This window comes from Lathyrus oleraceus, chromosome 7 (genome assembly GCF_024323335.1).
Source record: "Lathyrus oleraceus cultivar Zhongwan6 chromosome 7, CAAS_Psat_ZW6_1.0, whole genome shotgun sequence".
Lineage (NCBI taxonomy): Eukaryota > Viridiplantae > Streptophyta > Magnoliopsida > Fabales > Fabaceae > Lathyrus > Lathyrus oleraceus.
In genome coordinates this window covers 170950153-171238510 of record NC_066585.1, presented here as the reverse complement: position 1 = coordinate 171238510, position 288358 = coordinate 170950153, and the positions used below count along the sequence as shown (strand labels likewise).

Genomic DNA, 288358 nt, shown 5'->3' with positions numbered 1-288358 from the left:
GGGGGAATGAGATAGTTAATTACACCATAGAAATACAATCAACAAATATACAAATATAACAAATTTCAGTTGACATTGTAAAATAAATTGATAAAATGAATGCTTAAACTTAAATAAAAGGAAAAGGAAAATTACTTATCATTATATTTCATCTTTGTGTTTTTAACATATTTGAAGAATTATAATTATATTTATGTGTATATTATATATATATATATATATATATATATATATATATATATATATATATATATATATATATATATATATATATATATATATATATATATATATATATATATATATATATATATATATATATATATATATATCAACTATTGGATTTATCAAAAATTATAATCAACTATTGGAATTTACAGAAAGGGGAAATTAAACAGTAATTGGAGATATCCAAAATTGAATATTGCAAGAACAACTTCACGCATACTAAATGGAGCAATCTTAATTCCAAATCGATTTATCGGAAATTGTAGGAAGGGGAAACTCGAACAATAATTAAGGAAATCCAAAATCAAATTCTCCAAGAACAATAATCCAAAATCTGTTTGTCAAAAATGGTAGGAAGGAAAAAATTGAACCAGTAAGGGTAAGAAGTAGAAAATTAAACGGTAATTGGAGAATTCCAAAATTTATGTGTCGTTAACGATAGGAAGAAGAAAATCGAACGATAGAAAGAAGAAAATCTAATGGGAGAACAACCATACTTCCTGAGATATTTGTATGAGTAGGAAAAAGAATTTGTCATTTGTAACGTGGTATTGGAGAATCAGAAAAGGTGAAAGGAGGTTTTGGAAGAGAAAGAGTCAAAAATTGGGTGTTGGCAAATAGTAGTGTTTTGATTGGTGGTTTAGTAGAAGATGTACACATAAGCTAATAAGATGATGCGGATTATTTTTGAAAAAGTTAGGGTTAGGTGTCACAAAATAATTGGAAGCATTGGATTTAATATATTATAATAGATTATAATTATATACATGTCATTTTAAATTTGAGTTGGTCATGTGAGTGAGGTCTTAAAGAACTTCCTTGTACACAATGTTTAAGACAATATTTTCACTTGGTTGGTCGTCATCTGTCGAGACAATGTCTAATCCATTTTTGGTAGTTAACCTTGAGAATCACTCTGAATACACTAAAAAATAAAAGGAAAATAAAAACTACTGATCATTATATTTCATCTTTGGGTTTTTAACATATTTGAAGAATTATAATTATATTTATGTGTATATTATATATATGGATTTATCGAAAATTATAATCAACTATTGGAGTTTACAGAAAGGGAAAATTAAACCGTAATTGGAGATATCCAAAATTGAATCTTGCAAGAACAACTTCACTCATACCAAATGCAGTAATCTTAATTCCAAATCAATTTGTCGGAAACGGTAGGAAGGAGAAACTCGAACAATAATTAAGGAAATCCAAAACCAAATTCTACAAGAACAATAATCCAAAATTTATTTGTCAAAAATGGTAGGAAGGAAAAAAATTGAACTAGTAATGGTAGGAAGTAGAAAATTAAACTCTAATTGAAGAATTCCAAAATCTATGTGTCGGTAACGATAGGAAGAAGAAAATCAAACGATAGAAAGAAGAAAATCTAATGGGAGAACAACCACACTTCCTGAGATATTTGTATGAGTAGGAAAAATAATTTGTCATTTGTAACGTGGTATTGGAGAATCAGGAAGGGTGAAAGGAGGTTTTGGAAGTGAGGTGAAAGGAGGTTTTGGAAGAGAAAGAATAAAAAATTGGGTGTTGGCAAATAGTAGTGTTTTGATTGGTGATTTAGTATAAGGTGTACACAAAAGCTAATAAGATGTTGTGGATTATTTTTGAAAAAGTTAGGGTTAGGTGTCGCAAAATAATTTAAAGCATTGGATTTAATATATATATAAATAGAATTGATTATCAAAGGGTAAAATTGTTCAAACGTTATTTTGAAAAACATATTGATTTGTTCTCTCATCATTGTGATATGTTAATTTCATTTCTTTACGGTTTAATATGCATATCTTATTCTTCCGATAACGATTTGGGATAGACGAGTGTTGATTCGAAACCGCTTTCATTTTCCATAAAAATATTTTTAAAAGCATTTATTTTATTACAATTTTATTTGCGATCTATTCACCCCCCAAGATTGTTGCTCTCGTCTAACAAGTGGTATCACGAGCACCAGTTTATATTGTGCTTCAAAATCTCTTATTAGATTATGGCTCCCGAACCTAAAGGGGTGTATAATAGAGCACTCGTTTTCAATAGAGAAAACTATGGTTCTGGTAAGGACTGTATGCGTGTCCATATCAATTCTATTGATAGGAATTATTGAACATCATCCAAACTGGTCCTTTTGAAATTACTATGAGCAATGTGGATGGTGTTATTGTACCTACACCAGAAGCACAATGGAATGCGGATTATGAGAAAAAATGGTTATGTGATTGGAAGGCAAGGAGTAATCTCATATTCGCTTTAGGAGTTGATGAATATTATTATGTTTCCCATTATACATCCTTTAAAGTTATTTGGGACTCATTGCAAGTTGCCCATGAGGGAACAAATGAGGTAAAACAAGCTAGAATTAATACATTGAACCAAGAGTTTGAATTTTTTCGTATGAAGCATGGTGAAACCATTACCGATATGCAAAAAATGTTCACTTATCTTCTAAGACGTAAATCTTCTAACAAAATTTACGTCTTAATAGGGAATGGAAACTAAAGGTCACCGCAATCAAGGAAGCTAACAACCTTTTGACATTAGATATTACTAGTTTGATTGGAAATCTTGAAGAACATGAGTAAGAGCTCATTTTCTTGGAGAAACATGAGAATAAGATTAAGAAGGAAAAGAACAAGGAAAAAGAGGTAGATAAGAAGTCAGTTACTCTAGTGGCTTCTAGTTCTAAGTCCTCTACTATAGAGCAAAATGATAGTGGAACTAGTGATGGTGAGTGTCTGGATGATGAAGGAATGAGATTGTTTGTTAAAAGGTATCATAAGTATATTAAGAGAAATAGAGTGAAGCATTCTGATAAGAATCTCATCAATTATAGAAGGAAATAAAATACCTCAAAACAAGATGAAAACAAGAAGGAAAAATCTACAGGTTCATGTTATAGTTATGGAAGAGTCGGTTATTACAAGTTTGATTGTCCATTTCCTAAAAAGGATAAAGGAAAGGGCCAACAAAAAAGTCTAACAAGTCTAGAAGAGCATACATCGCAGGGGAAAGTGACCGTAAATCCTAAAATGAGGGTAGCTCAAGTGAAAGTGATGAAATGGCAAAAATACTTCCTCATGGCCAATCACAAGAAGAAGAATGTAAGTCATTTTAAATTTGAATCTATAGATAAAATGTATTATTCTGATTTACAAATTTCTTTTGAAAATCTACTTGGTAAAGCCATATAAACTTTTAAAAGGTTGGCTTCAAATAAAAGAATATTTTCATACTTAGAAGCCAAGGTTTTAGAAATGAAAAATCAAATGGAATCTTTTAAGAAAATCATGTTAGAGGATCAAAATTTTAAAATTGAGGATGATAAGACTTCTTATTTTGGCTGTGAAACTTGTCACATTTTGCAAACATAAGTTATTACTCTAAAAGCCAAACTGACCAAAGCTTTAGAACCAAAAGTTATCTTCGCCATTGATTCAACAAAATTTAAAAGATATTTAAACATATCATAGAAAAATTACAAATTTATTGAAAGGGGATCAAATATAGAAGTCACTTTCATCATCACTTGACGTGTCACTATTGTTGCAAGAAAGGTCATACCATTGTGAAATGCAAATTTAAGAGATACTTGGTTCCTAAAGGTGTATATCAATGGTTGCCCAAGTGCAACAATGTTTCCACTCACTCTCCAGGACCCAGTGAAAATTGGGTACCTATCATTTTTGTTTGATCTTGTAGGTTGAATGTCTTGGCTCCATGGAGAGAATGTGGTTTCTCGATAGTGGATGTTCAAGGTATATGACGGGTGACATTTCCCTATTCACTGACTTCACGTCAAAGAAGAAGAGTTTTGTTACCTATGAAGACAATAATAAGGGTGTTATACTTGGTAAAGGTAGTGTAGGTAATTCCTCTTCTACGACTATCTCTGATGTTATACTTGTTGAAGATCTTAAACATAATCTACTTAGCATTAGCAAACTATGCAACAAAGGTCATAAAATAACTTTCAGAAATAGTTGTTACATGGTTGAACATAATGAAAAGAAAGATTACATATATATATATATATATATATATTATATATATATATATATATATATATATATATATATATATATATATATATATATATATATATATATATATATATATGCTTAACTTGAATGATGTATCATTGACAAAATACTATGTGTTTAGTAACCATGAGTGAAGACTCTTGGTTATGGAATAGACGCTTAGCCCATGTCGAATTTTTATTTACTAAACAAAGTGGTCTCAAAGGATCTAGTTATTGGTATGCCTAAAATTAATTTTTCAAAGGATCACCTATGCAACACATGTCAAATGAGAAAGCAAATAAGAGTCTCTTTTAAATATAAAAAAATATTATTTCAACTTCTAGACCTATTGAGCTTCTCCATATAGATCTTTTTGGTCCTTCAAGGAAAAAAAATCTTAGGTCGTAATTACTATGGTTTTGTTATTGTAGACGATTATTCTAGATTTTGTTGGACCATCTTTTTGCATAGTAAAGATGAGACTTTTTCAGCTTTCATACGTTTTGCAAAGTTGTCCCAAAATAAAATGCGTTTAAACATAGTTGCAATACAAAGATATCATGGAGGTGAATTTTAAAACCACCTCTTTGAATATTATTGTGATAAATATGGCATTGAACATAATTTTTCTGCTCCAAGGACCCCACAACAAAATGGTGTCGTGGAGCGCAAAAATCGAATTTTAGAGGAGTTAGAAAGAACTATGATAAATGAGAGTAGTCTACCTAAATATTTTTGGGCCGATGTGATAAGCACGACGTGTTATGTTTTAAATATGATACTTATACATCATATTTTAAACAAAACACCTTATGAACTTCTCAAAGGTAGAAAACTGAATTTATCACATCTTCATGTCTTCGGATGCAAGTGTTTTGTATTGAATAATGGTAAGAAAAATCTTGGAAAATTTGATTCGAAAGCTGAAGAAGGTATTTTTCTTGGATAGTCTCAGTCAAGTAGAGCCTATAGAGTGTATAATAAGAGATTACTTACATTTGAATAGTTCATGTGTAGGACCTTCAGATGAATCTTATCCGAGAAATTTCGGGAAAGGTATTTCTTTTCATGATACATGTATATCTTCAGAAGACATACTCAAAGACACCAAAGAAGGAATTGATCATCCTGAGGTGGTGAAACCTTAGAAGGAGGGAAATTACAAACTTGGAAAAGAGAAGGAGGGGAGTCCAACTAAAGTGGATGATCTTCCCTTTGCTTAGAGGACTGTCAAAGACCATCCAATCAATAACATTATTGGAAACATCACCAAAGGCGTAACTACATGCTCTAAGATAAGTGATTTCTGTTATCACTTTGCATGTCTCAAATTGAACCTAACAACGTAAAAAATGCCTTAATTGATGAGCATTGGATTATGGCCATGCAAGATGAGTTGAATCAATTTAGAAGAAATGATATGTGGGACCTTATCGCACCTCCGTGAGATCTCATGTTATAGGAAACAAGTGATTTTTTAGAAATAAATTGGACGAAAATGGAGTGATATCAAGGAACAAGGCCCGACTAGTGGCTCAAGGATATAACCAGGAGTAGGACATATATTATGAGGAAACTTATGCTCCAGTTGCCCGCCTTAAGGCTATACATCTTTTACTAGCTTTTGTATGCTCTAAAGATTTCAAATTATTTCAAATGGACGTGAAAAATGCTTTCCTTAATGGTTATATAAGTGAAGAAGCGTATGTTTCACAACCTCCCGAATTTGAAAATCATGAGTATCCTAACCATGTTTTCAAACTAAAACGGGCTTTGTATGGTCTCAAACAAGCCCCTGTGGTTTCGTATGAGTGACTAAGTAAGTTTTTAATTGATCAAAAATACTCTATAGGGAAGGTTGATACAACATTTTTTACCAAACGTTAAGAAAAACATATTATCCTCGTTCAAATTTATGTTGATGATATTGTATCTGGTTCTACTAACATGCAATTGATTAAAGAGTTCTCAAAGCTAATGCATGGTGAATTTGAAATGAGTCTAATGACAGAGTTGACTTACTTTCTCAAACTTCAAATCAAGTAACTCAAAGAAGGGACGTTTATGTTTCAAACAATATACTTCCAAGAGTTACTCAAATGCTTCGAAATGGCATATGCAAAGTCAATCGACACTCCAATGCCCATTAACGGTAACTTAGACATAGATAAAAGTGGTAAGGATATTGACGTCAAAAGGTATGGAGTTATGATCATATCTCTTTTATATCTTACCGCGTCTAGGCCTGATATTATATTTGGTGTGTGCATGTGCACTCAGTATCAATCTGCTCCTAAGGAATCACATTTAAAAGATGTAAAGCGCGCCCTTAGATACCTTCATGGTACATCTAAGTATGGGCTTTGGTTTTCCAAGGGTAGCAATTGTAGTTTGGTTGGCTACTCCGATTCTGATTTTGCTGGTTGCAAATTGGATTAAAAAAGTACAAGTTGAACTTGACACTTGTTTTCAAACTCCTTAGTTAGTTGGCATAACAAGAAGCAAGTCTTCGTTGGTTTGTCAACTGCAGAGGTAGAATACGTTACAGTCGGTAGTTGTTGTGCACAAATTTTATGGCTCAAACAACAACTACTTGACTTCACCATCAAACATCAACATATTCCAATAATATGCGATAATACTAGTGAAACTAACCTAACCAAAATTCCGATGTTACACACTCGTACTAAACACATTGAGATACATCACCATTTCCTACGCGACCATGTTGAAAAAGGCGATGTCATTTTTGAACATGTTGATCGCAAAAATCAACTTGCGGTCATTTTCACAAAACCTCTTATGACTGAGCCATTTTTCAATATTCGAAGGGAATTAGGCATTCTCGATATCTCAAATCTTGCCTAAATATTCTGCTGCATGCATTATTTACGTTTGTTTCAAATTTCTTTATAAAGTTCTATTTCATGTGAGTGCATCCCCCGTCTCTCATCCTATGAGGTAGTATCGTTTCACTTATCTCTTTATTCGTAAGTTTTTTTCTCTCATTTGCGATTGCGTGTTTATGTTCAAAAAAATATGTGATATATTTGATGAATGATACATTTCATGTATGCTCACTTCCAAAATTTTCATTATTAAACCATGTGTTTTCAATCTATATGTTTATAGTGACTTCATGTTATTATGCCATTATCATGTGTTTCATTCTATTCTATCTTTATATTAGAAGTATTTTTTAAGCTACTGGTGTTTGAGCATGCTAATTATCGACTCTTGCATGAAAATCGTGTTTTTGCATGAATTTTTCCAAATCCACAATGTATGCCTCAACTCATTACTTTAGAGGTCGACCTAAATCCTTCAAATTTCCAAAAAAAATCAATTTGTATAATATGTGTCGATCAATAGGTACTTGAGGTTGACACATAGCCTCAATATTTCAATTTTGTAATTATGTTCAGTATGTGTCAATGCCTACCTCGTATAGGTCGACACATAACTCAAATTGTTTTCAAATTTTTTATATATGACTTTTCAAGTCGACTCCTTAGGCTGGTAGGTCGATGCATACAACCTTTTGTCTACTTTTTCTTCTTTCCACGTATTTTGTCCGCTCGGCTTCTCATTTATATCACTTTCTGAAAGTCTCTTCATTTACTAGAAAACCTAGAACACTTTTTCCCTTTCCTACAAAAACCTTTTCATTTCTTCCACTCCATTGCACCACACTTACTTCATTCTTCATAAAACCCCATCACCTCCAATTTCAAAATCTCACTTGTTTTCTTCTAGTCTTTTCTTCTTTGTGTGTTTAGAAACAAATTGTCATAGTTTGGGTTAGTGGGTATCTCATATATATATATATATATATATATATATATATATATATATATATATATATATATATATATATATATATTATATATATATATATATATATATATATATATATATATATATATATATATATATGTCAAATTCCTAACCTTCTCTTTCACACATTTCATCAAGCACCTACTATGCATACCTTTGACTATGGATTTCACATGGATCCTAAGGTAAACAAGGGCAAAAATGTTTTGGGTACATCCTCTTCTAGACCGGTAAGTGCCCTTTCACTCATACACCCTACATGTGTTGAAGAATTTGAGAATAATTTCAGAAATAGAATTTTCACGAAATGACATGTGTATGATCCTAAAGTTGTTGCTCGGTTAAACATTCTAGAAATTGTAAGTCTTCTGGAGAATAAATGAATTAACTCATTTTTGAAACTCTTCACCGACTACAATGAAGATTTAATAAGGGTATTCTATTTTGGGTTAGAATCAAGGGATGAATCTACATTCAAATTCAAGATGGGAAAAAGTACATATCACTTTACGGAAGACTTATGGAAGAAATTGTTTGATATTATTGTGCTTTCTCATCAAGCAACCTTGATTGGTCATACCCTTCATAGGGATTTCGATTAGAAGATTAATTTGAATTCATGTCCCAAGGAAGCAAGGTCGGATGACAACTTGGACAAGTTGACAACGAGCTACTTCAAAAGGGATCCTTGCATTCTCCATTAGATTGTCCTTCATGTCTTACGTCTGAAGAAAGGTGGTCATTCACGGATAAACCATGGCTAGGTACATCTTATTTATATTCTTCAAAAATAGATTTAAGATAAATTAGCTAAACTATTTTGTGTAAAGGATGTTTGTTGTTAAGGATCGTAACAGAGGGTCCTCTTTGTGTTACCTTTCAATGATTGCAAAAATCCTAAAGCATTTTCGTATTGGTGTGTCTAATCTCCAATATATCTGACCCGATGTGGATCAAGAATTTAACAAAAGCGTCATGCTAAATATGGGATATCATTGGGATGATCTCAACAAGGTTTACTTATATCGAATAAAGGGGGCCGATAAGATGACTTACAATTATGATGATCCCAATGAATTTTCTCTCGCTATTGTTGAAGAACAACCAGTTGACAACCAAGATCACTATGTGGATTCGAAGATGGAGGATATTATCCACGAGGAAGATGAGGTATGGCTTCATGGGGCAACATATCAACAAAATGAAGACTCGCAAGGGTGGGGTCAATGGCAATAAAATTCTTGGACTTAACACAACACAACATATGAGAAAAACTCTGGTTTTGGATCAAGTGGTGATGAATCTAGGGTTATCACCCTGCTAGAGAACATGTGTGTTGAGAAACAATAATGCCATCAAGAGGAGTCACGTAGGCGTTACGCATTTGAAATGGCTCAAGAGGAACACTTCAGATTAGTTCAAGAACACATGAATGCCTAAGACACCAACTTCAACAACTTTGCATCATATTCCATTGATCAGTTTACTCGTATTCATCAAGACATTGTGTTTCACTAGGGTTCCTCTACAACCGGAATAAACAACATGATTTCTTTTGAAAAATAAAATCACCATCATCATCAACAAATTTACTAGGAGTTGTGTGACTTTTTAGATGCCGAGTATGGTAATGAAGGTGCAGCTTGGTGTCGGGTAGGAGGCCAAAACCTAGGGGCAGAAATGAGTCAAATAGGGGTCGTAGGCATTAGTCATATTGATTGTGGATCAAGTCTTTGGAAACTACTTTGCATACATTTTATTTTTCGTCTTTCATGATTTTATGTTGCGGCCTTATGCTTTTCTATTATTGACAATGTCAAGCGGTGGTTGTAATGAACTCCTTATAATTGTATATGAATTTCATGTTTATTTACATTTAGGCATTCTTAACTTTAACATCATTCTAATGAAATATGAGTGCACGTTATTATTGTACAATATATCTTTGCAATGCCTCTGAGTGTTATATATGCTTTTTGTAAGAGTCGCATGATGCTTATCACATTTTGTAGCTTTGTCTCTTTTTGATATTGTCAAAGGGGGAGAAGTTTCTAAAAGACCGAAGTCTCTAAGATGCATAAAAAATGGGAAATATGTGAGTGCACTTTCCTTTTAGATATATTTTGAATGATGTCAAAAATATGACACTTGGTATTTGTGTATATTGGACCTTATCCTCTATGTCTATATGTGCATTTTCATTTTAGGATACTTAAAATGTTTTTACAAGTGAAAATTAAGTTTTTTATGTGAAAAACTGGTCTATAGATCGACACATTATGGCTTGAGGTCGACACATACTGAAGTTTTTGTAAGAACCAAAGTTTTATCCAGTATGTGTCGAGGTATAAGCTCTTCAGGTCGACGTATAGGACCTTCAGGTTGAATCATGCATGCTATAGTTCACCCTATATTAAAAGCTCACCCAATACTACCATTTGTTGGAGAAATTTTTTCACGGAAGCATTGAACATTGTGAGACTTCTTCTTTTTGGAGAACACCTTTGTGAGAGATACGTCACATATTCACATAAAACTTTAAAGTGATAGGTGAATGTGTTCTCTCACTTATAAATACTTCACATTTCCAACTAATGTGAGATTATTATCTACACTACTCACATTTGATACATTCTCAACAGTTGTTGTATCAGTTCCACAACTCTTCATCAAAAAAAAAACTTTTGCTCAATAGTTTATTTTAATTTTTAAGACTTTCTTTGTATCGTTATTATACTAACTTTGTTGAATGAAAGAGAATGATACGGAAACAACAAAATAATTGGAACAAATTTCCTTCAATATGAAAAGGCTTCAATCTGAGCGTACTGAGATATGTTTGGACCATGAACTAAGAAATAAAGAATGGGCTGAATTAACTGATTGTATTAAAGAACCTGAGGTTCAAAGGGATAAACTACAAAAACAGAGAGAACTGTTGCATGCTGATAGAAGACTCGAAAGTTGTCTCTGATGACCTTGCTATTGTTGAAATGCTGAAACAGAAAATGCTTCAATAAAAATTTGAAGCATCAGACTCCTACACAAGGTCGTTGAGCAAGGACTTGGATGTTGATAACATCAGCAATGAGTTTGGTACTCCATTTGTGCAGAATTCATCAGGTGTTTCTCCTCCTAGTGCGACTCGATTCTCATGGATAAAACGATGCACAAAACTAATATTCCGAAATTATCCTGATACGCCACTCATGAAAAAAGAAAATCTGCCTCTGCTTTCTGATAAAAATAATGTTAGTAATGAAGACTCCAAAGTTGTCTCCGATGATACTAATTTGAAGCATGTTACTTTCTAAATTATGCAACATTTATCTTTTGAATGAGAAGTTTCCAACAAATATAGACTCGAATTCCCATTTATTACTATAGTGCTTGGGAAATTCATGCTTTGAGTCATTATAAATTTAATATAGAACTCTTTCTTACTTGATATTTTAAGATACATTTGACTTGTCAGTTTTTTCATAATATGGTGGATCAATACTTAAAAATCACTTTGAAACTCTAATGATTATAGACAACGTCCACTGGCTTTGAAAAGTATGTTGTAGTATGTGTTTTTTCTATTCTAAGTCTAATTTAAGAATGTACTATTATACTTACACATTCACTTGTTTTTGTCACTTCAATCTGAACTTGACTTTTCATTTTGGACGCTTTATAAGAATTTACAAGGATACCGTTTGCTTCTTCAGTAATAACTCCTTTATCAAAGCCCTCTTCATTTTGGACGCTTTATAAGAATTTACAAGGATACCGTTTGCTTCTTCAGTAATAACTCCTTTATCAAAGCCCTCTTCATTTTGGACGCTTTATAAGAATTTACAAGGATTTTTGATTATGTATATATATAACAGTAAAATATCATTATTTAGACTGAGGGTTTGAATAAATACCTGTTCAAAATCTTTGTTTATGATCCTTAAGTAGTGATCAGAAGGATTGTAGAGAGTTGGGCAAGGGAAGCCATTTGAAGAAAAAAACTGCACTGAATCAAGTGTTACTATATATGTATTTTGTCAAATCAATATGTGGTACAAGGATTTTAGTTCCTAACCTGATTTGCTTCAGAAGCTGGACCAAAATATACCGTCTCCCCAGAGGAAAGAAGACAGAGGTCATCAAATAGTTCAAAAACTTGGCTACTAGGCTGATGGATGGATGCAACAATCGTCCTTTGAATACCATCCCTTACACGTAAACTTGCAATTCTACTCATAACATAGTAGGAAGCTGCACTATCAAGTCCACTTGTTGGTTCATCAAGGAAAAGAAGTCTTGGGCGTGTTAGCATCTCAATGCAAATGCTAAGTCTCCTCTTTTGCCCTCCACTTAGGCCCTTAGAACCATACCCTCCGACCCTTGTGTTAATAGCATCTTGCAGGCCCATTTCTGTAAGTGTGATATCTGCTTGTCTCTTCTTCTCTGCTATGGACATTGACTTCGGAAATTGAAGTTGAGCTGAGTAGTATAAAGTTTCACCAGCTGTTAAAGCCGACAGCATAGCATCATCTTGTGTTACATAGCCCTGAATTTACATGGTGTCAAAAAGGTTAGTAACTAATCTATCTGTTTTCTAAAACAGTTAGTATTCAGGTATTCTGTCTTACTGATGTTCCATAAGCCAGTGTTTGTTTTTTGCCATTGATTAGAATCGTCCCTGATTGCTGTATGTTTGAGCTCAATCTTCCTGCAACATTGCTCAAATCATATTATAATTGAAAGGCAGTGACTTAGTGGTTACTGATCACACATGCATGTAAATTGCAGTAGAGTAGTATAGTACTGATCTAGTTACCTGCTAATGCATCAAGGAGTGTTGATTTGCCGCTGCCGGAAGGACCCATTACAGCCAAAAGCTTCCCTGGCTGGGCATAACCTATAAGTCCCTGCAGAATTAGTTTTTTATTCTTTCCTTTTCTAACAATGGCCTCCAAATTCTCCCATGTCACAGTAATGTAACATTTATCAACTTCATGTGATATTGAAATGTGAGCAAAGATTCATCTCCGAAAAGTTTAATAAATACTGTTTGAAATTATAAGCAGAGAGAGCTGAATGAAAGAGAAAGAAGAAGAATTAAATTTTCTTTTTGACTTTTTCTCCTTACCACGTGTCAGACAGGGAGAGGAGAACTTTAAAAAATAATCTTCTTTCCTCTCCCTTTTTGCGCTGATTTCTCTTTTATTTTTCATTTTTTTTCTTTTTGTTTACTATAATATTCTTGTTATTATTAATAGATATTTTTTCAATTATTATTATAACTAATACATCTATTATTATTATTATTATTATTATTATTATTATTATTATTATTATTATTATTATTATTATTATTATTATTATTATTTAATAACATTTATTATTCACTAAATTTTATTTATTTATTTGCTAACCGCTTATTACCCTTATTAATAATAATTTTATTACTATTATCATTATTATTATTATTATTATTATTATTATTATTATTATTATTTAATTGTTATTATTGTTGATTATTATCATTAATTATCATTATTTATTTATTATTATTGTTAATTATTTGATTATTATTGTTATTAACATTTATAATAATAATTATTATTGATTATGATGGTTGATTACTATTATTTTTAATTATCATTACTATTATTATTATTATTATTGTTTTAATTATTATTCTTATTAAATATTTATTGATTAAATTTATTAGTTTAAATTATTAAGAATTTAATTTATTTGTCTCATCGGTTTTTCACATATACATTGTAATTTCAAAATTAAAAAATCTGTTTAATTTTAGAAGATATTCAAACGCATAAAGTTTTATTGACCGGTCTCGAATAGGGTGATTCATTCATGAATCGCTTTACGGTTGTTTAACATAGTGCTAAATTTAATAGTCTAACTTTCATTTTTCTCTATCTTTCAAAATGTAGCTTAAATCATCAGTTTTTCACAGAAGCATTGCAATTTCGGAGTTAAAAATTCTATTTAACTTCAGAAACTACTTAAACACATAAAGTTTTGTTGACCGGCCTCAGATAGGGTGATTCCTACATGAATCACTTTACGATTGCTTAACATAATGCTAAATTTAGTAGTTTAACTGTCATTTCTTTCTATCTTTCAAAATGTCGCTTAAATCATTAGTTTTCACACATGCATTGCAATTTCTGAGTAAAAAAATCAATGTAACTTCAGAAATTGCTTAAACGCATAGAGTTTTGTTGACCGGCCTCAAATAGGGTGATTCCTGCATGAATCGCTTTACGATTGCTTAACATAGCACTAAATTCAATAGTTCAAATTTCTAATTTATTTATGTCCTTTGGCTTTCTCTTGGGCCTTCTTACAATGAGATTTTTGTTTATTGAGTTTGTGTTGTTAATTGTTATACTATATCTCCATTCGACAAAATTGTACCCCTTATTCTTGTAATGTGTAATAAGTTTACCGTTTTCCTTTATTTCCATTGTATTAGTTAATTGTTAACTCAAGATTGAAATCAATACTTTCAAAAAGAACAAAAAAAAATATTCGATCCAACGTCAAGCAATTTTCCCAAATCATAACCATTTTAACTATCCACTTCTGTATCATTTTCTAAAAAACCTTCAAATCATTTCATCACGTTTTAATTCAACGCGAATAATAAAAACATCGATCAAACATCGAGTTCCTTTTCCCCAATCAAATCCAAATTAATTAATCATACTTAAACATTGTTTCAAAAGGGTGAAAAGGGAGATGGTCTAAAGCTTTCAATTCTTCTCCTCAATTGTTTGGATACGAGTTACCTTACTCGATCATTTAAGCAATTGACATCCATTAAAAACTTCCAATCTGATTCACCTCAAATCGCTTTCACAATCAAAACTTAAGCCAAACTCATTTTTGTAATAACTTGGACGAAAAAGGAGGAGGTCAAGAGCCTTCTATTCCCTTCCCCGAGTATTTGGATACGAGTAGCCTTACTCGGCCATTCGAGTATTTTTCGTTTGTCTAAAATACATTAAGCTTATCTAAATCTTTTTACAATTAAGGATGTAAATGGAGATGGTATAAAGCTTTCTATTCCTCTTCTCGAGTACTTGGATACGAGTAGCCTAACTCGGCCATTCGAGTAATCGTCATCCAACAAAACACTCAACAAATCAAACTTGTTTTCCACCCTTGCACGACATCGAAAACCGTTTCAGAAACGGGTATACTTTATCCATATCGACATGAAACAAACAAAGACTTCCGCCTCTAAGAGCGAGCAACAAGTAAAGGTTTAGTCACTCGATATGTCTAAAGGATCACTCTTCAAAATCAATCAACCCAGTAGTTCTTTCTAAGTAGAACTATGTAGCCTTAAGTTCTCCATAGTGTCCGGAGATACGTAGGAGCAGGATTGAGAAATCTTGATTGACACCCCTTTAATAAAAAATGTTTTCCTTTCTTTCTTTTTCTCGCTCAGTAATTAGAAGATCACAATTAACTTAATCTAACCTTCAATCGCAACGGACGTGAGAGGTGTTAATACCTTCCCCTTGCGTAACTGAATCCTGAACCCGAATTTGGTTGCGACGACCATTTTCTTTTTGTTTTTAAGGGTTTTATTGATATTTTCCCTTTCCTGCTTTGGAATAAATAAAGTTTGATGGAGAATCTGTTCGAATATCTTTTCCGCGAGCGTACGAGCGCTTCATGAAGGATCACATTTTTTAGATGTGACAAATACCACATATACAAAGTTTCTCACCTCCATACGTGAGCTAGCTCTAAACCCTACAAAAAAAACCTAAAACCTCTGACAACCCATAATTACTAGGGGTTGTCACATATTGTACTGTATTGGTCAAAAAGTACAAGTATGCATGTTACCCCTGCAACGACATCAATACTCAAAGGTCTTATTAGGTATATCACGTTGTGATGCTTAGGGCTTGACCACTATGGCGAGAAGCCTTGTACAATGGTATTTTATGGTGGTTTAGAGGATCTAATCACTTGAGGTGAAATACTTTGTGTATGAGTGGGGTGTATTGAAGTATCAGAGAGTTTGAATAAATCGCGTGTTTAAAAGGCAATGCAGAGACTGTCTTATATAGAGAGAAATTACAGTTAATTACACGATATAGTCGATGTGGGACTTGAACTTTGATTTTAGAGCCATCTTCCACAGTGAGAGAAGACAAATAATCAGAATAAGATAAGTGAGATAATTTTTTTTATTACTTGTCATATGATCAGAAGCACTAGAGTCAAAGATCCAAGGACCAATGAAAGAGGATGTAGAGACAAAGGTTACACGATTACTAGACTGAGCAACGATTGCAGGAGATGATGGTTGATGAGCTACTTTGAACTGAAGGAGCTCATTATTATCAACATCTGGAATAGTAACTTCTTTGGTGATTGTTAGTTGAGTGGCAACAACAACCTTAGGTTATCGTTATTGTTCTCTTGTCTTTGCATGACATTCAACTTCAATATGGTTGTAACAATTGCAGTAGTTATAACGAATACCATGGTATTGGCCACTGCGTCCTCCGTTTCATCCACCATGACCATGGTAGTGGAAGGCAAGCACAACTGATTTAATGGATGTCCTGATTAGTCTCTCACACAGGATAAGAGAAACCTTAGTAAATATGGCGGAGCCGGTGTATCCCATGAGAGTTGATGTCTTGAAACAAAAAACTAAGCACATATCTGGAAAGAGGGCATCACTGTGACACCGACGGTGGAAACCTCGACGAGAATGGTTGTCGAACGTGTTATCATGAGGTCCACGCACGGAAGGCTGGAGGTGGTGAGATTTTGCGGACTTGCCGATCTGGAAGAGGCGATTCGGAGGTACAGGTATCTTGCTGGAAGGACATTAGGAGCGGCAGAAGTCCCATTTCTGGCCGGAAAAGAGAAAATATGGTGGTGAATGGAATGAGTCACACAAAAAATTTCCTCATTGGAAAATAATGGGCCAACCGGGTAAAACACGACGAACAATTGAATCTCAACAAGCTCTAGATACCATATTGAAGTATAAGAGATCTTAGAGACGTTTGAATCAACCTTGTGTCATCAGAAGATAGTGGGTCAACCAGATAAAACACGACGAACAATTGAATCTTAACAAGCTCTGATACCATATTGAAGCATAAGAGAGTTATATACAGTTGAACATATTTGGTGTTTAAAAGGAACTACGGAGGCTATATTTTATATATATATATATATATATATATATATAGAGAGAGAGAGAGAGAGAGATTACAATTAATTACAACCCCATATTTCTTCTCAATGATTGATGCAGTACTAACAGGACGAAACAGATTAATGTGAAGTAGTTCTAAGGGTCTAGAGGTAGACACAAATTTCTTTGTTTTAAAAGAGGTTATGTTAATTTTTCCCAATTTGGCATGCTCCACAAAGAGCATCTGAATGATAGTTAAGATCTGGAATCCCCTTAACAAGTTTTGACTTGCTAAGCTTGAAGATTAATCTCTAGTTAACATGACCTAACCTTTTATCCCAGGCCCACTTTTCATCATCCCCTGATAGAAGGCAAACTACATTTTGATCAGCCAATTCTAAAAAATTAATTTTCTAAACATTGTCTTTCCTCTTTCCCTTGAACACTAGAGACTTATCAAATTCATTCTTTATTGTTAAACACTACATCATAACCACTATCACAAAGTTGACTTATGCTAAGTAGGTTATGTTTTAGTCCATCTACTAACCAGATATCATTAATAGATAACTAGAAGTTACCAATAGTACTTGTTCAAGTGATCTCCCCTTTTTGGTTTCCTCCAAATCCCACAGTTCCTCCCTCTTTCAGAGTGAGGTTTCGGAACATATGCCTTTCTCCTATCATATGCCGTGATCAACCACTGTCCAGGTACCATGATTGTTGCTTCGTTTCTTCCTTGAAACATATCTATAGAAAAAATGATTTCAAATTTAGGTACCCATAGTCTTATGGGTCCTTTAGGATTGGTTCTGATGGGTTTTCTCTTATTTTGTACCTTTTCTCTAATATGGAAATGCTTAGAATCATTCAAGACTTTTAATTTAAAAGTTTGTTGTCTTGAATGAATCCTGAACCCTAGGTTCTAAACTGTTCAGAACCTTATGACCTGATGCCTTGGGTTCTGGTTTCTTCAAAACCTTTGATTTCAGAGTCTTAAGTTCTGGTGACTTCAGAACGTTTGACTTTAGAGTCTCAAGTTCTAGTTTCTTCAGAATCTTTGACCCAACAAGTTTTGATTCTGATTGGTTTAGAACCTTTTGATTGTTATAATCAGGTACAAAATAAAATTTTAACCCTTTTTAGTAGATTTAGAAGAGGAGGGATCTGATGGTTTAATCAAGGTTTCAATCCTTGGATTAAAAGGTTTTTTATGGTAACAAAGACCTTCTCCTCTGCTTCTACTTGCACCATAGATCATGAATGCAAGTTTGGTTCTTTCAAGCCAGTTAAGATAAATTTTTGAAGAGCTATTTCATGCTTATCAAGAATTTCATCAGATACATCTTTAATAGGAGAAATATGATATCTCTCAAGAGCTTCATTCTTGTTTTGAACAGATTTTAATTCCTCTTTCAAAAGATCATATTGCTTTGTTAATATTTTCATGTGTCTGGCCTTTTATTGACACCTACTCATAAGATCTTGAATAAAGGTAATCAAATTAGAACGAGATAATTTAGAAAATACCTCATCTTCCTCCTATTCTGAACTAGAATCTGATTCAGATGTTGCTTCAGAAGATGTAAGAGCTATCAAAGCTATATTGGATTGCTCTTCATCTTTTTCAGAGTCTTCTTCTTTGTCAAGTTCATCCCATGTTTCCATGAGAATCTTCTTGAATTTTTTTATGAAGATGTCCTTTTGGAAGCTTCCCTTATTTGCCTTGTCCTTTTGCAGCTCTGAATATTCAACAATGAAGTGACCAGACTTCTTGCAGTTGAAGAAACCCTTCTGATCATCCTCATTATCTCTTGAACTTGATCCTCTCAAGCCATTGCTTCTACCAGAGAATTTTTTCTTCTTCTTGGCCAAGTATTGAAACCTTTTAATGATAAAGGGCATATCCTCATTACATGAGTCTATTTCAGACCTTCAAATTGAGAAGCTTCTTTAGATTTCCAGATTTTGGGAACCTTTATAGAACTTGCAGAAGATTTTAAAGAAAAGGACTTTGACTTCTTGACAGCTTCATCTCGATTGAGCTCAATCTCATGAGTCTAGAGATTGATGATAAGAATTTCAAGACTTAATGTGTTTAAGTCTTTAGCCTCCTAGATAGTAGTTACCTTGGGATAGAATTTGATAGGAAGACTCTTAAGAATCTTCTTGACATGGTCATAGATAGTATAACTCTTATTCAAAACCTGAAGTCCAGACACAAGAATTTGAAACCTAGAAAACATGGTTTCAATATCTTCATCTTCCTTCATTCGAAACAACTCATACTACTGATTTATCAACCATAAAATAAGTTTGGACTAAATTGGTGTATGACAGTTATAACACTCTGAATTCAATTAACTTATTTAATTGAATTTTGTTGCTTTATTTAATTATTTAAAGGATCTAATGTGTTATATGGTGTTTGGGGATTATTAGAATTTTAATTAGTTTATTTAATTAAAATAGTAGAATATTAATTAAATAAATAGAAAAGAAAAAAAAAGAAATAGTGATATTGGGGTAAAAGTAGAATTATATAAAAGTAAGGGAAAAAGGAGAAAGTGGAGGCGTAAAAGTGTGAAGAAGAAAATTAATTATAATTTAGGTCAAAATAAATAGTAAAGGGAGGGGGGGGAACAAATTTCACTGATACGTAAAAAATGCAAAAGTGGGAGAAAGGGACAAAGTGAGAAGAGAAGAAAAGGGGCTTGAGGGATGAGAAAATAACCATAGTTAGAGGTTGAGGATTGCTGGAAATTCAGATAAGGGAGAACTACTATAATATAAGTGTATTGTATGAAGGGTAGAGAGAGATCCTCACCCTCCTATAGGTTTTATCCACCATTGTTGTGCTTTTAAGAGTTTGATGTTGATTATGTGAATTTTGTGATAATTGTCATGTTAAATGTGTAAATTCATGTTATGTTACATGTTGAATATTATGCATAATTGTTGGTATGAATTTTGAAATTGGTTATTCTCATTAATGTATTTTGGTGTTATGAACATAACCTTAATTCCATGATTGATTGATGATTATTTGATGTCGGTTTTGTATAATTTATTTTGGTTGTTGTATAATTGTTATATAATTATTGTGCGTGAATTCTGAGTATTTAACTTTTTACAGAATCGAAATCGGAGGTCTGAAAGGTCTCAAATGGTGAAAAAACACATAATTTTGCATTCTGCAGCAGTGAGGATAGTTACCCTTGTGAAGGGTTTCCCATCATTACGTACAGCGAGCTAACGGTCGTCAGCTTTGTGACGGTCCACCCGTTATGACCAGACAGACCTTGTGCAAATACAATTTTTATCATGACCTGAGTTTCGTGAATTCTTTTGGGGCGTGGCTTGAAGCTTTGGAAAGCTAATGTGTAGCACTATCTCATGGTGATACCCTTAGAGACTAAATTCCATTAGATACCTTGTATGCTCCCGATAGAGACTTAAGCACTAGTTTGTATGCAGATTAGAAGGGATCAGACAAATATTCATTTGTAAAAGAGTTTCAATTGCATGGGGCCAGAAAATAAGTTTGATGTGTTAGTATTTTTTAGGTGAATGACGAATTCTCGGTGAGAATGAGATGTGAGTCTCAGGACCAATTAGTCGGGATATTAATGGAATGTTAGAGTTCAACAATACCTTTTTCATTCAAAGTATTTGTGAAATTTGTTTGATGGACAATGAAATTTTAATAAGAACGAGACATGTGCCTCAGAGTTAATTGTTCAAAGGTTCTACTGGAAAGGTAGACTCCAACGATCCCTCATTTCTTCTAGGTTTTTATTAAGTGTTTTAGAAACGAAAGAATGAATAAACGGATAACCCAAGACATGTGCCTTGAGAGCGATTATTCGAGGATTCAAGGAATGAGAGACTCCAAGGATCCTCCACTTTTGTGTTTGTTTAGGAAAATATTTTAGCATTATGTTTAATTGGGAAAAGATTTGAATAACGTTAAGAATGATTTAATCGAGGTAAAAAGAAATACTTGGTGTTGGACCAAGGTTTTAGAAAGCCCACTTGATGGTAGTCCAAGGTTTTTTTAATCGTCTTAGAAAATTTTGCAAATATTTATTCACTTAATTATTACTATATTTATTTATTTAATTTTGTAACAAAACAAAAATAGTCAACTAAATAATGGAATAAATAAAAAAGAAAAATTTAAAATTATAGCTAATTGTCTATTTATTCAATTAATATTGGTACATATTTATTTATTTAACTTGGAATAATTAAATAAATAAATAAATGGAATCAATAAAAATTAAATAAAGAATATGATAAGGTATTTTTTATTTTCCATAATCATTACTATTTAAACACTTTAGGATAAATATCAAAATTAGAATAAATAAATGACATAAAAGAAAAAAAGAAAAGAGGTATAATCCAAGAAAGGGTCTATTACTGGCATGAAATACTATGCCCAACATAATAAACAACAGTAAAATGAGGGAAATGGGGATGTGCGAATAACCAAAGTCCAAGGTACAAGGGCCTACTATCGTGGTCAATCAGTCAACATAGGGGGGAGAGTCAACTTTGGTTAACTCCATCCCAACCCTTTAAACGAACCCCAAACAAAATTCAACGGGCCAACAGGTACATGCATATGCAGTGTGGTAGGGATCCATACATAAATCCCTTTGTCAGCCTTGGAATTGAGGCTTTACATGTGTCATGGGTGAAATGCATGGGCCAGCCAAGTGACGGCCATACTGAGGGAGCGCAGAAGCATCAAAAGCCCAAAAGGAGAAAGAAATAACTCATTTCCAATGAATCCTCTCTCTCTCTCTCTGTTCAAACATAAATAGCCATCTCTCTAATCGTCTTCTATGATCAATCTTGACGGAGAGAGGTGGCATCCAGTGGTGGCACCAACGTCCTCTCCGGAGGCCAACTACCTCCGATCTAAAAACCCCTAACACGAACCCCCTCTTATTTTCTACCCTCTTTTTGAATTCGCCCTCACTTTCTCTTAAAACCAAGCCAATCAACCAGATTGGCCTACCCGAAACCCTAACAACACAAAAATGCCCCAATCAAAACCATAATTCGATCAATCCTTTTTAGCTACCAAAGATTCAACATCAAGAAACTAACCAAAACGAGTATGAAAAAAGAATAGATTACTCCAAGCAAACCAAGTCAAACAACAAGTGAATCAAAGGGGAAGGTTCAATTTATAGATGCACAAGGCAAAATCAATTCTCAACAATTCATTTATCAAGCTTGCAAGCATGAAATTGGTTAAAGAAGGAATAAAAAAAATATCGTCCGGATTCACAGGTGAACATTATTTTTCCTCGTCTTTTGTTCTTTTCGTTTGGTTCTGCCTCTCCCCTGTTGTAAACTTTAAGCAGAAATCAATTCATGCAAAATATATGAAATTAATTGTTATTCATTTGAAGCAAAACAAATGGCTTATATAAGTCATACAATGAGAAAAAAATAGGAAACAAACTACTCATGTTTTACTAATTCTAATAAAATGGTAAATGATTAAGGAAATAGTCAGACGCTACCAACATGTCCTAAATACTAGGATTTACTAATTGAATGCACTTTGACAACTTCTGTTGTAACCCTAATAACCCCAGAAAATTCCTCCCTTAAACTGATTGCAGTAATGCTTTCAATTTACTCGTGGTACGAGATATACACCCATTGGCTCACGTAGCTTCAAGAACACATCCAGCTTCAGTGGTTTTGTCATAATGTCTACAACTTGTTCTTGTGTGACACAATGCTTTAGCTCAACAATTCCATCTCTGGTCAAATCACGCAAGAAGTGAAACCTTACATCAATATGTTTGTTATGTCCATGTATGATGGGGTTCTTGGATAACTTAATGATAGAACTGTTATAACATAACATAGTGGTACACTTGCCTTGAGAATGACCAAGCTTTTCCAATACTCTTCTCATCCATACCCTTGACAAACACAAGAGGCAGCTGCTATAAACTCTGCTTCAGTAGTGGACAAAGTAACGACGGGTTATTTTTTCGAGGACCAGGACACAACTCCTTCACTAAGTAGAAACACATAAACAGAAGTGTGTTTCCTGTCATCTACATCTCCTGCATAATCACTATCTATATATGCCATCAACTCTCCATTACCATCCTTTCGATAAAAAACTCCCAAGTCTATAATACCTTTCAAATATCTTAACACCCTTTTCGCAGCTTGCAAATGCAACTTAGTTGGACTTTCCATGAATCTGCTAATGAGACACACAACACACATCAAAAATGGCCTTGTCGCAGTTAGATACATAAGATTTCCGACCAATTGTTTGTACGTGGTAGCATTCACCTTGGTGCCTTCTTCATCTTTCACTAGTCTAACACCATGAACAATGGGATTCTTCACACTATTACTCTTCTCCATCCTAAACCTCTCAAAAACTTCTTTTGCATACTTTCTTTGGCTGATATAAATCCCTTCATAATTTTGTAAAACTTCCACACCAAGAAAATATTTCGTCTTTCCCAAATCAATCATGTCAAATTCAAGTTTCATAGAATCCTTGAACTTAACAAACATATTCTCATCATTATCGATAAAAATTAGGTCATCAACATATAAACTAATAACCAAAATTTTACCTCCATCTTCTGTTTTTATGAATAAGGTGTGTTCATAATTGCACCTCTCAAATGCTTCTTTGACAAAGTACGATTCAATACGGATGTACCATGCACGGAGGGCTTGTTTAAGGTCATACAATGCCTTCTTTAATTTGTACACCTTATACTCTTCACCTTTCTTCTCATAACATTTCTTCTCATAACCTTATGGTTTCTCAAAAAATACTGCTTCATTTAGCTCTCCATGCAAGAAAGAACTTTTGATGTCAAGTTGATACACACTCCAACCATTTAGAGTTGCTAAAGCAATTACCATTTGAATTGTATCCCACCTACCACGGACGCAAAAACCTCAGTATAATCTATGCCATGCTGCTGTGCATACCCTTTCGCCACCAATCGAGCCTTACACTTGTCAACCTCACCATTTTCGTTAAGTTTAGTTTTGAAAACCCATTTTACTCCAATCTTCTTCGTTCCTTTATGCAAATCTATTAGCTCTCAAGTCTCATTTCTTTCAATTGCCTCTATTTCCAAGTCCATGGCAGCTCTCCACTTGGAACCCTGAATAGCTTCTTCAAAGGTAGTCAGGTCTACAATTGAGGTAAACAAAACCAAATTGTTATGTTCAGTTTCTTCTTTTGAAAATTGTCTCCCACTCTCGTAATCTTCCATCCATAACGGTGCTTTTTTGTTCCTCTCCTTTGGTGAGCTTTCTCTAGATGTTGGAGAATTCGCTTTAGGTGGCTCATTTAAAGACAATCTAACCTCTCTTCCTTCATCTTCTACTGCCACCTCCTCTTCAGATTCTTCTTCACTTTGATCATGTTCACTTTCTTCTTCATTACTATCTCCCCAATCAAGGATATCAAGTTTTGCTTCTTTAGTACTTCTCCCCCAATTCCAACATTGGTTATCTTCAAAAACCACATCTCTACTTACAACTATTTTCTTGGACACTGGGTCATAAAGTCTGTATGCTTTAGACTCTTTACTCCTCCCTAGAAGCACACACTGAAAACTCTTATCACCCAGCTTCTTTCTTTTACTGTCTGACACTTGATGGCCAATGCATCCAAAAACCCGAAAATAACCAATATTATTCCAAGCCTCTTCAGGAGTCATATCTTCACTTCCAATGTAGGACTTCTTTTGAGTACATGTGTTGTCCAATGTACTGCTTTTGGCCAAAAATGTTTTGGAACTTGTTTCTCTGATAACATACTTCTAACCATGTTCATGATTGTCCTGTTCTTACGCTCAACTACTCCATTTTGTTGGGGAGTGTAGGTTGTAGTGAGTTGCCTACTAATACCCTTAGCCTTGCAAAAGGCGCTGAATTCATGAGATGTGAACTCTCTTCCCCTATCTGAAATTCTGGTATCAGATATGAGATATCGAAGGTAATGTCACGACACTAATATCTGAACAATATAAACAGGATAAAAGATAAAGAACAGTAATGCAAGAGACACAAGCAATTGTTAACCCAGTTCGGTGCAAACTCACCTACGTCTGGGGGCTACCAAGCCAGGAAGGAAATCCACTAAACAGAGTTAGTTCAAAGACTCTCAGTAAACAACTTCAAGTTACAGTCTTTTCTCCTAATCTCTACTCGTGTGACTTCTACCTATGAACTCTTAGATATGAGATCCTACTCACTCCCCCTCAATCACAGCAGTGATGTAAAGCAAGTATTACAATGAAAAGAAGACACTCTTCAAGAACACATACTTGATCTTGCTTAAAAGCTTCAATCAAGTAAACACACACTCATGCTTCAAAGCTTAGAGTGGACAAATTACAACTCAAAATTCAGTCCAATTCAATCATCTATGGATGAATGAGTGGCTCATAATACACACGACCACACGAGACTAAAACCCTTATTCTCTCTCAATATTTCGTTCGTTATTTCTTGTGTATAAAACCAGTTTTTCCATGCCCTATTTATAGAATCGTTTGGTTGGGCTTGGACATCACAAAACCCTAAAATTATTTTCCATTCATATCTTCTCATGACAGCTGATTATATCTTGTTGGAAAATAAGTCAATCTAGTTTTAATTACTGATTGAGGGCGCGTTCAATCATTACATCAATCACACATAGATTAGCATAAAAAACACAATCACACAATACATAACATTCAGACTGAATGTTCTATATACAGATGTCATGACATCGGGTCTGACATCTCAGTAAAATCCTGCATATTCATATTTTAAACACCCTGCAGGTACATGTTATCTTATGTCAAGACAACCCTTGTGACAACTTGTGAACACTCTAGGTTTTACCAAAATTGTTGCCAACACCTAGAACCAACAAACTCCCCCTTTGGCAAATTTTGGCTAAAACTTACATCAGACCATTTGTTCACAAGAGAATAATCACATCAGCAGTTTAGCAGCAGAACTACATTACTAACAACTAGTAAACATATATTAAACACACATGCGCTTCCTCCCCCTCAGTCTGCTCAACACAGACATCTCCTTCAACATCACCTGTGACATACACCTCCTATAACATACACCTCCAACATCACCTGTACTACACAGATTATCTCCACCATACATCCAACATACATCCTATTTATAGCATAGCTACTTGAGTTATAGCTCCTTTAGCTACTTCTCCCCCTTTTTAGCCAAAAGAGACCAATGAGACAAAATAAATGTCTATTAGTCAAGCAGAATGTCACATAGAATGTTAAAACATATTGTTAGGTGTTACAGAAACACAAACAAACACAACTTAACAAGCTGAGATGAAAATCCTGAGAAATCCAAAGGAACCCCGAAAAAAATACATCAAGGCATCAAAATAAGACTGCCAAAAGAAACACCATCAGACCATCCATACCAGCAAATCATCATAATAGTGGGGGACCACTTCAACAACACTTAGTCAGAGGAGCTTTCATCTTCATCAGCTTCAAACCCAGAACTGCCAATGGATTCATCTTGAGACTCAGACCTCTCACTAGAGGTTTGGGCTTCTGGTTCCTTGGCCTGTCCAACATTATCTCTATCACCTTGCTCTAAGCTTTCAATCAGAACCTCCAAGGCTTCTTTCCTGGCTTTAGCTACCCTTATCCCAGTCTCCAATTCCTTACAACTTTCTTTCAGTTAAGCAATCAGACCACCTTGAGAGGTTGGCTTCTTCACATCAGATGTCATGACAATGTCATTGACATGACTGCCTTCAAATAATTTGTAATGAACTGACAGGGGAGGTTTTCTTCTGCTAGGAAGATCATTTGTGCTCAGAATTCCAGGTTGTTGGAGTCAGGATTATCCCACAAATCATTGAGGGAAAATCTATGGCCAGCTTCACTGCATTTGTAGAAGCATGTTTGACAATTTGTTCAAACATGAATCTCCCATAATCAAAATTCAGCTTGGTTCCAACAACAAATATGAACCTTCTAAGAGCATTTGAGATTGTAGAGATGTGATTGGTTGGCACTCAATTTGTTGACCCTATCTTGTGCAAGATAGCATATTTCGCAGTTAGCTTTCCAGCAGGGAGATGCTTCTTGCTAGGCCACTCCTTGACCTGTCTAGCAGTTATTTCCCTACAGACCTCATTGTCTGTGGCCTCTAGTTCACATGCACCTTCTGTTCTTCTTCCTAGAAACTTATTAATAACAGTTGGAGAAAAATTGACACACTTCCCTCTTACAAACACCTTACAAAACTCTTTGTTGTTTTTATATGCAATGTCCTCAGGGATGTTCACCATAAATTCTTTAACCAGACCTTCAAAACACTGAGATATCCTAGTAACAATTTTCATTAATCCAACAGATTTAATCAAGTTCATGACCTCTTCAACCTCCACAACATCCTTGCCCAGTTCTCTTTCCACAGCCACTCTCCTTTGGATTACAAACTTCCATTTTGCTGTTCCATCTTCAAGATGGAAGGAAATATTATCCAAGTGTATAGCAGCAACTTTTGCAGGGGATTTTCTAACAATTATCCTCTTAATAGGAGAGATGTCAGGGACATCTTCTTCAACATCTTCATATGAGTCAGAACTTTCTCTTACTTTTCTCTTCTTCACCTCCACTTTGCTCCAAGACTTTGAGGGGCCTATAGTAGTAGCCTTCTTAGCAGTTTTGGCTGTCATCATCTCAGCCACAGACCTACCCTTTCTGGTCTTCATCCTCTTAGCTACACTAGGATTCAAGTGATGAAGCAAGCTATCATCTTCATCATTCGAGCTCTCATCTTCCAGGTTAATCACCTTCTTAGTAGAGTCATACTTCTTAAACTGAGAAGCATTGGCAGTAGGTGATGCCACAAATTTCTTACTAGACAAAGTTTGCCCTAACGAGCATAATCCTTCAGCAGCTATATCTTTTTCAGACCTAGAGGAATCATCCTCCTTCTTATTGTGAGGTCCAACATCAGGAGAGGGGTCCCTTCTTGATAGAGGAGTAGAAACTCCCTTTACAGAGTGTCCTTCATTGAGGATCCTTGTGACAAGATTTCTAACGACACGATCAGTGTGATGCATGTCGTCCTTAGAACTAGAAGTATAAGTAGAGCTGGAGGGGATATTGGAACTGTTACCTTGAGTAGGGCATGCAGTTGAGGATGAACCAGGAGCGTCACCTGGAATGACAGACAGGGGAATCACGTCCAAAATGCCTTCATTAAGAAAGTCCATAGAGGGTGTTCTAGCTTTGTGCGCAGGTTTGGTGTTTTTAGAACCAGATGGTGAAGGATGTTGTGACATCTTGTTGTTCTTGTGGAAAGGTTTTTGTTGCCCTAACAGAGAAGGTTGATGAAATTAAAGGAATGTGGAAATGTTTGAGTAGAGGTTGCGTGTGAAAATGCTATAGATGGAAGTTCCAATACTAGGTGATGATTTACCATAAATGGGGCACTTTCTTTTAAGTGGGCAGACAATATTTTTATTACCTTTTCCATTCTAAATTAACTGCTATAAATTCTCATAGATACAAATCCATAATTTCCCTCTTAGACATTGAAATTGATTAGCATCCAAAGCCTTTGTAAATATATCAGCTAATTGCATTTCAGTAGTAACATGCTCCAACGCTATGATTTTCTCTTCCACTAGTTCTCTAATAAAATGATGACGAATATCAATATGTTTTGTCCTACTGTGCTGAATAGGATTCTTAGAAATATTTATAGCACTCAGGTTGTCACAATACAATGTCATGACGTCTTGCGTGACATTGTATTCAGTCAGCATCTGTTTCATCCAAACCAGTTGAGAACAACTACTTCCAGCTGCTATGTATTCAGCTTCAGCAGTGGACAAAGACACACAATTTTGTTTCTTACTAAACCATGATATTAAGTTGTTCCCCAATAAGAAGCATCCATCTGATGTGCTTTTGCTATCATCAGCACTTCCATCCTAGTCAGCATCACAATATCCAGTCAGCATAGATCCAGATCCATGAGTGTACAACATCCCATAGTCACTGGTGCCATTGACATATTTCAGTATCCTTTTCACTTGGTTTATGTGACTGACTTTTGGTTCAGCTTGATATCTAGCACAAACACCTACAGCAAAAGCAATGTTAGGTCTACTTGTAAGATATAGCAGACTCCCTATCATGCATCTGTAGAGACTTTGATCTACACTAACACCATTTTCATCTTTGGAGACATTCAGATGAGTAGGAGAATGTGTTCTTTTATGACTTGCATTCTCCATGCCAAACTTCTTAACAATGTTTTTGGCATATTTTCTTTGAGATAGAAAGATAGAATCTTCCATCTGCTTGACTTGTAGCCCAAGAAAATAGGTCAGCTCTCCAACAAGGCTCATTTCAAATTCAGACTGCATTTGTTTAACAAAATGTTCGACCATCTGATCTGACATCCCACCAAACACAATATCATCCACATATATTTGAGCCACCATGAGTTTTCCTCCTTCATTCTTCACAAATAAGGTATTGTCAATGCCTCCCTTCCTGTATCCATTGTTAATGAGAAACACTGTGAGTCTATCATACCAAGCCCTAGGAGCTTGTTTCAAACCATAGAGGGTTTTCCTTAACTTATACACATGCTTTGGAAGATTTGGATTTGTAAACCCTTTAGGTTGTTCAACATATACTTCCTCATTTAAGTAACCATTCAAGAAGGCGCTTTTTACATCCATTTGGAACAATTTAAACTTCAGAATACATGCCACTCCTAGCAATAGTCTAATGGACTCAAGGCGAGCTACAGGGGAAAATGTTTCATCAAAATCAACTCCTTTAACTTGAGTGTATCCTTGTGCTACTAATCTTGCTTTATTTTTAGCAACCACCCGTTGTTCATCAGATTTATTCTTGTAAACCCACTTTGTTCCAATAACATTTATTCCTTCAGGTCTTAGAACCAGTTCCCATACTTCATTTCTCTTGAATTGGCCTAACTCTTCCTGCATGGCATTGATCTAGAATTCATTAGTCAAGCCTTCCTTTACATTCCTAGGTTCAACCTTGGACACAAAACAACCATGTGAGATTACTTCCCTTGATCTAGTTGTGACCCCTTTATTTGGGTCTCCTATAATGAGATCTTTAGGATGATCCTTCTGAATTCTGATAGAGGGTCCCTTATTAATTTTGTCAGCTTCAGGTTCAGCTTTAGTGAGTTCACTCTCATTACTTTTGTCTGGGAAATCAGCTGGGGCATCATTTTGAGATGTCTCAACATCGTCTATGACATCAATCGATTGATCATCAACCACAACATTGATAGATTCCATCATTACTTTTGTTCTGGAATTAAAGACTCTAAATGCTCTACTGTTTGTTGAGTAGCCAAGAAATATTCCTTCATCACTCTTGGGATCCATCTTCCTTCTTTGTTCACGATCAGTCAAGATATAACATTTGCTACCAAACACATGGAAGTATTTGACAGTAGGTCTTCTTCCTTTCCAGACTTCATATAAAGTAGTAGGGGTCCCTTTCTTCAAGGTTACTCTGTTGTGAACATAGCAGGCTGTGTTCATAGCTTCAACCCAGAAGTGGTAGCGCAATTTCTTAGCATGAATCATAGCTCTGGAAAATTCTTGGAGAGTTCTATTTTTTCTTTCTACCACACCATTTTGCTGAGGGGTAATGGGAGATGAGAACTCATGACCAATTCCTTCAGATGCATAGAATCCAACAAATTTGTTGTTCTCAAATTCTTTCCCATGATCACTTCTGATTCTGACAACCTGACTTTATTTTTCTCTTTGAAGTCTTAGACAAAGATCTTTGAAAACTTCAAATACATCATATTTTTCCCTTATAAAGTTGACCCAGGTGTATCTGGAGAAGTCATCCACCACCACATAAGCATATTTTTTCCTCCCAAGACTTTCCACCTGCATAGGTCCCATCAAGTCCATGTGGAGAAGTTCCAACACTCGGGAAGTGGTGTCATGTCTGAGCTTCTGATGTGACATCTTTGTCTATTTTCCAATCTGACACTCACCACAAACTCTTCATTCATCAATTTTTAAGTTTGGAATTCCTCTGACAACTTCAACAAATATAATCCTCTTCATTCCTTTAAGATGCAGATGGCCCAATTTTTGATGCCATATCTTCACTTCTTCTTCTTTGGCTAGAGTACACATTGATGAGTAACCAGTTTCTTGAGAACTCCACATATAGCAGTTGTCCTTAGACCTGACTCCTTTCATGATCACTTTATTTTCTTTATTAGTAATCAGACATTCAGTTTTTGTGAAGTTTACAGTTAGACCTTGGTCACATAGTTGATTGATGCTTATTAGGTTAATCAGTCCTTTAACAAGTAGGACATTGTCAAGGTTAGGGACTCCAGGGCAATTTAGCTTTCCAATCCCCTTGATTTCACCCTTTGATCCATCACCAAAGGTTACATAGCTGGTGGCATGAGGATGAAGGTCAGTTAGTAGGTTTTTGTTTCCAGTCATGTGTCTGGAGCATCCACTGTCGAAATATCAGTCTTCTTTGGCTGAAACTCTGGAGGAAGTGTGAGATATTAGGTTAGTAACACCAGTCCTAGGAACCCATTGTTTTCTGTTGACAGTGATGTGATGTTTGGGTCTAGGTTGTTGATGAGAAGGACTAGGATAGCCATACAACTTAAAGCTGAATGGTTTTATGTGGCCAAATTTTCCACAGTAATGACATCTCCATCTTTGGTGTTTTCCTTTATGATGTCTTCCCTTATGATGTTGTGACACATGATGTGACATCTTTGGTTTACTACCAGTATGACTACACTCAGGTTTGGATTCATTGAACCTAAGGCCAAACTTGTCTCTTGCCATTTTTCCAGTATGGAGAATTTTGTCTAAGGTGTCAGATCCATCGTTTAACATTCTGACATACTTGGTCATCTCATCTAGTTTAGAGTTCAAGAACATTGCTTTAGTCTTCAACTTAGAGATGGTTTCCAAGTGTTCTGCCTTCTCATTCTCCAAATGTGTTATCACTTTCTTCTGACTTTCAACTTGTTGACACACTTCTTCACTTCTGTGACACAACTTTCTGTAGGTAGTGGCTAACTCATCAAGGGTTACTTCATTATCACTTGAGTCTTCATCAGAACCCCATCTTCCAGTCAAGGCAGTCACAAGATTTGCAGACTCTTCTGTTTCACTTTCATCAGACCAAGTAATAGCAAGACTCTTCTTCTGTTTCTTGAGGTAGGTCCCACATTCAGTTTTAAGGTGTCCATACCCATCACATTCATGGCACTGAACTCCTTTTCCTTCTTTGGACTTTTCATCAGATCTTGTTCTTCTTCTAGTGTTATTGGACCTACTGATGTCAGATGAGATGTTCTTGACATTAGACTTAGACCTTACATCCATCTTTTTCAGAAGATTGTTGAATTGCCTTCCCAGTAATGCTACATCATTTTCCAGATCTTCATCAGTATCTTGACCACTTTCTTTCTTTTTCTCTTCAGTGTTTGACATGAAGGCTATGCTTTTGACTTTATTTTCAGATCCATCACACATTCCCATCTCAAATTTTTGGAGGGATCCAATTAGTTCATCCACTCTCATAATGGAAATGTCTTGAGACTCTTCAATGACTGTCACTTTCATGGCAAATCTCTTAGGAAGTGACCTGAGTATTTTCCTCACTAGTTTTTCATCTGACATCTTCTCACCCAGGGCTCCTGAGGCATTAGCAATTTCAAGGATATTCATATGAAATTCATGGATATTTTCATCTTCTTTCATCCTCAAATTTTCAAACTTGGTAGTGAGCAGCTGCAGTCTAGACATCTTCACTCTAGAGGTGCCTTCATGAGTGGTTTTGAGAATATTCCAAGCATCTTTAGCCACCTCACAGTTGTTCACCAATCTGAATATGTTCTTATCAACCCCATTGAATATAGCATTCAATGCTTTAGAGTTCCCAAGGGCTAGATCATCCTCCTCCTTGGTCCATTATTCCTTAGCCTTCTTCTCAGTTGTAACCTCTCCTTCCTTTGTAATAACTGAATGTTCCCAGCCTGTTAAAACAGCCTTCGAAGCCTTATTATCTAAAGATTTCAGAAACGCTACCATTCGAGGTTTTCAGTAATCATAGTTGGATCCATCCAGAATAGGTGGTCTGTGAATAAATCCTCCGTCTCTATCCATAGTACCAGAAAGTAACGTCCCTAGATCTCACCCAGAACCAGAGCAGGATGCCTGCTCTGATACCAATTGAAATTCTGGTATTAGATATGAGATGTCGAAGGTAATGTCACGACACTAATATCTGAATAATATAAATAGGATAAAAGATAAAGAACAGTAATGCAAGAGACACAAGCAATTGTTAACCCAGTTCGGTGCAAACTCACCTACGTCTGGGGGCTACCAAGCCAGGAAGGAAATCCACTAAACAGAATTAGTTCAAAGACTCTCAGTAAACAACTTCAAGTTACAGTCTTTTCACTTAATCTCTATCCATGTGACTTCTACCTAAGAACTCTTAGATATGAGATCCTACTCACCCCCCCCCCCCCCCCCCCTCAATCACAACAGTGATGTAAAACAAGAATTACAATGAAAAGAAGACACTCTTCAAGAACACATACTTGATCTTGCTTAAAAGCTCCAATTAAGTAAACACACACTCATGCTTCAAAGCTTAGAGTGGACAAATTACAACTCAAAAGTCAGTCCAATTCAATCATCTATGGATGAATGAATGGCTCACAATACACACGACCATACAAGACTAAAACCCTTATTCTCTCTCAATATTTCGTTCGTTATTTCTTATGTATAAAACCAGTTTTTCCATGCCCTATTTATAGAATCGTTTGGTTGGGCTTGGACATCACAAAACCCTAAAACTATTTTCCATTCATATCTTCTCATGACAGCTGATTATATCTTGTTGGAAAATAAGTCAATCTGGTTTTAATTACTGATTGAGGGTGCGTTCAAACATTACATCAATCACACATAAATTAGCATAAAAAACACAATCACACAATACATAACATTCAGATTGAATGTTTTGTATACAGATGTCATGACATCGGGTCTGACATCTCAGTAAAATCCTGCATATTCATATTTTAAACACCCTGCAGGTACATGTTATCTTATGTAAAGACAACCCTTGTGACAACTTGTGAACACTCTAGGTTTTACCAAAATTTCTGCCAACATCTAGAACCAACACTATCTGTGCATAGACAACAAAGAAAATCTCTTATCTCTTTCTCAAAAAGGTTTTTGTAATTCTTGAATATAGTAAAAGCTTCAGATTTTTCAGTAAGAAAATATATCCACACATTACGACTGTAATCATCAATAAAGCTTATGAAATACCTCTTCTTACTATTAGAGACAGGTTTGATGGGTCCGCATATGTCAGCATGTACCAACTTCAATCTTTGTGATGCTCTCCATAAACTTCTCTTTAGAATTGCATCCCTGTGTTGCTTTCCCACAGTGCAATAAATGCATATTTTGGATGGTGCTTTCAATTGTGGCAACCCTCTCACCATTTTCTTATATTCCAATGTTCTCAAACCCTTTAAACTTAGATGCCCATATATACAGTGCCAAAGTTGAGTGTTATACTCAAGAATTGTTTGGAAGCAAGTGGAAGCTTTTGGCAGAATTTTTCCAAGTATTGTGAACTACTTGTTTGCAGACATTGCTATTTGCATAATAAGCCCTTTCATGGGATGTGATCGCGACTTTATGAGTCTATAGGGGTATTAACTGCAAGTCCACAGTCTAATCGCGTAGTTTTAAAAGATATCGATCCCACAGGGACTTAATGAATCGATCTACCGTTTTTCTAGGGTTACTGCGTAAAGTTAAGGCGGATGATACTTTAATGATTAGGGGGAAAAGTAAAACTAAATTTGGATCTAGATAAAATATAAAATAATATGGATATCAGTATGTAGTTCGTCGTAATTGGGGAATCAAATCTTCGTTGGTCTTTTTCTTAATTTTAAAATAAGTCTTTTCAGTAGACACTATTAATTAAAAGTCTTTTCCTCAAACTCTCGCTCTGTTGAATTAGACTATGACCTTATATTTTAACATACGCTCTCACTATTTCGTTAAATCTAAAATCACTTTTTGAAAATAATAGAATCTATAGAAACTCCTTTTGAGAAAATACTAACCGTTTAAACACCCTCGTCTCAAACTCTCGCTCTGTTGACTTAGATTATATGATTAAACTTAAATGTTTAACTCTCGTCCTCACATTTAACTTTTAAAAATAATTTTTGAAAATGATTAGAATTTAATTAACCTTAAAAATTGCTTTCGCCCTGATTTAAAGTTAATGTTCAATTTACACTGTCCAGTTAAAAACTCAAACCGTCGTTCTATTGATTTTAACTTCTTTATGTATTTTACTCTCGTACAAAAACCTTGGTATTAACTCTATAAATTGAGACCAGAAAAAGAGTGACTATATTTTGAAATAAATTTAAAACCAACTCAATTCGAATTCCTTTATTCCGCTTACTTTACATACCGATATCTAAATTAGCCAAACATGATAAACATGCACAAACAATAATCATGCATAGATACGGCCATATCAAACAAACAATATATATAAACAGCGGAGCAAAGCATATGTAAATTAAAACGATAAATTCATTAATTAATGAACCTGGAAAAATACTAGAATTCTGGATTTTATCTCCTAGCATCGATGCTCGAACACTCTACCACAAGTCGGTTGGATTTGTTCTTCACAATTCTCAATCAGATAGGAAAGTAAAAACAAGGAAATAAAATACTATGATCTAACGTAAGGTTAGATCCAGTAAAATTACACAATAATTTCCGGTGTAGAAACTATCGTGAGAAAATAAACTGTATGCTTCGGAAATTAAACTAGAAAAGAAAAGAAAATAAATTGCTTGGAAATTTAGAGTGCTGGAAAAATATTGCTAGAAAAATTGTACAGAGAAGAGAGCTTCAATTGGCTTTTGTGAGGTCTATTTATATTCACCTCTCAAAATAACCGTCCCTAGAATGGGTCTTCAGTGTCATTCAAAACGTCTACGAGTGCAGGAGAAGATTTAGGGAAAACCGTCCATTCCGTTACGCACGTAAAGCCTAAAATATAGTATGGGATGTGTGACGTCCGTCACACTATGTGTTACGGTCGTAACACTAGGTCGTGGCGCTCGGCATGTGCTCGTGGCGGTCGTGACAGCCATTTCCTTTGTTCAAACGTGGGTTGGGCTTTGGTGCTTCAGCTTGCTGTTTTTCCTAGAAAATCCTCTTTTTGCACCCCTCTTCTTTCTTTTTCACACGTGCTTTAAATAATGATACCTGAAATAAGTAATAAGAAAATACCGAGTAATATCGAATAATATAAAATAAATTGAACCAAATAACGATATAATTTAATTAAATCAAGTCTAAAAATGTGATATAGTTTCATGTTATCAAACTCCCCCACACTTAGACTTTTGCTTGTCCTCAAGCAAGATGAAATTTCCAAACACACATCAATTCGTAATGGGTTGCAAGTAAATCTCGTTTAGAAATAACCTGAGTTTAATCTCAACATCAAAAACTACCGTAACAACACCAGATAACCCCACCTTATGCAAACCAGTTCGAGTCATGCTATTATAGCTCAACCTAGTTCTTTTGCTCTTATTTCACCCGTTTTCATTCGAGCGAAATCACATTAAGCCCTTTATCTTTTCGCGCACATAGTGGAGTAACCGGTTAGCGATTCTGGTCCCCTTTTAGTTAGAAGTTCTGGTACATAAGTTGGATAACTTCTTTATTTAGTCTATTGAAAATTGCGGGGGATCGGACCGTAGTCCGCCCTACCAAGTTCAGCACCAAAAACCGCCGAACCAACTCACAATGGATCGTTCATACTATGTTTTTGTAGGGTCTGTAACCTTTGGATTAAATGATCGGGTAAGGATCATCTAACTTAATTAGTGCATTTCCTGATTTTTAATATGTTGTTTTGGGAATCATTCACTTGTATTCATCGGCTCTCCACGTAGTTTTCTATTAAGATGGTGCCGACTTCTCATATAAACTACTCAGGGTTACTATAGAACTAAAAGTTCAAGGAATTGGTATAATAGGTACTTAGACTGATCTAACATGCTGAGGTTTTTAGAGTGTTCGGGGCGGTAAAAATTTTGTCTTAATTTCACTCAAGTTTTATAAAATAAGCAACCTTTATACTTATTGAGTGTGTTGAATTTTGTTATGGCTCAAGAAAATTGAGGAGAATAGATAATAAAAAATTTCACACTAGGGACTTGACTTAAGAAAAAAATTGTTGTTATTGAAAGGGAAATATTGAAAGGGAAATAAACATAACTGAAACAAAGTTTTCCCCCTACACTTAAATGAAACATTGTCCCCAATGTTTCAAAAAAAAGCGAAAAAAGAAAAAAATGGAACCCAAACTCAATTTTGCCTGCGTCCTCTTGTTCTCGGACCCGGTGATCATTCACGTACTGCCAAGTCATCAAACCTGTTAAGCAAGTCAATGAACCTCTGATCGGTTATTGCATTCCTCTCTTGTTATTGTTGTTGCATCTGGCGCATCAGTTGCATTACTTCGTTATTCTGCGCATGCATGGCATCAAGCCGTTGGGCTTGATGTTCAATAGCATCCATGATGTCATCATTTGTTGCAGGCCTTCTTCGTCGACAACGTCGGGAGGATGGACCAACTACAGTATCGGAAGGATTATGTGGGACAGAATGTTGTTCAGGACCTTGATCACCTTGCTCCATTTCGTCAAACTCGTCTGGGGGCGGGTTTGCTTGTGTAGGCATGGTAGGTTCGGGAGCATTCAGATCGTAGATGAATCTGTTGGGGTTAGTAACATCGGTGAGTGCAATGTTGGGCATAACGACGCTTGGGATTGCTTGGTTATTCACCATAAGATAATAATTCCCGCCTACCCTATTTTTGATTAAGCGGCAGGAGCGACAATAGCTGATATCCATAAACAGGGGTGGCAAAGATTGCAAATTCTGAAGTCGGTCCCCTAAATTTAAACTGAGTGCTATTGTGGTTATTAATCCTCCAATCACAAAAGGTTGATTGCCTCGAGCACAAAGGGTACGGATATGGTGAAGTAAGAAAGAGGCGGCGTTTACCTTTGTATCTGCTGAAAAGATGCAGTGTAGGATGAATAATTCTTTCGCGTTAACTTTGCTGTTGTTGGCTCTTCCAAAGATGGTGTTTTGCAAAATATGGATAAAATACCGGATAGTGGGGTTGTGTATGTGTGAAGCAAGTAATGCATCCCAATTGGTGGTTACCACACCGGATATTTTTCCAAAAAGTTCGAATGCGACCGTGTTCCACTCTAAGTTTGGAGGGATTCTTGGGTGGACGTCTCCTTTAGGAAAACGTAGCATGGCACTCAACTGTTCTTGAGATGGCGCGTACTCAGTGTTGAACATACGGAATTTTGCGACACCGGTTAAGTACTCGTCTTCACCGGTTGGAGTGGTGTGTGAATAAGAGCTTAAAAACTCCAAGGTGAGTGATGGGTATGTTGGGTGATTTTGTGTGCACAGAAAAGTTAAATCGGATAACCTAAGCAGCCATTGCACACCTTGATGTAATCCTAATTCTTGTAAGCAATTGAAATCTGGGTACCTGGTAGATGTGACACCGCGTTGCTGGAAACAAACGAATTGCTCCCGTTGATAGTTACTATCTTCAGATCGGAAAATAATATTTCCAAATTGCACTTGATGTTGGTTCTCCGCCATTTTGATTGGTAGGTAGAAAAAAAAGGAGAAAGGAAAAGATGATAAAAAACTTTTGTATAGAATGGAATGATGTGGTGTAGGAAGAAATGTAGTGAAGGTATTTATAGGAAGAGTTTTGAAATTGGGAAGAGAAGTGGGTGAGAAAAAAATTAATAGGGATAAAGGTGAATTGAAGGGAGTAACGGTCGTGACAACGGTCACAAACATTTTACGAGAAAGCAAGTTGTCACATTCGTGACAGCATGCGTGACGCTCGTCACACCTCTGATCATGCAACGGTCAAAACGTTCGTGACAGCATGCGTGTTTAATTATATATTTTTTATGGTTTTATTTATTATATTTGTTATTTTTATTATGTTGTATTTTTTTTGTGTCATGGATGCTACTTTACTACACCATAGAATATATATTATTTTTTTCTCTAATAAGCCATGTAAGTAGTAGCATACAATATATATCATCATTGGTAATTTTAGATAGTGCATAAATCAAAATGAAATTTAATTTAACCAATAATGCCAGTAGCTTCATAAAAAATAAACATAATGTAGTATTTGACTGAAGATAAAATAAAACATGCGAAAAATAAATCCTAAGATTAAAAATATTGTCAAACGAAACTATAAATTTCCTAAGACTAAAACTAGTTAACTGCAATTCTTCTAGCCACTTGTAGAATCTCTCGTCGGAGGAGCAAAGGAATTCACACGGTGTAGCAACTCGTGAAATTGATTTGTCATTCTAATCATGTACTCCATAAATTCATGTCCCATCATAGTTAACTCTTCTCTAATGGCATCTTGTTCTGACATCAAAGCTTGAATAGCGGTATTATAATCAGTTCCGGGCATATGATGTCTAAGATCAGGTACTGCTGATTCTGCGGACGGGACAGGATGAGGTGGAGAGGCAGCATCATGGTAACCAGTTGGTGTCTGTGGATCAGACTCAACATTAGGAATCTGGTTGTCAAGAATCTCATAATCTTGGATGGTTTCAACAGATCTAACAGGAGAAGGTATTCCATCCAGGTTGTAGAGCCACTTATTTCGGTTATGGACACTAGTCATCGGGCTAGGCATGGTGAATAGGTAAAAAGCTTGGTTGTTAATTACTAGTTCAAACTCTTCAGGTTCAAGGTTTCCTATAAACATAGTGTTGAAAAGGAAAAGTATATTCATAAGCTGAATACCATAAAAAGGGTTCAAATCAAGCATGGGTTGGCGCAATCCAATAGCATTAGCAATCATAGTTATCAATCCCCCTATTTGAATCGGTGCACGGTCATCTTGAATAAGGAGGTCAAAACTCGCCAACATATAAGTGGCACCATTCACTGGACGATTCTGGGAAACACAAAATATTATGAAAAGTTCATCACGTGATACTGTGGTAATGTTTGATCTTTTCCCAAAAAGAGTGTGTGTTAGGATCTTGTGGAAATAACGAAAAGTTGGGTTATGTATGTTTCCAGAAAGAAACTCATGTTCCTCAGGTTCGTCAGTTCCCGTCAAACTTTCCCAAAAATGCTCAAGCTCTCGATATTCAAAGAGTTCCTCTTGGTTATTGGTGAATGTGTCAAAAGAAGTAGGGAACCCTAAGAGGTTAGTAAATTCTCTAATGTTATACTGATACTCCATATTGAACATCCTGAATTGAATGAAACCTCGGTTTATTCCTTTTCCATGGCTCGGTAAATAAATCAGGGAGCTAAGGAATTCTAGAGTTAGCCTCCGGTAAGTAACAAATTGTCTTCGAATAGGAGTGGTTTCCCACCCTATTTGACTCAGCAGATATAGGACACTATCTCTTAGCCCAAGTACGGTCATTGCACAATCATCAGCATAAAAATTTGGATGCATCTCTCTCTCAGCAAGTTCTTCAAATTTTTGTCTCTGAGCTCTCCCTCGGAAATTGATACCCTGTGATCAATATGCGCCATCAGGTTAGTGTTAACTAAAGAAAAGAAAAACAAGAATTTTAGTCAGGATTTGGCCAGATGCCGAAAGAAGAAAAGAAGAAAAATTTAATAAAATAAAGAAAATGAAGAATGAAAACTGAATAAAATCAAAAGAATAATCAAAGAAAAATAAAAAATTTGTGGGTTGTCTCCCACGAAGCGCTTTGTTTAATGTCGCAAGCTCGACAGAAAACTATTAAATGTTAATCTATTAATTTTGGAGACAATACGTCTAAGTGCAGGACTTGCGAGTCTTCATTGTTTTCAGCATAATGATAATGCTTTAGACGCTGCCCGTTTACGATAAATGACTCAATAGATTTTCCTTTAATTTCTACAGCCCCACTAGAAAAGACATTAGTGACTTTGAAAGGGCCTGACCACCTAGAGCGTAGTTTTCCTGGGAATAACTTAAGTCTAGAGTTAAACAATAGGACTACATCGCCTTGTTTGAAAGTTTTCCTTGATATACGTTTATCATGCCATTTTTTCGTTCTTTCCTTGTAGATTTTGGCATTTTCGTATGCATCTTGTCTAAGTTCCTCTAATTCTTTTATATCTAGAATTCGCTTTTCGCCGGCGGCCTTATAGTTTAAATTTAAATTTTTAATAGCCCAATAGGCCTTATGTTCTAGCTCCACTGGGAGGTGACACGATTTACCATAAATAAGCTTAAATGGGGTTGTTCCTATGGGAGTTTTGTAAGCGGTTCGATATGCCCATAAAGCTTCGGGTAATTTTGATGACCAGTCTTTTCTCGATGTAGCGACAGTTGTTTCCAATATCTGTTTAATTTCTCTATTAGACACTTCCACTTGTCCACTAGTTTGAGGATGGTAAGGTGTTGTTACTCGATGTTTTACACCATACTTAAACAATAATTTTTCGAGTATTTTAGATATGAAATGAGATCCACCGTCACTGACGACTATTCTTGGGATACCAAATCTTGGAAAGATTATATTCTTAAAGAGTTTAATTACTACTCGTGTGTCGTTTGTTGGAGAAGCTATGGCCTCAATCCATTTTGACACGTAGTCAACTGCTACGAGTATGTACTTGTTACCGAAAGAAGGTGGAAAAGGTCCCATGAAATCTATTCCCCACACATCGAAAATTTCTACATCCAAAATGCCTTTTTGTGGCATTTCGTCACGTCTAGATATGTTTCCTGTGCGTTGACACCTATTGCATTTCTTGACAGCGGTATGTACATCCTTCCATATGTTTGGCCAATAAAGACCGGCTTGTAGGATTTTAGAGCTGGTTTTGGATGTACTTGCATGTCCACCATAAAGAGCGGAATGACAATGTTGGATTATACTTTCTACCTCTTCTTCAGGTATACAGCGACGGAAAATACCATCGGAGCCTCTTTTGAAAAGTAAAGGGTCGTCCCAGTAATAATGTTTTATGTCATGGAAGAATCGTTTCTTTTGTTGGTAGGATAAATCAAGTGGAACCACTCCGGCGGCTAAATAATTGACAAAATCAGCGTACCATAGTGTAACGCATACAGCCAAGGTGGTCTCTACCTGTTTGTCAGCTCTATTTTCTTCCAAATTAGCTATAAGTTTATCGTACGAGAAATCATCGTTGATCGATGTTCTTTCCGGTTCCAGGTTTTCGAGTCTAGAGAGGTGATCTGCGACTACGTTTTCAGTTCCTTTTTTATCTTTGATTTCCAAATCAAATTCTTGTAGCAACAAGATCCACCTTAGGAGTCTAGGTTTAGCGTCCTTTTTTGTTAAGAGGTACTTAATGGCAACATGATCAGTGTAAACGATTATTTTAGCTCCGACCAAGTAGGAACGAAATTTATCTAGTGCAAATACTAGTGCTAAAAGTTCTTTCTCGGTCGTGGCGTAATTCATTTGCGCTTCATCTAGAGTTCTACTCGCATAATATATGACGTGAAGTTTTTTATCCTTTCGTTGTCCTAAAACAGCGCCTACGACGTAGTCACTTGCGTCACACATTATTTCGAAAGGTTCATTCCAATCCGGGGTATGCATTATGGGCGCGGAGATCAATGCTTATTTAAGTGTTTGAAATGCTTCTAAACATTTATTGTCGAAGATGAATTCAACGTCTTTCATTAATAATTTGGTTAAAGGTTTAGTTATTTTAGAGAAATCTTTAATGAATCGTCGGTAAAAACCGACATGTCCTAAGAAGCTTCGTATTTCCCTCACAGTTTTCGGAGGTTGAAGGTTTTCGATTACTTCTATTTTGGCTTTGTCTACTTCAATTCCTCTATTTGATATGATGTGTCCTAAAACAATTCCTTCTTGTGCCATAAAGTGACATTTTTCCCAATTAAGTACTAGGTTTACTTTTACACATTGTTCTAGAACTCTTTCGAGGTTCTCAAGACATTCTTCGAAACTTTGCCCGCATACGGAAAAGTCATCCATGAAGACTTCCATGATGCTTTCGAGAAAATCGGTGAATATTGCCATCATGCACCTTTGGAAAGTTGCAGGAGCATTGCACAAGCCAAACGACATTCGTCGATAAGCGAAGGTACCAAAAGGACATGTGAACGTTGTCTTTTCTTGGTCATCAGGGTGAATTGGTATTTGAAAGAAACCTGAGTAACCGTCCAGATAGCAGAAACGAGAATGCTTGGCTAGTCGTTCTAACATCTGGTCTATGAATGGTAAAGGAAAATGATCTTTTCGGGTTGCTTTGTTTAGCTTTCTATAATCAATGCACATTCTCCATCCCGATTCAATTCGTTTGGTTATAGTTTCTCCTTTTTCATTTTCGATCACTGTTATACCTCCTTTCTTTGGTACTACGTGTACAGGACTAACCCATTTGCTATCGGATATAGGATATATGATACCTGCCTCTAATAACTTCGTTACTTCCTTCTTCACTACCTCACTCATGATCGGGTTTAGTCTCCTCTGATGTTCCCTAGAAGTCTTACAGTCTTCTTCTAGCATGATGCAGTGCATACAAATAGAAGGACTTATCCCTTTAAGATCGGTGATGTTGTATCCTAATGCGGTTGGATATCTTCTTAAGATATGTAGGAGTTTTTCGGTTTCAAGTTTTCCTAGGTCTGCATTGACTATTACTGGTCGTTCAAGTTCTAAGTCTAGGAATTCATATCTCATATTTTTAGGAAGTGTTTTCAGGTCGAGGGTTGGTTTCTTAAGGCATTGCGTAGGATCTGATGTTATTGCTAAACATTGGTTCAGTCTGTCTTCTACACGATAGTCGGATAAATCGTCATTTTCGAATTCTGTTTCTTTTATGCATTCATCGATGATATCCATGAAGTAACATGTGTCTTCTATTGCAAGTGCTTTCAAAAATTTGGAAAGAATAAACTCAATTTTCTCTTCTCTTACTTCGAAAGTGAGTCGTCCTCGTTTTACGTCTATGATAGCACTGGCAGTTGCTAAGAAGGGTCTTCCCAATATAATGGGGGTGACTTCATCTTCTCTTATGTCCATAATTATAAAATCGGTGGGAATGTAGAATTGACCTATGCGCACGGGAACGTTTTCAAGAATTCCTACGGGATATCTAACGGAACGATCTACTAATTGCACAGACATTTTAGTTGGTCTTAATTCTCCCATTTCAAGTTTCTTGCATATGGACAAGGGCATAACACTGATACCGGCTCCTAAATCGCATAAAGCTTTGTCTATGACAAATTTTCCTATATGACAGGGTATAGAAAAACTACCAGGATCTTTAAGTTTAGGAGGCATATTTTGGATTATTGCGCTACACTCAGCAGTGAGTGTAACAGTTTCGTTATCTTCAAGTTTCCTTTTATTAGATAAAATTTCTTTTAAGAACTTAGCATATGAGGGCATTTGTGTAATAGCTTCTGTAAAAGGAATTATGACGTTTAATTGTTTCAGTAGGCCAACAAATTTTTTAAATTGCCCCGCGTCTTTGGTTTTAATTAGCCTTTGAGGATAAGGGATAGGTGGTTTGTAAGGCAGTGGAGGTACATAAGATTCTTTTTTTTCTACGGTTTCCTTATTACACTCTTCCTTTTCCTTAGGTTTACTTTCTTCCTCAGTTGACTTTTTAGAGTTTTGGTTCTCAATCCTTGGGTCAGATGGTCCTTCTACCTCTGTACCACTTCGTAATATAATTGCATGAGCGTGGCCTTTTGGATTAGGTTGTGGCTGTCCAGGAAATGTACCAGTTGGGGCAGCAGTAGACGCTTGTTGTTGAGCTACTTGCGAGATTTGTGTTTCCAGCATTTTGTTATGGGTAGCCAGGGCATCTACTTTACTTGCTAGTTGTTTAATCTGTTCGCTAGTGTGTACATTCTGGTTTAAGAACTCTTTATTGGTTTGCTATTGAGAAGCTATGAAGTTCTCCATCATGATTTCCAAGTTGGATTTCCTAGGAACGTTATTGTTAGGTGTAGACGGGGTCGGCTTTTGATATCCAGGTGGTACAGCTGGAGCTTGACTGGGAGCTTGACCTGGTGCGTGTAAAGCGTTATTACTTTTATATGAAAAATTAGGATGATTCTTCCAGTTTGAGTTATAGGTATGCGAGTAAGGATTTCCTTGAGCATAGTTCACCTGCTCTGTTTGAATTCCTGTTAGGAGTTGACAATCTGTAGGAGTGTGACCTTGAATTCCACAGACTTCGTAATTTTGAGTTACGGCAACCACGGTGGCTGGAGGTGATACATTTAAACTTTCAATTTTTTGGGCAAGAGCATCCACTTTTGCATTAACATGATCAAGGCTACTTATCTCGTACATGCCACCTTTCGTTTGAGGTTTTTCTACCACTGTTCGGTCGCTTCCCCACTAATGATGATTTTGGGCCATGCTCTCGATAAGTTGATAAGCGTCAGTGTAAGGTTTATCCATAAGCGCACCACCGGCGGCGACATCTATTGTTGTACAAGAGACCATTGTAGAAGGTGTGAATTACTAACCAGTCTTCTAAACCATGGTGTGGACAAAGTCTCATCATGTCCTTGTATCTTTCCCATCCTTCGAAAAGAGATTCGTTACCTTTTTTCTTAAATCCATTTATTTGGGCTCTCAACATAGTTGTTTTGCTTGGAGGAAAATATCGGGCAAGAAAGACTTTCTTCAACTCATTCCATGTGGTGACTGAGTTGGAAGGAAGAGACTGAAGTCATCTTCTAGCTTTATCTCTTAACGAGAAAGGAAAGAGACGAAGTCGAATTGCCTCTGAAGTGACACCATTAGCTTTAACAGTGTCAGCGTATTGGACAAATACGGATAAATGAAGGTTTGGATCCTCGGTAGGATTTCCAGAAAATTGATTCTGTTGCACTGCCTGCAACAACGAAGGTTTAAGTTTGAAGTTGTTCGCTTCGATTGCGGGTGGAGCAATACTCGAATGTGGCTCATCTTGCGATGGAGCAGCGTAATCTCGAAGAGCACGAGCTGGTTCGGCCATCGCTGGTATCGTTAAAGGAAGGAGATTTTTGAGATCAGGAATTTCGATTGGAGGAAGATTGTATCTAGCACGATACTCCCGAATTCGTCGTAATAATCGGAGATATCGTTCAACGTCGTTGATTCGTAAGTAGTACAGCTCGCCTTGTGAGCGAGTGTGTGGCATACAAATCAACGGAAAAAAAAGAAAAAATAAAAAATTGCCTTAGTCTCTACAGCGTAATAGAAGAGTTACGATATCGACTAAATAAAAGTCCCTGGCAACGGCGCCAAAAAATTGATCGCGACTTTATGAGTCTATCGGGGTACTAACTGCAAGTGCACAGTCTAATCGCGTAGTTTTAAAAGATATCGATCCCACAGGGAATTAATGAATCGATCTACCATTTTTCTAGGGTTACTACGTAAAGCTAAGGCGGATGATACTTTAATGATTAGGGGGAAAAGTAAAACTAAATTTGGATCTAGATAAAATATCAAATAATATGGATATCAGTATGTAGTTCGTCGTAATTGGGGAATCAAATCTTCGTTGGTCTTTTTCTTAATTTTAAAATAAGTCTTTTCAGTAGACACTATTAATTAAAAGTCTTTTCCTCAAACTCTCGCTCTGTTGAATTAGACTATGACCTTATATTTTAACATACGCTCTCACTATTTCGTTAAATCTAAAATCACTTTTTGAAAATAATAGAATCTATAGAAACTCCTTTTGAGAAAATACTAACCGTTTAAACACCCTCGTCTCAAACTCTCGCTCTGTTGACTTAGATTATATGATTAAACTTAAATGCTTAACTCCCGTCCTCACATTTAACTTTTAAAAATAATTTTTGAAAATGATTAGAATTTAATTAACCTTAAAAATTGCTTTCGCCCTGATTTAAAGTTAATGTTCAATTTACATTGTCCAGTTAAAAACTCAAACCGTCGTTCTATTGATTTTAACTTCTTTATGTCTTTTACTCTCGTACAAAAACCTTGGTATTAACTCTGTAAATTGAGACCAGAAAAAGAGGGACTATATTTTGAAATAAATTTAAAACCAACTCAATTCGAATTTCTTTATTCCGCTTACTTTACATACCGATATCTAAATTAATTAGCCAGATATGATAAACATGCACAAACAATAATCATGCATAAATACAACCATATCAAACAAACAATATATATAAACAGCGGAACAAAGCATATGTAAATTAAAAAGATAAATTAATTAATGAACCTGGAAAAATACTAGAATTCTGGATTTTATCTCCTAGCTTCGATGCTCGAACACTCCACCACAAGTCGGTTGGATTTGTTCTTCACAATTCTCAATCAGATAGGAAAGTAAAAACAAGGAAATAAAATACTATGATCTAACGTAAGGTTAGATCCAGTAAAATTACACAATAATTTCCGGGGTAGAAACTATCGTGAGAAAATAAACTGTATGCTTCGGAAATTAAACTAGAAAAGAAAAGAAAAGAAATTGCTTGGAAATTTAGAATGCTGGAAAAATTGTACGGAGAAGAGAGCTTCAATTGGCTTTTGTGAGGTCTATTTATATTCACCTCTCAAAATAACCGTCCCTAGAATGGGTCTTCAGTGTCATTCAAAATGTCTACGAGTGCAGGAGAAGATTTAGGGAAAACCGTCCACTCCGTTACGCACGTAAAGCCTAAAATATAGGATGGGATGTGTGACGTCCGTCACACTATGTGTTACGGTCGTAATACTAGGTCGTGGAGCTCGGCATGTGCTGGTGGCGGTCGTGACAGCCATTTCCTTTGTTCCAAACGTGGGATGGGCTTTGGTGCTTCAACTTGCTGCTTTTCCTAGAAAATCCTCTTTTTGCACCCCTCTTCTTTCTTTTTCACACGTGCTTTAAATAATGATACCTGAAATAAATAATAAGAAAATACCGAGTAATATCGAATAATATAAAATAAATTGAACCAAATAACAATATAATTTAATTAAATCAAGTCTAAAAATGTGATATAGTTTCATGTTATAAGGATGATAGATTCTACATACTCCATATTGCATCAAAATAGCTACACCTCTTTCTTGTAACTGTCCAATACTTAATAAGTTATTTTTCAACTCAGGTATATAGAAAACATCGGTGATTACTTGTGTAACTCCAGCAATTTGCATCCTTATGTTATCCTTTCCCAGTACAACCATCTTGGAATTATTCCCGAGCTTTACCGATTTCTGAAATTTCTCATTGAGATCCAAGAACCACTACTTATTTGCACACATATGATTGCTACATCCTGAGTCAAGGAACCAAACATCTTTTATACGTAGTTGATTAAGTTCCACATATGACATCACAACATTTCTTCTTTATTCTCAAGCTCGGCATAATTCGCTTCCTTCTCCCATTTAGGACACTTATATTGAAAGTTCCATAATTGATGGCACTTATAACACTCAACTATAGCCTTATTGAATGCTTGTCTGCCTCTTCCTCGAAAAGCTCTGCGAGCTCGACCGCCTCCTCTTCCACCAGTTCTATCATCGTAGGCCACTTTTAATGCTTGCTCATCTCCTCCGATCTCGTTCATCCTTTGTCATGTACTAGCAAACTACTCTGTAAATCATCAATAGCTAATCTGTCTAGGTTATTAGACTCCTCAATTGAACACACAACATAGTCGAACCTTGAGGTCATTGATCTCAGGATCTTTTCAATGATTACCACTTGCTGCATATTTTCACCATGAATCTTCATCTTGTATTCTATGGTGAGTGTTCAAGCGAAGTACACATCAACACTCTCACCCTCTTTCATATGTAGAATCTCAAACTCCTTCCTAAGAGCTTGGAGCTGTGCTCTTTTGACTCTTGTGGAACCTTGGTACTTCTGCTTCATGGAGTCCCATATGTGCTTGGCAGTGTCTCTGTTGAGGATCGTCTCCATAATGGTTCAATCAATGGCTTGGAACAGATAATTCTTAACCTTCAAATCTTTTAGCTTATGGTCTGCAATTGATTTTTGTTGTACTACAATTAGCTCCACTCCTTCTGTTGCAGTAGGGACTCCAGTTTCCACCAAACTCCCACACTCCTTTGAGCGAAGAAAATTTTCCATGAGCATGGACCAATGATCGTAATGACCATCAAACTTAGGAATTGCAGGTTGAACAAAGTTATTTTCAGTTGTCATGCTTTGAATCTCTCTCTTTTCATTCTTCCTTAAGAAACTGCAGTTTCTTTTCTCTCAGAATCAGGCCCTATGATAGAGCTCTGATACCAGATTGTTGTAAACTTTAAGCAGAAATCTATTTACACAAAATATATGAAATGAATTGTTATTTATTTGAATCAAAACAAATGGCTTATATAAGCCTTACAATGATAAAAAATAGGAAACAAACTACTCACGTTTTACTGATTCTAATAAAGTGGTAAATGACTAAGGAAATAGTCGGACTCTACCAACATGTCCTAAATACTAGAACTTATTAACTGACTGCACTTTGAGAACTGTAACCCTAATAATCCCAACATCCCCTACTACTTCAAATTTCTCTGTTTCTTTGATGGTGTGTTGCTGATGTTGAGTTTGTGAGGGTATATCTCAGCTCACTCAGAGTTCCGTTAGAGCTCTCTTTTTAATCCCTGAATTCAAAGGATTTGGATGTAGTGGAATGAAACATATTTTGCGACCTGCACATGCTGTGAAATTTTCATTAATTTACTTTTTGTTTGTTTTTCTTTTTATGCACATGTATGGTGGATATGTGTACATATGTTTGTCTGGATGATGAGATGATATGATGTTTTTTCCTGATGTGGTAAATGCTTTGTAACCGTTCCTTGCAATGTGTGGTTTACTGATGTATATGGTGGTTTATTATTTTTGCAGAGATGATGTGGTGACTAGGACATGGTAAAAGGAGAAATGTGTATAGATGATGATGAGTGATGGTGTTGCATCAAGAAACCCAGCACGTGTGGACAACCAACTACTACTCAAAACTTTTTCTCTTTTGATTATTGATGACTTTATAATGTAATTTAGAGAAAAATTGTGATCCTTATTTTGTACCTTTATGTTTCTTTGTAAAGTATAATGAAGAATGAAAAAAGCTGAGCGAATTAATAAATCTTATCCTAATGTTCTCTTTTATTTTATGCTTAGAATATGCATAGGCTTTGTATAATAAACTAATCAATACTAAAACTGATATTAACATATCACTTTTTGCGCGTTATGATTTATAGACAATGAATCAAACATGTATGTATGCATATATAGATAAAGAAGACCCTGATTTATTTTAGAATACTCTTTTGTCCAATCATGAGTCAACATGGATTTAGTTAAAAATGGACTCGAAGCATCTAAAATAAATTTAAGGAAAACTAATACAAGTAGTAATCCTCTTGCACATGAGACTTAAAGAAGTCAAAGTCATAAGTCAAACTTGTTGATTTTGACAAATTCAAGTTAAAAAGTAATGCACAATGAGGAATCACAAATATTAAAAGAGCTACCTTCTGATCTTGGACCTTTATTTTCACTTGATGCAGATGAATAATTTATGAACTGGGGATAAATCATGACTAGATGAAATGGTCATATGGAAATAAACTAGAAATGAACAATGCAATGTAAAATAAATAAGAAAATTTTGGGGTATGACAGGTTGCATGGTCTTCTTTTAGAGATTGGTATTTCACAAACACAACCAACTCCAATGCATGTTGCCAATACAAGTGCCATGAAAATTGTAGCAAATCATGTTTACTATGAATGAACAAAGCACATGATATTGAAAGATGCTTTTAGATTTATACTTAGTTAATCATCAATCATAACATAGAGTCTGAAGCTAGATCTAGAAGTGGTAGTCACGTCATATGGTTTACTAGGCTGAGAGTTCGTCAAATAAACAATACGAGTTAATGTTTAAAATTGACACAATTGATCATTCATATGCATGTAATTATATTAGTTGTGATATAACCCCAACATATTTCAACATATCTTTGTTATTATTTTTATTTTATTTTACGTTTTTATTTTAGTTTAAGAAACAGACATTGAAATAACTATAAAACTTTAATTATTTGAAATGGTAAATTTTACGCATAAGTTTTACTTGTTGAAGGGTAATTCAGTATTTTCTTATATTGTCTATGTGGTATTATTGTTTGTATATATAAACTAGTGCAGTTTTTAATAGTAGTGTAGCAGTAAGCACAGTCTGTGTGCAACTATTCTGCTGTAACCATTTTAGAAGAGTAGTTGAAGTTTATTGTTCTATTTTCGCTCTCTTCTTCCATCTTCATCTTATTCATCTTGTGCACCAACAATTGATATCTAGAGCTCCGGTTCAAATCCAAGGGGAAACACAAATGAACGATGAGACGTTGTATGATTGATTTCGTTTCTTGAATTCGTGTTGAGTTTCCGAATCAGAAACGCAACAGAATCATATTTCTTGATTATGCGGGATTGGGAGACACTAGTGTTTGGTGAGATCTGAGTGTATTACACAAAGTTGAAGATGAACAGAAACGGTAATCTAAGTACTAAGCTTCTAGTGTTTGATGGAAAGAACTGGAATCAATGGATGATTCAGATGCGTGTGTTGTTTGGCGCTTAAGATGTTCTTGATCTTGTCAACGACAGTTGCGTTCCGGTTGCACTTCCAGAAAATGCAACGGATGTGCAGATAAATGCTCAGCATGATCTGAGAAAGAAGGATCATAAGGCATTGTTCTACATCCATCACTGTGTGGATGCGAACATGTTTGAGAAAATCATTGATTCGACGACAGAGAAGGTTGCGTGGGACACACTGGTACGGTGCTACGGTGGTGATGCATTAGTGAAAAAGGTAAAGCTTTAGTATTTGCATAAGCAGTATGAGAATCTCAGCATGAAAAACAATGAAAAGGTACCTGACTACATCTCTAAAGTGATTCTGATCACAAATGAGATGAAGTCGTATGAAGAAACTCTCTCTGAAGAATGTATCATTAAGAAGGTACTTAGATCTCTTACTCCTCAGTTTGATTATATTGTGGTAGCATTTGAAAATTCTAAGGATTATAGCACCATGAGAATTGAGGAGCTGCAAAACAGTCTAGAGGCACAAGAGTTACGTCTGACTGAGAGAAACTCTGAAATGGAGGTAGAGCAGCAGGCTCTAAAAGCAACTTATGGTAAGAAATATCATAAGCAGTCTTGGTGAGAAGCCAGGAAGAGATCTAACGGTGTTCATAAGTCAGAAACCTCGACTTCTGAAAGGCAAAAGAGTTCTTAGAAGGGGAAGGAAAAGTATGACAAGAGGAAAGTTCAATGCTAAGTTTGGCCACTTCACTGTTGATTGTTGGTTAAACAAGGAAAGGAAGTCAAAAGAAGCAAACATAACCAAAAGAGATTTTGATGATTAATCTGTTATATTGATGGCTTCTTAATCTGATGATGCATATTTAGTATATTGGTGGTATATGGACACCGGTTGCTCAAATCATCTTACTGGAAATAAGAAATGACTGGTTGACTTTGAATCTGGTAAGAGGACAAATATGAGATGCACTGATGATAAATACCTCAATATTAAAGGTATGAAAAATGTTAAATTAGTTTTAAATAATGGTAAAACAATATTGATTCAGAATGTGTGGTATGTTCCTGGCATGAAAAACAATCTGATGAGTGTACGTCAATTAATTATAAAAGGTTTTTCAGTTACCATGAAGGACAATCTTTTGAAGCTATATGACTGTAATCAGAAGCTGATTATAAATTCAGAACAAGGAAGGAATAGAACATTCAAAGTGAATATTAAAACTGCAGACTCTGAATGCCTTAGTGCAACAAGTGTTATGAAGGAAAGTGAGTTGTGGCACAAAAGATTTGGTCATCTGAACTTCAGAAGCTTAGGGCATCCGAATTCAAATAAGTTGGTACATGGAATTCCTGCAATTAAGAAGACAGAGAAGTCATGAAATGTGTGCATGAGAGGGAAGCAACCAAGACTTCCATTTGCATCTGAAATGCCTTCAAGAGTAAAGCATGTTATGGGTGTGGTGCATTCTAATGTGTGTGGACCATTTACAGTACCCTCACTTGGAGGGAATAAATAATTTGTGTCATTTGTTGATGAGTTCACAAGAATGAGATGGGTATCCTTATAAAGTTCAAACACTAGGTGTTTTCTGAATTTAAGAAATTCAGAATCAAGGCTGAAAATCAGAGTGGTCAGAAGCCAAAAATTCTCAGAGCTGATAGTGGAGGTGAGTATAACTCTACATAGTTTAGAAATTTATGTGAGGAGAATTGAATTGAGCATGAGGTAATTGCTTCATGCACTCATCAACACAAAGGTCTTGTTGAAAGAAGAAATCGATTTTGCTTGATATGACAAGGAGCACGATGAAGGGGAAGAAGCTACCTCACACCTTGTGGAGAGAAGCTGTTGCCACCTCAACATATATGCTCAACAGGTGTCCAACCAAGAAGCTGAAGGATCTTGTTCCTTTAAATAAGTGGATTAGAGATAAGAAAAGTGTGAGCCATCTGAAGGTTTTTGGTTCTGTTTGTTACAAACATATTCCAGATGCTAAGAGAAGGACGTTGGCTGACATAAGCAGAGTTATATTACTTGTAGGGCACCACAGTACAGTTGCCTATAAGCTCTACTGTCATGTCACTAACAAGGTTGAATTCAACAGAGATGTCATTGTGAAGGAATCAGAAGCGTGGGATTGGAGTAAATCTCAATCCAAGTCTGGTGTAAAGTTAACCTTTGAAGATACTTTAGAACTTGAAGGTTTTGAAGATGAGTCAGAATCAGAAGATGATTCTGAAGGTGACTCTAACTCTGAAGGCAAGTCTGACTCTGAAGGTGAATCTAATTATGATCTAGATTCTGATGGTGATTCAGAATCTGGTGGAAATCCAAACTCTAGGAATATTCCAGACTCTGAAGGTGGTCATTCCTCTGAAAGTGGTATTATAGGGTTCCAGCATCTGATATTGTTCCAACGTCTGAAGAAGATTCTAAACAAGTTTAGAGGCCACAAAGAATCAGAAACATACCAAGAAAGTTTGTAGAGTTTAACATGCTGCAAGATACTGAAGTAGACTCTAAAGGAGAACTCATTCAGTGTGCCATGTTAGTAGACTCTGAACCGGTGAGTAATGAAGAAACACTCAAGAAGAAAGTGTAGCTGAAGGCTATGAAAGAAGAACTTAAGGCTATAGAAAGAAACAAGACTTGGAAGTTGACTGAGCTTCCAAAGGACAAGAAATCCATCAACGTCCAATGGGTTTTCAAGGAGAAACTGAAACCAGATGAATAAATTGGAAAACACAAAGCAAGGTTAGTGGCAAGAGGTTTTCTACATAAACCTAGATTAGACTACCTTGAGGTGTTTTCTCCTGTAGCAAGACATGAGATAATCAGATTGGTGATTGCCATAACTGCTAACAGAAATCAGCCTCTGATGCATCCAGATGTGAAATATGAATTTCTGAATGTTCCATTACAAAAGGAGGTATACATGTTACAACCTCCTGAATTTGTGAAAAAGAATCAGGAAGGGATGGTGTACAACTTACATAAAATATTGTATGGACTGAAACAAGCTCCTAGAGCTTGGAATCTGAAAATTGATTCATTTTTCAATCTCTAAGGATTCAAAAAGTGTGAGGTGGAGTATGTCGTTTATGTTCAACATACTTCTAAAGGCAATATGATTATGGTGTATTTCTATGTTGATGACATATTGTGTAGCGGTGTATTCGTCACTTTATGATTTATTGATTAAATCAAAAGCAAAGCATACAAAGAATCGAGTCGCCACCGCACTTTTATTTATCCAAAGGAATGGCTAAAAAGCGAACAAAAGCCTAAGAAGTTTTACACATAGAAAACTAATGAAAAGATCAGAGATCTGGGTAAGGGGTTAATTACGCAATGGGAAGGTGTTAGGCACCCAAAACGTCCTAGGTACTCCTAGGGAGCCCTTTTCACAACTTGTTGTATGAAATGTTAATTGTTTATGAAATATTTATTGTGCAAACATGGATTGAAGGGATGAGAGAAGAATATATAATTTTTATTGTTTTTGTGTTTGAACGGATGAACCCGTTGCCTACGTACCTTTCCATGGAAGGTAAGGATCAAAACGCCGTAGTTCGGCTAAAAGATTTCCAAAAGTATGGGTGAATTGATTTTAAAACAAAAGCCTTAAGGTCTTTCGTTATCCACGGGAGAAAACTCAACCTATACAAACAACAAGTCCACCATGTGAGAAAAGCTTCAACTTGCTAGTGAGGGGTTAACCCTATAATAAGCAAGGAAGTCTTACAATTCAATCACTAAGGACAAAAGGTGAGATTAACATCAACCAACTAGGATAAATCAAACCTATGGCTAGTGTATGAAAACTTATCAAGAGAGTGGACTTGAGCCACAAAACAATTGAATGAGTGGAATTAATCAATTAGAATTTATTCACAAAAGATGATCAAAGTGTGATTAGAATTCAATTCAAAAGAAGTATTATGAAAATGAAGTTTGAAAAATCAGAGGCTTAAGGCCTAGGTTTCTAATTTGAAATCATGTCAAAATGTTTGCACAAGAGCTTTCAGGTTTTAGGTTAACATGCAAATGGAGGTTTTAAAGAAACAAAAGGTGGGGGATTAAGGGAGTAAAACTTCTTAGATGTTCACCTCTTGAGATCATATGTAGATGATTCAAGTGATTCCTTTGGAATAGGCAACAATGCAAATAACAGATGGACAAAGTAAATGGATACCGGATGCACTACGCCAAATAAGGGAAAAGAGGGCGCTTATTTTGGCCTATAACAGCGCTTTTAAGCGCCCTCTAAAGTGGCGTTGGCATAGGTAAAGACAGCGCTTTGTTTTCCTGGAGAAAGCGTTGTCTAAAGTGGCCCTTTAAGGGCCACATTATAGTGCGCTTTCAGAAAAAGCGCCCTCTGGAGTGGTCCATAAAGGGACACCTTAGAGGGCGCTTGCTGGAAAAAGCGCCCTCTAAAGTTGTCAATGTAAAGTGTTTAGAGGGCGCTTTCTGGAAAAAGCGCCCTCTAAAGTTGTCAATGTAAAGTGTTTAGAGGGCGCTTTCTGGACAAAGCGCCCTCTAAAGTTGTCAATGTAAAATGTTTAGAGGGCGCTTCCTACGTAAAGCGCCCTCTAAAGTGTTAAGCGCCCTCTAAAGTTGTCAATGTAAAGTGTTTAGAGGGCGCTTTCTGGATAAAGCGTCCTCTAAAGTTGTCAATGTAAAATGTTTAGAGGGCGCTTCCTACAGAAAGCGCCCTCTAAAGTGTTAGTTGTTTTAAAAAAATTTGTTTGAAAAACAGTGGATATTTAATTGGTAACCTGTTTGCATGCTGCAAAAGTGTAAAATTCATATTGATTTCATCCTTATATACAACATAATATATGATTCTTTGATCAACAATATACAACATAATATATGATTCTTTGATCAACAATATACAACATAATATATGGTAACCTCCATATATACAACATAATATATGATTCTTTGATCAACAATATACAACAACATATTCATGAGTTAGTAAAAGTACAACAACAATATACAACATATATACAACAACAGCATACAACAACAACATTCCATACATATATGTACAACAATATACAACCTAGCTATATGATTCTTTGATCAACAATGAATTGACACAATTCATCCTTCATTTCATCCAAATGAGCTCTTGAGTAAGATTTGTATTCCTCAAAGTACTACAATTAAGAGAATAAAACATATTCATGATTTAGTAACAAATTAGATGAAATATCCGATAATATTAAAATAAACCCTAAGTTATTATTCCATACCATTTTTGGGATGTTTATACGATTCAACGCAATGATATCTCTCATAAATCTCAATACAAAAAATCCGCAATCGACCGAATTATTTTGCTGAGGACACTACACAGAAAAACAAACAATATATATATAGTTAATTTCTTACAAACACTATTATAAGCAAAAAAACAAACACTATTATAAGCAAAAATAAGATACTTAATATATACCTGAACTCTGATCCAGGTAATGTCCTTCCTATTGCGATAATTCTTTTTCGATCTAAATTTTATTATTGCCCTAACAAAATAAAAACGTATATTGAGATCAATCTGACAGACATAATTAAATATACAAATACACACGAATATTTAGGGGAATTTCACTTACGCGTCAACCGTCTTCTTCATACTCGGATATTTACTCCAATCACCCGATAACGAATCGAGATAATACACTATTAGTCTCGAAAGATCCATAGCAACCAACACCCAGTGACCACTGTAAAATAAAACAAAAATTTAGATGAATGAAAATTTTCTACGTAAAAGATATACATAGATTAGAATGAAATTATTAGAAAGAAAATCTAACCCGTTGCCAGAATTAAACGGTAAAAAATACAAACTGGGTGTAGTCTTATCGCCGGCCGCCATGAATCTATCGACTAGATCATTCTTTACGGATGTTGGATTTTTCGTTATTAACGTTGCGTTGATACGGGAAGCAGCAATAAAATTGAAACGGTTACACAATTCAGTTCCCCGCAGCAATGTTACATACATATACCTTAAATAGAAACATAATAAACATTAGACTACTCATTGAAATGTGTAAATAAATTGTTCAACTAAGTAAATTATAGATTGATCGGAGTACCATATGTATGTATGAATGACAGCGATGCCCAATTCGTCGTGTTCAAAAAGTTGTTGCATGTCCTCCTTTGCAATTATTTCGAAATGAGCAGCTCCGAAAACACCTTCATCAAAATCTATAGTACGAATGGCCCCTTGCATAATATCGGACTCATTCACCATTTTCTCAAGACGCATCATAATTTGAGATTTTGTCCCGGACGTCGTTGGAGGAATATCGTTACCAGCTTTTTTCAACTTTCGACCGGGAACCTAAAAATTCATATAAATTAAATCATGACTTTTTGTGATGCAACAGAATCGTTGCGTATATAATTCAATAGGTATATATATTTGTACCTCTTTTAGAGATGCAACCGACTCGATGCGTCTTGAAATCCCTTTACCAACTTTATGCGTGGGTCTTGTAGGAGTCTAACATTACCATGTAATAAGGATTGATTAAATATCATAATTGTAGCTGAATTGAAATGTGAATACTAAAGATTCATAATCATTTAGAACATATATACCTCGGCATCTGGGAAAATTAGATCTGACGGCCATCCAACAAAGGATCCGACTGCTTCTCGCATCAACGTTGTCTCTGAAACAACGTCAGGTAATGGTAGAAGCGCGTCGGTATCTAATACAAGGTCAACCGAAACTTTCATATATCCCACCGGGAGGGGATTATGGTGAAGTAATTCACCCGAAGTGTTGTGCACTTTTCCCTTGCCAACCATGTGATAAGTTGGTGACGATAGATACAGCTGACAAGGTGAAATGCCCTAAACCAATAATAAATGTTATTGTTAACGTGTATATGTGTCAAGTAAAAAAGTGCTATTTTAATTTCATAATAACATATATAATTACCTCGGGAAATTTCGGTTGACAATTGATACTAGCTCGGTCACTAGTATCTTTTGCCTCGGAGGCGCACCTTTCCTCTCTATACCTTGCATTCTCGTTTTGCAGTTGGAGTACTTGTGCCCTTAACTCCGCCAAGGTCTCCATCACCTCTTTATTGGTAGGATTTTTTGTTTTTGGTTTTTTATAAAATGACGACGGAGTCACACCAAAACCCTTACCCCTCACACGACCGGAATACTCAGGAACATTTAGTACTCGACTAAGTACGCTCCTGCAATCCTGGACCTCGGTTGAAGGTACGGTTTGGGATAAAGTCTCCTGAAATATTATTAGAGGAGATTAAAAATGAATTATATGTCTAACAAAATTTTCGATATAATTAAAGAAATAATGTTACATATACTTACACATTCGTCATAAACAGTTTGGACCGCTTCAGTGACGGCCCCATCCTTCCCAACCCGAGCAGCCTTCCATAATACGTGCTCCGGAAGAGATGTTGCGTCACTTTTCTCCTCGGCTAGCTACACATTGAATTAGATTATAAGATCATCAATTATAACATATTGTGACAATGTATAAGCTCATAGCATTTGAATATACTCACAATTCTTTGTTGTAACTGTGCATATCCCGTACGCCCTTTTTTGTACGGATACGCGGGTTTTGATGCCCTTTTCCGATTTATGTCGCTTACTTCCTGGATAAAAAAGTTTAAGGCATATTAGAACCAAGTAACTTAACAATTGTATAATACCATAATTAATAGACATTACATGGAATTTTTCGTTTCTTCGTTTGGCGACAAAGGTATTCCATTCATCGGCTGAAATAATCTCGGCATACTTCATTGGCCGTTCTGCTTCAACAAATTTTCCTTCCTCATCCTTGAGAAATTTGTTGGACAAAAAGGATCGAAATCCTCGGAGTCTTTTTCCGACCAATTGAATACAATATTTTTGCCGGCTTTCATCGATGTGAAAGGATCTCTAAAAAACATACACATGGAGTGTGTTATTATAAAGTAATATTATAACAATATATGGTCAACAAATAGTCAACAAAAAAAACATATAACAATATATGGTAAGTACCTGTATCTCCGACCATATTTTTTCTTTGCCAACCTTCAAGTCCGGGCTTCTCCAATTATCACATGTAATCGGAATATGTTGTCGAACAAGGAAACCAATGTAACTTGCCAACATTGAACCGTTAGGCTCAATTAGTTGGTCTTCAGCACTCCAATGTACTTCAAATTTTACACCCTTGTCTCTTGCACGAATGATTGACTTCATAACCGTCAATCCTCGTTTGATTTCTTTTTCAACATTGTTACGTGATCCATTCGCGTCATGGGTATCGTCTTGGTTAGCCATTTTATCTGTAATATAGAAATGATTCAATAAGACCCAAGTAAGACAATGATTCAATACGTGAACACATTCATATACCTTCCATTTCTCATGCAAAAGACCTACTGCATGCAAAAGACCAATGCAAACTCACACACACCTACTGCATGCAAAAGACCAATGCAAACTTATGGTGTTTGGAACATGAACAAACTTGCATCCATAATCATCAAACTTCCAAGCACAAGCTCAAACACACTTCAAATGATATTAGTTTTCAATCAGAAATAAAAAACTCAGTTTGCCCTAAACAGCATTAATCAACATAATGCACAAAATGTAAAACTAAGTTTAGAAAATGCCCTAATCAAACACATGAAGAAAGTGAACGGTAAAGATGGAGAAGAGAAATACCTTCAAGGTGACGGTAACGATGGAGAAGAAAGTGAACAGTGACGGTGGACGTGAACGTGAACGCAGCAGCAGAAAAAGGCGACGGCGACGACGACGGTGAGGGAGGGAGAACGAACGGAGGACGAGAGTAATCGCAGTAGACGGTGGACGCAGTAGAGAGAAAACCCAGTTACGTAAACGAAATAGCTTGTAGAGAGGGAAAATAAAGAGACATGCAGTATATGTTATAATTTTAATGTTTACTAAAGGGTACCTTAGAGGGCGCTTTTGTAAAAAAAGCGCCCTCTAAAGGGGGCCTAAGAGGGCGCTTCTGAAAGCGCTCTCTAAGGCTTTCCAAAAGCGCCTTCTAAACTGGAAATGTACATGGACTTAGAGAGCGCTTTTTCAAAAGCGCCCTCTAAGGGTAACCTTAGAGGGCGCTTTCACTAAAGCGCCCTCTATTGTTGTCCCTCCATTTCCTCATTATTTTTTTTGGCTTCACTTTAGAGGGCGCTTTGTTACGAAAGCGCCCTCTAAAGGGGGCCTAAGAGGGCGCTTCTAAAAGCGCTCTCTAAGGCTTTCCAAAAGCGCCTTATAAACTGGAAATGTACATGGACATAGAGAGCGCTTTTTAAAAAGCGCCCTCTAAGGTTACCCTTAGAGGGCGCTTTCAATAAAGCGTCCTCTATTGGTGTCCCTCCATTTCCTCATTATTTTTTCGCTTCACTTTAGAGTGCGCTTTGTTACAAAAGCGCCCTCTAAAGTGCGCTGTCTATTCCAATAGTATGCTCCTTATTTTTTCTCTTCACTTTAGAGTGCGCTTTTGTAATAAAGCGCCCTCTAAGGGGCGCTGTCTATTCCAGTTTTTGGCGTAGTGATGCCAATCAATGGACTTATTCCAATCTCACAAAACAAAATGGATACCGGATGCCAATCAATGGACTTACACCAATCTCACAAAACAAAATGGATACCGGATGCCAATCAATGGACTTACACCAATCTCACAAGACCAAGAAACAAGGATACCAGATGCCAATCAATGGACTTATACTAGTCTCATAAAACAAACAAAACAAGGATACTAGATGCCAATCAATGGACTTATACTAGTCTCCCAAAACAAACAAAACAAGGATACCAGATGCCAATCAATGGACTTATACTAGTCTCCCACCATATCATAGGAAACAACTGCCAATTAATGGACTTATGCTTGCTCCTCCATGGACCAAATAAAAGGTCACAAAGTGATGAACAATGTTTATGAAATGATATACAGGTAATGAAGATACATGCACAAAGGCACACTCAAGCAAACATGCACAGATGAATCAAGTAAGCAAACAAACAAGTCAATTAGCACACACTATATACAATCAATTAGGCTCAAGCAAGGGTAGGCTTCACAGCCAACTGGAATGGGGTGTTTTGAGCTCTTAACCCTAACATTGAGAGTTAGGGTGAAGCAGATGAAATGGAGATGAGGGGTGTGCCTCATAGCTCTTATCCCTGGTCAGGGTGAGCTTTAAACAATGGAAAGTATGGGAGTTCAGAAAGTAAGAACTCTTCTCCACAAATGATTGACTCTATAAGATCTTGGGTTCTTATTCACAATGCATCAACACATGGTGTGAGCAAGGTGAATGAAACACTGAGTAGCAGGAGATGGATTACACATCTCTTTTATCTGCCAATTGCCTCTTAAGAGGACTTTACCTGCTTGGCACAAAAATTAAACAAGCACAAACATTGCCTCTTAAGGAGGGCTTCAGACAGGTGCCTACCAATAACAGTAGGTCTTCCAGACTACATGAAGATTAGGGATTATACCTAAGTGGTTAAGCAACCAAGCAAAGCAAAGTTCAAATGAACTTAAAGCAACTTAGGTACCTGTGGAAACAACTAAACAAATCAGTACAATACTCAGACAAACAGACAACAGTCAATAAGTAACAGACAATCCCAATGTACAAAATGTGCAAGCCATAAGGCAAACTCAAATGATTTATCATCAACCTACAAAACACACAATGTTAGTAATCAAAAGCAAACATCAATACTCAAATGATGAAGCATCATCAACTATGGAACTTGGATGCTCAACCTGAAATCAAAGCTCACATGTAAGCAACAAACCACTAGGTCAAAGCCTAGGCTCAAAGATGGAGAAAAAATTTAAAACAGGAGCTGAAATTCAACACAAAGTAACTTCAACCACATATTGACAAATCCTAAAAAGGCTCACATCAAAATCAATCACCAAATGCATTTCATGATCAAGTGAAGTCCAAGACAATTTCAAAGCTCATATGTGATCATCATGAATGAAAAATTCAAATCAAAACAGGAATGGTTCAAATAAATCTGGAAACAATCATGAGCATTCAAGACATCTAACATGATCCACATACAAAAAATCAGAAGCATCAAAGATCATTTGGTATGGAAATTGAATGGCACAAGTTGGACATCAAAAGGTGTGACACAAACTGTCACACCAAGTTAGCACAAGCATAAAACAGCAATGGTAATTGAAAAAAATGTCAAACCAAAACCAAAATGTCCAGCAATATTTCTAGATTCATCATGCAAAATTTCACATTCATTGGATTAAAGACAAGCATTTCACAATGAGATAAGCAAGGCAAGGTCACAATTAGACATATGATCAATCATCCTAGCACCAAATAAAATCCAGCCAATCACAACTTTGGAAATCATGATTATTAAAAAATAGACATCTCAAGGATCACTATGCAAAAAACCAGGTATTTTTTGGATCAATTTTCAAATTGTTATGATTTTTCTAAGTTGAGGAAAAAAATAAAAACATGTGAAGCACATAGCATGGTTCATGGAGGGAAAATGAGAAAATGAGATAACATTTGAAAAAACGCCTCAGCCAAGGATCGAATCCTGTATGAATTTGAATGTGTGGCGCGCCAGGGTGTTAAACGCACCGTTTCATTTAATTACGTGGCATAGTCAGCGCTGATGTGTTCAAGTCAAAGCGTTATGAGCCAATCAAAATGCAAACCAGGCGATTACGTGGACCAATACATGGCAAACCCTAGGACGCGCATGCAAAAACCAGAGAAAGCGTTGCCAATTCATGAAACCGTGGCCTATGGTATGCTCTTCATCTTCTTCATGAGGAAGAAGATGAACAGTGAAAACCTTCATGCACGTCCAGAAAAAATTCTCCAGAAAATCAAATTAAGCACATCAACATGTTGCATTTTTCATGGAGATGATGAATCAATTAATAACTAAGCCTAATTCCACATATCCAGCAAGAATCGAACAAGATAAGATTTATACATGAAACTTGAATGAACCCTAACTAAGTCAATAGTGCATGAAATTACATGATTCAAAGCTCAGAATTACCAGGAGAACAAGATCTACAACAATATAGCAATGGATTTCAAAATTAAATGATTCGAATTATAACCTCTTGAAGTGCAGATCCTTTGAAATGCCACAATCCACAGCTTGCACTGGTCCAATTCCACTCCACAATGCTTGAAATGAAGTTTGATGAAGCAATTGGAGCTTGAGAGGTGCTGGATCTAGCTCAAAGTAGAAATGCCATTTCCAACTTCATGAACTTGAACTGCACTATTCTTGCACGAATTCAACAAAACAGCAATTGATCTATACTAAATCCAAGCTTGTGAACAAGAATATGAAGTTAAATTGCAAAGTTCTTTGGAAAAAAATGGAATTATGGATGAGAGAAAAATTTGAAGTGAGAGAAAAATTTAGATCTAGAAATGTGAAAAATGATTAATCTCCCCCAATTCTGTTAGGGTTTAGGTATTTATATGCTCTACTAATCAACTTGTTAATCCCTAATTAACTTGGTTAAGTGAAATGAGGTGTTTTTGCAAAAAAACAAAAGTTGCATGGTGCATGTAGCAATTGCACGTGAACAGTACCAATTGCTTCATTATTTTCACTTAAAATCATTTTTTAAAACCATTGGCAATGGTAGAAAGTCCATACAATGCACCATTTTTGAATTTTGCAATTTCCCTCCAAAAAAACCATGGATTAACAAATGATCATGTGATGATAATTCATGTAATGTGATGCATGATTTGGAAATTAGAGGTCAAGAGGAGAATATTGCAAAAAGAACCACTCATTTTGGAGCTTTGGTTGAAAAGTTATGCTCATTTGAAGTCCCATGCACACTTTGCCATGATTGGATCATATCTCCTTAACCACACATCATATGCTCATGATCTTGGACATTTTGGAAATGGGAGAGAAAGACCTACAACTTTCATGTTCAACAAAATTTCATTTGAAGCTTTCTTGATGATGTAATATTGAGTTGAAGTTGGTCCAAAACCTTTCCATTTTTGGAAATTTCAAATTATAGGTCACTTGCTATTTTGGGAAAGTCTTGACTGGACCTCAAATTCTTCAATGTGAGTGTTTGAAATGTCAAATGAGACTTGTTTGAACATGAATGAAGTATTTCTATTCACTTCCCACCTCCAAATCCACAGTTGACTTTGCAGTTGACTTTCTAGGTCTTCAGATGACTTGAAAATGTTCTGATGAGATTCAAGCCTCTACCACTTAGGATTTTGCTTCAAAATGACATCATAACTCATATGAACTCTTGTGAATGATTGTGGGGTCCAAATCTCAAGAATGACCACCATCTATTGCTCAATGAATGCCTTTGATTGCCTTGACCTGTTAATGCTTCATCTGCAAGACAAAGGTTAAATGACATATTTTTGTACTTTTGGTTAGTGATTAGAAGAAAAGCAATGATACACAAATGCAAACATGCTTGGTGATCAAGAACCACTCTCAAAAAGATAACCCACCCATAGGGAAGGAAACAAGGTGTCCAATGATCCTTGAGGCAATGCAATGTTATGATATGATACCATGAGGGATCTTAGGGACAAAATTGGGGTCTTACATATTGCTAACAGTGAGTTATGAATATGAGATAGCTAAGTTCAAGAAGGTGATAAAGAATGAGTTTGAGATAACATATCTAAGAAGGATGACATATTTCCTAGGGGTGAAGTTTATGTATTCGGAGAAGGGTATCATTTTGCATCAATTAAAATATGAACTTGAGCTTTTGAAGAGATTCAAGTTGCTGAACTGTAAGGCTGTTGTCACACCATCAGAAACAAATCATAAATTGAATTCTGATCTTGAGGGTGATGATGTAGATGCATAACTTTTAAGGAGTTAGTTGGATCTCTAAGGTATCTATGTAACACCATACCTGATGTTTGCTATGCAGTTGGAATGGTTAGTAGGTTCATGAGTAAACCGAAGTGGTCTCATTACCAAGTTGCTGTCAGGATTCTGAGGTATATAAAAGGGACTCTGAAGTATGGAATTTTGTTCCCTTTTGGTGAAAATGCTAGTTCATAGCTGATGTGTTACTCAAACTCTAATTGGTGTGGAGACAGAGTTGACAAAAGAAGTACTTCTAGATATTTGTTTAAGTATTTGGGAGGTCTTATTTCTTGGTGTTCCAAGAAGCAACCAGTTGTTGCTTTGTCAACCTGTGAAGCTGAATATATTGCAGGTGATGTGGAAACATGTCAAGCTGTTTGGCTTCTGAAGTTACTGCAGGATCTGAAGATCAAGGTAAACAAGCCTCTTAAGTTAATGATTGATAACAAGTTTGCGGTCAATCTTGCCAAGAACCCAATGTTGCATGGGAGAAACAAACACATTGAGACTAAGTATCATTTTCAGAGAAGTCAGGTTCATAATAGAGTGCTAGAAGTTATGCACTGAAGCACTCAGAAGTAGCTGACAGATGTTCTGACGAAAGCAATCAAGACTGATCAATTTCTCCACTTGAGGGATGAACTTGGTTTTATTAGTTTTGATTAGTAAAATCCTGAATTAAAGGATGATGTTGAAGGGTAATTCAGTATTTTAGTATGTTGCCTACGTGACATTGTTGTTTGTATATATAAACTAGTAAGTGCAGTGTGTGTACAGTAGTGTGTGTGCAACCATTTTACTATAATCGTTTTAGCAGAGTAGTGAAAATTTGTTATTCTCTCTACTTTCTTTTCTTTCATCTTCATCTTCTTCACCTTGTGTACCAATATTACTGCACCAGTCTCTATAAATACGATGATTTTATTGAACAAATTGTGATTTTTATTAAGAGATACATACTATTACTTTGACTTTGAAGGATATTAGTTAAAAATTAGCCACAATTTTATAAGTGGTTTATCAAATGTCACATAAATGTATAAAAAGGTGTGAACATGAAACATTCCAATCTTTAAAGTTTAGGATAACTAACTAGATGTTCTCTTCTCAAAAGTTTAGATTGGCAATTCAAATTACTAAAAAATATTTATTACAGCCAACACATAAATGTGAAGTTGACACTCCTCCATTTCTTACACAACCAAACTACAATAAATAAGAAATTTATTCACACCTATAAAATGTGAAGTTAATATTTCTTCACTTCTTACATACCAAGCTATAACTAATAAACCTTTCTAAGATTACACAACATGCCCATTCAGAGGAGTAGCATCAGGCTTCTCAACATGTATTACTGTCTTGGAAGATTCTCCCATGCTAGATAACATTGATCCAACAACAGGTTTCATCTTCTCTCTACCTTTGATGATAAAAAGAAACAAAACACGATACAAAACAATCATCCCAAGCAAAATTGCAAGATCAACATACTTTGAATAATTCATGTCAATTTGCCAAATATCTGTCAAAACCACTTCACCAGTAATGTAACGATTTACGCCTTGAACGTTTGGATTATCGAACCTTAGTCCTTCATACTCATTCTTGAACAATCCCTCGGTTACATATGTATGAAATGCAACATAGTGGAATGGATATTTCCAAAATATGTTGGGAATATCATGTGGCAATTTAAAGAACCCTCCAACCAACATCATGACTCCTTGAATTCCAGCGCCCGTTACGATTCCCATTAGAAAGTTCGGAATAATGCTTGAAACTATCATCATGAGGCTCTCAACTAACAACAGGCTTGAAAATAAAACACATGCAAAGAAGAAAAAATGTTCATATCCTTTTTGTAGACCACATAGGTAGTAAGTTATAGCTGTCGGAATTATTGAAATCACCAAAATGAATGGAACCGACGAAAATGTGTTCCCAATCACATATGTTACCACACCATAATGTCCATTTTGTCTCTCTCTTTGAAATACTTTCATGTCTTCCACAAAGGAAGGAAATCCATCAATGCTCATGAAAGTTAAGAATCCAGAGATATATGAAAGAAGTGAACCACGATCCTGAAATTATAGCAGACAAACGGACAATAAACTACGCTATTAAAACAAAAATTAAGGTTTAAGGTTGTCACTAGTTATGATCTCTTAATCTCTTACCTTAATTGAGGCATAACTTGTACCAAAATCATAGAAAACAGTTCCTAAACTTAAAGCCAATGCAATATATATGCCTAATCGTAACCAATAATAGCCTAGATCACGAAACATGTTCAATGACGAGCGTTTGATAAGAGCTAAGCATTGATTAAAGAACCCTGCATGCCCTTTGTTCTTGTCCATTGATTTCATTTGCTGAAAAATACACATAAAGTCAATCAATTAATTTTAATTTTAGTGTAACTATGATCTAATAAGCCACGAAGTGTACCTTTTTGGATAGCAGTGCAACTTCATTGTGAACATCTTTGTTAATTTCAGATGATTTATATGAACTTACAAGGATACTAATTGCTTCTTCAGTGGAACTTTCTGTCTCAGTATCCTAAAAAAAATTCAACTTGTATTTCAAATATATTTTCTTACTATTTTTTTGAAGTATGTTGCATTGAAGAGAAACAAAATCATGAAAAAACACATATGTGTTATTGATGCTTGATGAACAAGTTACCTGATCAAAATCCTTGTTTATAGTTTTAAGTAAATGATCAGATGGATTTTGGAGAGGAGGACAAGGAAATCCATTCAAACTGAAAAACTACAACAAAATAAAACCAAACTCAATCATTATTTAAACTTAAATAAAAAGTTCTCATATTAAAAAAAATCAGATATGCACCGTTAGAATAAGATTTTACACATCACAACTCACAAACACATTATTCGATGTAGTGTAAGACACTGAAAGTACATATCCGTTAATCACGTATAAAAAACAAGCTAGTAACTAACCTCAGATGCGGCCGAAGCAGGTCCAAAGTAAACTGTTTTACCCGAAGAGAGAAGACAAAGGTTATCAAAAAGTTGAAAAACTTCAGAGCTAGGTTGATGGATAGAAGTGATAATAGTCCTTTGAATTCCATCTTTTTTCCCCAAGGAAGCAATTCTTTTCATGACATAGTAAGAGGCAGCACTATCAAGTCCACTAGTTGGTTCATCAAGAAAAAGAAGACTAGGATGTGTTAAAATCTCAATGCAAATGCTAACTCTTCTTTTCTGACCCCCGCTTATGCCTTTCACACCCCACCCTCCAATTCTTGTGTTAGTTGCATCTTGAAGACCCATTTCTTTGATTGTAGAATCAGCTCTTTGTTTCTTGTCTTGTTTGGACATTGTGTCAGGTAATTGAAGTTGAGCTGAATAGTAAACTGCTTCTTTGACAGTTAAGGTTGTTAATAATGTATCATCTTGTGTCACATAAGCCTACATAGATTAATGAAAGAGTTAATAATTGAGCATAATCCATTTTTATTTTGAAGAGTTTAATATTGATTAACTTTGTACCGAAGTTCCATATGATAATTCTTGTTTGTGACCATTGATTAGAATCTCCCCAGTTTGTCTTGTGTTTGTGGCTAATCTCCCTGAAAATTTGGATATACATAAATAGTAAAAGTATGTAAGAAAAATATTGATTGTTATTATATAATTTAGATTTTCTAAAACATTCTTTGAGGGACTAATAATTACTCAATAATTACGTGATCATTTTATAATTTTGTTAATACTAGATTCCAAATTATGTAACATCAACATTCCAAAACTGAATTGATAACTCTCCATAAGAATAGAATAGGCCCGATCAAGATAGGTTATGTCAAATCTGAATTTAGTTTGCTAAAAAATTAAAAATTTAAGTCTAACATGCATCTCAATCTCAAAAATTCTGAATACAATGACTTGAAATTTAAAAAATATCATCTTTCAAGCCAAATTCAGTTAAACATTACAAAATGATTAGAATTTGACTTAAATAATCTTTTGGTTTCAATAAATTTGCGTGCTTTTGTTTTTAGTCCATATATAATTTTTTTTAGATAAAATTCTTAAATGTTGAATTTCATTTGATTTTAGTTACTAAAATTAAAATCCGAAGATTTCCTTCGAATTTTCCTAAGAATTTTAACTTTAAAACTAAAACCGAAAGAAATAAAAAACACATAAATTTACCGAAATCAAAATACTATTTAAACCTTAGAATTTTCTTAATTGTTCATTCACATTCACGTTATATCCATTATGAATATTTTCACAAAATAATAAAATTATTAAGAATCTATTTTATTATAATAATTTATAAATATTATAATATTTATTGTTTATTAACATTCTTTTTACTATTAATTTATTAAATATTAATATTAGATTATTATTATTAACTAGTATAATTATTAACTAGTTTTGTTCTTTATAATTTTTTTTATTAATTTAAATATTAACTAGTATTTAATTTTAAATAGTTATTATTTTATTTTGTATTTACAAAACTATTAATTAATAAAATTATTTTTTATTGTTTTAATTAATATATCAATTAATATAGAAAGAGCAAACCCATCTACCAATTGGAACTATAATGAAATTGTACATATCTTAATGCAAATCATTTCATATTCCAACTAACATACACTATTTTTATCACTGTTTTGATAGAATAAGATGAACAGTATACCTGCTAAAGCATCAAGTAGTGTAGACTTGCCACAGCCAGAAGGACCCATAATGGCTAATAGTTCACCTGGTTAGAATTGATCTTCTTCCATTCTTTCCTTTTGCGATTGTATTCACCCATATATCCTTCCATGTTAGGCATATACCATGGTCACCTTCTGGTCTGGTTGTGGAGGCCTCAATGTCTAGAACGGATGATTCTGAAGAGGTTTTGATTTCAAAACCTTCAGATGGATGAAGGAAAGCCATGGGAATACGTGGTTGTAGTAAAGAGGAGAGAGATCTGTAAGTTTTTCAATTGAATTGCAAATTCACCATAATGATCGTTTTATTCATAGGTTCCAATGCCTTTTTTATAAGGAATACATAAAAACGGTAAACAACCGCAAATCCTAAAATAAAGGACATGACTCAACTAACCACTAATAAAGTAAAATAGAAATTGACCGTCTTTATTGGAAAAACTAAAAGAACATGAAGAATGTATATTTGTTTCAAGAAAATAATAAAACAGAAATTGACCGTCTTTATTGGAAAAACTAAAAGAACATGAAGAATGTATATTTGTTTCAAGAAAATAGTAAAACAGAAATTGACCGTCTTTATTGGAAAAACTAAAACAACATGAAGAATGTATATTTGTTTCAAACTCATCCCAATTATATACACTTTTTTTATGTTTTTCTACCACATGTGTTTCTCATTTGTGTATTTTTAAGTCACATGTTTCTTTTGAATAGAGAAATACATGTTTTAAGGATATGTTTTTAAAGATTTTATAAATAAACTACTAACAAATATGTGCCTACAAATCGGATATATTTTTTTTTAGATATTGTTTTAGACTTATATTTGTTTATAGATTATAATAAAAAATAATAATAATAGTAAATTAAAGTTGAAATAATATATATATATATATATATATATATATATATATATATATATATATATATATATATATATATATATAAAAGATGAAATGTAAACAACAATATTATGAGTAATATGATTAAAAATAAAAACGATTGAAATTGTATTAAAAAAATCAGCCGTTTTAGTTTTTATACAAATAAGTCAATTATTTTATAGGAGAGAATATAATTTTAAAATATCTACTCAATCTTATTTAATAAACTTTCTTAATCTTTTTCACATATTTGAAAAAAAATGGTCCATAAATTTTTATTAAATATTTGGATCAATAGTAAAGTTATTCTCGTTTATAACAATAATATTTTTTTCGTATATAAATATATTTTAATCAACAATGTATTTTTTTTCGTATATAAATATTATTTTTATTTTGACATTATTTATAAAAATATTTGAATCAATAGGAAAGTTGTTTATGTATATAAAAATACTTGAATTAATAAAATATTTTCTCTCGTATATAAATATTATTTTTATTTTGACAATATTTATAAAAATATTTGAATCAATAGTAAAATTGTTCTTGTTTATTATTAAAATATTTGGATCAACAATAAATATATTTACCACTGTATTTATATAAATAATAAAAATGAAGCATTTAATTTAAAGTTCTGTTTTTTTGGAGATCTAATCAATTTTTAAAAAATCAGACACATTAAAATCAATTATTCACATTTAATATTTCTTTTGATTATTTGATATAGAAAGTAAAAATGCACTTATCAAACTTTTAGAGTATACATATTTTATAAAATATAAAAATATTTATAAATACACCATAATTAGATAGAATTAAAATTAATTATATAAAATAATTAAATATAATTAAATATTAGTAATAAGTTAGTACTTAAATAAGTGAAAATAGATTGTAAAAAGTATATTATCTGTGTCAATGACAAATTTTTGTAACATGTATTTCTATTTTATTATTAGTGACAAATTTATTGTCTGTTTTATTATGTTATTATGAAAAGTTCTTAAAATTTTAATTAGTAAAATAAATTTTATATTAACAATTACTTAATTAACATAATAATTCCATCAATATTATAAATGCAAATAAAAAATGAGTAATTGAAAAGAATGGCATATAAATATTTGGCATATATTTTTTTTTAGCTCCTTTCTTGGTAGACTATCATAAAAATAGAAAATTGAAAAAAAGAACAAACTTACGAATAATAGTAAATATAAATTTAAATAGTAATATAGGTAGAAGATAAAATATAAACAACAATATTATGAATACTCTAATTAAAAATAAATACTATTGAAACTTATATTAGACAAATCAGTCGTTTTAGTTTTTTTTACAAATAAGACAATTATTTTATAAGAGATAATTTTTTTAAAATATATACTCAATCTTTCTAAAGCTCCTTACATTTTTTTAATATATTTTAAAATAATGGTCGATAAATTTTATTATTCAATATTTAAATAAATAGTAAAGTTGTTCTCATTTATAACAATAGTAACTTTTTTTATAATTAAAAATATTTAAATCAACAATGTATTTTTTTCATATATAAAAATTATTTTTGTTTTGATATTATTTAAAAAATATTTAAAAACCAATAGTAAATTTGCTACCGTATATAAAAATATTTGAATGTATTTTAAAAGTAATATGTATAAATGTTTTCTTATCTAAATCTATCTGTTTGTGATAAATACAGAATATTAAAATAAAAACACAAATGAACGGTGAAGCGTTGTGTGATTGATTTCGTTTCTTGAATTCATGTTGAGTTTTTGAATCACAAACGTAACACAATCATATTTCTTGATTATGTGGGATTGGGAAACATTAGTGTTTGGTGAGATCTGAGTGTGTTGCACAAAATTGAAGATGAACATACACTACGCCAAAAGAGGGAAAAGAGGGCGCTTTTTAATTTAGATTCTTAGGTTCGGGAGGTACTTTATACAAAGGGAAGGTATTAGCACCCTTTATATCCATGGTTATCCATGGGCTCTTAATTGCTCAATCATTTATGTTTTCTAGTTTGAAAAAGGTGGTTGAGAAATGTGTGAAGGATGTTTTGAAAATGAGAATTTAACTTTGTAATGATTCTTGCATGAATGTATACAAAGTGGTTATCTCGTTTAGTGTTTTGAAAGTAGTTTAGAAAAATATAACTCGGCAATGATCCTAGTACGGATGTATGCTAAGTGGTGATTTTCCAAAAGGATGTTTGAAAGGTGTGAGGTGTGAAAAGTATTTTTTTTAGGTTATGAATGAGCAATTAAGGTTATACCTGTCCGAGGTCTTTCCGGGCATTTCCTATCCTTATGAGGGTAAAACTGTCCTTACTATTGAGAAGTAAGTAGTTTATCCTTTGGATGTTAAAGGGTCATCGTAGGGTCATCGATAGGTCATTGAAGGCAACAGTTGTGAGGATACCTTAGCATTCGAAGGGACTATCATCATTTAACCGTAGGCTACACCGAAGGGTCATCGAGGGACAAAATCGTAATTTCGAAGGCAACGTCCGAGGGACTATGATGATTTTACCGAAGGGTCTTTGCTAAGGATATCCCCATATTCGCGGGACATGACCGTATTACGTAATCGTGGGGTAATAGAGAGAGGTCCGATATTATTTATTTAAAGTCCAGATTTTAACAATTAACTAAATAGCCGTAATCAGTTAGGTAATTAGGTCCACAGGAAATCAATGAAATCAATACATTAAAAATCAAGCTTGGTGATTCAAGATGAATCTCCACATTAAACTTAGGTCATCCAAAAGCCATCTCCTCAAGAATGTCCACACCTAAAGCGGCATGCCTAGCCGGCTATTTCTTTGGAAGTATGCTAGCTTTTACACCATGCAACACACGGATTAGAGCATTGAGGTAAAATACAATTAGAAATTGCACCATAAAATATAACAGTCAGGAATTTAAGCCAAATAATGCAGAATCATGATTAGATAAACATAAAATGGACAACAAAGAGACAAAGCAGCCACTGTCCCGTTCGCCTCTGCTTCGCCTAGCGAAGGCTCAACGAAGGCTCGCTGCAGGCTCGCTTAGCGATGAGCTAGCGAGCGGCCACGGGTTTGGAATTTGGCAGCAGCACGACTCCCGGAAACCTTGAATTTTATGACATTGAATTACAGGCACAGCATGGATAGCTTTCATGATGTTCAAGCATACTTAAATTTGCATGGGAAATCAGATTACATATCAAAATTTAATCATGATGCATTATGTATGTAACGGTTATCAATTGGAAGCATATAACAGCGATAATACGCAAACCTGTTTGCAATTGCTATGTTGAACTGATCACTCTAGGTATCGGATTGAGCTGAGCGGTGGTAGCTTCGAGGCGGGTGAGCGGCCTTCAGGGTTTCCGTCTTCCGAATTCTCTGGATCAGCAGGGTTTCTGTGTTTCTCCCTCTGGGTCTGTGTGTTATTTTCGTGGCTGAGGAGCTGGTATTTATAGTAGTAGTGGTGGTGACCTAATGGGCTTAAAATGAGGTCCAAAACTTCAGATTTTCGCAAGCTTCGCTAGGCGAAGGAATTGCTCGCCTAGCGAGCAAGCTAGTTCTGGGCTTTTTCCTGGATCTGATGCTTCGCTGGGCGAGTGTCATGACGAAATGTTCGCTAGGCGAAGGGACTGCTCGCCTAGCGAGCAAGCTATTTTGGGCCGCCTTTGGATTGGGCCTGTTGTGAGCTGGGCTTTTGTCCATTTGATATCAGTGCCTTGCAGAGCAAGTCAGAGGGTCTTGAGGAATACTTTGAAATATCGATGGGCAAATTTTGGGGTATGACAGGTAGACTATCATAAAAATAGAAAATTGAAAAAAAGAACAAACTTACGAATAATAGTAAATATAAATTTAAATAGTAATATAGGTAGAAGATAAAATATAAACAACAATATTATGAATACTCTAATTAAAAATAAATACTATTGAAACTTATATTAGACAAATCAGACATTTTAGTTTTTTTTACAAATAAGACAATTATTTTATAAGAGATAATTTTTTTAAAATATATACTCAATCTTTCTAAAGCTCCTTACATTTTTTTAATATATTTTAAAATAATGGTCGATAAATTTTATTATTCAATATTTAAATAAATAGTAAAGTTGTTCTCGTTTATAACAATAGTAACTTTTTTTATAATTAAAAATATTTAAATCAACAATGTATTTTTTTCATATATAAAAATTATTTTTGTTTTGATATTATTTAAAAAATATTTAAAAACCAATAGTAAATTTGCTACCGTATATAAAAGTATTTGAATGTATTTTAAAAGTAATATGTATAAATGTTTTCTTATCTAAATCTATCTGTTTGTGATAAATACAGAATATTAAAATAAAAACACAAATGAACGGTGAAGCGTTGTGTGATTGATTTCGTTTCTTGAATTCATGTTGAGTTTTTGAATCACAAACGTAACACAATCATATTTCTTGATTATGTGGGATTGGGAAACATTAGTGTTTGGTGAGATCTGAGTGTGTTGCACAAAATTGAAGATGAACATACACTACGCCAAAAGAGGGAAAAGAGGGCGCTTTTTTTGGCCTATAACAGCGCTTTTAAGCGCCCTCTAAAGTGGCGCTGGCATAGGTAAAGACAGCGCTTTGTTTTCCTGGAGAAAGCGCTGTCTAAAGTGGCCACATTATAGTGCGCTTTCAGAAAAAAGCGCCCTCTGGAGTGGTCCATAAAGGGACACCTTAGAGGGCGCTTTCTGGAAAAAGCGCCCTCTAAAGTTGTCAATGTAAAATGTTTAGAGGGCGCTTTCAGGAAAAAGCGCCCTCTAAAGTTGTCAATGTAAAGTGTTTAGAGGGCGCTTTCAGGAAAAAGCGCCCTCTAAAGTGTTAGTTATTTTAAAAAAATTTGTTTGAAAAACAGTGGATATTTAATTGGTAACCTGTTCGCATGCTGCAAAAGTGTAAAATTCATATTGAATTCATCCTTTAATCCAATGTTATACACCATTAATCCATTGATATATACAACATGAATCCATTTATATACAACATTAATCCTTCATATATACAACATTAATATATGATTCTTTGATCAACAATATACAACAACATATTCATGATTTAGTAAAAGTACAACAACAATATACACTATTAGTCTCGAAAGATCCATAGCAACCAACACCCAGTGACCACTGTATCCAAAAGCTGTCTAGTAGTTCTAACCAATACTAAACAAAATAACGCCCATCCACCCATGATGAATAATAGCAAGTGTGCATAATAGGCAGGAGGAACTGCATACAAGATAACAAGTTATTGGTCAAACTTTGTAGCTGGTCTGCAGTGAATTTATTTTCATCATACAGCACATGATAATGCGTTGGTCGACTAGTCCCCTGCAAAAAGAACACGTCCAAATGCAAATAACACAGAACTGTCAAAAGGCGATTGAGCAACAAATAGTAAACAATGGCATAAAGTTAAATGACATAGCTAATATTACCTGAATTCCTGCATGGCTGTTAAGGTTAAAATCAAATTCCCTAGGGTGACAAATGCTGGTGTCTACCACGGTTCCTTTGACAATTTAGAACAACAAAATCAGCAAAAAGTGATAAATTCAAATGATAATATATACCAGCTGCGTTGAGAAATATATTGAAAAAACCTGGCATAATATTTCCACTTCTATCGGTCTCTTTGGGGTTGACAGGAAAGAGACGGGTGTGATGTCTCTTTTGGACCACTACAAAAGTAACTTTAGGTAGATACCCATCCTCTATTGAGACACAAGCCTGATGAAAAAAATTAGTTGGTCTTCAGCACTCCAATGTACTTCAAATTTTACACCCTTGTCTCTTGCATGAATGATTGACTTCATAATAGCCATTTTACCTGTAATAAAGAAAACAATTAAAATCAGATGACAAATGTAAAAACAATTAAAATCATAAAAGTCATTTTACCTGTAATAAAGAAAACAATTAAAATCATTTGACCTGTACCTTTTTCACTAAGTTCTCTTTCTTTTCTTGGTTGGAATATGTTCTACATGTCTCTTAACAACACGGACGGTTGGATTGATCCAAATACCCTCATTATGATCATTTCTAATATATGAATCATTTGATATAATATTCTCATCTTGATCATTTCTGGTAAACGATTCAATCTCAACATCAATATCACCTTGATCTCCAGTGTTTTCATCAATTACTTTGTTGGAAAAAAGAACTATAGACCATTTCGTACTTTTCGGATCATTGACATAGAACACTTGTCTAGCTTGAGAGGCTAGAATAAAAGACTCATCTTTGTATCCCACCCTATTAAGATCCACTTGCAAAAATCCTGACTTATCCATTCGAATGCCGTTATTATTTTCAACCCACTTGCAACCAAATATAGGAATCTGAAACTTCTCATAATCAAACACCCAAATGCGCTCGATAACACCAAAATACGACAGATTTGCAAATTTGGGGTTTAAGTCCTTCACACTTGATATGTGCATTGCTTCAGCTACCACGGTGACACCACTATTCTGCATAGTACTTTTATCATCTTGTTCTTTGGTATAAAATGTGTATCCATTAATCGCGTATGCGCTATAAGAAAAAACATGGAAACTTGGACCATATGCTAAGCATCTCAACCTTTCTGTTATTGAAGCAGGATCTGAATAATACTTTGAATAAATATGATCCTTAAACCAAGGTATAAAACATCGATTGTGCTCTCGTACTATCCAATTTTCATTTCTATTGGGATTTAAACCTCGGAGAACATCCTTGTGAATTTCAACATACGGCTCAACCTCATTCTCATTGTGCAGAACATACAAATGCACTTGATCCCGTTCGACCCTTGATACTGCCACGATTTTATTTCCAATTAGATTTTTTCCTTCTTTCTTTTCGACAAGCTGAGACTTGGGGAGTCCGATTGACTGAAAATTAGACAAATATTCAGTACAAAACTCAATCGCTTCTTCAACAATGTATCTTGCAACCATACAACCTTCTGGTCGACTTCGGTTCTTCACGTACCCTTTTAATATTTTCATATAACGTTCAACATGGTACATCCATCTCATATAAGCTGGTCCACACAATTGTGTCTCTTTCACAAGATGAACAACTAGATGTACCATTATGTCAAAAAATGATGGAGGAAAAAACATTTCAAGCTCACACAAAGTAATAACGATTTCTTTTTGCAACATTGGTAAGATCGCAGGATTGATCACCTTACTGCAAATTGACTTGAAGAAAGAACACAACTTAGTTATAGAGCTTCTTACTTTTTCTGGAAGAATAGAACGTATACCTATTGGGAGAAAATGTTCCATTATAACATGGCAATCATGGGTCTTTAAACTCTTTAACTTGAGGTCTTTCATAGACACAAGTCTTCTAATATCTGAAGAGTACCCTTCTGGAACTTTAACTTCACTTAGAAACTTACACAATGTTTTTTTCTCCTTTCTAGATAGAGTATAAGCAGCAGGAGGTAGATATGTTCGTTTTCCTTTCTTCAAGGGTCCTAATTCAGTTCTTATTCCCATCGCTATCAAGTCCTTTCTTGCCTTAAGGCCATCCTTAGACTTTCCTTGTATATTGAGTAACGTGCCAATAACACTTTCAAATACATTTTTTTTCAATATGCATAACATCAAGAAAATGTCTCACATACAAGGACTTCCAATACGGCAATTCAAAAAAAACTGACCTCTTCTTCCACCCACTTTTGACAAGTGTGTGGGCAAAAGGCTTGCCAAACTGAGTATCCAAATCTTTCACCTTTTCAAAAATTTGATCACCCGTCAATACAGGTGGAGCTCTGCCTTGTTCTGTCTCTCCATTGAACGCCTTTCTCCATCCACGGTAGTGATGATTTGAATTTAAGAATCTCCGATGACCGAGAAAGACATTCTTCTGACCAAACTCCAAGCGCTTCCAATCTATTTTATCTTCACAAATAGGACACGCACATTGACCTTTTATGCTATACCCTGATAGATTTCCGTATGCTGGAAAATCATTAATTGTGCCAAACAACATCGCCCTCAAGTTGAAACTTTCTTTCCTATATCCATCATAAACCTCCACACCGGTCTCCCACAAAATCTTTAAATCTTCGATTAAGGGCTTCAAGTACACGTCTATGTCATTCCCTGGTTGTTTAGGTCCAGAAATCAACATAGACAACATCATGTACTTACGCTTCATACATAGCCATGGAGGTAGGTTATAAATCATAATAATCACAGGCCATGTACTGTGTGAGATACTCTGGATACCGTGTGGGTTCATTCCATCAGTAGATAATGCCAAGCGAAGGTTTCTTGATTCTTCTCCAAATTCAGGATAATCATTATCAATTTTCAACCACTGTGGTGAATCTGCCGGATGTCGATACTTTCCATCTATAATTCTTTCATCTGCATGCCAGGTCAAGTGTCTTGAATCGGTTTCACTACGAAACATGCGTCTAAATCTCGGAATAACAGGAAAATACCACAAGACTTTTGCTGGAGACAACTTGTTCTTATATCGCGAGACACCGCATTTAGGACACTCATTTAACGATGCATACTCATTTCGAAACAAAACGCAATCGTTTGGACATGCATGTATCTTATCATAGCTCATGCCAATAGAGCACAACATCTTTTTGGTCTCATATGTTCGATTGGGAAGAACATTATCCTCAGGAAGCATATCTTTCAAAAGGGCTAATAACTCTGTGAAACTTTTATCCGACCACCCATTGCCCGCCTTTCAGTTGTACAACTTTAATACCGCAGACAATCTTGTGAATTTAGTGCAACCATCATACAAAGGTTTCTCTGCATCACTTACCAACCTCTCAAACATTTCGGGACAATCCTTAAGATCTCCTTCAAGTGCTTCTGCAATCTCTTCAACTCGATCAAAATCGTATGTATCTGCGCCACTATAGTTTGAGGCATAGGTCGTACTATCCCCCGGTTCAACATTATCGTTACTTTTCTCACCATGCAAATTCCAACATGTATAACTTCGATCAATTCCATGCCTCATTAGATACGATGTCAACTGAACTGCGTCAACCCGTTTCCCATAACAACAACCCAAGCAAGGACATATCATTCTACTGGGGTCTTCGGCGTGCGCAACGGCAAACTTAACGAATTCTGATACCCCATTCTCGTACTCTCTCGACAATCGATTGGAAGACATCCATGTATTATCCATTTCTAATTAGAATAAACAAAAAACAATTTCAGAAGAGTTCAAACACATTCGGACCTAGGTTTCTAATGATACTGGTGTTGACACAAAATCATATGTTCATAGGTTGTATAACCCATTACATCCGCTATCATGGTCACTAAAAACCAACCGTCAATTTCCTATTGCATCCGCTATCATGGTCGAAACAAACGTAGAAGGAGGAAACACGCAGTAATAAGGTAAAACAGAAATTGGGCAAAGCTAAAACAAAGCAATAACATAAAACAGAAATTGGGAAAAGCGTGTACCTTTGATTGGTAGAAGGAGGAAACGCGCATGTAGATCTAACAGAGGTGGAAGGAAAACGCCTCAGAACCCTAACGTGAAAAAGAACGCTAATAACAGATAGTGAAATAACAAAACGCGCAGTATGTTATAATTTTAATGTTTACTAAAGGGGACATTAGAGGGCGCTTGTGGAAAAAAAGCGCCCTCTAAAGGGGGCCTAAGAGGGCGCTTATGAAAGCGCTCTCTAAGGCTTTCCAGAAGCGCTTTATCAGCTGGAAATGCACGTGGACTTATAACAGCGCTTTATTAAAAGCGCCCTCTAAGGGTAACCCTAGAGGGCGCTTTCTAAAAAGCGCCCTCTAAGGGTAACCTTAGAGGGCGCTTTCTAAAAAGCGCCATGTATTGTTGTCCCTCTATCTCCTCCTTATTTTTTCGTTTCACCTTAGAGGGCGCTTGTGGAAACAAAGCGCCCTCTAAAGGGTAACCTTAGAGGGCGCTTATGAAAGCGCTCTCTAAGGCTTTCCAGAAGCGCTTTATAAGCTGGAAATGCACATGGACTTATAACAGCGCTTTATTAAAAGCGCCCTCTAAGGGTAACCTTAGAGGGCGCTTTCTAAAAAGCGCCATGTATTGTTGTCCCTCTATCTCCTCCTTATTTTTTTGCTTCACCTTAGAGGGCGCTTTGTTACAAAAGCGCCCTCTAAAGTGCGCTGTCTATTGCTCCTTATTTTTCGCTTCACTTTCGAGGGCGCTTTTGTAATAAAGCGCCCTCTAAGGTGCGCTGTCTATTCCAGTTTTTGGCGTAGTGATAAACGATCATCTGAGTTCTAAGCTTCCAGTGTTTGATGGAAAGAATTGGAATCAATGGATAATTCAGATGCGTATGTTGTTCGGTGCTTAAGATGCTCTTGATATCGTCAATGATAGTTGCATTCCAGTTGCACTTACAGAAAATGCAATGGATGTGCAAAGAAATGCTTAGCGTGATCTGAGGAAGAAGGATCAGAAGGCATTGTTCTACATCCATCAGTGTGTGGATGTGAACGTGTTTGAGAAAATCATGTATTCGATGATAGACAAGGTTGTGTGGGACGCACTGGTACGGTGCTACGACAGTGATGCACTAGTGAGAAAGGTAAAGCTTCATTATATGCGTAAGCAGTATGAGAATCTCAGCATGAGGAACAATGAAAAGGTACCTGAGTATATCTCCAGAGTGATTCTGATCACAAATGAGATGAAGTCGTATGAAGAAACTCTCTATGAAGAAAGTATCATTGAGAAGGTACTTATATCTCTTACAACCCAGTTTGATTATATTGTGGTAGCAAATGAAAGTTCTAAGGATTATAGCACCACGAGAATTGAAGAGCTGCAAAGCAGTCTAGAGGCACAAGAGTTACGTCTGACTGAGAGAAACCCTGAAATGGAGGTAGAGCAGCAGGCTCTGAAAGCAACTTAAATATTAGAAGAGTCTTGGTCAGAAGCCAGGAAGATATCTAACGGTGTTCAAAAGTCAAAAACCTCGACTTCTGAAGGGCAAAAGAGTTCTTAGAAGGGGAAGGAGAAGTATGACAGTAGGAAAGTTCAGTGCTACTATTGTAAGAAGTTTGACCACTTCACTGCTGATTGTTGGTCAAACAAGGAAAGGCAGTCAAAAGAAGCAAACATAGCCAAAGGAGATTTTGATGATTAATCTATGATATTGATGGCTTCTTAATCTAATGATGCATATTTAGTATACGGGTGGTACATGGACACTGGTTGCTCAAATCATCTTACTAGAAATAAAAAATATCTTGTTGACTTTGAATTTGGTAAGAGTACAAAGATCAAATGTGTTGATGATCAATACCTCAATGCTGAAGGTATGGGAAATGTCAAACTAGTTCTGAATAATGGTAAAACAACGTTGACTCAGAATGTGTTGTATGTTCCTGGAATGAAAAAAAATCTAATGAGTGTAGGTCAATTAATTGAGAAAGGTTTTTCAGTTACCATGAAGGACAATCTTTTGAAGCTATATGACTGTAATCAGAAGCTGATTATAAAGTCAAAACAGGGAAGGAATAGAACATTCAAAGTGAATATTAAAACTGCAGACTCTGAATGCCTTAGTGCAATAAGTGTTGTGAAGGAAAGTGGGTTATGGCACAAAAGATATCTGAACTTCAGAAGCTTAGGGCATCTAAATTCAAAGAAGTTGGTACATAGAATTCCTGCAATTAAGAAGCCAGAGAAATCATGCAATATGTGCATGAAAGGGAAGCAACCAAGACTTCCATTTGCATCTGAAATACCTCCAAGAGTAAAGCATGCTCTGGGTGTGGTGCATTCTGATGTGTGTGGACCATTTCCAGTACCTTCACTTGGAGGGAATAAATAATTTGTGTCATTTGTTGATGAGTTCACAAGAATGAGATGGGTATCTCTTATAAAATTCAAACACGAGGTGTTTGCTAAATTTAAGAAATTTAGAATCAAGGCTGAAAATCAGAGTGGTCAGAAGCTAAAAATTCTCAAAATTGATGGTAGAGGTGAGTATAACTATACATAGTTTAGAAATTTCTATGAGGAGAATGGAATTGAGCATGAGGTAATTGCTCCATACACTCCTCAACACAATGGTCTTGTTGAAAGAAGAAATTGATTTTGCTTGATATGACAAGGAGCACGTTGAAGGAGAAGAAGTTACCTCACACCTTATTGGGGAGAAGCTGTTTCCACCTCAGCATATATGCTCAACAGGTGTCCAACCAAGAAGCTGAAGGAAATTGTTCCTTTAGAGAAGTGGATTAGAGATAAGCAAAGTGTGAGCCATCTGAAGGTTTTTGATTCTGTTTGTTACAAACATGTTCCAGATGATAAGAGAAGGAAGTTGGATAACAAAAGAATAGTTACGTTGCTTGTAGGGTACCAAAGTACAATTGCTTATAAGCTTTATTGTCATGTCACTAATGTAACACCCCAATTAAAATAAGATAATTATTTAATTTAAATTAATATTTTATTTATTAATTTAATTGAATAATTGGAAGTTTGGATTATTATTATTATTTTGGAATAATAATTATTGGGTTATTATTTTATTGGAATAAAATAAGTTGGAATAATAAAAAGTCCCATTTTTGGTAAAAAGGGTTTTCACGTGAAAAGGAAAACAGGGAAGCGGCTGCAAGTGGAAAAAGGAAAAAGGCAGAGCAAGAGAGGAGGAAAAGCTTGAAGCTCAGAGATTTGCCGGATTAACTCAGGTAAGGGGGTTTATCATCGATTAACGGGTATTATGGGATGATATGTACTGGGTAGTAATAAACTATTGTTTTACCTCTGATTAGATTGATGTATGCTGAAAATGGTGAAATATTGGATGAACGAAATTGGGATTTTAATCGAAGGAATTCGTAGAAATTATATGTAGTGATGTTAGGATTTGTGAAATCGAATAGGGGATGATTCGGGTTAGATGATATGAGTAATATTGTGTGAAATTTGGACTGTGGAAGGGTGAATTGGATAGATCTCGTAGCAGAGAAAGCCATTGCAGATCTGAGAGTTCTGGTTTCTGGTCATACGCGTATGGCACTAGGCAATACGCGTATGAGATGGCTGGTACGCGTATGGCACTAGGCAATACGCGTATGGATGAGGAAGATGATGTTTTGAACGTGTTTTGGTCTCTGTTAGTACGCGTATGGGAATGTGATACGCGTAGCATACGCGTATGAGAGTGGGCGGTACGCGTATGGACTTGGTCAGGTTTGGGCAATACGCGTATGGGCATAGGCAATACGCGTATGGGCAGAATTGTGATTTTCTGTGCTGTTGTTGTGCAGTTTTTGGTTGTTTAGGCTGAGTGATGTACTTAGCTGATGTATGATGTAGCAAGGATCATTTCCCGTTGTTTTGAGTAGTATGGGTATTAGTAGAGTGTGCTAATACTGTATTTGGTTATGTGGCATGATGTGATATGCTTTTGTGATAAAATGTATTAATGATGTGTGATGATAAGCATGATGCTGTGAATGTATCAGTTATGTATGCATTTGTGAATAGACTGTTTTATGGCTTAGAGTGTGAGCTTATGTCTATTCTTGAATTGTTGCTGTTGTTGTTGCATTGCTAGGTGATTAGCATGCATATTCTAGCCTTTGGGGCTGTAGCTAATTCCCATGGTGAGGAATTAGTGAGTGAATCATTGTGGATTTGTTGTTGATGTTTGCATGCTAGATGATTAGCTTGCATAGTCTAGCCTTCGGGGCTGTAGCTAATTCCCACGGTGAGGAATTAGTGAGTGAGTCATTAGATCTCAAATGAGTGGGACTAGTGAGCTTAGTAGCCGTATCTGGATTTGATCGGTGAGCTTGAACTGTATGTTCAAGAATAGTCGGTACCGCATGCGTGGAGTCTCATTGCATAATGAATGTATGGCATATAATATGAATGGATGTATTCCAGTATTATATGTGTGTTGTGTGTTGTGTTGTTGATGTTGAGTATGGTTGAGATTACACATATGCTATATGTTACTGTTGAATATGATGTTTGAACGGATATTGCCGTTGCTGAGTGCGTAGTCTGATTAGGGTGAATTGATGTGTTATTTACTTAGCATTACATGTTGTTCTATAATGCTTATTATATTGATTGAGGAACTCACCCTTACAACTATTTTTCAGGTAACGAGCAGTGAGTTGAGTAGAAGCTAGTGCTATGGAGTCTAGTGTCGTCCTTAGTGGGTCATGCTCTGGTAGATGTAACATCGGGAGGGGATGTTTGACTATGTTTTAATTTAGTTGTTGATCAACTTTACATGTAATGTAGTACATGATTTGAATGTCGATGTTTTGTATCCGCTGCGAATTATGCAAAAGAGTCTTATTTTGATTAAATAAATGAGCATGACAGGATATTTTGATAATTGTTGTGAAATGATTGTGTGACACCCTTCGGGGCATAATTACTCTGATTGATATGTTATTATTTTAATTAAATATTTTGGGGTATTTAGAAGGGTGTTACATTAGTGGTATCAGAGCATAGTCGGTCGAGTCGAGTCGTAATTATTCTGTTTCCCCTGTACGGTATAGGTGTGGTGTAACCCTATCAGTACTCATTGTTTTAGTTGTTTGGGTTTTCAGAATAGAGATGGCTGGAAGAGGTAGAGATGATGCTGCGATTGCTGAGGCTCTGGGTATGCTAGCTGGAGTACTTGGAGGGAATCCGAATGTTGTGGGACTGGGAGCTGCTCGTCAACTGAGTGAGTTCCAGAAGAACAATCCTCCAATGTTCAAGGGAGCATACGATCCAGATGGTGCTCAGAAGTGGTTGAAGGAGATCGAGAGGATCTTCCGAGTGACTGAGTGTGCCGATAACCAGAAGGTCAGGTTCGGTACGCATATGCTGTCAGAAGAAGCGGATGATTGGTGGGTTGCTACCCGCACTGAGTTGGAATCTGCTGGAAATACTGAGATCACTTGGGCTGTGTTCAGAGAGAGATTCCTGAGGAAGTATTTTCCAGAGGATGTTAGAGGGAAGAAAGAGATAGAATTCTTGGAATTGAAGCAGGGTAACAAGTCTGTTACTGAATATGCTGCTAAGTTCTCAGAGCTGTCAAAGTATTATACTCCCTATAGTGAGGCTACTGGGGAATTTTCCAAATGTGTGAAGTTTGAGAACGGGTTGCGTCCCGAGATCAAGCAGGCTATTGGGTATCAAAGGATTAGAGTGTTTTCTGATTTGGTTGACTGTTGCAGGATTTTTGAACAGGATTCCAAGGCTAGAGCAGAGAGCTATCAGCAAAGGGTTGATAGGAAAGGTAAGGGTCAGAATGATCGTGGAAAACCGTATGCAGCTGGCAAAGGTTTTCAGAGACAGAGTGGGATGAAGAGGCCTAGTGGGGGAGACTCTAGTGCTCCTGTTAAGTGTTATAGATGTGGTCGGGCTGGACATCGTGTCCATGAGTGTACTAGTGCTGAGATGAAGTGTTTCAAGTGTGGTAAAGGTGGTCATTTGGCTGCAGAGTGCCGGTTGAAGACTGTAACTTGTTTCAACTGTGGAGAGTTGGGTCATATCAGTCCACAGTGTCCTAAGCCAAAGAAAGAGAATTAGTCAGGAGGCAAGGTCTTTGCTTTAACGGGTTCTGAGACTTCTGCAGATGATCGGTTGATCCGAGGTACGTGTTATATTAATGGCTTTCCTCTAGTAGCTATTATTGACACCGGTGCTACTCATTCCTTTATATCCTTGGATTGTGCTGTGAAACTTAAGTTAGAGATATCTAAGATGCTTGGAAGTATGGTGATTGATACTCCTGCGAAGGGTTCAGTAACTACTACTTCAGTTTGTCTAAGTTGTCCCTTGAGTATTTTTGGTAGAGACTTTGGGATAGACCTTGTGTGTCTTCCACTAGTACAGGTTGATGTTATTCTGGGTATGAACTGGTTGGTGTTTAACCGAGTCTATATCAACTGTTTTGATAAGACCGTGATATTCCCTGAGATTGAAGAAGGAAAGAGTTTGTTTCTATCGGCCAGGCAGGTGAATGAAGAAGTAGCAGATGGGGCGGAGTTGTTTATGCTGTTAGCAACCTTGGAGGCTAAAGATAAACTGGTGATTGGCGATCTGGCTGTGGTGTGTGATTTCCCTGACGTGTTTCCGGAAGAAGTGAATGAATTGCCGCCAGAGCGTGAAGTTGAGTTCTCGATTGATTTAGTACCTGGTACTAGACCGATATCGATGGCGCCGTACCGTATGTCTGCTGTTGAGTTAGCTGAATTGAAGAGTCAGCTGGAAGATCTGTTGGATAAGAAATTTATTCGTCCGAGTGTATCACCGTGGGGTGCACCAGTGTTGTTGGTTAAGAAGAAAGAAGGTACTATGAGGTTGTGTGTGGACTACAGGCAACTGAATAAAGTGACGATCAAGAATCAGTATCCTTTGCCGAGGATTGATGATTTGATGGATCAATTGGTTGGTGCGAGTGTGTTCAGCAAAATAGATTTGAGATCTGGGTATCATCAGATACGTGTGAAAACTGAGGATATTCAGAAGACTGCTTTCAGAACAAGGTATGGACATTATGAGTATTCTGTAATGCCTTTTGGTGTGACTAATGCGCCTGGAGTATTTATGGAGTATATGAATAGGATTTTCCATCCGTACCTAGACAAGTTTGTGGTAGTGTTTATTGATGACATTTTGGTGTATTCGAAATCTGAAGAAGAGCATGCTGAGCATTTGAGAGTGGTTTTGGGAGTTCTACGAGAAAAGAAGTTATTTGCCAAACTGTCTAAGTGTGAATTTTGGTTAGAAGAAGTTAGTTTTCTTGGTCATGTAATTTCAAGAGGTGGTGTTGCTGTTGATCCTTCTAAGATAGAAGCGGTGTCTAAGTGGGAAGCTCCGAAGTCTGTTGCTGAGATTCGAAGTTTCCTTGGTTTGGCTGGTTATTATAGGAAGTTCATTGAGGGATTTTCTAAGTTGGCGTTACCGTTGACGATGTTGACTAGAAAGGGACAAGCATTTGTTTGGGACTCAAAATGTGAAGAAGGTTTCCAAGAGTTAAAGAGAAGGTTAACTACTGCTCCTATCCTGATATTACCGAGTTCGTCGGAACTATTCGAGGTTTATTGTGATGCTTCATTGTTGGGTTTAGGTGGTGTGTTGATGCAGAATAAGCAGGTTATAGCTTATGCTTCGAGACAGCTAAGGGTTCATGAGAGGAACTATCCGACACATGATTTAGAGTTGGCAGCCGTGGTATTTGTTCTGAAGTTATGGAGGCATTACTTGTACGGGTCAAGATTTGAAGTTTTCAGTGACCATAAGAGTTTAAAGTATTTGTTTGATCAGAAAGAGCTGAATATGAGACAGAGGAGATGGTTAGAATTTCTGAAGGATTATGACTTTGGTTTAAATTACCATCCGGGTAAAGCAAATGTAGTAGCTGATGCATTGAGTCGGAAATCATTGCATATGTCTATGTTAATGGTTAAGGAATTGGATTTAATTGAGCAGTTTAGAGACTTGAGTTTGGTGTGTGAGAGTACTCACAATAGTGTTAGATTGGGAATGTTGAAGTTAACGAGTGGGATTTTGGATGAGATCAGAGAGGGTCAGAAATCCGATGTGCATTTGGTTGATAAATTGACTCTAGTGAATCACGGTCAAGGTGGTGAATTCAGAGTTGATGATAATGGTGTTTTGAAATTTGGTAATCGGGTGTGTATTCCGGATGTTACCGAACTTAAGAAGAGTATTCTTGAAGAAGGACATCGTAGTGGTTTGAGTATTCATCCTGGAGCTACGAAGATGTATCATGATTTGAAAAAGTTATTTTGGTGGCCGGGTATGAAAAGAGAAATTGCAAGTTTTGTTTACTCCTGTTTGACTTGTCAGAAGTCAAAGATTGAGCATCAGAAGCCGTCTGGGCTAATGCAACCGTTGGCTATTCCAGAATGGAAGTGGGATAGTATCAGTATGGATTTTGTTTCTGGTTTGCCGAGGACAAGTAAGAATTTTGAGGCTATTTGGGTGATTGTTGATAGATTGACGAAGTCGGCTCATTTCATTCCGATCAGAATGGATTATCCGTTAGAGAGGCTAGCCGAGTTGTATATTGAGAAGATTGTAAGTTTGCATGGTATTCCGTCGAGTATTGTCTCGGACAGAGATCCTAGATTTACATCGAAATTTTGGGAAGGTTTGCAGAGAGCTTTGGGAACTAAGCTGAGATTGAGTTCTGCATATCATCCGCAGACTGATGGTCAGACTGAGAGGACGATTCAGTCATTAGAAGATCTTTTGAGAGCTTGTGTTTTGGAAAGGGAGGTGCTTGGGATGGTTATTTGCCTTTGATTGAGTTTACCTACAACAATAGTTTTCATTCGAGTATTGGTATGGCACCGTTTGAAGCTCTGTATGGTAGGAGATGTCGGACACCTTTATGTTGGTATGAGTCCGGTGAGAGTGTTGTGGTTGGACCGGAGATTGTTCAACAAACTACAGAAAAGATTAAGATGATTCAGGATAAGATGAGAATTGCTCAGAGTCGTCAGAAGAGTTATCATGATAAGAGGAGGAAGTCACTTGAGTTCCAAGAGGGAGATCATGTGTTTCTTCGTGTTACTCCGATAACTGGTGTTGGTCGAGCTTTGAAGTCGAAGAAGTTGACACCTCGATTTATTGGTCCTTATCAGATTTTGGAGAGGATAGGGGAGGTAGCCTATCGTGTCGCTTTACCGCCGTCGCTTGCGAATTTGCATGAGGTTTTTCATGTGTCTCAGTTGAGGAGGTACATTCATGGTCCGTCGCATGTAGTCCAAGTAGATGATGTACAGGTGAGAGATAACCTCACTGTTGAAACATCGCCTATGAGGATTGAGGATCGAGAGCTGAAGCAGTTGCGGGGTAAAGAGATTGCCTTGGTGAAGGTAGCTTGGGGAGGACCAGCAGGTGGCAATGTGACTTGGGAACTTGAGAGTCAGATGAAGGAGTCTTACCCAGAGTTGTTCGCTTGAGGTATGTTTTCGAGGACGAAAACTCTTTTAGTGGGGGAGAGTTGTAACACCCCAATTAAAATAAGATAATTATTTAATTTAAATTAATATTTTATTTATTAATTTAATTGAATAATTGGAAGTTTGGATTATTATTATTATTTTGGAATAATAATTATTGGGTTATTATTTTATTGGAATAAAATAAGTTGGAATAATAAAAAGTCCCATTTTTGGTAAAAAGGGTTTTCACGTGAAAAGGAAAACAGGGAAGCGGCTGCAAGTGGAAAAAGGAAAAAGGCAGAGCAAGAGAGGAGGAAAAGCTTGAAGCTCAGAGATTTGCCGGATTAACTCAGGTAAGGGGGGTTTATCATCGATTAACGGGTATTATGGGATGATATGTACTGGGTAGTAATAAACTATTGTTTTACCTCTGATTAGATTGATGTATGCTGAAAATGGTGAAATATTGGATGAACGAAATTGGGATTTTAATCGAAGGAATTCGTAGAAATTATATGTAGTGATGTTAGGATTTGTGAAATCGAATAGGGGATGATTCGGGTTAGATGATATGAGTAATATTGTGTGAAATTTGGACTGTGGAAGGGTGAATTGGATAGATCTCGTAGCAGAGAAAGCCATTGCAGATCTGAGAGTTCTGGTTTCTGGTCATACGCGTATGGCACTAGGCAATACGCGTATGAGATGGCTGGTACGCGTATGGCACTAGGCAATACGCGTATGGATGAGGAAGATGATGTTTTGAACGTGTTTTGGTCTCTGTTAGTACGCGTATGGGAATGTGATACGCGTAGCATACGCGTATGAGAGTGGGCGGTACGCGTATGGACTTGGTCAGGTTTGGGCAATACGCGTATGGGCATAGGCAATACGCGTATGGGCAGAATTGTGATTTTCTGTGCTGTTGTTGTGCAGTTTTTGGTTGTTTAGGCTGAGTGATGTACTTAGCTGATGTATGATGTAGCAGGGATCATTTCCCGTTGTTTTGAGTAGTATGGGTATTAGTAGAGTGTGCTAATACTGTATTTGGTTATGTGGCATGATGTGATATGCTTTTGTGATAAAATGTATTAATGATGTGTGATGATAAGCATGATGCTGTGAATGTATCAGTTATGTATGCATTTGTGAATAGACTGTTTTATGGCTTAGAGTGTGAGCTTATGTCTATTCTTGAATTGTTGCTGTTGTTGTTGCATTGCTAGGTGATTAGCATGCATATTCTAGCCTTTGGGGCTGTAGCTAATTCCCATGGTGAGGAATTAGTGAGTGAATCATTGTGGATTTGTTGTTGATGTTTGCATGCTAGATGATTAGCTTGCATAGTCTAGCCTTCGGGGCTGTAGCTAATTCCCACGGTGAGGAATTAGTGAGTGAGTCATTAGATCTCAAATGAGTGGGACTAGTGAGCTTAGTAGCCGTATCTGGATTTGATCGGTGAGCTTGAACTGTATGTTCAAGAATAGTCGGTACTGCATGCGTGGAGTCTCATTGCATAATGAATGTATGGCATATAATATGAATGGATGTATTCCATTATTATATGTGTGTTGTGTGTTGTGTTGTTGATGTTGAGTATGGTTGAGATTACACATATGCTATATGTTACTGTTGAATATGATGTTTGAACGGATATTGCCGTTGCTGAGTGCGTAGTCTGATTAGGGTGAATTGATGTGTTATTTACTTAGCATTACATGTTGTTCTATAATGCTTATTATATTGATTGAGGAACTCACCCTTACAACTATTTTTCAGGTAACGAGCAGTGAGTTGAGTAGAAGCTAGTGCTATGGAGTCTAGTGTCGTCCTTAGTGGGTCATGCTCTGGTAGATGTAACATCGGGAGGGGATGTTTGACTATGTTTTAATTTAGTTGTTGATCAACTTTACATGTAATGTAGTACATGATTTGAATGTCGATGTTTTGTATCCGCTGCGAATTATGCAAAAGAGTCTTATTTTGATTAAATAAATGAGCATGACAGGATATTTTGATAATTGTTGTGAAATGATTGTGTGACACCCTTCAGGGCATAATTACTCTGATTGATATGTTATTATTTTAATTAAATATTTTGGGGTATTTAGAAGGGTGTTACAACTAACAAGGTTGAATTCAATAGAGATGTCATTATGAAGGAATCATAAGCGTGGGATTGGAGTAAATCACAATCCAAGTCTGGTGTAGAGTTAACCTTTGAAGATACTTTAAAACTTGAAGGTTTTAAAGATGAGTCAGAATCAGGAGATGATTCTGAAGGTGGCTCTGACTCTGAAGGTGAATCTAATTCTGATCTAGATTCTGATGGTGATTCAGAATCTGGTGGAAATCCAGACTCTGGGAATATTCCAGACTCTGAAGGTGGTCATGCCTATGAAGGTGGTACTCTAGGGTTCCAGCATCTGATATTGTTCCAGCGTCTGAAGAAGATTCTGAACAAGTTCAGAGGCCACAAAGAATCAGAAACATACCAAGAAGGTTTGTAGAGCTTTACATGCTGCAAGATGCTTAAGTAGAGTCTGAAGGAGAATTCATTCAGTGTGCCATTTTTGTAGACTCTGCACCAGTGAGTACTGAAGAAGCGCTCAAGAAGAAAGTGTGGCTGAAGGCCATGAAAGAAGAACTTGAGGCTATAGAAATAAATAAGACTTGGAAGTTGACTGAGCTTCAAAGGACAAGAAAGCCATCAACGTCAGATGGGTTTTCAAGGAGAAACTAAATCCAGATCAATCAATTAGAAAACACAAAACAAGGTTAGTGGCAAGAGGTTTTATACATAAACCTGGGTTATACTACCTTGAGGTGTTTGCTCCTGTAGCAAAATATGAGATAATTAGATTGGTGATTGCGATAACTGCTAACAGTAATTAGCCTCTGAGGCATCTGGATGTGAAATCTAAATTTTTGAACGTTCCATTACAAGAGGAGGTATACATGTCACAACCTCCTGGATTTGTGAAAGAGAATCAGGAAGAGATGGTGTACAACTTACATAAAATGTTGTATGGACTGAAACAAGCTCCTAGAGCTTGGAATATGAAAATTGATTCATTTTTCAAGCTCCAAGGATTCAAAAAGTGTGAGGTGGAGTATGTAGTTTATGTTCAACATACTTCTAAAAGCAATATTATTATGGTGTGTCTCTATGTTGATGACATATTTCTAACAAAGAGTTATGAACATGAGATAGCTAAGTTCGAGAAGGTGCTAAGGAATGAGTTTGAGATAACTGATCTAGAAAGGATGACATATTTCTTAGGGATGGAGTTTATGTACTCTGAGAAGGGTATCATTTTGCATCAGCTGAAATATGAACTTGAGCTTTTGAAGAGATTCGAGCTGCTGAATTGTAAGGCTGTTGTTACACCATCAGAAACAAATCAAAAATTGAATTATGATCCTGAGGGTGATGATGTATATGCTATAACTTTCAAGCAGTTGGTTGGATCTCTAAGGTATCTGTGTAATACCATACCTGATATTTACTCTGCAGTTGGAATGGTTAGTAGGTTCGTGAGTAAACCGAAGTGGCCTCATTACCAAGTTTCTGTCAAGATTCTGAGGTATATAAAGGGGACTCTGGAGTATTGTCGCATCCACTAAAAACAACCGGCGGGAAAAAGAAAACAAACAGAGCCGCCACCGTGCGTTATTTATCCCAAAGGAGGGAAAGGAAACGCTCGAAGTAAACCTGGAAAGGAAATGGTCTTGCGACCAGAGATTGCAAGGATCGGGAGTCGGTTACGCAAGGGGAAGGTATTAGCACCCCTCACGTCCGTCGTACTCGACGGGATCCACGCTCAAGAGAATAGAATAAGGTTGCTGAATAACTGTTCAAAAAGAATGCAGGCACACTGGAATAAAACACATGCGAAGGAGACGGAAGCGGACTCGGCAGGATGTCGCATCCTGGGCCTACGTAGTTTGTCAGAAACAAACATCAGAGTCGACGTAGTTCGGGGAAACGGGAAACGGGCTCGCTAGGATATCGCATCCTATGCCTACATATCTCATCTGGAATGAGAATCAGAGCTACCGTAGTTCGGCTAACGCACGCCGAAACAAAACACACACAAGGACGCTGAGACATCAGGACAAACACACAATTGGAATCGGAATTCCAATCGCTGGTCTTACATCCAACTCCACAAACAAACAAGACATAGGCGGGAAACCGAATGCCAATCGCTGGGCTTACATCAGACTCCACAAACAAACAAACACAAACGGGAAACTGAATGCCAATCGCTGGGCTTATATCAGACTCCAAACACACATGGAAAGGTTAAACAAACAGGCTAATAGAGAGTCTGGTACTCGAGCCTACTAGCTGTCAAGCAAACACCAAGAAGACGCTGAGACGTCAGGAGGAACGAAGGAGATTGAACACACAGACTAAAAGGGACTCGGGAACTCGGACCTCATAGTTGTCAAGCAAAACACACGCAAAAAGAAAAGGGCGCCCGGAGAGATCTCACACGATCTCCTGCCTACGTACCTCATCTGGTATGAGGATCAGGGCGACGTAGTTCCCCTTAACAGTGGAGAAACTTCTATCCTAACCAGAGACTGGGAAATGACAAACTAAAAGGGAGATTGACTCAAGCCTAATAGTTATCATGTAATCCATAATAGTCTTAGGTTAGGGTTTCTAACAAGAGCTTGACTCACACAGGCAGTATGTCAACTCAAGTCTATCCTTACGTACATTCAACTTCCTCGAAAGTTGATCATACGACTCCTACAGAAAGGAGATGAAAAGCAAAACAGATAAACATCAAAAGCAGTCAGCACACACTATACACAACCAAGGGGGCTCAAGCAAGGTTGGGCTTTAGTCAAGGGGTCATATCGACCTTGACAAACAAGCCAGATACTGAAATGGGTAGTCAGGCTCTTAACCTCTAACATTGAGAGTTAGGGTAAGCAGATGAAATGGAGATGAGGGTTATGCCTCATAGCTCTTAACCCAGGCCTGGGTGAGCTTGAATCAAAGAATGTGTGGGAGTCCAGAATGTGGGACTCTATTCCACATGACTTGACACAACAAGATTTTGGGTTTTTATTCAAAGTGCATCAACACAGGGTGTGAGCAAGATGAATGACACAACTGAGTAGCAGGGGATGGATTGCACATCCCTTTTATCTGCCAATGCCTCTTCACTTAGGAGGTCTTTAAATGTACAAGGCACAAAGATAAACAACCACAAACATTGCCTCTTAAGGAGGGCTTCAGACAGGTGTCTGCCAAAATAACATGACAGGTCTTCCAGACTACATGAAGTTAAGGAAGTTACCTAAGTGATATGCCAACCACAAGCCAAGCAAAGCAACTCAAATAATGAGTTAAAGCGGCTAAAGTACCTGTAAGAAAAGCTAAAACAGTCAATATTTACATTCAGACAAACAGACAACAGTCAATAGATCTCAACAGACAGACAAGTCCAATATACACAATGAGTAAGCCATAAGGCAAACACTCAAATGAATTATCATCAAAGCCTACAAAACAAACAAATGTTAGCAAACAATAACAAATGGCCAAGCTCAAATGAAGAAGCAACATCAATCATGGAGATGCATACTTGAACCTGAAATTCACAACTCAAATCGTGAGTACAAACCCCTAGGGCAAAGCCTAGGGTCAAAAGTGAAGAAAAAATTCAAAACAGAATCTAAAACTCAACATGAATCATCTTTAAAGAATCATGAATATGTCCTAAAAAGGACCAAATCAAAATCACTAAGCAAGGGCATGTAATAAGCAAGAGGAGTCAAAGGCAAATTCAATGCATTCAAATGGACATACAAGATGAGAAAATGCACATTAAATCAGAAATGGCTCAAACAATTCTGGAAATTTTCATGAGCATACAACATGTCCAATACAATCATCATACCAAAAATCATAAATAGAGAAGCTCATTTGATATGGAAATAAAAATGCACAAGTTGATCATCCAATTGTGTGACACACATTGTCACACCATACAAACATGTGCATAAAACAGAAATGGAAAATGAGAAAAATGCACAATTAAGCCTCAAACATCCATTAACATGTTAGGAACAATCATGCAAAATTTCATGGCAATTGGATCAATATCAAGCATTTTATGATAGGATGAATGAGACAAGGTCCAAATGCACACATGTTCAATTATCCTAACACAATTCAAAATCCAGCCAGGCACAATTCCAGAAATTAACATCATAAAATTCTAGACATTTCAAGGATCAAGTAGCAAAAAACCTGGAATTATTTGGATCATTCTACAATTAGTTATGATTTTTTGAAGATCATGGAAAAAATGAAATAAAAATTGAAAAAAACATGAAATAATGAAAAGAATTGAATAAAATGGCAATTGCTCCCAGCAGGAATCGAAGCGAGGGGCGCTTCCAGGACGAAACGACGTCGTTTCATCAGTGCCCTAGCCAAATGCAGAAACGGACGCTATGCTGACGCTAGGTGGACGCTAGTGGCGGAAACCACCGTCTTCTTCATGAAGACGGTGGTGGTTACTGTTCACGATTTTTTTTTTCCAGAATTTTAAAATAAATACATCATTTGAAAGCTCGTGTTATGGAGGTTACAAATCAAGCATCATTTCATCCTAAAACATCATGACCAAAGAGAATCGAAGGAAAACTTTCTAAATCTACAAACTTTAAACTCACATATCTCATGCAATATTCATCTGTTTTTAATAAATTTTATATCAGTAGAACCAGCATGAAAAACTCTACAAGTCTATGCACATAAAATCATGATTTAAGAGGTTCGAAATTTTGACCTCTTGAAGATCCAACAATGGCAGTGGCAGATCCAGGACTTGGCAAGCGTGTAAATCCACTCCTATATCACTGTTATGAAGCTTGAAGTTGAAATTGAGGCTTGAAATAGCTTAGATCTTGCTTAACAATCAACTTCCATGCTTGTGTTCTTGAGCTTGCTATGCACAATTCTGGTCCAGATTTGATGATTCAAGGCTTGATCTATACTAAATCCACACCAAAGAACAAGAATATAGAAGAAAATTGAAGGCTTATGTGGAAGAAATTTGAATTTTGATTAGGAGAAAATTTTGGAGAGAGAGAGAATTTTGAGATCTAGATCTAGAATCCTCCTCAATTCTGTTATGATTATGAATATATATGCTTCACTAATCACATACTAATTAAAATTAGGCATGGTTTAGTTGTGATTAATCAAGATAAGGTGTTTTTGCAAAAATATGAAAATTGCATGGTGCATGGAGTAAATGAACGTGAACAGTAACCAAAGCATGATCTAATTCACTTAAAATCATTTTTCAAACACAATGGCAATGGTAAAAAGTTCCCATGATGCACCAATTTTAAATTTTCAAAATTTCCTCCAAAATGGGCATGGAATAGCAAATGATCATATGATGGAAGTTCATGCAATGTGATGAATGTTTTGGAAATTTCATGTCATGAGAAGCATTTTAGAAAAAGAGGCACCAAATTTGGAGTTATGAATCAAAAGTTATGGCCTTTTGAGTTCCAAGCACACTTGGCAATGATTTGATCATATCTCCTCAACCATTCATCATAAATTCATGATCTTGGACTTTTTGGAAATGGGAGAGAGAGATATTCAACTTTCATGTTTGACAAAATTTCATTTGAAGCTTCTATGATATTGGAAAGTTGGGTTGAAGTTGGACCAAAAACTTTCCATTTTTGGAAACTTTCAATTACAGGTCACTTTCCATTTTTGGAAACTTTTGATCTGACCTCAAATTCTTTAAGATATGCATTTGACATGATGAATAAGCCTCTTTTGAACATGAATGAGATGTTGAAACTCATTTCTCCACCTCCTAGCCCTCAATTGACTTTCTGTTGACTTTCTGGTTGACAGATGACTTGGAAATGCTCTGATCAGCTTGAGCCTCAACCACTTGAGGAATTGGCTCTAAAATGAACCCCTAGCTCTTGTAAGCTCCACATAATAATCATATGATCTCCATCCAAGAAATAAACCCCATCTCCTTGAGAAACCCTGACTGGTAAAATGCAACTGATTAGGGTTGACCAGAGGTCAAAACCCTAATCCCAAATAATCTGAGCATGAACAATGAGCCCCTTGAGGATGACATAACCATGAGGATGATGATGTACCCTTGCCAATAAGATAATGCTCAAACTCCTTGAAGTACCAAGAAACCCTAATTGAAGCATAAACCCTCAGATGGCTAGTGATCAATCCATGAGACCCTCAGGCATGAATCTCTTAACCTCTCTATCTTCTGAGAAAGACTTAGGAGGATGACTTGCTTGTTCTCACATGATATGCAATATGAAAATGCCTAATGCCCTAAAAAATGAAATGCAATAGGCTAAGCTAGTCCCAAGAAGAGGAGGGCAAATTTTGAGGTGTTACAAGTATGGAATTTTGTTCCCTTTTGGTGAAAATGCTAGTTCATAGCTGATGTGTTACTCAAACTCTAATTGGTGTGGAGACAGAGTTGACAAAAGAAGTACTTCTAGATATTTGTTTAAGTATTTGGGAGGTCTTATTTCTTGGTGTTCCAAGAAGCAACCAGTTGTTGCTTTGTCAACCTGTGAAGCTGAATATATTGCAGGTGATGTGGAAACATGTCAAGCTGTTTGGCTTCTGAAGTTACTGCAGGATCTGAAGATCAAGGTAAACAAGCCTCTTAAGTTAATGATTGATAACAAGTTTGCGGTCAATCTTGCCAAGAACCCAATGTTGCATGGGAGAAACAAACACATTGAGACTAAGTATCATTTTCAGAGAAGTCAGGTTCATAATAGAGTGCTAGAAGTTATGCACTGAAGCACTCAGAAGTAGCTGACAGATGTTCTGACGAAAGCAATCAAGACTGATCAATTTCTCCACTTGAGGGATGAACTTGGTTTTATTAGTTTTGATTAGTAAAATCCTGAATTAAAGGATGATGTTGAAGGGTAATTCAGTATTTTAGTATGTTGCCTACGTGACATTGTTGTTTGTATATATAAACTAGTAAGTGCAGTGTGTGTACAGTAGTGTGTGTGCAACCATTTTACTATAATCGTTTTAGCAGAGTAGTGAAAATTTGTTATTCTCTCTACTTTCTTTTCTTTCATCTTCATCTTCTTCACCTTGTGTACCAATATTACTGCACCAGTCTCTATAAATACGATGATTTTATTGAACAAATTGTGATTTTTATTAAGAGATACATACTATTACTTTGACTTTGAAGGATATTAGTTAAAAATTAGCCACAATTTTATAAGTGGTTTATCAAATGTCACATAAATGTATAAAAAGGTGTGAACATGAAACATTCCAATCTTTAAAGTTTAGGATAACTAACTAGATGTTCTCTTCTCAAAAGTTTAGATTGGCAATTCAAATTACTAAAAAATATTTATTACAGCCAACACATAAATGTGAAGTTGACACTCCTCCATTTCTTACACAACCAAACTACAATAAATAAGAAATTTATTCACACCTATAAAATGTGAAGTTAATATTTCTTCACTTCTTACATACCAAGCTATAACTAATAAACCTTTCTAAGATTACACAACATGCCCATTCAGAGGAGTAGCATCAGGCTTCTCAACATGTATTACTGTCTTGGAAGATTCTCCCATGCTAGATAACATTGATCCAACAACAGGTTTCATCTTCTCTCTACCTTTGATGATAAAAAGAAACAAAACACGATACAAAACAATCATCCCAAGCAAAATTGCAAGATCAACATACTTTGAATAATTCATGTCAATTTGCCAAATATCTGTCAAAACCACTTCACCAGTAATGTAACGATTTACGCCTTGAACGTTTGGATTATCGAACCTTAGTCCTTCATACTCATTCTTGAACAATCCCTCGGTTACATATGTATGAAATGCAACATAGTGGAATGGATATTTCCAAAATATGTTGGGAATATCATGTGGCAATTTAAAGAACCCTCCAACCAACATCATGACTCCTTGAATTCCAGCGCCCGTTACGATTCCCATTAGAAAGTTCGGAATAATGCTTGAAACTATCATCATGAGGCTCTCAACTAACAACAGGCTTGAAAATAAAACACATGCAAAGAAGAAAAAATGTTCATATCCTTTTTGTAGACCACATAGGTAGTAAGTTATAGCTGTCGGAATTATTGAAATCACCAAAATGAATGGAACCGACGAAAATGTGTTCCCAATCACATATGTTACCACACCATAATGTCCATTTTGTCTCTCTCTTTGAAATACTTTCATGTCTTCCACAAAGGAAGGAAATCCATCAATGCTCATGAAAGTTAAGAATCCAGAGATATATGAAAGAAGTGAACCACGATCCTGAAATTATAGCAGACAAACGGACAATAAACTACGCTATTAAAACAAAAATTAAGGTTTAAGGTTGTCACTAGTTATGATCTCTTAATCTCTTACCTTAATTGAGGCATAACTTGTACCAAAATCATAGAAAACAGTTCCTAAACTTAAAGCCAATGCAATATATATGCCTAATCGTAACCAATAATAGCCTAGATCACGAAACATGTTCAATGACGAGCGTTTGATAAGAGCTAAGCATTGATTAAAGAACCCTGCATGCCCTTTGTTCTTGTCCATTGATTTCATTTGCTGAAAAATACACATAAAGTCAATCAATTAATTTTAATTTTAGTGTAACTATGATCTAATAAGCCACGAAGTGTACCTTTTTGGATAGCAGTGCAACTTCATTGTGAACATCTTTGTTAATTTCAGATGATTTATATGAACTTACAAGGATACTAATTGCTTCTTCAGTGGAACTTTCTGTCTCAGTATCCTAAAAAAAATTCAACTTGTATTTCAAATATATTTTCTTACTATTTTTTTGAAGTATGTTGCATTGAAGAGAAACAAAATCATGAAAAAACACATATGTGTTATTGATGCTTGATGAACAAGTTACCTGATCAAAATCCTTGTTTATAGTTTTAAGTAAATGATCAGATGGATTTTGGAGAGGAGGACAAGGAAATCCATTCAAACTGAAAAACTACAACAAAATAAAACCAAACTCAATCATTATTTAAACTTAAATAAAAAGTTCTCATATTAAAAAAAATCAGATATGCACCGTTAGAATAAGATTTTACACATCACAACTCACAAACACATTATTCGATGTAGTGTAAGACACTGAAAGTACATATCCGTTAATCACGTATAAAAAACAAGCTAGTAACTAACCTCAGATGCGGCCGAAGCAGGTCCAAAGTAAACTGTTTTACCCGAAGAGAGAAGACAAAGGTTATCAAAAAGTTGAAAAACTTCAGAGCTAGGTTGATGGATAGAAGTGATAATAGTCCTTTGAATTCCATCTTTTTTCCCCAAGGAAGCAATTCTTTTCATGACATAGTAAGAGGCAGCACTATCAAGTCCACTAGTTGGTTCATCAAGAAAAAGAAGACTAGGATGTGTTAAAATCTCAATGCAAATGCTAACTCTTCTTTTCTGACCCCCGCTTATGCCTTTCACACCCCACCCTCCAATTCTTGTGTTAGTTGCATCTTGAAGACCCATTTCTTTGATTGTAGAATCAGCTCTTTGTTTCTTGTCTTGTTTGGACATTGTGTCAGGTAATTGAAGTTGAGCTGAATAGTAAACTGCTTCTTTGACAGTTAAGGTTGTTAATAATGTATCATCTTGTGTCACATAAGCCTACATAGATTAATGAAAGAGTTAATAATTGAGCATAATCCATTTTTATTTTGAAGAGTTTAATATTGATTAACTTTGTACCGAAGTTCCATATGATAATTCTTGTTTGTGACCATTGATTAGAATCTCCCCAGTTTGTCTTGTGTTTGTGGCTAATCTCCCTGAAAATTTGGATATACATAAATAGTAAAAGTATGTAAGAAAAATATTGATTGTTATTATATAATTTAGATTTTCTAAAACATTCTTTGAGGGACTAATAATTACTCAATAATTACGTGATCATTTTATAATTTTGTTAATACTAGATTCCAAATTATGTAACATCAACATTCCAAAACTGAATTGATAACTCTCCATAAGAATAGAATAGGCCCGATCAAGATAGGTTATGTCAAATCTGAATTTAGTTTGCTAAAAAATTAAAAATTTAAGTCTAACATGCATCTCAATCTCAAAAATTCTGAATACAATGACTTGAAATTTAAAAAATATCATCTTTCAAGCCAAATTCAGTTAAACATTACAAAATGATTAGAATTTGACTTAAATAATCTTTTGGTTTCAATAAATTTGCGTGCTTTTGTTTTTAGTCCATATATAATTTTTTTTAGATAAAATTCTTAAATGTTGAATTTCATTTGATTTTAGTTACTAAAATTAAAATCCGAAGATTTCCTTCGAATTTTCCTAAGAATTTTAACTTTAAAACTAAAACCGAAAGAAATAAAAAACACATAAATTTACCGAAATCAAAATACTATTTAAACCTTAGAATTTTCTTAATTGTTCATTCACATTCACGTTATATCCATTATGAATATTTTCACAAAATAATAAAATTATTAAGAATCTATTTTATTATAATAATTTATAAATATTATAATATTTATTGTTTATTAACATTCTTTTTACTATTAATTTATTAAATATTAATATTAGATTATTATTATTAACTAGTATAATTATTAACTAGTTTTGTTCTTTATAATTTTTTTTATTAATTTAAATATTAACTAGTATTTAATTTTAAATAGTTATTATTTTATTTTGTATTTACAAAACTATTAATTAATAAAATTATTTTTTATTGTTTTAATTAATATATCAATTAATATAGAAAGAGCAAACCCATCTACCAATTGGAACTATAATGAAATTGTACATATCTTAATGCAAATCATTTCATATTCCAACTAACATACACTATTTTTATCACTGTTTTGATAGAATAAGATGAACAGTATACCTGCTAAAGCATCAAGTAGTGTAGACTTGCCACAGCCAGAAGGACCCATAATGGCTAATAGTTCACCTGGTTAGAATTGATCTTCTTCCATTCTTTCCTTTTGCGATTGTATTCACCCATATATCCTTCCATGTTAGGCATATACCATGGTCACCTTCTGGTCTGGTTGTGGAGGCCTCAATGTCTAGAACGGATGATTCTGAAGAGGTTTTGATTTCAAAACCTTCAGATGGATGAAGGAAAGCCATGGGAATACGTGGTTGTAGTAAAGAGGAGAGAGATCTGTAAGTTTTTCAATTGAATTGCAAATTCACCATAATGATCGTTTTATTCATAGGTTCCAATGCCTTTTTTATAAGGAATACATAAAAACGGTAAACAACCGCAAATCCTAAAATAAAGGACATGACTCAACTAACCACTAATAAAGTAAAATAGAAATTGACCGTCTTTATTGGAAAAACTAAAAGAACATGAAGAATGTATATTTGTTTCAAGAAAATAATAAAACAGAAATTGACCGTCTTTATTGGAAAAACTAAAAGAACATGAAGAATGTATATTTGTTTCAAGAAAATAGTAAAACAGAAATTGACCGTCTTTATTGGAAAAACTAAAACAACATGAAGAATGTATATTTGTTTCAAACTCATCCCAATTATATACACTTTTTTTATGTTTTTCTACCACATGTGTTTCTCATTTGTGTATTTTTAAGTCACATGTTTCTTTTGAATAGAGAAATACATGTTTTAAGGATATGTTTTTAAAGATTTTATAAATAAACTACTAACAAATATGTGCCTACAAATCGGATATATTTTTTTTTAGATATTGTTTTAGACTTATATTTGTTTATAGATTATAATAAAAAATAATAATAATAGTAAATTAAAGTTGAAATAATATATATATATATATATATATATATATATATATATATATATATATATATATATATATATATATATATATATATAAAAGATGAAATGTAAACAACAATATTATGAGTAATATGATTAAAAATAAAAACGATTGAAATTGTATTAAAAAAATCAGCCGTTTTAGTTTTTATACAAATAAGTCAATTATTTTATAGGAGAGAATATAATTTTAAAATATCTACTCAATCTTATTTAATAAACTTTCTTAATCTTTTTCACATATTTGAAAAAAAATGGTCCATAAATTTTTATTAAATATTTGGATCAATAGTAAAGTTATTCTCGTTTATAACAATAATATTTTTTTCGTATATAAATATATTTTAATCAACAATGTATTTTTTTTCGTATATAAATATTATTTTTATTTTGACATTATTTATAAAAATATTTGAATCAATAGGAAAGTTGTTTATGTATATAAAAATACTTGAATTAATAAAATATTTTCTCTCGTATATAAATATTATTTTTATTTTGACAATATTTATAAAAATATTTGAATCAATAGTAAAATTGTTCTTGTTTATTATTAAAATATTTGGATCAACAATAAATATATTTACCACTGTATTTATATAAATAATAAAAATGAAGCATTTAATTTAAAGTTCTGTTTTTTTGGAGATCTAATCAATTTTTAAAAAATCAGACACATTAAAATCAATTATTCACATTTAATATTTCTTTTGATTATTTGATATAGAAAGTAAAAATGCACTTATCAAACTTTTAGAGTATACATATTTTATAAAATATAAAAATATTTATAAATACACCATAATTAGATAGAATTAAAATTAATTATATAAAATAATTAAATATAATTAAATATTAGTAATAAGTTAGTACTTAAATAAGTGAAAATAGATTGTAAAAAGTATATTATCTGTGTCAATGACAAATTTTTGTAACATGTATTTCTATTTTATTATTAGTGACAAATTTATTGTCTGTTTTATTATGTTATTATGAAAAGTTCTTAAAATTTTAATTAGTAAAATAATTTTATATTAACAATTACTTAATTAACATAATAATTCCATCAATATTATAAATGCAAATAAAAAATGAGTAATTGAAAAGAATGGCATATAAATATTTGGCATATATTTTTTTTTAGCTCCTTTCTTGGTAGACTATCATAAAAATAGAAAATTGAAAAAAAGAACAAACTTACGAATAATAGTAAATATAAATTTAAATAGTAATATAGGTAGAAGATAAAATATAAACAACAATATTATGAATACTCTAATTAAAAATAAATACTATTGAAACTTATATTAGACAAATCAGTCGTTTTAGTTTTTTTTACAAATAAGACAATTATTTTATAAGAGATAATTTTTTTAAAATATATACTCAATCTTTCTAAAGCTCCTTACATTTTTTTAATATATTTTAAAATAATGGTCGATAAATTTTATTATTCAATATTTAAATAAATAGTAAAGTTGTTCTCATTTATAACAATAGTAACTTTTTTTATAATTAAAAATATTTAAATCAACAATGTATTTTTTTCATATATAAAAATTATTTTTGTTTTGATATTATTTAAAAAATATTTAAAAACCAATAGTAAATTTGCTACCGTATATAAAAATATTTGAATGTATTTTAAAAGTAATATGTATAAATGTTTTCTTATCTAAATCTATCTGTTTGTGATAAATACAGAATATTAAAATAAAAACACAAATGAACGGTGAAGCGTTGTGTGATTGATTTCGTTTCTTGAATTCATGTTGAGTTTTTGAATCACAAACGTAACACAATCATATTTCTTGATTATGTGGGATTGGGAAACATTAGTGTTTGGTGAGATCTGAGTGTGTTGCACAAAATTGAAGATGAACATACACTACGCCAAAAGAGGGAAAAGAGGGCGCTTTTTAATTTAGATTCTTAGGTTCGGGAGGTACTTTATACAAAGGGAAGGTATTAGCACCCTTTATATCCATGGTTATCCATGGGCTCTTAATTGCTCAATCATTTATGTTTTCTAGTTTGAAAAAGGTGGTTGAGAAATGTGTGAAGGATGTTTTGAAAATGAGAATTTAACTTTGTAATGATTCTTGCATGAATGTATACAAAGTGGTTATCTCGTTTAGTGTTTTGAAAGTAGTTTAGAAAAATATAACTCGGCAATGATCCTAGTACGGATGTATGCTAAGTGGTGATTTTCCAAAAGGATGTTTGAAAGGTGTGAGGTGTGAAAAGTATTTTTTTTAGGTTATGAATGAGCAATTAAGGTTATACCTGTCCGAGGTCTTTCCGGGCATTTCCTATCCTTATGAGGGTAAAACTGTCCTTACTATTGAGAAGTAAGTAGTTTATCCTTTGGATGTTAAAGGGTCATCGTAGGGTCATCGATAGGTCATTGAAGGCAACAGTTGTGAGGATACCTTAGCATTCGAAGGGACTATCATCATTTAACCGTAGGCTACACCGAAGGGTCATCGAGGGACAAAATCGTAATTTCGAAGGCAACGTCCGAGGGACTATGATGATTTTACCGAAGGGTCTTTGCTAAGGATATCCCCATATTCGCGGGACATGACCGTATTACGTAATCGTGGGGTAATAGAGAGAGGTCCGATATTATTTATTTAAAGTCCAGATTTTAACAATTAACTAAATAGCCGTAATCAGTTAGGTAATTAGGTCCACAGGAAATCAATGAAATCAATACATTAAAAATCAAGCTTGGTGATTCAAGATGAATCTCCACATTAAACTTAGGTCATCCAAAAGCCATCTCCTCAAGAATGTCCACACCTAAAGCGGCATGCCTAGCCGGCTATTTCTTTGGAAGTATGCTAGCTTTTACACCATGCAACACACGGATTAGAGCATTGAGGTAAAATACAATTAGAAATTGCACCATAAAATATAACAGTCAGGAATTTAAGCCAAATAATGCAGAATCATGATTAGATAAACATAAAATGGACAACAAAGAGACAAAGCAGCCACTGTCCCGTTCGCCTCTGCTTCGCCTAGCGAAGGCTCAACGAAGGCTCGCTGCAGGCTCGCTTAGCGATGAGCTAGCGAGCGGCCACGGGTTTGGAATTTGGCAGCAGCACGACTCCCGGAAACCTTGAATTTTATGACATTGAATTACAGGCACAGCATGGATAGCTTTCATGATGTTCAAGCATACTTAAATTTGCATGGGAAGTCAGATTACATATCAAAATTTAATCATGATGCATTATGTATGTAACGGTTATCAATTGGAAGCATATAACAGCGATAATACGCAAACCTGTTTGCAATTGCTATGTTGAACTGATCACTCTAGGTATCGGATTGAGCTGAGCGGTGGTAGCTTCGAGGCGGGTGAGCGGCCTTCAGGGTTTCCGTCTTCCGAATTCTCTGGATCAGCAGGGTTTCTGTGTTTCTCCCTCTGGGTCTGTGTGTTATTTTCGTGGCTGAGGAGCTGGTATTTATAGTAGTAGTGGTGGTGACCTAATGGGCTTAAAATGAGGTCCAAAACTTCAGATTTTCGCAAGCTTCGCTAGGCGAAGGAATTGCTCGCCTAGCGAGCAAGCTAGTTCTGGGCTTTTTCCTGGATCTGATGCTTCGCTGGGCGAGTGTCATGACGAAATGTTCGCTAGGCGAAGGGACTGCTCGCCTAGCGAGCAAGCTATTTTGGGCCGCCTTTGGATTGGGCCTGTTGTGAGCTGGGCTTTTGTCCATTTGATATCAGTGCCTTGCAGAGCAAGTCAGAGGGTCTTGAGGAATACTTTGAAATATCGATGGGCAAATTTTGGGGTATGACAGGTAGACTATCATAAAAATAGAAAATTGAAAAAAAGAACAAACTTACGAATAATAGTAAATATAAATTTAAATAGTAATATAGGTAGAAGATAAAATATAAACAACAATATTATGAATACTCTAATTAAAAATAAATACTATTGAAACTTATATTAGACAAATCAGACATTTTAGTTTTTTTTACAAATAAGACAATTATTTTATAAGAGATAATTTTTTTAAAATATATACTCAATCTTTCTAAAGCTCCTTACATTTTTTTAATATATTTTAAAATAATGGTCGATAAATTTTATTATTCAATATTTAAATAAATAGTAAAGTTGTTCTCGTTTATAACAATAGTAACTTTTTTTATAATTAAAAATATTTAAATCAACAATGTATTTTTTTCATATATAAAAATTATTTTTGTTTTGATATTATTTAAAAAATATTTAAAAACCAATAGTAAATTTGCTACCGTATATAAAAGTATTTGAATGTATTTTAAAAGTAATATGTATAAATGTTTTCTTATCTAAATCTATCTGTTTGTGATAAATACAGAATATTAAAATAAAAACACAAATGAACGGTGAAGCGTTGTGTGATTGATTTCGTTTCTTGAATTCATGTTGAGTTTTTGAATCACAAACGTAACACAATCATATTTCTTGATTATGTGGGATTGGGAAACATTAGTGTTTGGTGAGATCTGAGTGTGTTGCACAAAATTGAAGATGAACATACACTACGCCAAAAGAGGGAAAATAGGGCGCTTTTTTTGGCCTATAACAGCGCTTTTAAGCGCCCTCTAAAGTGGCGCTGGCATAGGTAAAGACAGCGCTTTGTTTTCCTGGAGAAAGCGCTGTCTAAAGTGGCCACATTATAGTGCGCTTTCAGAAAAAAGCGCCCTCTGGAGTGGTCCATAAAGGGACACCTTAGAGGGCGCTTTCTGGAAAAAGCGCCCTCTAAAGTTGTCAATGTAAAATGTTTAGAGGGCGCTTTCAGGAAAAAGCGCCCTCTAAAGTTGTCAATGTAAAGTGTTTAGAGGGCGCTTTCAGGAAAAAGCGCCCTCTAAAGTGTTAGTTATTTTAAAAAAATTTGTTTGAAAAACAGTGGATATTTAATTGGTAACCTGTTCGCATGCTGCAAAAGTGTAAAATTCATATTGAATTCATCCTTTAATCCAATGTTATACACCATTAATCCATTGATATGTACAACATGAATCCATTTATATACAACATTAATCCTTCATATATACAACATTAATATATGATTCTTTGATCAACAATATACAACAACATATTCATGATTTAGTAAAAGTACAACAACAATATACACTATTAGTCTCGAAAGATCCATAGCAACCAACACCCAGTGACCACTGTATCCAAAAGCTGTCTAGTAGTTCTAACCAATACTAAACAAAATAACGCCCATCCACCCATGATGAATAATAGCAAGTGTGCATAATAGGCAGGAGGAACTGCATACAAGATAACAAGTTATTGGTCAAACTTTGTAGCTGGTCTGCAGTGAATTTATTTTCATCATACAGCACATGATAATGCGTTGGTCGACTAGTCCCCTGCAAAAAGAACACGTCCAAATGCAAATAACACAGAACTGTCAAAAGGCGATTGAGCAACAAATAGTAAACAATGGCATAAAGTTAAATGACATAGCTAATATTACCTGAATTCCTGCATGGCTGTTAAGGTTAAAATCAAATTCCCTAGGGTGACAAATGTTGGTGTCTACCACGGTTCCTTTGACAATTTAGAACAACAAAATCAGCAAAAAGTGATAAATTCAAATGATAATATATACCAGCTGCGTTGAGAAATATATTGAAAAAACCTGGCATAATATTTCCACTTCTATCGGTCTCTTTGGGGTTGACAGGAAAGAGACGGGTGTGATGTCTCTTTTGGACCACTACAAAAGTAACTTTAGGTAGATACCCATCCTCTATTGAGACACAAGCCTGATGAAAAAAAATTAGTTGGTCTTCAGCACTCCAATGTACTTCAAATTTTACACCCTTGTCTCTTGCATGAATGATTGACTTCATAATAGCCATTTTACCTGTAATAAAGAAAACAATTAAAATCAGATGACAAATGTAAAAACAATTAAAATCATAAAAGTCATTTTACCTGTAATAAAGAAAACAATTAAAATCATTTGACCTGTACCTTTTTCACTAAGTTCTCTTTCTTTTCTTGGTTGGAATATGTTCTACATGTCTCTTAACAACACGGACGGTTGGATTGATCCAAATACCCTCATTATGATCATTTCTAATATATGAATCATTTGATATAATATTCTCATCTTGATCATTTCTGGTAAACGATTCAATCTCAACATCAATATCACCTTGATCTCCAGTGTTTTCATCAATTACTTTGTTGGAAAAAAGAACTATAGACCATTTCGTACTTTTCGGATCATTGACATAGAACACTTGTCTAGCTTGAGAGGCTAGAATAAAAGACTCATCTTTGTATCCCACCCTATTAAGATCCACTTGCAAAAATCCTGACTTATCCATTCGAATGCCGTTATTATTTTCAACCCACTTGCAACCAAATATAGGAATCTGAAACTTCTCATAATCAAACACCCAAATGCGCTCGATAACACCAAAATACGACAGATTTGCAAATTTGGGGTTTAAGTCCTTCACACTTGATATGTGCATTGCTTCAGCTACCACGGTGACACCACTATTCTGCATAGTACTTTTATCATCTTGTTCTTTGGTATAAAATGTGTATCCATTAATCGCGTATGCGCTATAAGAAAAAACATGGAAACTTGGACCATATGCTAAGCATCTCAACCTTTCTGTTATTGAAGCAGGATCTGAATAATACTTTGAATAAGTATGATCCTTAAACCAAGGTATAAAACATCGATTGTGCTCTCGTACTATCCAATTTTCATTTCTATTGGGATTTAAACCTCGGAGAACATCCTTGTGAATTTCAACATACGGCTCAACCTCATTCTCATTGTGCAGAACATACAAATGCACTTGATCCCGTTCGACCCTTGATACTACCACGATTTTATTTCCAATTAGATTTTTTCCTTCTTTCTTTTCGACAAGCTGAGACTTGGGGAGTCCGATTGACTGAAAATTAGACAAATATTCAGTACAAAACTCAATCGCTTCTTCAACAATGTATCTTGCAACCATACAACCTTCTGGTCGACTTCGGTTCTTCACGTACCCTTTTAATATTTTCATATAACGTTCAACATGGTACATCCATCTCATATAAGCTGGTCCACACAATTGTGTCTCTTTCACAAGATGAACAACTAGATGTACCATTATGTCAAAAAATGATGGAGGAAAAAACATTTCAAGCTCACACAAAGTAATAACGATTTCTTTTTGCAACATTGGTAAGATCGCAGGATTGATCACCTTACTGCAAATTGACTTGAAGAAAGAACACAACTTAGTTATAGAGCTTCTTACTTTTTCTGGAAGAATAGAACGTATACCTATTGGGAGAAAATGTTCCATTATAACATGGCAATCATGGGTCTTTAAACTCTTTAACTTGAGGTCTTTCATAGACACAAGTCTTCTAATATCTGAAGAGTACCCTTCTGGAACTTTAACTTCACTTAGAAACTTACACAATGTTTTTTTCTCCTTTCTAGATAGAGTATAAGCAGCAGGAGGTAGATATGTTCGTTTTCCTTTCTTCAAGGGTCCTAATTCAGTTCTTATTCCCATCGCTATCAAGTCCTTTCTTGCCTTAAGGCCATCCTTAGACTTTCCTTGTATATTGAGTAACGTGCCAATAACACTTTCAAATACATTTTTTTTCAATATGCATAACATCAAGAAAATGTCTCACATACAAGGACTTCCAATACGGCAATTCAAAAAAAACTGACCTCTTCTTCCACCCACTTTTGACAAGTGTGTGGGCAAAAGGCTTGCCAAACTGAGTATCCAAATCTTTCACCTTTTCAAAAATTTGATCACCCGTCAATACAGGTGGAGCTCTGCCTTGTTCTGTCTCTCCATTGAACGCCTTTCTCCATCCACGGTAGTGATGATTTGAATTTAAGAATCTCCGATGACCGAGAAAGACATTCTTCTGACCAAACTCCAAGCGCTTCCAATCTATTTTATCTTCACAAATAGGACACGCACATTGACCTTTTATGCTATACCCTGATAGATTTCCGTATGCTGGAAAATCATTAATTGTGCCAAACAACATCGCCCTCAAGTTGAAACTTTCTTTCCTATATCCATCATAAACCTCCACACCGGTCTCCCACAAAATCTTTAAATCTTCGATTAAGGGCTTCAAGTACACGTCTATGTCATTCCCTGGTTGTTTAGGTCCAGAAATCAACATAGACAACATCATGTACTTACGCTTCATACATAGCCATGGAGGTAGGTTATAAATCATAATAATCACAGGCCATGTACTGTGTGAGATACTCTGGATACCGTGTGGGTTCATTCCATCAGTAGATAATGCCAAGCGAAGGTTTCTTGATTCTTCTCCAAATTCAGGATAATCATTATCAATTTTCAACCACTGTGGTGAATCTGCCGGATGTCGATACTTTCCATCTATAATTCTTTCATCTGCATGCCAGGTCAAGTGTCTTGAATCGGTTTCACTACGAAACATGCGTCTAAATCTCGGAATAACAGGAAAATACCACAAGACTTTTGCTGGAGACAACTTGTTCTTATATCGCGAGACACCGCATTTAGGACACTTATTTAACGATGCATACTCATTTCGAAACAAAACGCAATCGTTTGGACATGCATGTATCTTATCATAGCTCATGCCAATAGAGCACAACATCTTTTTGGTCTCATATGTTCGATTGGGAAGAACATTATCCTCAGGAAGCATATCTTTCAAAAGGGCTAATAACTCTGTGAAACTTTTATCCGACCACCCATTGCCCGCCTTTCAGTTGTACAACTTTAATACCGCAGACAATCTTGTGAATTTAGTGCAACCATCATACAAAGGTTTCTCTGCATCACTTACCAACCTCTCAAACATTTCGGGACAATCCTTAAGATCTCCTTCAAGTGCTTCTGCAATCTCTTCAACTCGATCAAAATCGTATGTATCTGCGCCACTATAGTTTGAGGCATAGGTCGTACTATCCCCCGGTTCAACATTATCGTTACTTTTCTCACCATGCAAATTCCAACATGTATAACTTCGATCAATTCCATGCCTCATTAGATACGATGTCAACTGAACTGCGTCAACCCGTTTCCCATAACAACAACCCAAGCAAGGACATATCATTCTACTGGGGTCTTCGGCGTGCGCAACGGCAAACTTAACGAATTCTGATACCCCATTCTCGTACTCTCTCGACAATCGATTGGAAGACATCCATGTATTATCCATTACTAATTAGAATAAACAAAAAACAATTTCAGAAGAGTTCAAACACATTCGGACCTAGGTTTCTAATGATACTGGTGTTGACACAAAATCATATGTTCATAGGTTGTATAACCCATTACATCCGCTATCATGGTCACTAAAAACCAACCGTCAATTTCCTATTGCATCCGCTATCATGGTCGAAACAAACGTAGAAGGAGGAAACACGCAGTAATAAGGTAAAACAGAAATTGGGCAAAGCTAAAACAAAGCAATAACATAAAACAGAAATTGGGAAAAGCGTGTACCTTTGATTGGTAGAAGGAGGAAACGCGCATGTAGATCTAACAGAGGTGGAAGGAAAACGCCTCAGAACCCTAACGTGAAAAAGAACGCTAATAACAGATAGTGAAATAACAAAACGCGCAGTATGTTATAATTTTAATGTTTACTAAAGGGGACATTAGAGGGCGCTTGTGGAAAAAAAGCGCCCTCTAAAGGGGGCCTAAGAGGGCGCTTATGAAAGCGCTCTCTAAGGCTTTCCAGAAGCGCTTTATCAGCTGGAAATGCACGTGGACTTATAACAGCGCTTTATTAAAAGCGCCCTCTAAGGGTAACCCTAGAGGGCGCTTTCTAAAAAGCGCCCTCTAAGGGTAACCTTAGAGGGCGCTTTCTAAAAAGCGCCATGTATTGTTGTCCCTCTATCTCCTCCTTATTTTTTCGTTTCACCTTAGAGGGCGCTTGTGGAAACAAAGCGCCCTCTAAAGGGTAACCTTAGAGGGCGCTTATGAAAGCGCTCTCTAAGGCTTTCCAGAAGCGCTTTATAAGCTGGAAATGCACATGGACTTATAACAGCGCTTTATTAAAAGCGCCCTCTAAGGGTAACCTTAGAGGGCGCTTTCTAAAAAGCGCCATGTATTGTTGTCCCTCTATCTCCTCCTTATTTTTTCGCTTCACCTTAGAGGGCGCTTTGTTACAAAAGCGCCCTCTAAAGTGCGCTGTCTATTGCTCCTTATTTTTCGCTTCACTTTCGAGGGCGCTTTTGTAATAAAGCGCCCTCTAAGGTGCGCTGTCTATTCCAGTTTTTGGCGTAGTGATAAACGATCATCTGAGTTCTAAGCTTCCAGTGTTTGATGGAAAGAATTGGAATCAATGGATAATTCAGATGCGTATGTTGTTCGGTGCTTAAGATGCTCTTGATATCGTCAATGATAGTTGCATTCCAGTTGCACTTACAGAAAATGCAATGGATGTGCAAAGAAATGCTTAGCGTGATCTGAGGAAGAAGGATCAGAAGGCATTGTTCTACATCCATCAGTGTGTGGATGTGAACGTGTTTGAGAAAATCATGTATTCGATGATAGACAAGGTTGTGTGGGACGCACTGGTACGGTGCTACGACAGTGATGCACTAGTGAGAAAGGTAAAGCTTCATTATATGCGTAAGCAGTATGAGAATCTCAGCATGAGGAACAATGAAAAGGTACCTGAGTATATCTCCAGAGTGATTCTGATCACAAATGAGATGAAGTCGTATGAAGAAACTCTCTATGAAGAAAGTATCATTGAGAAGGTACTTATATCTCTTACAACCCAGTTTGATTATATTGTGGTAGCAAATGAAAGTTCTAAGGATTATAGCACCACGAGAATTGAAGAGCTGCAAAGCAGTCTAGAGGCACAAGAGTTACGTCTGACTGAGAGAAACCCTGAAATGGAGGTAGAGCAGCAGGCTCTGAAAGCAACTTAAATATTAGAAGAGTCTTGGTCAGAAGCCAGGAAGATATCTAACGGTGTTCAAAAGTCAAAAACCTCGACTTCTGAAGGGCAAAAGAGTTCTTAGAAGGGGAAGGAGAAGTATGACAGTAGGAAAGTTCAGTGCTACTATTGTAAGAAGTTTGACCACTTCACTGCTGATTGTTGGTCAAACAAGGAAAGGCAGTCAAAAGAAGCAAACATAGCCAAAGGAGATTTTGATGATTAATCTATGATATTGATGGCTTCTTAATCTAATGATGCATATTTAGTATACGGGTGGTACATGGACACTGGTTGCTCAAATCATCTTACTAGAAATAAAAAATATCTTGTTGACTTTGAATTTGGTAAGAGTACAAAGATCAAATGTGTTGATGATCAATACCTCAATGCTGAAGGTATGGGAAATGTCAAACTAGTTCTGAATAATGGTAAAACAACGTTGACTCAGAATGTGTTGTATGTTCCTGGAATGAAAAAAAATCTAATGAGTGTAGGTCAATTAATTGAGAAAGGTTTTTCAGTTACCATGAAGGACAATCTTTTGAAGCTATATGACTGTAATCAGAAGCTGATTATAAAGTCAAAACAGGGAAGGAATAGAACATTCAAAGTGAATATTAAAACTGCAGACTCTGAATGCCTTAGTGCAATAAGTGTTGTGAAGGAAAGTGGGTTATGGCACAAAAGATATCTGAACTTCAGAAGCTTAGGGCATCTAAATTCAAAGAAGTTGGTACATAGAATTCCTGCAATTAAGAAGCCAGAGAAATCATGCAATATGTGCATGAAAGGGAAGCAACCAAGACTTCCATTTGCATCTGAAATACCTCCAAGAGTAAAGCATGCTCTGGGTGTGGTGCATTCTGATGTGTGTGGACCATTTCCAGTACCTTCACTTGGAGGGAATAAATAATTTGTGTCATTTGTTGATGAGTTCACAAGAATGAGATGGGTATCTCTTATAAAATTCAAACACGAGGTGTTTGCTAAATTTAAGAAATTTAGAATCAAGGCTGAAAATCAGAGTGGTCAGAAGCTAAAAATTCTCAAAATTGATGGTAGAGGTGAGTATAACTATACATAGTTTAGAAATTTCTATGAGGAGAATGGAATTGAGCATGAGGTAATTGCTCCATACACTCCTCAACACAATGGTCTTGTTGAAAGAAGAAATTGATTTTGCTTGATATGACAAGGAGCACGTTGAAGGAGAAGAAGTTACCTCACACCTTATTGGGGAGAAGCTGTTTCCACCTCAGCATATATGCTCAACAGGTGTCCAACCAAGAAGCTGAAGGAAATTGTTCCTTTAGAGAAGTGGATTAGAGATAAGCAAAGTGTGAGCCATCTGAAGGTTTTTGATTCTGTTTGTTACAAACATGTTCCAGATGATAAGAGAAGGAAGTTGGATAACAAAAGAATAGTTACGTTGCTTGTAGGGTACCAAAGTACAATTGCTTATAAGCTTTATTGTCATGTCACTAATGTAACACCCCAATTAAAATAAGATAATTATTTAATTTAAATTAATATTTTATTTATTAATTTAATTGAATAATTGGAAGTTTGGATTATTATTATTATTTTGGAATAATAATTATTGGGTTATTATTTTATTGGAATAAAATAAGTTGGAATAATAAAAAGTCCCATTTTTGGTAAAAAGGGTTTTCACGTGAAAAGGAAAACAGGGAAGCGGCTGCAAGTGGAAAAAGGAAAAAGGCAGAGCAAGAGAGGAGGAAAAGCTTGAAGCTCAGAGATTTGCCGGATTAACTCAGGTAAGGGGGGTTTATCATCGATTAACGGGTATTATGGGATGATATGTACTGGGTAGTAATAAACTATTGTTTTACCTCTGATTAGATTGATGTATGCTGAAAATGGTGAAATATTGGATGAACGAAATTGGGATTTTAATCGAAGGAATTCGTAGAAATTATATGTAGTGATGTTAGGATTTGTGAAATCGAATAGGGGATGATTCGGGTTAGATGATATGAGTAATATTGTGTGAAATTTGGACTGTGGAAGGGTGAATTGGATAGATCTCGTAGCAGAGAAAGCCATTGCAGATCTGAGAGTTCTGGTTTCTGGTCATACGCGTATGGCACTAGGCAATACGCGTATGAGATGGCTGGTACGCGTATGGCACTAGGCAATACGCGTATGGATGAGGAAGATGATGTTTTGAACGTGTTTTGGTCTCTGTTAGTACGCGTATGGGAATGTGATACGCGTAGCATACGCGTATGAGAGTGGGCGGTACGCGTATGGACTTGGTCAGGTTTGGGCAATACGCGTATGGGCATAGGCAATACGCGTATGGGCAGAATTGTGATTTTCTGTGCTGTTGTTGTGCAGTTTTTGGTTGTTTAGGCTGAGTGATGTACTTAGCTGATGTATGATGTAGCAAGGATCATTTCCCGTTGTTTTGAGTAGTATGGGTATTAGTAGAGTGTGCTAATACTGTATTTGGTTATGTGGCATGATGTGATATGCTTTTGTGATAAAATGTATTAATGATGTGTGATGATAAGCATGATGCTGTGAATGTATCAGTTATGTATGCATTTGTGAATAGACTGTTTTATGGCTTAGAGTGTGAGCTTATGTCTATTCTTGAATTGTTGCTGTTGTTGTTGCATTGCTAGGTGATTAGCATGCATATTCTAGCCTTTGGGGCTGTAGCTAATTCCCATGGTGAGGAATTAGTGAGTGAATCATTGTGGATTTGTTGTTGATGTTTGCATGCTAGATGATTAGCTTGCATAGTCTAGCCTTCGGGGCTGTAGCTAATTCCCACGGTGAGGAATTAGTGAGTGAGTCATTAGATCTCAAATGAGTGGGACTAGTGAGCTTAGTAGCCGTATCTGGATTTGATCGGTGAGCTTGAACTGTATGTTCAAGAATAGTCGGTACCGCATGCGTGGAGTCTCATTGCATAATGAATGTATGGCATATAATATGAATGGATGTATTCCAGTATTATATGTGTGTTGTGTGTTGTGTTGTTGATGTTGAGTATGGTTGAGATTACACATATGCTATATGTTACTGTTGAATATGATGTTTGAACGGATATTGCCGTTGCTGAGTGCGTAGTCTGATTAGGGTGAATTGATGTGTTATTTACTTAGCATTACATGTTGTTCTATAATGCTTATTATATTGATTGAGGAACTCACCCTTACAACTATTTTTCAGGTAACGAGCAGTGAGTTGAGTAGAAGCTAGTGCTATGGAGTCTAGTGTCGTCCTTAGTGGGTCATGCTCTGGTAGATGTAACATCGGGAGGGGATGTTTGACTATGTTTTAATTTAGTTGTTGATCAACTTTACATGTAATGTAGTACATGATTTGAATGTCGATGTTTTGTATCCGCTGCGAATTATGCAAAAGAGTCTTATTTTGATTAAATAAATGAGCATGACAGGATATTTTGATAATTGTTGTGAAATGATTGTGTGACACCCTTCGGGGCATAATTACTCTGATTGATATGTTATTATTTTAATTAAATATTTTGGGGTATTTAGAAGGGTGTTACATTAGTGGTATCAGAGCATAGTCGGTCGAGTCGAGTCGTAATTATTCTGTTTCCCCTGTACGGTATAGGTGTGGTGTAACCCTATCAGTACTCATTGTTTTAGTTGTTTGGGTTTTCAGAATAGAGATGGCTGGAAGAGGTAGAGATGATGCTGCGATTGCTGAGGCTCTGGGTATGCTAGCTGGAGTACTTGGAGGGAATCCGAATGTTGTGGGACTGGGAGCTGCTCGTCAACTGAGTGAGTTCCAGAAGAACAATCCTCCAATGTTCAAGGGAGCATACGATCCAGATGGTGCTCAGAAGTGGTTGAAGGAGATCGAGAGGATCTTCCGAGTGACTGAGTGTGCCGATAACCAGAAGGTCAGGTTCGGTACGCATATGCTGTCAGAAGAAGCGGATGATTGGTGGGTTGCTACCCGCACTGAGTTGGAATCTGCTGGAAATACTGAGATCACTTGGGCTGTGTTCAGAGAGAGATTCCTGAGGAAGTATTTTCCAGAGGATGTTAGAGGGAAGAAAGAGATAGAATTCTTGGAATTGAAGCAGGGTAACAAGTCTGTTACTGAATATGCTGCTAAGTTCTCAGAGCTGTCAAAGTATTATACTCCCTATAGTGAGGCTACTGGGGAATTTTCCAAATGTGTGAAGTTTGAGAACGGGTTGCGTCCCGAGATCAAGCAGGCTATTGGGTATCAAAGGATTAGAGTGTTTTCTGATTTGGTTGACTGTTGCAGGATTTTTGAACAGGATTCCAAGGCTAGAGCAGAGAGCTATCAGCAAAGGGTTGATAGGAAAGGTAAGGGTCAGAATGATCGTGGAAAACCGTATGCAGCTGGCAAAGGTTTTCAGAGACAGAGTGGGATGAAGAGGCCTAGTGGGGGAGACTCTAGTGCTCCTGTTAAGTGTTATAGATGTGGTCGGGCTGGACATCGTGTCCATGAGTGTACTAGTGCTGAGATGAAGTGTTTCAAGTGTGGTAAAGGTGGTCATTTGGCTGCAGAGTGCCGGTTGAAGACTGTAACTTGTTTCAACTGTGGAGAGTTGGGTCATATCAGTCCACAGTGTCCTAAGCCAAAGAAAGAGAATCAGTCAGGAGGCAAGGTCTTTGCTTTAACGGGTTCTGAGACTTCTGCAGATGATCGGTTGATCCGAGGTACGTGTTATATTAATGGCTTTCCTCTAGTAGCTATTATTGACACCGGTGCTACTCATTCCTTTATATCCTTGGATTGTGCTGTGAAACTTAAGTTAGAGATATCTAAGATGCTTGGAAGTATGGTGATTGATACTCCTGCGAAGGGTTCAGTAACTACTACTTCAGTTTGTCTAAGTTGTCCCTTGAGTATTTTTGGTAGAGATTTTGGGATAGACCTTGTGTGTCTTCCACTAGTACAGGTTGATGTTATTCTGGGTATGAACTGGTTGGTGTTTAACCGAGTCTATATCAACTGTTTTGATAAGACCGTGATATTCCCTGAGATTGAAGAAGGAAAGAGTTTGTTTCTATCGGCCAGGCAGGTGAATGAAGAAGTAGCAGATGGGGCGGAGTTGTTTATGCTGTTAGCAACCTTGGAGGCTAAAGATAAACTGGTGATTGGCGATCTGGCTGTGGTGTGTGATTTCCCTGACGTGTTTCCGGAAGAAGTGAATGAATTGCCGCCAGAGCGTGAAGTTGAGTTCTCGATTGATTTAGTACCTGGTACTAGACCGATATCGATGGCGCCGTACCGTATGTCTGCTGTTGAGTTAGCTGAATTGAAGAGTCAGCTGGAAGATCTGTTGGATAAGAAATTTATTCGTCCGAGTGTATCACCGTGGGGTGCACCAGTGTTGTTGGTTAAGAAGAAAGAAGGTACTATGAGGTTGTGTGTGGACTACAGGCAACTGAATAAAGTGACGATCAAGAATCAGTATCCTTTGCCGAGGATTGATGATTTGATGGATCAATTGGTTGGTGCGAGTGTGTTCAGCAAAATAGATTTGAGATCTGGGTATCATCAGATACGTGTGAAAACTGAGGATATTCAGAAGACTGCTTTCAGAACAAGGTATGGACATTATGAGTATTCTGTAATGCCTTTTGGTGTGACTAATGCGCCTGGAGTATTTATGGAGTATATGAATAGGATTTTCCATCCGTACCTAGACAAGTTTGTGGTAGTGTTTATTGATGACATTTTGGTGTATTCGAAATCTGAAGAAGAGCATGCTGAGCATTTGAGAGTGGTTTTGGGAGTTCTACGAGAAAAGAAGTTATTTGCCAAACTGTCTAAGTGTGAATTTTGGTTAGAAGAAGTTAGTTTTCTTGGTCATGTAATTTCAAGAGGTGGTGTTGCTGTTGATCCTTCTAAGATAGAAGCGGTGTCTAAGTGGGAAGCTCCGAAGTCTGTTGCTGAGATTCGAAGTTTCCTTGGTTTGGCTGGTTATTATAGGAAGTTCATTGAGGGATTTTCTAAGTTGGCGTTACCGTTGACGATGTTGACTAGAAAGGGACAAGCATTTGTTTGGGACTCAAAATGTGAAGAAGGTTTCCAAGAGTTAAAGAGAAGGTTAACTACTGCTCCTATCCTGATATTACCGAGTTCGTCGGAACTATTCGAGGTTTATTGTGATGCTTCATTGTTGGGTTTAGGTGGTGTGTTGATGCAGAATAAGCAGGTTATAGCTTATGCTTCGAGACAGCTAAGGGTTCATGAGAGGAACTATCCGACACATGATTTAGAGTTGGCAGCCGTGGTATTTGTTCTGAAGTTATGGAGGCATTACTTGTACGGGTCAAGATTTGAAGTTTTCAGTGACCATAAGAGTTTAAAGTATTTGTTTGATCAGAAAGAGCTGAATATGAGACAGAGGAGATGGTTAGAATTTCTGAAGGATTATGACTTTGGTTTAAATTACCATCCGGGTAAAGCAAATGTAGTAGCTGATGCATTGAGTCGGAAATCATTGCATATGTCTATGTTAATGGTTAAGGAATTGGATTTAATTGAGCAGTTTAGAGACTTGAGTTTGGTGTGTGAGAGTACTCACAATAGTGTTAGATTGGGAATGTTGAAGTTAACGAGTGGGATTTTGGATGAGATCAGAGAGGGTCAGAAATCCGATGTGCATTTGGTTGATAAATTGACTCTAGTGAATCACGGTCAAGGTGGTGAATTCAGAGTTGATGATAATGGTGTTTTGAAATTTGGTAATCGGGTGTGTATTCCGGATGTTACCGAACTTAAGAAGAGTATTCTTGAAGAAGGACATCGTAGTGGTTTGAGTATTCATCCTGGAGCTACGAAGATGTATCATGATTTGAAAAAGTTATTTTGGTGGCCGGGTATGAAAAGAGAAATTGCAAGTTTTGTTTACTCCTGTTTGACTTGTCAGAAGTCAAAGATTGAGCATCAGAAGCCGTCTGGGCTAATGCAACCGTTGGCTATTCCAGAATGGAAGTGGGATAGTATCAGTATGGATTTTGTTTCTGGTTTGCCGAGGACAAGTAAGAATTTTGAGGCTATTTGGGTGATTGTTGATAGATTGACGAAGTCGGCTCATTTCATTCCGATCAGAATGGATTATCCGTTAGAGAGGCTAGCCGAGTTGTATATTGAGAAGATTGTAAGTTTGCATGGTATTCCGTCGAGTATTGTCTCGGACAGAGATCCTAGATTTACATCGAAATTTTGGGAAGGTTTGCAGAGAGCTTTGGGAACTAAGCTGAGATTGAGTTCTGCATATCATCCGCAGACTGATGGTCAGACTGAAAGGACGATTCAGTCATTAGAAGATCTTTTGAGAGCTTGTGTTTTGGAAAGGGAGGTGCTTGGGATGGTTATTTGCCTTTGATTGAGTTTACCTACAACAATAGTTTTCATTCGAGTATTGGTATGGCACCGTTTGAAGCTCTGTATGGTAGGAGATGTCGGACACCTTTATGTTGGTATGAGTCCGGTGAGAGTGTTGTGGTTGGACCGGAGATTGTTCAACAAACTACAGAAAAGATTAAGATGATTCAGGATAAGATGAGAATTGCTCAGAGTCGTCAGAAGAGTTATCATGATAAGAGGAGGAAGTCACTTGAGTTCCAAGAGGGAGATCATGTGTTTCTTCGTGTTACTCCGATAACTGGTGTTGGTCGAGCTTTGAAGTCGAAGAAGTTGACACCTCGATTTATTGGTCCTTATCAGATTTTGGAGAGGATAGGGGAGGTAGCCTATCGTGTCGCTTTACCGCCGTCGCTTGCGAATTTGCATGAGGTTTTTCATGTGTCTCAGTTGAGGAGGTACATTCATGGTCCGTCGCATGTAGTCCAAGTAGATGATGTACAGGTGAGAGATAACCTCACTGTTGAAACATCGCCTATGAGGATTGAGGATCGAGAGCTGAAGCAGTTGCAGGTAAAGAGATTGCCTTGGTGAAGGTAGCTTGGGGAGGACCAGCAGGTGGCAATGTGACTTGGGAACTTGAGAGTCAGATGAAGGAGTCTTACCCAGAGTTGTTCGCTTGAGGTATGTTTTCGAGGACGAAAACTCTTTTAGTGGGGGAGAGTTGTAACACCCCAATTAAAATAAGATAATTATTTAATTTAAATTAATATTTTATTTATTAATTTAATTGAATAATTGGAAGTTTGGATTATTATTATTATTTTGGAATAATAATTATTGGGTTATTATTTTATTGGAATAAAATAAGTTGGAAAATGAGAAAAATCACAATTAAGGCTCAAACATCCATTAACATGTTAGGAACAATCATGCAAAGTTTCATGGCAATTGGATCAATATCAAGCATTATATGATAGGATGAATGAGACAAGGTCCAAATGCACACATGTTCAATTATCCTAACACAATTCAAAATCCAGCCAGGCACAATTCCAGAAATTAACATCATAAAATTCTAGACATTTCAAGGATCAAGTAGCAAAAAACCTGGAATTATTTGGATCATTCTACAATTAGTTATGATTTTTTGAAGATCATGGAAAAAATGAAATAAAAATTGAAAAAAACATGAAATAATGAAAAGAATTGAATAAAATGGCAATTGCTCCCAGCAGGAATCGAAGCGAGGGGCGCTTCCAGGACGAAACGACGTCGTTTCATCAGTGCCCTAGCCAAATGCAGAAACGGACGCTATGCTGACGCTAGGTGGACGCTAGTGGCGGAAACCACCGTCTTCTTCATGAAGACGGTGGTGGTTACTGTTCACGATTTTTTTTTTCCAGAATTTTAAAATAAATACATCATTTGAAAGCTCGTGTTATGGAGGTTACAAATCAAGCATCATTTCATCCTAAAACATCATGACCAAAGAGAATCGAAGGAAAACTTTCTAAATCTACAAACTTTAAACTCACATATCTCATGCAATATTCATCTGTTTTTAATAATTTTATATCAGTAGAACCAGCATGAAAAACTCTACAAGTCTATGCACATAAAATCATGATTTAAGAGGTTCGGAATTTTGACCTCTTGAAGATCCAACAATGGCAGTGGCAGATCCAGGACTTGGCAAGCGTGTAAATCCACTCCTATATCACTGTTATGAAGCTTGAAGTTGAAATTGAGGCTTGAAATAGCTTAGATCTTGCTTAACAATCAACTTCCATGCTTGTGTTCTTGAGCTTGCTATGCACAATTCTGGTCCAGATTTGATGATTCAAGGCTTGATCTATACTAAATCCACACCAAAGAACAAGAATATAGAAGAAAATTGAAGGCTTATGTGGAAGAAATTTGAATTTTGATTAGGAGAAATTTTGGAGAGAGAGAGAATTTTGAGATCTAGATCTAGAATCCTCCTCAATTCTGTTATGATTATGAATATATATGCTTCACTAATCACATACTAATTAAAATTAGGCATGGTTTAGTTGTGATTAATCAAGATAAGGTGTTTTTGCAAAAATATGAAAATTGCATGGTGCATGGAGTAAATGAACGTGAACAGTAACCAAAGCATGATCTAATTCACTTAAAATCATTTTTCAAACACAATGGCAATGGTAAAAAGTTCCCATGATGCACCAATTTTAAATTTTCAAAATTTCCTCCAAAATGGGCATGGAATAGCAAATGATCATATGATGGAAGTTCATGCAATGTGATGAATGTTTTGGAAATTTCATGTCATGAGAAGCATTTTAGAAAAAGAGGCACCAAATTTGGAGTTATGAATCAAAAGTTATGGCCTTTTGAGTTCCAAGCACACTTGGCAATGATTTGATCATATCTCCTCAACCATTCATCATAAATTCATGATCTTGGACTTTTTGGAAATGGGAGAGAGAGATATTCAACTTTCATGTTTGACAAAATTTCATTTGAAGCTTCTATGATATTGGAAAGTTGGGTTGAAGTTGGACCAAAAACTTTCCATTTTTGGAAACTTTCAATTACAGGTCACTTTCCATTTTTGGAAACTTTTGATCTGACCTCAAATTCTTTAAGATATGCATTTGACATGATGAATAAGCCTCTTTTGAACATGAATGAGATGTTGAAACTCATTTCTCCACCTCCTAGCCCTCAATTGACTTTCTGTTGACTTTCTGGTTGACAGATGACTTGGAAATGCTCTGATCAGCTTGAGCCTCAACCACTTGAGGAATTGGCTCTAAAATGAACCCCTAGCTCTTGTAAGCTCCACATAATAATCATATGATCTCCATCCAAGAAATAAACCCCATCTCCTTGAGAAACCCTGACTGGTAAAATGCAACTGATTAGGGTTGACCAGAGGTCAAAACCCTAATCCCAAATAATCTGAGCATGAACAATGAGCCCCTTGAGGATGACATAACCATGAGGATGATGATGTACCCTTGCCAATAAGATAATGCTCAAACTCCTTGAAGTACCAAGAAACCCTAATTGAAGCATAAACCCTCAGATGGCTAGTGATCAATCCATGAGACCCTCAGGCATGAATCTCTTAACCTCTCTATCTTCTGAGAAAGACTTAGGAGGATGACTTGCTTGTTCTCACATGATATGCAATATGAAAATGCCTAATGCCCTAAAAAATGAAATGCAATAGGCTAAGCTAGTCCCAAGAAGAGGAGGGCAAATTTTGAGGTGTTACAAGTATGGAATTTTGTTCCCTTTTGGTGAAAATGCTAGTTCATAGCTGATGTGTTACTCAAACTCTAATTGGTGTGGAGACAGAGTTGACAAAAGAAGTACTTCTAGATATTTGTTTAAGTATTTGGGAGGTCTTATTTCTTGGTGTTCCAAGAAGCAACCAGTTGTTGCTTTGTCAACCTGTGAAGCTGAATATATTGCAGGTGATGTGGAAACATGTCAAGCTGTTTGGCTTCTGAAGTTACTGCAGGATCTGAAGATCAAGGTAAACAAGCCTCTTAAGTTAATGATTGATAACAAGTTTGCGGTCAATCTTGCCAAGAACCCAATGTTGCATGGGAGAAACAAACACATTGAGACTAAGTATCATTTTCAGAGAAGTCAGGTTCATAATAGAGTGCTAGAAGTTATGCACTGAAGCACTCAGAAGTAGCTGACAGATGTTCTGACGAAAGCAATCAAGACTGATCAATTTCTCCACTTGAGGGATGAACTTGGTTTTATTAGTTTTGATTAGTAAAATCCTGAATTAAAGGATGATGTTGAAGGGTAATTCAGTATTTTAGTATGTTGCCTACGTGACATTGTTGTTTGTATATATAAACTAGTAAGTGCAGTGTGTGTACAGTAGTGTGTGTGCAACCATTTTACTATAATCGTTTTAGCAGAGTAGTGAAAATTTGTTATTCTCTCTACTTTCTTTTCTTTCATCTTCATCTTCTTCACCTTGTGTACCAATATTACTGCACCAGTCTCTATAAATACGATGATTTTATTGAACAAATTGTGATTTTTATTAAGAGATACATACTATTACTTTGACTTTGAAGGATATTAGTTAAAAATTAGCCACAATTTTATAAGTGGTTTATCAAATGTCACATAAATGTATAAAAAGGTGTGAACATGAAACATTCCAATCTTTAAAGTTTAGGATAACTAACTAGATGTTCTCTTCTCAAAAGTTTAGACTGGCAATTCAAATTACTAAAAAATATTTATTACAGCCAACACATAAATGTGAAGTTGACACTCCTCCATTTCTTACACAACCAAAATACAATAAATAAGAACTTTATTCACACCTATAAAATGTGAAGTTAATATTTCTTCACTTCTTACATACCAAGCTATAACTAATAAACCTTTCTAAGATTACACAACATGCCCATTCAGAGGAGTAGCATCAGGCTTCTCAACATGTATTATTGTCTTGGAAGATTCTCCCATGCTAGATAACATTGATCCAACAACAGGTTTCATCATCTCTCTACCTTTGATGATAAAAAGAAACAAAACACGATACAAAACAATCATCCCAAGCAAAATTGCAAGATCAACATACTTTGAATAATTCATGTCAATTTGCCAAATATCTGTCAAAACCACTTCACCAGTAATGTAACGATTTACGCCTTGAACGTTTGGATTATCGAACCTTAGTCCTTCATACTCATTCTTGAACAATCCCTCGGTTACATATGTATGAAATGCAACATAGTGGAATGGATATTTCCAAAATATGTTGGGAATATCATGTGGCAATTTAAAGAACCCTCCAACCAACATCATGACTCCTTGAATTCCAACGCCCGTTACGATTCCCATTAGAAAGTTCGGAACAATGCTTGAAACTATCATCATGAGGCTCTCAACTAACAACAGGCTTGAAAATAAAACACATGCAAAGAAGAAAAAATGTTCATATCCTTTTTGTAGACCACATAGGTAGTAAGTTATAGCTGTCGGAATTATTGAAATCACCAAAATGAATGGAACCGACGAAAATGTGTTCCCAATCACATATGCTACCACACCATAATGTCCATTTTGTCTCTCTCTTTGAAATACTTTCATGTCTTCCACAAAGGAAGGAAATCCACCAATGCTCATGAAAGTTAAGAATCCAGAGATATATGAAAGAAGTGAACCACGATCCTGAAATTATAGCAGACAAACGGACAATAAACTACGCTATTAAAACAAAAATTAAGGTTTAAGGTTGTCACTAGTTATGATCTCTTAATCTCTTACCTTAATTGAGGCATAACTTGTACCAAAATCATAGAAAACAGTTCCTAAACTTAAAGCCAATGCAATATATATGCCTAATCGTAACCAATAATAGCCTAGATCACGAAACATGTTCAATGACGAGCGTTTGATAAGAGCTAAGCATTGATTAAAGAACCCTGCATGCCCTTTGTTCTTGTCCATTGATTTCATTTGCTGAAAAATACACATAAAGTCAATCAATTAATTTTAATTTTAGTGTAACTATGATCTAATAAGCCACGAAGTGTACCTTTTTGGATAGCAGTGCAACTTCATTGTGAACATCTTTGTTAATTTCAGATGATTTATATGAACTTACAAGGATACTAATTGCTTCTTCAGTGGAACTTTCTGTCTCAGTATCCTAAAAAAAATTCAACTTGTATTTCAAATATATTTTCTTACTATTTTTTTGAAGTATGTTGCATTGAAGAGAAACAAAATCATGAAAAAACACATATGTGTTATTGATGCTTGATGAACAAGTTACCTGATCAAAATCCTTGTTTATAGTTTTAAGTAAATGATCAGATGGATTTTGGAGAGGAGGACAAGGAAATCCATTCAAACTGAAAAACTACAACAAAATAAAACCAAACTCAATCATTATTTAAACTTAAATAAAAAGTTCTCATATTAAAAAAATCAGATATGCACCGTTAGAATAAGATTTTACACATCACAACTCACAAACACATTATTCGATGTAGTGTAAGACACTGAAAGTACATATCCGTTAATCACGTATAAAAAACAAGCTAGTAACTAACCTCAGATGCGGCCGAAGCAGGTCCAAAGTAAACTGTTTTACCCGAAGAGAGAAGACAAAGGTTATCAAAAAGTTGAAAAACTTCAGAGCTAGGTTGATGGATAGAAGTGATAATAGTCCTTTGAATTCCATCTTTTTTCCCCAAGGAAGCAATTCTTTTCATGACATAGTAAGAGGCAGCACTATCAAGTCCACTAGTTGGTTCATCAAGAAAAAGAAGACTAGGATGTGTTAAAATCTCAATGCAAATGCTAACTCTTCTTTTCTGACCCCCGCTTATGCCTTTCACACCCCACCCTCCAATTCTTGTGTTAGTTGCATCTTGAAGACCCATTTCTTTGATTGTAGAATCAGCTCTTTGTTTCTTGTCTTGTTTGGACATTGTGTCAGGTAATTGAAGTTGAGCTGAATAGTAAACTGCTTCTTTGACAGTTAAGGTTGTTAATAATGTATCATCTTGTGTCACATAAGCCTACATAGATTAATGAAAGAGTTAATAATTGAGCATAATCCATTTTTATTTTGAAGAGTTTAATATTGATTAACTTTGTACCGAAGTTCCATATGATAATTCTTGTTTGTGACCATTGATTAGAATCTCCCCAGTTTGTCTTGTGTTTGTGGCTAATCTCCCTGAAAATTTGGATATACATAAATAGTAAAAGTATGTAAGAAAAATATTGATTGTTATTATATAATTTAGATTTTCTAAAACATTCTTTGAGGGACTAATAATTACTCAATAATTACGTGATCATTTTATAATTTTGTTAATACTAGATTCCAAATTATGTAACATCAACATTCCAAAACTGAATTGATAACTCTCCATAAGAATAGAATAGGCCCGATCAAGATAGGTTATGTCAAATCTGAATTTAGTTTGCTAAAAAATTAAAAATTTAAGTCTAACATGCATCTCAATCTCAAAAATTCTGAATACAATGACTTGAAATTTAAAAAATATCATCTTTCAAGCCAAATTCAGTTAAACATTACAAAATGATTAGAATTTGACTTAAATAATCTTTTGGTTTCAATAAATTTGCGTGCTTTTGTTTTTAGTCCATATATAATTTTTTTTAGATAAAATTCTTAAATGTTGAATTTCATTTGATTTTAGTTACTAAAATTAAAATCCGAAGATTTCCTTCGAATTTTCCTAAGAATTTTAACTTTAAAACTAAAACCGAAAGAAATAAAAAACACATAAATTTACCGAAATCAAAATACTATTTAAACCTTAGAATTTTCTTAATTGTTCATTCACATTCACGTTATATCCATTATGAATATTTTCACAAAATAATAAAATTATTAAGAATCTATTTTATTATAATAATTTATAAATATTATAATATTTATTGTTTATTAACATTCTTTTTACTATTAATTTATTAAATATTAATATTAGATTATTATTATTAACTAGTATAATTATTAACTAGTTTTGTTCTTTATAATTTTTTTTATTAATTTAAATATTAACTAGTATTTAATTTTAAATAGTTATTATTTTATTTTGTATTTACAAAACTATTAATTAATAAAATTATTTTTTATTGTTTTAATTAATATATCAATTAATATAGAAAGAGCAAACCCATCTACCAATTGGAACTATAATGAAATTGTACATATCTTAATGCAAATCATTTCATATTCCAACTAACATACACTATTTTTATCACTGTTTTGATAGAATAAGATGAACAGTATACCTGCTAAAGCATCAAGTAGTGTAGACTTGCCACAGCCAGAAGGACCCATAATGGCTAATAGTTCACCTGGTTAGAATTGATCTTCTTCCATTCTTTCCTTTTGCGATTGTATTCACCCATATATCCTTCCATGTTAGGCATATACCATGGTCACCTTCTGGTCTGGTTGTGGAGGCCTCAATGTCTAGAACGGATGATTCTGAAGAGGTTTTGATTTCAAAACCTTCAGATGGATGAAGGAAAGCCATGGGAATACGTGGTTGTAGTAAAGAGGAGAGAGATCTGTAAGTTTTTCAATTGAATTGCAAATTCACCATAATGATCGTTTTATTCATAGGTTCCAATGCCTTTTTTATAAGGAATACATAAAAACGGTAAACAACCGCAAATCCTAAAATAAAGGACATGACTCAACTAACCACTAATAAAGTAAAATAGAAATTGACCGTCTTTATTGGAAAAACTAAAAGAACATGAAGAATGTATATTTGTTTCAAGAAAATAATAAAACAGAAATTGACCGTCTTTATTGGAAAAACTAAAAGAACATGAAGAATGTATATTTGTTTCAAGAAAATAGTAAAACAGAAATTGACCGTCTTTATTGGAAAAACTAAAACAACATGAAGAATGTATATTTGTTTCAAACTCATCCCAATTATATACACTTTTTTTATGTTTTTCTACCACATGTGTTTCTCATTTGTGTATTTTTAAGTCACATGTTTCTTTTGAATAGAGAAATACATGTTTTAAGGATATGTTTTTAAAGATTTTATAAATAAACTACTAACAAATATGTGCCTACAAATCGGATATATTTTTTTTTAGATATTGTTTTAGACTTATATTTGTTTATAGATTATAATAAAAAATAATAATAATAGTAAATTAAAGTTGAAATAATATATATATATATATATATATATATATATATATATATATATATATATATATATATATATATATATATATATATATATATATATATATATATATAAAAGATGAAATGTAAACAACAATATTATGAGTAATATGATTAAAAATAAAAACGATTGAAATTGTATTAAAAAAATCAGCCGTTTTAGTTTTTATACAAATAAGTCAATTATTTTATAGGAGAGAATATAATTTTAAAATATCTACTCAATCTTATTTAATAAACTTTCTTAATCTTTTTCACATATTTGAAAAAAAATGGTCCATAAATTTTTATTAAATATTTGGATCAATAGTAAAGTTATTCTCGTTTATAACAATAATATTTTTTTCGTATATAAATATATTTTAATCAACAATGTATTTTTTTCGTATATAAATATTATTTTTATTTTGACATTATTTATAAAAATATTTGAATCAATAGGAAAGTTGTTTATGTATATAAAAATACTTGAATTAATAAAATATTTTCTCTCGTATATAAATATTATTTTTATTTTGACAATATTTATAAAAATATTTGAATCAATAGTAAAATTGTTCTTGTTTATTATTAAAATATTTGGATCAACAATAAATATATTTACCACTGTATTTATATAAATAATAAAAATGAAGCATTTAATTTAAAGTTCTGTTTTTTTGGAGATCTAATCAATTTTTAAAAAATCAGACACATTAAAATCAATTATTCACATTTAATATTTCTTTTGATTATTTGATATAGAAAGTAAAAATGCACTTATCAAACTTTTAGAGTATACATATTTTATAAAATATAAAAATATTTATAAATACACCATAATTAGATAGAATTAAAATTATTATATAAAATAATTAAATATAATTAAATATTAGTAATAAGTTAGTACTTAAATAAGTGAAAATAGATTGTAAAAAGTATATTATCTGTGTCAATGACAAATTTTTGTAACATGTATTTCTATTTTATTATTAGTGACAAATTTATTGTCTGTTTTATTATGTTATTATGAAAAATTCTTAAAATTTTAATTAGTAAAATAAATTTTATATTAACAATTACTTAATTAACATAATAATTCCATCAATATTGTAAATGCAAATAAAAAATGAGTAATTGAAAAGAATGGCATATAAATATTTGGCATATATTTTTTTTTAGCTCCTTTGTTGGTAGTGTCATACGGTGAACTGGACTTTTTGTGTTTTTAATCGCAATGTCGCGGTTAGCAAGAGTCGCCACCGACTTTTCTTTTATCCAATAAGGAAAGGTGGAAAAGAACAGGAAAGACCTTAATTTAGATTCTTAGGTTCGGGAGGTACTTTATACAAAGGGAAGGTATTAGCACCCTTTATATCCATGGTTATCCATGGGCTCTTAATTGCTCAATCATTTATGTTTTCTAGTTTGAAAAAGGTGGTTGAGAAATGTGTGAAGGATGTTTTGAAAATGAGAATTTAACTTTGTAATGATTCTTGCATGAATGTATACAAAGTGGTTATCTCGTTTAGTGTTTTGAAAGTAGTTTAGAAAAATATAACTCGGCAATGATCCTAGTACGGATGTATGCTAAGTGGTGATTTTCCAAAAGGATGTTTGAAAGGTGTGAGGTGTGAAAAGTATTTTTTTTAGGTTATGAATGAGCAATTAAGGTTATACCTGTCCGAGGTCTTTCCGGGCATTTCCTATCCTTATGAGGGTAAAACTGTCCTTACTATTGAGAAGTAAGTAGTTTATCCTTTGGATGTTAAAGGGTCATCGTAGGGTCATCGATAGGTCATTGAAGGCAACAGTTGTGAGGATACCTTAGCATTCGAAGGGACTATCATCATTTAACCGTAGGCTACACCGAAGGGTCATCGAGGGACAAAATCGTAATTTCGAAGGCAACGTCCGAGGGACTATGATGATTTTACCGAAGGGTCTTTGCTAAGGATATCCCCATATTCGCGGGACATGACCGTATTACGTAATCGTGGGGTAATAGAGAGAGGTCCGATATTATTTATTTAAAGTCCAGATTTTAACAATTAACTAAATAGCCGTAATCAGTTAGGTAATTAGGTCCACGGGAAATCAATGAAATCAATACATTAAAAATCAAGCTTGGTGATTCAAGATGAATCTCCACATTAAACTTAGGTCATCCAAAAGCCATCTCCTCAAGAATGTCCACACCTAAAGCGGCATGCCTAGCCGGCTATTTCTTTGGAAGTATGCTAGCTTTTACACCATGCAACACACGGATTAGAGCATTGAGGTAAAATACAATTAGAAATTGCACCATAAAATATAACAGTCAGGAATTTAAGCCAAATAATGCAGAATCATGATTAGATAAACATAAAATGGACAACAAAGAGACAAAGCAGCCACTGTCCCGTTCACCTCTGCTTCGCCTAGCGAAGGCTCGCTGCAGGCTCGCTTAGCGATGAGCTAGCGAGCGGCCACGGGTTTGGAATTTGGCAGCAGCACGACTCCCGGAAACCTTGAATTTTATGACATTGAATTACAGGCATAGCATGGATAGCTTTCATGATGTTCAAGCATACTTAAATTTGCATGGGAAATCAGATTACATATCAAAATTTAATCATGATGCATTATGTATGTAACGGTTATCAATTGGAAGCATATAACAGCGATAATACGCAAACCTGTTTGCAATTGCTATGTTGAACTGATCACTCTAGGTATCGGATTGAGCTGAGCGGTGGTAGCTTCGAGGCGGGTGAGCGGCCTTCAGGGTTTCCGTCTTCCGAATTCTCTGGATCAGCAGGGTTTCTGTGTTTCTCCCTCTGGGTCTGTGTGTTATTTTCGTGGCTGAGGAGCTGGTATTTATAGTAGTAGTGGTGGTGACCTAATGGGCTTAAAATGAGGTCCAAAACTTCAGATTTTCGCAAGCTTCGCTAGGCGAAGGAATTGCTCGCCTAGCGAGCAAGCTAGTTCTGGGCTTTTTCCTGGATCTGATGCTTCGCTGGGCGAGTGTCATGACGAAATGTTCGCTAGGCGAAGGGACTGCTCGCCTAGCGAGCAAGCTATTTTGGGCCGCCTTTGGATTGGGCCTGTTGTGAGCTGGGCTTTTGTCCATTTGATATCAGTGCCTTGCAGAGCAAGTCAGAGGGTCTTGAGGAATACTTTGAAATATCGATGGGCAAATTTTGGGGTATGACAGCTGCCCCTGTTCAATATTCTTGAACCGAGAGAGTAGAATGGTATGTGCCGTTCGTGGTCTGGAGGTGAAAGATTATTGAACACTAGAATGCCCCAAAAATTTGCGCCTGTCCATTAGTCTTGATGGGGATGGGCTTAGAGATGCCATCCAGGAAGTTTGATGACGAGCTTCCGATTGTGTCGTACATTAGACGATGTCTGAAGACATGGATGTCATACCGGGTCATACGCTAGACCGTATAATGAATCATCCATCATGCTGTTGCCTTCGCTGGGGAGTCAGCGTGTGCTATATACTGCTGGGGATGAGGGATCAAAAATGTACCTGTCCGAAGGTAGCATCTGAGTAACAGAATGCGCCGTTCGTTAGGCTGAATCTGCTTTAAAAGGGAGTAGTCGTATACTAGACTACCATTCAGAAATGTACCTGTCCGAAGGTAGCATCTGAAGAGATGAAAGTTTAACTTGGTCGTACATTAAACCATATCTGAGCAGAATGAGCCGTCCGTTAGGCTGAATCTGCTGAAAAGGGAGTAGTCGTATACTAAACTACCATTCAGAAATGTACCTATCCGAAGGTAGCATCTGAGTAAGGGAGTAGCCGTATACTAGACCACCATTCAGAAATGTACCTGTCCGAAGGTAGCATCTGAGTAAGGGAGTAGCCGTATACTAGACTACCATTTAGAAATGTACCTGTCCGAAGGTAGCATCTGAGTAAGGGAGTAGCCGTATACTAGACTACCATTCAGAAATGTACCTGTCCGAAGGTAGCATCTGAGTAAGGGAGTAGCCGTATACTAGACTACCATTCAGAAATGTACCTGTCCGAAGGTAGCATCTGAGTAAGGGAGTAGCCGTATACTAGACTACCATTCAGAAATGTACCTGTCCGAAGGTAGCATCTGAGTAAGGGAGTAGCCGTATACTAGACTACCATTCAGAAATGTACCTGTCCGAAGGTAGCATCTGAGGAGATAAAGGTCTAACTTGGTCGTACCTTAAACCTTACTTGAGTTGTTGAAGATCAGAGTGGATCGTACGTTAGATCGTATCTGAGCTGGAGGTCCAAATGGGTCATACGTTAGACCGTATTGGAGTTGCAGAATGAGCCGTACGTTAGGCTGTATCTGAAGAAGAAAGTAGTCGTACGCTAGACTACACCCCGGAATATACCGTACGCTAGGCAGCATCCGAGGATTTGAAGGTCCAAATGGGTCGTACGTTAGACCGTATTGGAGTTGCTAAAAGCCAGAATGGATCGTACGTTAGATCGTATCTGAGCTGAAGGAGTCATATGTTGGGCTGAATCAGAATGAACCGTATGTTAAGCTGTATCTGATAATATTTGGTGTATTTGCAGTGAATATCTGGGGTGGGCTTAGAGATGCCACCATTGGGAAGATGTCAGAACGTTCGTCAGATGGATTATATCTGAGAGCTGTATTCGAATCTTGAATGCGATCAGAAGGATAATCAGCCTGAAAAAGAAAGTTAGTTTCATGCAATGTCATGATGCATGCGTGTGCCGTGATATGATGTGATGGATGAATTATGCGTCCGGAATAAATGCGGGCATTGTATGCATGTATATGTTATGAAATGATGTAATGTATATGATGCGGAACGAAAATTGTATGTAGGTATGTGATGTGAAATGATGTAATGAATGCATTAGACGTCTGAACATTCTTCCAGGGAACACTACTGGGGAGATAAATCTCAGTCTGCCGGTCGGAGACATTGGTATTGATGACCCTGTCTCGGCTGGGGGATGCTTGATTTCTGTCTGACGGTGAAAACACTCCACAGAGCCTGGCTGGGGATGGAAAAGATGACCCATTTGTCTAGTAATGCCACTCTCTTCTGGGGAATAATTGGCGTTGCCGGGGAATCGAATTAGCAACGGATTCATTGGAAAGCATGGTTAGACCTTCTCCTTGGTCCTGAAGTCTCGTAGTAATTGCAATTTCTATTTTAGGCATGTATTTTTGATAAACATTGATCATATTCAAATGCATATATCAATTCAAATTAAATCAATGGACGTTTATGCAAACAAAACAGAAAAGTAAAATAACAACATTTTTTCCGAAATGAAATGGTATTGATTTTGAAAGAGGGCCTATAAACAGGCAATTTGTGTACAAGGAGACAGAAATCCTAGTAAGAGGAAATTGTCAAGAAAACAAAGAGAAAGCTATGCAGAAAAAGTCCTATTGATTCTAATTCCACTACTGTCATCATGTCTTCAGGCATCTCATCTCCTGCTGTCGGATAGAGGTGATTGGCTTGTTCAGTCCCTTGAACTTGGTTGAAGCTGACAGAAAACGGGACATAGTCATACGCTTTAATCCCTAATTTTTGCCTGGACCGCCTTTTCAGGTTTTCAGTCCACCGGGATACCCCTTTTTGCCCAAGCCGCCTTTTCAGGTTTTCGACTTGCCGGGTGTACGTCTTTATATGTTTATCCCTAATTTTTGCCCGAACCCTTTTGGTTCGCCGGGATGCCCTTACTTTTGCCTAGGTACGTCGACCTAGCGGGTCTCTATTATGCGTAGTATTTTTTAACTATGTCCGCGTTCACAGGATGCGGGAAGTCTTCGCCGTCCATTGTAGCAAGTATCATGGCTCCACCAGAGAATACCTTCTTAACTACAAATGGCCCTTCGTATGTGGGAGTCCACTTGCCTCTGGGATCACCCTGTGGTAGCATGATACGCTTTATCACCAAGTCGCCAATTTGATACCTCTGTCTCTTGACTCTTTTGTTAAATGCCTGAGCCATGCGCTTCTGATACATCTGCCCGTGACAAACAGCCGCAAGTCTCTTCTCATCAATCAAATTTATCTGATCGAGTCGAGTTTGAATCCATTCGTCCTCGCCTAAACCCGCCTCTTTCATGATCCTTAGAGAGGGAATCTGAACTTCCACTGGTAAAACGGCTTCCGTTCTGTAGACTAAAGAGAAAGGAGTTGCCCCTGTCGAAGTGCGTACTGAAGTGCGATAACCGTGGAGGGCAAACGGTAACATCTCATGCCAGTCTTTGTACGTTACTGTCATCTTTTGTATGATCTTCTTGATGTTCTTATTAGCAGCCTCTACGACGCCATTCATCTTTGGCCGGTACGGGGAAGAGTTATGGTGTTTAATTTTGAACTGCGTGCAGAGTTCAACGATCATCTTGTTGTTCAAATTAGTACCATTGTCAGTGATAATCCTTTCAGGGATGCCGTATCGACAAATAAGGCTATTCTTGACGAAACGTGCCACCACATTCTTGGTGACAGAAGCGAATGAGGCTGCCTCTACCCACTTGGTGAAGTAATCAATAGCGACGAGAATGAAGCGATGTCCATTAGAAGCCGTGGGTTTAATCTCTCCAATCATATCGATGCCCCACATTGCAAAGGGTCAAGGCGCTGTTAACACGTTCAATGGAGCAGGAGGCATATGTACTTTGTCCGCATAGATCTGACACTTATGACAGGTTCTGGAATGATGGTGGCAATCAGCTTCCATGGTAGACCAATAATACCCTGATCTCAGAATCTTCTTGGCCATTGTATGTCCATTAGAATGAGTCCCAAAAATACCGTCATGCATGTCTTCCATAATCTTTTCTGCTTCCTTTTTATCCACACAGCGAAGCAGAGTCGAGTCATGATTACGTTTGTATAACACTCCATTACTCAGAAAGAATTTAGCGGAGAACTTCCTCAGGAATTTCCTGTCATTGATGGATGCCCCTTCAGGGTATTCCTGAGCTTCTAAATATCTTTTTACGTCGTGGAACCAAGGTTTTTCCCATACTCCCTCAATGTTAAGTTCATAACAGTATGCCGGTTCATCTAGTCGCTCAATGGTAATCCTGGGAGCTTCACCGTCCCATCTGACTCTGAACATAGATGACATGGTAGCTAAAGCGTCTGCCAACTGATTCTCTTCTCGTGGAATATGTTCAAATGTAATCTCTTCAAAGTATGGGATTAATGTCATTACCTGCTCTCGATAAGGGATGAGATTTGGATGTTTAGTATCCCATTCTCCTTTGATCTGACTGATTACCAAGGCCGAATCTCCGCATACGCTCAAAAACTTGATTCGCCAATCTATAGCAGCTTTGAGTCCAAAAATACATGCTTCATACTCAGCCATATTATTGGTACAATGAAAACATAGTCTAGCCGTGAAAGGCGTATGGTAACCCTCGGGAGAAATGAGTACAACCCCAACACCATGGCCCAATGCATTAGAAGATCCATCAAAGACCATAGTCCATCGGGATCCCCATTCGGGTCCTTCATCTGGTTTAGGTTTTCCATTATCAGTAACAAGCATGACATCCTCATCTGGGAACTCAAAATTCATAGATTGGTAATCGTCCACCGCTTGATGAGCCAAATGATCAGCTAGCACGCTTCCTTTGATTGCTTTCTGGGTAGTATACTGGATATCGTACTCTGTTAAGATCATCTGCCATCTCGCTATTCTTCCGGAGAGGGCAGGCTTCTCGAACATATATTTGATGGGATCCATCCTAAAAATCAACAAAATGGTCTGATTCAACATATACTGTCTTAGTCGGCGAGCAGCCCAGGCCAAAGCACAGCAAGTTCTCTCGAGCAGTGAGTATCTTGTTTCACAGTCGGTAAACTTTTTGCTCAGGTAGTATATGGCGTGCTCTTTTCGACCAAACTCGTCATGTTGCCCCAATACACACCCCATTGAACTTTCTAACACGGTCAAATACATGATTAGAGGTCTTCCTTCGACTGGTGGTATCAGAATTGGAGGTTCCTGGAGATATTTCTTGATTTTGTCAAAGGCTTCTTGGCATTCGTCATTCCATATCATCTCTTGATTCTTCCTCAGTAATTTGAAAATGGGTTTACAGGTAGCGGTCAAGTGGGAGATAAATCGGGCAATGTAGTTCAAGCGTCCCAAGAAACCTCTGACCTCTTTCTCCGTACGGGGAACTGGCATTTCTTGAATAGCTCTCACTTTAGCCGGGTCAACCTCAATTCCTTTACCACTGACAATAAAGCCCAAGAGTTTACCGGATCTTACTCCAAAAGTGCATTTGTTCGGGTTCAATCTCAACTTGTATTTCTTCAACCTCTCAAACAGTTTGTATAAATGATCGAGATGTTCCTCTTCAGTATGAGATCTAGCTATCATGTCATCCACATATACTTCTATCTCACGATGAATCATATCATGGAACAAAACCACCATAGCACGCTGGTACGTTGCCCCGGCGTTCTTTAGACCGAATGGCATTACTTTGTAACAGAAAGTGCCCCATTGCGTCACAAACGTAGTTTTCTCCATGTCCTCAGGTGCCATCTTAATCTGATTATAACCCGAGAATCCATCCATGAAGGAGAACACTTTGTGTTGAGCGGTGTTGTCTACCAGAACATCAATGTGTGGGAGTGGAAAGTCATCCTTGGGACTCGCTTTATTCAGGTCTCGGTAATCTACACACATTCGCACCTTACCATCCTTCTTTGGCACTGGTACCACATTAGCAACCCATTGAGGATAAGAAGTAACAGCCAGAAAACCTGCATCAAATTGTTTCATCACCTCGGCTTTGATTTTCTCAGACATTTCAGGACGCATGCGACGAACCTTTTGCTTAACAGGACGACAATCTTCCCTCGTTGGCAGCCGATGTACTACTATATCAGTATCCAGTCCTGGCATGTCTTCATAAGACCAGGCGAAAACCTCTACATAGTCATGTAACATCCGAATCAGTCTTTCTTTGACACTGTTTTCCAATCCTGCTCCTATTCTGACTTCTTTTCTATCTACTTCAGTACCTAGATTTACGACTTCGAGTGACTCTTCATGCGGCTGTATAGTCCTTTCCTCTTGCAGTAATAGTCTGGCAAGCTCCTCAGGGACTTCGCAATCTTCCTCACTTCCATCTTCGGCTTGGTAGATTGGATTTTCAAAGTCATAATGAGCAGTAGCGGAATTATTATCAATAGGATCCAGAGTGGATACGGATCTGCAATTTGTTACGTGAGTGTGTGTAAGAAAGCATAGCTTGTTCGAAAGACGATAGGAAAGATAAAGAGCGCAATGTTTGAATGCGAAAAAGTCCATTGATTTATTGAATATGAATATGCTTATGAAATGACAAAACCCTTAACAAATTAGCTATTGTGCCCCGGGCATAGACACAATGCTTGGAGAAGTTCAATTGAAAAATTAAAAATTTGCAATACTAAATGGACAATAACAATTACTCCTGACTAAAGGAGATCGGGATAGTGTCTTCAGCCTTCCAATTATTGAGTCCGTCACCAATTGTTGGGAAAATCCAGCTATCCAGGTCGCAATCGCTGTCAGCATCTTCTATAGCGTTAATCTGATCCTTGACTACCTTCTTTGAGCTAAACCCTAGGCCAAATCTATCAGACTTGTAGGGTATGCTGATCAGTTGACCCCAGCCAGTACGACCACCATCTTCAACCACAGCTTGAGCATCTTTCAGAGAAATCATAGTAGGAGGAGCACGAATAACCTTGGGCGCACAAGAAGTTGGCTTAAGGACAGGATTAGTCGGAGGAACTACTTCAAATGACTGAGACGGAGTCTCGAAGAATTCACCATCCATCTCAACGTATCTGAAGGTATGCACACTACTGACAATGTATTCTTCTTCCCCACACACAGTGACGATCTTACCCTCTATTGGATACCTCAGCTTTTGATGGAGAGACGAAGCTACAGCACCTGCCTCATGAATCCAAGGGCGTCCCAGTAAGCAGGAGTAGGCAGGACGAATGTTCATTACATAAAAGGTAGTGTTGAAGACTTGAGGTCCTATCTTGATAGGGAGAACAACTTCGCCGTGGACAACACTCTTTGCACCATCGTAAGCCCGCACCACAATGTCACTAGGCTTCAGTTCAACGCTCTTGCAGTCAAGTTTATCGAGCACGGCTTTCGGTAGCACATTCAAAGAAGAGCCATTATCGATCAACACATGAGACAAGGTGATTCCTTTACACTCAATAGAAATATGCAGGGCTTTATTGTGATTCTTCCCTGCCGGTGTCAGGTCAGCATTGGAAAAACCTAGGCCATCATCAACAGTCAGGTTAGCAACATAGTTTTCAAACTGATCGACGGAGGTCTCCTGAGGTACATGGGCAGTCTTCAGGAATTTTATCAAGGCATTGGCATGAGATTCAGAAGATAACAGCAAGGACAACATCGAGATCTTAGACGGGGTATGCCCCAACTGTTCTACCACATCAAAATCACTCTTGCGGATGATTTTCAGCACTTCTTCCATTTCTCGTTTGGCAACGTCTTCAGTAGTAGCTTCGATCGGTGCCTCTGACGGGGAAGGGTTGACCGGTTCCTTTCCTCGGTTTTCGGGAACTGGAGGTGAGATCTCTGGAGAGAAGATCCTTCCGCTTCGAGTAACTTTACTAGTCCCAACAATGTCATTAGGATTAGCAGAATCACCAACTTGCTTTACGCCATGGATGTAAACATCACCTCCATAGTTCCACGGAATGGCTTTGCTTGAAGAATACGGTACTGGGCCAGGGGCAGTGATGATTAGAGGAGCTACCCTGGGCTCAGCAATAATCTTCACAGGTATTCTGGGAGCAGTAATCTTCACTGGAACCTTGGACCTCGCAATCACAGATACTTCTTCAATAGGGTTTTCCGTCTTAGAAACCCTTTCAAAGAGAATTGTACGATCGTCCATCAGCCGTTGAATACCATTCTTCAATTTCAAACAGTCCTTGGGCCAGAGTATGCAAAGATTGCAATCTTCAGTACAACCTGGAAATAAACCAGCTTGCAATAAATTCCTCTTTATGATCGGGAGAGGAGATGTTAAGTCCGCCACAGCAGTGATGAGAGAATCGTCATCGAGAGCATTAACAGCCTTGTCATGATTAGGCATAGGAGCAGTGATGACATTAGGAGTCTCCGGAGGCTCGAACTCAATTTCCCCAGCGTCGATCATGTCCTGAATCTTATTCTTCAACAGCCAACAATCGTTTGTATCATGCCCGGGGCTATCGGAGTGATATGCACACCTAGCATTGGGATTATAACGAGGCGAAGCAGTGTTGACATTTGCAGGAGGACCTCTGAGAGTGATTAAATTTACCTTCAGCATGCTTTGCAGTGCTTGTGCTAAAGTCATATTGAGCTTGGTAAACTGCCTTCTTGGTCTGTCTTGTCTTTGCTGGAAGTTTTGAGCTGACGGGGCTGCGATTGTCACTGCTCCCACGGCATGGTCACCATTTTTCTTATTATGATTCTTTTGACCGTACACAGCATTTGACTCATTCTTCCCATGATAGGACTTTTTACTGCTTGTAGAAGTAGCTGCCTGTAACTTTCCACTTCGAATTCCGCTCTCCACCCGTTCACCTGTCAGTATAAGTTCAGTGAAACCTGATGAAGAACTCCCCAGTAAGTGGCTGTAGAATGGGCCAGTCAGGGTACCCATGAACAGGTCTATTAATTCTCGGTCCGTCATAGGGGGTTTGACCCTGCCGGTCAAATCTCTCCATTTCTGAGCATACTCTTTGAAGCTTTCTTTAGATCCCATGGCCATATTCTGCAACTGTAGCCGAGTAGGTGCTAATTCAGAATTGTACTGATACTGCTTATAGAAAGCTGTTGCTAAATCAGTCCAGGTGCGGATGTCAGAGCTCTCGAGCTGATAATACCATTCCAACTGTGTGCCAGACAGGCTCTCTTGGAAGAAATGGATCCATAGCTTCCTGTCAGTGGTATGCGGCTGAATCTTTCTCACATAAGCTCTCAGATGCATCTGAGGACAAGACGCACCATCGTACTTAGTGAAAGTGGGGATTTTGAATTTGCGGGGAATGGTCACATCGGAGACCAGACCCAAACTTTCGAAATCCAGACCAGGTGTCTTCTGACCCTCCATGGCTAGCATGCGTTCCTCCAGCAATTTATACTTATCATCCCTTGGAGAGTACTGTTCATTTTCATACTCTTCATCGTCATCCTCAGGGTTAGAGAAATCAACATTCTCCTCCTCTGAATCATTTTCCGCCCCCTCTTCTGGACCATTCGAGATTCCAAATTTGATTCCCGTAGCCTGTCCTTTACGCCTTCTGCCCGGGTTAATGAAGCTCACAGCTTTCTTGTCTTTCTTCTTTTCGACCAAAAGAGCCTTCAGTTCCTCCTGCCCCTTGGATTAGCTTAGCATCATCTCCTTGAATTGAGCATTCTGAGTCTGGAGATCTTTGACAGTTTGTTCGAGATCCATTTTTCTGTTTAAGAGGCAGACCGTGAGAATATGGTCCTTTAGAATGCCTGTTATGCAATGTTATGTTATGCTATGCAATGTATGAAATGTTTTCAAGGACTTTTGAAATTTAACTTTGCGTAAATCACCAATAAGAGAGAAATGTTTATTGCTAACTTTTTTTTTTATCAATGTTCATTACAAAAGGAACAATAATAAAATACAATGAAAGCTCAAGTCGCCCAGGGGCGACTTCTTTTTGGGCGAAGATATGCATTGAGTCTTCGTTCCTCATTAAGCTGACTGGTGAGCTCTAGTACTTTCTTCCTTTCTGCATTGAACTGAGCTTCGAAAGTATCTCTCTCCTCTCTCAACTGGGTCCAGGATCTTTTCAATTCCTCAACATCAGTAGGCATATCTGGATAAGGAATGATCTGGGAAGTACCTCCTTCGACCTCTGATTCAACAATCAATGGTCCGACTGTAAGATATGGCATGACAAGTTCACGAGCTCGGGCGCGTACCCATCTGAGATAAGGCTCCATAGGAATAGAATTTTTCTTTCCTAAATTGCTTCTTTTCACCATGCCCCAAGCTCGTACAAACTTTTGACGGAGCTTTTGAGGGTCATTGTCATAGTCGAACACTGTGCCTTGAACAATCATTTCATGTGGACCATCCCTTCGAGCATACCCAAACTGACGTAGGGCTAAGGCAGGATTATAAGTAATACCTCCTCTTATCCCCATGAGTGGTACATTAGGGAATTCTCCACAACGGTCGATGATGATAACATTTTCTCTGAGGTTAGAACACCACCGGATGTCTGAATGAGAGAGTGCCATTATCCTTTGAGACCATTTCAAATTCTGCTCGTTCTTCAAGACTGATTGAGGAAGGTGCGAAATAAACCACCTAGACAACAAAGGTATGCAGCACATGAGAGTCCCTTGCCTTTTCATAGTACGAGCGTGAAAGGAATGCAAGATGTCTCCAAGCAAGGTAGGCACAGGGTTATGAGTGAGGAATATCTTAATAGCATTCACGTCTATGAATTGGTCCGGATTGGGGAATAGCACCAAACCATAGATTAGCAATGCTAGAACGTCTTCAAAAGCATGGACATTCATAACTTTTAGGAATTCTCGGGCCTTACCTACCAGAAATTTGGCGAGTAAGCCCTTAACTCCACTCCTTGTTACCCAGTTGGTCTCAATGTCAGACTTCGTCATGTGTAGAGCTGCGGCAACTTCTTCAAACTTTGGCATCTTTTCCAGACCACTGAAAGGTATTTGATCAAGGATAGGTATCCCAAGCAGCTTGGAAAACTCTTCTAATGTGGGTACCAACTGATAATCTGGGAAAGTGAAGCAATGATGCTTAGGATCGAAGAACTGGAATAGGACTCTCATCATATCTTCTTTGAAACCAGTGGTAACCAAATTGAGGAGATGACCATGTTTCTTGTTGAACTGAGCATGATCGGGGAGTTCTGACACCAAATCCTTGAGTTGAGGAGAGATCGTTACAAGATTGATCCGGATAGTCTTCCTGGAAGCCATAACCTGTGCAACAGAGCAAAGCTAAATTCCTAAGTCCTTGAAATGGTTAGTATGATGCCATGATTTTATGATGTTATGCAAACACAAGCATGTCACACAACAATTATTCCTAGGTTTTAAGGCTTGCATGAGTTCCATAGGTAAATACCCTCCCCACTGAAGTTTGGTTGGTTCAACCTGTCCTAGAATAGTAACCGGGTTCTAGAAGGATCTCAGATCATCGACCTTTCTTTAGGTCCACTTCAGTGCAACACCAAGTGGTTGACCGAAGCTTCCCTAAAGTCCAATCTCAAAGAGTTTAGTATCGAGTATCAACCAACCTCAGTCGGAACCGAAATCAGTTATCTCACTACTTTCTAATGGCTAGGATAAGTCAATTAGGGTTCTAAAGGTCTGGTTAATGCTTTGATGACACCACGCGAATGCCAAATTTCTCCTCAAGTGAACATGAGGAACATCAGGACATCCAAAGTGTCACATTAACCGTAGCTATCATTTAACCATTCCAGTATACGCCGGATAGTCGCGATGATCTATTGCTACTTACCTAAGGTACACTAGATCCGGGTGTAGGATCTTTCACTCAACAATTCCCTTAAACGAAAGAACAATTAGGAAAACATAAATGATTTTTTTTTAAGGTGGACCTCTCTCTGTAATTCCCCAGCAGAGTCGCCAGTTCTGTCATACGGTGAACTGGACTTTTTGTGTTTTTAATCGCAATGTCGCGGTTAGCAAGAGTCGCCACCGACTTTTCTTTTATCCAATAAGGAAAGGTGGAAAAGAACAGGAAAGACCTTAATTTAGATTCTTAGGTTCGGGAGGTACTTTATACAAAGGGAAGGTATTAGCACCCTTTATATCCATGGTTATCCATGGGCTCTTAATTGCTCAATCATTTATGTTTTCTAGTTTGAAAAAGGTGGTTGAGAAATGTGTGAAGGATGTTTTGAAAATGAGAATTTAACTTTGTAATGATTCTTGCATGAATGTATACAAAGTGGTTATCTCGTTTAGTGTTTTGAAAGTAGTTTAGAAAAATATAACTCGGCAATGATCCTAGTACGGATGTATGCTAAGTGGTGATTTTCCAAAAGGATGTTTGAAAGGTGTGAGGTGTGAAAAGTATTTTTTTTAGGTTATGAATGAGCAATTAAGGTTATACCTGTCCGAGGTCTTTCCGGGCATTTCCTATCCTTATGAGGGTAAAACTGTCCTTACTATTGAGAAGTAAGTAGTTTATCCTTTGGATGTTAAAGGGTCGTCGTAGGGTCATCGATAGGTCATTGAAGGCAACAGTTGTGAGGATACCTTAGCATTCGAAGGGACTATCATCATTTAACCGTAGGCTACACCGAAGGGTCATCGAGGGACAAAATCGTAATTTCGAAGGCAACGTCCGAGGGACTATGATGATTTTACCGAAGGGTCTTTGCTAAGGATATCCCCATATTCGCGGGACATGACCGTATTACGTAATCGTGGGGTAATAGAGAGAGGTCCGATATTATTTATTTAAAGTCCAATTTTAACAATTAACTAAATAGCCGTAATCAGTTAGGTAATTAGGTCCACAGGAAATCAATGAAATCAATACATTAAAAATCAAGCTTGGTGATTCAAGATGAATCTCCACATTAAACTTAGGTCATCCAAAAGCCATCTCCTCAAGAATGTCCACACCTAAAGCGGCATGCCTAGCCGGCTATTTCTTTGGAAGTATGCTAGCTTTTACACCATGCAACACACGGATTAGAGCATTGAGGTAAAATACAATTAGAAATTGCACCATAAAATATAACAGTCAGGAATTTAAGCCAAATAATGCAGAATCATGATTAGATAAACATAAAATGGACAACAAAGAGACAAAGCAGCCACTGTCCCGTTCGCCTCTGCTTCGCCTAGCGAAGGCTCGCTGCAGGCTCGCTTAGCGATGAGCTAGCGAGCGGCCACGAGTTTGGAATTTGGCAGCAGCACGACTCCCGGAAACCTTGAATTTTATGACATTGAATTACAGGCACAGCATGGATAGCTTTCATGATGTTCAAGCATACTTAAATTTGCATGGGAAATCAGATTACATATCAAAATTTAATCATGATGCATTATGTATGTAACGGTTATCAATTGGAAGCATATAACAGCGATAATACGCAAACCTGTTTGCAATTGCTATGTTGAACTGATCACTCTAGGTATCGGATTGAGCTGAGCGGTGGTAGCTTCGAGGCGGGTGAGCGGCCTTCAGGGTTTCCGTCTTCCGAATTCTCTGGATCAGCAGGGTTTCTGTGTTTCTCCCTCTGGGTCTGTGTGTTATTTTCGTGGCTGAGGAGCTGGTATTTATAGTAGTAGTGGTGGTGACCTAATGGGCTTAAAATGAGGTCCAAAACTTCAGATTTTCGCAAGCTTCGCTAGGCGAAGGAATTGCTCGCCTAGCGAGCAAGCTAGTTCTGGGCTTTTTCCTGGATCTGATGCTTCGCTGGGCGAGTGTCATGACGAAATGTTCGCTAGGCGAAGGGACTGCTCGCCTAGCGAGCAAGCTATTTTGGGCCGCCTTTGGATTGGGCCTGTTGTGAGCTGGGCTTTTGTCCATTTGATATCAGTGCCTTGCAGAGCAAGTCAGAGGGTCTTGAGGAATACTTTGAAATATCGATGGGCAAATTTTGGGGTATGACAGGTAGACTATCATAAAAATAGAAAATTGAAAAAAAGAACAAACTTACGAATAATAGTAAATATAAATTTAAATAGTAATATAGGTAGAAGATAAAATATAAACAACAATATTATGAATACTCTAATTAAAAATAAATACTATTGAAACTTATATTAGACAAATCAGACATTTTAGTTTTTTTTACAAATAAGACAATTATTTTATAAGAGATAATTTTTTTAAAATATATACTCAATCTTTCTAAAGCTCCTTACATTTTTTTAATATATTTTAAAATAATGGTCGATAAATTTTATTATTCAATATTTAAATAAATAGTAAAGTTGTTCTCGTTTATAACAATAGTAACTTTTTTTATAATTAAAAATATTTAAATCAACAATGTATTTTTTTCATATATAAAAATTATTTTTGTTTTGATATTATTTAAAAAATATTTAAAAACCAATAGTAAATTTGCTACCGTATATAAAAATATTTGAATGTATTTTAAAAGTAATATGTATAAATGTTTTCTTATCTAAATCTATCTGTTTGTGATAAATACAGAATATTAAAATAAAAACACAAATGAACGGTGAAGCGTTGTGTGATTGATTTCGTTTCTTGAATTCATGTTGAGTTTTTGAATCACAAACGTAACACAATCATATTTCTTGATTATGTGGGATTGGGAAACATTAGTGTTTGGTGAGATCTGAGTGTGTTGCACAAAATTGAAGATGAACATACACTACGCCAAAAGAGGGAAAAGAGGGCGCTTTTTTTGGCCTATAACAGCGCTTTTAAGCGCCCTCTAAAGTGGCGCTGGCATAGGTAAAGACAGCGCTTTGTTTTCCTGGAGAAAGCGCTGTCTAAAGTGGCCACATTATAGTGCGCTTTCAGAAAAAAGCGCCCTCTGGAGTGGTCCATAAAGGGACACCTTAGAGGGCGCTTTCTGGAAAAAGCGCCCTCTAAAGTTGTCAATGTAAAATGTTTAGAGGGCGCTTTCAGGAAAAAGCGCCCTCTAAAGTTGTCAATGTAAAGTGTTTAGAGGGCGCTTTCAGGAAAAAGCGCCCTCTAAAGTGTTAGTTATTTTAAAAAAATTTGTTTGAAAAACAGTGGATATTTAATTGGTAACCTGTTCGCATGCTGCAAAAGTGTAAAATTCATATTGAATTCATCCTTTAATCCAATGTTATACACCATTAATCCATTGATATATACAACATGAATCCATTTATATACAACATTAATCCTTCATATATACAACATTAATATATGATTCTTTGATCAACAATATACAACAACATATTCATGATTTAGTAAAAGTACAACAACAATATACACTATTAGTCTCGAAAGATCCATAGCAACCAACACCCAGTGACCACTGTATCCAAAAGCTGTCTAGTAGTTCTAACCAATACTAAACAAAATAACGCCCATCCACCCATGATGAATAATAGCAAGTGTGCATAATAGGCAGGAGGAACTGCATACAAGATAACAAGTTATTGGTCAAACTCTGTAGCTGGTCTGCAGTGAATTTATTTTCATCATACAGCACATGATAATGCGTTGGTCGACTAGTCCCCTGCAAAAAGAACACGTCCAAATGCAAATAACACAGAACTGTCAAAAGGCGATTGAGCAACAAATAGTAAACAATGGCATAAAGTTAAATGACATAGCTAATATTACCTGAATTCCTGCATGGCTGTTAAGGTTAAAATCAAATTCCCTAGGGTGACAAATGCTGGTGTCTACCACGGTTCCTTTGACAATTTAGAACAACAAAATCAGCAAAAAGTGATAAATTCAAATGATAATATATACCAGCTGCGTTGAGAAATATATTGAAAAAACCTGGCATAATATTTCCACTTCTATCGGTCTCTTTGGGGTTGACAGGAAAGAGACGGGTGTGATGTCTCTTTTGGACCACTACAAAAGTAACTTTAGGTAGATACCCATCCTCTATTGAGACACAAGCCTGATGAAAAAAAATTAGTTGGTCTTCAGCACTCCAATGTACTTCAAATTTTACACCCTTGTCTCTTGCATGAATGATTGACTTCATAATAGCCATTTTACCTGTAATAAAGAAAACAATTAAAATCAGATGACAAATGTAAAAACAATTAAAATCATAAAAGTCATTTTACCTGTAATAAAGAAAACAATTAAAATCATTTGACCTGTACCTTTTTCACTAAGTTCTCTTTCTTTTCTTGGTTGGAATATGTTCTACATGTCTCTTAACAACACGGACGGTTGGATTGATCCAAATACCCTCATTATGATCATTTCTAATATATGAATCATTTGATATAATATTCTCATCTTGATCATTTCTGGTAAACGAATCAATCTCAACATCAATATCACCTTGATCTCCAGTGTTTTCATCAATTACTTTGTTGGAAAAAAGAACTATAGACCATTTCGTACTTTTCGGATCATTGACATAGAACACTTGTCTAGCTTGAGAGGCTAGAATAAAAGACTCATCTTTGTATCCCATCCTATTAAGATCCACTTGCAAAAATCCCGACTTATCCATTCGAATGCCGTTATTATTTTCAACCCACTTGCAACCAAATATAGGAATCTGAAACTTCTCATAATCAAACACCCAAATGCGCTCGATAACACCAAAATACGACAGATTTGCAAATTTGGGGTTTAAGTCCTTCACACTTGATATGTGCATTGCTTCAGCTACCACGGTGACACCACTATTCTGCATAGTACTTTTATCATCTTGTTCTTTGGTATAAAATGTGTATCCATTAATCGCGTATGCGCTATAAGAAAAAACATGGAAACTTGGACCATATGCTAAGCATCTCAACCTTTCTGTTATTGAAGCAGGATCTGAATAATACTTTGAATAAATATGATCCTTAAACCAAGGTATAAAACATCGATTGTGCTCTCGTACTATCCAATTTTCATTTCTATTGGGATTTAAACCTCGGAGAACATCCTTGTGAATTTCAACATACGACTCAACCTCATTCTCATTGTGCAGAACATACAAATGCACTTGATCCCGTTCGACCCTTGATACTGCCACGATTTTATTTCCAATTAGATTTTTTCCTTCTTTCTTTTCGACAAGCTGAGACTTGGGGAGTCCGATTGACTGAAAATTAGACAAATATTCAGTACAAAACTCAATCGCTTCTTCAACAATGTATCTTTCAACCATACAACCTTCTGGTCGACTTCGGTTCTTCACGTACCCTTTTAATATTTTCATATAACGTTCAACAGGGTACATCCATCTCATATAAGCTGGTTCACACAATTGTGTCTCTTTCACAAGATGAACAACTAGATGTACCATTATGTCAAAAAATGATGGAGGAAAAAACATTTCAAGCTCACACAAAGTAATAACGATTTCTTTTTGCAACATTGGTAAGATCGCAGGATTGATCACCTTACTACAAATTGACTTGAAGAAAGAACACAACTTAGTTATAGAGCTTCTTACTTTTTCTGGAAGAATAGAACGTATACCTATTGGGAGAAAATGTTCCATTATAACATGGCAATCATGGGTCTTTAAACTCTTTAACTTGAGGTCTTTCATAGACACAAGTCTTCTAATATCTGAAGAGTACCCTTCTGGAACTTTAACTTCACTTAGAAACTTACACAATGTTTTTTTCTCCTTTCTAGATAGAGTATAAGCAGCAGGAGGTAGATATGTTCGTTTTCCTTTCTTCAAGGGTCCTAATTCAGTTCTTATTCCCATCGCTATCAAGTCCTTTCTTGCCTTAAGGCCATCCTTAGACTTTCCTTGTATATTGAGTAACGTGCCAATAACACTTTCAAATACATTTTTTTCAATATGCATAACATCAAGAAAATGTCTCACATACAAGGACTTCCAATACGGCAATTCAAAAAGAACTGACCTCTTCTTCCACCCACTTTTGACAAGTGTGTGGGCAAAAGGCTTGCCAAACTGAGTATCCAAATCTTTCACCTTTTCAAAAATTTGATCACCTGTCAATACAGGTGGAGCTCTGCCTTGTTCTGTCTCTCCATTGAACGCCTTTCTCCATCCACGGTAGTGATGATTTGAATTTAAGAATCTCCGATGACCGAGAAAGACATTCTTCTGACCAAACTCCAAGCGCTTCCAATCTATTTTATCTTCACAAATAGGACACACACATTGACCTTTTATGCTATACCCTGATAGATTTCCGTATGCTGGAAAATCATTAATTGTGCCAAACAACATCGCCCTCAAGTTGAAACTTTCTTTCCTATATCCATCATAAACCTCCACACCGGTCTCCCACAAAATCTTTAAATCTTCGATTAAGGGCTTCAAGTACACGTCTATGTCATTCCCTGGTTGTTTAGGTCCAGAAATCAACATAGACAACATCATGTACTTACGCTTCATACATAGCCATGGAGGTAGGTTATAAATCATAATAATCACAGGCCATGTACTGTGTGAGATACTCTGGATACCGTGTGGGTTCATTCCATCAGTAGATAATGCCAAGCGAAGGTTTCTTGATTCTTCTCCAAATTCAGGATAATCATTATCAATTTTCAACCACTGTGGTGAATCTGCCGGATGTCGATACTTTCCATCTATAATTCTTTCATCTGCATGCCAGGTCAAGTGTCTTGAATCGGTTTCACTACGAAACATGCGTCTAAATCTCGGAATAACAGGAAAATACCACAAGACTTTTGCTGGAGACAACTTGTTCTTATATCGCGAGACACCGCATTTAGGACACTCATTTAACGATGCATACTCATTTCGAAACAAAACGCAATCGTTTGAACATGCATGTATCTTATCATAGCTCATGCCAATAGAGCACAACATCTTTTTGGTCTCATATGTTCGATTGGGAAGAACATTATCCTCAGGAAGCATATCTTTCAAAAGGGCTAATAACTCTGTGAAACTTTTATCCGACCACCCATTGCCCGCCTTTAAGTTGTACAACTTTAATACCGCAGACAATCTTGTGAATTTAGTGCAACCATCATACAAAGGTTTCTCTGCATCACTTACCAACCTCTCAAACATTTAGGGACAATCCTTAAGATCTCCTTCAAGTGCTTCTGCAATCTCTTCAACTCGATCAAAATCGTATGTATCTGCGCCACTATAGTTTGAGGCATAGGTCGTACTATCCCCCGGTTCAACATTATCGTTACTTTTCTCACCATGCAAATTCCAACATGTATAACTTCGATCAATTCCATGCCTCATTAGATGCGATGTCAACTGAACTGCGTCAACCCGTTTCCCATAACAACAACCCAAGCAAGGACATATCATTCTACTGGGGTCTTCGGCGTGCGCAACGGCAAACTTAACGAATTCTGATACCCCATTCTCGTACTCTCTCGACAATCGATTGGAAGACATCCATGTATTATCCATTACTAATTAGAATAAACAAAAAACAATTTCAGAAGAGTTCAAACACATTCGGACCTAGGTTTCTAATGATACTGGTGTTGACACAAAATCATATGTTCATAGGTCGTATAACCCATTACATCCGCTATCATGGTCACTAAAAACCAACCGTCAATTTCCTATTGCATCCGCTATCATGGTCGAAACAAACGTAGAAGGAGGAAACGCGCAGTAATAAGGTAAAACAGAAATTGGGCAAAGCTAAAACAAAGCAATAACATAAAACAGAAATTGGGAAAAGCGTGTACCTTTGATTGGTAGAAGGAGGAAACGCGCATGTAGATCTAACAGAGGTGGAAGGAAAACGCCTCAGAACCCTAACGTGAAAAAGAACGCTAATAACAGATAGTGAAATAACAAAACGCGCAGTATGTTATAATTTTAATGTTTACTAAAGGGGACATTAGAGGGCGCTTGTGGAAAAAAAGCGCCCTCTAAAGGGGGCCTAAGAGGGCGCTTATGAAAGCGCTCTCTAAGGCTTTCTAGAAGCGCTTTATCAGCTGGAAATGCACGTGGACTTATAACAGCGCTTTATTAAAAGCGCCCTCTAAGGGTAACCTTAGAGGGAGCTTTCTAAAAAGCGCCATGTATTGTTGTCCCTCTATCTCCTCCTTATTTTTTCGTTTCACCTTAGAGGGCGCTTGTGGAAACAAAGCGCCCTCTAAAGGGTAACCTTAGAGGGCGCTTATGAAAGCGCTCTCTAAGGCTTTCCAGAAGCGCTTTATAAGCTGGAAATGCACATGGACTTATAACAGCGCTTTATTAAAAGCGCCCTCTAAGGGTAACCTTAGAGGGCGCTTTCTAAAAAGCGCCATGTATTGTTGTCCCTCTATCTCCTCCTTATTTTTTCGCTTCACCTTAGAGGGCGCTTTGTTACAAAAGCGCCCTCTAAAGTGCGATGTCTATTGCTCCTTATTTTTCGCTTCACTTTCGAGGGCGCTTTTGTAATAAAGCGCCCTCTAAGGTGCGCTGTCTATTCCAGTTTTTGGCGTAGTGATAAACGATCATCTGAGTTCTAAGCTTCCAGTGTTTGATGGAAAGAATTGGAATCAATGGATAATTCAGATGCGTATGTTGTTCGGTGCTTAAGATGCTCTTGATATCGTCAATGATAGTTGCATTCCAGTTGCACTTACAGAAAATGAAATGGATGTGCAAAGAAATGCTTAGCGTGATCTGAGGAAGAAGGATCAGAAGGCATTGTTCTACATCCATCAGTGTGTGGATGTGAACGTGTTTGAGAAAATCATGTATTCGATGATAGACAAGGTTGTGTGGGACGCACTGGTACGGTGCTACGACAGTGATGCACTAGTGAGAAAGGTAAAGCTTCATTATATGCGTAAGCAGTATGAGAATCTCAGCATGAGGAACAATGAAAAGGTACCTGAGTATATCTCCAGAGTGATTCTGATCACAAATGAGATGAAGTCGTATGAAGAAACTCTCTATGAAGAAAGTATCATTGAGAAGGTACTTATATCTCTTACAACCCAGTTTGATTATATTGTGGTAGCAAATGAAAGTTCTAAGGATTATAGCACCACGAAAATTGAAGAGCTGCAAAGCAGTCTAGAGGCACAAGAGTTACGTCTGACTGAGAGAAACCCTGAAATGGAGGTAGAGCAGCAGGCTCTGAAAGCAACTTAAATATTAGAAGAGTCTTGGTCAGAAGCCAGGAAGATATCTAACGGTGTTCAAAAGTCAAAAACCTCGACTTCTGAAAGGCAAAAGAGTTCTTAGAAGGGGAAGGAGAAGTATGACAGTAGGAAAGTTCAGTGCTACTTGTCATACCCCAATTTTGTCCGGGCATATTTAATTTTTAAAAAAAATCGATTTCATTTTTTAATTTGCATTATATGCACAGCATGACATGCATTCCATCATGAATAATAACTAAAATATCAGTCAGAATAAATTTATTGAAAATACAGACAAATCGGTTGAATCTTTCCTCAAGCACGGACAAAAATCAGTAGATAAAAAGTTTCGAAATTAAAATTGCCGATGCCGGTATTATTAATCTGCAATTCATGTAGTTTAACCTGGTGTGCTCGTTGTATTTTTCAGCGTCTGTTTCAGTTGCGTTTTGACCCGTCTGAGCCTTTTAACCGGTGAAAATTTATTTTAAAATTTAAAGAAATGCTGTATTTTTTCAATAAGTGTATTTTATGCTGATCATTTTAGCGCGTCTGGTATAATTTTTCAGGTACATTTTCGCCTGACATTTATTCATTTCTAATCGTCTTATTTTTATTCCTGGATCAAAATAATCATTTGAGTTAAATAGAATTAAGTGAATAGGTATTTTAGAATCATCTTAAATAGTTTGCATTATTCTCAATTTGATCATTAACTAATTTTTATATCCAAAATAATGATAATAAGAAATAAAAAATAATAATAAGTAAAAGTTGAAAACCCCAACGGTTCTTTCTTAAAAAAATTGAAATTTGGGACCATGAGACAGCTGGAAAGGAAGGAATCCAGTCTGGCCCTCCTCTCAAAAAGAAGCGTGTAGCGCAAATTGGGGACCTAGCCTCTTTTGTCTCGCTGGCTAAAAACGAAAAGGAGGGATAAAAAAGGAGGAAGAAATCATCTTCTTCACAAAAAAATAAAAACCCTCTTCACCGTCACACCCTGATACTCTCTCCATTTCCTCAAAAACACAAATCTCTCTTCTCCCTCCTGGAAAAAACAACGTCAACACACTCTACCGGAAATCTCTTTTCCGAATCCGCCTCCATCTCCTCTTCCACACACCCCCACCGGCGAAACTTTCACAAACCCCACACCGGCACTCCAAAACGCAAAGCCGTAATACCACCTCCATCCTTCACCCAACAGCTCTCACCACCATAAATCATCGGCGAAACGCTCCAACAACACAAACCTTTCACCGTAACGCCGCTCCTTCATCTTCCTATTTAAACTCCAACGACCCACCGTCAACAACCCTTCACCGTAACGCCGCTTCATTATCCACGATCTCGTCTTCGCCGGTGAACGACAAACAACCGTCGCCGCCAGACACAACCTTCACGCCGCCATCACCTCTCTCATTTCCGACATCATCTTCATCGTGATGTTAACAACACAACATCACTGCATGTGTCAGATTTGTAAACATTGTTGCTGCATTTAAACATTTCCACCGCTCCTAAGGAAATCTCAAGATAAGGCCTGCAAAATGTTAATCAGTCTTGCACCATCGGTTTCACATCTCCGATTCAACACTGTTTTTTTTTCGAAATTTGCGAAGTTTATTTTTTTTCTATTCTTTTTGGGGTTGTCCATTTCTGTGCAGGTTTGAGTTTGATTTCCGTATTATATCGGAAAACCGTAAGGACGTCGGTTTGATGAGCATTATGACGCCACGCCGCTGCTGTGATTGATTCGTGTACACAATTTCGGTAACAATCCAAATAAAACTCAGTTTTACGCTGTTTGATGTTTTAGATGTTTAAATACTTTTGATTTGTTTGTTGTTGCAATATTATGATATGTATGTGTTGTGCAAGTTGCTGTTGCGGATTTGTACTAAGTTCGATTTGATTCTGCATTGTTAATGACTTTTGTTATGTTGTTTATAATATAGTAATAAGTTGAATTGTGAATATCATGCATGTGTCTCTTCCCTAAAACAAATTAAAATTCATCATATATAATTTATTTGTCTATGGCATGAAACTTTGCAAAAGTTACATTTGGTTCTACAAGTTACATTCTAATAGCAGTAGGCAATGCAAGTTGTTAGTTTCAGTAACACAAAGAAGAAATCAAACATTGATACATCCAATTTAAATTATAATATTATCTAGTAAACCAATATCCAATAGTTATTTTGGTATAACAATTGAGTTATGAGCATACTGTAATTATAGTTCGGTTCATTCCCTTTTTTTATAGCAGTTTTCATTTTAAAATATATGCCAATTCTATATGCCAATTCTATGGCTGAAATGATCACAATAAATAAACATGTTCATTTTTTACTACTTGTTTACACATGATGTCTTTTGATGAAAATTGTAATATACTGAGAATAGATTTGTAAATATTTGTGTCACTACTATTTAATTTCATTGTGTGCCGTTACACCACTAAGATTTCGATACATTTATTTGGTATTTTCGCCGCGTTTCGGTCCATTACGTACGGCATTTCGATACCATTGTTGCTATGTACGAACCAATTTTGAGCCCATTGTGCGTTAATTCGTTTCAATTATTCAAGTCAACTTTGTTCTACGTATATATATCAATTAATTAAAATCCATTTAAATTAGTTAATTTTAATAATTAATTTTAATTACCTTGAGTATTTGATTTAATCAAATAATTTTGATGATTAATTTTGTTTATATTAATTAAGTAGTTTAGTTAAATTTTAATTAATAATTTTTGTTATTTAAAGATTGATCAATATAGCAAATTCCTAATCATTTTCAAATCATACGAAAAAGGAGATGGTTTTGAGTTTTCAACTCCTCTTCTCGATTGTTTACGAATTCTTTTATTCGGTTAATCAAATTATTGTCATCTCTAATCCACTTAAGCACAAACCCCGATTAAATCAAAACACTTTTATAATAATGAAATGAAAAAGGAGATGACTTTGAGTCTTCAACTTCTCTCCTCGATCGTTTGAATACGAGTTTTCTTACTCGGTCAGTTAAACACTCGTCATTTCGTTACAAACTTCTAAACCCGATTAAATCAAATTATTTTTATAATAATGAAATGAAAAAGGAGATGACTTTGAGTCTTCAACTTCTCTCCTCAAATTGTTTGAATACGAGTTATCTTACTCGGTCAGTCGAACAATTGTCATTTTTTCGCAACTTAATAAATCAATCAAAGCTATACGAAAAAGGAGATGGTCTTGAGTTTTTAATTCCTCTTCTCAAATGCTTGGATATAAGTTGTCTTACTTAGCCATTCGAGCACTTGTCGTTTATTCTAAAAACATCAACCATATACAACCTTATTTTCATAAATATTCAGATGAAACAGAAAGTGGTCTAGAGTCTTCTATTCTCTTTCCCGATTATTAGGATACGAGTTCTTTTACTCGATTATCTGAGTATTCGTCATCCATTCAAAACACCCTAATTATTATCGAATCCTTTCTAATTAAGGATGAAAAAGAAAGTGGTCTAGAGTCTTCTATTCCCTTTCCCGACTGTTAGGATACGAGTTGTCTTACTCGACTATCCGAGTAATCGTCATCCAACCAAAAACATCTCAACCAATCAAAACACCGAACATATTAATCCAACTTGTCACTTCCGTATGACCAAAACTCTTTTCAAAAAGAACACTATTTAATCCTTTCTAATGCGCATAACAAACCAATGCTTAAGCCTCCGCCGAGAGTAGACAAGCCAACGTTTAGCCTTTAGAACGCGATCTAAATAGTTGTTCACTAAAAAACACCAACCAATCGTAGTTGCCCGAACTACGAATGCTCTGATTTCCTTATTACACCATAAGGATACGTAGGCAGGAGATTGTTGTATCTTCGCGAGCACACTAATAAAAAACCTCCCCTTTCCCTTTTTGAGGTTCTCATCCATTTCTATTTTTAATAACCTGAAGATAACAAACAAACATAAATTAACACTCGAAATGCACATTAGAACTAAAAGGTTCCCGTTGAGTACAACGGACGTAAGGGGTGCTAATACCTTCCTCTTACGTAATCCACTCCCGAACCCGAATATGGTTGCGACGACCATTATTCTATTTCCTAAAGGTTTTATCGATATTTTCCTATCCCTTTATTGGGATAAATAAAGTTCGGTGGCGACTCTGTTCGAATATAAATATTTCCGCGACCATCGCGAGGAATCGTATTTTTTGAGATGCGACAGATGGCGACTCTGCTGGGGAAATTTGCTCCAAGCAAAAGAGAGTGAAGCCTAATTTAGTTCAGTTTCTGTATTGTGTGTTAATCTTGTTTGTTTATCTGTTATTTATTTTTATTCTGCTATTATTATTCTGTCATAATTATTATATTGTGATTTATTGACTATGTCTTATTTGGGGTTCTCTGGTTGGTGATACTTGGTGAGATAGGCTCTCCACCCGAGTCTGAGAAAAACCATAAGATTAAGTTGGTGGTTGCGTAGTGGGCGCCCACAAGGAGTCTTCCTTGTTGGGAAGATACGAAGACCCCGCCTTGAGGAGATTCTCTTGAGGTATTATTGCCCGACGAGTTTTCGTCACGATGATAGTATTTTCAAGTTGGATCAATGACTCTAGGGACCTTTTAACCCACTCTATCTGGCGGTTATGTAGTATCGACCTAAAAAGTCCCAGACTTATTGGGTTAATACGAAAGCCCCAATCAGATGAGATCCCTTGGACGTATTATTACCTTACAGTAATATTTCCAACCTCGATCTATGACTCTGAGAACCTTGTTAGAACCCTAGACTCGAGAGTCATGTAGTAGAATCCTCATGGAGTTTTCCTTGTTGGGATAATACAAAGACCTCACCTAGACGAGATCTTCTTAAGGATACTATTGTCCGACGAGTCTTCGTCACGGCAGTGACATCCTCAAGAAATATCCATGACTCTAGGAACCTTCCAACTGTAGAGCCTACCCATGGGGTTCCATTAATCAGAGATACCTGTCATTTACCCGTTATTCTGATCCATCTGAAAATACTTTGAACCTGTGATCCTGAACATGTCACTACAACTCATACACATATCATTGCATCTGCAATCGTCATGCATTGCATATCACCTTTCATAAAAAAAATACAAAAAAACTCATCTGTCCTTCGTCCATAACCTGTAATTGATTTCCCGATACTCATATCAGACTTGAAGTAGCTCTTGAAAGATTATGGATCCATTGGAGCAAAGTCACATTGCATTAAGAGGAGATGTTGACTCGATGAAAAACCAGCTAGTCCAACTTGTGGAAGCTATGATAGTTTTAGCAAAGAAGGAAGACAACATTCAGCAGACTGCAGTTGTTGAGAATGTTATGCTAGCTACAGTAAATGGTCTTACCCAACCTCAGCTTGTGCCAACCCCAGTTGATAACTCTATTATACTCTACTGTTCAGACAGGAAGACATCCTCAACACTGGAAATCATTGGACTGATTTGTTTCTATTTTTGTATTTGTAGTTTCTTTGTTGTTAAAAGCTGCTTGTGTTTAAACATTGTTGTTTTTAATGGTAATATTGATGAAGTAATGATGCATGTTTTGAATTAATTATCTCGCATTCGCTCATTTTTTTTCTTCTCTTATATCAAAAACAAAAATACATCAGTGTTTCTCCCATTCACTTTTCTTTATCATAACCTTTATTTTAGCAAAGATTTGAGGGAGGATGACGAAAACAAGTTACCCATAATTGCTGACTGTATGCTTTCGGATAATATCCTACTGATGATGTACAGGCATTGTTTCAAATCCCCAAACACTGGAGAGATAAGGAGTTAATCCCTAGTCAACCACTTTGAGCCTAGAAGTAGGTGGTTCTTTCGGATAAACAAACCCTTATGTTAAACCTGGGGCAGGGTAGTGTTCAGTTAATCTGACTACACATTCAAATTACAAGATGAAATATCCAGTATGTGGATCAACTACATGCCATTCTTCGCACACATCCTAAAGTGTCGAAGGAACCTTGAAAAAATCAAAAAGTTATGACGGTTGTTCTTCAATGACCAATGACTTGGCAGTCACATTCTAAAAAAAAAGAATCAAAGAAAAGCCCGCTAAGTCGATACCCCAAAAGGAGACTTAGGCAAAAACCGGGGCAATCCCGATGGACTAAAACTTCAAAAAGCGGTCCATGCAAAAGTTAGGGATCAAAACAAAAATCAAAGGAGGTCACGAAAACCCTCAACAAAATAAAAACAAGATTTAGTGACCACCATATCAAGAATCAAAGGGTCACCAATATCCATGAAGAGCAAAATAAAGTGTCTGTCATTTCAAGAGATCTTACACCTGCAAACTCTCCTAAAAGTTGAATGTGTATGTTGAATTAACTGAACGTAGGATTGGAGATCATCGTGAAGAATGGGTGGGTTAAAATAAATTTCGAGCCTTATATCCTTTGTTTCAAAAACCATGAACCAAGCCACGTTACAACCCTCAAAAGACCTATTTGAGGTAGGGTTATTTCCGAAAGCATATTACAGCAAAATTGCGTAAACTGACTCCTAAAGATTTACTAATCTTCAACATCGATGTCATTATTCTCGTTGTGTCTTTCACACTTTAAATTGATGAATCAACATTACATTTGGACTCATGGTCCACTCGTCACACACTATCACATCATTCCAATAAATAATTCTTTTCAAAACCTGCATAAGTATCGCGTTAAAATTACCATTTCTGAACAAACAATTTTAACTGCAAGACAGTACTTGACGTCAGGGAAATTCCAACAATAAGGAACGATCAGAGGAACTTGGACATTCGTTGGTGCTGACCCGAATCAAGACTACCTCACAACCTATGAATCTGAGACATGCCACCTAAACATCAGTTGGTCATAGGAAGATTACTCCAAGAATTGGTCAGTCTTAAACAGTCTCCAACATCTGTTAATAAATGTGCAAACCATTTCAAGAATCAGTTGATCCAGAGCAAATCATCTCAGGACTCTATTAACTAGGGGAAAATCACCTAGAGGTTCTGTTGGCCAGGGGCAGACCCCTTCAATGTTCAGTTAGGGTGAGTTAAGTCGCTTCAACGCTCATACCGGGGCAAGCTACCTCAAGAGCACAAAAAAGTCAACCACTCCAAGAGTCGGTTAACCAAGGATAAATCCTTTCATGGATCAAAATTCTGGGGCAATCCATCTCCAAATTATGGTACAATTGCTTTCAAAATCCTTTCGAGGTAAACATTTTGCATAGACCCATCACATTGGGGCAAGATGAGCCGTACAGGAGCAAGTCATCTCCCTGACTTCAAGCTGTTCAAGAGAAAGCTTTTTCACACGTCATCAACTACAGAGTTCAAGATGAGTGTCGGGGAATCACGCTATCACCCCATAAAATAACCTTTTGACAGACAAAAGCCTTTCTGCAAAAAAAAACCTTCTCTTCCAATACCTGCGCAGGGGCATTTTGGAAACCTTCCAATCATTACATAAATCATCATCATGCATTAGTCATGTCGCTTTGCTCTAGCATAAATCCATGCATATCATATCATTTATCAGGCATAACCCATAACATGAACCTGACATCAAAAAGCCTTGAAACCCAAAATCTGACGCCAAAGTCCAATTCTAGTTTGACAAATTATTTCAAAGCCCAGTTCCCATCTGGCAATTTATTCCAAAGTCCAGTTCCTGTCTGGCAAACTATATCAAAAATCAGTTCTTGTACGACAAATCATTTGCCAAATACCAGTTCTCGTCTGGTAAATTATCTCTTAATACCAGTTCTCGTCTGGTAGGTCACCTATTTCGATACCAGTTCTCGTCTGGTAGTCAATTATCTTCACCAGTTCTCGTCTGGTAGCCTACTTCAAAAATCGGTTCCCGTCTGACAAACAAAAACAAATTCAGTCCCGTTTGACATTTCAATTATTTTCACCAGTTCGCGTTTGGTAACATATCCTTCAAGTGATGTCCTCATCTGGCAGTTCAATCTCCTTCACCAGTTCTCATCTGGCAGCTCCCACTTAAAGTCCAACCTCATTGGCAATCAAGAATTAAACCCTACAAAAACATCCAATTACCTAGTTGCATTCCCACATGCATCACACGAATCATCCATACATGGTTTTCCTACCAAACAGAAAATTCAAAAAAACACAGTCATATCAAACATCAGCAAACTCATGCATAACACTCCCACAAAATGGGAATTTCAACAAAACAAAAAAAAATCATTCGCATTCCTACATGCACATCCCAAATATCCCCAGCAATTGCATACGTACATGCATCTCATACATCATCCCATGCATGGTATTTCCACCTAAAATGGAACATCATACGGGAATCAAACATAAAATATCAGGATCCAAGGTCATTCATACATATCTTAGACATTCCTCATTTCCAAATAAAGTTATTACCCTGCATGCGCTTGTGGAATCATTTTCCAGTAAGCCATTTTTTTTTCAACTTTATGATTAATAATGATATTCCCAGCATTTTATTTGCTATCATTGCTCCCCAAGCAGAAGCTACCATAAAAAGTCTATTATGAGCTTTCCCCCCTGTAGAGCATTCCTAGTATATCTCCCTCAAAAGGAGTCTTTTCTTAAAAATTCCCCCAACAGACGAATATTCGAGATACTGTTTCATTTATTTGAAGAATCTCATTTTTCTGTTTGAGATACTGCTCTAATATCCTCGAAGAGTCTTAGATTCGATTAAGGTATCATTCCCCTTGTTTGGAATATCTTAATTCTATCATATAAGATGTTGTTTCGACTCGATATAGAGAATCTCACTTTTACTGTTTGAGATGCTGCTTCATCAATAGGAAGAGTCTCATTCCAGATTTTTTAGAGATACTGCTCTAATATCCTCGGAGAGTCTTAGATTCAATTAAGGCATTTTTTCCCTTGTTGGGATATCTTAATTCTATCATATAAGATGCTGTTTCGACCCGATACAGAGAATCTCATTTTTTACTGTTTGAGATGCTGCTTCATCAATATGAAGAGTCTCATTCCAGATTTTTTAGAGATACTGCTCTAATATCCTCGAAGAGTCTTAGATTCAATTAAGGCATCTTTCCCTTGCTGGAACATCTTAATTCTATCATATAAGATGCTGCTTTGACTCGATACAAAGAATCTCACTTTTACTGTTTGAGATGCTGCTTCATCAATATGAAGAGTCTCATTTCAGATCTTTTTTAGAGATACTGCTCTAATATCCTCGGAGAGTCTTAGATTCAATTAAGGTATTTTTCCCTTGCTGGAATATCTTAATTATATCATATAAGATGCTGCTTCGACCCGATACAGAGAATCTCACTTTTACTGTTTGAGATGCTGCTTCATCAATATGAAGAGTCTCATTTCAGATTTTTTAGAGATGCTGCTCTAAGTATCCTCGGAGAGTCTTAGATTCAATTAAAGTATTTTTCCCTTGCTGGAATATTTTAATTCTATCATATAAGATGCTGTTTCGACTCGATACAGAGAATCTCATTTTTTTTACTGTTTGAGATGCTGCTTCATCAATATGAAGAGTCTCATTTCATATCTTTTTAGAGATACTGCTCTAATATCCTCGGAGAGTCTTAGATACGATTAAGGTATCTTTCCCTTGCTGGAATGTCCTAATTTTATCATATAAGATGCTGCTTCGACTCGATACAGAGAATCTCACTTTTACTGTTTAAGATACTGCTTCATCAATATGAAGAGTCTCATTTCAGATATTTTTTAGAGATACTGCTCTAAGTGTCCTCGGAAAGTCTTAGATTCAATTAAAGTATTTTTCCCTTGCTGGAATATTTTAATTCTATCATATAAGATGCTGTTTCGACCCGATACAGAGAATCTCACTTTTACTGTTCGAGGTGCTGCTTCATCAATATGAAGAGTCTCATTTTAGATTTTTTAGAGGTACTGCTCTAAGTATCCTCGGAGAGTCTTAGATTCAATTAAGGTATCATTCCCTTGTTCGGAATATCTTAATTCTATCATATAAGATGCTGCTTCGACCCGATATAGAGAATCTCACTTTTACTGTTTGAGATGCTGCTTCATCAATATGAAGAGTCTCATTTCAGCCTTTTTTTTTAGATACTGCTCTAATATCCTCGGAGAGTCTTAGATTCAATTAAGGTATTTTTTCCCTTGCTGGAACATCTTAATTCTATCATAAAAGATGCTGCTTCGACCCGATATAGAGAATCTCACTTTTACTATTGAGATGCTGCTTCATCAATATGAAGAGTCTCATGCCAGATTTTCTTTATACTGCTTTAGCATCCTGAAAAATCTTGAGATTTAGCTAGGGATGTCATATCTCGACTATGACTTCCAAGATACTGTTCTGAGGACTCCCAGAAAGTCTTGACTGCTCCATTTCACTTAAGGATAACGTCTCTCACTATTTCTCACTGTATGTTCTTTCTATATTTCTTCCTTGCATTTTAGAGGACAAAATTTGGGTCTTTTCGTATTTAATTATCTTCCACTACGAATGTACGAAGACTGTTGTCATTCTTACCTTCAAGTTCAAGATAATGAAATAGGGGCAGCTGTCATACCCCAATTTTGTCCGGGCATATTTAATTTTTAAAAAAAATCGATTTCATTTTTTAATTTGCATTATATGCACAGCATGACATGCATTCCATCATGAATAATAACTAAAATATCAGTCAGAATAAATTTATTGAAAATACAGACAAATCGGTTGAATCTTTCCTCAAGCACGGACAAAAATCAGTAGATAAAAAGTTTCGAAATTAAAATTGCCGATGCCGGTATTATTAATCTGCAGTTCATGTAGTTTAACCTGGTGTGCTCGTTGTATTTTTCAGCGTCTGTTTCAGTTGCGTTTTGACCCGTCTGAGCCTTTTAACCGGTGAAAATTTATTTTAAAATTTAAAGAAATGCTGTATTTTTTCAATAAGTGTATTTTATGCTGATCATTTTAGCGCGTCTGGTATAATTTTTCAGGTACATTTTCGCCTGACATTTATTCATTTCTAATCGTCTTATTTTTATTCCTGGATCAAAATAATCATTTGAGTTAAATAGAATTAAGTGAATAGGTATTTTAGAATCATCTTAAATAGTTTGCATTATTCTCAATTTGATCATTAACTAATTTTTATATCCAAAATAATGATAATAAGAAATAAAAAATAATAATAAGTAAAAGTTGAAAACCCCAACGGTTCTTTCTTAAAAAAATTGAAATTTGGGACCATGAGACAGCTGGAAAGGAAGGAATCCAGTCTGGCCCTCCTCTCAAAAAGAAGCGTGTAGCGCAAATTGGGGACCTAGCCTCTTTTGTCTCGCTGGCTAAAAACGAAAAGGAGGGATAAAAAAGGAGGAAGAAATCATCTTCTTCACAAAAAAATAAAAACCCTCTTCACCGTCACACCCTGATACTCTCTCCATTTCCTCAAAAACACAAATCTCTCTTCTCCCTCCTGGAAAAAACAACGTCAACACACTCTACCGGAAATCTCTTTTCCGAATCCGCCTCCATCTCCTCTTCCACACACCCCCACCGGCGAAACTTTCACAAACCCCACACCGGCACTCCAAAACGCAAAGCCGTAATACCACCTCCATCCTTCACCCAACAACTCTCACCACCATAAATCATCGGCGAAACGCTCCAACAACACAAACCTTTCACCGTAACGCCGCTCCTTCATCTTCCTATTTAAACTCCAACGACCCACCGTCAACAACCCTTCACCGTAACGCCGCTTCATTATCCATGATCTCGTCTTCGCCGGTGAACGACAAACAACCGTCGCCGCCAGACACAACCTTCATGCCGCCATCACCTCTCTCATTTCCGACATCATCTTCATCGTGATGTTAACAACACAACATCACTACATGTGTCAGATTTGTAAACATTGTTGCTGCATTTAAACATTTCCACCGCTCCTAAGGAAATCTCAAGATAAGGCCTGCAAAATGTTAATCAGTCTTGCACCATCGGTTTCACATCTCCGATTCAACACTGTTTTTTTTTCGAAATTTGCGAAGTTTATTTTTTTTTCTATTCTTTTTGGGGTTGTCCATTTCTGTGCAGGTTTGAGTTTGATTTCCGTATTATATCGGAAAACCGTAAGGACGTCGGTTTGATGAGCATTATGACGCCACGCCGCTGCTGTGATTGATTCGTGTACACAATTTCGGTAACAATCCAAATAAAACTCAGTTTTACGCTGTTTGATGTTTTAGATGTTTAAATACTTTTGATTTGTTTGCTGTTGCAATATTATGATATGTATGTGTTGTGCAAGTTGCTGTTGCGGATTTGTACTAAGTTCGATTTGATTCTGCATTGTTAATGACTTTTGTTATGTTGTTTATAATATAGTAATAAGTTGAATTGTGAATATCATGCATGTGTCTCTTCCCTAAAACAAATTAAAATTCATCATATATAATTTATTTGTCTATGGCATGAAACTTTGCAAAAGTTACATTTGGTTCTACAAGTTACATTCTAATAGCAGTAGGCAATGCAAGTTGTTAGTTTCAGTAACACAAAGAAGAAATCAAACATTGATACATCCAATTTAAATTATAATATTATCTAGTAAACCAATCCAATAGTTATTTTGGTATAACAATTGAGTTATGAGCATACTGTAATTATAGTTCGGTTCATTCCTTTTTTTTATAGCAGTTTTCATTTTAAAATATATGCCAATTCTATATGCCAATTCTATGGCTGAAATGATCACAATAAATAAACATGTTCATTTTTTACTACTTGTTTACACATGATGTCTTTTGATGAAAATTGTAATATACTGAGAATAGATTTGTAAATATTTGTGTCACTACTATTTAATTTCATTGTGTGCCGTTACGCCACTAAGATTTCGATACATTTATTTGGTATTTTCGCCGCGTTTCGGTCCATTACGTACGGCATTTCGATACCATTGTTGCTATGTACGAACCAATTTTGAGCCCATTGTGCGTTAATTCGTTTCAATTATTCAAGTCAACTTTGTTCTACGTATATATATCAATTAATTAAAATCCATTTAAATTAGTTAATTTTAATAATTAATTTTAATTACCTTGAGTATTTGATTTAATCAAATAATTTTGATGATTAATTTTGTTTATATTAATTAAGTAGTTTAGTTAAATTTTAATTAATAATTTTTGTTATTTAAAGATTGATCAATATAGCAAATTCCTAATCATTTTCAAATCATACGAAAAAGGAGATGGTTTTGAGTTTTCAACTCCTCTCCTCGATTGTTTACGAATTCTTTTATTCGGTTAATCAAATGATTGTCATCTCTAATCCACTTAAGCACAAACCCCGATTAAATCAAAACACTTTTATAATAATGAAATGAAAAAGGAGATGACTTTGAGTCTTCAACTTCTCTCCTCGATCGTTTGAATACGAGTTTTCTTACTCGGTCAGTTAAACACTCGTCATTTCGTTACAAACTTCTAAACCCGATTAAATCAAATTATTTTTATAATAATGAAATGAAAAAGGAGATGACTTTGAGTCTTCAACTTCTCTCCTCAAATTGTTTGAATACGAGTTATCTTACTCGGTCAGTCGAACAATTGTCATTTTTTCGCAACTTAATAAATCAATCAAAGCTATACGAAAAAGGAGATGGTCTTGAGTTTTTAATTCCTCTTCTCAAATGCTTGGATATAAGTTGTCTTACTTAGCCATTCGAGCACTTGTCGTTTATTCTAAAAACATCAACCATATACAACCTTATTTTCATAAATATTCAGATGAAACAGAAAGTGGTCTAGAGTCTTCTATTCTCTTTCCCGATTATTAGGATACGAGTTCTCTTACTCGATTATCTGAGTATTCGTCATCCATTCAAAACACCCTAATTATTATCGAATCCTTTCTAATTAAGGATGAAAAAGAAAGTGGTCTAGAGTCTTCTATTCCCTTTCCCGACTGTTAGGATACGAGTTGTCTTACTCGACTATCCGAGTAATCGTCATCCAACCAAAAACATCTCAACCAATCAAAACACCGAACATATTAATCCAACTTGTCACTTCCGTATGACCAAAACTCTTTTCAAAAAGAACACTATTTAATCCTTTCTAATGCGCATAACAAACCAATGCTTAAGCCTCCGCCGAGAGTAGACAAGCCAACGTTTAGCCTTTAGAACGCGATCTAAATAGTTGTTCACTAAAAAACACCAACCAATCGTAGTTGCCCGAACTACGAATGCTCTGATTTCCTTATTACACCATAAGGATACGTAGGCAGGAGATTGTTGTATCTTCGCGAGCACACTAATAAAAAACCTCCCCTTTCCCTTTCTGAGGTTCTCATCCATTTCTATTTTTAATAACCTGAAGATAACAAACAAACATAAATTAACACTCGAAACGCACATTAGAACTAAAAGGTTCCCGTTGAGTACAACGGACGTAAGGGGTGCTAATACCTTCCTCTTACGTAATCCACTCCCGAACCCGAATATGGTTGCGACGACCATTATTCTATTTCCTAAAGGTTTTATCGATATTTTCCTATCCCTTTATTGGGATAAATAAAGTTCGGTGGCGACTCTGTTCGAATATAAATATTTCCGCGACCATCGCGAGGAATCGTATTTTTTGAGATGCGACAGATGGCGACTCTGCTGGGGAAATTTGCTCCAAGCAAAAGAGAGTGAAGCCTAATTTAGTTCAGTTTCTGTATTGTGTGTTAATCTTGTTTGTTTATCTGTTATTTATTTTTATTCTGCTATTATTATTCTGTCATAATTATTATATTGTGATTTATTGACTATGTCTTATTTGGGGTTCTCTGGTTGGTGATACTTGGTGAGATAGGCTCTCCACCCGAGTCTGAGAAAAACCATAAGATTAAGTTGGTGGTTGCGTAGTGGGCGCCCACAAGGAGTCTTCCTTGTTGGGAAGATACGAAGACCCCGCCTTGAGGAGATTCTCTTGAGGTATTATTGCCCGACGAGTTTTCGTCACGATGATAGTATTTTCAAGTTGGATCAATGACTCTAGGGACCTTTTAACCCACTCTATCTGGCGGTTATGTAGTATCGACCTAAAAAGTCCCAGACTTATTGGGTTAATACGAAAGCCCCAATCAGATGAGATCCCTTGGACGTATTATTACCTTACAGTAATATTTCCAACCTCGATCTATGACTCTGAGAACCTTGTTAGAACCCTAGACTCGAGAGTCATGTAGTAGAATTCTCATGGAGTTTTCCTTGTTGGGATAATACAAAGACCTCACCTAGACGAGATCTTCTTAAGGATACTATTGTCCGACGAGTCTTCGTCACGGCAAGAAATATCCATGACTCTAGGAACCTTCCAACTGTAGAGCCTACCCATGGGGTTCCATTAATCAGAGATACCTGTCATTTACCCGTTATTCTGATCCATCTGAAAATACTTTGAACCTGTGATCCTGAACATGTCACTACAACTCATACACATATCATTGCATCTGCAATCGTCATGCATTGCATATCACCTTTCATAAAAAAAATACAAAAAAACTCATCTGTCCTTCGTCCATAACCTGTAGTTGATTTCCCGATACTCATATCAGACTTGAAGTAGCTCTTGAAAGATTATGGATCCATTGGAGCAAAGTCACATTGCATTAAGAGGAGATGTTGACTCGATGAAAAACCAGCTAGTCCAACTTGTGGAAGCTATGATAGTTTTAGCAAAGAAGGAAGACAACATTCAGCAGACTGCAGTTGTTGAGAATGTTATGCTAGCTACAGCAGAATGTTATGCTAGTCCACCACTTCACTGCTGATTGTTGGTCAAATAAGGAAAGGCAGTCAAAAGAAGCAAACATAGCCAAAGGAGATTTTGATGATTAATCTATGATATTGATGGCTTCTTAATCTAATGATGCATATTTAGTATACGGGTGGTACATGGACACTGGTTGCTCAAATCATCTTACTAGAAATAAAAAATATCTTGTTGACTTTGAATTTGGTAAGAGTACAAAGATCAAATGTGTTGATGATCAATACCTCAATGCTGAAGGTATGGGAAATGTCAAACTAGTTCTGAATAATGGTAAAACAACGTTGACTCAGAATGTGTTGTATGTTCCTGGAATGAAAAGAAATCTAATGAGTGTAGGTCAATTAATTGAGAAAGGTTTTTCAGTTACCATGAAGGACAATCTTTTGAAGCTATATGACTGTAATCAGAAGCTGATTATAAAGTCAAAACAGGGAAGGAATAGAACATTCAAAGTGAATATTAAAACTGCAGACTCTGAATGCCTTAGTGCAATAAGTGTTGTGAAGGAAAGTGGGTTATGGCACAAAAGATATCTGAACTTCAGAAGCTTAGGGCATCTAAATTCAAAGAAGTTGGTACATAGAATTCCTGCAATTAAGAAGCCAGAGAAATCATGCAATATGTGCATGAAAGGGAAGCAGCCAAGACTTCCATTTGCATCTGAAATACCTCCAAGAGTAAAGCATGCTCTGGGTGTGGTGCATTCTGATGTGTGTGGACCATTTCCAGTACCTTCACTTGGAGGGAATAAATAATTTGTGTCATTTGTTGATGAGTTCACAAGAATGAGATGGGTATCTCTTATAAAGTTCAAACACGAGGTGTTTGCTAAATTTAAGAAATTTAGAATCAAGGCTGAAAATCAGAGTGGTCAGAAGCTAAAAATTCTCAAAATTGATGGTAGAGGTGAGTATAACTATACATAGTTTAGAAATTTCTATGAGGAGAATGGAATTGAGCATGAGGTAACTGCTCCATACACTCCTCAACACAATGGTCTTGTTGAAAGAAGAAATTGATTTTGCTTGATATGACAAGGAGCACGTTGAAGGAGAAGAAGTTACCTCACACCTTATTGGGGAGAAGCTGTTTCCACCTCAGCATATATGCTCAACAGGTGTCCAACCAAGAAGCTGAAGGAAATTGTTCCTTTAGAGAAGTGGATTGGAGATAAGCAAAGTGTGAGCCATCTGAAGGTTTTTGATTCTGTTTGTTACAAACATGTTCCAGATGATAAGAGAAGGAAGTTGGATAACAAAAGAATAGTTACGTTGCTTGTAGGGTACCAAAGTACAATTGCTTATAAGCTTTATTGTCATATCACTAACAAGGTTGAATTCAATAGAGATGTCATTATGAAGGAATCATAAGTGTGGGATTGGAGTAAATCACAATCCAAGTCTGGTGTAGAGTTAACCTTTGAAGATACTTTAAAACTTGAAGGTTTTAAAGATGAGTCAGAATCAGGAGATGATTCTGAAGGTGGCTCTGACTCTGAAGGTGAATCTAATTCTGATCTAGATTCTGATGGTGATTCAGAATCTGGTGGAAATCCAGACTCTGGGAATATTCCAGACTCTGAAGGTGGTCATGCCTATGAAGGTGGTACTCTAGGGTTCCAGCATCTGATATTGTTCCAGCGTCTGAAGAAGATTCTGAACAAGTTCAGAGGCCACAAAGAATCAGAAACATACCAAGAAGGTTTGTAGAGCTTTACATGCTGCAAGATGCTTAAGTAGAGTCTGAAGGAGAATTCATTCAGTGTGCCATGTTTGTAGACTCTGCACCAGTGAGTACTGAAGAAGCGCTCAAGAAGAAAGTGTGGCTGAAGGCCATGAAAGAAGAACTTGAGGCTATAGAAATAAATAAGACTTGGAAGTTGACTGAGCTTCAAAGGACAAGAAAGCCATCAACGTCAGATGGGTTTTCAAGGAGAAACTAAATCCAGATCAATCAATTAGAAAACACAAAACAAGGTTAGTGGCAAGAGGTTTTATACATAAACCTGGGTTATACTACCTTGAGGTGTTTGCTCCTGTAGCAAAATATGAGATAATTAGATTGGTGATTGCGATAACTGCTAACAGTAATTAGCCTCTGAGGCATCTGGATGTGAAATCTAAATTTTTGAACATTCCATTACAAGAGGAGGTATACATGTCACAACCTCCTGGATTTGTGAAAGAGAATCAGGAAGAGATGGTGTACAACTTACATAAAATGTTGTATGGACTGAAACAAGCTCCTAGAGCTTGGAATATGAAAATTGATTCATTTTTCAAGCTCCAAGGATTCAAAAAGTGTGAGGTGGAGTATGTAGTTTATGTTCAACATACTTCTAAAAGCAATATTATTATGGTGTGTCTCTATGTTGATGACATATTTCTAACAAAGAGTTATGAACATGAGATAGCTAAGTTCGAGAAGGTGCTAAGGAATGAGTTTGAGATAACTGATCTAGAAAGGATGACATATTTCTTAGGGATGGAGTTTATGTACTCTGAGAAGGGTATCATTTTGCATCAGCTGAAATATGAACTTGAGCTTTTGAAGAGATTCGAGCTGCTGAATTGTAAGGTTGTTGTTACACCATCAGAAACAAATCAAAAATTGAATTATGATCCTGAGGGTGATGATGTAGATGCTATAACTTTCAAGCAGTTGGTTGGATCTCTAAGGTATCTGTGTAATACCATACCTGATATTTACTCTGTAGTTGGAATGGTTAGTAGGTTCGTGAGTAAACCGAAGTGGCCTCATTACCAAGTTTCTGTCAAGATTCTGAGGTATATAAAGGGGACTCTGGAGTATTGTCGCATCCACTAAAAACAACCGGCGGGAAAAAGCAAACAAACAGAGCCGCCACCGTGCGTTATTTATCCCAAAGGAGGGAAAGGAAACGCTCGAAGTAAACCTGGAAAGGAAATGGTCTTGCGACCGGAGATTGCAAGGATCGGGAGTCGGTTACGCAAGGGGAAGGTATTAGCACCCCTCACGTCCGTCGTACTCGACGGGATCCACGCTCAAGAGAATAAAATAAGGTTGCTGAATAACTGCTCAAAAAGAATGCAGGCACTGTCATACGGTGAACTGGACTTTTTGTGTTTTTTATCGCAATGTCGCGGTTAGCAAGAGTCGCCACCGACTTTTCTTTTATCCAATAAGGAAAGGTGGAAAAGAACAGGAAAGACCTTAATTTAGATTTTGGGTTCGGGAGGTACATTATACAAAGGGAAGGTGTTAGCACCCTTTGTATCCATGGTTATCCATGGGCTCTTAATTGCTCGATCACTTATATTATTTTTGTCTGAAAAAAAAAGTGTTTGTGAATTGTTTGGAAAATTGTTTTTGGAAAGAGAATTTAACTTTGTAATGATTCTTGTATGAATGTATACAAAATGATTATCTCGTTTAGTTTTGAAAATTGTTTAGAAAAATATAACTCGGTAATGATTCTAGTATGAATGTATACCAAGTGGTGATTTTCTGAAGGTATTTTGAAAGGTGTGAGGTGTGAAAAAAATGTTTTAGGTTGTGAGCCAGCAATTAAGAGTTATACCGACCCAAGGTCTTTATGAGCATTTCCTATCCTTATGAGGGTAAAACTGTCCTTATTATTGAGAAATAAGTAGTTTTATCCTTTGGATGTTTAAGGGTCATCGTAGGGTCATCGATAGGTCATTGAAGGCAACAGTTACGAGGATATCTTAGCATTCGAAGGGACTATCATCTTTTAACCGTAGGCAACATCGGAGGGTCATCGAGGGACAAAGTTGTATATTCGAAGGCAACATCCGAGGGACTATAATTTATTTTATGATGATTTAACCGAAGGGTCTTTGCTAAGGGTATCCCCATGTTCGCGGGACATGACCGTAATATCGTAATCGTAAGGCAACAAAGAGAGGTCCAAGATCACTTATTCAAAGGCAAAGTTTTACAATTAATTATATAATTAGGATGAAACTCCACATTAAAATTATTAAAAATAATATATTAAAAAATTAATACATTAGAAATTAATACATTAAAAATTAATTTAGGGTGAAACTCCACAAGGGTATCCCACAAATAAAGTGGAATACCTAGCCAATAACCTTTTCCTGGGATATGTGAACCTTTACGAAACTCAAAAAAAAAAAAAAAAACATGTCAGAACACCAAATCAGGGTGCAATCGAAGATTACACCGGAGAAATATCACAACAATAAATAGGATAGGATGAATAATGCATGGCTATGATAAAACATAAAAAAAAAGAATAGAAAAGAATCAGGTACTGTCTCGTTCGCCTCTGCCTCGCCTAGCGAAGGCCACGAATTTTGAATTTGAAAACAGCCCCACGTTAGGAACTTTGAATTTTATGGCATTTTATCACAGGAATAACATGGTCAAACATTCAGGGTATTCAGGCATATTTAAATTCCCATACGAAAGCAAATTATATATCAACATTTAATCATGATGCATTATATATGTAGATATGGCCAATTGAAAGTATAAACAATAGAGATACGCAAACCTGTTTGCCAATTCAAGGTTGAAGGGATTGACCCCTTGTAGTATCGGAACAAGTTAGGCAGCGGGAATTGGACGGCGATGGCTTCGGTGCAGATGGGCTGCCTTCAGGGTTTCTTTACTCTGAATTCTCCGGGTAGGCAGGGTTCCTATGCCAAAGTTTCTATCCGTCCTTCTCTGTTCTCTCTCTTTCTTTTTCCTCAAGGTTTTGTTCCAAGGAAACCTCAGAGTGTTTTGCTTCTCTTCCTTCTTTCTCCAGTGAATCTCCCAGTGTAAACTCCAAGTGTAACTCCCCGTACTGAAACTTCAGTATTTATAGACTAATTTCGTGGGTAATGGGCTTGAAATGAGGGAGACCCAAGTCCAAAATAATTTGTTATATTTTATTTATATATTTATTTTAATTATTTAATTAATTAATTAATTAATTAATTAAATTTTTTTTTTTTTTTTTTTTTTTTTTTTTTTTTTTAGGAAAAATGATGGGTAATTTTTGGGGTATGACAGCTGCCCCTGTTCAATATTCTTGAACCGAGAGAGTTAGGATGGCGTGTATGCCATTCGTGGTCTGGAGGTGGAAGATTATTGAACACTAGAATGCCCCAAAAATTTGCACTTGAGAATCGACAGTTGGTCTTGATGGAGATGGGCTTAAAGATGCCATCCGGGAGGTTTGATGACGAAAGCTTCAGATCGAGCCGTACATTAGGCCAATTTGAAGACATGGGTGCCACACTGGGTCGTACATTAGACCGAATAATGAGTCATCCATTAGGCTGCCGACTTCGCTGGGGAGTCGGAGTGTGTCATATGCTGTTGGGGATAAAGGATCAGAATGGACCATACGCTAGATCGTATCTGAGTTGCAGAATGAGCCGTACGTTAGGCTGAATCTGATGACGAAAGGGGTAGTCGTACGTTAGACTACACTTCAGAAATGTACCGTATGTTAGGTAGGATCTGAGGGGATGGACATCCGAACGGGTCGTACGTTAGACCGTCGCAGAATGAGTCGTCTGTTAGGCCGCATCTGATGATGAAAGCGGTAGTCGTACGCCAGACTACACTTCAGAAATGTACCGTACGTTAGGTAGCATCTGAGGGTTGTAAGATCCAAACGGGTCGTACGTTAGACCGCGTTGGGGTTGTTGAAGTTCAGAATGGATCGTACGTTAGATCGTATCCGAGTTGTAGAATGAGCCGTCCGTTAGGCTGCATCTGATGATGAAAGCGGTAGTCGTACGCCAGACTACACTTCAGAAATGTACCGTACGTTAGGTAGCATCTGAGGGTTGTAAGATCCAAACGGGTCGTACGTTAGACCGCGTTGGGGTTGTTGAAGTTCAGAATGGATCGTACGTTAGATCGTATCCGAGTTGTAGAATGAGCCGTCCGTTAGGCTGCATCTGAAAAAGAAAGTAGTCGTACGCTAGACTACACCCCTGAATGTACCGTACGCTAGGCAGCATCTGAGGATTTGAAGGTCCAAATGGGTCGTACGTTAGACCGCATTGGAGTTGCTGAAGAAGTCATATGTTGGGCTGAATCAGAATGAACCGTACGTTAGGCTGTATCTGATAACCTGTATATGTTGTACTTGCAATAAATGTCTGGGATGGGCTTAGAGATGCCATCGTTAGGAGGATATCGAAGTGTTGTCAGAATGAATGTTCCCATGAACTGTATTTGAAATATGTATCTGAATCTTGAATGTGATTGATAAAGGTGTCTGTCTGAATGAACCTTCTACTTTGACTATATCAGGAGGATAATTAACCTGCAAAGAAAAAGTTAGCTTCATGCTATGTCATGATGCATGAGATGTTTCGTGTTATGCTAAAATAAATGTGAATGTTGTATGCATGCGTATGCTGTGAAAGGATGTAATGAATGAGTTATGCGTATGAGAAGTTCTGCTTGGGGACTCTACTGGGGAAAATAAATCCCCATCTACTGATTTGAGACATTTGTGTCGATGACCCTTTCTCGGCTGGGGATGCTTGATTTCTGTCTGATGGTGGAAATATTCAACAGAGCCTGGCTGGGGATGGATGAGATGATCAATCTGTCTGATGATGCCGACCTCTGTTGGGGAGTAACTGGCTGTGCCGGGGAATACTGCTAATTTCTTCTGAGGAATAACAGACTTGCTGGGGGAATAGAATTGGTAGCGGATTCATTGGAAGCATGGTTAGACCTTTTCCTTGATCCTGAAGTCGGGTAGTAATTGCTATTGCTATTCTATGCATGTATTTTTGGTAAACATCAGTCATATTCAAATGCACATATTAATTCAAATTAAATCAATGGACATTTACGCAACCAAAACAGAAAAGTAAAAACAAAAGCATCTTTTTTTTTGAAAGAGGGTTGTATTGATTTTGAAAGGAGGCCTATAAACAGGCAATTTGTGTACAAGGAGACAGAAATCCTAGTAAGAGGAAATTGTCGAAAACAAAGAGAAAGCTATGTGGAAGAAGTCCTATTGATTTTAAGCCTACTACTGTCATTATGTCTTCGAGCATCTCATCCCTTGCTGTCGGATAGAAGTGATTGGCTTGGTCAGTCCCTCGAACTTGGATGAAAGTTGACTGAGAACGGGACATAGTCATACGCTTTAATCCCTAATTTTTGCCTGGACCGCCTTTTCAGGTTTTCAGTCCACCAGGATACCCTTTTTTGCCCAAGCCGCCTTTTCAGGTTTTCGACTTGCCGGGTGTACATTTTTTTTTATATATCCCTAATTTTTGCCCGAACCCTTTTGGTTCGCCGGGATGCCCTTACTTTTCCTAGATACGTCGATCTAGCGGGTCTCTTTTATGCGTAGTATTTTTTAACTATGTCCGCGTTCACGGGATGTGGGAAGTCTTCACCATCCATAGTAGCGAGTATCATGGCTCCACCAGAGAATACCTTCTTAACCACAAATGGCCCTTCGTATGTGGGAGTCCATTTGCCTCTGGGATCACCTTGTGGTAGAATGGTACGCTTGATCACCAAGTCGCCAAGTTGGTACACCTGTCTCTTAACTCTTTTGTTAAATGCCTGGGTCATGCATTTCTGATATATCTGCCCATGACAAACAGCCGCAAGTCTCTTCTCATCAATCAGATTTATCTGATCGAGTCGAGTCTGAATCCATTCATCTTCATCTAAGCCCGCCTCTTTCATGATTCTTAGAGAGGGAATCTGAACTTCCACTAGTAAGATGGCTTCCATTCCATAGACTAAAGAGAACGGAGTTGCCCCTGTCGTAGTGCGCACTGAAGTGCGATAACCGTAAAGAGTAAAGGGTAACATCTCATGCCAGTCTTTGTATGTTACTGTCATTTCTTGCATGACCTTCTTGATATTGTTAGCAGTCCCCACGGCGCCGTTCATCTTTGGCCGGTACGGAGAAGAGTTATGGTGTTTTATTTTGAACTGCGTGCAGAGTTCAGTAATCATCTTGTTGTTCAAATTAGTACCATTGTCAGTGATAACTCTTTCAGGAGACAGCAGGTTTCTCAAATAGGTATTTGATAGAATCCATCTTAGAAGTCAATAAGGTGGTATGATTCAACATATACTGTCTTAGTCGGCGAGCAGCCCAGGCCAAAGCACAGCAAGCTTTCTCGGGCTGTGAGTATCTTGTTTCACAGTCGGTACCTTTTGCTAAGGCAGTATATGGCATGCTCTTTTCGACCAGACTCGTCATGTTGCCCCAACACACCTCATTGAATTTTCTAACACGGTCAAATACGTAATTAAAGGTCTTCCTTCAACTGGTGGCATCGGAACTGGAGGTTCTTGGCGATATTTCCTGATTTTGTCATAAGCTTCTTGGCATTCATCATTCCATACCATCTCTTGATTTTGTCTCAGTAATTTGAAGATGGGTTTGCAGGTAGCAGTCAAGTGTGGAATGAATCGGGCAATGTAATTCGAGTGCCCCAAGAAACCTCTGACTTCTTTCTTGTTTATTTCAGTACCCAGATTTACAATTTCAATTGATTCCTCATGCGGCTGTATAGTCTTTTCTTCTTGCAGTAGTCGGGCAAGTTCTCCAGGGACTTCACAATCTTCCTCGCTTCCATCCTCGGCTTGGTAGATCGGATTTTCAAAGTCATAATGAACAGTAGCAGAGTCATTACCAACAGGATCCAGAGTGGATATGGATCGGCAAATTGTTACGTGAGTGTGTGCAAGAAACATAGCTTGTTTGAAAAATGACAGGAAAGATAAAGAGCGCAATATTTGAATGCAAAAAGTCCATTGATCTATTGAATATGAATATGCTTATGAAAATGACAAACCCCTAACAAATTAGCCATTGTGCCTCGGGCATAGACACAATGCTTTAAGAAGTTTGATTGTAAAAGAAAATTAAAATTTGCAATTCTAGAATAAACAATAACAATTACTCCTGACTAAAGGAAATCGGGATAATGTCTTCAGTCTTCCAATTGTTGAGTCCGTCACCAATTGTTGGGAAAATCCAGCTATCCAAGTCGCAATCACTATCAGCATCTTCCATAGCATTAATCTGATTTTTGACTATCTTTCCAGAGTTAAACCCCAGGCCAGCTTTATCAGACTTGTACGGTACATTGATCAGTTGACCCCAACCAGCACGATCACCATTTTCAATCGCGGCTTGAGCATCTTTCAGAGAGATCATGACAGGGGGAGCACGAACAACCTTGGGCACAAGGGGAGTTGGCTTAAGGACAGGACTGGGTGGAGGAACCACTTCAAATGACTGAGAAGGAGTCTCAAAGAATTCACCATCCATCTCGACGTATTTGAAGGCTTGCACGCTACTGACAATATACTCTTCTTCTCCACATACAGTGACAACCATGCCTGCTATTGGATACTTCAGCTTTTGATGAAGCGACGAAGCTACCGCACCTGCCCCATGGATCCAAGGGCGCCCCAACAAGCAGGAGTAGGCGGGACGAATGTCCATCACGTGAAAGGTAGTGTTGAAGACTTGAGGTCCTATCTTGATAGGGAGAACCACTTCACCATAGACAACACTCTTCGCACCATCGTAAGCACGCACCACAACATCACTAGGTTTCAGTTCAATGCCTTTGTAGTCAAATTTATCGAGTACAGCTTTCGGGAGCACATTCAAGGAAGAGCCGTTGTCGATCAACACGTGAGCCAGGGTGATCCCCTCACACTCGATGGAGATATGCAGAGCTTTATTGTGATTCTTTCCTGCTGGCGTCAGGTCAGCATCGGAAAAGCCTAGGCCATTGTCAACAGTCAAATTAGCAACATAATGTTCGAATTGATCGACGGATGTTTCTTGAGGCACATGAGCGGTCTTCAAGAATTTCATCAATGCATTGGCATGGGATTCAGAGGATAATAACAAGGACAACATTGAGATTTTAGACGGAGTATGCCCCAATTGTTCCACTACATCAAAATCGCTCTTACGGATGATTTTCAGCATCTCTTCCATTTCCTGTTTGGCAACATCTTCAGAAGTAACTTCGACCGATGTCTCTGACTGAGGAGGATTGACTGGTCTTTTTCCTCGAATTTCGGGAGCGGGAGGTGAGATTTCTGGGGAGTAGATCCTTCCACTTCGAGTAACTTTACTAGTCCCCACAATATCATTAGGATTAGCAGAACTACCAACTTGCTTTATGCCATGGATGTAAACGTCGCCTCCATAGTTCCACGGAATAGCTTTGCTGGAGGAATATGGCACGGGGCCAGGTGCGGTAATAATCAGGGGAGCCACTTTGGGCTCAGCGGTAATCTTCACAGGCACTCTAGTAGCGGTAATCTTCACTGGAGCTTTGGACCTAGCAATCACAGATACCTCTTCAATAGAGTTGTCCACCTTAGGAAACCTTTCAAATAGAATTGTACGATCATCCATCAGCCGTTGAATGCCGTTCTTCAACTTCAAACAATCATTGGGTCGGAGTACACAGAGATCGCAATCTTCAGCACAACCTGGAAATAAACCAGCTTGCAATAAATTCTTCTTAACGATCAGGAGAGGAGATGCTAAATCAGCAACGTCAGTAACGTGAGAATTGTCGTCCACAACATTAACATTCTGGTCATGATTAGGCATAGGTGCTGTGATGACATTGGGGGTCGCCGGAGGATCAAATTCAATTTCTCCAGCGTCGATCATATCCTGAATCTTGTTCTTCAACAACCAGCAATCATTCGTATCATGCCCGGGGCTATCGGAGTGATAGGCACACCTGGCGTTGGGATTATAACGAGGAGAAGTAGTGTTGGGATTTGCAGGAGGGCCTCTGAGGGTAATCAAATTGGCCTTTAACATACTCTGCAGTGCTTGGGTTAAAGTCATATTGATCTTGGTAAACTGTCTTCTCGACCTGTCTTGTCTGTGTTGGAAGTTCTGAGATGGCGGTGCGGCAATTGTAACTGCCCCAACAGTATGGTCACGATTCTTCTTGTTATGCTTCCTCTCACTGTACACAGCATTTGATTCACTCTTTCCCTGATAGGACTTTTTGGTGCTTGCAGAAGTAGCTGCCTGTATCTTTCCACTTCGAATGCCGCTTTCAACCCGTTCACCTGTCAAGATAAGTTCAGTGAAACCTGACGAGGAACTTCCCAGTAGATGGCTGTAGAATGGGCCAGTCAGTGTACCCATGAACATGTCCACTAACTCTCGATCAGTCATAGGGGGTTTGACTCTGCCAGCCAAATCTCTCCACTTTTGAGCATATTCTTTGAAACTTTCTTTAGAGCCCATAGTCATATTTTGTAGCTGTAGCCGAGTAGGCGCTAACTCAGAATTATACTGGTAGTGCTTGTAGAAAGCTGTTGCTAAATCAGTCCATGTGCGGATGTTAGAGCTCTCAAGCTGATAATACCACTCTAACTGTGTGCCAGACAGACTCTCTTGGAAGAAATGGATCCACAGTTTCTTATCAGTAGTGTGCAGCTGAATCTTTCTCACATAAGCCCTTAGATGCATCTGAGGACAAGAGGCACCATCATACTTAGTGAAAATGGGAACCTTGAATTTGCGGGGAATGACCACATCAGAGACCAGACCCAAGTTTTCGAAATCCAGACCGGGCACTTTCTGCCCCTCCATAGCTAGCATACGTTCTTCCAGCAACTTGTACTTATCATCCTTCGGAGAGTACTGTTCATGTTCATAATCTTCATCGTCGTCCTCAGAATTGACGAGATTAGGATTCTCATCTTCCGAATCATTCTCGGTCTCTTCTTCTGAATCCTTCGGAATTCTAATCTTGACTCCTGTAACCTGTCCCTTAAGCCTTCTCCCCGGGTTGATGTAACCCACAGGTTTCTGGTCCTTCTTCTTCTCCATCAAAAGAGCTTTCAGTTCTTCCTGCCCCTTAGATAAGCTCAGCATCATTTCCTGGAATTGAGCATTCTGGGCCTGGAGATCTTTGACAGTTTGTTCGAGAGCCATTGTTCAATCTGTTTGAATCTGCTGGAATCTGTTTGATAGGAAAATCGTGAGAACACTGATCCTTTAGAATACCTGTTATGCGATGCAATGCAATGTATGAAATGTTTTCAAGGACTTTCGGGATTTAACTTTGCATAAACTAACAAAAAGAGCTTTTTTTTTCTTTTCTCTTTTGTTTTTGCTTTTGTTTTTGTTTTTTCTGTTTTTTTTTTAGCAGAGTTAAATCCCTAAATCCTTGAAATGGTTAGTACAATGCCATGATGTTATGATGTTATGTTGTTATGATGTCATGTTGTTAGATAAATAACAAGCACAAGCAAGTCACACAACAATCATTCCTAGGTTTTAAGGCTTGCGTGAGTTCCATAGGTAAATACCCTCCCCACTGAAGTTTGGTTGGTTCAACCTGTCTTAGAATAGTAACCGGGTTCTAGAAGGATCTCAAATCATTGACCTTTCCTTAAGTCCACTTCAGTGCAACACCAAGTGGTTGACCGAAGCTTCCCTAAAGTCCAATCTCAAAGAGTGTAGTATCGAGTCTCAACCAACTCCAGTCGGAACCGAAGCCAGTTATCTCACTACTTTCTAATGGCCAGGATGAGTCAATTAGGGTTCTAAAGGTCTGGTTAATGCTTTTATGACACCACGCGAATGCCAAATATTTCCTCAACTAACATGAGGAACATCAGGACATCCAAAGTGCCACATTAACCGTAGCCATCATTTTGACCATTCCAGTATACGCCGGACAGTCGCGATGATCTCTTGCTACTTACCTAAGGTACACTAGATCCGGGTGTAGGATCTTTCACTCAAGCATAACATACCCAAGCAATCCCTTAAAAATAAATCAGACAAATTGAATAAGTGATCTTGTTTTTAAGGTAACCTCTCTTTTTAAATATTTAGGGTCCCCAGCAGAGTCGTCAGTTCTGTCATATGGTGAACTGGACTTTTTGTGTTTTTTATCGCAATGTCGCGGTTAGCAAGAGTCGCCACCGACTTTTCTTTTATCCAATAAGGAAAGGTGGAAAAGAACAGGAAAGACCTTAATTTAGATTTTGGGTTCGGGAGGTACATTATACAAAGGGAAGGTGTTAGCACCCTTTGTATCCATGGTTATCCATGGGCTCTTAATTGCTCGATCACTTATATTATTTTTGTCTGAAAAAAAAAGTGTTTGTGAATTGTTTGGAAAATTGTTTTTGGAAAGAGAATTTAACTTTGTAATGATTCTTGTATGAATGTATACAAAATGATTATCTCGTTTAGTTTTGAAAATTGTTTAGAAAAATATAACTCGGTAATGATTCTAGTATGAATGTATACCAAGTGGTGATTTTCTGAAGGTATTTTGAAAGGTGTGAGGTGTGAAAAAAATGTTTTAGGTTGTGAGCCAGCAATTAAGAGTTATACCGACCCAAGGTCTTTATGAGCATTTCCTATCCTTATGAGGGTAAAACTGTCCTTATTATTGAGAAATAAGTAGTTTTATCCTTTGGATGTTTAAGGGTCATCGTAGGGTCATCGATAGGTCATTGAAGGCAACAGTTACGAGGATATCTTAGCATTCGAAGGGACTATCATCTTTTAACCGTAGGCAACATCGGAGGGTCATCGAGGGACAAAGTTGTATATTCGAAGGCAACATCCGAGGGACTATAATTTATTTTATGATGATTTAACCGAAGGGTCTTTGCTAAGGGTATCCCCATGTTCGCGGGACATGACCGTAATATCGTAATCGTAAGGCAACAAAGAGAGGTCCAAGATCACTTATTCAAAGGCAAAGTTTTACAATTAATTATATAATTAGGATGAAACTCCACATTAAAATTATTAAAAATAATATATTAAAAAATTAATACATTAGAAATTAATACATTAAAAATTAATTTAGGGTGAAACTCCACAAGGGTATCCCACAAATAAAGTGGAATACCTAGCCAATAACCTTTTCCTGGGATATGTGAACCTTTACGAAACTCAAAAAAAAAAAGAAACATGTCAGAACACCAAATCAGGGTGCAATCGAAGATTACACCGGAGAAATATCACAACAATAAATAGGATAGGATGAATAATGCATGGCTATGATAAAACATAAAAAAAAAAGAATAGAAAAGAATCAGGTACTGTCTCGTTCGCCTCTGCCTCGCCTAGCGAAGGCCACGGATTTTGAATTTGAAAACAGCCCCACGTTAGGAACTTTGAATTTTATGGCATTTTATCACAGGAATAACATGGTCAAACATTCAGGGTATTCAGGCATATTTAAATTCCCATACGAAAGCAAATTATATATCAACATTTAATCATGATGCATTATATATGTAGATATGGCCAATTGAAAGTATAAACAATAGAGATACGCAAACCTGTTTGCCAATTCAAGGTTGAAGGGATTGACCCCTTGTAGTATCGGAACAAGTTAGGCAGCGGGAATTGGACGGCGATGGCTTCGGTGCAGATGGGCTGCCTTTAGGGTTTCTTTACTCTGAATTCTCCGGGTAGGCAGGGTTCCTATGCCAAAGTTTCTATCCGTCCTTCTCTGTTCTCTCTCTTTCTTTTTCCTCAAGGTTTTGTTCCAAGGAAACCTCAGAGTGTTTTGCTTCTCTTCCTTCTTTCTCCAGTGAATCTCCCAGTGTAAACTCCAAGTGTAACTCCCCGTACTGAAACTTCAGTATTTATAGACTAATTTCGTGGGTAATGGGCTTGAAATGAGGGAGACCCAAGTCCAAAATAATTTGTTATATTTTATTTATATATTTATTTTAATTAATTAATTAATTAATTAATTAAAAATTTTTTCTTTTTTTTTTTCTTTTTTTTTTCTTTTTTTTTCGTTTTCTTTTCGTTTTTTTTTTTCGTTTTTTTTTTTTTTTTTTTTTTTTTTTTTTTTTAGGAAAAATGATGGGTAATTTTTGGGGTATGACAGGCACACTGGAATAAAACACAGGCGAAGGAGACGGAAGCGGACTTGGCAGGATGTCGCATCTTGGGCCTACGTAGTTTGTCAGAAACAAACATCAGAGTCGACGTAGTTCGGGGAAACGGGAAACGGGCTCGCTAGGATATCGCATCATATGCCTACATATCTCATCTGGAATGAGAATCAGAGCTACCGTAGTTCGGCTAACGCACGCCGAAACAAAACACATACAAGGACGCTGAGACATCAGGACAAACACACAACTGGAATCGGAATGCCAATCGCTGGTCTTACATCCAACTCCACAAACAAACAAGACATAGGCGGGAAACCGAATGCCAATCGCTGGGCTTACATCAGACTCCACAAACAAACAAACACAAACGGGAAACCGAATGCCAATCGCTGGGCTTATATCAGACTCCAAACACACATGGAAAGGTTAAACAAACTGGCTAATAGAGAGTCTGGTACTCGAGCCTACTAGCTGTCAAGCAAACACCAAGAAGACGCTGAGACGTCAGGAGGAACGAAGGAGATTGAACACACGGACTAAAAGGGAGTCGGGAACTCGGACCTCATAGTTGTCAAGCAAAACACACGCAAAAAGAAAAGGGCGCCCGGAGAGATCTCACACGATCTCCTGCCTACGTACCTCATCTAGTATGAGGATCAGGGCGACGTAGTTCCCCTTAACAGTGGAGAAACTTCTATCCTAACCAGAGACTGGGAAATGACAAACTAAAAGGGAGACTGACTCAAGCCTAATAGTTATCATGTAATCCATAATAGTCCTAGGTTAGGGTTTCTAACAAGAGCTTGACTCACACAGGCAGTGAGTCAACTCAAGTCTATCCTTACGTACATTCAACTTCCTCGAAAGTTGATCATACGACTCCTACAGAAAGGAGATGAAAAGCAAAACAGATAAACATCAAAAGCAGTCAGCACACACTATACACAACCAAGGGGGCTCAAGCAAGGTTGGGCTTTAGTCAAGGGGTCATATCGACCTTGACAAACAAGCCAGATACTGAAATGGGTAGTCAGGCTCTTAACCTCTAACATTGAGAGTTAGGGTGAGCAGATGAAATGGAGATGAGGGTTATGCCTCATAGCTCTTAACCCAGGCCTGGGTGAGCTTGAATCAAAGAATGTGTGGGAGTCCAGAATGTGGGACTCTATTCCACATGACTTGACACAACAAGATTTTGGGTTTTTATTCAAAGTGCATCAACACAGGGTGTGAGCAAGATGAATGACACAACTGAGTAGCAGGGGATGGATTGCACATCCCTTTTATCTGCCAATGCCTCTTCACTTAGGAGGTCTTTAAATGTACAAGGCACAAAGATAAACAACCACAAACATTGCCTCTTAAGGAGGGCTTCAGACAGGTGTCTGCCAAAATAACATGACAGGTCTTCCAGACTACATGAAGTTAAGGAAGTTACCTAAGTGATATGCCAACCACAAGCCAAGCAAAGCAACTCAAATAATGAGTTAAAGCGGCTAAAGTACCTGTAAGAAAAGCTAAAACAGTCAATATTTACATTCAGACAAACAGACAACAGTCAATAGATCTCAACAGACAGACAAGTCCAATATACACAATGAGTAAGCCATAAGGCAAACACTCAAATGAATTATCATCAAAGCCTACAAAACAAACAAATGTTAGCAAACAATAACAAATGGCCAAGCTCAAATGAAGAAGCAACATCAATCATGGAGATGCATACTTGAACCTGAAATTCACAACTCAAATCGTGAGTACAAACCCCTAGGGCAAAGCCTAGGGTCAAAAGTGAAGAAAAAATTCAAAACAGAATCTAAAACTCAACATGAATCATCTTTAAAGAATCATGAATATGTCCTAAAAAGGACCAAATCAAAATCACTAAGCAAGGGCATGTAATAAGCAAGAGGAGTCAAAGGCAAATTCAATGCATTCAAATGGACATACAAGATGAGAAAATGCACATTAAATCAGAAATGGCTCAAACAATTCTGGAAATTTTCATGAGCATACAACATGTCCAATACAATCATCATACCAAAAATCATAAATAGAGAAGCTCATTTGATATGGAAATAAAAATGCACAAGTTGATCATCCAATTGTGTGACACACATTGTCACACCATACAAACATGTGCATAAAACAGAAATGGAAAATGAGAAAAATGCACAATTAAGCCTCAAACATCCATTAACATGTTAGGAACAATCATGCAAAATTTCATGGCAATTGGATCAATATCAAGCATTTTATGATAGGATGAATGAGACAAGGTCCAAATGCACACATGTTCAATTATCCTAACACAATTCAAAATCCAGCCAGGCACAATTCCAGAAATTAACATCATAAAATTCTAGACATTTCAAGGATCAAGTAGCAAAAAACCTGGAATTATTTGGATCATTCTACAATTAGTTATGATTTTTTGAAGATCATGGAAAAAATGAAATAAAAATTGAAAAAAACATGAAATAATGAAAAGAATTGAATAAAATGGCAATTGCTCCCAGCAGGAATCGAAGCGAGGGGCGCTTCCAGGACGAAACGACGTCGTTTCATCAGTGCCCTAGCCAAATGCAGAAACGGACGCTATGCTGACGCTAGGTGGACGCTAGTGGCGGAAACCACCGTCTTCTTCATGAAGACGGTGGTGGTTACTGTTCACGATTTTTTTTTTCCAGAATTTTAAAATAAATACATCATTTGAAAGCTCGTGTTATGGAGGTTACAAATCAAGCATCATTTCATCCTAAAACATCATGACCAAAGAGAATCGAAGGAAAACTTTCTAAATCTACAAACTTTAAACTCACATATCTCATGCAATATTCATCTGTTTTTAATAAATTTTATATCAGTAGAACCAGCATGAAAAACTCTACAAGTCTATGCACATAAAATCATGATTTAAGAGGTTCGAAATTTTGACCTCTTGAAGATCCAACAATGGCAGTGGCAGATCCAGGACTTGGCAAGCGTGTAAATCCACTCCTATATCACTGTTATGAAGCTTGAAGTTGAAATTGAGGCTTAAAATAGCTTAGATCTTGCTTAACAATCAACTTCCATGCTTGTGTTCTTGAGCTTGCTATGCACAATTCTGGTCTAGATTTGATGATTCAAGGCTTGATCTATACTAAACCCACACCAAAGAACAAGAATATAGAAGAAAATTGAAGGCTTATGTGGAAGAAATTTGAATTTTGATTAGGAGAAAATTTTGGAGAGAGAGAGAATTTTGAGATCTAGATCTAGAATCCTCCTCAATTCTGTTATGATTATGAATATATATGCTTCACTAATCACATACTAATTAAAATTAGGCATGGTTTAGTTGTGATTAACCAAGATAAGGTGTTTTTGCAAAAATATGAAAATTGCATGGTGCATGGAGTAAATGAACGTGAACAGTAACCAAAGCATGATCTAATTCACTTAAAATCATTTTTCAAACACAATGGCAATGGTAAAAAGTTCCCATGATGCACCAATTTTAAATTTTCAAAATTCCCTCCAAAATGGGCATGGAATAGCAAATGATCATATGATGGAAGTTCATGCAATGTGATGAATGTTTTGGAAATTTCATGTCATGAGAAGCATTTTAGAAAAAGAGGCACCAAATTTGGAGTTATGAATCAAAAGTTATGGCCTTTTGAGTTCCAAGCACACTTGGCAATGATTTGATCATATCTCCTCAACCATTCATCATAAATTCATGATCTTGGACTTTTTGGAAATGGGAGAGAGAGATATTCAACTTTCATGTTTGACAAATTTTCATTTGAAGCTTCTATGATATTGGAAAGTTGGGTTGAAGTTGGACCAAAAACTTTCCATTTTTGGAAACTTTCAATTACAGGTCACTTTCCATTTTTGGAAACTTTTGATCTGACCTCAAATTCTTCAAGATATGCATTTGACATGATGAATAAGCCTCTTTTGAACATGAATGAGATGTTGAAACTCATTTCTCCACCTCCTAGCCCTCAATTGACTTTCTGTTGACTTTCTGGTTGATAGATGACTTGGAAATGCTCTGATCAGCTTGAGCCTCAACCACTTGAGGAATTGGCTCTAAAATGAACCCCTAGCTCTTGTAAGCTCCACATAATAATCATATGATCTCCATCCAAGAAATAAACCCCATCTCCTTGAGAAACCCTGACTGGTAAAATGCAACTGATTAGGGTTGACCAGAGGTCAAAACCCTAATCCCAAAGAATCTGAGCATGAACAATGAGCCCCTTGAGGATGACATAACTATGAGGATGATGATGTACCCTTGCTAATAAGATAATGCTCAAACTCCTTGAAGTACCAAGAAACCCTAATTGAAGCACAAACCCTCAGATGGCTAGTGATCAATCCATGAGACCTTCAGGCATGAATCTCTTAACCTCTCTATCTTCTGAGAAAGACTTAGGAGGATGACTTGCTTGTTCTCACATGATATGCAATATGAAAATTCCTAATGCCCTAAAAAATGAAATGCAATAGGCTAAGCTAGTCCCAAGAAGAGGAGGGCAAATTTTGAGGTGTTACAAGTATGGAATTTTGTTCCCTTTTGGTGAAAATGCTAGTTCATAGCTGATGTGTTACTCAAACTCTAATTGGTGTGGAGACAGAGTTGACAAAAGAAGTACTTCTAGATATTTGTTTAAGTATTTGGGAGGTCTTATTTCTTGGTGTTCCAAGAAGCAACCAGTTGTTGCTTTGTCAACCTGTGAAGCTGAATATATTGCAGGTGATGTGGAAACATGTCAAGCTGTTTGGCTTCTGAAGTTACTGCAGGATCTGAAGATCAAGGTAAACAAGCCTCTTAAGTTAATGATTGATAACAAGTTTGCGGTCAATCTTGCCAAGAACCCAATGTTGCATGGGAGAAACAAACACATTGAGACTAAGTATCATTTTCAGAGAAGTCAGGTTCATAATAGAGTGCTAGAAGTTATGCACTGTAGCACTCAGAAGTAGCTGACAGATGTTCTGACGAAAGCAATCAAGACTGATCAATTTCTCCACTTGAGGGATGAACTTGGTGTTATTAGTTTTGATTAGTAAAATCCTGAATTAAAGGATGATGTTGAAGGGTAATTCAGTATTTTAGTATGTTGCCTACGTGACATTGTTGTTTGTATATATAAACTAGTAAGTGCAGTGTGTGTACAGTAGTGTGTGTGCAACCATTTTACTATAATCGTTTTAGCAGAGTAGTGAAAATTTGTTATTCTCTCTACTTTCTTTTCTTTCATCTTCATCTTCTTCACCTTGTGTACCAATATTACTGCACCAGTCTCTATAAATACGATGATTTTATTGAACAAATTGTGATTTTTATTAAGAGATACATACTATTACTTTGACTTTGAAGGATATTAGTTAAAAATTAGCCACAATTTTATAAGTGGTTTATCAAATGTCACATAAATGTATAAAAAGGTGTGAACATGAAACATTCCAATCTTTAAAGTTTAGGATAACTAACTAGATGTTCTCTTCTCAAAAGTTTAGACTGGCAATTCAAATTACTAAAAAATATTTATTACAGCCAACACATAAATGTGAAGTTGACACTCCTCCATTTCTTACACAACCAAACTACAATAAATAAGAACTTTATTCACACCTATAAAATGTGAAGTTAATATTTCTTCACTTCTTACATACCAAGCTATAACTAATAAACCTTTCTAAGATTACACAACATGCCCATTCAGAGGAGTAGCATCAGGCTTCTCAACATGTATTACTGTCTTGGAAGATTCTCCCATGCTAGATAACATTGATCCAACAACAGGTTTCATCTTCTCTCTACCTTTGATGATAAAAAGAAACAAAACACGATACAAAACAATCATCCCAAGCAAAATTGCAAGATCAACATACTTTGAATAATTCATGTCAATTTGCCAAATATCTGTCAAAACCACTTCACCAGTAATGTAACGATTTACGCCTTGAACGTTTGGATTATCGAACCTTAGTCCTTCATACTCATTCTTGAACAATCCCTCGGTTACATATGTATGAAATGCAACATAGTGGAATGGATATTTCCAAAATATGTTGGGAATATCATGTGGCAATTTAAAGAACCCTCCAACCAACATCATGACTCCTTGAATTCCAGCGCCCGTTACGATTCCCATTAGAAAGTTCGGAACAATGCTTGAAACTATCATCATGAGGCTCTCAACTAACATTAGGCTTGAAAATAAAACACATGCAAAGAAGAAAAAATGTTCATATCCTTTATGTAGACCACATAGGTAGTAAGTTATAGCTGTCGGAATTATTGAAATCACGAAAATGAATGGAACCGACGAAAATGTGTTCCCAATCACATATGCTACCACACCATAATGTCCATTTTGTCTCTCTCTTTGAAATACTTTCATGTCTTCCACAAAGGAAGGAAATCCACCGATGCTCATGAAAGTTAAGAATCCAGAGATATATGAAAGAAGTGAACCACGATCCTGAAATTATAGCAGACAAACGGACAATAAACTACGCTATTAAAACAAAAATTAAGGTTTAAGGTTGTAACTAGTTATGAACTCTTAATCTCTTACCTTAATTGAGGCATAACTTGTACCAAAATCATAGAAAACAGTTCCTAAACTTAAAGCCAATGCAATATATATGCCTAGTCGTAACCAATAATAGCCTAGATCACGAAACATGTTCAATGACGAGCGTTTGATAAGAGCTAAGCATTGATTAAAGAACCCTGCATGCCCTTTGTTCTTGTCCATTGATTTCATTTGCTGAAAAATACACATAAAGTCAATCAATTAATTTTAATTTTAGTGTAACTATGATCTAATAAGCCACGAAGTGTACCTTTTTGGATAGCAGTGCAACTTCATTGCCAACATCTTTGTTAATTTCAGATGATTTATATGAACTTACAAGGATACTAATTGCTTCTTCAGTGGAACTTTCTGTCTCAGTATCCTAAAAAAAATTTAACTTGTATTTCAAATATATTTTCTTACTATTTTTTTTAAGTATGTTGCGTTTAAGAGAAACAAAATCATGAAATAACACATGTGTTATTGATGCTTGATGAACAAGTTACCTGATCAAAGTCCTTGTTTATAGTTTTAAGTAAATGATCAGATGGATTTTGGAGAGGAGGACAAGGAAATCCATTCAAACTGAAAAACTACAACAAAATAAAACCAAACTCAATCATTATTTAAACTTAAATAAAAAGTTCTCATATTAAAAAAAATCAGATATGCACCGTTAGAATAAGATTTTACACATCACAACTCACAAACACATTATTCGATGTAGTGTAAGACACTGAAAATACATATCCGTTAATCACGTATAAAAAACGAGCTAGTAACTAACCTCAGATGCGGCCGAAGCAGGTCCAAAGTAAACTGTTTTACCCGAAGAGAGAAGACAAAGGTTATCAAAAAGTTGAAAAACTTCAGAGCTAGGTTGATGGATAGAAGTGATAATAGTCCTTTGAATTCCATCTTTTTTTCCCAAGGAAGCAATTCTTTTCATGACATAGTAAGAGGCAGCACTATCAAGTCCACTAGTTGGTTCATCAAGAAAAAGAAGACTAGGATGTGTTAAGATCTCAATGCAAATGCTAACTCTTCTTTTCTGACCCCCGCTTATGCCTTTCACACCCCACCCTCCAATTCTTGTGTTAGTCGCATCTTGAAGACCCATTTCTTTGATTGTAGAATCAGCTCTTTGTTTCTTGTCTTGTTTGGACATTGTGTCAGGTAATTGAAGTTGAGCTGAATAGTAAACTGCTTCTTTGACAGTTAAGGTTGTTAATAATGTATCATCTTGTGTCACATAAGCCTACATAGATTAATGAAAGAGTTAATAATTGAGCATAATCCATTTTTATTTTGAAGAGTTTAATATTGATTAACTTTGTACCGAAGTTCCATATGATAATTCTTGTTTGTGACCATTGATTAGAATCTCCCCAGTTTGTCTTGTGTTTGTGGCTAATCTCCCTGAAAATTTGGATATGCATAAATAGTAAAAGTATGTAAGAAAAATATTGATTGTTATAATATAATTTAGATTTTCTAAAACATTGTTTGAGGGACTAATAATTACTCAATAATTACGTCATCATTTTATAACTTTGTTAATACTAGATTCCAAATTATGTAACATCAACATTCCAAAACTGAATTGATAACTCTCCATAAATTTGTCTCATTTTACGTTTATGATGAAACAGATATATGGTCCACTACATGAAATACATGAAACACATGTATAAACATTTTAATTGTCACTAGCAGTAAGAATAGAATAGACCCGATCAAGATAGGTTCTGTCAAATCTGAATTTAGTTAGCTAAAAAATTAAAAATTTAAGTCTAACATGCATCTCAATCTCAAAAATTCTGAATACAATGACTTCAAATTAAAAAAATATCATCTTTCAAGCCAAATTCAGTTAAACATTACAAAATGATTAGAATTTGACTTAAATAATCTTTTGGTTTCAATAAATTTGCGTGCTTTTGTTTTTAATCCATATATAATTTTTTTTAGATAAAATTCTTAAATATTGAATTTCATTTGATTTTAGTTACTAAAATTAAAATCCGAAGATTTCCTTCGAATTTTCCTAAGAATTTTAACTTTAAAACTAAAACCGAAAGAAATAAAAAACACACAAATTTACCGAAATCAAAATACTATTTAAACCTCAGAATTTTCTTAATTGTTCATTCACATTCACGTTATATCCATTATGAATATTTTCACAAAATAATAAAATTATTAAGAATCTATTTTGTTATAATAATTTATAAATATTATAATATTTATTGTTTATTAACATTCTTTTTACTATTAATTTATTAAATATTAATATTAGATTATTATTATTAACTAGTATAATTATTAATTATTTTTGTTCTTTATAATTTTTTTTATTAATTTAAATATTAACTAGTATTTAATTTTGAATAGTTATTATTTTATTTTGTATTTTTACAAAAATATTAATTAATAAAATTATTTTTTATTGTTTTAATTAATATATCAATTAATATAGAAAGAGCAAACCCATCTACCAATTGGAACTATAATGAAATTGTACATATCTTAATGCAAATCATTTCATATTCCAACTAACATACACTATTTTTATCACTGTTTTGATAGAATAAGATGAACAGTATACCTGCTAAAGCATAAGTAGTGTAGACTTGCCACAGCCAGAAGGACCCATAATGGCTAATAGTTCACCTGGTTTAGCATAACCAGTTAGTCCTTGAAGAATTGATCTTCTTCCATTCTTTCCTTTTGCGATTGTATTCACCCATATATCCTTCCATGTTAGGCATATACCATGGTCACCTTCTGGTTTGGTTGTGGAGGCCTCAATGTCTAGAACTGATGATTCTGAAGAGGTTTTGATTTCAAAACCTTCAGATGGATCAAGGAAAGCCATGGGAATACGTGGTTGTAGTAAAGAGGAGAGAGATGATGAAGGATGTATATTTGTCTCAAACTCATCCCAATTATATAGACTTTTCTTTATGTTTTTCTACCACATGTGTTTCTCATTTGTGTGTTTTTAAGTCACATGTTTCTTTTGAATAGAGAAATACATGTTTTAAGGATATGTTTTTAAAGATTTTATAAATAAACTACTAACAAATATTTGCCTACAAACCGGATATATTTTTTTAGATATTGTTTTAGACTTATATTTGTTTATAGATTATAATAAAAATAAAAAGTTAAAAAAAAATAAAAGATAATAGTAAATTAAAGTTGAAATAATATATATATATATATATATATATATATATATATATATATATATATATATATATATATATATATATATATATATATATATATATATATATATATATATATATATATATATATATATATATAAGATGAAATGTAAACAACAATATTATGAGTAATATGATTAAAAATAAAAACGATTGAAATTGTATTAAAAAAATCAGCCGTTTTAATTTTTATACAAATAAGTCAATTATTTTATAAGAGAGAATATGATTTTAAAATATCTATTCAATCTTGTTTAATAAACTTCCTTAATCTTTTTCAAATATTTGAAAAAAAATGGTCGATAAATTTCTATTAAATATTTGGATCAATAGTAAAGTTATTATCGTTTATAACAATAATATTTTTTTTCGTATATAAATATATTTTAATCAACAATATATTTTTTCTCGTATGTAAGTATTATTTTTATTTTGACATTATTTATAAAAATATTTGAATCAATAGGAAAGTTGTTTATGTATATAAAAATACTTGAATTAATAAAATATTTTCTCTCGTATATAAATATTATTTTTATTTTGACAATATTTATAAAATATTTGAATCAATAGTAAAATTGTTCTTGTTTATTATTAAAATATTTGGATCAACAATAAATATATTTACCACTGTATTTATATAAATAATAAAAATCAAGCATTTAATTTAAAGTTCTGTTTTTTTTTGGAGATCTAATCAATTTTTAAATATCAGACACATTAAAATCAATTATTCACATTTAATATTTCTTTTGATTATTTTATATAGAAAGTAAAAATGCACTTATCAAATTTTTAGACTATACATATTTTATAAAATATAAAAATATTTATAAATACACCATAATTAAATAGAATTAAAATTAATTATATAAAATAATTAAATATAATTAAATATTAGTAATAAGTTAGTACTTAAATAAGTGAAAATAGATTGTAAAAAGTATATTATTTGTGTCAATGACAAATTTTTGTAACATGTATTTTTATTTTATTATTAGTGACAAATTTTTTGTCTGTTTTATTATGTTATTATGAAAAGTTCTTAAAATTTTAATTAGTAAAATAAATTTTATATTAACAATTACTTAATTAACATAATAATTCCATCAATATTATAAATGCAAATAAAAAATGAGTAATTGAAAAGAATGGCATATAAATATTTGGCATATATATATTTTTAGCTCCTTTGTTGGTAGACTATCATAAAAATAGAAAATTGAAAAAAAGAACAAACTTACGAATAATAGTAAATATAAATTTAAATAGTAATATATGTAGAATATAAAATATAAACAACAATATTATGAATACTCTAATTAAAAATAAATACTATTGAAACTTATATTAGACAAATCAGTCATTTTAGTTTTTTTTTACAAATAAGACAATTATTTTATAAGAGATAATTTTTTTAAAATATATACTCAATCTTTTTAAAGCTCCTTACATTTTTTTAATATATTTTAAAATAATGGTCGATAAATTTTATTATTCAATATTTAAAACAGTAGTAAAGTTGTTCTCGTTTATAACAATAGTAATTTTTTCATAATTAAAAATATTTAAATAAATAGTGTATTTTTTTCATATATAAATATTATTTTTGTTTTGATATTATTTAAAAATATTTAAAAATCAATAGTAAATTTGCTACCGTATATAAAAATATTTGAATGTATTTTAAAAGTAATATGTATAAATGTTTTCTTATCTAAATCTATCTAATTGTGATAAATACAGAATATTAAAATAAAAACAAATTTTAAAATTAAAACATTATATTTTTCCTTGTGTATAAATATTATTATTTTTTTTGCCATCATTTATAAAAAAAAATTGGCTCAATAGTAAATTATTTCCCGTTTATAAAAAAAATACGATTTATAAAAATATTTGAATGAACAGTATTTTGTGTATATACGTAGGCATAATCCCTTACCATATTCACTTCTTATCTTTATAATTTCACATCCTTTTTTTTAATATGTAGGCATAACTCTGAACACTTCAAAGATGTCAAATTTTTCTCTAATGAAGTTAATCCATGTGTACCTTGAAAAATCATCCACGCATACAAATAAAAATTTCTTTCCACCAAGACTTTCTAGCTGCATAGACTCCATGAGATCCATATGTTGAGGTGGTCAGATGTTGGAGCTTCTTGTGGGATATCCTGGTCTAGTTACTTATTTGAAAATCTCCATATATTATTCCTTCTTTATTCTCCAGCTTGAGGTTGAGATGACCAAGTTTTTTGTACCTTAACTTAGTTTCATCAATCTTGGGTATCTAACAAGATGAGGGCTAAGAAATCCACATATAGAAAATATCATTGGACCTATATCCCTTCATTAGCACTTCTTACTCTTTGCTGGTGACAATATTTTCAAACTTGTTGAATTTCACATTAAAACCTCAATTACATTGTTGATTGATGTTGATCAGGTTTGCAGTCAGACCTTCTACCAGCAACACATTCTAAAGGCAAGGGAATCTTGGACTGACCAATTTGCTTATCCCCTTAATTCTTCCTTTTTCTCCATCGTCAAAACTAACATAGCTATTTGAGTAGGGTTTCAACTCTTCAATATATGTATTTTCTCCAGTCATGTGTCTGAAAAATCCACAATCAAAATACCAATCTTCTCTTGAGGGAACTCTAAGAGATGTATGAGCTATAAGACATGTAATAGTTTCCTTGGATTTCCATTCCTTCTTTGCTTGAGTTTTCTTCCCTTTCTTTCCTTTGGACCTTGACTGACTATAAGAATAAGGTCTTATATGGCCATATCTACCACAGTGATGACACCTCCAAGATGATTTCTTGTTGCCTTTGTTGTAAGGGGACACCTGTTGAGTGGGATGCTGAGACATGTTATTCTTCAATAGAAATTCAGTTTTCTTTTCAGTAGCAATAAACTTCTTGGTGAGAATATTGACATGTTTGTTCATGGAGTTGTAGTCAAACCATATAGCCTTCTTCTCTCCAATTTCTAAGATCTCATATAACATATCAGTACCATTGTTAAACATGCATACAATTTTTTTCATATTGTCAAGTTTAGACTTTAACAATGTGACCTCATCTTCCAGACCTCCATTGTTTGTCTAAAATTCTCAAGGATTTTTTGAAATTTCTTCTAATAAGTGTTATAGCATCTGACAAGCTTTCATCTTGATCTTCATCCTCTTCCGTGTTGGATAATAAGGCAATGCTTTTGTTCTTCTTTTCAGATTGTCACTTATAACAATCTTAAAGGTTTGTAAATAACCAATGAGTTCATCAACTTTCATGCTTCTTAAGTCTTGGGCTTCTTCAATAGTTGTAACCTTCATGTCAAACTTCCTAGGTAGAGATCATAGGATTTTTGACTATTTTCTCTCCAGACATATTTTCTCCTAAGGAAAATGAAGTGTTGGCAATGTCACGAAGTCTGATGTTAAAACCAGATATGGACTCATCTTCCATCATTCTCAGGTTTTCAAAATCAGTTGTGAGGAGTTGCAACCTTGACATACACACTTTTAATGTGCCTTAATGAGCAGTCTTAAGAATTTCCCAAGCATTTTGGCTTCAGTACATGTGTTGATCAATTTAAACATGTTCTTGTCAACACCATTGAAAATAGCATTCAAAGCCTTGGAGTTTCATAGAGCTTCACTTCTGCATCAGTCCATTCAACTTTTAGATTTAAGCTTGATGTACCATCTTGATAAACATTCACAAGGTGTTTCCTACCTTTAATTACAACCTTCCAAGTTTTGTTATCTATGGATTTAAGAAAGGTAACCATTTTAGCTTTCCAATAATCATAATTGGCTCCATCCAAAACAGGTAGTTTATCAACATACCCTCCATCCTTTTTGTTGTCCATGTGAATATAAAACATCTTCCCCAGAGCTCACCCAAAAAGAGCAGGGTGTCAGCTTTGATGCCAATTGAAATTATATTCCTCAGGGGACATATGTTGGACCATATGTCTGGAACAACTTGTTAAACTAGATACCACACAATATGACATCAACAATGATTCAAGGGAAAATAAATAAATAACACAAAATATTTGTTAACCTAGTTCAGTGCAAACAACACTTGTGTCTAGGGGGAGCTCTTCCCAAGAAAGTAAATTCATTCTTTAATAGAATTAATACAAAGTGTCTTAGATGAATAAGCCCCACGTTCAATGCCCATTTTCTTAATTATACCCAAGTGTCTTTCTATTTAGGTCTCCCCCTAAATAACATGTTGAACTTACAACTTTACTAAACAAACCAACTAATATGCCTTATGATATGAATGAAGCAATAACGTGGTATACAATTAACACAAACAAAGACTCGGTCTACAAACACAAAATATCACTCAAGCTTCTCTTCTTCAAGGCATGTAAAGAGACTCTCTATATAGCAATCCATAGTTGGGCTTTTCTCCATATAATATTTGATTTGATTTGAATTAAAATATAAATATCTTTGATTTAAATTGATTAATTAAATAATCAAACAAATCAGATTGATAAAATATAGCAATAACCCTTGTTGCACAAGTAACAGAAAAGTCACGCTATAGACAGTTGGAAAACGAGCGCATATAACAACAACCTTGTTATGCATATAAGGGCCACATGATGGCACATATGTTCCCACATATGAATTTCTTCACAAAAGTAGTTAGGTTCAAATGTGCAACACCAGCTAGAACATCATGTCCAACAAATGTCCATACCATGTTGTTTTGCATAACATAGTTAATCCAAAAAGGAACAACAATTCTTGAATACACCTGTTATATTTTGCTTCCGCCTACCACTTTTGCATTCGGTGATTGAACTCTAATTTTACGCAAGATTTTTTTTTGGAAAATGGTTTAAGGGAATTGGTCTATTGAACCCCTTCTTCTAGACTCTTTAATCTTCATATTCTTGCCTAACAGTTAAGAGTCCTACTAAGGTTTTGATTGATACCCCGGAGGGCTCCAAATTCCACCTAAGGTTTTAATAATATTATAAGTCAGTCATTTGAGCTTTTTACTTGTGGAATTATGCATGGTTAATTAAAACACATAAGGAAACTCATTAAAAAACCCGTCCTTCTAGAGAAAAGAGTGTCGCCTTAAAGGTTATTGATTTATTGAATAAAAATAAAAGTTACATGATGTTTGGCCTTTAAGGCTCCGCTAAACTATTGTAATATAGTAAATTAATAATTTTCCATGTCCTCGAAATTTCTTATCCTTCTAGACTTTATAGCTTATATGCCCCATGGGATAGTTTATCTCGTACTTTGAAAGGACTTTCCTAATTTGGGTATAGCCCGCCCTTTCTTGCTGGTGCCACTACCTATTTCAGTACTTTGTCCTAGGTTTTACCTTAGAGTTGTATTTTTTCGGCGCTCTTTGTTATGCTAGAGATGCTTGAATATGAGACATCTCTCTGATTTTTTCTATTAGGTCGGCAGAGTTCCCTCGCTCGACCTGATTATTTTCTTTGTTGAAGTGCTCTCTTCGCCATGCAGGCCTGTTGATTTTAACCAAAAGCATTGCATCCACATTGTAAACCATCATGAATAGGTGTTTTCTTGGTTGATTAATGTGGGGTTTTGTGATATGACCACAATACATGTAACCCTTAATGGCGTTATTCACATTTACGCTATTAAAGAAAATATGATGCTATGTGTGATAGTTTGGATTTCTATTAAGAGGAAATTGAGACTTATATTACGTTGTGTAGAAGCTCGGCCGATAGTCCATTGTCCTCCCCTGACTTCTTTCTCATTCTGAAGAGTATGATTTTGTTGGTTGCTTTTGCTTGACCATTCGATTATGGATGTCTGACCGAGATAAACTTCGTATGGATTACTAGTTGCTCACAGAGTTTAACCAGTTAGGAACTACAGAACTATGTCTTGTTATCAGAGGCGATGGTTTTTGGGAGACTGAACTTACATATAATGTTCCTCTGATAGAAATTCCACACCCGCTCTGATGTTACTTTTGCTACTGCTTATGCATCTACCCATTTGGTAAAGTAATCCAACTATATGATTGTCGTCTGAGTGTTGATGGTGATGATATGCTTCTAGAGACCACCCTTCCTATTAAAAGATACTTGGGGTGGTGGTTTGAAGTTTCCTTGAACTTAAGTGTTGGGGGAATTTTTCACTAGGGAGCATTGAATATTGTGAGACTTCTTTTCTAGAGCAATATCTTTGTGAGAGACACACCACATATTCACCCAAAACCTTAAGGTGATAGGTGGGTGGGTTCTCTCACTTATAAATGCTTAAGTCTCCATATTTTCAACCAATATGAGACTATTATCCATACTACTCACACTTGATACATTCTCAACACTCCCCCTCAAGCGTGAGTCCACAATGTTCCCCCTCAAGTGAACGCTCTTCTTACTTCCACAAACTCTTGTACCGCACGAAACGTTTTTTTATTCACCACACTGACGTCGTTGACACTCTTTAACGAAATGTTTCTTATTCACCACACTAGCACCGTTGACTTTCGATACAAGTAAGTCGGTTCCTTTCTGAAACCAAAGGCTCTGATACCATTTGTTGGGGGAGTTTTTCACTAGGGAGCATTGAATATTGTGAGACTTCTTTTTTAGAGCAATATCTTTATGAGAGACACGCCACATATTCATCCAAAATCTTAAGGTGATAGATGGGTGGATTCTCTCACTTACAAATGCTCAAGTCTCCATATTTTCAACCAATGTGGGACTATTATCCATACTACTAACACTTGATACATTCTCAACATTAAGCGTCCCAAATTTCTGCAGCGAGTGGCAGGGGACCAATGGGCTCCTCTTCCTCGACCACATCTGACTATGTGTGTTGCCTCTGTTATAAGAAATGGACGTTTTCCTATAGCACTTCGTTATAGAGAGGCAGTTCATCCAAAATGGCTAGCATCTCAAATATGTCAATAAAACCACTATCGAATTCTCTTTTGAATTGTGTATTCGTGTTCTTCTTACGCTTTTCCCCTTATATATTATTTATGACCAGTTTTACGCGAAAGGTCATTAGAGACAACTTAATGTGATTGATCCAGATTGATATGACCTCCTAATGGTGATTGACAATCAAACTTAATTATTCCAATCATATCTCACTCATATGTTAACCAGCGCTAGACGCATGTCGACATGATCAAACTGACAAAATAGCTATTTTAGCCTGACTCTGGTCTTCTGAGTGAGTCATTAATTAGGGTGAGCTACATTAAATCCGGTTTGACTCCTGCTTGCTTCAGAACCAAGTTTAAGAGATCAAACATGTACAAAATCCCTTAAGTATAAATCGTGTAAAAGCAAAGTGTTTTGTCAATGTATACCAAAACATTGAACGTGTACATTATCTTACTATTATTAGTCTCAATTTTGTATGATGATATAACTAATATGTTAATGGATCGAAAAAATGGCAATTAAGTTTATGGTAGACTTTTTAATTATTCTTAGTCTATATATAATAAATATAAAAATTATCGTACACAAATTAGTAAGCAATACTCCTCGATCTTATATAACCAATTTTATAAAAAACCTTCCTCTTTAAAAAAAATATTTAAATGCATTTAAGTATTTTTTTTTAATTGTATCCCTACTTTTTATTTTGAAAATTGTTAAAAATATAAATATGTGAAAAAAATAGATATATATTTAGAATAATGACATTGAATATAATAATTATAGATAACTTTTATATATTTAAGATTGTTAATTTTTTTTATTATTTATATTTAAAATCAGAAGGAGTAACATTTACGTGACTTTTCTTTTCTTCAATTATTTTCCTTTTTTATGCAAAATTTAGATGATAACTCTGATCTTAAAAAATAAACATTATTTGAAGTAGTTTAGAAATAAGGAACTAAATAATTGTTTGATTTAAATTAGATGATTAAAAGTGAAAGTTAACCACTACAAGAAAAACTGTCTTCAGGCACATGATCTAGTGACGTGAAAATCATATGACAAAAAAAAGAGTTGCGACTTGATTATTATGTCGCTATATGTTTTTATTATTAAAAAAATGACAATGTTGCATGCATATAGGAAAGACATAATTTTTTTTTAAAAACAAAATGTTATGATATGGTAATCACATTGCAACTTTAAAAGTAAAATAAAAAAATCAGACGTGCACATGTTAGTCGATGAGGGAAGATTTAAAATTTTCAAAATTTAAATTGTGACGTGAAAATCACTGTCCCAATATGAAATTCAAAAATTAAAAAAAATATTAAGGAGGGAAGAAGACTAACACTGATTTGATGGGAGCCAGTTGACTGACACATTTATTTGTGTCATGATTCCCACGTCGTCGCAACTTTTTGACCGTTGGGATTGCGATGTGAATTTTATTTCGCAAGGTTGCGACGTGAAATTCACGTCGCTGAAATGTCTATATGATTTCCATGTTTCTCTCTTGCCCAAACATCGGTTTCATCTTCTTCCTCTCTCAATTCCTTTCCCCTTTTTCATTCCTCCCTCAATTCATTTCCGACAACATTTTTCGTCTTCAAATTCCAGCTTTATTATTATTAATTTCTTCCTCCAATATTATCTTTCTCAAATGATATTTTAAGATAGTTTAATTTTTCATTTTTTATTTGTTAAATATTGTATTGATTTTTTAATTGTATAACTAACATTGTTCAAGATTATTTTTTTTTTAATCTTCATTGAGGTATTTAAGACATTTATTATTTTATTATTTCATATTTAAATATATATATATATATATATATATATATATATATATATATATATATATATATATATATATATATATATATATATAATTGGGTTGTTGATTGTTATTATTGTAAATTTATTATGTAGGATAATTTTTTTTAAAACAGAATATTATTAAAATATATATATAGTTAATCCAAAAATAATTTATTAATATATTTAAACAATTTTTTTAAATAGAATATTATTTTTCATAATATATTATTCTATTTATATATTATTTTTTAAAAATAGAATATTATTTTTCATAATATATTATTAAAATATATTATTTTTCAGAATATTATTTCCCATAATATATTATTTTTCGTAATATATTATATTTTAAATGAAAACAGAATAAAAACAAAATATATTGTATTATATTTTAAATAAAAACAGAATAAATTTTCATAATATATTATTTTTCGGAATATATTATTTGTTATATTATATTTGTATTATATCAAGTCACAAGTAACTGTCATCTTTTCTGCCATCCTTGCGACGGTTGAATTATAGCAAATAAATATGAAAAAATCTGTACAAAATATTGTGTAATGTGTTAGGAAACTACGCAACATTTTCTCATAGTCAGATTCATGGAATAGCGATATAAATGCGGAATAATAACACACAAAGTTGCTAAGACTTTTTATTTACTGGAAAGATAAAATACACATTGTATTTAAGAATTTCTCTCACTAGTGTATTTCTCTAATTATTGAAAATGCTCTCAATGTTGGAATGAATATTGTTTTGGCTTTTACATCTTATATAGCCAAAGCATTGGATGCATCATCCGTAACCCATTCATTACGGTTCATATAAAGTAGTAACATCTTCCATTTACTTCTAAATAATAAGAAAACAATGACCATCCAAATAATAAGGAAATAATGACTTTTTCAACAATCTACCACTTGAAGATTAACTTCAGTCGGTCTTCACATCGCGATCATGCAGCAACCTTCTCTGGTATATTATTCTAGCAAGCCAACTGAAGTTGAGCATAACTTCAGTTTATCAATAGTTACCACCTTTGTCAACATGTATGATGGGTTCTTACTTCCGAGAATCTTCCTCAACGTTAATATCTCATCCTCAAGCAGAGTTCTGATAAAGTGATAACGAAGATCAATGTGCTTCGTTCTAGAATGAAATGCTGAATTCTTAGCCAAATGTATTGCACTCTGACTGTCGCTGTGCAAAACACTCCTCTCTTGGATGAATCCCAACTCTGTCAATAATCCTTGAAGCCATATCAACTCTTTGCTAGCTTCTGTTACTGCTACATACTCAGCCTCTGTAGTGGATAGAGCAACGATCTTTTGTATCCTCGACATCCAACTAACAGCTGTAGTACCAACAATAAATATGTAACCGGTGGTACTTCTTCGATGATCAACTTCACCGGCAAAGTCTGCATCTACATAGCCTTGTACTTTTAATTCACCTTTACTAAAGCACAAACATTTCTCCTTAGTGCCTCGTAGATACCTCAAAATCCATTTCACAGCTTCCCAATGGGCTTTACCTGGATTTGACATAAACCTGCTTACAACTCCCACTGCATGGCCAATGTCTGGCCTCGTGTATACCATCGCGTACATCAAACTTCCAATGGCTGAAGCATATGGAATCTTAGCCATCAATTCTTTTTCTTCCTCCGTCTTTGGGGTCTGGTCCTTTGATAAGCGAAAATGACTAGCTAAAGGTGTGCTAACTGGTTTGGCATTGTCCATGTTGAATCTTTGTAAAACACGGTTGATGTACTCCGCCTGAGATAACTACAAAATTCCTCTTTGCTTATCTCTCGTGATTTGCATTCCAAGAATCTTCTTTGCTGGACCCAAGTCCTTCATGTCAAATTCTTTTGACAATTGCATCTTCAAGTTTCTGATTTCATCAATATCTGGACCTGCTACTAACATATCATCGACATAAAGTAATAAAATGATATAACTTGAATGATATCTTTTGAAGAAACAACAGTGGTCGGCATTGCACTTCTGGAAACCTTCTTTGTGCATGAAGCTTTCAAACTTCCTATACCATTGTCTTGGAGCTTGTTTTAGACCATACAAGCTCTTCTTTAATCTGCACACCATTTTCTGTTTGCCTTCTTCTAAGAAACCTCTTGGTTGATGCATGTAGATCTCCTCATCTAAGTCTCCGTGAAGAAACCCAGTCTTCACATCCAACTGCTCTAGGTAGAGCTCTTCACTGGCAACAATACTTAACACAGACCTGATAGTATTGAGCTTCACAACTGGCGCAAAAAATTTAGTGTAGTCAACTCCTTCTTTTTGCTGAAATCCTTTGACAACTAGTCGGGCCTTGTATCTCTTAGAGCCATCATGGTCTTCCTTCACCCGATACACCCATTTGTTGTGAAGTGCCCTTTTTCCCATAGGTAACTCAGCAAGTTCCCATGTCTGATTGGAGATCAAAGACTTCATCTCGTCTTTCGTAGCAAGTTCCCACTTGCTAGCATCTGCTGTCTGACATGCTTCTGCATAATCTTCAGGCTCCCCTTCATCTGTCAATAACATGTAGTCCATGTATCTCCTGTTAGGAACATGAGTTCTATAAGTCCTTCTTAATACAGGAGTTGGATTCGGAGGCTCTGATATGCTAGGCTGCTGCTCACTGCCTTGTTCAATTGTTTCCTCTAGCTGAGGGTTATCAACTATAGGACTTTCTAAGACATCGTCCACCTCTGCATAAACTGGCCCACTCAAATCTGAGTTGTTGACACATGTATTCTGTTTGTCCTTGTACATCACTCTTTCATTGAACATTACATCTCTATTGCGGATCATCTTTTTATTTTCATCATCCCATAAGTGATACCCAAACTCATCCTCACCATAACCGAGGAAAGTGCATTTCTTTGATTTGGGGTCAAGCTTGTTCCTGCCATGATCACTAATGTGCACATATGCTACACAGCCGAAAACTTTAAGATGTGAGAGTTTTACCTCTTTTCCGCTCCATACCTCTTCTGGTATTCTATGCTCCAATGGTACCGATGGACCTCGGTTGATTAAGTAAGCTGATGTGTTGACTACCTCTGTCCAGAACTGCTTCGGTAAGCCTGACTGCACGCGTAAGCTTCTGGCTCTTTCAGTCAACGTTCGATTCATACGCTCAGCTACACCATTCTGTTTAGGCGTACCTGCCACAGTCCTCTCCATTCTTATTCTGTGCTCATAGCATAACTTCTTGAACCTGGTGTCTACATATTCACCACCATTGTCAGTTCAGAGCTTTTTGATCTTCAATCCAGTCTCGTTTTCTACCATCGCTTTCCACACCTTGAAAGCCTCAAATACGCCAGACTTATATTTCAGAAAGTATATCCATACCTTTCTGGAATGATCATCAATAAAAGTCACGAAGTATTTCTTTCCACCAATAGATGAGACGGTAGTTGGACCCCAAACATCATAGTGGACAAGCTCGAGTCTTTCCTTCTTTGGAGTTCTCCCACTTGTATGAAAGTTAACTCTCTTCTGCTTTCCAAGTATATAGTCTTCGCACATGTCAATTTCTATTGACTGAAGACCCGGTAGTTTTCCATTTAAGTGCATGACTTTCATCCCTTTCTCACTCATATGGCCTTTTATATATTTTTATTAAACTAATTTTTATTTGATAAAATTATGTGTGTGCGCGCCGGTGTTATTTTAAATAATTCATCCTTATATAATTTTTTTTGAATACCAAAATTTCAAAAATCACTTAAATTTGAAGTTATTTCAAATAGATTTTCACATAAATTATTTTTGAGATATATTTTTCTAAATTATGATTTTAACTATATTTTTATAATTAATAATATATATTTATTTTATAGAATGTCAAAATTAGTCTTTCATAATAAATTTAAAATAATTTATAATATTTTGAGAAATATTATTATAAAAGTTATTTATAAAAAATTAATCTACTTCTTAAAGTAAAAAAAGGACCTATAGCATTTAAAAAGAAATCATACAATGATAAAAAAAATCAAAAAACTTATCAAATGACCGTTGTCTCAAGTTTTCCGAAATCTTGGGTAAATTAGTTAGAATTTAACAAGAACAAAATAAATATAAATTTTATTTAATCATGATTTAATTTCACTAATATTTTGTGAGATCTCATTTACCTATAGTTTTAATGTGAAAATTTTGAGGTATGTTACGATAGTTAGAGCTATCAAAATACGCTATCGCATATGGACCGACCCATTAGACTCGAAAAATCATAGGGTTTCGATCTTAAAATTAGAGCTCATATTTTCAGGGTTTTTTAGTCTGGTCCTAAAAAGTCTTACACCCATTAGGACTACCTCGTATGGGTCGTAGGTAGTCCGTTAGACGCATAACTATAATTTTAAAATAATTATATTAATACTTATATTGTCTTACTATAAAATAACATATTAATTTTTCTAATCTCATTAAATTTTATCTCTATACTATTTAATTTTTTTCTTTTAAATCTTATACATTAATATAATCAATATTTTTTTCTCGTATACTGTTAGTTTTTTATTTTAAATATTCGAATATTATTTTATACAATCTATATCCGTGTTATATTTAAAAAAAATACAAAATTGATAATATAATATTCAAAAATATATTAGGTTTAAAATAATATAATTTATTAATAGATTTCAGTTAAAACTCAATCTAAATCAAACTTCATTTTATTTTACTTTCTAGATTATATAATTTACTAACTATTAATGCAAATATTTGCATTTAGTTTTGCAAGGACGAAAATTAGTTTTAAATAAATTGAAAATTAGTTTTGAATAAATTAATTCTATAAGAATATTTTACCCAAAAATAAATTGAAAATAAATCATTTATATTGAAATTATTCACAAAATGGTGAAATTCAAATGAGGGGGTCCAGCTCAATTTAATGTGAGTTTAGTGTAAAGTTTTTGGCCACATATATGCGCGTGTGTACAGCTATCGCTATTGCACCTAACATCGTTTTGTTTGATTCTAAGGACCGTACTAAATGTGGTTGCTCTCAAACATTTACGATTGAAAGCAGAGGTTCAAAGTTGTGGGTATTAGTGTCGAGTTAATGTCTTTCATAACTTGTAGTATTGCTTAGACTTTTTATATGATGTATATATCAAAGGTTAATTTGGTAAAACAACTTGGCGAGTATCATTCATTATGAAACAAAAGTTTTAACTTAAATATTAACAAATATTTATTATATAGGTAAAACAAATAACTTGGCGTGTACCATTCGTTATGAAACAAAAGTCTTAAAATTGTCGGTCGTAAATATTAACAAAATTTAATTACTAATATTTTTATTAGGTAATGCAATTGTTTTCAATTTTCTTTTGAATTAAAATTTATTTTATTTTTATAAACAATTGTATATTAGAAATTGAGTAAAGGTATTCGCCATAATACAACAAAAAACCAAATGAATCGGTTAGCACCGGAACAAAGCCAGAACAAACCCGCAAATAAGAGAAAATAAAAATACTATAAATTGCGAAAAATAAACCTTAAGGAATGCATGCCAAAGGATTGAAGCACCTGTCCAACCAACAAAATGCTGGTTGACCAGGATGTTTTGCAACAAACCAATCCCAAACCAAAATCTTGAACAGGTCTGTCACATCTTCCACATTTTTGAGTCCTCCCTTGAACAATTTCTTGTTTTTGCAAAGCCAAAGTGACCAATAAAATTCCAACCAAATCAAGCATTGATACTTCTTCATTACTCTATATTTAAGTTTTTGACAAAACAACTTCTAGTGGGCCACCAATGAAACTAAATTATCATGCACAATAATGCCCAGCCAACCAAAGATCTTAATCCATACATGAACTATAACATTGCACTGAAGGAAGAGATGCGGGACTAACTCATCTTCGTCAAAGCACATAGGACATACCAAGTTATGCCTTCCACTTAAAATTCCTCTCCTGTCTAGACCATCCTTATTAGGCAACCAGATCAGCAGGAGTTTCCAACCAAATAAGATAACTTTGCTCAGAGCATTAGTCTTCCATAACCTTTTCAACACGTCTAGAATAAGTTCATCTACATGTAAAGCTGAATCAGAAAGGTAATATAGTCTTTCATAGCTTGACTTCACAAAAAAATCCCTCAACATCCCTCCACTAAATGAAAGATTCTTCTGAGTCATGTTGAGGATGAACAAATTGAAGGATATATAATAGTCCATTATACCTCATCTAAAATAGATGGGTCTATTCTCCACCTCCAAAGATTATTAGCATGGTTACTCATGTCATTAACTTTGAGTTTGTCTAAGGGCAGAAAGATACAAACCTGAAAACAAATTGTATTTCCGATTGTAATCCTTTTTATTATTAATAAAATGAGATTTTAATACATTGGGATGGGTTATTATTATGTTTGCAACTTATATCTTAAAGTTTCTTAGAAAATAAACAATATAACATTTGCATTTGCATATCATGCATCATGTTGCATCTTGGTCTTGCTTTGAGCAAATTAGTCAGGGGTCTTATTTCTTTCTTGGTCTTCATTCAGACAAGTTGTCTCACCCGTACAATACTCGAGCTAATCAGTTGAAAAAGATGGACCGTCTAGAGTAAGATAACTGTGAGCTCCGTGAAGAGGTAACAACTTTGAGGGATCGATACGAAAGGCTTACTGCTATGATGGAGGCTTTGGCGGCTGCCCGGAATCAGCCTCCACCTCCTCCTCCGACTCCGCTTCAGAGGATCGTGATTTCCGAGATTGTCTCTATGCCCGTCTCAATGGCTCCCATCAATTCTCCACAGCACCACATGCCTCCTGGTTTTCCTTGGAGCATGCCTCCCAATTCTGTGCCTGAGGGGTACCAACCTGAAGTTCCAATGGCTCAACATGTGATGTCTGTAGCACCTCTCATGGTTCATGTTGTTCCATATGTTGAATAACCTTGTTTTGATTATGCATAAATATGAAGATTTTTTTTTAAATGAACTATAGTATCATTTCATATATGGATATGCATTTAGACATATTATTGTCCACATGGAAAGTTCATGGAAATCATATAAAAGTGTTTTAATTAATGCACCAGTAAAACTCATATATGTTATTACTCAATTCTATGTATATTTTCACACTTTCCTGTTATGGTATGGCAACTACAAATTATGGATAGCACTCAACAAAAGATGTGGTTGCATTCTATTCTAATATTGAATGACAATAATAGACTTTTCCCATACAATATTTAATTACTTCTATTACTTGTTCACTATTCTCATTCTTCTTCCTCTGCGTGTGTGTGTATATATATATATATATATATATATATATATATATATATATATATATATATATATATATATATATATATATATATATATATATATATATATATATATATATATATATATATATATATATGTAAGAGATTAATGGAATGCGTTGCCTTTTCATTAATCTGAATAGGGTATATATACAACAATGTGTAACGTATGTAATTATGATACAATCCTAATTATAGGAAATTATTTATGACTAATAATAATCAAATATTCTATTCTATCACACCCCCACAGTCGAAGCGGGAGGTTCACGGACGCTTAGACTGGTCCGAAAATCATCAAAGAGAATGCGAGGAAGTCCTTCGGTGAAGATGTCTGCAATCTGATGTCTGGATGGGACATGAAGGACGCGAGCCTGACCACGCGCGACCTTTTCCCGAACAAAATGAATGTCCATCTCAATATGCTTAGTGCGCTGATGCTGCACAGGATTACCAGATAGATAGATGGCACTAACATTGTCACAATACACCAAAGTGGACTGAGGAATAGGAAAATGGAGTTCTAGGAGAAGATTGCGAATCCAACACGATTCTGAGACAACATTGGCAACTCCCCTATATTCGGCTTCAGCACTAGAACGGGAGAGAGTAGGTTGTCTTTTTGAAGACCAAGAAATAAGGTTGTCCCCTAGAAAAACACAGTAACCAGATGTAGACCGTCTGGTGTCAGGACATCCACCCCAATCAGCGTCAGTGTAGGAGATCAGTTTTGTAATAGGAGATGGTGATAAATGTAATCCAAAATGTAAGGTGCCCTGAACATAGCGCAAAATGCGCTTAAGAGCAAGCATGTGTTCCGTGCGAGGGGCGTGCATATGAAGACAAACTTGCTGAACAGCATATGATATGTCAGGTCGAGTGAAGGTGAGATATTGTAGGGCCCCTGCAAGACTCCGATACATGGAAGGATCCTCATAAGAAGTGCCGGAGGAGGTGCTGAGTTTCTGTTTGGTGTCAACAGGAATGGCTGACGGTTTACAAGACGCCATGCCAGCACGTGCAATGATATCTGAAGCATAAGTGCTTTGACTGAGAAACATACCTCCAGGATAACGAGATACTGCAATACCCAAAAAGTAACTCAGAGGACCCAGATCCTTCATGGCAAACTCAGATGCTAAGAGTGACATAATTGATTTGCAGAGGACCTGAGTGGAGGTAATGAGGATGATGTCGTCTACATACAACAAAATGTAGGCGATGTCTGAACCTTGTCGATATATGAAGAGAGAGTGATCTGATGTGCTATGACGAAAACCAATAGTGGCGACGTAGTCAGCAAAGCGTTGGTACCATGCCCTGGGCGCTTGCTTAAGACCATACAATGACTTCTTCAACCGACATACATAATCTGGATGACGGAGGTCGCGAAAACCCAATGGCTGATGCATGTAAACAGTCTCATGAAGATCACCATGTAAAAATGCATTCTGGACATCCAGTTGATGAATGGGCCATGATTTGGATAGAGCAATGCTGAGCATTGTTCGAATGGTAGCTGGTTTCACCACGGGGCTGAAAGTCTCATCACAATCCACACCTGCAATCTGTGACCTGCCATCACCTACAAGACGAGCCTTATAACGCTCAAAGGAGCCATCAGAATTCTTCTTATGTCTAAAAATCCACATACATCGAATAAGATTAGCATCACAAGGACGGGGAACTAAATCCCACGTCTTATTTCTAATAAGAGCATCAAATTCAGATTGCATTGCAGATTTCCAATTCGGGTCTGATAAGGCTAGTTTAGGATTTTTAGGTATGGGAGAGATGGTGTGGTCGGAGTGAGAGATTGATAAGTTAAATATTTTGCGGGGTTTAACAATGCCTTTCATGCTACGTGTGGTGATGGTTCGTGTAAGTGGAGGTGGATGTTGTTGAATTTGTGGTGATGTGGGAGAGTTTATTGGAGTCGGTGGGTTGGTCTGAGAGGTAGGAGATGATGATTGTTGGTTTATTGAGGGGAGTGGCTGGTCAATTTTGCTTGTGGGTGTTGATTGGTTATGTGCAATAGGTGGTGAAATTTGATTTTGCCACTGATGTATAAGGTAGGGGTGAAGGTCATCATCTAGGAATTGATAAGAGTGAGGTGAAGGGGAGTGTATCTTGGTGAAGGGAAATTGAGTTTCATCAAAGATAACATGCCTTGAAATTATTAATTTCCTATTAGACAAATCAAAACACTTGTAACCTCTATGATTCGGTGGATAACCCAAGAAGACACACGGAGTAGAGCGGGGTTGTAACTTATTGATGGTAGACAACAGGAATAATGGATAACATAGACAACCAAAGACTCGAAGGTGTGTGTATGTGGGATCACGACGATACAGAAGTTGTGTTGGTGACTGATTATGACGTGTTTTACAGGGAATAATATTTAACAAATAAGTTGCCATGAGGAGAGCATGATGCCAAAATGAGGGGGGGACATAAGAATGAGCTAGCATAGTGCGTATCATATTATTAATGGTTCTTATTTTACGTTCCGCTTTCCCATTTTGTGAGGATGTGTGTGGACAAGAGAAACGAAAAATTAGACCATGATCTGTGCAATACTTTTGAAAAGGCTCATTATTATATTCACCGCCATTGTCACATTGAAATGTTTTGACTTTTTTTGAAAATTGAGTTTGAATGAGTTGAGTAAGTGACTTGAACGTTTCAAACACATGGGATTTTCTGCTAATAGGAAAAGTCCACAAGAAGTTTGTAAAATCATCTAAGTATAATACATAATATTTATGACCAGCAGAGCTTAAAATTGGAGACGTCCATAAATCACTATGTAAAATATCAAAAGGCATCAAGGTCGTAGTTTGAGAATCAAAAAATGGCAATTTAACCTGTTTGCCTAAAACACAAGAGTCACAAACAACAGAAGAATTAAAAGGTTCACAACATATGAACTTATTTTTGCGAAGGGAATTTAAAACAGACACGCCAGGATGACCAAGACGACTATGCCAGAGACTGGAAGTGAGACCGGCAAAACTAGGAGAAGTGGTAACTGGATAAAGATCTCCACGACTGTCACATCTGAGAAGGGAGATCCCCGTCTGAAAGTCAGAGACAGTAAAACCAAAAGGGTCAAAGGAAACAGAAACATTGTTGTCAGTGGTGAGTCGTCTCACAGAAATTAAATTTTTAATAATTTTCGGGGCATGCAGGACATGTTTAAGGTGAAGTGGTTGGTGAGATGTGTTTATTTGTGTGTGTTCGGTGCCGTGAATTGGAATTTCATGGCCACTGCCAACAATAACTTTCTGATTTGAATTACTTATAGGAAAATAAGACGAGAGATTACCTTGTGATGCAGCTGTGTGAGATGTTGCGCCCGTATCCATGTACCACTGATTGTCAGGAGTGTGGAGTGACATTGTGTGCATTGCGGTCTCAATGTCTGTCGGTATCTGAGAGGAGGTAGAGGCTGCATACACCTGAGGACGTTGTCCTAGAATGCCTGGTTGCTTAGGAGGACCGGCAGGGCGTGCCCACTGAGAGGTGGGATATGGACACGGTGGCATAGCCCATGGTGGTGGAGTCCAACCCCATGGTTGCCAGGCTGGGTACTGTTGTTGCTGCTGCCAAGGAGGAGAGGACCATGATGGAGGAGTGTTGGGAGCTCCAGGCTGAGGACCACTGCGGTTATTGCGTCCCCCTCCGCGGCTCTGGTTGCCACGAGAACGAGAACGGTTGTTGGGGCGGCGGTTGCCACGCTGAGAGGTGTCTTCAATAGGTTTTGACTTAGTGGTGTGCATGGCAGCATGAGAGCCTGTGTTTGCCATCTTAGCCATACCGGCTTCTTCCAAAGTGAGCATTGAACGAGCCTGATAGAATGCAGGGAGAGGATTACTCTGGCGAATCAAGGTGGCAACACTACGGTAAGCTTCTGGGAGACCCGATATCAGCTGAAGGACAAGACGATGATTGTTGACAGGGGAGCCGACATTTCTCAATTGATCAGAAAGCATCTTAAGACGCTGACAGTAAGCAGAGACATTTGGAAAATCCTCCATACGAGTGTTAGAAAACTCTTGCTCAAGAGTGACAGCTCGAGCATTTTGGTTGTCCTGAAAGATATCTTCTAAGCGATTCCAAGCTTCTACTGCAGTCGAGTTGGGTTCCAGGATAGTGGTCAGCAAATCAGTAGAAATGGTGGAATAAATCCACTGGAGAACGGTGGCATCAAGAGTGGTCCATTGTTCATGCTCGGCATCGGTAGGGGTTGGAGGTGCTTTTTCCGTAGATGGAACAATGTGATGCAAGACTCGATGTGAGCGAGCATGAATTCGGAAAAGCTCGGCCCATGTTCCATACTGATCTTTTTCCATCTCAAGAATAATAGGAATGTGGTTCCTAATGTTGGAGACAGCAAGAGCGGGATGAAAATCATGTTTTGAAACACCGGTGGCAGCGACGGACTGCTCGGAAACATTGGCTACAGTGGGAGTTTTCTGAGTATTGTGGTTGCTATTGCTGTTTTCGGAATCAGACATGACTGCTTCTTGTTTCACAGTAACAATTCACGAGTAGAATACAACAACAGTGGACAACACGGACGCGCAGAGGAGAGAAATCACGGCGTTGTGGTGTGCTATCGTCGGAACAGAGATGTGAAACCCAAAAGAAAGGAGATCTGAATTGCGAACAGAGGCGAAGAACCAGAACAATCCGCGGATTCGGCGGTGGTTTTCGTGCACGGTGGTGCGACGGCGGCGGTGCGAACAGAAAAGAGGATGTGTTCGGCGGCGGCGGTATGTAGAGGACGAAGGTCCTGTGGCGGCGGCAGCGGCGGTATGTAGAGGACGAAGGTCCGGTGGCGGCGGCGGCGGCTGCTTCACGAAGGAGAATGAGGAACGCTTCTGTTTTGTTTTTCTGATACCATGTAAGAGATTAATGGAATGCGTTGCCTTTTCATTAATCTGAATAGGGTATATATACAACAATGTGTAACGTATGTAATTTGAAATTATTTATGACTAATAATAATCAAATATTCTATTCTATCAATATATATATATATATATATATATATCCTTATATATATATATATATATATATATATATATATATATATATATATGTGTGTGTGTGTGTGTGTTTGTCAAAAGTTTTCATCGGTGCTGAATAATATTTTAATTTTTGTTCTCATATTGATCAATCGCATTTGTTTTGTAATAAATGAATGAAATAGTATTGTAATAAATGATGTGTGAATTTACCGATGAATATGTTTTGGTCAAATTGTCTATTTGAAAAAATAAATTTTTATAAGAGTATTTGATGAAGAATAAACTGAAGTTGAAAATTTAAAAAGTTTAAAGAATATGATTTTGTTGATTATCAAAGTAGTCAAATTTAGGGGTGTTCGCGGTGCGGTTTGGACGGTTTTTCCGATAAAAATCATCTGAACCGCAAGAGAAAAAAATATGCGGTTCGGTTTGGTTCGGTTGACTTTTAGAAATAAAACCAAACCAAACGAAATCAAATCAATGTGGTTTGGGTTGGTTTGGTTGGTTCGGTTTTTTATAATATTTTTATTGAGTCATATATACTCCTATAAATAACGACATAATTTTGTGTTTAAATAACATCAAAATTCATCACATTTAGACAAAAACGTTTCATTCAATATACAAAAAATCAGATTAGACAAAAGTGAAATAAAAGACAAATATAAATAGTAGTATAAAATAATATCAAAGACATTATAATAAAACATAAAAAAACATATGAGATGAGAGATTAGATAATATGAAAAAAAGAACATAAGAGATGCGAGATTGAAAAGAAAAGTGCAATAAAAACGTAATTGGAAGAGAAAATAGTAACATAAAAGATAAAAAAGAAAGAACATAATAGAGGACTTATTATAGTAGAATATGCGAGGCCTACATGGAAAAGAAAATGAGAAGAATGTGTGATACTATTATGAGAGATTTAAGAAGGTTGAAATTAAAACCCTAAGTGTGATTAAGAGAAAATCGTTTGTAATTGTAAGGTTAAGGGATATTAGGTTTGAGGTTTGGATTGGATGTGGGATAAGTGAAGTTTGGGTTGTAACATAATGCGGTTTGGTTTGGCTTAGTTCGGTTTTCAAAATACAAACCGCAAATCAAACCAAACCGTGCGGTTTTATTAAAAAAATGAACCAAACGAATCCGAACCAAATGCGATTTTTTGCGGTTTCGATTTGGTTTGGTTTGGTTTGCAGTTTTCTATTTGGTTGGTTTTGTTTTGAATACCCCTAGTCAAATTTATTAAAGTCCATGATTTCAAATTATGCAATTGATTTTTGATTTAGATTCTATTATTGAATCTTGAGATGTGGAATTCTTTGTGAACCTTATCACGAAGGATAAGAAATTTGTGATTTCCACATATAAAGAACCTCGCGAGGAAGGTTCTTCATGGACTGCTGAAACATAATCTTAACTTAGAATAAGAAAGAGAGTCTAAAAGGCTAAGAATCTAGGGTCGAACAAAATTGATAATCAATTTTATTTCTTTTATCTAATGGAAGGAAATACTAAGAATTTTGTTCGTAAGATTCCTATTATTCTTCAAGTGGAAGATTATCCTAAGACTTATAAGGAATGAATAGCTTCAATGGACTCCTCTTGTTTAGAAGGAAGTATTATATTATGATGGTACACTAAACACCTACAAGTCTAGATTAATGACGAAGGATGTTTTAAACAAAAAGGTGTTTATCATTTGATACATATGCACTAGTAGCAAGCACAACGAAAATTAGTGTATCATTTGCATTAGCTTATTTGCATGACCTTATAGTTCATCAAATGGATGTCAAAATGAAATTTCAATATGGAGATCTCGATGAGGAGCTTTACATGGGACAACCATAAGGTATGTGTTTTCTGGTAATGAACAAAAGGATTCACCAATTAATTGGGAGACACGCAACTTAGGAGAATATTTTTCAGTCATTATCATAACAGAAATTCAAATATTTTGTCATCATCAAAAGGGGAAGATTGTGAGAAATACATCTTATATCTAGTTCAATTTTGATGAAGACAAAAATTATCAAAGAATAAAAGGATCAAAAGTATCATGCACGTGAATGATGATCCTGACCAAGAATGTTTAACATAGAAATTCAAGTAAAGATTTGAGAAAAGTGAACATAACTAAGGTGCTCATTACAATTTATACTATACTACTTTAAATTGCTCATCATTTTATCTATCAATTCATCTAAAAATCTTCTTGCATAATCATGCATGATTATAAATAAAAAGCGGTCTTCATCTAATTCTTGTGACAAGTGTTTGTACACAAAGTTGTGTGAGAATATTGTGATATTTCTTTGTCTCTATGTTGATTACATGTTGATGATTAACAATAAGATGAATGAAATTTTTGAAACAAAGAGGTTTCTAACTTCCACATTCAAGATGAATGATCTTGGACTAATTGACACACTTTTGGGTGTCAAAGTAAAGTGAAATGGTGAGGGTTATGAACTTAGTCAAACACATTATGTTGAAAAAGTACTTGACAAGTTCAAAAACTTATATTTCAAGAAAGTGAATACTCTATTTGACCCTAGAGTCAAACTTCAAAAGAATAATGGAAGATTTGTGTCTCAATTGGAATATTTAAGTGCATGCAATGTACTAGACCCTTCATAGCATTTGCAATTAGTAAAATGAGTAGATTTTACTAGCAGTCCAAATGGCGAGCACTGGAAGGCCATCATTAGAATTTTTGGTTATCCTATGAAAACGAAAAATCTTGGTCTCTATTATGGTATATTTCTTGCCATATTAGAAGGATATATCATACGAGTTTGGTATCAGGTATTGAATATCATAAATCTGCATTTATGTGGATATTTACACTAGCCGGGGGTACAATTTATTGGAAGAGCAAGAAACAAATATGAATCACTCTCTCAACCATAGAATTAGAGTTTGAGGTTTTTGCTTTCGCTGGTGAAGAAGTTGAGTGGTTAAGGGACCTTTTATTAGAAGTTCCATTGGCTAAAGACAATGTTAAAAGGTGTTGATACATTGCGGTAGTCAAATCATTTTACCTAGAGCATACAAAAGTGTATAACAGAAAGTCTAGGCAAGTAGGACTTAAACATTCCTTTGTGAGAAAAATTGATTAAAGATGAAATCATTTCACTCACCTATATATGAACGAGCTATAATTTCGTTGATGCATTTACTAAGTCACTGGCTAGAGACTTAATAAAAACAACCTCGATAGGCATGGAGTTGAAACTCCTTGAGTAAGAGTTTCAACAGCGGGGGCAACCCAATCTTACGTTAATAAAACATTAACCTCAAAATTCAATGGGTAACAACAAGTCGTTGATTTGGATGTTTGTCTAACATTTCGTGATAATGTTGACCTTTAAAATGAGGGTTGAGTTTTTATTGAAACTCTTAATGAAGTTCAATACCAAGGGTATGTGTTTCATGGAAAAGGATACAATGTGAACTTCAATTATGTGAATTTCTTGATGGTGTCATCTCAAAGTGAGAGTTGGAGTTTCTCTCATGAAAAATTCATGAAACAGGAAAGCATATGACCATAAATAAGTGTTAGGCAAGATATGTAGGGGAAGAACCCTTAAACAATGTGTGCAAAGTAACGTCAGTCTAATCATATGGATTAATGGTTTAAAAGCATTGCTACATAACATTCCGATTAGACTTTGCATTATCCTCACTAAGATTAAGTTTTAAATCGAAAGATACCTAATTGTATTAATATTTTTTATTCTCTTTCTCTTGAATTGATCTTGCCATTATTATAACAAGTGGGAGATTGTTGTAAATTATTAAGAATTAATAATCTCGAGGGTGTTCCAAAATGACAAGAAAATATGCAAGTGAATTTTGAATTCAGAAATAGGCAACACTTGTGAAGTGTTGTAGTGGCTTTGAATTCAGAAATAGACAACACTTGTGAAGTGTTGCAGTATGTTTGAATTCAGAAATAGACAACACTTCGTGAAGTGTTGTAGAATGAAAGTATGCATCTCTTGAAGAATGTTACAGTAGGCGAAACAATGTAAATTTTGGTAAAAGTACGTAACTTTTGGCAAAAGCTTGTAACTTTTGGTAAAAAGAAGTTGTTTCACCAAGGGTCGCAACCTTGTGAAACAACACCAACATGACCTATAAATAATTCATTTTGAATTCAGAAAAAAACATAACAAAAAACAGTGAATCCTCTTCACATAATTCTAGACACTCTTCCCTACATTTGAATCTTCATCAGTCTTATGCAGATTCGATTAGAAGACTGAATTATTCTGAGTATTCTTGCGTTTCAACTCTAAAACTATAAAAGTGTGCTTAAAATAATTTTAAAGAAAATAACACCATTTACAATTTTAGTCTCGATCTATTCCATTTAAATTAATTTTCTATCATTATCTTCATTGATGCTAATTGTTTTCAATTCTACTACCAAATCTTTGATTGTGTCATATGATGTCACATGTTTCTTTCCTTTGGAGATGTTCTATCATGTTCTATAAAGCTTAAGATAAAAAAATAATTTACCTAAAAAAATTAAAGCTCGTTGTTAGATAAATTAGATATTGAGTTGAGAAATTGATGTTAGTCTAAATTTGTAATTTATCATGAACATAGATTTTCAATTGTTATAACTTGGATCTCTATTATCAAGTAGTGACGAAGAGAAAACTAAAATCTTAATTGTTTTCTTTATCATCAATTTTAAGTAACTTCACTTCGCAAGTTTTCAAACATACCCCCACAATGTATCATAATATTTATAAGTCCAATTATAAATGACTGAAAAAAGTAATATATAAGAAATTGTCTATAGATTCATCATTTGAACATTTTCAAAGCAACATTGAATGCATTTAATCAAACAATTTCTACATGTAAAGGAGTAGCATTAGGATTCTCCAAAACATGTATAGTTTTTCTTGGAGACACTGCCATGAGTGATAGAACAAACGGTTTAACCTTCTCAGTAGTTTTGATAATAATCAAAAACAAAACTCTATACAAAACAATCATACCCAACAACACTCCAAGATCAACCCACTTTGAGTAACTCATATCCACATGCCATTTATTTCTTAGAATCTCTTCACCACTAATGTAATTGAGTGATCCACCAACTCCACCATCTCTATCAAACTTTAGTCCTTCAAACTCATTTTTATAGGATCCTTGAAAAGCATACCTATGGAATGCAATGTAGAACATAGGATATCTCCAAAATGGGTTTGGAAGATCATTTGGCAATCTAAAGAACCCACCAGCCAACATCATGATTCCTTGAATTCCAGCACCAGTTATGATTCCCATTAGAAAATGAGGGACAATGCTTGCAACTATCATCATGAGACTCTCTACTAACATTAGACATGAAAATAGAGCACAAATGAAATATAGAAAATGTTGATATCCTTTTTGAAGACCAGAAGGGTAATATGCTATAGCCCCGGGAATCAGTGAAACCATTAACAAGTATGGAAGAGATGAAACTGTGTTCCCAATTACATATGCAGTAACACCGTAATGTCCATTCAGTCTTTCACGTTCAAATACCTACACAAATTAATAGAATCTATGAACTGACACGAACACAGACACATCATTTTTCAGAGGTTTCGGTGTTAAAGAGTTATCTGGTAACTACAAATATATATTGAGTAAGTAGATAAAATGTACCTTCATGTCCTCAACATAAGAAGGAAATCCACCAATGGTCATGAAAGTTAGGAATGAAAACACAAACATAAGAAATGAACCCCTATCCTGAATTGAGCCATAACTTTTATCCAAATTATTAAAGACAGTGGCCAAACTTATAGCCAATGCAATATATATGCCGAGGCGCAACCAATAATAGCCTAGATCGCGAAACATGTTCACAAAAGATCTTCTGGTAAGAACTAAGCATTGATTAAGAAAGCCAGCATGTTTTTTCTTCTTGTATGTTGAATTATTGTCCTGAAATAGTCATCGACGTAGCATGTCAATGTTTCGTATTGCGATAGTTAACTTTCGATTCGACTAATAAGAAATTAGACGAGACCTTTTTTGACAGTACTTCTACTTCATTTGTAACTTCTTGGTTTATTTCGGATGATTTAAATGAGGTCACAAGGATACCAATTGCTTGTTCTGTGGAAATTGTTCTACTCATATGTGCTAAATCCATCTCAATATCCTAACATAGAAGCATTTCAAAATGATTTTAACAAGTTATGCGTGTTCGAATATCTTAAAATAGAAAAAACACAAATGTGCTATTGATGCTTGATGAACAAGTTACCTGATCAAAATCCTTGTTTATGGTTTTAAGTAAATGATCGGATGGATTTTGGAGAGGAGGACAAGGAAATCCATTCAAAGCAAAAAACTACATTGAAACAAAACCGAAATCAATCACCGAGTGGTGATCAATTATATAAAACTAACAATTAACATAAAACCGAATTAGTCCTAACCTCAGATGCGGCCGAAGCAGGTCCAAAGTAAACTGTTTTACCCGAAGACAAAAGACAAAGATTATGAAAAAGTTGAAAAACTTCGGAGCTAGGTTGATGGATCGACGCGATAATAGTCCTTTGAATTCCATCTTTTTTTCCCAAGGAAGCAATTCTTTTCATGACATAGTAAGAGGCAGCACTATCAAGTCCACTAGTTGGTTCATCAAGAAAAAGAAGACTAGGATGTGTTAAAATCTCAATGCAAATGCTAACTCTTCTTTTCTGACCCCCGCTTATGCCTTTCACACCCCACCCTCCAATTCTTGTGTTAGTTGCATCTTGAAGACCCATTTCTTTGATTGTAGAATCAGCTCTTTGTTTCTTCTCTTGTTTGGACATTGTGTCAGGTAATTGAAGTTGAGCTGAATAGTAAACTGCTTCTTTGACAGTTAAGGTTGTTAATAATGTATCATCTTGTGTCACATATGCCTGAGCATGAGAATGAAAATGTTAATTAATTGAAAGAATTTAGGGAGTAATTATTGATTAGTTTATAATTGAAGAATTATGGATTTGTTTATATATGTACCGAGGTTCCATAAGCCAAGGCTTGTTTGTTGCCATTGATCAGAATCTCCCCTGATTGTCTTGTGTTTGAACCTAATCTCCCTGAAATGCATATATATGAAAGAATTTTATTATTTTCAGGGACAACATGCATTAGAATCTAATGAAGAAATGAATTTATTATAAATAAAAACTCCATATAACTGCATCAAGTTGGCGTTTCTGTTCCCACCAAAGACTAATACAAGTTTATTTTTTAATTCACTGAATAAACATATATTTAGTTTAAATATATTGCTTTGTCAATAAATTTAAAATGTAAAATATTTTACAATAGAGATCTTGGGAGTATTTTAGACACAAACATATATAAGAATCAATTTAACACTAAAGATTTGTTTGAATGATTGAAGAGTGTAGTATAATTTTATAGTAAGATGAAATATATAGGTTGATATTATTATAATTGTATAGTTAAATTGATGATGAAATATTTATTTATTTATTTTTAGAAGATAAAATTTTAATTATTAAAGAAAATTGAAGATAAAATTGACCAATTGTACCATGAATTATCATTAAATTTTATAGTTTCACCAAAATTAAGGTACCCACCTAGATTTTGATAGATCACCGCCAATTTAAACATATACTACAAAATATGGAATACGTCAAGATGAAGAAGACACGTCTCTATTTAAGAATTAAAACCACATGGAACATGAAGGTAGTTTAAATTTTTGGTATTCTATGTTGACACTCTTTTTTCTTTCATATGTTACATAAGTATAATTCAACACAAATAATGAAAAGTCAAAAATAAAAGAAATAAAATATCAATTTTACCAAATTAAATTTATTAATGTTGATTATCATAAACACAAAAATAAAAAGTGATAAGATAATGCAAAAGAAGAGATGTTAACTATACCTGCTAAAGCATCAAGAAGTGTGGATTTTCCAGAACCAGAAGGACCCATAATAGCCAAAACCTGACCTGGTTTTGCATAACCAGTTAACCCTTCGAGAATTGATTTGCTTTCATTCTTCGAACCAGAAACAGTTACCCATAGATCCTTCCAACTCAAACAAACTCCCTTATTTTCTTCTCCTCCATTATTCATCCTCTTTGAACCAATAACATTACTTGATCCTTTCATCTCAATCTCTTGGATATTAGGAACAGCTGAAACAAGAGAAGTCATTGTAATATGTAAGTAAACATAAGAATTTGTCTAAAGACAAGACAAGTTGCATGTATTTATATAGCATGATGTTTGGTATGAGGATTCTTTCGGAATTTTGTTTTTACGTATCGGTCTTTGTTAGTATAATATTTAAGACTTTCAAGGTAAATTGCTAGTCCATTTGTTTATGTTTAATTTCAAAGATGACTCACAGAAAATATGGGGGCGGGGGACTTGAATCCGCAGCCTTGGTTAGGAGGACCTTCCTCTTTTTTAGACAATAGGGAGATACTTAAATGTGTTTAACACGTTGTGCTGGACAAAATGGATTTTTAATAGGTTGACTTTGTAGAATAAATTTTAATGTGTTTAAGTAAAAAAATTATTTTAGTTAAAATTGAGTTAAAATATGAATATTGTTCTATTACTATTACTAGTAACTGTAACCTGTAATTGTGCGATGCATGGAAAGTATCTTATTATAAAATTGAAATTTAATATAAAATAAATTATTATATTTTTTGAATTATTTTTTATATAATATAGTAAATCATTACAAATATAGTAGCATATGAACGCGTTTATTGTTATCATTAGATAGAAAAAAAAGTTGGAAGAAAAATTGACATCCATGTGAATCATGTTACTTAACAATTTGAAATAATGAAATATAAATTTTAGTTGGTGTTTCATAACTGCAATAAATTTAGAAAAAACATCATAGTAGAGATTAATATAAATTTTTTTTTTTTTGAAATCAATATCCAAAATATAGAGGATGATCGATTTCTTGATTAATAAAAAAACCACAAAGTAAAAAAGAGAGAGAAGAGAAAAATAGTTCAAAATGATTTAAAATGAATTATTGATTCAATTACACATTAGGGAATAATGTTTACAATTGAATCTCAACTACACAACTTTTTTCTACTAATTAGGGTTATCAGGGATCGATGGAAAAGTGATGACTAGTATGTAATTTATAATAAAACTAAACTTTAAGTTTTAACTAACATACTAAATAATTGACCCAATAGACTGACTCAATTCGACATGCTAACTTAAATAACAAACTAACATATTCCGATAACTACACCAACTCTTCGAACTCAACAGAGCTCTTTCACTTCGATAGAGTTTGTTACAACACTAGCTTATAAGTCATAAGTTATAAATCTCCACCTTAGAACAAAACTTTGAACCACAAAACCAACTAGTTGTCATCATGCAGTCCTATCAGCTCTTTCACTTCGACAGAGTTTGTTACAGCATTAGCTTATAAGTCATAAGTTATAAATCTCCACCTTAGAACAAAATTTTGAACCACAAAACCAACTAGTTGTCATCATGCAGTCCTATCAGCTGCATACGGTGGAAAACTTGCAACTTGGAAATTTCTTGGTCAACATATCAGCAGCACTGTCATTAGTCAAAACCTTCAGCACTTAGACTTTTCCACACTCGATTATCTCTCTGACAAAATGCAACCTCACATCAATGTGCTTGGTTCGCTCATGATAGGCTGAATTTTTCGACATGTGTATTGCACTTTGACTATCACATTTAACAGGGATTGTTTGACCTTGAAGTTTCAGCTGCTTAGCAAAACCTTCAAGGCACAATGCTTCTTTAACAGCTTTCGTGAGTGCAATATACTCCGCTTCAGTCGTTGATAAGGCAACAACCTTTTGAAGTGTTGCTTTCCAACTGATTGTTGTGCCAAACATAGTGAACACATATCCAGAAATATATTTTATGGAATCCATATAATATGCATAATCAAAGTCGACAAATCCTTCAATTTCTACTTTATTATCATCACCATAGGTCCATCGTAAATAAGGACTCTACTCAGAGACTCGTTTATGTACCTTAGAATCCACTTCAATACTTGTCGGTGCATCTTTCTAGGATTGAACATGTACCTTACACTTGGATTTTTAACTACTAGAAAGTCAACAAAGAATGTCAATGAAAATATGTTTATTTAATAAATATTAGTGAAGTGTCTTTAAGAGAAGCATTAATGGTTAGTCATCGACAAGCCAAAGACAAAGGCTTAACCGAGCCATCGACACAGCAAGGTATGGTTTGGAGGACTCTCAGGGAGAAATCCTCAAAAAAATCTAAATATCTAGGAAATATGTCCAAAATCTCGAAAAATATAGTCGACATAACCATGTCCAGACTCTCGAGAAGGACAATTTATAGGAACCATCATTCCACCGACAAAGAAACTAGTCGAGTATGGTATAAAAAGACTTAGTAATTTTATAAGTCTCATAACTTTGATAGGCATCGTCAACAGTACGTTAGAACAGTTATCATTGAAAGATCGTGAAGAAGTGGAAAAGCTAACATATTTCGATAGTTACACTAGCTCTTCAAATTCAACAAAGCTCTTCGACTCCGATAGAGTTTGCTACAACACTAGCTTATAAGCCATAAGCTGTAAATATCCATCTTAGAACAAAATCTGAACCACGGAACCAACTAGTTGTCATCATGTAGTCCTATCAGCTACACACAGTGGAAAACATGCAACTTGGAAATTTCTTAGTCAACATATCAACAACACTGTCATTAGTCAAAACCTTTAACAGTTGGACTTTTCCACACTCGATTATCTCTCAGATAAAATGCAGTCTCACATCAATGTGCTTGGTTCGCTCATGATAGGTTGAATTCTTCGACATATGTATTGCACTTTGACTATCACATTTAACAGGGATTGTTTGACCTTGAAGTTTCAGCTGCTTAGCAAAACCTTCAAGCCACAATGCTTCTTTAACAACTTTTGTGAGTGCAATACATTCTGCTTTAGTGGTTGATAAGGTAACAACCATTTGAAGTGTTAATTTCCAACTGATTGTTGTGCCGAACATAGTGAACACATATCCAGAAATAGATTTTATGGATTCCATACAACCTGCATAATCAGATTCGACAAATCCTTTGATATCTACTTTGTTATCATCACCACAGGTCCACCATAAATAAGGACTCTACTTAGAGACCCATTTATGTATCTTAGAATCAACTTCAATGCTTATCGGTGCGCCTTTCTAGGATTGGACATGTATCTTACACTTGGATTTTCAACTACTAGAAAGTCAACAAAGAATATTAATGAAAAGATGTTTATTTAATAAACATTAATGAAGTGTCTTTAAGAGACACATTAATGGTTAGTCGTTGACAAGCCAAAGAAGAAGGCTCAACCGAGCCATTGACATAACAAGGTATGGTTTGGAGGACTCTCAGGGGTAAATTCCCAAAAAAAATCCCAAATATATGGGAAATATGTCCAAAATCTCGAAAAAAGACAATCGACAGAACCATGTCCAGAATCTCGAGAATGACAGTTGATACGAACCATCATTCCACCTAAAAAGCGACTAGTCGACTAAACAACATGGTATAAAAACTCTTAGTAATTTTATAAGTCTCATAACTTTGATAGGCATCATCAACAATACGTTGGAGCAGTTATCATTGAAATATTGTGAAGAAGTGGAAAAGCAGTTACCACTTAATGTGGGTTACAAGGAGATAACATCTTGGAAGACACGTAAGTGCACTAGTGGGAACCTGAAGGACTGAACATGGAGCAAATACAACAAATCCCCCAGTGGTTATAACCTCCGTCAATGGTTACCTTATAAATAGAATAAATAGAAGACTCATACATGGGATCAAAGGCCGCAAAATTTCATACATACTCTCCATACAACTAGAATACCCAAGTCATAAAGCGAAACAGTTGAGCGAGAAACATGTATGCGTTTGTCCACATTTTTTAGTCTTTTTGTCTCCTTAAACGGAACATGTACTTTTCCTTTTGTTTTATTTAATGTTATTTACTGAATTTTACCTTATCATTTATCACAACTTGACTTCATTTAAAGTCTTTTGTTACACTGCATTCAATTCACACGCATGTGTGTTCACACAAGTTATTTGCACAAATTGTTTTAGAAATTTTTCGAGTTAATCTCATAGACTTTTAAACTCGTGATTGTTTACCAAAAACACTAGTAAAAAAATGGGAACATCCGACAGAACCCTTTTGTGTGAATACTTTTGTAGAAAAATAGTGTCTTACGCTTTATTTTTGTGTCTTCCATTTTTATGGTCTTCTGCGTTGTATGCACTTGAGGAGTGGTAAGCGTATTTCCGGTATGTCTCAAAAAAACCAAACCCCCTCCCAAAGTAATACTCCAAATTCAGGAGGACAACCAACGGTTGTTAGTGTTAGCAATCTTGTGGCTCTAACCTCGGTCGAGGAGATGCCTACTGTCATAAGCCAAGAAGTGGCGTATTCTACTGCTAGATATGGGGATTTCATCACCACAGGTGTCAACCACACCAACTGTCATTAGGGAATTACGAAATCCATGAGACTAAAGGCCTTTTTATTTAGGCTTCTCGTTACCTCAAAAGGAACAACTGTGTGGCATGCCGACTGCAATGATGGCAAGCATGAACCTTAGCACGTCAATATATTGAGAGAGCGTGATGGAAACATCGTCGCCCTTTAAACCATATTTGGCTTCAACATCCATAATGGGAAACTTAGGCCAACTAGTATAATCACCAGGAGGTATAAGGTATTTTTCTCTATAGGGTGTTTCGTCTTTAACCAATAACTATCTCCAAGTCATGAGATAGTTAATGGATGAAAGAAACCATAATATGGTTCACATTATTACACAACAGATATGTTACAAACAGGAGTTATCAACAATTAACCCACCAAATGGGTAGGATTGTTGATCTTTGGTGGGCACCACCAGCGCCGCCAACTTCAATGTCTAACATTCTCTAGAGGGTTAACCACTATAATAAATAACGCTTTTTATGACGAAGCTTTCACCATGAAAATTTAAAACTGAGGATGTATATAACGGGAGCGCCTTATTTTATTAAAAAAATCAATCTGTTACCTCGGTTTTATGAAAACCTGACATAAATGTATGCTCAGGGTTTGTGATTCAATTCCCAGCTCCTGCGGTTTTATATTTTATATGGAACAAAAGAGACGGCTTTAATTTTTATAGATTTTACGTTGGATATGTTACCTCGGTTTTGATTAAAATCGAGATAAATACTCTCTAATTTTTTATTCTTTTTGGAACTAAAACGACGCCTTTATTTTTATAGATTTTACGTTGGATATGTTACCTCGATTTTCAGTATAACCATGATAAATACTCTTTATAGTTTTTATTCACTCAGTGTCTACCTCATTCACTTCTCGAGCCCTAGAGAAAGAACATTTCTTCTCCAGCCAATGAAAGAGCACTTATTATGAAATGAGTCCCAACGAATCAAAAAACTTTGTCACCATTATTCTCTGGTATGTTATTATTTATGTTGTTGTTCCTTTGGTCCATTTTTGTTGTTCTTGTTATTCTTTTTATATTTTTTATTCCCTCAGTGTCTACCTCATTCAATTCTCGATCCCTAGCGAAAGAACACTTCTTCTGCAGCCAACAAAAGAACACTTATTCTTCAAGGAGCTCTAGCGAATGAAAAAACTCTCTCACCATTATTCTCTAGTATTTTATTATTGTTGTTGTTGTTGTTGCTTTAGTCTATTACTATTGTTCTTGTTACTCTCCATTATGTTGTTGGTATGGGTATTTTTGTTTTGAGAAGCTTTATTTTTGTTGGCTGTGTACTATTTTTATTTTTATTTTCCAGAAGCTTTATGTGATTATGGATCGTAGTTGAATGAAAGGCAATAGATTAAGTGAATAGTATGAGAATGGAGAGAAACACTAGATGGTCAATTGTTATTCAAGGTAAACATCTTCCCGATAGTACTGATGAAAATCAAGATTTTAACTATGAGACGCTTTGTTTAGAAACACGTGTACGTCAAGCATCTGAAGAAAATGATTCAGATTATGTGCATGTTATTCATCATAATCATTAAGATGAGATATAGGAAAACTAACAAGTAAATGTTTTGAAGGTAGAGAAAAACAAGAAAGAGGGGTTTGAATTGTTTTCATAGTAATAAAAAACTTTTGCAACACCACACACACGACAGTAATTGCTAACAACACAAGAAATTTATCCTGGTTCGCTTGAAAATCAAAGTTACTACAATCCACCCGCTCAAGGTGATTTCGCCTTCAATAAGGACTTAATCCAATAATCTCAATAGATTACAAAAACGTCTAAGAGTTCAACAATCTCTTAGCCCTCTCAAGTCTACAGACTTAAACAAGCCACTTGAGGAATATCAACAAATTTAGACAAGTAAGGTGTTTGCCTTAGTGCTTCTAGGTAAGCAATATAAACACACTTAAAAACACTGATCAATGATCACAATATGAGCAACAACTCTTGTGTGATTACTGAGTTTTACAATGAAAGTATATTGAGTAAGTAGATCAAAGTGTATTGTATAATTCTTGTATATTCTTCTTATTCATCATGATGATGATGAGGCCTTTATATAGTACTTTGAGATGATACTGTTGGAGGGAAATTAAGGGAGATTTCTTGTCAATTATGAGGCTTAATAAGATTAACTTTCTTGTCCTTTCCATAGTAGTCTTGGAGCATAATCCATAATTTCCTTATATAGATTTGTACCATACTTAGAATACTTCTTGATTAAGTTTCTGATTTTGATGATTCAGATGCTTTGTTGAGTGTGAATTAGAGTGAGCGGAGTCAGAGCCTTTGGATAGAAGCTTGTAGTCTTCAGATATTCTCTTAACTAGTCTTCAGATATTTGTTTGTTGAATAGACTTCAGATGTTAACTTGACTGGTCTTCAGATAGAGTGTCTTATGATGTTGTCTTGCAGAGTCATCAGATGTAGAGTCTTCAGACGTCTGATTCTTAATGTGATTCTTTCAGAAGTGTTCTTGTTCAGAGTCAGATATGATTTCTTCATTTTTTGATCAGATTTTCTGGACTATGTTAGATGCCAAATATTGTCTTCCTCAGATTCATTTTTCCTTAGAAACCTGCACACTTGGAGGAAATTGTTAGGGTACCAAATTGTTTCATTCTTTGTGGTTATAGAAATTTAGAGATATATTGTAGAACCAAAATCTTGTTCTAACCTTCCTGTTGACTATAACCTTGTGCCATCAGTCGTGTGTTATTTCTGACCATTGCACCATTTTCATTTAGTTTGTTTCTGTAAACCCATTTGGTTCCAATCACATGGTCTCCCTTGGGTCTTGGTACAAGATCCCATATATCATTCTTGAAAAACTGATCAAGTTCTTCTTTAATTTCCAAAATCCATTCTTTGTCTTTAAGAGCTTCTTCATAAGATGTTGGCTCTATCAGAGATACTAGTCTCAGAAGTGTTTCTTCAGAAATTTTGAATGTTGATCTTGTTCTGACAGGTTCATTTTTGTTTCCCGGAATCAGTTCTTCATAAACATTATGTCTATTTCTTGATCCTTTCTGATTGATTCTGACTTCGGATGCTTCTGACGTTTCTCTTTCTGCTTCATCAGATTCTTTGGTCTTTACGTCAGAACCCGCAAGTGTTATCTCCAAATCTGTAGAATTCTCTACTAGCTTTACCTTTTCAGAGTCAAGCTTATCGTCAAATCTAGCATGTATTGATTCTTACACAATTTATGTTTCTGTATTATATACTCTATATCCTTTAGAACATTCTGAGTATCTGTTCGCTGTGAAATTTGGCGAACAACCTCTGGTTTACCAAAACGTGTAGAATTGGGTTACTTGCAGGATCAACCACACAAATCCTAGGACATGTGCAAATCTAGATGGTCTTGAAGATGTCTAAAATCGCTTTTGAATATTTCATTCCTGTTTCTCTAAGCGTTTTACGTCGAAATGTGTTGATTACAATGCTACGTAGATGTAAATTTAACAAGATAAGGTAAACGGCAGAAATTAACTGATGAAATGTAAAGTGTCGAAAAGTAGAAAGTGTAGAAAGATAAATGACTGGAAAACATAAAAGGATTTAGTAAAGAACTTTGAACTTTATAAAATAAATTTTGAAAGAATTGGTGTTTGTTTACACATACATTTTCCAAATATGACTCTTTTCTCTCACACGGGTACTTTGAGTGTTTTCAGGAATTTTGTATATAGTAATTCTTCACACATTTTCTAGATAATAACTACCCTATATATAGACAAATAACATAACTGTCATTAACGACTAAATCCTAAAACTACGACACATGGCTTTCCTCCTTTCGCCAGATGCTTCCACGCGTCTTCTGCCAATCGTCACAACCTTTTAAATTCAAATTTACTTTTAAGTCGAAGTGACGTCTCCCTTCAGGATTTTGTCGAATTTCCAACGCACTGCACTGCCTTTCGTGTCTTGTCGAAAGTGCTTTTCCTAGGTGTAAACATCTTTGTCGAAATGACGAAACCTCCCTCTTGTCGAAGTGTCGAACCACACTAATCAAATCGTTTCAACCCATGTCATCATTTGTCGAAAAACATCATTTCTTACACCAAATCTCATGGCGTCGAAAACGCACGTATACAAATTGCCCCCCAGCAAAGACGTTTCGACTGTTCGTTCTGGGAGAAACAGTCATTTGTTGTCAATCAGCGTTTTGATGCCATGTCACTTAAACCTCATTAAATGTAATTCTGATAATCTCAATTTCCAATGCAGCTTCATCATTACACTTTCTCCAAAATGTCACGTCTAGCCCACGTTCAGAGTTCACTTTCATCATTTCCTTACGTCATGGTTTCTTTTCAACTTCCAACTCTTCATTATTCCCATCAGAGATGGCCACGTGTCCCACTAACACCATTACCATCTAAAACTTTTCAACATCCTTTTCCTATAAATACCCATAAACCTTTTCTTTAAACCCTTTCACGTTTCAGATTTCCTTATTTCATACCCATTTCTCAAGCTTTTCACATTTTCTGAGAAATCTTCTTCAGTTGTTTCAGCAATGGCGCCTCAAAAACCCTCAAGCAGTAAACACTCCAAGAAGAAACAAGACTCATCTTTTCCTCCTGCGCATGATTTAAAAGGGCCAATGACCATTGGAAATCAACAGTATGTTCCGGAACCTCCAAACGAAAAGGAAAAAGACTGCATTTATAAATCTCAGGTACTAATCCCTGTTCTTATTTCTGGAAATTATCACGCTATGTTAGGTCCCCTTCCAAACCCAGAGATTAAACCAGAGCGTTTAAGAGAGTTTTTTCCATCTTATTTTCACACAAAACCCATAGGCGCTGGAAGAAAACCTCAGCCTAAAGAGAAAGTTGTAGAACAGAAAGATTCATCAAGTTCGACAGATGTTGGAGAGTTGGACTTAGCCTATTTGAATTTTCCCAGGATATTTAGAACCTGCCCATGGTCGAAAGATCCTTGTGACTACATATCTTGGTTAGATAAAATCGAAAAAGTTAAAGGGTCTTTTTGGAAAGAAGTAGGCATTTTCGACCTTATCCAGTTGTCAAGAGTAGGACCCAATATCTGTCCAAATATGCTTTTGGCTTCTCTCTACTTTTGGGATAGTACTTACAACACCTTCCACCTTCCTTGTGGGATGGTTACGCCTACTCTTTTCGACGCAGCAGCCATTGTTGGTCTTCACCCCAATGGTATAGATTTCGACCCTACTGTCTTAAGTGAAGATACCATTGCCTTTGAGACTAGCCTTGCACCCTACTCCTTATTCATGTCCTATTACCATGATAAGAGTACCACTGAAGTTTTAGATGTCGAACATATAGCCTTTTTGACATTATGGCTGTCCAAATATGTGTTCTGTTCTCGCTCTCTTCAAGTTGCCAAGAGATTTATCACCATAGCCAATCAGCTTCATGCAGGCACGAAACTATGTTTGAGCGAAATGATTCTGGCGAATCTCTATGAATCTTTGAGCGAGAGCGTACATCTCTTAAAGAACACCAAAACCCAAGGGAAAATCAACTTGTCAGGACCTTTTTGGCTCTTACAACTATGGCTCAATGCCACCTTTGAAGCCAATCTGCCTGTAGCACCAGAAATAGATGAAGAAGAAGTAAGCGATAGGACTGTCGAATGGCCAAGATTAGTGCTACTAACGCCAACTGACGAAGGAATCAGCCTTCGACAAGCTTTTAAAAGCTATGTTATGATGTTTGCTAAAAGGTATCAATTTACTTCGACCATGGCACCTTTTGCTGATAGAAAGATTGGACCTAAGTGGTTTACCCAACAACTGCCTCTGGAGATGCAAAAGGATGAAAATACATTTCTGAATGTCTGGGAATCATTCTTGACCCCTAGGCTCCTTTTTTCTTATCGTAACACCACAAAAAATCAGGTTGCTTTGATAGTTTATCAACCTAACCTTGTTTCTAGACAGTTTGGTCTAATCCAAATCAAACCTCAACCTATATTCCCCAAAAAGGGGTCCATCATTTTTTATAACTCCCTTCACACTGAAGACGAAGGCAAAGAACTGTCAAAGAAACTAGCTGATGCTTCTCTCGACATTCGACCAGTTATTTTTCGACCATCATTCTTATGCACTCCTGAGTTTGATGAATGGTGGAAGGATTATTATTCCAACAAATTTTTCGACGTAGCTGCTTTTGCCACGCATTTGACAAATGCTTTCGCTTTTGTGCAGGATCGGACCAAAAAAGGTATTCAACGACATATTAAGGAAATACAGAAATTTCAAAAGTATTTTGAAACTGCGTATAGACCTGATGATCTTAGTCGAACCATATGTGAAGCAGCGGCTGAATTAAAACGCAAATTGACAGAGAAGTTTAAAAAACTGTCATTGCCTTCCAATCTTTCACCAGAGGCGCGCTATGACCTTGCTTTCAATTGTCATCCACCAAAGTTTCCTCCCTTGCCAACTGCTGACTTTGGGGTGGCGTTTGGTTTTCCACTTCCAGACTGGTTCCTTTGTGGGGATTTTATGAAAATTCTTCGTCAAAAGTATCAAAAACCTGCTGAGCGTGTGGTTCCGACTAAGTATCATCTGGGCGAATATCCAGGACACCTTCATATTGGAATAGAACACGTTCGCGTGGAAGATACCATTCTTGAAGGTGTTCACAAAAAAAAATATGATTTTTCTTTCTGTTATTCTAACTGTCTTATCATGTATCTCTTATATTTATTTCTGAATTTTATTTCTTTCCTTAGCCGTGAAGATCCCTGCTAAGAAAGCTGCTGTCGAAGCATCGCCCAGTACTGCTAAAAAGCCTTCGACAAAGGTGCAAAACTTTTTCTCTTCTTATTATTTTCCTTCCATTATTTGGAACTAACTGGCTTTGGCCTGTATGACTAGGTAAGTCGAAAACCCCCAACAATCCAAAAGAAAAAGAATGAAGAGGAGAAAGAAGAGGATAAAGTCCCTAATGAAGAGTCTGGTGATGAATCTCCAGAGTTAATCCCTCCCCCTCAGAAGAAAAAGAAACTCATGAAGGTCTCTTCCCAAAGGTCCATTGCTAACCCAATCAGGAAGGATCCTGCCAGTGCTTCTCCTGCCAAGCCTCCGTCGAAAGATATGGGGAGTGGGAAATCCAGTTTTAATACTGAAATTCCTGAGGTAATTTTTATTTCGACAGCATACGTTTTACCTTTCATACACCTTTCCTTCTAAATCTTAAAATTTATTTTCAGGAACAAGTGGTTGTCGAAAAAACGCCTGAGAAAATTCTGGAGGAAATAGCCCCAGAGGCAGATGTCTCCACAAGTGACCATGATATGCAAACCGTAGGAGAGTTCGACACCACGGTGGGTGAAGCCTCTGAAGACGAGTCTCCTCCTCATCCAGGATTACATGCTGCACCTCAGGGTGATGATATTGAAATGGAGGTTGTGGTCGAAGATACTCCTGGAGATGAAACTGCCAGAGATGGGGACAATCAGTCGAAACGAACAGAGGTCGAGCATACTTCGACGCGAAACGCTCCACCTGCTCCTGATCGGGTCCAAGGGAGTAGCAAATCGACTGGTTCGACCAGTTTCTCTCGCGAGGAGCTTGAAAATCTCAAAGTGCAAAGACCTTTGGAGTATCTGAAAGCCATGCTTAGCACCCGTTTCAATTTCCAGGATTCTTCTCAGAGTAGTTCGACCACTTCTGGGGCAACTTCTGAAGCACCATCACTTGGCAGCCTCCTGACCAAGATCAAAATGAAAATCCTTGATGTCGATTTGTTTAAAGTCTTGGAAGAGGATTCCCTTGCTCAAATTAGTCTTAAGAAACTCTTGAAGCAAGTGAATGTTTTGGAAACCTCTGCTGAGATTGGAAGTTTTGTGATGGAGTTGATGACTCTCATTGACTTGGCCACTGCGGATCTCCATCGTCGAAGGGATCTTACCGCTCAAATCTCCTCCAAGTCTGAAACTCAAACTGCTGAATGGGATGCGGTTTCGACTTCGACTGACAAAGTTTCAAAATTGCAAAAGCTTTCTGAAACGTATGTCGAAGAAGTCGCTGCTTGTGATGACAATATTCAAAAATGGAAAACACAGATAGCAGCCCTTCAAGAAAAAATCTCTCAAGAGGAGAAACGTAAGGCATCCATTCAGCAAACCAAACAAAGCGAGATTGACGAAGAATTGAGGGTGGGTATTCGACATGCAGAGAAAGCCCATCAACTTAGTCAAGAGATTGAGACTCTCTCTACTCACAAAAGTCTTTGTGATCATCGACTCCAATTCCAGAGGCAGAAGTTTGCCACTTTGAAGGATACTTTTGCCAATTTTAATTTTTAGTCGAATTTATTTTAGCAACTCTCAGCCCTGTGAGGCTTTCTTTGTAATAACTTTTGAATGCCATTTTTATTTGGCCCATCTTATCACAATTATGTTTTGCACTTATTCTGTTATTATTTTTATTTCCTGCAATATAGGCTTATATTTTTTCAAATACTTGCCATTTATTCTTAGGATTCTCTTATCCTTCTCTATTTCTTCTATTTCATATGCGCCGTTTGAGAATGTTCTCAAAACCTGGAAAGGTCCTTCCCATTTAGGAGACCACTTTCCCATTAATTTATCTTTTCGATCCATAGGAAGGATCACTTTCCACACAAGATCACCTATTAAGAAGGTCTTGGATCTCACTTTCTTGTTGTAAAATCTTTCGACTCTCCTCTTTTGTCTTCTTATTAGGTCTAGCGCGCGCAGCCTTTCTTCGTCTAAATCAACTAGTTCGTCCATCATCATGCTCCAATATGTTTCTGATGGGATTTCATGATGCCTTTGCACTCTAACTGACTGCAGATATATTTCGACTGGCAAAACTGCGTCATGTCCGTAAGTCAACTTGAATGGGGTCGAATTCGTTGCCTCTTTGGGGGACGTTCGACAAGCCCACAAGGCTTGATCCAAAGTTTTATGCCAATTTCTAGGCTTTTTCCCCACATGCTTCTTAATCAAGTTTATCACTACCTTGTTGGCTGCTTCAACCTGCCCATTTGCTTGAGCGTAGTAAGGTGTCGAAGTAAGGAGCTTAAAACCTGTTTCTTGTGCAAACTTCTGCATGTTTTTACCAGTGAACACAGATCCTTGATCTGTTGTTATTGTCTCAGGTATCCCAAATCTGTAAATTATGTATTTTTGGATAAAGTCTATGACTGCTTCTTGATCCACATTCACCAATGGTATGGCTTCGGTCCATTTTGTGAAATAATCTATCCCAACCAAAATGTACCTTTGCCCTTTTGAGGAAGCTGGTCGAATCTCCCCGATCAAGTCCAACGCCCATCCTCTGAATGGCCAAGGTTTTATAATTGAGTGCAACTCACTTGCAGGGACATGAGGTATGCCTGCATGTACTTGACATTCCTGACAACCTTTTGCGAATTCGACACAATCTTTCAGCATTGTTGGCCAATACATCCCTTGTCGAAATAAAAGCCACTTCATTTTGTGACCTGCTTGGTGCGCGCCACACGCTCCACTGTGTACATTTGACAAGGCTATGTAGGCTTCATCCTCACTCAGGCATTTCAACAAAACTCCTTCTGCAGTCTTTTTGAACAATTCATTTCCCAAAAGTACGTAACTCAAAGCTCTGTATTTTACTTTTCTTTCTGCTTTCTGATTTGGGTCTTGTAGATAATCTTTGACAGGCTTTCTCCAATCTGTTATTCCTGAATCATCTATGTTGAATATCTCGAAGTTTTCTTCGTCACCGTATCCTAATCTTATTGACTCTAGATCCGATGGGGATAACCTGGTGGATACGACTCTTCTTCTGACTTCGATGGCTTCTTCTAACTTTTCCTTCGACACCTTGTATCCGGACGCTAGTTGAGCAAGATCATTCGCTTCTTGATTCTCCAGCCTGGGGATGTGTCTGAAGACGACATTGTCGAACGCCTTGAGAAGTCTATTGGCTATTACGAAGTACATGATCAAATTTTCTTTCACGCACTTATATTCTTTCGTCAACTGTTTTATTACCAGTTCGGAGTCACCCATTATTTCGACTCTTGTTGCCCCCAATTTCAACAAGATTTCAAGTCCGGCGATCAAAGCTTCGTATTCTGCTTCATTGTTTGAACACAGACTTTCAACTTTGTACTTGAATTTTGTTGGAATTTTTTCAGGAGAAATAATCAACATCCCAACGCCCGTTCCGTTTTTATGACTGGAACCGTCGAAGTACAGTTTCCAAGGTTCCAGTTCGACGTATTCTACGTCTTCGTTTATAGAGTGGTCTGCTATGAAATCAGCGACCACTTGTCCTTTCACTGCTTTTAAAGGCAGATATTTCAAGGAGTATTCTGTCAAAGCTAAAGCCCACTTTCCAATTCGACTATGTAAAATAGATTTAGATAACATATACTTTATTACGTCGAAATGGGAAGAAATATATACATCGACAGGTTTTATATAATGCTTTAGTTTAATACAAGAGAAATATACACACAGGCATAACTTTTCTATAATGCTATATCTAGTTTCGGCATCGTTCAGGACTCTACTGAGATAATAAATGGCCCTTTCGACGCCATTCTCATCTTCTTGACACAACATACTTCCTAATGTTTTATCTGATGCCGAAATGTACAATCTCATACTTCTTTTTCTGCAAGGAGACATCAGGATTGGGGGATTAGCCAGGTACTCCTTGATTTTGTCGAAAGCCGCTTGCTGTTCTTGCCCCCATGCGAAGTCTTCTTTCTTCAGTCGAAGTAGAGGAGAGAAAGCTTGTGTCTTCCCACTGAAGTTGGAGATGAATCTTCTGAGAAAGTTGATTTTCCCTAGCAGAGACTGCAACCCCTTTTTGGTTGATGGTGCTTTCGCTTCCATTATGGCCTTGGCTTTATTTTCGTTTATTTCGATCCCCTTCTTATGGACCACAAAGCCTAAGAAATCACCCGCCTGCACACCAAAAGCACATTTGAGTGGGTTCATTTTCAAACCAAACTTCCTCATCCTTTCAAAGGATTGTCGAAGATGATCTATATGATTTTTTCCTGAAACAGACTTAATCACAATGTCGTCAATATACACTTGCATAAAAGTTTCGATGAAATCATGAAAGATGGAATTCATGGCACGTTGGTAAGTCGCTCCAGCGTTCTTTAACCCAAAAGGCATTACTACCCATTCGTACGTTCCTATGGCTCCAGGACAACGGAAAGCCGTTTTAGGAACGTCTTCTTCTGCGATAAAAATTTGGTTATAGCCAGAGTATCCGTCTAACATACTTAAGTACTCATGGCCGGCTGCAGAATCTATGAGCATTTCTGCCACTGGCATAGGATATTCATCCTTTGGGGTAGCCGAGTTTAAGTCTCGAAAATCAATACATACCCTAAGTTTGCCATTTTTCTTAATTACTGGAACAATATTTGCAATCCATTCGACATACCTGGTTGTGCGGATGAACTTGCATCTTAGAAGTCTTTCGACCTCTTCTTTTATCTTCGACAGGATTTCTGGTGCGAAGCGTCTCGGAGTCTGCTTTACTGGCTTCTTCCCTTCCATTATTGGCAGCTGCATTTCGACCAGATTTCTGTCGAGACCGGGCATTTCGTCATAATCCCATGCGAAGCAATCTTTGAATTCTTTCAGCAACTGGACTATTTCGACCTTGAACTGGGGGTCCATTTTTGCACTTATGTACGTTGGTCTCTGTTCTGCCCCCACTCCTAGGTTTATTTCTTCTAAAGGATCCTGCGCCACCATCTTCTCGTTTGTTGACACTGGATCTTTTTCGAACCCCAGAGGTTCGTCGTCGTAAATGGCGTCAAGCTTTTGGTGTTGCCATCCGCTCATTTGGTTGGTGATATGATCTTCCGCAACGTCTTCTTGAGGCCATTGTTTGTTGGAGTTCTCTTGGTTGGCTTCGACAGCCATATTTTTTACTTCAGCCTCAAGGGCCTCTTTTAGTTTGTTTTCGGCTATGTAAGCCGTAATCTTTTCGATCGCTGATTGTTCACTCGTCATCGTCAAATTCACTACCCCATCCCGTCGGCGCTATATGAGTGGTTCCCCATATATAAGTCTCGCCAATCACTTCTTTATCCCACTGGAATCCATGCGTTGGATGCAGGTACATGGAGCAATAGGCATTGTCTGTCGTCTTCAAGTCGAATTCTGCCGGGCTGCAGGGAGGTATATGAGCCAGGTTTTTGTCGAAGCTCTGGCTGTTGACAGTGTTTACTTCGGTCATGAAGTAGCTTTGGTCAGCCTCGATGTTTTCGACGATTCCATCTGGCCTCCATATGGCTATCCGTTGGTGCATTGAAGAGGGTACCGCTCCTACGCCGTGAATCCATTCCCTACCAAGCAGCAGGTTGTAGTTGGCTTTCGAAGCGATGACTATGAACATCGTAGGTCTTGTTATGGTTCCTACAGTTAAGTTCACCTGGATGACTCCCATAGTTGTTCCTATCTTCCCTTCGTAATTCGACAGCACCATGTTGTGGGGCTTCGCGTCCGAATCGTCTTTTCCAATCTTCTTCAGCATGTAGTGGGGCATCAAATTCACTGCCGCTCCCCCGTCCACCAGTATCTTATTCACGCCGACATTTTCCACCTTTCCTTTTATAAACAGAGGTTTCAAATGCGCTTTCATGGAGTCGTCTGGTCTTTCGAAAAAAGCGTTCTGCTCTTCGACGCATCCGTTGTTCATTACATAGTAGCAGACGGGCTTGTGTGCCATTGTTTCTTCCTCCATTTCGTCTCCTTCATCTTCAATTTCCATGACTCTATCGTAGTCTCTAGGGAGAACAGAGACAACGTTGCAAATCACGTTGAAGGATGCCTCTGAGTCAGAGTTAAAACTGTCGGTTACTTCATCATCTTCCTGCATCTTCTCTTTCGACGCCACTGATTCGACAACTCTGCTAGGATTGATCTGGAGGGGAGTCTCTTTCCTGCTCCTTGTCTGACGATTGTTGCTAGATTCTGCTTCGTTTGGACCATTCATGTTTCTTTTCGCCATCTCCGTTTCTGCCCTCTTTTGCCTTTGGAACCTCCTCCATTGGGACCTGGACATGGGATTTTTGCCTTTGTAATTCTCTGATGGGTATGGTCGTGGCTTGTGTTTTTCCATTTCCTTCTTGCCCTCCATCGACGCACCTCTCTGAACCTCGAACTTTCCCCATTTCTTCTGTCCCTGGGCGTCCCTAATGGGTTGAACCCATTTGTCGTCTGTGGCTTTGTCAGATGGTTTATAGGTATTCTGGCGTCTCTCTCCGTGTCTCCATTGGTGGTGATTACTTCTCCTTGGGTCGTATCTCACTGTTCCCCAACTTTCTTTCCTTTTGGTCTTATCCACCGCTTCCAGGTTGGTTGCTGCCTTCCTGTCGAAGACTGCGCTGCAGCGTGGGCACAACATTACTTCGGTTTTCATCCTTTGGCATCTCTTGATGAATTCCATTAAGTTTTCCTCCTCTCTAGGGTACGCCAACCTTTGGTATTCTTTCTGACGGCGATTTTCGCCCTCTTCGACCTGGTCCTTCTGAGATATTTCTACCATATTTATCCCAACGTTTCGTTCGTCGGCGATGCTCAATTCGTTCATCTTCCTGATGAGCCTCTCTTCTTCGCCTTCGACGTCTTTTGGTGTCTGGTCGAACTCTTTCTCTGGGCAGCAGCACCAAGATATGGTCCTGGGACCATGTTTGCAACAGCATTTGTTCCAATTCCTTTTGGGGTCTTCCATTGTCCTACGCAGAATCCCACTGATCACGGGCTTCGAAGGACCGTCAGCGGCTTCCGCTTTGATTTTTGTGACTTCTTTACTGAAAGGCCCCATAGTGTTGACACAGTTGGCGATATCACCATCCTTCGTTTCGTCAGAACCAAGGCCTTCAGCAGCCTTGTTTTCGATCGTAAGGTCTTCAGTAACCTTTTCCTTCATATTAGGGGAATGCTCAATTGCGTCGGCTATTTCCTCATTGTCTTCTGAAGAAGCCTCTCCCCAACCACTTGGTTGGATTGTGTTGATGTCGATCTGAGAACTTGCCGGCGCGTTGTACTTCACAAGATAATCATATTTTCCACTTGGCTGTCTCAAGCGGTCCCAATTCTCCTCTTGTCGAAACTCCACATTCTCGACAGTATTGTCACCGTCCTTCTTGTCGAAACCTTCAGTAGTTTCTATTCTTTTCTGGCTTGCGAGATCATCAGTAATCTCGACCATGTTGACATTTGCGTCGAAGCTTCCAGGGGCTTCCACCATTTCCGAATTGCCATCAGGAGCAACTTTGGCCTCCACCATATTTATGACGGATGGTTCAGCGTAGTGGGCTTCGACTGCTTGCATAGGATTCGAGTCGATCTTCATTTGTTGTTTTGGTTTATCACCGAACTTGAGCCTTCCGTCACGGATAGCATTCTGCACAAGATCCCTGAAAAGGAAACAACGAGACGTCTTATGGCCCAGAAAATTATGGTACTTACAAAACCCTCTCTTTTTCTGTTGTTCCACAGGCGGTTCTTTAGCGCCTGGTGGTTTTATTAATTGACCATCTTTAACCAACAGATCGAAGATTTCGTCACATTTAGTAATGTCGAACGTATAAGTCCTTTTGGGGAACTTATCGTTGGCTTCGACTGGGTTTCCGTTCGACGGCGTTAGTACTTTACACGAATAAGGCGGGCCTTGTTTTAGTTCTGCTAGGTCGATCTCTTGTTCGTCGAAATTATTTGGTTCGTTTTCGTCGAACTCGTCATCTTGGCGAACCCCTACGTAGGCTACCCTCTCTTTTTTATTCTTATTTGCCCTGAATTTTTCGTCCCTTAATCTTTCGACCTGTCTCACTCTATCCGCTAATTGTGCCATATCCCTCAGATACTGGGTATCTAGTTTCTTCCTTATGGAATAATCTAGTCCCCCTGCGGCCATTTCGACCAACTCATGTTCTGGCACTGGGGTGAAACATCTAGCCTTTAGCAATCTGAACCTATTTAAGTAATCATCTATTGGTTCGGAGTGTTTTCTCTTGACACTGGCTAATTCTTTCAGGCTTATTTTCGTTTGTCCCATGTAGAATTGTTCATGGAACAGCCTTTCTAATTGGGTCCACGTGTATACTGAGTTTGCAGGCAAAGATGTAAACCAAGTAAACGCGTTCTTTGTTAAAGAACTAGGGAAATATTTTATTTTCAAATTTTCGTTACGGGCTATCTCCCCTGCCTCGATCAGATAACGTGCCACATGTTCTATAGTGGACTCACTAGTGTCCCCTGAAAACTTTGTGAACTTAGGGACTTTCCACCTCGGTGGCAGTTCTTCTTGCAGAATGTACTCTGATAGTGGGGATGCGTAACTAGGCCTTTGTAAACCCATGTTCATCCCGTTTTGTGCCATTATCGTTTCGACCATGGCTGCCAAGTTGTTTTCGACAGGCGGATTATTATACCGTATCCGTTGTTGCAATACAGCATCCGCGTCCTGGCCTCTCTGGATTACTATCCTTCTAGGCTCTTGTGGAATGGGGATTTCGACACGAGGCTGTTCGACTACATCCTCTTGGTTTCTGACGTTCGTTTGAGGATTGTCTAACGGTATCTGGTTTATCGTAGGCTCTTCCTGGACCGCTACCGCTGGGTTATGAACCACTTGCTCTCTGTGTCGAGTTTGAGGGACTCCAAAGAAATCAGCAATGCGCGTCATTTGCGCTGCCAATACTTGGTTTGTTTGAGTGGTGTTCTGTATTAGTGGATTAAACACCGCTCCCATTTGTTGCGTCAACATTTGGACCATATCGTGATTACTCTCGTCCATCTGCTGTCTAATCACTTGCGCTGAATTATTCGTTATTGGCGGCACGTAAAGTGGTTGTTGATTCAATCTACCCATGTTTCCACCATATCCTGACCCTTGTAAGGGTGAAGACACGTTGGCCATCGAATCTGAATATATTAACGGGGAATTATGTAAACTTGCCATCACCGAAGTTGGCATTCCGAAGGGCTGTTCCCTACCAGGCGGAGGCAAGGTGAAATTCGTTACGAAAGGCCTAGAAGTGTTTCCCACAGGGGGGGGTGTCCCAATGGGCATTTGTTGTGCCCTGAAGGACGAACTAGGCGCGTTTTGCAACATCGAAACCGCTGGTATCGATCCTGCTGACGAAGGTACAGCCTCTGACACAGGGACCGATCCTATATTGCCTTCTGTCGAAGGGACAGGGTTAGATACTGGGATGGATTCGTTAGGATTATTTGGCTGGTTCGCCATTTTCCTTACTCTTGTTCTTTTAGGTATTTCTACTTTGGATACGGCTAATTTACCGCTTCTCAGTCTCATACAATGAAGAACAAATTTTGATTAGTGATTATCTAAATTTCTAGATTTCTGCACGGTCCCACTGGGCGTGCCAATTTGTTCGCTGTGAAATTTGGCGAACAACCTCTGGTTTACCAAAACGTGTAGAATTGGGTTACTTGCAGGATCAACCACACAAATCCTAGGACATGTGCAAATCTAGATGGTCTTGAAGATGTCTAAAATCGCTTTTGAATATTTCATTCCTGTTTCTCTAAGCGTTTTACGTCGAAATGTGTTGATTACAATGCTACGTAGATGTAAATTTAACAAGATAAGGTAAACGGCAGAAATTAACTGATGAAATGTAAAGTGTCGAAAAGTAGAAAGTGTAGAAAGATAAATGACTGGAAAACATAAAAGGATTTAGTAAAGAACTTTGAACTTTATAAAATAAATTTTGAAAGAATTGGTGTTTGTTTACACATACATTTTCCAAATATGACTCTTTTCTCTCACACGGGTACTTTGAGTGTTTTCAGGAATTTTGTATATAGTAATTCTTCACACATTTTCTAGATAATAACTACCCTATATATAGACAAATAACATAACTGTCATTAACGACTAAATCCTAAAACTACGACACATGGCTTTCCTCCTTTCGCCAGATGCTTCCACGCGTCTTCTGCCAATCGTCACAACCTTTTAAATTCAAATTTACTTTTAAGTCGAAGTGACGTCTCCCTTCAGGATTTTGTCGAATTTCCAACGCACTGCACTGCCTTTCGTGTCTTGTCGAAAGTGCTTTTCCTAGGTGTAAACATCTTTGTCGAAATGACGAAACCTCCCTCTTGTCGAAGTGTCGAACCACACTAATCAAATCGTTTCAACCCATGTCATCATTTGTCGAAAAACATCATTTCTTACACCAAATCTCATGGCGTCGAAAACGCACGTATACAGTATCCCAACATAATACACTTTTGTGCCTTAGAGTCAAACTTGTTCAGATTATCTTTAGTATTCCGAATAAAACAAGAACATCCAAAAGGATGAAAATAAGAAATGTTAGATTTTCTTCCCTTGCACGGTTCATAAGGATTCTTCTCCAGAATAGGTATGATAGAGTTTCTATTCTGAATGTAACACGAATGTAGCCATATTTGTTGCATTGATCATGGTTCTGGTCATTTCTTGGAGAGTCCTATTCTTCCTTTCTACAACTCCATTTTGTTGTGGAGTTGTAATACAGGAGAAATCATGGGATATTCCATTAGAGTCAAAAAGTTCTTCAAAAATTTTGTTTTCAAATTTGCCACCATGATCACTTCTGACTCTGATGATCTTAGGGTCAAATTCGTTTTGCACTTCTAAACAGAAACTAGTGAACACAGAATATGACTCATTCTTGTCCCTTAAGAATTTTACCCATGTCCAACGAATATAATCATCAATAATGAAAATTCCATACTTCTTACCATTGAATGACGTTGTCTTAACAGGTCCAAATAGGTCAATGTGTAAAAGTTTTAGAGGCTTAGAGGTTGAAACAACATTTTTGTTTTTGGAAGTTGTTTTAGAAAAATTTTCTTTCTGACATGCTTCACAAAGAGCATCTGAAGAAAACTTCAGCTTAGGTAGGCCTCTGACTAACTCAATTTTATTTAGTTGAGAAATTCTCCTCAAGCTAATGTGACCTAAGCGTCTATGCCACACCCATTTCTCTTCATTTACAGATCTTAAAACATTTTACATTTGGTCTTTAAATCTGAAAGCTTTATTTTGTAAATGTTGTTCTTCCTTTTTCCAATTAAAAGGACTATACCATTTCTTTGATTAACAACTTTGCATGTTTTTTATTAAGTATTATATCATAACCGTTATCACTTAATTGAGTTGTGGATAACAAGTTATGCATTAATCCCTCAACATAAAAGACATTAGAAATAGAGGGAAGAGATCCATTACCAATTGTTCCAGATCATCTGATTCTTCCTTTCTAATTTCCTCCAAAGCCTACGAAGTCAGCATCTTTAAGTTCCAGGTTTTGGAACATATGCTTTCTTCCCGTCATGTGTCGCGAGCATCCAGAGTCCAGGTACCATGATTGGTGTTTTTACTCTACTGCACATGATATCTGCAACATATACTATTTTATCTTTTGGTACCCATTATCTTTTGGGCCCTTTAGGATTAGTTTTCCCAGAGTTTTTGAAAACTTTGGGTTTTCTAGCATTACTAAACTTTTGTGTTTGTGCAGGTGTATAATGATAAGAGAAAGTAAATTTAGATTTGTTTTCTATATAGGTTTTTAGATCATCTTCATCAGAGTCATAACAGATTCCTATTTTCTTATTATGACTAACACCATAGATCATAGAAGCCATTTTGCTTCTTTCAAGTTTGTTGTTCAGAAATTTTTGAAAAGCTTTTTCATATTTGTATATGATAGTGTTAGAAGTAGGTGGAGCTTTAGAAAGAGTTTCTTCAAGTTTTGAACATTTCTTGGTTGAAAATTTCATTTTCTTTTTCAAGAATAAAATTGTTTTCTTTAAGTTCAGAAACTTCTTTCTCAAGCTTATCACACTCTTCAACAGTCTCTTCATGAACCCTTTTCAGGTTCTTGAATTTATGTCGAAGCTTCTGATACAAGCTCAGAGATTCTGATAAACAGGTTTCCAGATCAGAATGAGAAAAGTTAGAGAATACCTCTTCATAGTCAGACTCTCTTTCAGATGAACTTCCAGAGGTGGTGGCCATGAATGGAATGTTTGCTTTCTCCTCTTCAGAATAAGATTCTAAAGCTTCAGATTCTGAAGCTTCAGATTCGAGTCGTCCCATGTTGCCATGAGTTACTTCTTCTTTGCTTTGAAGGAGTTCTTCTTGAAACTTTCCTTTCTGGAGCTATCCTTTTTTAGCTTTGGACATTCATTTCTGTAGTGTCCAGGTTCTTTGCATTCGTACCAGGTCACTTCCTTGTTGGGTCTGCCTCTGGAGGTTGAATATGGACGATCTCCCTTCTGTCTAGGCCTTCTGAAGTTGTTGTTTCTTTTTCTACAAGGTTGTTTGATTCTTATGGAAACAAGATATAACTCTTCTTCATCATCAGAATCTTCATTCTCAGAGTCATCTTTGTCTTCTTCTTCAGCTTGAAAGGCTTTGTTCCTTTCTGGATTTCTTCTTTCTGATCTGGATTTTAACGATAATGATTTGTTTTTCTTCTGAGGTTCATCTTCCTCTAGCTTTATCTCATGACTTATGAGGGAGTTGATAGGTTCTTCAAGGCTTATATTGTGCAGATCCTTGGGTAACTTCAGAGTAGTAACCATAGGTCTCCACTTCTTGGAAAGACTTCTGATTATCTTTTTGACATGATTTCGTGTAGTATATCCTTTGTCCAGAATCTTGAGTCCTACAACTAAGGTTTGGAACCTTGAGAACATCACTTCAATAACTTCATCACCTTCCATTTTGAAGGCTTCATACTTTTGGATTACGGCCAGAGCCTTGGGCTCTTTAACTTGATTGTTGCCTTCATGAGTCATCTTTAATGAATCAAAGATTTCTTTGGTTATTTCCCTGTCGGTGATCTTCTCGTACTCATTGTAGAAGATTACGTTCAACATAATGGTTCTTTCTTGATGGTGATTCTTGAAATCATGCTTCTGATCATCATTCATTGTGCTTCTTGGAATAGTGATACCGATAGCATAAATTCGTGGTTCATAACCATTTGTGACGATATCCCATAGATTAACGTTGTAGCCTAGGAAGAAGCTTTCATTTTTGTTCTTCCAATAGTCAAATTTTTCTCCATCAAAAACTGGAGGTTTGACGTTATAGCCATCTCTTTCGTTTGTGTTAGCCATGATGTTTTTCTCACACTAGATCTCTCTACACTGTTAAGTGTTTGATTTAAAAATCAATAATAGAGCCTAAGCTCTGATACCAATTGAAGGTAGAGAAAAACAAGAAATGAGGGTTTGAATTGTTTTCACAGTAATCAAAAACTTTTGCAACACCACACACATGAAAGTAACTGCTAACAACACAAGAAATTTATCCTGGTTTGCTTGAAAATCAAAGTTACTCCAGTCCACCCGACCAAGGTGATTTCGCCTTCAATAAGGACTTAATCCAATAATCTCAATAGATTACAAAAACGTCTAAGAGTTCAACAATCTCTTAGCCCTCTCAAGTCTACAGACTTAAACAAGCCACTTGAGGAATATCAACAAATTTAGATAAGTAAGGTGTTTGCCTTAGTGCTTCTAGGAAAATAGTATAAACATAATTAAAAACACGGATCAATGATCACACTGTGAGCAACAACTCTTGTGTGATTACTGAATTTTACAATGAAAGTATATTGAGTAAGTAGATCGAAGTGTATTATAGAATTCTTGTATATTCTTCTTATTCAGAAAGATGATGATGATGATGCCTTTATATAGTACTTTGAGATGATACTGTTAGAGGGAAGTTAAGGGAGATTTCTTGTCAATTATGAGAGTTAATGACATTAACTTTCTTATCCTTTCCATAGCAGTCTTGGAGCATAATCCATAATTTCCTTATAGATATTTGTACCATACTTAGAATACTTCTTGATTAAGTTTCTGATTTTGATGAGCCAGGTGCTTTGTTGAGCATGAATCAGAGTGAGCAGAGTCAGAGTCTTTGGACAGAGTCTTGTAGTCTTCAAATAATCTCTTAACTAGTCTTCAGATAGTTGTTTATTGAATAGACTTCAGATGTTAGCTTAATTAGTCTCCAGATAGAGTGTCTTATGATGTTATCTTGCAAAGTCATCAGATGTAGAGTCTTTAGATGTCAGATAATGTATGTGATTCTTTCAGAAGTGTTCTTTTTTAGAGTCAAATATGATTTCTTCATTTCAGGATCAGCTTTTCTGGACAATGTTAGATGCCATATATTGTCTTTCTAGGATTCACTTTTCCTTAGAAACTTGTGTCATACCCTGATTTTGGTCCTGAACACTTTCCCAATCGATCATTCAGTTGCAATTTTTTTCTCATGACCATTTCATCTGGTCATGATGCAATCCACCAACATTATTTGTTACACTTTCTACCACAGTCGTTCCATATTTTTTGGGCTTTGCCATTTGTTTTGGTAGAAAAATAGTTAATTTTCATAGTTAAGTAAGATTTGGAACCTCTTTTCATTTGATGGAATCAAGCGAACCTCATGATTTTCGTCCTTGTGTCCAATTTCAATCCACGTTTTGTCTCCCTCATAAAACATTATTCATCTTTTGATCCAATTTATCATCCATGTGACCGTTCACTTTTCATTGTCATATTTTTAGTTCTCACTCCTCTTTTTAATGAATTTATGTGTCGAGTGCAAAACGTTTTATTTTTGGTCATCATCTATTTCAATATCCATATTTTAAATCCATTTTCAATATCCATATTTTAAATCCATTTTTAAATCCAAGTTTCATTCCAAATTCATTTTCCATTTTTCTTTTTTATCCATTCAAGTAACCAGTTATCCAATTTCACATTACAATTAATGCATAAACCATTTCATGGCCATTTTCATTTACCATATTCTTTATCCATAAAAAAAACAAGCAGATGATGAATCCACAGAAGAATGAGACGCAGGTATGTACGCAATACAGTACAACTACATACAAAAGCTCACTAAAGGAAAACGGAAAATGCGAGCCATGTGAAACAAAAGCCAAAGTTACCACAAGCCACAAGAAAAAATAGAGTTGGAAAATGTAGAATGCATGTGCGGTAGCTGCAGGAAACACAACAGCTACAGCTGAAACGCGGCTTAGCTGTAGAACAGCTACAAGCCAAAACCCAAATCCATGGTACTAAGCTACAAGCTCACTTCCAAACGAGCCAACGCCCTAAGTTTCAACCAAGTCAAAACGCAAACACGACTCAAACGCAAAATGAGCAAAACGATTCATGCTGCTGAAAGACTTGGTAAGGCTATTGTGACTGATGCAGTTACCACTCCTGTGGTGAACAATTCTGCCTACTTTTTCAAGAATCTAACCAGTACTGTTTTAGAGGAGAAATTAAGTGAATTATAAGGGCCTGAGTCAATTGTCTTATTGGTATCTAGAATGTGTGCTAGCATAGTTTTGCTCATGGCGCTGGTTCCAGCCGGTGGACATCTTGTGACTATAAATGATTGTTACAGGAAAACTATGATATGTATAGAGTTTGTGCTTTCAAAGATGGGGATGACGGCCTCTGTGATTGATCCTGCTAATGTTGGAGCCTTGGAATCTGCATTGGAGTAGAACAAGGTGTCACTATTCTTCATTGAGTGTCCTACCAATCCATTCCTGAGTTGTGTTGACATTAAGCTGGTTTCAGAACTTTGCCACAAGCATGGGGCTTTGCTCTGCATTGATGGTACACTTGTTACGCCTTTGAACCAGAAAGCCTTTGCCCTTGGTGCTGATTTCGTTATGCACTCTTGTACGAAATACATTGGGGACATCATGATGTAATTGGTGGTTGTTGTTGCTTCATATTATAAAGCTGCACTAAGTGTAACCACTGGATTATTTGCACCTTATATTGACCAAGCCATAATCTATAAGCAACATAGACAATACCTATAAGGAGATTGGAGGAGTTAATGACACCATACAGGATTATATGTGTGCAATTGCTGTCATGCCATGACCAACCAAAATCATGTCGAAACTGCTACAATCCCACACCATAATCAGTTTAGTTCATAAACCAACATTTTTTATTGCAAGCGTCATCCTAACTCAACACGGTGTAATGTATTTTCCTGCAATAAGGGTTCAACTCAAGTCAACAACACAACACACCAAATCAATATAATTCCATAGAACGCATATTTTAATCTATTCAAGTTCATGAAGCAAATTCACAAAGGTAAAATACTTATTACCAATAGTAAAAGGGTTGTGATAAGAAGAGAAGAGGGGACCACAAGGTTAAATACAGACGAAAATCCCAAGGGCATTTTCCCGTACAGACTCACTCCACTCACAAAAAGAGTCCTTTGAAAAAGAATCTGACGGCTAACAGTTTGAAGGACGGTTTTGGGGACCCTTTTTATTTCGGGATCAAGCCCTTTTCCTGGAGATAAGAGGGAGGAGGATCGAAAACCATAGAAAATGAGAAAAAAAGAAACCATTATTTTTTGACAAGAAAGGCGAAATGGCGAACCCTCACCAAGCATAACCCGCGAACAACTTAGAGGATAAAGAAGAGAGAACAAAGCACAAGTTGGAAAAAGATTCAGGCGAGGTGTTACCTTTTTCAAATCGCTGTTTGATCCTGTTGTAACGGGTAAGTCTTCCTCTCGAATCATGCTTGTGGTTCTCGTTTTGATTGCGACCGGTAATGATTCATTCTTGACCATGGGTTGAGTGAGGAACAGGTTTATGTTTATTTTGAGTTTGGTTGCTTTTTGATTTGAACGTCGTTTGCCGTCATCCCCGTATGACTTTTTGGTTGTAATCTTTGTTGTTCATTTATGCTTTTCTGTTGAGTTTTTCTTGTTGTTCAAATATGGAAGAAATTGGCTTTTTTGGGAAGAGGTGGGATTTTTTAGAGAGGGAGACGGGTATTGTTTGGTTTTCCTTGCTTTTGTTTTTCCAGGTTTTTTTCATGTTGATTTTTATTGTTATTAAAATTTGTCTGTTTTAAAACAATACACATGCCACGTTTCACTATATCCAAGGCCTTAGCTTTTCATTCCCGTTGCTTTTCATTAAAGCTGGCAGCCAACCATTAATATTGGCAGCTTTTTCATGGCCATCACCCAACAACCATGTGGTTAGGGTGACCGTTTGGATTCCCTTCCCGTTTCGTGTTTGGGCCACTTTTGAAACGGGTCTTCAATGGCCCGAGCCCAATTGGTCTAGGGTTCTTGGGCTTTACTTCCCACCTAACCCAGCAGCCCATGTCTGGTTTGTCGTTGTAGTTTTTTAGTTTAGTTGTTTTCCTTTTATACGTTGGTTGCTATTAGCTTAACAATTGATAGCTCGTGGCCAGGTGGGTGTGGAGCTAGTTCATTTTCCCCTTAGTAGTGGGTTCGATACATGCGTGTGGCATGTCCAGTTTTTGATACACATTTACTTTTCTATTTTATTTCTTTTGATCTCCTTTTATATTTTATTCTCGCTTATCCGACGCTCGTTAATTCCGCCGTTTGTCCTTGATTTTTTTTTATTGTTAAACATCGATTTTAATTTATGGATTCAATAATTCCCATGTTGTCATTCTGTGATTATTTTATCGATATATTGATACTATTTCCCCGCGTCTTGATTTATCGCACATGACTCTCCGATGGTTGTCATGATGCATAAACCGGCTTTGAGCACATTACTTAGTTGTTGCTTTCCCCTTTTCCATACCCTTGTAAATCGATTGCTTTTAAGCATCGTCATCAACCTCACATGGCTTACTCTTGGGCCTTCTTACAATGAGACGGTTCTTTTGCACGTACACTCATGCATTGCTTATTCATTGATCGGTCCGATTTAATTCTTCCATTATTTTGAATCCCCATTCAACAAAATGTACCCCCACTCCCATGATTTGTAATAATTTTTACTGTTTTTATTTCTTTATTGCTTGATTGTTTAGCTAGTTACTAACATAAGAATAAAATCAATTTCTTTTCAAAAAGATCAAAAATAATGACTCGATCCAACATCGAGTATTTTTCTCAATAAATAAATCTATCCATTTCTATCCATCCATTTCTATCTATTCCATTTCTTTCAAACCTTCATTCAAATCTTTTTCAATCGCTCATTAAATGCTTGATTCAACGTCAAACCATTTTCACAATAAAAACTCAAAAATACTTAATTCTCATTTAAAACTTTTCAATAAAGATGGAAATGGAACGTGGTGGATACCACGCACTCCTGAGGCTATGATTCGAGATGGATATCTCGCCTATCTTAGCTCTCGCCATCATCCAAATTTGTCAATGTCGTTTTGTTAAACCCTTTCTCAATCAAATTCAAAAACACTTAATTCTTATTAAATAATTTCGCAAATAATATGGAAATGGAACATGGTGGATGCCGTGCACTCCTAAGACTAGGATTCGATATGGATATCTCGCCCATCCAAGTTCTCGCCATTACTCAAAACATATTCAAACCAATCAACCTTTTTTCGCCGCCGTGCGATTGACCCTTAAACCCTTTCTCAAATGAAAGGTATTTTGTTTCAAGATGATGCAAAACAATGTTTCTCCACTTGTTTTGGGTAGTCCAACAATGTTTTCGTTGATTGACACAAAGTAGCTTTCGCTAAAATCGACTAACAAAGAAACATTTTCTATCCAGAACTACGTAAGCTTTAAACTCTCTATTGCACCTGGAGATACGTAGGAGCAAGATTGTGAAATCTTGTCAGACCCATTAATAAAAAGACTTAGGTTTAGTCCCTTTCATCAAAAAATCCAAAAAACATTCTTCTCTCTTATATTCTTTCTTTCCCACCTAATAACTTAAGAAGCCTAACATTTCAAACTAACACTAACGCGCATAACTAACCTAACGGTTCCCGTTGAGTATAATGGACGTGAGGGGTGCTAATACCTTCCCCTTGCGTAATCGACTCCCGAACCCTGATTTGGTTGCGACGACCATAATCATTGTCGTTCTTTCTTGGGTTTTATCAATGTTTCCCCTTTCCTTTTAGGAATAAATAAAGTTCGGTGGCGACTCTATTCAGTCCATCATTGTGAGCGTGCAATTGTGCTTCACTAGGTCGTGTCTCTGTTCTCATTTTTTTCGAGGTACGACAGATGGCGACTCTGCTAGGGACAACTGATTTCTCTAAGTGAGTCAAGCCTAGTTAGGACGTTTGTGTGCCTTTATTTATTTACTTGTGTGGCTTTTTCTGTATTGCTTATGTTATCTTTATTGTTATATTGATATATCTGTTGTATATTGGTTCCATTGTGATGTTGGTGTTTGGATGTTCTGATTGCAAACCATGTGGGGAGACTCTATACCCGAGTCTAGAGTGAAAAAACATAAGATAGGACAATGGTTGAGTAGTACAGACTCCCGAGGTGAATACTTCGTAAGAGTCGGTGTGAGAACCTCACTTAGAGTAGATCCTTTTGCAAATATTGTTGCACGAGGTGAATACTTCGTAAGCTTCAAATATTTCAAAGGGGTTCATGACTCTAAGAACCTTTTAGAACATTGAACCTTTGGCCAACTAGGAATGATGGTTGCGTAGTATGGATTCCCGAGGTGAATACTTCGTAAGAATCGGTATGAGAACCTAAAAGTATTTTCCGTATTGGAGTTGACGATAGGAAAGTATTTTCCGTAAGCGTCAAACATTCTTTTGAATCCATGACTCTGAGTACCCTGTCTAGAACCAAAGTCGATGGTTGCATAGTACGGACTCCCAAGGAGAATACTTCATAAGAGTCGGTACAAGAACCTCACCCAGAATAGATTCCCTTGATGGAGTTGATGACCGTAAAGCATTTTCCGTAAGCGTCAAACATTCTTGTGAATTAGTGACTCTGGGGGTCCTTTGTAACAAAACCCTAGATCATACCCGGTGAGAACCCCATTTTGAAAAGCAATCAGATTTATCCATACCTCGGACCTTTGAACCTGTACCAAAAAACATTGCGCCATCCATTCATTGCATACGCATAAAAAGAAAAACTCTTAGTTTGTTTCACATTGTTTCAGGAATTCAAGACTTGTTAGCAAAATTAATCCTGAGAGAAGAAGCACTTTTCAGTTCAAATACAAGAAAGTGGACCTTGCCAGCCTGCAGAAGTTGAGTACCAAAGTGACACCGATCAAACTCAACAGTTTTATGCAAGACTATGGAAGAATTCTTGACATCTTAAATGAGAAGATGGTTGTGATGACTATTGTGACTATTGCTCAGTTCTATGATCCACCTCTATGTTGTTTCACACTCTCTGATTTCTAGTTGGTTCCTATCTTGGAAGAGTTTGAGAGGATTGTAGGCCAGAATTTGAAGGATCATAATCCATTTCCTAAGTTTGATGAAGGTATTCCTCCCAAGAGGATATCTTTAGCTTTGGGTTTGAAGGTTTCTGAAGTTGTGGACAATTGGGATGTGAAGGGAGCTTTAAATGGTTTTTCTAGGAAGTTCTTGGAAGATCAAGCTAAGAAGATGGAAAAGGATGGGAATTGGAAAGCTTTCTATGCCGTGTTAGATGTGTTGGTATATGGGATAGTTCTCTTCCCAAATATTGACCATTTTGTGGATCATCTGGCTGTGAGGATCTTTCTCTCAAGTAAGCATGTATCATTCCTCCTAGAAGACCTTCACTATGCTCTACATGAGCGTCATGAGAAGAAGGGAGGAACCATTTTATGTTGTGCGCAACTGTTGCATGCCTGGTTTAGATCCCATATGCCCGAAGAAGGCCTTTTTCTCTCAAAGGAACTCAAGCCCTCTCAGAAGTTTGTTTCTCTCACCTCCAATCATGTTAAGTGGTATATCAGGGATTGGGAAATCGAGGATGTTATTGTCAGCATTGGAGACTTCTCCAATATGCCTTTGATAGGAACCAAGGGTTGCATCAACTACAACCCCGTGTTATATTTGAGGTAGCATGGTTACCCTATGAATGGGACTCCAAAAGCTGAAGCTTTAGAGCCTTTCATCTTATATAGCGCTAAAGCAGATCACCCCATGGTGAAGAAGATCAAGAGGTCATAGCAAGCAATTATCGTAAAGGGTAAAGAATTAGGTAAGAGAAACTGTAGCGGTAAATTTATGATCATCAAGCTATGGATAAGCAAGACATCAAATAACAAGAGTCGTCACCGCACTTTTATTGTTTCCAAGGGAAAAGGGAAAAAGTACGAGCAAAACCCTAAAGTAAGAAGTTTTCAAATCAAAACTAATAAAATGTCAGAGATTACAAGTAAGGGGGTTGGTTACACATAGGGAAGGTGTTAGCACCCAAAGTGTCCTAGGTACTCCTAGAGAGCCCTTTTTTGTGTGCATATGTATTTTGTACAAACTGATGTTTACAAACAAATAGAATAGGGGGATGAGAAAAGAATTCATTAATTATATTTTTTGTGTTTGACAAGACCTTCGGACTTGTGCCTATGTACCAACATAAAAAATGAGGGATCAAAACCTCGTAGTTTGTGGTATAAATTTCAAAGTGGATGCATTGTTTTTAACAAAAATTAAGTTTGAAAGGCACAAAGGCCTAAAAATGGTTTGAATGAGTTAGTTATTTTTGGCTTTTTGAAAGTTTAGGTCAAGTATAATTAAGTCTATTTACAAGTTTGATTAAGAAAAGAAGTTTGAAAATGCAATGGCATAAGGCCAAAGTTTCTAGTTTGCAAAGTGGTCAAAGTTTAGAATAAAACTAGTACAAACAAAGAAGTTTTTAAAAGGAGGGAGAGATTTTGAAATTAAAGAGATGGGGAAGAGATGGGGAGACTAATCCTAAGCACAAATTTAAAAGTTAAGAGTTGAAAAGATCTGAGCAATGGGTAGCAGTTCAATAGACAAGAATGTCATATAGAAACCCAAATTCCCTTGGACATTTAGAATCAAGCAACACACATTGCATATTATATCAATCTTGAAGAGCAAGGCATCAAATAAATATAGCCACATCCAAGATTAGCCACTCCATGATCTTCTTCAAATTAGCCCATGTAGCAGATGAATTACACAAGTCACGGGTTCAAAATAACAGCTTCATAATGATCATGTTGCAGATGAACTCAAAGGGATCTTCAGAGATGTATCAAATGAAGTTTCAAATTGAAAGCACTTGGTTTCACAAAAAGTTGGCATTGGCCAAGTACTTTAGCATAGGAATGTTGCCTAAATTCTAAGTCCAATTGTCCAAGATCAAGTCAACAGTCCATACAAATTTTTTTTTAGGGTTTTTTGTTGTTATTTTGTACATTAATGGTCAAATACCACACAAACAAAATAGACACAAGCAAGATATATCACACCATATGGTCCAAATGGACAAAGTGAAAATGGCATTAACATAAACAATTAGAATGGTATGAATAATGGCAAATGAATATAGACTTGAAATTAAATGCCATTAAAGTAAATGGCTTGAAATCAAATGTTAGTTGTTAATGAGTTAGAAGTTAGTATTGTTTTGCTTTTGCTTTTTTTGTGTTAAGTCATTCTTTGGAGAACACTCAACCCACTTATCACAAGCATGGATCCTTGAATCAAGACATCTTCCAAAGGAAGGAAAAAAGGTCAAGTTTCCACACAATACCATGAAAGAGGGGAGACTTACAATATCACTAACTAGAATGCTATGCCTTTTTTATGTCAAAAATTTAGCGCTATGTTAAGCAATCGTAATTAGACTTATGTAGAAGTCACAACTATTTGAGGCCGGGCAATAGAATTTTGGTGTTAATGCATGTTAGAGACATAGTATAACGGACTATGCTCATGAAACATACCACACACAAAAAGAATATGCAAAAGAGGTGGCCTAATCTCATTCACACTTATGTTGATTTTCAATCAACTAGCCTTAGGACATTGAGACATCATAGGATCATGACATGAATGCATAAAGAAGGGAAATAAGATGAAGAGGGAGGGGAAATGGATAAAACTCAAATTGGAAGAAGGAGGACTTTTACCAAATTAAGATCATTCATTCATTTTGGGAGATGGAATGTACATTCTATTAATCCCCTAAATCCAATGATATCAACCTAACAAAGTCAAATCAACCTTGACCAAAGCCAACAACACAAGTCAAACTTTAACAAACCATCACAAGAGGTCGACACAATTATTTGGCATTTATTCAATTTAAAAATACTAAAATAATGCATTTAAATTAAATATGGTTTGTCAAATTCCTAAAACCTCATCAAAACACCAAAGAAATGGCCATGAGATTTATCATAGGTCAAACAAGGTCAAAGGACCTTGGAGAAAAAAATTCAGAATTTTTAAAGACTTAAAAGTATTTGTAAATAATTAAAAATAATCACAAAATCAATTAAATCATGAAAAATATTAATAATGACCCAAAAAATAATTTTAATTCATAATATGAAAGAGGAATTTATTTAAAATTTTTTGGTGAAACTCTCATATTTTTTGGATCAATATTAAAATTAATATGAATTAAAACAAAAATCAAAAAATCAAAAAAACGTGAGCCACTTGATCTCCCTCATTAATTGAGGTGGCAGATTAAGTGGGTGGAAATGCGCGTTCCATGGTGGAACTTATTCAGCGCACCACACGTGTGGTTATCAAAACCAACGCCTAAGATTAAAACATTTCAAGTGGATCCTGTGGTCTGGAGATGTGACAACACACCACCGGAGCCAGAGCTTCGGTCTTCTTCTCCAGTGGACCTCACCGGACTGGTCCACCCTCAACCATCACCAAAATAAAAAAGGAGGACATGATCTGCAAGAAAAAATGGCGTAGAGCACGAATCTGGCCTCAATGTTGTGCAGAAATGGATCTTGCTTGCTTCAACCTTGATCTGATCACGCTTGAGAAGCTTGCAGGAGAGGTTTGACAATGGTACAAAGCTTTGGATCCTGGAGTTTCTGAATCTTCAAACAGTGAGATTCAAACTCAATTTTCAAGTTGAAAATTCTCAGGTTTTCCTTTGAATGGTGAGGGTTTCAATTGAGGAGCAAAGCTGGCGCGTAAGGTGTCTTTGAATTGAGCTCCAAGGGCCTCTATTTATAGCAATTGGGACTGATATTTGCACACTTGAAAAATTGCAAATTTTGGACATTTCATGCACAAGCTTGCATGGGCGTGTACAAGCCCATGAAGCAATCCAATTTGATCCACTTGCAACTATTCTGAAGTTCAAATGAGGCTTGGATATCAAGGCAATGTGAAATGGGATTTTTGGCATTTGATTTCTTCCAATCATGTAGACCTGTTAAAGCCATGCGCAACCCTAGCAAACTTTATTCAAAATGTATGAACTTGGGTTCTTTGAAAATCTTAGATCAAGGGGAACAATTTTGATGTTGGACACTTTTTCATTTGGAAATTGGATCATGGTGAATTTTGAGGTGGAAGTTTGGAAATTTCAACATGTCGAAAATTTTCTAAGTGTTAAGCCATATATCTCAATATTCCACCTTGCTTAACTTTTTATGTATGCTTCAAATGAGAGAAGTGTCTTCATCAAAGTTGTATATCTTTAAAAGTCCTTCAAAATGGTAACCTATTTCATGTCATTTGGATTTATAATGATAGAGTTATGCATTTTTGAAGTTGAGGAAAATCACTTGTTCAATGGTATAGGTCAAAAATGACCTATAATGTATCCTCATATCACATGCTCATAAAAGTTGAATTAGATCTTACTCCAAACATAAAAGTTGAATTAGACACCTTGAATTTGATTGTGCAACTTGTAAATCTTTCATATCATAAAAATTGAGCAAGTTATGGCCTTGGGAAGTTGACTTTCAAATTAGGGTTTAGACAAAATGACCTATAATGTTTCAACATAGGAAATGATTTTCCAAGAAAAACTAGCTCTAGGTCTCAACATGAAAGTTGTTAGGAATGTCATTAAGAGTAACTTTTCTCTTGGAATAAGTTTCATATGGTGAAAATTGTAGGAGATAGGGTCTAGGGAGACCCAATTTTGATTAGATGGATTCATCTGGCCAACCACCACCAACCATCTTGATAACCTTCAATTCTCTTGGCTTTATAGGATCATGGTAGATCATATATGAATAATATGATGAATTTTGAAGTATCCCTTGTGAAATTTGATCAATTTGTGAGATAGCTTGTTGGAGAAGTTACTCAAGATACCCAGTTAAACTAGGGTTTCCAAGGCAAATCACCTACAAACTCTTGAAGAAAACTAGATTAATATAACATGTAGAGACCATTGGGACTCATATATGATGCTTTGAAACATTTGTGGGTCAATCCATGGTTGTGCTTTTAGTCATGAGGGTCTCAAACCCTTGATATGGACTTGATAGATCAATAAGGATCATGCCCTACCTACAAAAAGTTAGGCAAATGAAAAGACTTTTTTTTGGTATTTTGGTTAGTAAAATGATAATATACAAGTATGATACAATCACATGGTGCTTGGTGATCTCTCCCCAAAAAAAACCCAATGAGAGAGTGGTAAGGAGGATGTCATTGTATGATCTCAATGTTAATGCATATGATGAAATTGCATGAGGGATCTTAGGGTCAAAATTGGGGTCTTACAGAAACGTCATCGCTCGAGAGCCTTATACTTATTGGGTGAGAGAGAGGATTCAAATGGTTAAACTCCCTTTTCCATTTGATCCTTCTATCTATCTGTTGGCTCCTGAGCCAGAACCCATATTACCTGAAGATGTGGAGAAGCTTAATGCCCGTATTAAGGAGCTGGAGTTGGAGAATACTGACTTGAGGATTAAGCTCGGCCGAGTCTCGGTAGAGAAAGGAAATTTGAAAGATAGTATGCAGAAGAAGGACAAAAAACTTGAAATTTCCAACAAAATGGCCAGGGAGTCTGAGGCAAGGAGAGAAAAGTTTGGACAAGCGCTCTATGATACTAAATATGTGTTCAAGACGAAGGAAGAAGAGTTGGATAAAGTTGTACTCCGGATCCAAAAGCTCAATAAAACTCTAGAGTTAACTCTAGAAATGAAGAGGGATGCACATTTGATTTCTAAGATTCATGCTCGTGAACTTGAGAACACCATTCAGAAGTACAAGGATGCTTGGGAACGTGAGAAGTTGAGGACTGAAGAGTCGGAAAGAGTTTGTACACGTTTGAACTATCAGTTGGAACAAGCCGATGCTAGGATTTAGGCACTTAAGGGTATGGATCAGGATGTTGCCTATCTGATGTTGCCGAGTGAGTGCAGATACTGGAGAAACCTCTATAGGGACATAGAGGTGACCAAGGTTGAAGACTTACGTATCATTCAAGACCTCCAAGGACTTTACACTGAGTGGAAAGGCAAATTTTTGAGGCTGTCCAGATTTACAAATTCCATCATGCAAGAGTTACCTGAGAAATTGAGAGAAGCTGATTGGTTCATGTGCCCAGAGAACATTCCATATCAAGTTTTTAATTTCATTAAATTTTGTAAGATGATGTTAGAGGGGCTGACTACCGACCTTGCTACAGTTCGGAAGGCCCATATGTCGTAGGCATTTGTTTGTATTTGAAATTTGTTCTAAATTAATGAAAAATCGCTTTTGGGATTCATTTTATTGTGTTTTATTGCTTTAAATACTTGCAAACAAATGTTGTGGCATTTCTGAAATGAATAACTGAAACTAACCAAGAGTTTTGCAAACAAGATGCATCCATACATGCATTCATACATTTTCAAAATAGAGTCTCACTTTGTCCTTTCTTCCTCCAGTTTCACACTGAATCTTCAACACCCGTACAATACTCGCGCCCGAGCAAGACAAAGGATGGCTGAACAAGAGCAAGAAAGCGCTCAAGTTAGAGCCGAATTAGACGAGATCAAAGGGAGCATGTCCCAGATGAGGGAAATGCTACAAGCTTTGACTTTCAGATTTGAAGCTCCACAAGCGACCGTGATTTCTGAGATCACGGGCCTAGCAGCCGAAGTCCAACTTTAGAGGTCTTTACCTGTAACCCTACCTCCATATGGGTTACCTTATAACTTCATACCTCGAGCAGAAGTAATGCATGACATGGGGAAATTTGTCCAATAAGCTATGTTATTTCCAGTTTATACCGATGCATGCCCAGTCGTCCACATTGTTGCTTCACTAGCTGCTTATGCTAGGCCTGTTCCATATTTTGAAGATCAACATCATCTGTATCAGACTGCCGAATCAACCGTTAGTGGTGATGAAGTGAGATTTGAAGATTTCAGATAAGTGAAGGAGAACATGCAACTCCTTGAGAAGAAGTTCCGAGCATTGGAAGGAGACCACATCTTTGGTTCTGCTGCCAAACAAATGTACCTTGTATCTAGGTTGGTGATTCTGACTAAATTCAAAACTACGGATTTCGACAAATACAAGGGGCATACTTGCCCAAAAAGCCATTTCATCATGTATTACCGTAAAATGGTTGATGTTGAATGTAATTTTAAGTGTTGGGTTTTTGTTATCGTATCCACAGGGATTGTGAGATATCACCGCCTTTCGACAGTTGTATTAATTCTTAGCTTAAGGTAACAATGGGGTTTTGGTATTTGTCACGGTATCTTGCATAAAAGTATAATAAAATGCGGTAAAAGTTTTTGTTTGAATATTTGAGAAATATTGCCAAAGTTAGGGTTCGACGATCACTTTGCATGTATATGTTAGATCAACAAAACTTATAAACTCCTTTAGATGATAAATTATTTCACAAAGTCCTCCCAATGTGTTTATCTCTAACACACATTGTGAGTTTTCCCATTTTGATCCATTGTTTATCTCTAACACAATCTATCAAAATGACAACGTTTTGGTTCAACCTTATGGTGAACAAAATCATTCATTACTATCTCTAGCTAACAAACAAGATTGGATGAAAACCTAAGTTAAGAGTTGGTAAACATCTCTCGATCATAAACCAACACAAAGAGTTTTCAATAAGAACAAAGTTTTCACCATATATTCACCATTAAAGAGTTTACAAATGAAGATCCTTACATTTACACACAAAGCTAATGATCATCTACATCTAACCTTGACAAAATGAAGGACTTAGCTACTCATTTTCATGGTAGCTTGGTCAACAAGTTTCAGAAGAAGGTTGATCAACATCCGAGTCGAATAATCGAGATTGGATGGGAATCCACCTTCTTTTTGTGAAAGATGGTTAAGAGATGAAGAAAAATGGTTTCTAGGTCACAAAAGATCCTTGGAACAATGTTGTAAAAAAATCTAGAAAAAGTACAAAAGTATGGAAAAATAAGGTATGGCTCCAAAAAGTGGCACTTGCTACTTATAGAGCTGCTACTGGGCTGTCATGCTCGCTAGGCGAGCAGAATGGCTCGCCTAGCGAGCCCCTAAATGAGGCACCTGCGCCTAGAGAAAACAGCCTTTCCCAGATTGTCATGTTCACTGAGCGAACAAAACCTTCGCCTAGTGAAGGGCACGCTCCAACCTTCACTCCAGCGAGCTTGAGAGGTTTTGCTACTGGAATGCTCGCTGGGAGCTCGCTAATGGCTCGCCTAGCGAGTGAGTGCTGGCTGCGCTTTTCACCAAGTCTGGACGTGTTCGCCACACTCCTCGCTGGAAGCTCGCCTAGCGAGTGTGGTGATGTTTGCCTCTGTTAAATACTGGAGCTTTTCGCTGGACGCTCGCCTAACGAGTCCTTCGCCACAGCCCTCGCCTAGCGAGGAAGCTGATGAATGCTTGTTTTATTTGATTCCTTTGCCACATTTCTTGTGTCTTCATTTTCTTTTATTTCATGCCTACTTCCTGCATAATAACACACAAATCAAAGGTACCAAGATAAATTTTCATTGTATTGCATTTCATCTGAAACAAAGGTGGTTTCGACATTTTAGCAAGGAAATGGAGTGAAAGATGCCCACATTTGATAGCTCAAATAAGCACTTTTGGGCATCTAACAACTCTCCCCAACTAGATTCTTGCTTGTCCTCAAGCAAAGTATGCCCCTTGAAGGACAAGAGGATTTGCTTTAAGAAAAAGGTTTCTCCGAAGTCGGATAAAACAGCTCAAACACAAGCGAATCAGCAGATACGAATTTCCAACGGTTCGAATAAAATAATACACAAGAACTAAAACTTAATAGTAATGCGAAATATGTATCTATCTACAACAATATTATTTTGAATGAATCATCCTATCTCTCCTCTTCGAATAAGGATTGAAGAATTTACGCGTTTGCAACCGCGGGAATAATCTCACTCTCTAACAAATAATGAAGAAATCAATTCGATTCATACAATGTCTAACAATTATAAATGGTAATGTGGAAGCACGAAGATCACTAAGGGCTTTTCGGTTGAAGCTTGGTTAGGTTAACAAACAAGGGTCATTTCTAAGGCCATTGAAAACGAGATTGTCGATGCAAAAGAGACATTCACTGTACATTATTTACACATCTCAACTTCGTTCCATTTATTTCTCATTTGAAACCTTCACAACTCTTATTTCACAACTCAATTTTTGTTTTTCACTATTTTTCTTCCAAGCAAGCATTCATTTTTATTTTCTCTATATTATATTTTTTTCTCTTTTCTTTCACATCATATTTACAAAACATATGTTTTTCTTTTCTAATTTTTATTTTCAATGCTTGCTCGGTTTTTCAAGAGTTGTGGCACTTACTGATTCATTTTCGTTCTCCCCAACTTATTTCTTACTCACCCTAAGTGAATGCTCTTAACTTTTTACGGCAAAAGAACAATAATCAAGATTTACCGGGTTGTAAAAAAAAGATTTTTGAAATCTCGCTTTATTTCAAGCTGAGATTCAACTGTTTAAGCTCAAAGGGGTTAACGAATACTCTCTATGCTCACAGGTAAGTTATATTTGGAACTGGTTGTGCTCGATAGAAAACAAGTGCCTTGATCATTTCTAATTGCTTCCACATATTCACAATAATAAAAGACAAAACATGAATCAAATGAATCAACAAAACTTATTAGAATCCAGCATTTAAGTGTACAATGGAGGTTTACTCACAATTTGTGGTTTTAAGTCCTAGATGAAACATTCAATCAATTATGTTGCAAAAAGACAATACTCAATTACAAAAAAGAGTAAAGTTCTAAGTGCATTCTAAAATTCTAGCCGGAGGTAACCATGTACCTTAGCCTTATTCACTTGTTTATTCTTATCATTGCCATCCAAGCTCGGATGCACCTTCATTGGATACTTCTTTGAGGAGCAACCAATCTAGAAGGTTTGCCACTCAACCAACCAAAAATTTATTAAAACAAACAAAATTTAAAACAGAAATAATAATATAAACTTCAAAATTTAAATTTGTTCGTGGGGGACAAAACACCCCAAAAGTACAAAGCCAAAATCAAAATACAGAATTATGGAAATACAATCAAAATAAAAAACTTAGCCCTCCAAGGACTCAGAACCCTCCTCACTACCGGCTTCAGAACCGGTAGCCTCATCATCATCATTATCACCATCAGCAGCACCACCAGAAGACGCACCAGCACCCGCCCCCTCACCAAACACAGGCCTGTCCACAGGCCAGTTAGCGTTAAGCACAAACTGCTCACGCGTTATCAATGAGTGATCACCGGTGGGGTCACTTCCCTGCAGCTGTAACCGCTGCATAGAATCGTGCATGTCGAGCATGGCACGCTGAGTAGCCGCCATCCAGTCCCAATTGTAATTGCAGACAGCCTGCAGGTAAGGATCGGGTCCGGGAGTAGAAGTACCAGGACCATCAGAAGCCCGGGTACCCTCTGCAGCTGCACTACCTCTAACATTCTTCGCCCTGCAATACTTGGCCACATAACGGTCATCGGTGGGTGGCGGGATCCTTACTTGACCCCTAGAAGGTAGCCGCACCCTCGCTTGTATGCACAAACTCATGATTAGGCAGGGGAAAGCCAGGGGACAATTCACACGAGCCCCCGACTTTAGCCCGCTTTCAATCACGGACTTAAGCTCATAAGCAATAATCCTCGCCACATCGATCTGGACGTTAGTGAGGATAGAGTGTACCAAGTGTGCCACTGGGATCGACACTGTAGAAGTGTGGGACTTGGGTTGGATGTTTGTCAGAACCAATAGCAGGATCAGTTGAGCCAAGGGAGTCATGTCCTCCCTGTGATATCTCATAGGAACCCCAGATGGGTTCAGCTCAACTGATTTCCCTCTTAACAGCAGGGCAGCAGAGATCGCATCAATATCCCGGTGAAGCCGTAAGTCTGTGTGGTAGGTGTCTCGCTCCTCGGCTCCCAGTTGGAGCGGTTCACCAAGGACGCGGTTAATAGCATCCCGATCAAAAGCAACTGGACGACCGACCACTCTAGATGTCCAAGTAAATGGCTCGTCATCATCTGGAAGTGCGTTCGCATAGAACTCACGCACCGTTGCTATATCATAATGCTCCAGGCAATTAATTAACCGATCCCACTTCTTCGTGTCAATCAACCCGGCGAATGTTCTGTTCGTGCCTTCAGGGTTGATGACGAATCTCTTCTCCGGTAGAATTTTCCGCTTCTCCAAAGCAATGTACCTTGCGGCTTGCTTCGGCCCGACAAATTTGTCGGTATCAAACTGGATTGGCACGGGACGGGAAGTGCTCCCGCCCTTTCTCTTCTTTGAAGCGCCGGATCTAGATTCCATCTGCAAAATAAAAGAGGAAGCAACACACACAAAACAGGTTAGACAGCAAAACCAGAATTCACAATACTGTCATGCTCGCTGCTGCTTCGCCTAGCGAAGTGGCAGCGAATGCTCGCCTCTGGTTCGCCTAGCGAGCTGCTAGCGAACCTTACGGGTTTTTGGGTTCTGCAGGTTTTTCAGTAAAGTTTTCCCAAAACCCACATTCTAATGGTTACAATTTCAGAACCTAATGATATATCAAGAAAAGAAACGTTCTATGCTATTGGTAATTACAAACTCACATGCAAAACCTAAAATTCCCAATTGAAAAACCTACAATCCCCACATGTAAACCTAAAGTTTCCCATACCAACAACTTCATCCTAAATGACATTCAAATCAGAAATAAACAAAGCTTAAACATAAAGAAATGGTATAGGGCAAACCTTAGCAAAATAGAGTGATGGGATATGAAATGCAGTGAGGTTCACAATCCTCCAATTTAGGGTTTGAGGGTTTGTGAGAGAGATGAAAATGAGAGAGTGAGGTGAGTGTTCGTGCAAATGCCTCAGCAGAGTTGTCAAACAGAAAATTGTGTTTGGGCCCCAAATGAGTGGCCTGCTGAGAATTTAAATAACTGCTGTCACGCAGCGCTCGCTGCTGCTTCGCCTAGCGAGCAGCTAGCGAATTTGTTCGCTACTGCTTCGCCTAGCGAGCATCAAGCGAGCATGACATCATTTGCCTTTTCAAAGGCAGCATTCCAGGTACATTCGACATGGTTTTAACAATTGGAAACCCAATACAACAGAACAGGAAAACAGTAAATACTTATAATGTTAGGGTGCCTCCCAACAAGCGCTTGTTTAACATCGGCTAAGCTCGACGGTGTGATGCTCACAGAGGAGCATCCAATGGAATAGCACGACTCTCGCGATCCACATGACCGCCAAGATAAACCTTCAAACGTTGGCCATTAACGGTCCAACTGTCCTTCTTTTCCAGGTCCTCAATGACAATAGCTCCGTACTCCTTAACTTCTTTGACCCGAAATGGCCCGGACCATTTTGATTTCAACTTTCCGGGGAATAACTTCAACCTGGAATTGAACAAAAGGACCAATTGTCCGGGCACAAATTCTTTCTTTCGGAGCTTTTTGTCATGGTATTTCTTTACCTTCTCTTTGTACAACCAGCTTGAGTGGTATGCGGCATTGCGCATCTCTTCCAACTCAAGTAGTTGCACCTTCCTTTTCTCTCCGGCCAAATCATTTTCAAAATTTAAAAATTTCAGAGCCCACAAGGCTTTGTGCTCCAATTCAACCGGAAAATGGCAAGTTTTACCAAACACCAATTGAAAAGGAGTTAGGCCAATTGGAGCTTTGAAGGCGGTACGGTATGCCCATAACGCTTCATCCAATTTTTGGGACCACTCTTTTTTCGAATTTGACACAGTTTTTTCGAGGATTCTCTTAATCTCACGATTAGAGACCTCAGCTTGCCCATTAACCTGCGGGTGATACGGAGTTACCACTCTATGTGATACACCGTAATGTTTTAAAATGCTTTCCAACGGTGCATTACAAAAGTGTGACCCTTCGTCACTTATCAACACTCGGGGGGTTCCGAAACGGGAAAATATGTTTTTCTTCAAAAAATTTATCACCGTTTTCGCATCCGTCAGAGGTGAGGCAATCGCCTCAACCCACTTAGAAACGTAATCAACTGCGACAAGCATATACTCGTTACCATAAGAGGGTGGGAATGGTCCTACAAAACCAATGCCCCAACAATCAAATACTTCGACCTCTTGGATGTTTTGGAGAGGCATCTCGTCTCTCTTACCAATCCCCCCGCTTCTTTGGCAACTATCACAACTTTGCGCATGGGTATGTGCGTCTTTGAAAATAGTGGGCCAATAAAATCCCGATTGAAGGATTTTAGTGGCCGTTCTCACCCCATTATAGTGTCCGCCGTAAGGCGAGTTGTGACAATGCCAAAGGATGCTCTGCGCTTCATCGCCAGTAACGCATCTCCTTAAAAGGTTATCACTACCCAACTTAAACAAGTACGGGTCATCCCATACGTAATACTTGGCATCCGAAAGAAACTTCCTTTTTTGGTTCGAAGTTAGGTCGGGAGGCACAAAACCACTAGCCTTGTGGTTCGCAAAGTCTGCAAACCACGGCCTAACTTGAACTTTGAACAGTTTTTCATCAGGAAATTCTTCCCGGATTTCCTTCTCCGACGCGGTAACCTCCACATTCACCAAGTGGGATAAATGATCCGCCACCAAATTTTCCGATCCTTTCTTGTCTTTGATTTCAACATCAAATTCTTGCAACAAGAGGATCCAACGGATGAGCCTTTGCTTCGAATCCGGTTTGGTGAGCAAATATTTAATCGCCGCGTGGTCGGTATACACTACGACTTTAGACCCTATAAGATAAGATCTAAACTTTTCAAGCGCGTACACTATTGCAAGTAGTTCTTTCTCCGTGGTGGCATAGTTTATTTGAGCCTCGTTAAGAACTTTACTTGCATAATGTATCGCATGAAAATTTTTCTCTTTTCTTTGGCCAAGTACTGCTCCAATTGCATAGTCGCTTGCATCGCACATTAGTTCAAAATTTGAATTCCAATTTGGAGCGACTATAATCGGAGCGGTAACCAATTTTTCTTTTAAAGTTTCAAAAGCTTGCAAACATTCATCGGTTAAGAGAAATACCTGGTCCTTAGCTAGCAAATTGCTCAAAGGCTTAGCCACCTTTGAGAAGTCTTTGATAAAGCGCCGATAGAACCCGGCGTGCCCCAAAAAGCTTCGGATTCCCTTCACATTCACCGGAGGAGGTAACTTTTCAATCACTTCAACCTTAGCTCGATCCACTTCAAGCCCCCTTGAAGAGACTTTATGGCCAAGCACGATCCCCTCGGTCACCATGAAGTGATACTTCTCCCAATTAAGTACCAGATTGGTCTTCACACATCTTTCAAGCACCATTTTCAAGTTTGCCAAGCATAGACTAAAGGATCCACCAAATACCGAGAAGTCATCCATGAAGACTTCGATTGTTTTCTCAATAAGGTCGGCAAAAATGGCTTGCACACATCGTTGGAAAGTCGTCGGTGCATTGCACAACCCAAAGGGCATTTTTCGGTATGCGAACACTCCAAACGGACATGTGAAAGCCGTCTTTTCATGATCGGCCGGGTCAACCGCAATTTGGTTATACCCGGAATAGCCATCCAAGAAACAATAGTATTGTTGGCCCGAGAGTCTTTCGAGCATTTGATCCATGAACGGGAGTTGAAAATGGTCCTTTCGAGTTGCGGTATTCAACCGCCTATAATCAATACACATTCTCCACCCTGTTGCAACTTTAGTAGGGATCAATTCATCCTTGTCATTCCGGATCACGGTAATTCCACCTTTCTTCGGAACCACATGCACGGGACAAACCCATGGACTATCCGAGATCGGGTAAATCATTCCCGCATCCAACAACTTTACAACTTCTTTTCTTACAACCTCCTTCATGGTAGGATTTAAGCGGCGTTGAGGTTGAGCTACCGGCTTAAAATCCTCTTCCATCAAGATCTTGTGCATGCAATAGGAAGGGCTAATTCCTTTTAGATCGGAAAGAGTCCAACCCATGGCTTCTTGATTTTTTTTTAGCACATGGATCAAGCGGGCTTCTTCATCATTTGTCAAAAGGTTGCTTATGATGACCGGCTTTGCTTCGGTCTCATCTAGGAATACATACTTCAAAGTAGAAGGTAGTATTTTCAATTCAATAGGCGCTTTTTCGTCAGTAACCTCCTTCTTCAAGTCTTCTTTCTCAACTTCCCACGGTTGTAGTTCGTCTAAACTATCAAGTTCCTTTAAGCATTCCTCAAGAGCTTGCTCTTCTTCAACGGTGAAAACCTCCAATGAGTCGTCAAGAGCTAACTCCATAGGAGATATCTCATGAATATGCTTAGAAACCTCCAAAACTGCTTCTTCGATCACATCGATGCGAAAGCTATCATTTCTATCTTTTGAATGCTTCATTGCTTCAAATAGATCGAATGTTACTTCCTCATTTTGGACTCTCACCTTCATTAAACCGTCATCAACGTCTATCATCATTCGCGCGGTTTTCATGAACGGTCGGCCCAAGATGAGCGGAGCATCATCATCTTCTTCCATATCAATAACAATAAAATCGACCAGGAAAAAGAATTTGTCGACTTTAACCAAAACATCTTGGGCTACGCCATGAGGATGGGTTGTCGACTTATCCGCCAATTGCAACGTCATTCGGATGGACTTAATTTCTATGTTGCCAAGCCTCTTTATAATAGACAAAGGTATAAGATTAATGCTTGACCCCAAGTCAATTAGTCCCTTCCCGACATAGATATCACCAATTTTAACGGGCAAAGTAACTCTTCCCGGATCAACCTCTTTTTTTGGAAGCGTCCTTTGAATAATGGCACTACAGCTCGCATCTAGGACGATGGTCTCCGGTTCCGTATACCTCCGCTTTTTTGTAAGTATGTCCTTCATGAATTTGGCATACTTGGGCATTTTCTTCAAGGCTTCGGCAAACGGAATGTTTATTTGTAGTTGTTTAAAAATATCCATGAACCGAGCGTAATGCCGTTCATTCTCCCTTTTGGACGGGGCATGAGGATAAGGAAGGTTTTGGATTGGAGTAGTGCTCACTACCTCCTTTCCCTTTGCAACTCTAGAACTCCTCCATCTAGGCTTTTTCACTTCCTCCCCCACTACTTCATCACTCGTATTTTTCTCAATCTCCACACTTTTTTTCTTTTCAACTTCATCATTCTTTTCGTTATTTTCAACTTCTTCCTCCTCACTCCACTCCCCCACTTCTCCATCAATATTTTCCTCCACATTTTCTTTCTTTTTCTCTCTTTGTTCACTCTCAACTCTTTTGTTATTTTCACTCATCAACTCCTTCCCACTTCTCGTCATGATCACTTTACAATGCTCCTTAGGATTTATTTGCGTGTTTGCCGAAAAGGAAGGGCCGGTTTGTTGTTCCGCGAGTTGCTTAGCAAGTTGCCCAACTTGAGTCTCGAGATTTTTTATAGCCGCGTCGTTACTTTTTTGATTTGCCATTGACATTTGCATGAATTGCGTCAATGTCTCTTCCAACTTAGAAGTTACGACCGGCGGTTGTTGAGATTGATAAGGATTTTGGGGAGGGTTTTGACGGCTAGAAGAACCACCTCCATAACCTTGGTTATGGTAATAGTTACTTCTAGGTTGGAACCCTTGGTTCCCTTGGAAATGTGGTTGTTGATTTTGAGGGTTTGGTTGATAAGGTTGTTGTTGTTGTTGTTGTCTCGGTTGGTAGTCCCTTTGGTTTGCCATGTAGTTTACATCTTCGAACCCCGGAGGTGGACAGAATCCGTTGTCATGCTCAGCTTTGCAAAGCTCACAACAAGCTATTTGTTTAGCTTTAGAAGGTTCCCTCAACTCTTTTATTTGCTGCGTTAAGAGTTCCACTTGTTGTGAGATGAGCTTGTTTTGGGCAAGGATGGCATCATTCGTCCCTAGTTCAAGCACTCCCGGCTTTTTCAAAGAGTTGCCTCGACTTTGACTCTGAAGATCATTTAGAGCCATTCGATTTATGATATTTGTAGCTTCTTCGACACTTTTAGACAATAAAGAGCCACCCGAGGTAGCATCCAACAACGTCTTGCAATTTGGTTGAAGTCCATTTTTGAAAATATGGATTTGAGTCATCTCATCAAATCCATGCCCTTTACATTTCCGAAGCATGGATTTGAATCTTTCCCACACTTCATTTAAGGATTCATTGATTCCTTGTGCAAACACTGAGATGGCCGTCTTGGATTCCATGAACCGGTTATGGGAGAAGAATCTTTCAATGAACTTCTCTTCTAACACGTTCCAGTATGTCATGACGGCTGGTGTTTGATCTAGGTACCAATCTTTTGCTTTGCCGAGCAAAGCCTGTGGAAATAATCTTCTGAATAACGGTAGCTCCTGAGCCTGATCCACTCCGGCCTCCAATGCTATCTCATAAAATTTTGTGAGGAAAGCAAAGGGATCTTCATGGTCCATTCCGGTGAATGGACTTCCATATAATAAATTGAGAGTTCCCGTTTTCATCTCAGCTTGCCTTCCCGTGTGGTTGGCAAACTGAGCAGTGTTTCTTGGACTGTTTATGCATGGAGTAGAAATAGGCGGTGGTGGTGGATCCATGTTAGGTATGAATGGTGGTGGATTTGTGGTAGAAGAACTTTCTCCTTGCTCTTGACGTTGTCTAGCCTGTTGCCTCCTACGTCTCGTTTTGCTATTAAGCCTCCTTGCGGTTCTCTCGATCTCAGGATCAAAAAGAAGTTCGTCCACAGGGATTTGCCCTCGCACAAAACGTAAGCTGCACACTAAACCAAACAAATTACAAGCACAAGTCAAAAATTCGAAAGCTAAAACTTAAACAACTATTGCGATGCTCGCAATATCAATTCACAATCCCCGGCAACGGCGCCATTTTGTTGAATGTAATTTTAAGTGTCGGGTTTTTGTTATCGTATCCACAGGGATTGTGAGATATCACCACCTTTCAACAGTTGTATTAATTCTTAGCTTAAGGTAACAATGGGGTTTTGGTATTTGTCACGGTATCTTGCATAAAAGTATAATAAAATGCGGTAAAAGTTTTTGTTTGAATATTTGAGAAATATTGCCAAAGTTAGGGTTCGACGATCACTTTGCATGTATATGTTAGATCAACAAAACTTATAAACTCCTTTAGATGATAAATTATTTCACAAAGTCCTCCCAATGTGTTTATCTCTAACACACATTGTGAGTTTTCCCATTTTGATCCATTGTTTATCTCTAACACAATCTATCAAAATGACAACGTTTTGGTTCAACCTTATGGTGAACAAAATCATTCATTACTATCTCTAGCTAACAAACAAGATTGGATGAAAACCTAGGTTAAGAGTTGGTAAACATCTCTCGATCATAAACCAACACAAAGAGTTTTCAATAAGAACAAAGTTTTCACCATATATTCACCATTAAAGAGTTTACAAATGAAGATCCTTACATTTACACACAAAGCTAATGATCATCTACATCTAACCTTGACAAAATGAAGGACTTAGCTACTCATTTTCATGGTAGCTTGGTCAACAAGTTTCAGAAGAAGGTTGATCAACATCCGAGTCGAATAATCGAGATTGGATGGGAATCCACCTTCTTTTTGTGAAAGATGGTTAAGAGATGAAGAAAAATGGTTTCTAGGTCACAAAAGATCCTTGGAACAATGCTGTAAAAAAATCTAGAAAAAGTACAAAAGTATGGAAAAATAAGGTATGGCTCCAAAAAGTGGCACTTGCTACTTATAGAGCTGCTACTGGGCTGTCATGCTCGCTAGGCGAGCAGAATGGCTCGCCTAGCGAGCCCCTAAATGAGGCACCTGAGGCACCTGCTCCCAAAGAAAACAGCCTTTCCCAGACTGTCATGTTCGCTGAGCGAACAAAACCTTCGCCTAGCGAAGGGCACGCTCCAACCTTCTCTCCAGCGAGCTTGAGAGGTTTTGCTACTGGAATGCTCGCTGGGAGCTCGCTAATGGCTCGCCTAGCGAGTGAGTGCTGGCTGCGCTTTTCACCAAGTCTGGACGTGTTCGCCACACTCCTCGCTGGAAGCTCTCCTAGCGAGTGTGGTGATGTTTGCCTCTGTTAAATACTGGAGCTTTTCGCTGGACGCTCGCCTAGCGAGTCCTTCGCCACAGCCCTCGCCTAGCGAGGAAGCTGATGAATGCTTGTTTTATTTGATTCCTTTGCCACATTTCTTGTGTCTTCATTTTCTATTATTTCATGCCTACTTCCTGCATAATAACACACAAATCAGAGGTACCAAGATAAATTTTCATTGTATTGCATTTCATCTGAAACAGAGGTGGTTTCGACATTTTAGCAAGGAAATGGAGTGAAAGATGCCCACATTTGATAGCTCAAATAAGCACTTTTGGGCATCTAACAGTTGCTCACGTGGAAGGTGACAAACTAATGATCCACTATTTCCAAGATAGCTTAAGTGGGGCTCCTTCCAAGTGGTATTTGAGTCTGGATCAAAGTAGGATCAAATGCTTCCAAGACCTATCATACGCGTTCATCAAACACTACAAATACAACATGGACATGACGCCTGATAGAAGACAGCTGCAAAGCATGTTCCATCATGACAAATAATCCTTCAAGGAATATGCTCAGAGATGGAGGGAACTGGCTTCTCAAGTTGAACCACCTCTTGCCGAAAAGGAACTTGTTGAACTATTCATTGACATTGTCCAACCCCAATTCTACGAGAAGATGGTTGGAAGCGCTTCTTTGGGTTTCTCCGAGCTTGTTGCTATAGGAGCTCACGTTGAATACGACTTGAGAAATGGTAAACTCGTAGATGTGGCCGGAACTTCAAGTGCTAATCTAAAGAAGTTCTCTGGAGGGTTTCCCAAAAAGAAGGAAGGTGAAACCAATGTTGTGTCTATTGGCCAAGGAAGATCCCCTCCAAGAAGAAGATAACAACAATATTCACAACAGCAGTATGTTCAATAACCTTTTCCATATCAACAGCCTATATAACTTGTTCAGTGTGCCCCGCCACCATACATAGTTGTTGTGACACCCGCCTTCAATCAACAACCTTCTCAGACTTATCAACCAGCTCTAGTTTATCGACCAACTCCATTTCAACAACGTGCTCCTGCTCCTCCAGTTTATCAGCAAGCACTAGCATCTCCTGCCTATCAACAGCCGAGAGCTCAAGCTCCGAGGTAAAATGCTCAAAATCAAAATAGGAGACAGGGGGATAGGGCAACCTTCAATCCAATTCCAATGTCATATACTGAGCTTTATCCCTCTCTATTGCCAAAAGGTTTGGTGGTTCCTAGACCTATGGGACCTCCACCTGATCGTTTTCCTCCATGGTACAACCCTAATGCACATTATCCTTTTCATGGGGGTGCCCTCGGGCATGACCTAGAGGGTTGTTATGCTTTGAAGCATAGGGTTCATGAGCTGATTGATAGCAAGATTCTGTCTTTTAGGGATATGGGACCAAACGTGAAGAATAATACTCTTCCCCCCATGGAGACCCTACAATGAACGCAATTGAAGATACCTCTGATGGTGTTATGGTTGAGAAGGTTGATGATGTTAAGACACCTTTGGCAGCATTCCACGCCCGAATGGTGGAAGCTGGTATGATTGATGTTTGTCATGACAGCTGTGAGGAGTGTGCCACACACCCAAGGGGGTGTCAGATGGTACGAGATAATATTCAAGACTTGATGAACAAAGGAGTGCTTCAAATATCCAATGTTGCAAAGAATGAAGATGTGTCAGTAATTAAACATTGTTTCAATTTACCTGAACCAGTTGAAATCCCTTACTATAGTAGTAGAGTGGTGTCTGCAAATAGTCATTTGTCACCTGTTGATATCTGTATGCCTACGTCGTTTTCGTATGAAAGCACCAAGGTTGTGCCTTAGGAATACGAGGTTACCGCTGTGGATAAGATCGTTGAAGGAAGTGCAGACGGTGAAGTGACAGAAGCTGTGAATGAAGACGTCACCAATGTTGTAGGAATGAGCAGAATGACCCGTAGTGGTCAAACCTATACGCCTGAATTCAATGTGACTCCTCAAGCGCCAACCAAGGAATCTACAGTTGTAGCTCCGACTAAAGAACCCGAAGTGGTCCAATCTGAAGATGCTATTGAATTCATTGAAGTTAATTAAGAGAAGTGATTACAAAGTTGTGGATCAGCTACATCAGACACCATCTAAGATTTCCATTTTGTCTTTGTTTTTGAACTACCAATCCCATAGGGAGGCTTTGTTAAAGGTGCTTACCCAAGCTCATGTAACACAAAGCATAACAGTAGACCAGTTTGATGGGGTAGTTGCAAACATCACAACTTGCAATACTTTAAGCTTCAGTGGAGAGGAATTACCTGAAGAGGGACAAAATCACAATTATGCTCTCCATATCTCAGTGAAGTGCAAAGATGATGCTTTGGCAAGAGTTTTGGTTGATACAAAATCTTCTTTAAATGTGATGCCGAAGAGAACACTCGCCAAGTTATCTTATTAAGGACCAGCTATGAAGCCTAGTGCCTTGATAGTGAAAGCTTTTGATGGTTCTTGGAGAACCGTGATTGGAGAGGTAGAACTGCCCATATTGATTGGCCCTCACATATTCCCGATTACTTTCCAAATCATGGATATTAACCCGACATATAGTTGTTTATTGGGGCATCCCTGGATTCATGTTGTAGGGGCAGTTACCTCCATTTTACATCAGAAAATGAAGTTTATAGTGGACAATCAACTGATCATTATTTCTGGAGAGGAGGACTTTATGGCCAGTCACCTTTCATCCTTCAGGTATATCGAGGCTCATGAGGACGCTTTGGAAACTTTTTTACAAGCTCTTGAAATAGCCAACGCCACTTTTGTGGAGATGAAGGACCCTATTGGGAAAGCTTGTTCATCTTTCGTTTCTCTGAAAAGAACAAAGTCTAGCATTGAAGGAGGAAACCCTGAAGGTTGGGGTCAGCTTATTGATGTTCGTGAGAAGCATGATCGCTTTGGTCTGGGATATGTGCCTTCAGATGCGAAAGAAGCTTGGGTCCCTGCAAAGGACAAAACCCGAAGCATCCAGGAAGTATTCCTCAGTACCAGATTCATCCACGGAGATCAGGTCAACGCAATTGAAGACAACACCGAAGATGAAGATGAGCCATGTTTGGTTTACCGGTGTGAGACAACTTTGAACAATTGGAAGGCGGTTGAGATCCCTGGAATTTTTCCTTTGTCAAAGTAATAATTGTTGTTTTTCCTTTCAAATCCTTAGCTCTGTCCAAGGCTAATGGATCATGTTGTAGGGCCCCTTTTCATTTTTAAATAATCGTTATCAGTGAATAAAAGGCATTTTGTTAAATTCTTATTATTCATTTATTCGTTTTCTCTTAAGAAAATGACAATCTTTTCAAAAACAAATCTTTTTCCATTTTGTGTATCTTTTTAATTTTACTTTTCTAAAAAAATAAATCATTCAAACATGCAGAATAAATGATAACCCCGTTGAATCCAATGACTATACTCCCTCTCATAACTTTGACTCCCCTATCTACCAAGCGGAAGAAGAGGGTGAAGAAGATTGTTACATCCCCAACGAATTGGAAAGGTTGTTTGAGCATGAATCCAAAGCCCTTCAGCCACATGAAGAACCAGAGGAAACAATCAAAGTCAGGACCACACTTGAAGCAAGCGTCAAAGAGAGATTGGTTAAGCTGCTACAAGAATAGGTGGATGTATTCGTATGGTCATACCAGGATATTCCAAGCTTGGACACCGACATCGTTGAACACAAGTTGTCGCTTCAGCCAGACTGCCCGCCAGTAAAATAGAAACTCCTAAGAACAAGACCAGATATGGCTCTGAAGATTCGTCAAGAAGTCAAACGACAATTTGACGTTGGTTTCCTCGTAGTGGCGAAGTACCCACAATGGGCAGCTAATATTGTACTTGTGCCTAAGAAGGATGGCAAGGTGAGGATCTGTGTTGACTATAGGGATTTGAACAAAGCTAGTCCAAAGAATGATTTCCCTCTACCACACATTGATACTCTGATAGATAACACTGCAAGTTTTGCTGTATTCTCGTTTTTGGATGGATTTTCTGGATACAATCAAATCAAGATGGCTCCGGATGACATGGAGAAGACCATTTTTATTACCCCTTAGGGCACATTTTGCGACAAGGTGATGCCTTTCGGTCTCAAAAATGTCGGGGCAACTTACCAAAGAGCTATGGTCACTCTTTTCCATGATATGATGCACAAGGAGATAAAGGTCTATGTCAATGACATGATCGCTAAATCTCATAATGAAGAAGATCATATGAACCATCTGAAGAAGCTGTTTGAACACCTTGGAAAGTTTAGATTACGATTAAACCCTGCAAAATGCACATTTGGTGTCCGTTCAGGGAAGTTGCTTGGTTTCATCGTTAGTCAACGAGGAATTAAGGTGGACCCTGACGGCCACGTGTGAGCTTATCTTCAAATTTCTTCGAAAAGATCAAGCTGTTGAATGGAATTCTGATTGTCAAAAAGCTTTTGAGAAGATTCGTCAATACTTGCACGAGCCTCCTATTCTGATTCCACCCGTCCTGGGAATGCCATTAATCATATATCTAATTGTGCTTGAAGAGTCCATGGGATGCGTGCTGGGGCAACATGACGAAACTGGTCGGAAAGAACATGTTATTTACTATCTGAGCAAAAAGTTTACCGATTGTGAAAGTCGATATTCTCTTTTGGAGAAAACTTATTGCGCGCTAGCATGGGTCGCTCGTCGGTTGAGGTAGTATATGATTTGTCATACTACTTTGTTGATCTCGAAGATGGATCCAATAAAGTATATCTTTGAGAAACCTGCCTTAACTGGAAGACTTTCCCGTTGGCAGATGCTCTTGTCAGAATACGACATCCAGTACGTAACCCAGAAAGCAATCAATGGAAGTGTTTTAGCAGAGTATCTCTCTCACCAACTAGTTGAAGACTATCAGCCAGTGAAGTTTGATTTCCCCGATGAGGATATAATGGTAATAAAAGATTATGAGATCCCAAACCCAGATGAAGGACCAGAATCCGGATCTCGATGGAAGCTCGCGTTCGATGGTTCCTCCAATTACATTGGTCATGGGATGGGAGTTGTTTTAATGAATCCAAGTGGTAGCTTTACCCTTTTCACAACAAGGTTGTGCTTTGATTGTACGAATAATGTCGCAGAGTATGAAGCTTGTATCCTTGGTATTAAAGCCGTAATTGATCTCAGAATCAAGATCCTTGAGGTGTATGGAGACTCAGCCTTGGTGATCTATTATGTCAAAGGTGAATGGGAAACTCGTGATGCGAAGCTGATCCCGTATCGTGCTCATGTTGTAAAGATGATGGAATACTTTGACGATATCACTTTTCATCACATCCCAAGAGTAGAAAATCAAGTGGCTGACGCTTTGGCAACATTAGCATCAATGTACCAAGTCAGATTACGTAATGAAGCTCCAGTTATTCGAATAGAGCGAAGAGATCAGCTTGCCTACTGTCAATTGGTTAAAGAGGAAATTGATGGTAAACCATGGTTTCATGACATCAAGTGTTATCTTCTAAGTCAAGAGTATCTAAAAGATGCTACGTTGTTGGATAAGAAAACTCTGAGGAGGTTATCGTCCAAATTATTTTTGAGCAATAATGTGCTTTATAAGAGAAACCATGACATGGTCCTGCTTAGATGTGTGGATAGACATGAAGCAGGCATGTTAATCACGGAGATTCATGAAGGATCCTTTAGAACCCATGCTAATGGGCATGCCATGGCCAAGAAGATTTTGAGAGCTGGTTATTACTGGCTGACCATGGAGTCTGATTGTTCAGCTATGTTAGGAAATGTCATAAATGTCAGATTTATGCTGATAAAGTGCATGTACCGCCAACACTGCTGAATGTTTTGACATCGCCTTGGCCCTTCTCAATGTGGGGCATCAACATGATTGGTGCTATAGAGCCTAAGGCTTCCAATGGTCATCGCTTCATCCTGGTTGCCATTGATTACTTTACTAAATGGGTGGAGGCTGCTCCCTACACCAATGTGACAAGACATGTGATTGCTCGCTTTATCAAGAAGGATATTATCTGCCGCTATAGAATCCCATGCAAGATCATTACCGACAACGGTTCAAACTTGAACAACAAGACAATGATAGAATTATGTGAGAGTTTCAAGATAGACCACCATAATTCTTTTCCATATCGTCCAAAGATGAACGGTGTTGTTGAAGCTGCCAACAAAAACATTAAGAAGATCCTGCAAAAGATGGTGAAAACTTACAAGGATTGGTACGAGATGCTACCATTTACTTTGCATGGATACTGGACCTCAGTACGCCCTTCAATAGGGACAACCCCATTCTCCTTGGTCTATAGGATGGAAGCAGTTCTCCTATTCGAAGTAGAGATACCTTCAATGAGAATATTGATGGAGGCCAAGCTAGATGAAGCTGAATGGATCCAGAACAATTATGATCAACTTAACCTCATTGATGAGAAGTGTATGACCGCTCTGTGCCATGGACAATTGTACCAGCAACGGATCAAAAAATCATTTGACAAGAAGGTCCGCCTTTGAGAGTTTAAGGAAGGGGATCTCATGCTCAAGAAGATCTTTGCCAGTACACAAAGATTCGTGTGGGAAGTGGACTCCCAACTATAAAGGCCCATACGTTGTAAAGAGAGCATACTCTAGAGGTGCTCTATTTCTCACAACTATGGATGGCGAAGAGCCATCCACCCCGTGAACTCTGATGTAGTCAAAAGATATTATGCCTAACAAAAACCCGCTAAGTCGAAAACCTGAAAGGGCGACTTAGGCAAAAATGGGTATCCCGGTGGCCGAAAACCCGAAAGGGCGGTCCAGGCAAATGTTAGGGATAATAATAAAAATGGTAGCTCGCTAAGTTGAAAACCTGAAAGGGTGACTTAGACAAAAAAGAGCGTCCCGATGGATTGAAAACCCGAAAGGGCGATCCAGGCAAAAATTAGGGACAAAAGGCATAGATTGCATCAGTTGTCACTAATCAGCATAGAAGAGCTAAAGGTGGAAGTTTGATCCAGTGATTCCCTTCGAAAGCGAGGTTATGTTGAGTCATTGTAATTAGGGATAGTAGTAGTCATCGTGATTCAATGTAAACCTTTTCCCTGTTGCCATTTTCAAATTTGTAACGTTCCATGGAGCTACACCATTTGTGTGCTACCATTCTTGAATAAATACAAGTTTGCCTATCAATTTCTATCATTTTATGTTTTTCTCTGATTTTCTTTGTTATGCGAAATGTCATTTATTTGTTAATAATGAAATTTTGAACTTAAAAAGAATTTTCAACATATTGAGAAACACAATTTTTGCTTTGACCCGTGGAAATATTAAAAGGAAATCTTTCGTCTTTCCCCACAAGTCTCAAGTTGCAAGACTTTTCCCGGAATAACCAACATATATCTCTAGAGAGCATAACTTGATCATTCTTCGAAAGGATTACTGGGCCAGTTGTAAATGTTCAGATTGATGGATCCTCCTTTGATGCATTTAGAGTCACTCCTTTGGTTGAGTTGTTGATGTTGAGGATTCAGTATCTCCATTAAAGCCTTCTAATAAAATCCAGTTTGCATGTTGTCCGCGTTTGCATATCATGATCATTCATATATCATACATATAAGCAAAATCAAAATCATGCATAGCCCGAAGTACTTCATGCTCATTTGCATAATCTCGGGTTTCGTTGTTTATTTTTATCCCTCGACCTCTAAGACCAATTGGTACTGGCATCGTTTGTAAAGTTTGGTTGTCATCAGCGTCTTTGTTAAGTCCAGTTGTAACTGGTATCTCTTTAAATCTGGTTGTCACCAACGTATTTTGTCAAGTCCAGTTGTAATTGGCGTCTTGTTTCTAAATCCAGTTGTAACTGATATCTTTTTAAAAGTCTGGTTGTAACCAGCATTGTTTACAAGTCCAATTGTTATTGGCATTACCTCTCAAGTCCAGTTGTAATTGGCATCTTGGTTTTAAAATCTTATGGTAATTGGTACCTGTAAGTCTGGTTGTAACCAACATTTGTTTATAAGTCCAATTGTTACTGGCATCACCTGTTAAGTCCAATTTTAACTAGCGCTCAAATTTTGAAGTCCAGTTGTAATTGATGCTCAAATTTTGAAGTCCAGTTGTAACTGATATCTTTTTAAAGTCTGGTTGTGACCAGCATCTTGTCTCAAATCCAATTGTAATTGGTATCTTAAGCACAGTTGTAACTGGCGCTATATTGAAATCCATTTGTAAATGGTATGTTAAGTATGGTTATCACCACCTTGGTTTGCAAGTCCAACTGTTGTTGGCACCTATAGAGAGTTTTCTATCATGTTGTCTCTGGTGTTCTCCTAGAAAGTCATCGTCTGGACTCTTTCATAGGAACTTCCAAAAAAATTGGTCGGATGGTTTTCTTATGAGAAATCCCTAGATTTGTCAAAACATTCAGGTTATCATCCGTTCGTATATGAACTTGTTGATATACTCTCTTTGATTTTTTTAATGTTGCCAGGTCATGTCTGAACTTGTTGTCAGAACTTTTTTTGATATTCCCCAACATTGTTAGGTCATGTATGAACCTATTGCTGAACTTTTTATTCCAGTATTACCAGGTCATGTCTCAACCTGTTTTGAAGAACCTTTTTCTTTGATTATTCCAGTGTTGTCAGGTCATGTATGAACTTGTTATAAAAAAAATATTCGAGTTGCTAGTAAGTCATGTGCGAACTTATGACGAAATCTCTTGTATTTTAAGTGTTGTTTATCAACTTTCACTTTGAGTACTCCCCAGTGTGTGTCTGACTCTCCAGCAGGATTGTTATCCCCATCGAGTTGTTTGACCCTATTTGTCTATTTCTCTGTGGGCCATCAGTATTCTCCATAGATTGGTATGTTTGGCATAAATCTCCTGTTAAGGATTCACCATGTCCCTAACAGATAAATTCAGAAATAAAGAGTCCTTCACCCATGCATATCATATCATAGAATTTGCATCTTTCAGGATCAAAATTTGGGTCTCCATGGTATCTAACCATCCCCCACTGTGATCCAATGAAAAGGTGTCGCTTCATATCCCCTGGTGGAGGATGTTTAAATAGGGGCAACTGTCATACCCTGATTTTGGTCCTGAAAACTTTCCCAATCGATCATTCACTTGCATTCTTTTTCTCATGACCATTTCATATGGTCATGATGCTATCCACCAACATTATTTGTTAGACTTGCTACCACGGTCGTTCCATGTTTTTTGGGCTTTGCCTTTAATTTTGGTACAAAGATAGTTAATTTCCATAGTTAAGTGAGATTTGGAACCTCTTTTCATTTGATGGAATCAAGCGAACCTCGTGATTTTCGTCCTTGTGTCCAATTTCAATCCACATTTTATCTCCCTCATAAAACATTATTCATCTTTTGTTCCAATTTATCATCCATATGACCGTTCACTTTTCATTGTCATATTCCTGGTTCTCACTCATCTTTTCAATGAATTTCTGTGTCGAGTGCAAAACGTTTTGTTTTTGGTCATCATCCATTTCAATATCCATATTTTAAATCCATTTTTAAATCCAAGTTTCATTCCAAATTCATTATCCATTTTTCTTTTTTATCCATTCAAGTAACCAATTATTCAATTTCACATTACAATTAATCCATAAACCATTTAATGGCCATTTTCATTTACCATATTCTTTATCCATAAAAAAAACAAGCAGATGATGAATCCACAGAAGAATGAGACGCATGTATGTATGCAATACAGTACAACTACATACAAAAGCTCACTAAAGGAAAACGGAAAATGCGAGCCATGTGATACAAAAGCCAAAGCTACCACAAGCCACAAGAAAAAATAGAGTTGGAAAATGCAGAACGCATGTGCAGTAGCTGCAGGAAACACAACAGCTACAACTGAAACGCGGCTTAGCTGCAAAACAGCTACAAGCCAAAACCCAAATTTGCGGTACTAAGCTACAAGCTCACTTCCAAACGAGCCAACACCATAAGTTGCAACCAAGTCAAAATGCAAACACAACTCAAACGCAGAATGAGCAAAATGATTCATGCCGCTGAAAGACTTGGTAGGGATGTTGTGACTAATGCAGTTACCACTCCTGTGGTGAACAATTCTGCCTACTTTTTCAAGAATCCAACCAGTACTATTTTTGAGGAGAAATTAAGTGAACTGTAAGGGGCTGAGTCAACTGTCTTATTGGCATCTGGAATGTGTGCTAAATTAGTTATGCTCATGGCGCTGGTTCCAGCCGGTGGACATCTTGTGACTACAACTGATTATTATAGGAAGACTAGGATATGTATAGAGTTTGTGCTTTCGAAGATGGGGATCATGACATATGTGATTAATCCTGCTGATGTTGGAGCCTTGGAATCTACATTGGAGTAGAACAAGGTGTCACTATTCTTCATTAAGTCTCCTACCAATCCATTCTTGAGTTGTGTTGACATTAAGCTGGTTTCAGAACTTTTCCACAAGCATGGGGCTTTGCTCTGCATTGATGGTACACTTGTTACGCCTTTGAACCAGAAAGCTTTTGCCCTTGGACTGATTTGGTTATGCACTCTTGTACTAAATACATTGGTGGACATCATGATGTAATTGGTGGTTGTTGTTGCTTCATGTTATAAAGATGCACTAAGTGTAACCACTAGATTATTTGCACCTTATATTGACCAAACCATAATCTATAAGCAGCAGAGGCAATACCTATAAGGAGATTGGAGGAGTTAGTGACACCATACAGGATTATATGTGTGCAATTGCTGTCATGCCATGACCGACCAAAATCATGTCGAAACTGCTACAATCCCACACCAGAATCAGTTTAGTTCATAAACCAACCTTTTTTATTGCAAGCGTCGTCCTAACTCAACACAGTGTAATGTATTTTCCTGCAATAAGGGTTCAGCTCAAGTCAGCAACACAACACACCAAATCAGTATAATTCCATAAAACGCATATTTTAATCTATTCAAGTTCATGAAGAAAATTCACAAAGGTAAAATACTTATTACCAACAGTAAAAGGGTTGTGATGAGAAGAGAAGAGGGGACCACAAGGTTAGATGCGGACAAAAATCCAAAGGACATTTTCCCGTACAGACTCACTCCACTCACAAAAAGAGTCCTTTGAAAAAGAATCTGACGGCTAACGATTTGAAGGACGATTTTGGGGACCCTTTTTCTTTCGGGATCAAGCCTTTTTCCTGGAGACAAGAGGGAGGAGGATCAGAAACCCTAGAAAAGGAGAAAAAAAGAAACCATTATTTTTTCGACAAGAAAAGGCAAAGCGGCGAACACTCACCAAGCATAATATGCGAACAACTTAGAGGATAAAGAAGAGAGAACAAAGCACAAGTTGGAAAAAGATTCAGGCAAGGTGTTACCTTTTTCAAATAGTCATTTGATCTTGTTGTAACGAGTAAGTCTTCATCTAGAATCATACTTGTGGTTCTCGTTTTGATTGCAACCGGTAATGATTCATTCTTGACCATAGGTTGAGTGAGGAACAAGTTTATGTTTATTTTGAGTTTGGTTGCTTTTCGATATGAACATCGTTTGCCATCATCCCCGTATGACTTTTTGGTTGTAATTTTTGTTGTTCATTTATGCTTTTCTGTTGAGTTTTTCTTGCTGTTCAAAGATGGAAGAAATTGGTTATTTGGGAAGAGGTGGGATTTTTTAAAGAGGGAGACGAGTATTGTTTGGTTTTCCTTGCTTTTGTTTTTCCAGGTTTTTTTCATGCTGATTTTTATTGTTATTAAAATTTATCTGTTTTGAAACAATACACATGCCACGTTTCGCTATACCCAAGGCCTTGGCTTTTCATTCATGTTGCTTTTCATTAAAGTTAGCAGCCAACCATTAATGTTGAAAGCTTTTTCGTGGCCATCACCCAACAGCTATGCGGCTAGGGTGACCGTTTCGATTCCCTCCCTGTTTCGCGTTTGGGCCACTTCTGAAGCGGGCCTTCAATGGCCCGAGCTTAGTTGGTCTAGTGTCGCGCCTCGAAAAATGAGAACACGACTTAAGCGAAGCGCAATCGTACGCTCGCATGATGGACTGAACAGAGTCGCCACCAAACTTTATTTTTTCCTAAAAGGAAAGGGGAAATATCGATAAAACCCAAGAAAGAACGACAATGATTATGGTCGTCGCAACCAAATCAAGGTTCGAGAGTCGATTACGCAAGAGGAAGGTATTAGCACCCCTCACGTCCGTTGTACTCAACGGGAACCGTTAGGTTAGTTGTGCACGTCAGTGTTAGTTTGAAATGTTAGGCTTCTCAAGTTATTAGGTGGGAAAGAAAGAATAGAAAAA

At 36.7% G+C, this 288358-nt stretch overlaps 6 protein-coding genes, 1 long non-coding RNA gene, 1 other non-coding gene and 2 pseudogenes across 10 annotated transcripts; 3 read left to right on the top strand and 7 right to left on the bottom strand.

Annotated features, from left to right (window-relative positions):
• Positions 1–11931: 11931 nt before the first annotated feature.
• On the bottom strand, positions 11932–13126 carry LOC127102667 (ABC transporter G family member 1; the record flags this gene model as incomplete). The annotated part of the gene is made up of 4 exons (XM_051040014.1): positions 11932–12109; positions 12184–12654; positions 12737–12816; positions 12925–13126. Coding segments are annotated over 4 exons (924 nt in total), but the record flags the coding sequence as incomplete, so codon positions are not given.
• A 32938-nt stretch (positions 13127–46064) lies between these two features.
• Positions 46065–46171, top strand: LOC127109457 (small nucleolar RNA R71). Its single transcript, XR_007796740.1, has one exon. It is a non-coding gene; the product is annotated as a small nucleolar RNA R71 (small nucleolar RNA).
• A 21115-nt stretch (positions 46172–67286) lies between these two features.
• LOC127101293 (ABC transporter G family member 1-like) lies at positions 67287–71051 on the bottom strand (annotated as a pseudogene).
• Positions 71052–93843: 22792 nt separating this feature from the next.
• Positions 93844–94314, top strand: LOC127102666 (uncharacterized mitochondrial protein AtMg00810-like). The gene has a single exon (XM_051040012.1). The coding sequence runs from the start codon at positions 93844–93846 to the stop codon at positions 94312–94314; it is 471 nt and encodes a 156-aa protein (XP_050895969.1).
• Positions 94315–100180: 5866 nt separating this feature from the next.
• On the bottom strand, positions 100181–195532 carry LOC127101294 (ABC transporter G family member 1). 2 transcript variants are annotated; one of them, XM_051038667.1, is made up of 7 exons: positions 195394–195532; positions 194125–194204; positions 101950–102420; positions 101669–101755; positions 101429–101542; positions 101158–101352; positions 100181–101061 (listed from the first exon to the last, which is right to left on the bottom strand). In XM_051038667.1, the coding sequence occupies exons 3-7, from the start codon at positions 102328–102330 to the stop codon at positions 100279–100281; spliced, it is 1560 nt and encodes a 519-aa protein (XP_050894624.1). In that variant the 5' UTR covers positions 102331–102420; positions 194125–194204; positions 195394–195532; the 3' UTR covers positions 100181–100278. The 2 variants fall into 2 exon arrangements, with proteins under 2 accessions (XP_050894624.1, XP_050894623.1); XM_051038666.1 differs by lacking the exon at positions 194125–194204 and adding an exon at positions 102502–102581.
• LOC127101292 (ABC transporter G family member 1) lies at positions 127250–195722 on the bottom strand. Its single transcript, XM_051038665.1, has 8 exons — positions 195459–195722; positions 130737–130802; positions 129569–129648; positions 129017–129487; positions 128737–128823; positions 128497–128610; positions 128226–128420; positions 127250–128129 (listed from the first exon to the last, which is right to left on the bottom strand). Exons 1-8 carry the CDS (start codon positions 195661–195663, stop codon positions 127347–127349), a joined length of 2001 nt encoding a protein of 666 aa, XP_050894622.1. The 5' UTR covers positions 195664–195722; the 3' UTR covers positions 127250–127346.
• On the bottom strand, positions 191727–193021 carry LOC127101295 (ABC transporter G family member 1). The gene is made up of 2 exons (XM_051038668.1): positions 192783–193021; positions 191727–192686 (listed from the first exon to the last, which is right to left on the bottom strand). Exons 1-2 carry the CDS (start codon positions 192990–192992, stop codon positions 191904–191906), a joined length of 993 nt encoding a protein of 330 aa, XP_050894625.1. The 5' UTR covers positions 192993–193021; the 3' UTR covers positions 191727–191903.
• A 26221-nt stretch (positions 195723–221943) lies between the features above and the next one.
• Positions 221944–225667, bottom strand: LOC127101291 (ABC transporter G family member 1). Of its 2 annotated transcripts, XM_051038664.1 has the most exons (8): positions 225571–225667; positions 225103–225357; positions 224194–224273; positions 223623–224093; positions 223448–223534; positions 223208–223342; positions 222841–223122; positions 221944–222717 (listed from the first exon to the last, which is right to left on the bottom strand). In XM_051038664.1, the coding sequence occupies exons 2-8, from the start codon at positions 225329–225331 to the stop codon at positions 222025–222027; spliced, it is 1977 nt and encodes a 658-aa protein (XP_050894621.1). In that variant the 5' UTR covers positions 225332–225357; positions 225571–225667; the 3' UTR covers positions 221944–222024. The 2 variants fall into 2 exon arrangements, with proteins under 2 accessions (XP_050894621.1, XP_050894620.1); XM_051038663.1 differs by having other exon boundaries at positions 225103–225616.
• A 26081-nt stretch (positions 225668–251748) lies between these two features.
• LOC127101290 (uncharacterized) lies at positions 251749–253607 on the bottom strand. Its single transcript, XR_007794603.1, has 2 exons — positions 253338–253607; positions 251749–252845 (listed from the first exon to the last, which is right to left on the bottom strand). It is a non-coding gene; the product is annotated as an uncharacterized LOC127101290 (long non-coding RNA).
• Positions 253608–286076: 32469 nt separating this feature from the next.
• On the top strand, positions 286077–286637 carry LOC127102664 (cystathionine gamma-synthase 1, chloroplastic-like; annotated as a pseudogene).
• The last annotated feature ends 1721 nt before the right edge of the window (positions 286638–288358 follow it).

What these genes read in the sequence shown, in the direction of transcription:
- LOC127101291 (XM_051038663.1), bottom strand. Translation starts at nt 225,376, where the DNA reads ATGACTTCTCTTGTTTCAGCTGTTCCTAATATCCAAGAGATTGAGATG. An exon ending in ACTTCTTGATGCTTTAGCAG is followed by an intron (nt 224,274 to 225,102) that starts GTATAGTTAACA and finishes TATGCATTTCAG; the next exon opens with GGAGATTAGGTTCAAACACA. An exon ending in TAGAAGTACTGTCAAAAAAG is followed by an intron (nt 223,123 to 223,207) that starts GTCTCGTCTAAT and finishes TGACTATTTCAG; the next exon opens with GACAATAATTCAACATACAA.
- LOC127101294 (XM_051038667.1), bottom strand. Translation starts at nt 102,330, where the DNA reads ATGTCCAAACAAGACAAGAAACAAAGAGCTGATTCTACAATCAAAGAA. An exon ending in CTGCTTCGGCCGCATCTGAG is followed by an intron (nt 101,756 to 101,949) that starts GTTAGTTACTAG and finishes ATTTTGTTGTAG; the next exon opens with TTTTTCAGTTTGAATGGATT. An exon ending in TTGCACTGCTATCCAAAAAG is followed by an intron (nt 101,353 to 101,428) that starts GTACACTTCGTG and finishes TGTATTTTTCAG; the next exon opens with CAAATGAAATCAATGGACAA.
- LOC127101295 (XM_051038668.1), bottom strand. Translation starts at nt 192,992, where the DNA reads ATGTGTATTTTTCAGCAAATGAAATCAATGGACAAGAACAAAGGGCAT. An exon ending in CAAGTTATGCCTCAATTAAG is followed by an intron (nt 192,687 to 192,782) that starts GTAAGAGATTAA and finishes CTATAATTTCAG; the next exon opens with GATCGTGGTTCACTTCTTTC.
- LOC127102666 (XM_051040012.1), top strand. Translation starts at nt 93,844, where the DNA reads ATGGTGTGTCTCTATGTTGATGACATATTTCTAACAAAGAGTTATGAA.
- LOC127101292 (XM_051038665.1), bottom strand. Translation starts at nt 195,663, where the DNA reads ATGGCTTTCCTTGATCCATCTGAAGGTTTTGAAATCAAAACCTCTTCA. An exon ending in AACTGGTTATGCTAAACCAG is followed by an intron (nt 130,803 to 195,458) that starts GTGAACTATTAG and finishes AATTCTAACCAG; the next exon opens with GTGAACTATTAGCCATTATG. An exon ending in ACTACTTGATGCTTTAGCAG is followed by an intron (nt 129,649 to 130,736) that starts GTATACTGTTCA and finishes CCAAATTTTCAG; the next exon opens with GGAGATTAGCCACAAACACA.